Below are 271,956 nucleotides of genomic sequence, written 5' to 3' on the forward strand. Positions count from 1 at the left end.
CTGACCAATTACACAGGAGTGGACAACCTGAACACCTCCCCACAGCCCACTCAGACAAATTACTTTCGCAGGATCTGGGAGTCTGAAAGGCCGGAGCTGCTAGCAGGAGGTTATATTTCAGATTGCTCTGGCCTATTGCTACGAGAACTAAGTGAATCTCCCTCACCCTCATCCTACAGCACACACACCCCATTCTTGTCTTCTATACCTTTGCTTCTCACTTTCTTCCTCGCTGAAAAATGTTTTAAAGCACTGTTAGGGAAGAATTGTTTGATTTAATTATTCAATATATTAAATTTATAGTCATCGAAGAAAATGCTGATGTAGATAAGATCTCCAGGATAAATGATAAAAGCAAGTATAGATCAGAATATATTGTGCTTCCATTTGTGTAAAAAATGTTGGTGGGGAGGAGACGAGTATGATCATGGGAATTTGCTGAAAGTATAACAAATAGAAAAAAATACTGATGGTGATGACTTGTGGAGAATGAGGCAGGGATCTGGGGTGGGATGTTACATTTTTCACTCTGTACTCTGAAAAATCATTTGATTTTTTATATGTATCTTCTTAACAAAAATACCAATAAATACATAAATGTATTCTTCAATTTTACACTTGCTTCCCTGTGTCACAAAATCTACCCAAGCCTGAAACTTTCTTTAATTGACTCTCCTTTGACTAAGTCAATAACTGCAAGCATTTTCCAAATAAAGATAACTCCCCCTGGATTTTGCCTTATACCTCTAATAATGATAGAGAGTAAATGAATCAATATTGATATTTATAAGGTGTTTGATGAGTGTTAGTGGATAGACTGATGCTTCCCAACCCCCCCCCCCACCCAAAAAAAAAGCATATGTTCATGATCTCATCCTTAGGACCCATGAATATTACCTTATATGGCAAAAGATGCAATTAAGTTTAGGATCTTGACAAGGGGAGCTTATCCTGATGTATCCTTATTCAATCAGAAGGATACCCCATATTCAATCAGAAGTATCCTTGTAAAAGAGAGGCAGAGGGAGTTTTGAGACAGAAGAGGAGGAAGCAATGTGACCACGCAGGCAGGAATTGGAGTGATGTGCCACAAACCAAGGAATGCCCAGAGCCCGCAGAAACTGGAAGAGGCAACGAATGGATTCTCCCCTAGAGCCTTTGAAGAGAGTATCGTCCTTCTGACACCTTGATTTCAGACTTCTGGCCCCCACAACTATGAGAGAAGAAATTTCTCTTGCTTGAAGCCACCCAGCTTCTGGTGACTTGTTATAGCAGGCCTAGGAAGCTAACAGTGGGAAGAAGGTACAACTAATGGCTCAAGTTAGGTGTTGGGATTCCATAAATGTTCATGGTTCTTCTGGCCCAAATAATACCACAAGTTGATTGTATTGAGGTATTTAATTCTGTTGTAGACACTTTAGTTGTTACTATAGAAACTATGAAGTTGTGAGGTTCTTGTCAGTGAAAGTATTGGAGGCTAGATAAACACAGAGGGAATGCTATTAAAGGAATTCTTACATTGGATGCAGATTGGCCTGGATGATCTCAGATCCCTTTAACTCAAGGATATATTTCCACAGAAAAATCTGCTTCCAAATATGAGGTTTAACATTTTAAGGATAATAATTAGAATAGTCAGACATATGGAGAGTACAGTCACCTGGGAAAGGTATATATTTGAAGGTATAACATACTGAGGACTTACCATCTATGAACTTTCCAGACCAGGAATTCTGAAGGCAATCCAGAGGCTACTGAAAATTCACTAATGGAAAAATCAGTCAAATAAGATAACTCATGTGTCTTCCCAAAATCACCAATTAGGACTTATCCATGCCAACATTTCTAAAAGTATTTGCATGTTGCTGCCAATATAAAAGCTTTGATCTCTCCCCTTGTTCTATCTTATGTTAGAGATTACACATTTCCTTATATTGTTAAACTGCCACCATATTAATAGCTCAGTGTTGAGTGGTAAGATTATAAGGGAGGCAGATTATTCTTTTCACGATCACTATATTCTTTTTTTGGTTGAGAGAAAACGAGAAGGCAGGAGGCCCAGAGGAAGACAAAAGTTACATTTAGTGTATACATAATAAAATCATGCTGTGGCCATATTTACTCCAAAATTTTTGATGTCTCATGTTGAAAAGCATCATATATGTACTAGTATTAAACACATGTAAGATAGTACTAGCTGCTATAGAACCTACTGAGTGTTTCAAAAATGTTTATAGCTAAATTCTGTATTTTGTAAAACATTCTTTTATTACAGAAGACATTCTCTTATCACACTAATACAGAAAAGCCTGGCCCGGAATTATAGGTAGAACAGATGTTAATTGGCCATGCCCAGTATTTCTGAGATAATACCAGGACTTTGTTAGCCTCTGCAAATCACCCTAAATACACAGCATGCAGCGTCCCAGAGCGCCAAAAGAGTAGCAAAGTTCATATTTGACCTAGCCTGGTTATTAAGGTGGTTACTTAACTCACCAATTACAGCATTGATGAGATCAAGGTCATGAATTTGATTGTTGTATAAACCAGTGTCATTTGTGTTCCAGAACCACAGCTACATTCTTATTCTCAGCTAATTTTATTGCAAATATGGGCTATCTCAAGAACTACAGCAAAGAATTCAAACACAACTACTCGGGGGAGAAACAGAAACCATTAAAATACTTGTCTATAGGATTGTCTTTATATAACAAAGGTTATTGTTAGGTGGAAGAACAGGGGAACTGTGGACAAAGGTCAAGAAAGCCACAACTGAAAATATCAGCACTCTGGGCGGTGAACACACAGTGTGATATATAGACGATGTAATACAGAATTGTACACCTGAAATCTATGTAACTTTACTAACCATTGTCACCCCAATAAACTTTAATTTTTTAAAAAAATAAAGAAAATAGCAGCACAAAGCCCTGAAATGGGTAGGTTCAAATACTCCCTGGAAATCTGTTGGAATTCTCAAGAATCTCTAAGAAAGTCCCACTACCAATCTCAAGAGTTCATGGGAAGCTGCTGTATCTCATTGTCTGTGGCAATCTGGTTGCCAATTGGTTCTGTTTCTCTAGTGAGCTTCTCTGGCCCAGTGGCTGGCTTGTCCATGTGAATCGCTTCAGGCCAGTGGAATATGAGCAATTTGATTAATGCCACATCCAAGCAGGAGCTTTAAAGGTGCTTGCATGGTATGGTTTGGTCTTTTGCTCCTGCCCTTTACTATGAGGACTGTATATCCCAGGTAGGGCCAAGTCTGTCAGCCTAGTGCCAGAAGAAGACGAATGGAGCAGAACCAATCTGGTAAGTCAACCTGAGTTAAGCACAGCTGCAGCTGATCCCCAAACCCATGAACAAGAAATAGAAGTTTGTCATAAGTCACTGAGATTTTGCAGTTGCTTATATTTGTCTACTCCCAGGGAATACTAATAGGAGATTTTATATATTCATGCTCTTTAATTATCTTTCCTTTTTGTATCTATGGTCTATAAGATTCTCTTATGTTGAAGAATTTAAAGACCCAATTTCTAACTCTAGTTCAATTTTCTTTTTATTAAAGTGCTTCAGTAGATAAAGTGTCAACACAAACTTTACTGAAATATTCACAAATAAAAATCTTCTACTTTAATGAATCACTCAAATAATGGTCTTCTATGCGGTAACAATAATCACCATTGGAGGTTGATTAATCTGAATTTATTCCTAACCATACACATTGGTTCTCAAATTGGGAGATTCAAACTTGTTACCTTAACATATGGGGCTGACTGTCAACAGCTAAATATTAGTCCCAGCAAGTCAGTGGAAAAATGATGCGATTTGAAACTAATCACTTCTCCTTGGTACCACAGTTTCTCCATCTGCACTGAGAATTAATCTTCCCTTCGAGAAGATTTGTAAGAAAGTATGAAATGTTAAGGCTTAGCGTACTTCTATGCCTCAGAAAGCATTCATGTGCATATTTTTAAAAGGGCAGCTTATTTGTTCTTGACACAAATTAAATACTATATGGCTTTAAATGAACTAGATTGATGACTGCTCTTTCCTTGAACATTATCTTTTTACTTAAGTCACATTAAAATTATAGATTAATAGGGTTCATAGATGATATGCTCAGTAAATTATTTTGATTGCAAAGAGGACTACCATCCTACTCAGGCAAAATTTACAAATTATTTTAAGAAGTTTCATCCATTACATACTTACATTCATCATGACCTTCCCATAAAAACAGAAATCTGGCTACCTTAAAGCACAAAGAAGTGAAATTTTAAGCTTTAATTAGAGTTTTGGTATAGTTCCTTTGAACATGGTTTGTAATTTGGTCATGAAAATGAGATTGGGGTTGACAAAGGACTGAGTCAATAAGCCAATTTTGATTAGACCTCCCCCTCCTGGCACAATTAAAGTGGCCTGGTGCTATCATAACAAAGATTCAGTAGTGTCTATGTGGTGGGTGGGGGTGGATTTAAAGTTAAAAAGCTTGATAATATAGATGACAAATGTGGGGATAGAAGAAATGTAAAACAATCCTGATTGAATCAGAAACTTTTCTAAAAACTTGTCCTGTTGGGAAGTATTTGATTCTACTGTAAGAAAAGTTTATAGAGGTTGGTACACCAGTCCTTATATTTTCAAAGAAATGTGCAATACTTTTAGGTAGAAACAGTATTGCTAAATTACCAGCAGAAAAAAGAAAAAAAAAATCAATTAGTATAGAAGAAAAATGGTAAGCTGTGATGCTCTTGCTGTTCAATTAATAATTGATCATGAGCACAAATGGATACACTACCTCAATAAATAAACCCTTCTGTAGTTAACTGGTCATTTAAAAAATGAATTTGATGAAAAAAATAGTTTTCTACAGTGTAGGCAGTCATTTTAAGACTAAGGTAGTTTCAGAAAAACATGAAGGCCTGTTTCACATCGGTTGTGGCAAAGCACCCCATGCCTTATACAGAGTACACAAGGAAATAATTTTTACATTGAACACAGATCTCTTGGGGAATAAAGAAAAAAACACTTCACACAATATACATGCAATATCTGGGTAATAGGAAATCAGCATCCTTCACAAAGCAGGTGCAGGTGTTCTAAAATCATCTCAAAGCTAGTGATTTTAGAAAGAGGTGAGTGTCGAAATTCTAAATTTAAAATAAAGACTTAATTTCAAAGTTGGTTTTTCCAAACCTCTGGTAAATCCTAGGAATCCAGGTGAGCAGAAGACAATGTTCTCTTTTATGATGTGCACCTCCTATTACCATGATGAATGCCCTGGGCCAAATGCCATAATAAACTTACACTCACTTGGGGCCAACAAAGGCCAGGCTGGTTCTAGGCAAGACTAAAAAACAGTCCCACAAAAGGGCCCATCAGGACTGATCCAGCAGATTTCTAAGGCCACCTGGCACCCAGCAGACCCCAGGGCAAGTTGATCAATTTTTTGTGTGACTCAGGATCCCAGGCTTGCATTATCTCCAGGCCCAGCAGCTCCCAGAATGCCCCGAACTCCACAGGATGTCGGTGGACTGGGCCAGCTCTCCCCTGGACAAACACTTCCAGAGCTGGAAACAAAGGCTGAATGGGCAGGGTAGGCAGAGCACCATTTATTGGAGCCAACCCCCATCTATCAGATGCTTCGTAGACCAGAGCTTAGTGATTCTGGAGCAGCTCTTCCCAACAGATGGGTTGTGAAAACACCTCTCTTTCCAGCCAGATCTCATACGAATAGTGGAAATCCTCAGGCAGATCCAACCTCTGCCCCAGCACACTCTGCAAGCAGTTATCCACAGGTGAGAATTCAGAGTCCTGGGGTCTGTCATACCGGCGGCTATTAAAAGCCTCAATGTTGGCTCTCAAGGTGCATTCTTCTGCTTGGAAGTCCCATGGCCTGGCGTCGATGTCTGTGATGGGAAGAGAGAAAGAAGAAGATGTATACAATTCAGGACACTGGGCCCCTTACCACAGAACATGGTCTGTAGGATACCAGCAATGGAACTGCTCAGAATTTCCTTTTCTGTAAAGAGCCATGTACAAAGTAAGTAAATAACATGTTGTCATTCAGGTTTAAAAAATACACACATGCCTACATACACATGCTTATATATGCAGAGACTATCTTTGGAAGGGTAGTCTAGAAACTGGTAGCAGTGATTACCACTGAGAAGGAAATGAGGACCCTGAAGGAGGTGGACTTCTTTTACTATATTTCCTTTTCATTATTTCACCGTGTTACTAGCTATATGCATAGGAAGTCCTCAACGTCATTGATGGGTTCTGTGATTTTAAGCGAAATGACATATAAAGAAACCAATTTTATCATCGGTTAAATGAGAGGTAAGTTCCGAAGGTATCTCATCAACTTATAATCAAATGACATTGAAGGGAGGCTATTATTCGAGGACCTCCTGATTATATTTTCCAAATGGCAACTCAGTTCCGTTTCTTGAACCTTCCTCAGGATGGGTCTTTCCCATTTGAACAGAATCACCAGCTCTCAAAGAACGGGAAGAGACACAACAAGGAGACTCAGAATGGACCAATTACTAAAGACTTTCCTGATTCCCTGCGACCTCCCCCAGCACATGATAATCTATGTGTCAGCTTATGTGAAGATTATGAGATGAAGGCTTCCATGGAGGTAAAGACAGAAAACAGATAATCTGCTTTGTTTCTACTTATTCCACTTAGACACTTATTTCAGAGCCAGGGATACGTATTTCCCAGATCGCTTATGTCCCACACTCAGTGGTTTATCCTAAGTCAGCTGGGGTTTGGGCTCACAATGGCAGCAACAACAGATGTGCCCTTTACAGGATAAAACATTTTCATGTTTTAAAAGTCTGTAAGAATTTGAATAGTTAATTGTGCTTTATATCTTACAGTAGAAGTTGCATCCTGCCTTGTTATCTGCAAACCATACACGTCCCTTAGTTCTCTGAACTCTTTACTGCAGCATCCTCTAAAATTCAGGCAGGTTACAAATTTGAGCAAACACAAGTCATTAGTCATCTTACCAAAAACTCTTAAATGCAATTATGCAAATAATGATCAAATCCCACTACAGCAAACACCAATACAAGGAAAAAGCTCTCTAAAATAAATTCTTCCAAACTCTGGTCAATCTTAGCATAAGTCCTGGTAGGTCAACCAGATATTGCAATGTGAGGCAATATACCGTTACCAGCATTACCTCGCCTGTGCCATAGCCAAAAAGGTTTAAATCGAATGTATCAAACCTTTAGATCTAACTTTCAGTTTACAGGTAATACCAGAGATAGAGGAATAACGTATATGATACCACACGAATCAAGTAGACAAATCTAGAAAGTGGATATGGAAACTGGAGAAAACTTGAACTATTTCTTCAATTAGTCAGTGTTGGGGAGGAGGAGAGAGAGGGAGGGGGACGGTGACTGCTAGAATCAAAACAAATAAAAGGATATAACAACCAGATGGAATTTATGGTCCTGGGTTGGATTATGACTTGGAAAAAAATAGCTTTAAAGAACATTTTGGGGCAACTGGGGAATTCTGAATATAGACTTGATTATTAGATAAAATAAAAATATAGTGATATGGGAGGGTAGAAATGTTAACTGAAGAGAGAAGATGATAAAATAGCACATACAATTTGCTTTCATTTTAATAAAATGTGTATATGTAGAAAATGACCTGCAATAATATACAATAAGATGTTAACAGTGGCAATCTTTGGGTGGTATAAATATGGCTTAAATATGGTAATATTGTAAAATGTTTGTTTACTTGTATTTTCTAACTGCTTTGTAATAAATAAAAGGTTGTTTTAATTTAAGGGAAAAAAAAAAGCTCTCAGCGAAACCTGTCATTTAAAGGAATGCTTTGGAAAGGGAGTAATTATCCCTCAACTTACTTGTTTAATAAAATAGGTTTTCATAGTTTCCGTAGGACAGGCACAGGGTACGTGCTAGATTGGGGCAGTGCATTAAAGTTTGTTATATCAGCACATGACCTATAACCACATATCTTCTCATCTAAAATATGTAATAATTCATACAATGAGAGTAGGAATAAATGTTTATTTAGTTTTGTTTAAACCCCAGGCAACTCCTGGAGGTGCAAAGCTCTGAGAATACTCACCATTCCCGTAAGCCCAGTCGTCATTCATGCGGTGGCGCACTTTCTGGTAAATGGCTGACATGGTTTTCATGTTGCTTTTCCTCCACTGGCGCCCAAGGTACTTGGTCTGTATTTTGAGCAGCTTCAGGACATAAAGTTGTAGCATGGCTTGTTTGACCTTGAGGGCCCGCTTTAAGATTGGAGCAGACTTAAACACCACCAACATCTGCCCATTTAAAGAGGGGTGGGAGTGAAGAAAGACAGATGCAAATCTAAAGTGTCTTGGCATTTCCAGCTCACAGATAAATGAAGCCAAATCTGGCTGGCCTCAGATTACCCTGGGAAGCTTTGTGAATCTATGGTCCAGGCTCTACTTAGATTTAGTCTTTAAGAACATAGAGGAACTACTCCATTTATACTTCACAAGGAAAAGTTTCTAATATTCAAAGTACATGATATAAAGTGCAGAACTATTTTGTCAGGTACACATCTCATTTTCACTGCTGGCAGTTTCTTGTGTATCTTCTAGAGGTAATTCTATGTATGCATATATTACTTTTATTAACAAAAATGATAGCCAACTACATATCCTGTTGTACTATTTCATACCATGCTTTTCTAAAACAATATATCTTGAAAATTATTCCATTGAACTACCTCATTCTTTTTAATGTTATATATTATTCTATTATAAAGTTGTACCACAAATTATGTAACCAGTTGGTCCCATATTAACGACTAGTTAGGTTGTTTCTTATCTTTCATGATTACAAATAATGCTGCAATGAATAACCTTAGACTTGGGATGTGTAACTATAGTCCAACTAACGACACTAACTTCCCTACCAGAGCAGCCCTGAGGAAGTGTCCATATTTAGCTTCCTGAAAAGAAATGGACTGGTAAATAATTATCTCATATAGAATAAATGTCCAGAATGAGGAGGGGGGAAATCTTAGGTAGCATTTAGTGTCTATCTATAGAGCTCGCAAAGCAGGAAGTCCAAACTATTTACTAGCGATTCAAAATAATTCAGTCAGATGGACACCTCAATGACCTGAAGCGCCACTCACCATGGTTCTGGAATGTTTCCATTTGGTCAGCTTATTGAGCAGCCTCAGAAGGTTGATGCAGGAAAAGAGGTTCCTCCAGCAGAACTGACTGTTTTCTCCAGCTTCCTGTAAGAAGGCATGCCTCTCATTATCTCAACACCTATAAGGCTGTCATTCCCACAGAAACCTGGAAGTCACTGGTGATCAGTCTAGATGAGGCTTTCCCTGTGAAATGCTTCCTCCTCACCATCCTGCTCTTCACACACTGAGGCCTTAACCCATGCAATATCTTCCATCTGAAAACACACAGCTGCCAATCCTGGAAGACTCTGGATTTAGAGCAGGCACTGGTCAGAAAGATGATACATGAACATAGAAACGTCATTTAAGCAAACTTTCTAATTTAGGATCAGAAAAGAGATGATAGAATTTTACCCCCATATACTTTACAACACTTATATAAGCTGTGTTTGTCACTGCTAGGAGTTATTCTGGTAGATTTCAAACAATGTGAGATGGATCTGATATTCATTATGGTTGAATTTTTTTAATCACTCCCCACCCTCTTTTATGAAACATATTGCAATAAATTGCTTAATTCTTCAGCATGGAAAGAAAAATGGCAGATGGTTAATTTTAACTAGGTGTTTCTCTTATGTTTCTCGATATCTTGTGAGCACCCAACCAGAAATAACAGATTAGAAACAGGTACCTACTCATCGTTCAGTAGTCCTTACGGAATTTGGGGCCTATAAATATATACTGGTGTCGGAAGCTATATACACCAATGAGTATGCATGGTAGCCAAACTAACATCTTGGAAATTCCTCATGTCCACAGAGTGACAGGAGAGTGTAGGAGTAAAAGATGTGTAGAAGCGAGCTGCTGTCTGGTGAATGGAAAATTGCCCCCTCCTCTCCCAAATGAATTTGAAACAAGCAAGACAGGCATACATGTAATGTGGATTGAACATCCATGATTTTTGAGAGTATTAGGCTTGCCTAAGATATAAATAAGACTAAGGGTCAAAAGGTTTCAGGGAAATTTTTTAGAACTATTATTTAGAAAAAATGTTCTTCCTGTAGTAAATGTTCAATATTGTGTTTAGAACTAGTTCCCAGGAGAACCATCTGTTTCCATCCAAGGGAAACTTCCATGGGAGTTTCCACTCTAGTGCATTAAGCTAGTTTGCCTTGCCCAAAACAGATCAGGTTCTATAGATGTGATATCTTCTGTGGCTAACAGAGGAAACAGACTTTTAAATGTTTATTTTTTAAAAAAGAAGCAAGGGAAACAACAAACATATGGGAGAGAGAGGTAAGTGTATTGGAACTGTATCGTAATTTCTAACACGGTAGTAGCATTAAAAGCCTTGCATTGCTTAGCACCCAAAGGATAACACAGGAGTAGAGGTACAGCCTTGTAGAAGAAGCACTGGAGTGGGTCCCAGGACACCTGGATCATGGTTTTGCCCTGGCTGTGTGATCTTGGGCAAGTCATTTCCCTATTTCCTATGAGAGGTTAAACTAGATAATCTTTGACACTTCTACTGCATAAATTGATTTCAGAAACCCACAAAAAACAAGAAGTTGATATTTTGACTATTTTATACACTTAATAATAACAATTTGAGCTGCTTTGTATATAAATGACATTTTTTGTGTATAAAAACTTCCTATTGTTGGACCGGGCGGTGGCTCAGGCATTTGGAGCTCCGTGCTCCTAACTCTGAAGGCTGCCTGTTCGATTCCCACATGGGCCAGTGGGCTCTCAACCACAAGGTTGCCAGTTCAACTCCTGGAGTCCCGCAAGGGATGGTGGGCTCCTCCCCCTGCAACTAAGATTGAACACGGCACCTTGAGCTGAGCTGTCACTGAGCTCCTGGATGGCTCAACTGGTTGGAGCACGTCCTCTCAACCACAAGGTTGCCGGTTTGACTCCCGCAAGGGATGGTGGGCTGTGCCCCCTGCAACTAGAAACGGCAACTGGGCCTGGAGCTGAGCTGCGCCCCCCACAGCTGGGACTGAAAGGATAACTTGACTTGGAAAAGAGTCCTGGAAGTACACACTGTTCCCCAATAAAGTCCTGTTCCCCTCCCTCCAAAAAACAAACAAACAAAAAGCTTCCTATTGTTATTCATTCTTGAAAAACACAAAAATATAGAAAAATGTACATCTGTGTTCCTAAACTTCCTTTCTGGGGACATTTCCATCCGCAGTCAGTGGATGGACAGATTAATTCGGATATAGCTGACCGTCGTGGCAAAGGGGTTAAGATCCTTTCAGCCCTGACCGTGCAACAATTCTGTGATTTACGTCAACTCTCTGCAGTTGGTTTAAGAATGAAGCTCTGAGTCAAAGAAAATTACCTGTGGCAGCCTTTTCTTCAGCGCTCAGTCTCAGAAGTTCTAGGAAAGATGCCCCAATTCCCTCCTGACGATAATGTCGCCTGCCCAGGGCTTGCTCTCCTCTCCTTCAGACACTGCCTCCCTGACATCTACAGCTAGCCCCAGTTCTTGCCTCACCAGATGCTGCCTGCAGTGGACGCTGAAGGAACGCATGCTGGTCTGGGGCTTGGGACACCCGAGCCCAGTCTGCTCTCCCTCGCTTGCAGCAGCAGCCTCTGCATGGAGCCCTGCCTTGCCGGGTCCAACCCAACAATCACCTTCCCAGCAGGCCTTCAGCAGCATGGATGCCATTTGAGATTTGCCAGGCTTCATGGTTTTCTGTTTTTGTTTATGTTCCTTTAAGGCAGGTCACCTTCCTTTTCTCTCTCTTTTTTTGCAGGACTTGGCATATTAAGTAAGATGTAAACTTCTGTGGGGAGATATATTTTGTGACTAGCAGCATCTGGCCATTCTCTCGCTCCTGGTACTTCACACTATTGAAAGCAAGGCTTTCACTCACTTTCAGCCAGCTAAAGTTAAAAAGAAAACATGTGCCCATCTTCCACTCTCACAAGTAAATTATTTGTTTGTGTACACCTTGGGTCTAAAGATGTACAAGTATATATTAATAAAGATATACATATATATGGTAATTGCAACAAAATATTAATAGTGCTTATATGTAGGATATTTTAATTTCCCCCCCATATATTTTTCCGGTTTTCTCCAATTTTCTGCAATAGTATATATATTGACTTTATATTCAGAAAAGAACTTTAATGTTATTTAAAGAAAACCTATACGCTTAAAAAAACCAGTATATTTTGTTTGCAATTAATTCATTGAGCCTGAAAAAAGAGATAAATCTTCAAGATGAGTCATTTCTGAGTATGGAACCCATCAGTTTAGATAAATAAACCATTATACTGAGGATGTATGTGGAGTAAACTTGCTAATTACTTAAGCCCATGATTGGACTTACATGGTAAATTCAAGCAAAAAACAAAACAAAACAAACTGTGGTCACCAAATGAAACCACCAGGTGTCACTGCTGCTTCACAGAAAGGAGAGGCATACCCAGCCTGAATTTGTTTTTGATTAAGAATAGATACATGCTTTCACCCACTCTTGCCTAATAATAAAGTCTTCTCAGAGGCATAACAATTATTTTGATAATTTTATGCTCATATCCCAAAAGGTCAATTGGAAGAGATATGAAAGTATGGTTCCCATCAATTCCTAAATACGGGATTGAGAAAAGAGAACACATTGTATCCAGAAATAGATTCAGGTCATAAAAGCTGACTTTATGTTTTGAAATACCCTACTAATAGTCAAATGTTAATGCTATCTGTGTACCACTGTTTCTGTGATAAAGTGCATTTTTTATTCCAGCTCTGAATGGCAGGATGTAGGTCTCTAGCCTGCCTCTGCTGCTTTCAACAGTACGATTTGGGCAGTTATTTAACAGTAAGACAGTAATACCAACCTCATCCAGTTGTTTTAAAGATTGGATAACATCATGTACAGAAACAAAGTTGGACAACTTATCACCTCTCTCTGTAAGGGTAAGAAGTTCCCAGCTTCCTTGGCTGCTGAGACCACATTTAAATAAGACAGGGAATCTTGGCCCTGGTGCTAAAATGGGTGCTAGACTTGGTATCTCCGGACATGAGCCTTTCTCTAATTCAGGGCCTGTCATCTATGCAGAGTGGAACAGCCAAGTCACTTTATCCAATGGGCCCTCAGGCTTCTCATCTTTGAAATAGGGGTTTGGACCAAATGGCTCTCAGGTTCCATTTAGCAAAGAATCTGAAAGTTCTATACAACCTGTATCACAGAAAGCATTTTTGCATAATATATGTTTCTAATGCAACAATCTGCAGGTATTAAAGTTGGGGGACAGAGGGTTGTAGCACACACGGGTGCCGTCATCTCATCATTCAGCATTTTTTTTTTATCATTCAGCATTTATTGAGCACCTTCCATGTACCAAATATGGTGCTAGATTCTGGAGATATAAAAATGATGACAATATCTCTTCCTTTAAAGAGTTTTCAGTCAAATGGAGAAACAGGTACAGATTACGATGCAGCAGAGTGAGGGGATGGACTGAGGTGTAACTAAGGAGCTGTGACAATACGTGATGAGGTAGACACTTGGTCTTCAATATGCTGTTCATCAGTCAGTTTCATGGAATTCAGAATAACTCTAAGGGCGTTTTCTGATTTGCCTCGAGCTGTTCCCAGGATGAGGAATTTTCTGAGTCATCCTTCTGTGGCTAGATTGACTTTTGCATCAGAGAGACCCAGGCGAGGTATTTTCTGAAGTACCACTCCTGGGTGTTATAACCCATAAGAAAAGCGAGTAGCCTGCGTGTAGCACAGCAGAAAGAAGACAGATAACTGTTTGGGGCAGACCGGAAGAGATGCTTCTGACATTGTGCACAGAAGTTCACATTCAATTTCAGTCCCCTTATCTTCCTAAATTTCCTCTCCTCCTTAGTGTTTTTCACTGACCCTTTTCTCTTCTCTACAGAATGCTATGCTCAGCTTTTCCAAATTGTTCTCAACTGGATCAGCAGCTCTAAACCCCTACCGCCTCTGGGCTTTTGCCAGTAGGCCTTTATTGAACGGAAACTCCCAAACCAGGGCATTCTGGGGCTGGAGAAGAAATGGAACAGCAAATGCCAGCCTCTGCCACCTGGCAATTTCAAAGGTCACCCCATCCCCATCTGCTTACCAGACTCTCCGTGGTGAGTTCTGGCAAATCCTGGATGGTACAGCAAGGGTAATCCAGGACCGAGATGCTGCAAGATGCAGAGATAGGGCAGGCTTTAGGAAAATCACAATGGCAGGAAACAGTTGTACCTGAAAGGGCAGGAGTGATTTCTCTCTCCAGCAGGCCCCATTTATTTCCCAAATTGCTTAGTGACCTTAGTGGAAACTAAGGGTTCTGGTGCGAGGCAACTCCAGCTCTAATCTCCTCTCCTCAGAGTCATGAAAGGAACCAACTGAGTTCTTTCAGTCTGGCCCACCATGTGGCAGATGCAAAGGAGAACCTCTGTATAGCCAGCTTTCTCCTCCATTCTTTAAAGGAATAGGCAAGCTTGTGTGCATTTGTGTCTCTGTATGTAAGTGTGTGCTGGGTGTATGTGTGAATATCACTGTGCTTCCGGAGACGTTGCCCACATTTATCCCACGTAACCTGTGGAGGTGAGGATGAAACAAAGACCTCTCCTGTGTCTCTCACCAGATGTTTCTGAAGGCCAGGAGCTCTGGGGAATGAAGCTGCTCCTAAAGGAAGCTTGAGACAGAGGCAGCTTCCTGCAGCAGGGCCAATCTAGTAGCTCAAGAATGGCAACAGCATCTGTCCCCAAAACCAACAGTGGGGCACGGCCAGGGAGCTGGAGGCTCCGCGACGAGCCCGGGCAGCAGGGAAATGAGGCATGATGACAGGAACACGCCAGGTGACAGTTCTGTCTTTCCTTGTCTCCCTTCTGCAGTGGTACAACACAGAATTCAGACTCGCTCATCTCTCCTGCTCCTAGTCCTGATATTCCGTGAGGTTTAAACACCAACCTACCTGAACTAGTGCAGTTGGAAATAAAGAGGTTGGCACAGCAGCCGCAATAAAGAATATGGGTTCCCTTGGGCCTGTTTCTGCATTTTGAAAGTCACAACTTCTATCCAGGCAAAAGGCAACAATTTATTTGACTAGAAATGCATTGCCTTTGTCCAAGAAACCCACAGAGATAACCTAGGGAACAGGGGGAGGCGAGGAGCGGGCGGTGGACCTACCCACACTGTGGCTCATCATCTTACTCCCGTCCCCTGGCCTCTCCCAGCGCTGCCAGTTCTGTGCTGCTCCATCAGGATAAACGTTCTTGGCTGGCTTATCAACCTATCTGCCCACCTCCCACTGACAAAGCCCCTGGTGACCAGGAAATGGGGGCGGGAAATCACAGATGGATGCGTTCCAATCTCAGTGAACTGAATTCTAGCCTCAGGGGCCATACAAGAAGCTTACAAGTTTCTAGACTATCTAGATGGCAAGAACCCTGAGGAGGCTGAGCACGGATGAGCCCCAAGTTCTCAGGGATCAGTCGGTAGGCGGTGCACGGGAGGACCTCCCAGCCAGGCCGACCTTAGCAAGGGATGCGCCGTTGGGGGCGATCACACTTCCGACTCCCAATTGAATGCGATGGACACCTATTGGATTGTTTGCCCCTCTCTTTCCAGGCCCATGTGTTCAGTAGGGAGCATTTCGCTTCCGAACCCCACTCCCCCAGCCACAGTTGATCAATTCAGGGATGGACCTCTAACCCTGGAAATGTGAAACAAGGACTGAGCCACTGTAATCTCTGAAGTGTCATCGGGTGGGACATGGGGAGCTCATGTGAGCCTATTTCACCAAGTGGCCTGGGAAGCAGACAATGCAATTTGTCAGTGAGAGAGGAAATGGAGCAGAACTATGGCTTGGTATCCGCAGACAGAGGTAGAGGGCGTCCTGGTCTCCCCACACTACAGACCAACCCCTGAGGCCCCAGAGCTGCAACCCTGTCCTGGGTTCCAGATGATATACCTCCCATTTCTTTTTAATAAATTCTCCACTCTGCATAAGCCAGGTCCAGCGTGTTTCAGTTACTTATAACTAAGAGGGTGGACTGAAACACACCGGTACCTTCATGAAGCTGTGGCCCTCACCCTGCTCAACCTACACTTTCATTTTCCCTGGTAACCCAACTAGCATGTTTTAGCACCCTTTTTAAGGGGGCCGGTACACAAGGCTCTCTGCTTAGTAGAAAACACATTCTCCAATGTTTCCTCCAAATGGGAAAAGTATTTAAAGCAATCTCATTTGTTTATCTTAACTAATGCATACAAAAGCTCTATGATATAGTCTGAGGAGGTATTATTCTCATTTTAAAGATGAAAGTATTGTGGCTCAGAAAAACCAAGTATGTGACTTGAGATTACATAGCTAGCAAATGGAGATCCAGGTTAGGAATCCAGGTCCCATGACTTCCGGTGCTGTGTGTGTGTTAAATTACATATAAGTAAGCTGCTCTCCACGGTGGAATTTCAGGCAGGACAGACAGGCTGGTGAGGCCACACCTCCTAGCCCGTCTCCTGTCACTCCAAGTACCAGATCAGCCTTCTTCTCCTTCAGGAAATGTGTCTCTGTTAAAGCACTTCTGGTACACTCTACTGATTGAAATGCTTCCCGTTCTCAGGGATGCAGAAAATTAAGGAACAAGGATCTACTCTGTAACCCTCCCTCACCTTCCCACCGCCAAGTCCCCACTTGGCTGGAGGAGTGGAAAGCAATTTGTATTCACAGCAATTGTGATCAGAAAGCAATTGATGTGTTGATCCTGCCTTCACTGCTGACTGAAGGGGTCTCACCAGCGTGCTCATCCCGAGCAAGTCAATTAACCTGAGTTTCTTTCCTAATTGGTACAATGAGAAATAAAACATGTCGTACTACCTCTTAGCACCGCTGAGATTAAATAATGGATGTGAAAATACTGCAATTTTTAAAACTACAATGTGATCTAAGTAAGGGTCTAATATTTCCTTTCAGTTACAAATTCTCTTTACACTTTAGTTTACAAAGTAGTGGAACTGATCCAACTTATGATTTATAACAAGATCGGGGCTAGCCAGACGAGCAGGCTGTTTCACAAGAAACAGCTTTTGGATCTTCTGACACAGGGCTGACATTTCATCGTTGCAGTTTCATTGCTTGGAGTCATGACAGTTTTCAGTTTTCAAAACTTTTAAAATACAAATATCTTTGTGAAGAGGCCAAACCTATACACCCCAACAGCTAACACTTCAAGGAAATTAAATTTAACAGTGACCGCTCCAAGAGACAAGGGACTACCAGGAGAACTGAGTCTCAGAGACGAAGGAATTGTCTCAACCACCCCAAACTAGCCCGTTGAAATAAACCTGTCCAGAGCCCATACCTGTTTTTAGCAGTGATGTAGGACAAAATATTTTGATTGAAGAACTTCAGGATCAGTGGAATACAGTTGGCAAATACCAAATGTTGCGATACATATTCAAACTGCATTAAAAGATCAAAGCAGAAAGGGTTGCTTATTTGGGGGAGAATAGGAGGTATGTATGAAAAAGAGAGGCAAGTATAATTCTAATATCCACTCCTCAGAATATTCACTGTCCACTTGTGTTATCAGTCTTCCTGTCTGGGAAGTGGGGAGAAATATCTTCAGCCAGCCCATCTTATACGGAGGGAGACAATCTGCAGAGGAGCAAACTCCTGACCCAAAGCACAAAACATAAACAAGCCAGAAGGAAAATCCCACTCCAGATAAATAGAAAGAATTGCTGTGAGATTTGTAACTAATCTCAACAGGAAAGGAAGCCTCCTGAGTTGTTCTCCACACCAAACGCCAGGCTCATAGTGTTTCCACTGTGATTGATACAGCAGGGACAGGTGCAACTTACTCCTGGCAACTGCTGGCATCACTGCGTCAGGACGGAAACGATGCACAGTAACCAAATGAACCACGGGAATGTGGGCTCCAGGGAGAGAACGTATGGTTCATCGTATTATCCCCTGTTCTATCAGTATGTTAATGAATGAATCCACAGGAGCCCTTCCATCAATAGGCACTGCACTGAGAATAAGTCCAAGACCTCTCTGATGAGCTAAACGCCACAACATAGGCGCTCCCTTCTGCTCTCTTGAATCTGGATGGGGTTTGTGTCCAGGAAGATCTAGTGGAGGCAGTGTCATGGAGCTGTGTCACCATGGATTTTGCCCAGGATACACTGAGGAGTATCAGACACAATTTGCCTCCAGATCCAGAACCTGGACTACTGGGAGAGTGCAGAAACTGTGTTGACAAACCAGAAAGTGGTGCCACTTTAAATCCCCTACTTCTTCCTGATTACCAAGTAGCCCCCATGGCAGCAAGCTAAGCTGCCCTCTGTCCCTGAACGTGTGGTCAGAGGTGGGGAGTCAGCTTGTGCTGGCCATTTCTTCTGATCAAATATTTTCTTCCTGGCAGCTGACCCAGGGTATTTTTCAAAGCCCCAGATGGAGAAGCCAATCCATGCCACGGAAAATGGTTTTCAGTTTGAGATGTGTCTGTAGCCTTGTCAGGATTCACTGACACTGACACACACTGGCGAGGCCCAGCAAGCCACCCACCTGTCTGGCTGTTGGTCCACACACTGCCCACCAAGCGAGGCAGGAAACACACAGCTACATGCTCCCTTCTCTACTCTTCTCCCAGGAACACTTACCTCCCACCCACCCCAACTCCTCCCAGCCCTGCTGCTGCTCAGCGAACACTAGCAGAAGTGTGAGCACCCAGGACACCCCAACACACCCAAAGACGTCCTCGCATGGACTAAAGTGGAGACGTGCCCTGGTTGTATACTCAGGGGACACAGACCCTGCAGGGACCTCCCTGCCATCTGAGGACCTGCTCTTCCTCCGGCAAACTTGGTTCTGACTTTGCAGGAGGAAAATAGAGCAGAGCTTCTGTGTGGGGATGAGAAGCCTCCTCTTCCCTCGCTCTCACCACAGAGACCATCCATTCACTGCCATCTTCCCCTATACCTTGGCGATGCCCACAGGACCAAGTCCGAACTCCTTAGCGCGGCACCAACACCTTCCTGGGGAAGCAGGTTAACCTTCCTGAGCTCTGGTTTCCTCATCTATAAAATGGGTAAAACACGACCTACTGCATAGGGTTGAGTGAATTCAATGAGAACCCACACAAGCTTCAGAGTGCCAGGCACATTGTAGCTCCTGGATAATTGCATATTTTCCTGTATATTATGGTCTGCCCCATTGTCCCCTTTAGCCTTAGGGGTCACCAGGCCTCCCCATCTTCTCCGACCCCAGGCAGAACTCCAGCAATATTTCATCAGTTCCCTAAGGCACTGTGCTCTCTCCCCTCTGGACTTTCACAAATTAGTTTTTCTGCTTGAAATGCTGCCTGTCCTCTTTCCCTGACAGCTCCCATATCCCAGTAAACATTTCTTTCTTTAGGACTCAGATTAGAAGTCACTTCTCCTCCACTTCAGGCTTACTTGGTGTATCCACAGCCGTCAATGCTGACCTGTGTTACAGTACGTACAGCTCTACCATTGGCTGTTTATGGATCTGTAGCCTTACGAGCCCTTAAGGGCCAGAACTGTGCCTTATTCTGAATCGTATCTCAAATGTTAGAAAAGTGCTTCCCATATCAAAAACTATGCCCAACATACTTTTTCCCCTTTTTGTGGAAAGCTTGAACCCTGCCTTCCATCACTTCAAGGCTGGCTGGGCCTATTCCCAAGAAACTAAATTCCTACCCACAACCCTCAGCTGATGCTCGAAGGACAGCCATCTGTACTCTTCTAGGACAGTTCCCCACATCGTACTCCAGCCCCCCCCCCCCAAGCCAGTGCGACAGGTGTCTGGATTCCCTGAGTGACACAAAGAGAAGGCTGGAAGAGGCTCAGCAGGGCTACGAGGGCTCTTGGTCCCTCGTTGGGGAGACGGGCCCGGAGAACACCTGCGCCCTGTGGACAAGTGGTCCCCGCTGCTCACCTGGTAGATGTGGTTCAGTTTGAAGTGTTTGAGGAGGAGCAGGAGCAGAGCAGAGATGCTCTTTACGATGATCTCCTTGTGCCTGTTCACGTCGATGCCCAGCTTCATGCTCTGGAGAACAGTGACGCTACAATGGGGACAGGAGTCAGGGCAGGGGCGGCAGGGGAGAGGCCTCCATGACCCAGCGTACAGACAGCCAGGCCTTGGGGAACCCGAACTTCTGGCCTACGGAAACCTCCAGAGTTCCCACTTCCAAGCCTGTTTAGAGAAAACCACCTGGAGTCTCTTTGTTTCTCTCTCCGCTTTGGCAAGCTCATCCCTTGGCAAAGCCCACCCACGTACCCGGGCTGCCAGTCACGGGCACTGAAGTTGCCCTCCAGGCCCTCGATTCTGAGCTCAAAAGGGCACAGCAGAGAACACTGGAGTGAAAAGGGGCTACTGGTGGCGGAGGGGAGACCTCTGTGGAGACAACCCCTGTGCGTGTTGACAAGGTGGGGTGGGGACTGGGAGACCCCATAGACGAGACGGCTAGTACTGAGCAGCTGCCCCAGCAGAAGCACTCACGGCATTTCCTCAGGAAGGACATCTGCCAGGATATTGATAGAGTCTGTCTTAGCCTTGGAGGTGGGGGCTGCGGCCAGCAGAATCTTAAGCAGAGCAATCTGGAAAGCAGAAAATGAGTACATGTATCCCCGTCCGGCCCATTCAACGAGGCGATTCTTCAACACCCCAACCGCCGTACGAGAAGTGTTTTAAAGCCTTCCTTTCAGTTCTTTCCTCAACGACCAAATCTCTCCAGCCCCCAGAGGGCAAACAGGTGACCAGTCCTGAGAGGACTGCCTGTGGGGCTAAGGAGCCAAAAGGAAGCTCATAGGCTGCTCTGCTTCAAGACTACTCTTTCCAAAGAGGAGGAAGGAAGAAGCAGAGTGAGAGGGGCAATGCCCAGAGATAAAGGGCGTGGTACATGCAAGATCTCACTCCCCCTCCCTTTTCTCTCTTCTAACCCTGACCATCTAAACTTTCTTTCCTCTCACCCCGACCATTCTCAGCCTGAAGCTAGCCAGGACATGACAGACCACAGCAGACCTCAGGGGGCCTAGGGCCCCTCAATCTCCACCTTCCCAAAGAAGGACTTGGGAGTGCTGCCAAGCTCTTCTTCCCCTTGGAGGAGCCCCGAGGAGAGCTCAGGATTCCGTGTCAGAGAATGCCTCGCCTGAGGGGCACAGGCTCCAATGATGGACAGCTCAGCTGAAATGGTTCTCAGCTGTCTGTTCCTCGCAGCAGAGAAGGGCAGCTCGAGCCCAGCCATCTCCTTACCATGTACTGGGGGAGGCTATACAGCATGCCCTGGTAGAGGATTTCACATGGCGTCTCTGGTACCACCTCTTCCCCCTATGGAAGGAAACATACAGTTTGCCCAGGACATTTCCAGTTGACCAAAAGCTACATTTTCTTGGTTGTAAAGGGTGGCATGAAAAGAGCACTGAGCTTGGTGTCAGATCTCGGCATGTTCCCTATCCTATTTGTGTCAATGACTCACGGTCTGACCTTGGGTAATTTACTTTCCCTCCCTGGGTCCCAGTTTCCTCTTTTAGAGGAACAGCGGGCGAGTCTGAAGGACCGCTGAGGGCTCTTCCAGCCATAACAATCTGTAATTCTGGTTTTCACATCATCTGGAGTCAACCCAGAATTAGTCTTTCTGTGTCACGTGCTGGGTCAGGTGTCAGAACACCTGCCTCGGAGATGGCTCAGACCACTGCTTTGCTGGACACGTGGGCTTAACTCAGGCTACAGGTGTGCCTGGGACACTGGAACAGACACTCCACACAGAGGCACTTCCCACAGTGTCAACCTGAGGCCGTCTGGGAGCTCTGGAATGCTTTGAAGGAGAGACAGGTGACTCAATTAAGAGAATCGATAAGAGAGCTGGGTAACCTACGGCATGGAGAGGCAGGCAGGAGTAATAGCTGGGAAGCTTGAGGTGGAAACCGTTTTCTTGACTTCTCCATTAGCCCCTATAACGCGCCTTTCTCCCTTCTGACCCACCCCTCATGCACTCCCCTTTTTGGCCTTTTGATGACCCACTTAAGCTTTTTACCAGAGTAGGGAGACTTGGGCCTCCAGCGCTCCAGAGGCTACTCAGGCCACTGTCATCTTTGGCCAGTGATGTCCTTGCTCACCCCAGGTCTCTCTGTTACTGGGCAGGGGTCGCTGCCATGAGACCCAGAGGTAGGGAGAAGTAACCAGGCCCTTTCATCCCACACAACTCAACAGCTGCTTCCATGAGCACAGGCCTTACGTGGGCATACAGTGAAGCCTGGCAATCCTGCCCGCTTGCCTTCCTGTTCTACGAAGGCTTATCTCAGACCTTCTCTCCTCTCCTCAAACCAATCCCTCACCCAGAGCCTCCCAGCAGTAGCTAAGCCTCCCTCACACTTCGTGGAGAAAACAAACCGACAGGCACCCGCTCCTCTTCTCAATGCCACATCCGCCAGTCTCTACCTTCCTTGACATGAAGGAGGAATCACCTGTCCGCCTACCAAAGGCCAACCCTCCACTTGGGCTCAGGTTCTCACTCGCTTGTGCTGCGTCAAATGTAATAGTATGTAATTGTCCCCTCCCTCCTGGATCACCTCTCTCAGGACACAAACATACTCGAGCAGCTCCCAGCTATAAAGCACTTTCCCTCGAGCCCACAGCCTCCTTCAGCTACCATCCTATTTCTACTCTCTTCACAACAAAACTTCTGTTGTCTATGTTGACTGTCTGCGTCCTTTCTTTGCATTTTTTTCCACATACCCACAAGCCTTCCAGCCCTACCACTTCGCTTGAGGTTGCTCTTTTCAAGGTCACCAGTTTTCTTCATGTTTCCACATCCAGTGGGCACCTGGCTCTTACCACACTCCCCTTGTCAGCAGCACTTGACACAGCTGATCACGCCTTTCTTGAAAGACTTTCTTTTCTTAGCTTTTATGGTATAATGTCCTGGATTTCCTCCCACCTCCCTGAGTGATTTTCTTACTCTTCTTCGCCGGCTCCTTTCCTGACTCATCGCACCCTCAACATACTGGTGTGCCCCAGGGCTTTGTCCTGGCTTCCACCCTCTTCTCTATTTCTACTCCTTCCCTGGGTTATCTCAGCCAGTTTTATGGCTTTTGACACTGTCCATAAATCAACAGCTCCCAGATTAATCTCTCTAGGCGAGTCATCTCTCTAGAACTCTAGACCCATATATCTATTGCTTGGCTGCTCTAGTATGGATGCCTAATGGATATTTAAAACTTAGGATGACCAAAATAGAAGTCTTGATACAACAGAACTCCCATCGTGGCAAATGGTACTTGTTCTTGAGTCCTCTTTTCCCCTCTCTATCATATACAACTGAACTGCAACTCTTGTCAGCTACACCTCCAAAATATCCCCCAAACTCGTCTACTTTTCCCTGGCTCCACAATTACTACCCACGTCCAGGTCACCATCATCTTCCACCTTGATTTGTTTGCGCTTCCTAACTGATACCCCTGCTTCCACTCTTTTCTGGTCCAGTCGCTACACTGCAGCCAGTGGTTTTTAAAAAGATAAATCAGATCATGTCCCTCCCCTGATGAAAATCTCCAAAGGTTTCCCTTTGCACTGTAAATCGATGTCAAGCTCGCTGTCTTTGCTTCCAGGGCCTGCATAGTAATGTTGGCCCAGACCACCTCTCTGACTCCGTCTCCCACAAGCCCACCCGTCAGCCCTGCGCTCCAGTGGGCCGCGCCACGTGAACAGCTTTCGTTCCCTAACCCTAACATTCTGAGCTTGCTCTCATCCTGTTAAGGCTGTTCCCTCTGCTCGGAAGGCTCTTTCCCCTGATGTTTCTATGGCCGCTCCTTCTTGTACCTCATATCTTGGCGTAACTTTCCCCTTCTCAGAGGTCTACCTACCCTGACTGCCCAATCTAAAGTAGTCTGCTACATGCCTTTATCATGTCGTTCTATTTAAACTTTCTTCATTATATCCCCCATTCTCTGATAGTCTTCTTGTTTCCTTAACTCTTGGTTTATCTTTTTTCTCCAACTTTCACGTACCATGAAAGAAGGGGCCTTGTCTTGCCTGGCACACAGTAAGAGCCCAAGAGCAGGCACGCATGCTCTGTGACAGGACTGCAGATAGATTTCCTTCCCGTGCAGGACCCTTGACTCACCAGAGACATGGGGCACTTCTCCAGCGCTTCCTCATTCTTGATCTGAACGTCTGCGATGGAGATGTACTTGTGCTGGGGAAGATAAGACACCAACAAGGGGCCGAGGGCCTCGATCACATGTGCACCGGCCTCTTGTTTAACATCCTCAACCACAAGGCAACATTCTGTGCACGGGTCCAAACAGGTCATGAACTCTTTGAGGTAGGACTCTTAGTCACCTTTGCATCATTAACACTGAGTAAAGCACTTCATACACAGTGTTTCTGTTAATATCATGCTTCCCATTTGTTGAAGAGCCTCAAATACCTAAGCATTTACCCTCAACCAAAGTGCAAAGGGAAGCCAAGAACAGGTCCTTGCCCCTGGCCCACTGCCCTGAGGGTTCTGCTGCATGTGCATGTGGGTGTGGAGTGACGCTCAGGGGGGAGAAAAGTCAAGGTCTGTGCAGGAGACGCCTACTCTTAGTCTTGGGGCTCAAACACACGTGACACGTAGAGCAGCCTGCTACTCAGTCCTGGGCCTTTGGAAGTTAGTGGTCCTATAGGGAGAGAGACGTGAGAGGAAAGGAAGCGCGAAGTGGGAAGAGAGAGAGAAGGGATGACAGGAAGAAAGGAGAACTTTTTTATCTCTCTGAACGTTGGTAAGTAGCGAGACCAGACTTTTTCCTCTTTGGCCAAAACGCCTTCAAGGAAATGCAGAATAATGGGTTCAGCATGTGCCTGGTGGAAGAGCCTAACCCAGTGCCAGGACCTGGTAGTCCAGCTTGCCTGGATGGCTCCCTACCCCTGAAGAGCCCCCACCAGTCACCTGCTTTAGGGTCTTCACACTTTCGTGGATGGGCCTGGGTAATCCAACCAAGGTATCTGTGTCCCTGTGAAATGCAAGACACACCAGATCATATGCTTCAAATGTATGGAGAACGTCCCAAACCCCTGGAGTCAGGTGGACCCTGCCACTTTCATCATCTGGTACTCGGGATCCTTCTTTGCCAGCTGCTGGGTCCCCCATCACTGCTTTAGGTTGCAAAAAGAATGGTACACAGAAGTGTTCTTGAAAAATGAGGATTTTGCGTAGTCTCTTGGGGACTCACTTTGTCTGGAAGTGGTGAGTTCCTCCTTAAAAGGGCATGTAGCCCAGTGACACTTTTGACAGTGCAACACCAATAACAATGCCTTCTCAGGTTTTGCAGAGGACTGTGGGAAGGATTCATGAGGGTGCAGAGACAGGGGAAGACTGGCTCTGTTCTGACCATGTCTCTTCATCACAGACTTGTGGCCAATTAGAGTAGGAAGGGCCCCTGGGGACCATCTAATCCCGCACGCTTATGAGGAAATTGAAGCCCAAGAGGGAAATCACTTGTTGCTCAAGGCACCAAACCGGCTAAAAGCAAAGTAAGTTCTTCTAGGAAACTGGAAGGAAGAAATTCCATGGAAAGAACCCAAGGTAGTCCCTGGGAGTTGCTCATGGCCTAGTGGCTCTAGGTTGCATTGTGACTACGGGCGAAATCTCTCATTCCGAGCCACCCGTGCCTCTGGCCGCCTATAGCCATTCGGACCATCAGTCACTTACTGTCCCAGAGTGAATCCGATGAACTTGTTCCTGCTTAGCTCCAAGAAGTGCTCAATGTCCTTCTGCCTGAGAGGACGGGGGAGAGGTGAACCCCAGAGAAGGGAAGAAAAAAAACCTTGAGAGAGAGAACCTTTCTGGGTTCCTACCCCTCCAATTGGAGGCTTGGAGCGGGAGGGAAAGAGAGTAGCTAACAGAGGGAGCTTCAAACCGAGGCGTTCTGACCCCCAGCCCAGCTTATTGAGCCTTGAATACACAGACCACTCCACCCTGGGTCTTCAGTGATTAAAAACCCAAAGCTCAGGGTACCTGGTGCTATCAAACCTACCTGACTTTTGGGGCCCAGGGTAGGCCCTTGGGGAAAGCCACCCGCTCAGCAGAGAGGGGTGCCTGCGAGGGCGGAGGTGGCACCAGAGGGTCCTGTTCTAGCAGGTCTAACTCTCCATCCAAGGTTCGTTCTCCATCCCCAGCAGACTCCTCTTCCTCCTCTGTGGTTGGTTCCTCGGTCTTAAAGAGATCTCTCTCATTGTAGATGTCCAGGCTGTCCTGCTTAGTGAGGAGTTGCTGCGGGGAGAAGGGAGGTGTGCAGAGATCTCACTCTGGGCATCCTTGGCAGAGCCCATCCCCTTCCCACAGGCTGCCAGACGTCAAGAGACACGTAGTAAGAACCCAGCTCTTGTGAGACTATCCCTTTTCCACCTCAACCCTACTGTTCCCACCAGGCCCAATCCCAGGACAGGCAGCTCTCAGACACCCATGCCAACGGCCAGGAACAGAGCATAGATAATCCCGAAGTCAGAGTTACTTAGCGTTCAGAAAGCACTGATGCCTTTTTTCTGCCAGCACTTTCCTTCCTAATTATGCTCTGCTTAGGTGAACATTCAATTAGTTTGCCTTCTGTGAGCATACACCAGCTGGCTGGCTGAGGAAGAGGAGGACAGAAGCTGCTGCTAGGCAGAGGGAAGCGAGTTTGGAATTTTAAATGTTGTCACAGAAAGAAAAAGATTGGACAGAAATAGGCCAAAAAGTTAACAGTCACTGCCTCTGGTTGTTAAGATTGTGGGTGATTATTTTTTCTCTTCTTCTCATTTTATATTTGTTCCAAATATTCTACAATGAGTAAGCATTACTTTATAAAACAAAAATTAAAGGTTAAAAAAACTACACTGCAGATAATGTAGGCTAGATAATGGAGCGTGACTGTCTGGTCCTAAAATTTGTAGTTGGCAAATCAGGCAGATGAGTTCATGGGAGCACGGTCAGGTCTCAGTGCAACTTGCCATTTTGACCTTTCCAGAGATGCAAACTGTACCTAGAACCCTAACCTGTCATCTCGCACATGTAAGCCTCTGGTTCCAGGGCCTGACAAGAACATGGTTGGCTCAGAGTAAACTTTGCTGCTGAGAAAACGGGGAAGTGCCTCACCCCAGACACATGGATTTCCTGGGAGCTCTGTTCAGATGCCCTGGGCCCCAATCCCCAGGATTAGAGCCTAACCCAGCTCTTGCTTGGGATGCTAAGGAGCCCCAGGCACTGAGATCCAGGCCAATGACCCTGTAGCAAGACATGGATCTGTAACGTGATATCACAAGGTGACATCATGACAGCTCAGGCGTCTGTCCATGCTGGGGTATGGAGGCCAAAATATTGAGTCCAAGGCTTCCGATTGGTCACATGACCAATGGGTGGGATGAGCTGGGTCATTTACTGTCCTTCCCACCACATCCACAGTAGCTTAGAATCCTGAATTTTGGCCAGCGAGTGTCACGCCACTGTCGGCTTTAGTCCTTACCCTTCGAGAACCACGGCGGCCTCGCAGCTTGGAGGGTGGTGGTCCCAGCTGAGACTCCCCCAGGTCAAGCGTGTAAGAGGGCGGGGAGGCAGCACGCATGCTCTTCACCACCTGAATGCTGTCCTCAGCCAGTGGCGGCAGGCCCAGGTCTGCTCGCTTCTGTATTTTGAGAGCTTGCAGATGCTCAAATCCACCGAGGGTAAACTGAGGGATAAACAGGAAAGGGGCAGAGAAGAGAGCGGAAGGGAAGGAAGTCAGAGAAAGCCAGGTCAGGGAGGCATGGACGGAGAGGAAGAGCCAAACCTCCAGACCCCTCGGATACCCTCCTTAATTAGGAAGAAATAAAATAGGAAGGAGCACAAGTGGTGACCATCCCAGTGTGAGGAGCTCAGAAGTCAGGATAAAGCATTATTTACTGACCCAGGGCTGGAAATCGCACCAGAAATGAGGAAAGGACCTCCTAGGGGCCTCCACTGAACAAACAGGAAAATGTATCTCCCCCTTTAAGGAACACATCCAGAGGCTATAACCCCCAGAGCCACTCAATTTGCTCTGCAGTCAAGAGGCAGTTTCCCCTTGAGGCCTGCCCTGGACGGTTCAGCAAGTCCTGTGGGGCGGGAGTCAGAGATGGGGGAGCAGGGTGAGTAGTTAGCAACAAAACTACAACCATATACTTAGAATGACTTCATTTATTTTAAAGCAAATCCTCTATTTATCTACATGAAGGGCAGGCACTAATCTCCACATTTTACAGTTAGAGAAACTGAGGCACAGAGGTGCCCAAGGTTCCTCAGTAGGAGCAGAGGCCAGATCTCCAGTTGTTAGGCTGTGCTCTTCCCACAAAACATCAGCTGTATCAGGGGAAGGTGCAATGATATCCCAACTCAGTGGAGTCGCTCATCAGAAACAGCTAACCTGCTCTGACACAGCACATTGGATTCTCTAGGACAGCACTGTTAACCTCCATTGGCTAAGAGCTGCCCTGTTCTGCCGAGCTCCTGCCTCGGAATCAGACTAGGAGAAACTGAGGTGGCCGAGGGCTGCCGAGCTGATGAGATGGGAGGGGGACACTGAGTCACTCACCATGACCACCTTCCAGAGCAGAAGCAGGACCTTCTTTATGGGGAAGTGGGGAGCCAGGCCGCTGCAGAACTTGGTAACCATGGAGAAAAGCAGAAGGGCAAAAGGTTCCTCATTATGCATGGAGAAGCCTGGGGGTGTGGAGAGAGGTAAGTGAGAAGGTGAGGAGGAGGTAATGGAAACCCTGCCCCTGTAACCCTGATTCTGGACACACCGAGGAAGGCACTCACCACCCCTAAAGCATCTGAGTGCTTGGTCCTGAGAAGGCGGCTAGAGACCCCCAAAGGGAAGCCCCTCAGGGGCAGAAAGGGAGGCCACTGAGGCAAAATGGCTCAGCTCCCGCAGGCTGGGATGGACGCCAAACTGGGAGTAACAGTTATAAAGACGTGGCCTTCTGGCCGAAGGACCCAAGGGTATTTCGTGGATCACAGCCCACTTTCCCACATCAATGAATATAGTTTTTACATCCCATAGTCCCTATCTGATGACAATACCAAGTACATTTGAACAGAGTTCAGTTTTATTTTGTTTTTTTTTTTTTTGTTTGTTTGTTTGTTTTTTATTAGTTTCAGGTGCACAAGACAAAGCAAAACTTAGACGTTTATCATTTATATCCCTCACACTGTGTGAACCCCCCTCCCCAGAGTTCAGTTTTTATGGTGAACTCAACTCATTGTTTTCATGTGGGATTTGTGTGGAATGGGAGAGGGATGCCTGCCCCCATTTATAACCAAGGAAATTAAGGCATAAAGAAGACATAGGACTGGTCCTACTTCACAGATACATAGCAAATCAAGCCAGGCCCTCATGCCTGCCATGCAGTGTCTCTGCCCTAAAAGAAAGGATGTTAATTCTAAAAAAGAAGAAGAAGGAGAAGAAAGAGGAGGAGGAGGAGGAGGAGGAGGAGGAGGAGGAAACAGAAAGGCTGCGTGTCTCAGGCAGACGCTATGCTTCCCCTCCACCATCAGCAGCCATCCCCACCCTTCCTCAAGCGCCACTTCTTACTCAGTTCAGTGCGGAAGGTCTCCCGGGCTCTCCTCCACCCGCAGGAGTCTGTCTCTCGCTCCAGGCGAATATTTTCCACCATCAGGTACATGACACTCAGCAGTACCCTGGGGTTATAGAAGGGTCACAAGAGGTGCCCGGGCAGCTCCCAGCCTACAGTCAGAGACCTCAGGGATGGTCTCTGTGGGAGCCCAACCCACTGGAACTAGCAGCTTCTACTGGTTTGGGTGCACCCGGGATTTGGGCGAAGGGTAACCCATTGCTAATCCCCCTCTCCATTCCAATCCCATGGTGGCCCCACTCACCGGAGCTCTGTGCTGTCCGCGATGGAAATGGCTGGTTTCCGAAGAGCACTGCTGCAGGCCTGGCTGTTGCTGCCACAGGAAGGGGGGAGAAAGCGAGAACCCAGAAGCCTCTTTACTCACTGCTCACACTGATCACACACGCAAACTTGAGCACCTGCCATTCCCTGACTATGTAGCTCCAAAGAAATTGGTGTAAGGTAAAGGAGCCCAGAGCATTCCTTGGCCAGCTCAACAAACCCTTATCTGTGGAGAAGATGGGCAAGGGCAGGGTCTGTGATGTTCACTCCTGTTATAATCCCCACTGTGCCTAGTGCTGTGCTGGACACAGAGTAGATGCTAAGCAATACCTGATGAATAATCAACAGAGTTCACCTCATCTAAAACTCCTGAGTGATGGACGTGAGACAAAATGAGGTGTCACTACAGTGGTAGCAGCAGATAAGGCCACCTCCAGGGCCATAACCCATGAGGGAAAGAACTGGGCACAGCTACAGGAATTGGCCCTGTCCCTCTTGGGTCATGTTCTCAACTAGAACAGTTTTGTTCATGGATTCCAGAGTGAGGCTAAGCTGAGAAGATGTCTGGATAAAAAGGCAACTCACCCAAGGTAGGCAGGCCCCTGAAGCCCAGGATTGAAGGATTGAAGCTGTAAGTGGGGCAGAAGCAGCTGATGAGACCAGCCTCAGGGAGGAGGACAGAATATCAGAGAGCCAGGCTAAAGGGAGGGGACCTGTCAGTGTAAGCTTTGGACTGGGGTGAGAACAGACCCAGCTCCCCACAGAGGTCTCTATAGTAAGGGAACCAGCGCAGGACATGACACCCTTTGAGGGGAGGCCAGCCCTCCCCCAGGCTTCTCACTCGATTTCCATGTGGAGCAGCTCCAGGAAGGTCGAGAAGGTCCCCATCTGATAGAGCAGGAAGCAGTTGTACCTGGACCAGTGTAGCACGTCGACCTCTGAATCACATTCCCCAAAAGTGCCTAGAGGACCAGATAGTGCCATAGGGGTTGAGGGGGAGGGGGTACCCCAGTTCTTTCCACTCTGCCCCATGATCTTAGGACTATCTTCCAACACCCTGCCCAACAATTAGGCTGACAAAGGTAGGGCCAGGCCCCCGAGAACTTCCCGGAATGAGGCAGGGATGAGGAGAGGCAGACTCCCGGCTTGGGTTCAATGTGCTCATCAATGGCCTAAGTTTGAGTGCCCTGAGAAGCAGCTCCAGGTGAGAATTCAAATGCAAGTAGTTTATTTGGGAGTGGATGCCAGGAACCATCTGTAGAGAAGTGGGGGCGTGAGATGGGGAAGAGAAGGCAGCCACGAGCTCAATCCCAGGAGGGGGGAGGCTCTGAGAAACAGTATAAAACAGACAACTCAGAATGATCCTACCTAAGAGGGGTGAGGCAGGCGGGTTATTCATCCGCTGACTCTGGTCAGTCACTGACCAGGGCTGCTGGACCAGGGGAGCATGTTATTCCCTAGCGCTCCTGGCTGCCCTACGTGGGCTGCAGAGAAAGCCCTCAGGCCCAAAGAGGAAGATACTGGCAGCTGGAAGCCGGCCATAGCACCAGACCCAGGAGACGTGGGTGGGCTATACCGTCTTCCCTTGTTTGCTACCGTCTTCCCTTCACCCAGTTTCCACTCTTTCCTCTCCATTTGATTCTTACACGTTAGCTCCCAACTCATCCGTTCTGCCAACGGTCCTCTTATTCATATTTATGATCTCAGGGCTTATTTTTACTACTCCAGCTAGGCTATCTCATTTCTCTTTCCAACACCTGGGTAATAGGTCTCTTCTGGGAAGCTTTCCTCAATTAATCTTGTTGAGTTCTGATCATCTCCAAATACAGCATCCACCCTGCTACTCTGTTGGCTTGAACCTTCTAAATGCCAATGAGAAACAAGGCAGAGGGTCTACATGTGCATTTGTGGTGTGCCCTTGCCTCCCCTCGGAGTTGGGGCCAGGGAACAGCTGTTAAAGAGGCCTCCATGCTCTGCTGGTGGCACATCGTCAGCTCTGGCCACGCTGACTCTTGCCAGTCTCCAAATACAATTACATTGCAAATGAAGGAAAAAGGACCCATGGAAATCCTGGGAAGCCCGGTGAGATACAGGCCGATTGCAAGGGATCCAGAACAGAACCCACCACCTCCTCATCTGCTTCATAAGAACCAGGTTACTCCCAGCACATGACAAGATCTGCCCTTGAAAGGCAGGGACCTTGCTTTCCTAGCATGACTCGTCTTATCCTCATCCTGATAACACCATTCCTCTCTCTCGTCTCCACGCCTCTGAAGTGGGCAAGGGTGGCTGCTCACCTTGGGCCAGGTAGAGAACAGCCCGGGCCCCCTTCAGTCGCCTCTCCCTGCTGACCACCTCCAGCCGGTCCAGGAGTCCCATCACGTAGGCCTTCTGGGCGTCTTCCTCCAACTCCAGCCACTCCTTGCCCTGCACTGGGAACAGAAGGCCACACAGAGCCAGTGGCAGCGGCTGCCTCCCCTTCCTGGAAAAGCTCCTGACAGCATAGCCACCTCCAACCTCAGCCACCTACAAATCCTTCTCTTCAAAAGCTTTCCTTATTTAGCTGAGAAAAAATAAGGGATGAGAAAAGGTAAGGACCCAGAATGTTCTGGCCTGAACCCACTCTGCAGTCTCATCTGCACCCCGCCCCCCCCCAGCCTCCACACACAGCTCATACTGTCCGATCTCTCTGCCTCTATTCGAGGAATTCCCTCTGTCTTCTGACAACAGGCAATTCCTAGTCACCATTACAGATCAGTTGCAAATTGCCTTTCCCACTAATGCTTCAGCCAGCTCTTTTCACTCCTCTTGTGACACTTACCATTTTCTTCTTGGCTTTAGCTAGTGTGGGGACATACACAGCTCCCCTTTGTTACCAGACTATAATCTCTTTGAAGATACTGCAAATTCACCTTCACCCCTGCCTCTTGCATCTCTGGCACAAAACAGGGACTCACCACACATTTGTTAAGTTGAAAATTGAATTGTCACTGACCGAGTAAGGGAATGGAGGTCCGAGAGGAGCACAGTGTGGGCACATGAAATTATTATTAAATGCTATTGAGAGTCCAGGAGTAGCAGGCTGGGCACAGGGTTCTACCAGGTGGCACCAGCCCAGCCCAGCCCCACCTCCCCTCCCTCTATCAGAGAAAGGGACCCAGCTCAGGCTTCTCTCGCTTCCACGCTTTAGCCTCTCCACTTGACATATAGGAAACTCTGTGTCCCGTGTGCGAGAAGGATAGAGAAATTGTATGGCTATGGAGAGGCTGCAAAAGGATCATACTTTGTTTTAGGCTCTTTCTAGATCAGGCTGGGGATAGCCTGGAGGGAAAAAGCAGGTCTCCATGAATAAGGATCTGGGATCACCTTGAGTCTTGAAATCTTCTTCAAAGCACCTCCTGTTAGTGGTGAATTCCAGGTTTTCAGTGTAGCTGTACAATTCTGTGGCAGGAAAGATAGGACAGAGTCACAAACATTTGTCAGACCCTACTTCTAGAAGGGTCTGGAGTGGAGAGGGTGGTATGAAAGAGCTACAGCTTCCAACACATTCCTGTGTCCAATTCAATGCAGAGCCAGCTTCCTCCCTTTTGGAGCAGTTAAAAATAGCCTCTTGTGTCCCTGGGTGATTAAACTATCAAACCTGTCCTCCTCCTGCCAGCTGGCTGCTACAGCGGAGAAGGCAGGCGTCTACATTTGGTGAGGGCCAGGAGCAGGGTGGGGGCCGAGAGGGCTTCGTGTCATCACTCCTGTTTCTTAGGGCTGCACCCTCTCCTGTTTGTCAACCCAGCCTGGGACTCCCTTGTCTCTAGGGAAGAGGAGGGCAACCTAACTCTTGAAATTTATAGGCACGATCTTGTGCAATTCAAGAAGCTGGAGTGATGGCTGGAGAATATGCGTGACACGGCTCTTTGGGGTTGGAGCCAGTTCCTTCTCTCCCTGCCGAGTTTCCTCGAAGAGTATAGAAGTTTAAGTTCCTGCCCGCAGCCACCCAGGCAGAGGCAGCACCAAACCATGCAGAAGCAGCGACGGTTGCCAAAGGGCTGCCCGTGCCCAGGCAGGGCAGCTAACTTCGCTGACAGTAGTTCCTCAATCCGAAACACAGAGAGCTTATGAGAAATAAAAATGCCCTTTCTTACACACACACTCCAGCACATTATGCCAGTGCCCTCCTCTTACAGAGGATGAAGAGAACTCAACAGGAGATAAAACTGATTTCCTCAACACTCTGTTCCCTAACGGAGACCCTTGCTGGACATTGAACTCGGTCACAGATATTATAATTGACAAAACAAGAGAAATTCACTTATGGGTCAGCCAGCTGTCTAATGGTGGAGAAGCACCTTGTCTGGGAGCCAGGGCTTTTGAGTCCTGAGTCCCCAAAACCCTGCAGTGACCAGAAGAAAGACCCATCTCTGAATCTTAAATTCTTCAGTCACTAGTGGGTAGTGTGTTTATATACTTTTTAAGAGGAGAGCACAAAGCCAGTCAGAAAACGGAACAAGGTTCTTAGGTACTAACCTTTGTTTTTATTTTATTTTTAAATTTTAGATCATAAACTGTCACATACAGGTAAATATAGAAGACATGTAAAACACCTGTGTATCTTCCACCCAGAATAAACACGTATTAACACTTGTCATATTTGCTTCAGACATCTAAAGTTCCCTCTTCCTCCCCAATCTTATCCCCTCTCTAGAGGTAACCAGTAAAATGAAATTGGTGTGTATGCTTCACGTGACTATTTTTATTCTTTTACTACATATGTATATGCCTGTAAACATATGATATCATTCTGTTTGAAAAGTTTTTATCCAAGCAGTATCATATTGTGTATTTTTTCATAGAAACATTTTTTTATGTCTTTCAATAGTTTTTTTACAAGAAAAACTGAACACATCCATTCACTTAATTGACACTGCACTAAATCAAGGGTGCACTAGACTTCTAGAAACATCTTTTAGACTCTTGTGTTTATGCAGTTTGATGCATGTATAAATTATTTTGTCACTGCTTCTTTCCCCCTCAACATTATATTTTTAACATTTATTGATATTGAAACATATTGATATAGAGCAATTATTTTAATGGCTGTATATTGATATACCTTAGGTTATTCATTCCCCTACTAAGTTGTTTTCAATTCTTCACAATGGCGGCAATAAACATCTTTGTACATGTTTTCTTGTGCCCAAGTGGTTTTTTAAAGTGTACATTTAGAATCATTGGGTCATAATATGTGTGCATCTTCAACTTTGCTAGATCTGACCAAACTGCTTTCCAATTTTATACTCTGCGCCCTCATGCCAAGCGGCATATAAAAGTACTCATTCCTCTGGACCCTCACCAACCCCAGGCTTTTAAGTTTTGCAATCTGATGAATGTCAAAGAATATCTCATTATTTTAATTTGCTTTTCCCCATTTACTAATGTAGTTGAACATCTTTTCATATATTTATAGACCATATGGTTTTCTATTCTATAAATTACTATTCATTTTCTTTGACCACTTCTCTAATGGATTGTTCCTCTTCTTTTCTCTCTCCTCTTCTTTCTCGTTCCCTCCCTAGCTCTCTCCCTGCGCACGCGCGCACACACACACACACACACACACACACACATTCTGGATTCTAATCTTTTGTTGGTTATTAAACTAGCGCTCTATTTCTGTCACTCATCACAAAATTTATTCCTTGTGCTTATTCACAAGAACTTCTTTAAAAACATTTGTCTCTCTTCTTTGAAAAAGCATGTCTCAAAGTGTCACTTCCATGTGACAGAATATTTAACTTTCACACCATCTCCACCCAAAGCTCACTTATTAATAACTGGCATTTACAGCACGTGTAACATGGACGCCCTTAATGTGAGGAGACCCCATTTAGCCTGAGCTGAAAATCCAGAAAGAGAGAAGCAGCCCAGCACTGAGAGAAGACTGGGGTCACTTTCCTCCATCAGAAACATCCTAGCAGTGCTCCACTGTGATAGATATAAGTGACATGTCCAACCTTGCACATCTGGCCAGATGTCTATAGAGCTTTGCTTCAGACGTTGCTGAGATTTATTTAAGGGACAGGTGTTAGGGGAAGGGGGGCAAGATAGAGGTAGAAAAGGAGAAATGGAATGGGATAGAGAAGGAGAGGGTGGCAGAAAAAAGGGGGTATGCAAAGTTATGGGTGGATATGGGAAGAGAAAGAGGAGAAATGGGAGAAGGTGGAGAGAAAACATTTGAGAATGTCCCAGAAGAGAATAAAGAAGGGTGAGCTGAAAAGTGATAGAATGAAAGAATGGAGAGTACCAAAGCCAAGGGAAAATTCACAGAAAGAAATGTGGACGTGAACAAAGAGATATGTCCTGCTGGAGAGTGGGGAGAAGAGGGAAGGTGGAGGACAGCCTTTGTTCTACAGCCACTTGTTGAGAACAGACAAGCTGCCAAGGTAGATGACAAGCCCCTTCCCTCTCCCTCCTGGCCATTCCTCCACCCTCTACAGACCCACCTAACTCATACCTGATAGCTCTGCTGCATGCCCATCTGCGTCTCCATATTCAAATTCCAGAGTGGGGCAATCCACTGAGCCCTGTAATGGAGAAATCTTTGTGGTAACTTGGGGAAAGCGTTGACAAAAGGAGATCATACCCTCATTTCATCCTCTTCCTCTCTTGGAGGCCAAGGTTAGACCAGGGAGGCAGCTAGGAGAGTCCCATCTGTGCCTTTCATCCAAGAGGTAACCTTCTACCAGCCAAAACTTGAGGCTCAGTGCAGGGTGGGGCTGAAGATTCCTATATAGAATCAGAAACTTTGGGTAAAGGGCCAGGAACAGATATAAAAGCTACAATGCCCATGTCTGATCTACATAAATACAAATCAGAAGAGCAGCTAGCCAATCTCTAGAAAAACGAGATAGACAAAAACAAAAGAGGTGAACTGAATTCTAATTTCAGCTATCATTAACCCATTGTATAATTTTGGGCAAATCTCATTGTGGGGATCATAGTTCCTCATCTGTAAAAAGAGGTCCTTCAGCTCTAATGTTCCATAACTATAGGATTGTCAAATAAGGTAGCATTTCTACTCCAAAAGTTGTATTAAAGCCTAGATTTTTCTATGATATTGTATGCATACATTTATAATCTCATTTAAAAATATTTTTAATATAATCCCCTAACCTCTTTAAACATTTTGGGATATTTTCTACCAGTGTGTGTGTGTGTGTGTGTGTGTGTGTGTGTATTTTTTTTAAATATTAAATCTTAGCTGTGACATACTCTGTCACATATTGTGTGAACTTGAGCAAGTTACTTAAGCGTAAGCTCTCTTTTCTCAGTGTGGTATAAAAAAATATATTTGGTCTTTGCCCCAGTTCCTGGCACAGAACTCCTAAATCTTTGGAATTTTCTGAGCGATAGAGTGTCTGTTATTCATTAGGAGCCCTGTCAACCATATTGGAGTTTATGCTAATGAGGTGACTCACCATTGGGTCCTTAGAGTTTCAGAGGGGCTGGCCCCACCTCCCGGGAGGGGAGGAGGCTGGAGATTGAGTCCAATCAGGTGGCCAAGGGCTTAATACAAACACCCTGAAAGAATGAGGTTTGGGCACACCAGTGTGCTAGGAGGTGCTGCCCCTGAGAGGACACGAGGACACGGGAGCTCCACACCACCCAGCCCCATCCCTTGTCCTATGCCCCTCTTCATTGGGCGCTCCTGAGTTGCATCCTTTCTAATAAAATTGTAATCAAAAGTATAGTGCTTTTCTGAGTTCTGTGAGTCCTTCTAGCGAACTATCAAACCTGAGGGGGGCATCATGGTAATCCCTGAATTTGTCATTCAGGTAGCCTGCGGGCTCCACTTGTGGCAGGTGTCTGAAATGGGGCAGTCTTGGGAAACTGAGCCCTTAACTTGTGGGGACTAAGCTAAATACTGGTAGTGTCAGAAATGGAATTGAATCGGTGTCAGGGAATTGTTGGAAAATGTCATGCTTAGTTTTATCACCTGTAATATGAGGATAATTCATAGTGTCATTGTAAGGACTAAATGAGTTCATATAGGAAAAACACTTAGCACATCACCCAGCACTTGATAGAACTATGTAGGTGGTTACTATACTTAGAATTTTACTCTACTTAAAATTTTAATATTATATTATAAACGCATTTTTCTCATATTATTATGACTATCACTTTAAACAGTTAAGTGGAAAGACATCTGTTGGTTTATTTAACCAGTTCTCTACTGTTGAACATTTAGTTTTTGATTTTTCTTTACTATATGCATGAAGCTGTAATAAGATTAATTTTTTTTTCATATTTAGGATCTTTCCTGAGGATAGATTCTTATAAAGGAAGGTAATGCATCAAACCCTATGAATATTTATATGGCTTTTTATACATAACAAGTTGTTTTTTAAAACCACTTTATCAATTTACACTGCCTATAAGGCAAATCATGTTTAAATCCACGATAGCAAGAATTTCCAAACTTCTGGATTACAGAGACCAGTAAGAAATAAAGGTGGAGGGCGGGGAATGACATAAGGTTGTGGATGTTTTATTCTGATAAGTACAGACTCAAAAAATCTTTTAAAACATATATTTCAAAAAAGAAAGAACAGTTTAATACCCCCAAAATGGGAAGGACACACTATCAGAATAAAAGAATCATTAAAAGCAGTGTTCTTCAAACTTTTTTTGACTGTAAATCACAGTATAAATAAATCTCACGTCATGTCCCAACACATACACACACACACACACACACAGAAACAAAAGTTAAACAAAATATATTTACCATTATTGTATGTGATGCACTGATGTTTTTTTCTTTCTTTCTTTCTTTTTTTTTTTTTTTTTACTGATGTTTTCTATTATTCTATTTCTTTAAAAAATGGTCTCAACTCACAGGTTACCCGCTCCAGTTTGAAAAATACTGTTCTCTGGGTGAGCACACAATGTGCTATATAGATGATGTATTATAGAAATGTACACTTGAAACCTATGTAATTTTACTAACCATTGTCACCCAGTAAATTTAATAAAAAAAGAAAAACACTGTTTTAAATTGCATACATCCTTTAAATTTAATGTATTGAACTATATTTTATGAAAAACTCACTTTAATGCTCTGAATTTTCCTCATTTTGCCACAAACTTTGTCAAGGACTTTGGGAACCAATTAAACCAGGAGATCTGGCTGAAAGAGGCCTGAGGTGTACCCTTAGTAGGTTAAGAATCTGTTTATTAAGCAAATAATTATTCTGTAGCTTCATTTTAAGGTTGGAAGTTCATACACTAAGCCATTGGGAGAGAATAGGTCAAGAGTGCTGTCCAAGGAGCCTCTCTTGACTGGTGCCAACAGTAATTCTCTAGAAGCCCTAGAGAGGAAAGAAAACCATCTCGCCTGAGGACTATCTTCCCCAGGAAAGAAAAGGAGGGCGGGAAGGAAAAGCTGATAGTCATCTGAGCCTGGCACCTGAGTATTGTGGTAACAGGGGATGCACTGACAGGTAGAAGCAGCTCTCCTGCTGCAGTGCAAGGTGGAGGAAAGCTAATCTTTCCAGCCAACCTTTCAGCAGGCACTGAGCCCAGAGAGAGAGAGAGAGGATCACTGCAGTTGTTCATTTCCAAGCATGAAAAGTGCAGCTGCAGACAATCAGGAGGTAAACTGCGGTGCAGGTGGAAAGCTGCGAGTCTCCATATGCTGACCTCACTGGCAAAGGTCAAGTTCGTAGGTGCTGTCAGAGCCTTTTCCTGAAGGAAGACTTGATAGGTAGGGACAAAGCCTCCGACCTCAAGAGGAGTTTTAATTCCCCCATAGAACATATCATTCTGAAATTATTTTATTTACTCGCATATTGCCTTTCTCTCCACCCCCACTAGAACGTTAGCTCCACAGGTCAAAGACCTTATCTTGTTCACCACTGTATCCCTAGCACCTAAAACAGTGCTGCGCGTATAGAAAGTCTCAATAATTGCTGAATTAATGAATGACTCACCCTCCCTCCTCCCAATAAAACATTTGAGCAAGAACAATGTCTCTATGGGGGAAGGAGGCACAGGGTCCCCTAAAAGGCCAGCTGATCCCCTGCCTGAGCTAGCAGGAAGGAGGGCTGAGTTATGCCTCTGAAAGGTGGTGTGATTTGGAGCCAATCTTTTCACCTCCTCCACTTCTCTTTTTAAAAATGGGGTGGATTCCTACTCGTCTGTATCAAAATGGAAAGCATACATGAAATCCCTTTGGAAACTGAAATACTATTCAAAGGGTAAACCCTGGACTGGGATGCGAAGACCTGGCCTCTAGTACCTGCTCTGCCCCTTGATGATGGTGATGATACAGGAAGTCCTAAGAGCTACTCTGCACTGACCCATTACCTGCACTGTGCCTGCTCCGAATTAAACATTTTACATTCAATTATCTCTTAGACTTTATCACAACCTCCTGAGGCAGATGATGTTAACCTCATTTTACAGATGAAGAAACTGGAGCTCCTGGAGGTTTGGCAATTTGCCAAATGCCACCCAGAGAGTAAATGGTAGGGCTGGGATTCAAAACCTGCTGGGCTGACTCCAAAGCTTGGTGCTCCTGGCCCCTATGCCAGATGGACGATCTTGGGCCAGTCACTTCTGTCTCTTTTACTTCTGGAAAAGCCAGGGTTAAACCCAGATGATCTCCAAGACACCTTACATTCTGTGGTCTATTTTCCTGGTCCCCCGTCAGATCCAGTTCTACTCTGGGCGAGCTGATGGGGACTGGCTGGATGAGGGGGTGGAGGAGTGATGATAATCCGCTCCTTTCATCCTCCTGGTTAGGATTTCTTTTCAGAAGAGGAAGCCACCCGAACACTCATACTCCTATCTGTGGGTTTGCATCCTGGGACACTTCCATCCACTCGCTCCAGTCCTGCCCCCGCCTGATCCTGTCTCATTAACCCTTGCAGGTGGGGGTCCTGATGGCGGAGGAAGGGACTCCCTAAAGGGCCTGCCAGCCCTGGGGGGGGGGCGGGGTAGGAGGGAGCGGGGAGGGCAGAAGGCGCGCGGCACAGCTGGATCGGCTGGGGGAGCCTTAGGGTGGGAGAGCGGCTGCCCCCCACGCACGCCCCTCTTCACTGCGGCGGAGCTCAGGCCTCCCACCCCTCAGGCCAGTCAGTCAATCTCCCCGCGCTGGTTTCCTCCTCGGTAAATCGAAGATACAAATTCCCACTTTAAGGAGCTGCAGCGACTAGTGGGATAAATATTTGACAAGTATCTGGTACGCTCGCTATGGAGCTATAGCTTGCGCCCCCGGAGCGGAGGCCAAAAGGCTAGAAAGCCCCAGACCCGCCGCAGGAGACCGGTGCAGAGCGGTCAGGGGCTGCACAGCCCAGAGTCCAGACGGCGGACTCCGCAGGCGCCCGCTCCCAGGGGCGACCCGGGGCGCGCCCGGGGGTCCGGGCGGGGAGGGAGACGGGGCCAAATCACCTCAGCCACCGCTTCCCGCCTGCGGGCGCCTCCCGACACCTACTGAAGCTCTCCGGGCTCCTCACCTCCGACTCCCGCCGCTGGCTTCTGAATGCTTCCCGGCCCTTAGGTGCTGCCTGCTTCCCTTTGCCGCCGCCGTTGCCGTTGCCGTTGCCGTTGCCATTGGCGGGCTGACTCCCGGCCCCCGATGCCGCAGGGTCCTCCATGCCACTTGGGTCAGCGGCTCCCCTCAGCTGCTCAGCGCTCTCTGCCCAGGGCGACCCTGCCGCCCCGCGCCGCGAGCTAAGCCCCGCCCCCTCCACGGTTATTGGCTGCAGTCGCCTCCCGCAGCCCCGCCCCGCGGCACGATTGGCTGTTCGACCACTCGGAGCGAGACTTGGAGGAGGTGGGGGCTCATTCAAGGGATTTTTTTTTTTCCTTGTCTTTTTTTTTTTTTCAGTCCTGCGGCGTTGCTGGTAGCAGTAGACTCCCGAGTTGGCTCCCAGCTCCACCTCCCGAATTCTGGGCCTCTGCTTCTCACTCGGCGTCCCTCAGCATTCAACCCCTCCCAAATAAAGACTAGACCTTTTGGGGGGAGCTCTGTCTCCCCCTCCTGCTCCACTGCAGTCACCGTTTCTCCATTACCGCAGACCTCTGCCCTCGAATCCCGGCTCCTGCAAGTGTCCCAAATCCTGCTTCCGTCGCAGGGGAGGGATGGCACTGCCAGGTGGCCAGAGACACCTCAGGAAAGGAGGGACTCGCCCTCACTAAAAGCGGAGATTTCTGTAGAGAACTTATCCCTCAGGAGTGAAGTTTGGCTGGGAGACTAGGGGTTGAGGGGGAAGGTGGGGCGTTTTACTTCGCTGAAATTGCTAGTGCCTTTCAGGGCTGCTCCCGGTCATCTGCCTTTTTCTGCTGAAGTGGGCACCTTCCTCCTCATGGTGTGAGCTAGGGAATAGATGTTGAATGGAGAGCACGCCCCCCGTCCCCACCTGCTCCTCAGTCCTTTTCTTCATTCTTCTAAGATCCTTCTTAAGGGCTCAGTGTTACCTGGGGAGAACGAGGCTGTGTGACCTGCCCACTCAGAATTTATCTAAAAAGCAGTAACTGTTTAGGCTGTCTAGGTTGGTGACAGTAACCCCAAACAAGTAGCCTGAGGGGAATCGTGGGACCCAATGGCTAGGACTGCGGGGATTGAACTGCCACTTTGTTCCAGGAATTGCACCAGGCACTTTCTAGGTATATCACACCTCTCTCACCTAAGTTGCAGAAGAATCGTTGTTACGATGAGGAAACCGGCAGGTACTCCCTGCAGTTCTTAAGGTATCATGTTCCCTCTTGTCTCAGTGTCTTCCACCTGCCCTATTCTCTCCCTCTGGAGGAAACTTTCTGTTCTAATCTTGGCCGACTTCTATTCTTCCTTAAGATCCTATTTAGTCGTCACCTGCTCCTCCAGAAAGCCTTCCTTTTGACCCTCCTCAACCCACTCAGGCTGTGTTGGTGTCAAGCCAAGTCTGCCTGGATCCAAAATCCTTGTATTTCCCGTGGCATTCCCAAAGTAAGGGGCCAAAAGGAATTACTCCCCCTTGTTATGTCTTAGGTACAACTCGGCCCCTTTCTTAACCGTAGCTCTCCCCCACACTTTCCTCTGCTAGTCAGTGACAGATCAAGGCAGAGTTGAGAGAGCAAGCACTCCTTGGAGCTTTCTGAGTTTCTTTCTCTTCTGGGACCTCCTCATCGCTTTACTGTACCCTCCCAGCATTTTCCCTTTCCTACCTCCCTTACCCCAACCTGGATCTAAGCTCCTTGAGAGTAGGGCCAAGTTTTGTTCATTTTCATATGCCTCATTTATGCAGGTTTAACACAGGGTTTCTGTACTATTGACTGAAAAACTATTGGTTGTGGGGAGCTGTCCCTTGCATTGTGGGAGGTTTAACAGAATCTCTGGCCTCTCCTCACTAGTTGCCAATAGTACCCTTCCCCTAGTGTGACAATCAAAAATGTCTCCAGATATTGCAAAATGTCCCCAGGGATTGAGACCCACAGGTTTAACAGAATTGAATTGATAAGAATTTCCAAGAAAGTCCCTGGCTCAAGGCCTAAACTATTTGATTTTGGAATGTTTTCAGGGTATAATTTGTTAGACTCTTATTAAAGACTCATACTCTGCTTTAAAATTCACAACCTACACCTAGCTCATCACTGCTTCAGTGTGGTGAACCTGCCCCAGCACAGGCCATTGTGGTTTCTTAATAAAAGAATTATTCTACCCACCCTCTTCCCAATATCTCTCCCCCTAAGCAGCCAGAGTTCTAGGATTGACAGGCCCAGAACTTCATGTTCCCTTTTGTGAGCCTAGTCAATCAGCAGGGTCCCCAACAGTGGTGGCAGGCAGGAGTGGTTATTTTTGAGGCTCTGCTCCTTTTCCAGCCTACCACTGGGGCAAAGGGAGCTGAGTGATCTTCAGTTGGGAGTAGGATTAAGGACAGCTCTCAGGTCCCCTCTGGCCTCTGTGTAAAGCTGTTTGCTGAGCCTAGAGCTCCATCTGGCTCTACTTTCAGAGACAGGATTTGAAAAATTGGTGCTATGGAGATTGCAAAAAATCAACGTGAGAGACCTCAATCCATTATCTTTTCCACACCCAGTGGAATGGGAGACAGTAAAGATCAGACATCTATCTGATCATTATAGGCCGATGTTCAGAGCTTGTCATAAAGGAGGAAGATATCTGGAAACAATTCTTGGAAGAGTGACAAGAAAGCACCGATTAACTGAAAACTTTGAAACTACAGGCCATGGAGTTGGCACACACTCAATTTCTTTTCGCTTATTTGTCAACAAAGAAGTGATAGTTATCAGTACCACTGACCACAGAGATACCCATAAATATACCTGGGAGCTAATTAGGGCTGGTCTACAAGTTTTTCCATCTTGCAGAGATGGCTCCAGTGCTGAGTTATTTTTAAACCTACACTACCACGTTCCCTTATCCCAAAACTCAGATTTCCTGAGGCTGCTGGCAGAGGGCTGGAGGTATAAATAGAAGCAAACATACCCCTTTCCCCATATAATCTCTCCACTCTAATCCATGGTCAGATATGTGATTAAATAGATAACACCTGGCACTGAGAAAGCTTAAAAATAAGATGAAGGAAGTCTTAAAATACCTAGTTTTTTAGGATATCGGGCAGCCAGAATAAAGTAGAAAAAGGATATAACACCCTCCTTTCCTTATCAAGGGCATGTGTGGGGGCAATAAGAAAACATCCTGGAAACAGGATGTAGAACTCGATCAAGATGTCAACTAAAGTAGCTGGCCGTCAGTAAGCTACTTGAAAATGGCTACTCTACTGGTAGTTGAGAAAGAACAGGCAGTTGGAGTCATGCTCTGGTTACCGAGTTAGTCGGGTAAAACCTGACTTAGAGACAAATCTCTGCTAGATTCAGGTCTTTTTTCGTTTCGGTTGGATGTTGTCAGGTCCTGGGTGGCAGAGTCCTTTGGTCCCAAACAGTGGGATGCTAGCTTCTTCTGTACTCTCTAGCTAAGGGCAATACCTCTCCAAGAGAGGGCTTGAGGAACTTAGAAACAGGCTTTAGTTTCTCTACCTTAAGCCCATATTTCTCAACTCCCCGGGGTGGTAGTTCTGAGAAAGCAGGTTCTGTATACACATAACTGGGGGTCACGGTGATATTTATTCATGGAATAAGGGACTCTTACACGGCTGAGGCCAAACATGCCTATTGGTAACTCCTGCAGCTTTTCACATCCTTGCCCTACAGCAGCCTCTCTAGCCTGTTGCTCTGAAACCTTTCTCATCTCTGAATTCCTAGTTCACACAGAAGCAAGGAACACTCTCAAGACAGGGATGCATTTTAAGAATATTTTATTTATCTTTTGAGATTACATCGTCATTATTGCTGATCTAATACAATCACTTAGACATAAAGATTTCCAAGAGCCTCTCAGAAATGGTGATCCTTAAGAGGTTTTATTTCCTTTCAGTAAGACGACAATGAGAACTAGTGATTATTTTATATAGTATATATATGTATATATGTATGTATATATAGTTTAGAACTTGTCCACATATAATTTGCTGGTGTTGCCTATTTTCTTTCCATAATTTTCCTTTATTAAAAAATGCTTAATGCAACAATGCATTTTGATTTCTTTTTTAAAACCGTGACAAAGTTAATTTTGAAAAAAAAAATCCACGGGAGCAGCAATTTCAGATCTGTTCAGAGAAAAGACAAGCAGCAAAAAAGCTTTGCAGGAGTATGTGGCCATGGGGAGCCTTGCTCACATGGGAGGGAAGGATGAAGAGGTAGGAGGGCAAAAGGAAGGTAGAGCAGATAACCTTTTTTTTAAATAATGAAAAAAAGAAAACAACAGTTCCATTAGAAAGGCACAAAAAGACCTTGAAAACTAGCACAAATTCATCATAGGGAAAATGGTAAAGCCAGGGCCACAAAGAGATAATTGGACTTCTTTCCCATGCTTCCAGATACCTAGGATGCATCTAAGGTGAGAGCTTGAGAGAAGAAGACATATTTGTTCTGATTCCAAGGGTAAGAGGGAATAATGATCAAATGCCAGCACTAAGGTAGAACCCAAATACTCAGGAAGCCTGGGCCTCCTTGTTCTTAATGGTTGATGACACAGGGTTCCCAGAAAGAAAGAAGTCATCCAAAACGCAGAGGCAAATACCTCACCAGGGGCAGCAACAATGGCAACCTAATCTAGAAGCCTAGTGGGGCTCCTCTTTCATTTGGAGTTGGTCTCTTCACGATAGCGAGGCAGAACATGACAGGGTCAGCACATAGTAAGCTCCAAGCGGAGCCGGGCTTGGCAGAGAAACAGCAGGTTACGATTTCTGGCCTAAAACATAAGAGCCTCGAGTCCAGATATTGCCCAATGGAATCTGCTCTGGATATAATATGAGGTACAAAGATCTGAATCTTTTATAAAAGGGATCCAATTAATTAATTAAAAAAATGAGAACTGGGTAGGCAAATGGAAAAATTAAATGGTTTGGTGGAATTTTCAGCATTTATGATCTCATGAAAGAGTATCACCATGTATGTGGCCTTTTTCTACTTGGTAAGACACGTGGCCTCTGAGGAACCAGACTCTACGGGCCGAGCCTATATACTATTTAATGAGGCAAACAGCCATTTACCTAAGGTCCACCTCCATACCCCCAAAAGGAAAGTCACTTTCAGACTAGCTCTGAAGGTAGATGTGAAGACCAGGGTTAAGTTGGAGAAGGTGGAGGTTGGGCAGGAGAATTAGAGGGAGAAGATTACAGTGACCCTGGGTGGTCTGACACTTTCTTGAGTCACCTTGGTCTTGAGACTTTGAGGCAGATCAGTATAGGAAAAAAAATGGGGAAACGAAAAACCTGACAGTATAATTACGGTTGTCAGAGGGAAAAGGGACTCATTTCATTCAAAATTCATAGGGCCACTCTAGACTTTATTCTTAGAAACAATCTTGTTCCAATGGAACTCACAAGACCAACAGGTCAGTCTCCAAAATGAATCAAACTCTTAGGTGGAACATAAAATTTCATGCTGCTCATATTACTAATTTTTTTGTAATGTTGGAGTTACTCAAGAAATGACCTCTGAAATACAGACTGCTAAGATGGAAGAGGCCAGAACATAGATATCCCAACAGAGAAGAAAGACCATAGACCAAACTGCAGAGATAGTAGATCTCAGTTTCATCGATGGCAATGGCCAAAGAGATGAATGTCTGATGAGGTTCAAAATAGTCAAACTAGCTTTGATCATCTGGACACAGTTTACAGTGTCATCTCTGTACATAGCTTAGCCAGTTAAGCTGCAAAGCCCTTCCCAGGACACAAATAAATATATTCTGCTTCTTTAGGGTGTCAAGCTGTGCGCCTGAAAGACCTGTCCCATTTCCGAAGTCCTACACCCACAAATCCTTTGGAAAGTATGCCTTTCCCTGCTCAGTTTCAGAAGTAGTATTAGGCAATAAGAGGAATTTTCAGGAAGCAATGTTTCACAACAAGCCCTACTTTTCTGAGACAGTGCCAATTTGGAGGGAGCTTCCTGGGAAATGATCCAGTTAAATGACAAGGAAGTAAAACTATGGGCCCCATTGGGTCTCGCCCCCCCTCGAGCAGAGGTAAGTTGGGTTAGAAAGACGGCAAAACAAATGTCTGACAAACATCAGAGATGCTGAGGAAATAACAGAGGTACCAATTCCTCTTGGAACCAAAAAGTGTTAAAATGGACATAAATATTCAAGGAAAAGAAAGGAGTCCTGGGTAAAGAAGGAGATCCCAGTACGCACAGGCACGGCTGAGTTCTTGGTGTAGCTTGACAAAGCCATAATACTCCTCCCTTCTGGTCATTTTACAAAGAAGGCAGTGACAGTGATGGTCAAGGCCGGGAACCCAGGCCACAGTAATTCAGTGGCTTCCAAAAGGCCTTACCAGGGGATGGGCCCAAGCTGGTCCTGAAGGCAGCTCCTGAAAATGTATTCCCCAAACCCCAGGGAACGAGGAGTGCGGAATCCCTAGACTAACTCCTGAGCCTGGACAATAGAAAAATGACCACTGCTGAGGACTCTGAGCCAATGGAGAACAATGCAAAAGATGCACTGGGAATGGTTACCCCTTCTTTCCTTCCTCAGCCTGTCCTCTGCAGCTCTGACTGCCCTCCAGGCAGTAACCACACTTTGGGCCAAGGTGACAGGCACAGGATTCTACATTTTAATAAATAAATAACCTAACATATATGGTGAGTACGGCAGGCGGCTGATTGGAGAAGCAGCTTGCTAGGTTCTTTCCTGTATAGGAGCGGGGTAAAGACTTGGAGTACTATTCCTTAAAACTTCTTCTGGCTTGAGTTACAGGAACTTAATACCTGGAGGGAAAAAGAAAGATGAGACTGTGATGTTATCCGCTGTGGGGATGCTGGGACACGAGAGCCTGCCTAAAGGTGCAGCAGGGAGGCAGGACTTTCTGGAGTGTAGGGTGAGGGTGGATAATGATGGTGCCTCTTCATATCAGAGAAAAAGGTCAGTAGTTCTCCATAAAGAGGTGAAAATCTCATCAAGATGAAATGGAGAAAGGCAAACTCAGGAAAGGGAACACTATTTAATGTCTGCTGGCCTCAGAGTCCTTTGGGGGTGGCAGTGAAGGGGAGTGGGTTTATTTTTCTGAGTTCATGTAAACATGGTGATAGATGCAAAGACCAATTCCAGTGCAGAAAGGTCTTTACTACCCAGGCTTCCCTGTTTTCTGGGGCCCCCACGGCACCTGTAGTAATTAGGCTTGAACGGTCCATTCTTGTTGAGTCCCAGATACTTGGCCTGTTCATCTGTCAGCTCTGTCAGGTGGGCATCAAAGGTGGGCAGGTGTAGGCTGGCCACGTACTCATCTGAAACAGACCACAGAAGCCTTGGCATAAGCATTCATCCTGTTGTCTAGCTGTTCTCTCCAGGCTAGGCCTTAAAGAGTTGGAAGAAACCTTCTAATTCTTGGAGCTGAATGAAAAATGCTCAGCTTTTTCTCACTGGCCCTCAGTTCTAAGGAATGATGGCATGAGCTTCAAGCCCTGTGCTTTTCAAAGCCATGTAACCTTTCTTCCTTACAAGCTGCTTCAGCCTTGAACTTTCCTTCTCCCCAGAAAGTGTGAGGGACAAATGAAAGAAGCAACAGGCCTTAGGGTCTAAAAGAAAAGATGGGATAGTGGGAGGATTAAAAAATGGGAAGCTCCAACTTTAGTTTTGCCTTGAGTATGATACTTTCAGTCACTTAGAAAAACTAACATCTGGGAAATCAGAAAGGAATGACTAAGAATGATAACAGACGGCCTTGCTTTCAGTATGCTGAATTCTCTTATGAGTTTCTGTTTCCATTCTCTTATCTGAATACATATTACTTATTCAGAATTTTATGTCATTCCTACATATTTGTTTGGTCTCCCTAACTTCATTATACATTCAGTCAGAATATGGAATATTCTATCTCATTTATATCTTTCCACAATGTCTGTTAAAGGGAAAACATGTCCATTTCTAACAGTTGCTGTGTATCTAGTGCTAAAGCAAAACAAAACCAGAAGCTGATTTATTCCCTGATCTTTGCCTTGGGAGTTTATAAACACACATATCAGTTCAGGTGCTCGAGGCAGCTTCTTTAAAAATTTAAGACAGTTTAATGTTTCTCTTATATAAAACACCCACATAGGCGCTGGCCCGGTGGCTCAGGTGGTTGGAGTGCTGCACTTCTAACGCCAAGGTCTCCAGTTCGATTCCCACATGGGCCAGTGAGCTGTGCCCTCTACAGCTAAGATTGTGAACAATGGCTCTCCCTGGAGCTGGACAGCTGAGTGCTTCTGTGGGCTACCATATGCTGCCATGAGCAGCCAGCAGCCATCCGTGAGCTGCTGGCTGCCAGCGAGAGCTGCTGTGAGCTGCTGTGAGCAGACGACTATCAACCAACTGCCTCAGTTGGGGGGAGCGCAAGGCTCATAATACCAGCATGGGCCAGGGAGCCGTACCCTACACAGCTAGACTGAGAAACAATGGCTTGAACTGGGGTAGGCAGGGGAGGCGAAAGAAGGGGGAAAAAACAAAACAAAAAAAACCCCACCCACATAACTAAACTGTTAACAGAAGCTGTTTAGAATCTTTCCCTTTGGCCTGAAACAATGGGGGTGAGAGTTAGATGGTGTAGCATGAAAGTCTTCTTGGTCTGGGAAAAGTTTGGTAGGGGCTACCTAGCAGCCTAGAACTGGAATAAGTCTATTCCTCTCTTGGGGGAATATTTTTTCTCTTTTGAGATTCTCGCATACAAGATACTTTAAGAGAGAAAATCCTTAAAATTCACAGGCAGGTAAAATAAATCACAGCAAAGCGTCATGACTTCACTAGTGCAACTCATGTGGAAAATGTGATAAAACAACTGAGGACGGAACCTAGGAATCCTAGCTCCTACTTTACAAGATCAACATATCCTCTATTTCTCTCCATAAGAAATATAATTCCCCCAAACTTCGTTTAGCCTCTGAGTCTGAACGACTTTGGTAAGGACAGGGAAGGAAGAGCACATACTTACCCATTTTCTTGGGCAGCAGGTAGACGTCCTGCTTATAGCGACCCTCAGGAGCATTGTACAGCTCTATCAAGGCAAGAGCCTAGAAAAGCAGAGAGATGGCTGCTGACACGCCATTCACAGCACGTGAACCCTAACGGTCTTATGACTGCTTTCCCACTCCGATGCCTTACCTGAGTAGTAGCGGTGATTGAAAGCACAAATGTAGGCACTGTGGAGCAGCTTAGGTTCAGTAGACGGCCCTACACAGCAAAGGTTAAGACACAAACTGGTTAGGACTGAGCCTCTGGCCTTTGAGAAGTGAGGGAAGAGCATGCCTGCCATTTTCCAAATACTTCCCAATGAACATTGCTGGGCAAAAAGCAGGTGTTTAATACATAGAAATTAATTGATTGACATTTAAGTGAAACCACAAAAAATTCTGGATGTTTGATGCAGGTACTAGGTAAAAGATCTCTGGGATGATATAAAAAGGAATAGAGGTGGTCACACGATACTGAGGCTTATGTCAAGGAAGGGTATATTCTCTCGAATTTTCTACTTTCTACAGCAGAATATCCTCCTAACCTATCGGCATTCCTTTGAAAGATAGTCCTAAACAATAATCTAGTCAAATTCAGGGGCAATCTCTCCGGGAGTGAGAGGAGATATTGTTGGATTTAGGAAGCCGTGATAATTTTTGTTCTTCTTCCTCAGTTTGGTTCCCCTGAATTCAAGGGCTGCTTCGTATTTTGAGTGGGTGTTTCAGAGACTACAAGAGCTAGAAACTGCCTCCAATGCCATCCTTTCCTGCTGTATTTCCTTGACCACCTTTGTTTGCTCAACCATAGAAACCAAAAACAACTGTGGTACTTGCTTTAGTCACCAAAATTATGACATGGGACCTCCCAGGGCAACTAGAAATAAGTCACCAGACAGTGGGCTGACATCAAAGCAATTAATGAATATTTCACCTCCTGCTCCTCCCCTCCTCTCTCCTCCCTGTACAACCCGTTTCTTGTGAAGAAATAATTCAGTCCCGTTACAGATGCCCTAAAGTATTTGAGAAGGTGAGATAAGGTGAGGAAAGGTGAAAAGAACAGGAAGGATACTCAACATAAATTTAGGGGCCCCTAGTGAAGACAGTATATATTTTACATTTTCAAATTCAGTTTCTTTAATTAAAATAAAAAGTACTATTATCCTCATTGTTATTTTGGTATCTTTCCCTGAAGAAGAGAAAGTGTCAAGGTAAGAGCAGGGGGCTTCGTTGTAGCTGTCAGGAATCTAGGACTAAGGCAGAGAAGCTTTCAGGAAAGGAAACATGTCCACGTTTTGACCCAGAAGGCTAAGTAAAATGGAAGTCAAGAGTAAGTCTGAGCTAGAAGAAGCCAGGAGAGGAAACTATCAATCACACATCCAGTATATAGCTGGGTGTCTACTACATGTCTGGCTCAATTCAGGGGAATGGACACTCAAAAACAGGGACTCTGTCAGCAAACACATGATCTTCCCAGAGTTTGCCTAAGATAGTCTTAGTTACAGTCAGGAATATCTTTGTGCTTACTGATTAAACCATCCTACAAATGACACTATCTCTTTGTAAGCATCACTCAACTGGCAGTGGTTCTATCTGTTAATTTCTTTCTCAGTAATAGTCATTATCTGACTCAACCTGTAGAGTGACACGGAGAGACAGGATAATTGGTGAAAAGTGGGGAACCGAAATAGTTTCTTAATTGCCGAATGAAAAGACCTTTCACAATTAGATGTAAAATCCACTGGTAAAATAGCTAAGCTCGTACTTAAGAGAAATTGAAAGTATGAGAGAACATGAGGAGGAGGGGACCTGGGTACTGTATTCTCTCCTGTCAAGGCTAAATCTCTTACCAGCCTCAGGTCTTACCTCTGCCAGCAATACTATCCTCTTGCCATCAGGCCATATGACATGGTCCACTTGGGATCTCACTCGCTCCCAGGTCAGTTCTGGAGTCCGCAGACTTGCCTGGAATACATACAGCAAGCACATCATCAGCCGTGACAAGTTCCACATTGCAGACAGAAAGATGCTGAAGGGAGCCATTTCAAATAGCAAGTTGAAAGGAGCAACAAACATGCCAGATGGAGAATACCTGTCCTGGGTGGCTTAGGACTGTTCCATTTCAGGGAATTTAATCTTAGGCCCAGCCAGGGAGGGATCACTCTGGTTGCCATTCCACAACATATACTGTACGCCCACTCTCTGCTGAGCACAGTAAAAGGTGCTACAGGAAATACAAAAGAAACCAAAGACATGGTTTCTGCCTTCAAAAAGCTCTTGTTTGTTGGGGACACAATACATATGTGAGGGGGAGAAAAGCCTTTAAAATACTTACAAAGCAACATGCTAACAAGTGCAAATTAATACAGTGCCAGCTGAATACGTAAGTGCTGAAGAGACACAGACAAAAGGAGGATCAGAGCTGAGTGAGATTAGTTAGAGAAGGCCGCATGGCCTCCACACAGCATGCTGGCGCCCCAGTTCTGCCCTCATGTCCCAGTGTCCCAGGTTCCACCTTCTCCATGATGGTGGTTCACCCTAAAGTTATAGTAGCTTTGTGACCTAAGTGCAAATGTGAGGTAGCCTTTAGAGGAATGCTTAATGGTAGAGTAAAGCTCCCAATGGCTCACCCTCCTTCCATTTCTGTATAATGTATATTCCGAGAACAAGAGAAGAAATGTTAAGTTGATTAACAGCAGCAATCAAATAACAGTCACAGGGTTTAGACTTAAGACAACAACTTCCTTCTTCCGACAGGCAATGCCTACAACAGAGAGGGCAGGGCGTCTGTATTCTAAGACTACCCATTGGCTCAAGTTGGTACAATTGAGAAGTTCTGCCACATAGTAGTCCTCAGACCAATAAAGAGAAACACTTTAGTTATACAATAATCATTTACTGAGTGCATACTATATTCTAGGAACTGTAGTAAAAGACACTATTATAGATAAGTCTGTGGATTCCTCTGCTAGACTGTGAGCTGTTTGTGGACAGGGACTGTATCTTCATTTCGTTATCAATCTAGTGGGAAAGATAGATACATAATTATATTTCAGTATATTAAGGACTATTTTAATGGTCTAGACCATTTCTTTAGTAGGTAGATGGGAAATATAAAATTTCTTGAGCTGTCAAGTTTCACAAATTGATTCAACCTTTCTAGATGGCAATTTGGCAGTAGCTAACAAAATTTTATATGTATCTAATCTTTGATCAATCACTTTCACTTTTAAAGCTCTTGCTCAAGTTCAGAAATGTAAGTGTGCAAGAATGTTTATCCATTGCTATCTGTAATAGCAGAAATGGAGATTGACAAGGGAATGGCTAAGTAAGTCAGGATAATTCCACACAATGGAATATTATGCAATTCTTTAAAAAAAGAAGCATATCTATATGTGTTAACATGAAAACCATTGATTATTCTTAAGTGAAAAAGTCAAGTTGCAGAACAATATACTATATACTCAATTTTGTAAATTTTTTACTTCTTACTTTAAACACAATTGTATTGTTTGCAATTTTAAGCTAGGAAAGTATTATTTTAAAATTAGAATTTTAAAAAGAAGTCTTACAAATAAACACTGTAAATAGAGTTAAAAAGAAATTTAAGCAAAGACAATTTGGGGAGATTAAGGATATACAAAATAAATCCTTTAGCCTGTAGAAACATCACCATGGAAGGCAATACCCACAGAGAGCCAAGAGATACTCCTTGGTGACACTGGTATTTTTTTTATTGAGATGATGGGACTTTAAAGTACTTCAAGTTCTCAGTGTCTCACACTCTTAATCTTCCAGAAGACAAGCAATCTTGGTGACCGGGACTGAAGAGTTACTCCATGATTAACGAGAATCTTCTCTCGTTAGAAGGAGGTATTACAAAGTATTCCTTGGGAAAAAAGATATGTTGGAATCAAAGAAAGGACACTTCTTATGAACCTCATAAAATGATCAATGCTTAGTAGAGGCAGTTTACGAGAGCCCTGGAATGGCTACGATGCAAGCAAAAGACCTGAGGATCAGTTTAAAAACGGGGTTTGAAGAGAAACTTGGTGGAATGATGTTTAGCACTGTCCACGCAGCTCCAATAACCCATTAAGGTCTATTTGGCAGTCACACTCCTCGAGAGAAGGGTTTCCTATGGCTAGCACAGCTTTATAAAATTTCTCTAAAGACATCCAATTGTCTTTACTGTAGATTTATAATCACTAAGCAATCTACCAGGAAAAACGTTCCCTATGCAGACTACCTTCCCAAACTCGATGTGTGTCCCACTGTAAACTAGCCAGTTACTATGCTTGCACAAACTGGTATTATATGATTTTGAACAGCACACATCATTTTTTTTTCAGGGAGAACAACTGTGGTTCTAGTGTTACAAAGCACGTTGTTAATAGCTAGGTTCAGGTTGTAATTCTCTGGCTGACAAAAACTTTTAAAGCATACATAATGGTTTAAACCAGGGGTGTCCAAACTGCGGCCTGCGGGCTAACTGCGGCCTGCAATCCATTTTTAATTGGCCTGCAGCAAATTCCAAAAATATATTTAGTTTACTTAAATAAACCAGGTGAGGCAATACGTACTTCACCTCAAGTGAGTGGCCCGGCTGTTTGTGTATTTTACCGCATATGGCCCTTGGTGAAAAACGTTGAAAAAAGTTTGGACACCTCTGGTTTAAACACTTGAACTGTGAAGCTTACAATCATACAGGCCTTCTATGTGATGCATACAGGTAAGGAGGTCTGCTTTCAAGGGAGAGGAAATATGTGAAAGATGTGGCCAAAAAGCTAAGAGCGCAATCCCTATCACAAGTCCCTTAAGTATTCACAGCATTACTATTTCTCAGGGAAAAAAAATGCAGCAGTCAACATCTCAAGGTTAGGTAAAACTATAAATTTCTACTTTAAAAAACCCTTAAATTTCTTCCCCCCTTTTTTCCAGTCTCCCCCACTCCGGTTCAAGCTGTTGTTTCTCAGTCTAGTTGTGTAGGACACAGCTCCCTGGCCCATGCTGGTATTATGAGCCTTGCGCTCCCCCCGGCTGAGGCGGTTGGTCACCAGCTGTCGGCCGGCCATTCACAGCAGCTCAGGGCAGCTCTCGCCGGCTGCCGGCCATTCACGATGGCTGCCGGCCATTCATGCTGGCCACTGGCCGCTCATGGCAGCTCAGCTCCAGGGAGAGCTGTTGTTCACAGTCTTAGCTGTAGAGGGTGCAGCTCACTGGCCCATGTGGGAATCAAACCGGAGACCTTGGTATTAGGAGCACAGCGCTCCAACCACCTGAGCCACCAGGCTGGCCCTTAAATTTTTGATTACTAAAAATATCTGGACAAAAACTTATCAAATCATTCTCCTTCACAGTTTCACTGAGTTGACTTACAGTGACTCTCCTCTCTTTTTCTCACACTCCACACCGAGTCCATTTGGTAAATCCCATAGGTCCTACCTTCATAATACATCACTTCTTATCACTGCGCACCCATCTAATCCAAGCACTGTAAATACTGAAAGAGCCTCCCCTTGTCCTTATCACTACTCAAGCTCCAGAAGTGTTTTCTTTACAGGTCAGAGTAATCTTTTAAAACATAACTCAGATTTTGTCAGGCACTTGTTCAAAAACTTCCAATGGCTTCCCTTGTACCCAGAATAAAATCTGAAGTCCTTATCATGCCCTACAAAGCTACGTAACCCGCTGTCTCCTTCAGCTGCCTCTTAACCTCATCCCCTTGCCCATTCTGTTCCTGCCAAGATGGCGTCTTTTCTGTTCCTCAAACACATGAAGCACATTTCTACCTCAGGGTCTTTTACTCACCGTTTTTTCTGAATAGAATGCTCAGATGGCTTGCTCCTTCAGTTCATTCAGGTTTCTGTTCAAATGTTATCTCCTCAAAGAGACCTTCCTTGATCACCCTAACTAAAATAGCACTGTCAGTGTCCGCACCTCACTGTTTTTCTTCAACACTAGACACTAACTGACAACACTACCTATTTAGCATCTGTCTCCCACAGTAGATTACAAGGTCCAGGAGAGGATGTATGTTGTTCACTGCTAGTCTTCAGCCAAGCACTGGGCATAGAGCTGAGCAAGTATTCAATACAAATTTGCTAAATAGGGAATGAACATTCTGGTTTTAATTATTAGTTGAGTTTGCTATTTCCTTAAATTTCATTTACATGCCCTGTGATACTACCATCAAAGGTTGAGTTTAACTTAACTTTTCCAAAGTTCTTCTGAGCATCTCCTTTTCTGGACCATTTGGTTGAGCCATAGACCTACTGCTACGAAGAGCACAGAGAGCTGAGAGATGGCCCTTAGCTAGTGTCTGTGGCAGATCCTAGGGCTACCTAGCATTACCTGCAAAACTAGGCCTAGTCACAACACAGAAGCCAGGGTGACCTTTTTAAAATAAAAACAATCCTGGCCGGCCCGGTGGCTCAGGCAGTTGGAGCTCTGTGCTCCTAACGCCTAAGGCTGCCGGTTTGATTTCCACATGGGCCAGGACCAGATGGCTCAGTTGGTTGGAGCATGGGCTCTCAACCACAAGGTTGCAGGTTCGACTCCTAGACTCCTGCAAGGGATGGTGGGCTGCACCCCCTGCAACTAAGATTGAACACGGCACCTTAAGCTGAGCTGCAGCTGAGCTCCCAGATGGCTCAGTTGGTTGGAGCATGTCCTCTCAACCACAAGGTTGCCAGTTCGACTCCCGCACGCTTTGGTGGGCTGTGCCCCCTGCAACTAGCAATGGCAACTGGACCTTGAGCTGAGCTGCGCCCTCCACAACTAAGATTGCAAGGACAACAATTTGACTTGGAAAAAGTCCTGGAAGTACACACTGTTCCCCAATAAAGTCCTGTTCCTCTTAAAAAATAAATAAATAAAAATAAAATAAAAGTCAGATTGTTACAAATCCTACAATGGCTCCCTATTTCTCTCAGAATATAATGAGAAATTCTTACAATGGCCTAGGAAGTCCTATCATATCTGGCGTGTTACCTCTCTTACTTCATCCTGCTCCAACTATAGTGGCCTCGTTGTTGATCCTCAAGCAGACTCGGCACCTTCCCGCCTCAGGACATTTGGTCTGGCTGTTCTCTCTTCTTGAAAAGCTCTTCACCTAGAAGTCCATATGGCTAGTTCCTTCAAGTCTGCTCAAACATTGCTTTCTTAATGAGGCTTACACCTTGATCCCTCTAGTAAATTATAACGCAGCACTCTTGATTCCTCTTACCATGCTCTACTTCTTCTTTTATCTGTGGTGCTTTTGCCTTCTAGCATACTATAAATTTTACTTATTATGTTAATTGTCTTTTTTATCTTTTAAAACATAAGTTCCTTGAAGGCCGGAATGTTTGCCTGTTTTGTTCATTGATTCCAAGCACCTAGCATATAGCAGTCACACAATAAATGTTTGTGATTGAAGGTAAAGAGTCTCCTGGGCTCTATGCTGAGAGATTACTTATGTGTGGGCTGCCCTCAGAGGAGAGATTACCATCTCAATTTGAAGTTAATCCAGAAATCATGAGGCGGTGATAGTACAACATCAGGAAAACAAAACACAATGAAACAAAAACTGGACTAGAGGTAAAGAACCCCTGGATTTTGTATTCCAATTTCACGTTTTAATCAATGTATATGACTGAACAATGTACTTATTAGTTTCCCAATTGAAAATCAGGGATAATAATGACTTATGGGGTGGTCAAGAAGATGAAATGAGATAAAGTAAAAATATAAATATCATATGATTGCATTTGGAATTATTTTTATCTCAGAGCTTCTTGAGGGTTTAAAAGGGAAAATGCTTTCCCCGTCCCCTTAATCAGAAGTCTTTTCATTAGGGCTCAGAGTACGATTACCTAAGCTTTTCCCATTTGGGGGCTGTACAAGCAGATTAATCCAGAAAAGTACAATCATGTGCTAGATAGTATTAGAAATATTAATATCTTTGACCATTTACTAAAGGGACAGCACGGCACATAAGCAAAACTTAACAAAAAAAGAACTAACTGATTCATTATAAGCAAAATACCACGGTAAGACATGGTATTTTATATAATGGAGCCATGCCACTCAAACACATCAAGGGTAGAAAAAGGCTTTGGTAGGTTGTTTGTCCAGCTATTTTTATAAATAGAAGAATAGAGCACAGAGTTAAAAAGAGAAACCATTTAAAATAGATGAGAAACCATTTCAAATAGATATTATCCAACAGGCTCTCAATATATCAGCTGATCCTTACCTGGCAATGCCGAGACTCAATCAGAGCAGCCCTCAGTGGAGATGAAAGCATGCTTTGCTTGAGCCATTTACCCAGAGGGAAATACAGTTGTGCCAGAAAAATGCCATAAAAATTAAAAACCAGAGTGAAAGTCACACTGAGAGATATTTTGGGAAGTCTGAAAAGAAATAAATAATACTTCTACTAACTATTACTTGGGCAACTTAGTACGACCAAGTGTTATGCTGGATTGGAAAGTTTTAGGGTGAATGCAATCAAATTAGACATCCAAAATGACAGTTTCCAGGTTTGAGGAACATGAGGCACACGTACTACTGAGTTCATTGTGACACCTACAGTATTTTCCAAACTTACTATAGTTTGGAAAATAGTTAAGGGGAGACCTGGCCCAATGAAAGAGAGAAAAAAGAGAAACCACAGCATTTGACAGACACAGCAAATCTTAAGCAACATTCTCATCCTAATCCACAGATTTCTCTCCCTTGACTGATTTCTTTGGACCAATCTACCTAGCTCACCTTCATGGTAAAATTAAACATTCCCCAAATACTAACTACCACACTGACTCATTTATTGTATCCTTTTGTAGTTTTGAATTTACCCAGCTCTTAATCCTAAATGTAAAGATAAAATGGCCTATAGTGTAATAGGCATGAAGCTTGAGTGGAAGCAAACAATCATTTGCAATAATTGAGACAAAGAAGCTTTATATTATCCACAAGCACAGGTCATGGGGCTAGTAAGTGACCAGACTGTAGACAGCTCTGCCAGGACAGTCATGTTTAGGATGGTTGGTGACCCTGTTCTTTCCTCTTCCAGTTTGTTTCTTGGCAAGGAGGAAAAAAAAGTCCCCAATGATGAGTCGCTTGATCTTACCACATCAATCTCTGTGTTGGAATGTCCCATGTTACAAACGATGCAGCTATTCTTCATGCGGTCCAAGTGCTCTCTGGTCACCACATTCTTGTTACCTTAAAAACAGAGGAGATAGGCACACGAAGAGGAATGAAGTTGGACCCATACCTCACGCTGCATGTAAAATTTAACTTGAAATGGATCAGAGACCTAAATACAAGACCTAAAATTATACAACTCTTAGCAGAGCCTGGGAATAAATCTTTGTGACCTTGGGTTAGGCAATGGTTTCTTAGATATAACATCTAAAGCACAAGCAACCAAAGGAAAAAAATAAACTGAACTACATCAAAATCATAAATTTTTTGTGCTGCAAATGATACCACCAAGAAAGTGAAAAGACAACCCACAGAACAGAACAAATATTTATTTGCAAATCATGTAACAGCTAAGGGCTTGTACACAAAATTCTTAAATAACTCTTAGACAACTCAATAATAAAATGACAATCCAATTTAAAAATGAGCAAAGGATCTGAATAGACATTTCTCAAAAGAAGATGTGCCAATAGGCACATGAAAACATGCTCAATGTCATTAGTTATTAGGGAAACGCAAATCAAAACCACAATGAGATACCACTTCACACGTACTAGAATAGCTATAATCAAAAAGACAGACAACAACAAATATTGGCTAGGATGTGGAGAAACTGCAATCCTCATGCACTGCGGGTGGGATTGTAAAATGGTACAGTCACTGTAGACAAGTTTGGCAGTTCCTCAAAACGTTAACAGTACAGCCACCATATGGTTCAGCAATTCACTCATAAGTATATACCCAAGAGAACTGAAAACATGTTCATGAAAAAACTTGCACATAATGTTCATAGCAGTGTTATGCTCAATAGCTTAAAAATGAAAACAACTCAAGTGTCCATCAACTGACGAATGGAAAAATAAAATGTGGTAAATCCTTAAAAGGGAATATTACTTAACAATAAAAAGGAATGAAATACTGATACATGCCATGACATGGATGAATCCTGACACTATGCTGAGTAAAAGAAAACCAGTCACAAAATACAACATACTGTATGATTCCATTTACATGAAATGTCTAGAACAGGCAAATCGATACAGACAGATAGATTAATGGTTGCCGAGGGCTGGGGAAGGTGAAGGGCAGAATGAAGAGTGACTGCTAATAATATGGGGTTTCTTTTTGGGGTGATGAAAATGTTCTGTAATTAGAAGATGGGATGTTGCACAACTTTCCTAAAAAAATCACTGAACAGCATACTTTAAAAGGGTGACTTTTATGATCTGTGTGTTATAGCTCAATAAAAAAATTAGCTTGTGGCGATGGTTGTATGACCCTATGAATTTGCTGTAAAACACTGAATTGTACACTTAAGTGGGTAAAATCTATGGTATTGAATTACATCTCAATAAAGCTATTTTAAAAAAGACATTGATGGGATTGATGTGAAGAAAGAACAGTTCCTTATGGTCCCTCCTCTCTGCCCCCAGCTCTCCCTGAAGATGCAAATATATTTCTATTCTTAAATATTCTGATTTTGTTCCACTCAAATACAATATAAAAGAAAACCAATGTTCCAACACTTCATAGTTCTCCCATAAAGATAAAAGCTCAGTCCAAGAAACTAGCTATTTCTGCATATTCCTCTCTAAAACACAAAATCTACCTCTTTGGGAATTAACACAGCTACCTTCCCTGCTTTTTCTAACTATGAACAATTTTTCTCTAGCCTGGCTTTAATTACAGGGACTAGCAAGAAATATCCATCACTTTTGGAGGTAAGACAAAAATATCAAATGTGCAAATGTAAGATCTGGCTTCCCAAATAAAATTCATCTATAGCCATCTTCTAGGTAGCTGAGGATGGATGGAGATATAGAACAAAGGGATGGGGAGAAACTTTCCTCTAGGGATGACCTAGTGTACACTTTTGGTCAGAGCTCTAAAGAGGCAGGAAGACTGTGAAAGATTGACTGGTTTTGTGGACTACTACTTTTGGCTTTTGGACTTTGGTTTCGTTCTGAACATTTCCCCAAGTCATTTTTTCACTTGTTCCATGAAAGCGTTCCCAAGTGCCACCCCATTTTGTATGTCATAATCATACCTGTACAGGTAATAACAATATCCACTTGTCGGATGACCTCATTTAATTTCACCAGTCGAAATCCATCCATGCTGTAGAAATAAAGCATAATAATTAACCTAAAGAGACAGCTGGGGAGCCTTTTGCCACAGAACCTCAAAAGCTATTACCAAGTTCTTTTGGTACCTACACTGTCACTTCTTGATATAGCTGGACTATTCTTAGCAGTGAAGAATTCAAACTATTTCCTTAGTTTATACAGGACGGAAATAAAAGGCTCTTTCACATCACTGGAACCTGATTCTTCCTGATAATAGGGAGACAGGATTAACAATGAGATGTCCCAATCAAGTTTCTAGAAAGTACCATTTAATCACTGAACCTACTCCCCCTTGAAACTACTCTCCCCAAAATCATCAATAATCTCCTGAAGGCAGAAATAGTTTTCCTCAGACTCTTATGATATTACTTGATTTCCTCTGCTACATTAAACATCAGCTGCCTTCTTAAAACTCTATACTCCTTGGAGTCTATATGAGTCTATGATACTGTTTTCTCCTGGTTTTCATATATATATGTGTGTGTGTGTGTGTGTGTGTGTGTGTGTGTGTGTGTGTGTATTATTAATATTATTTTTTTTTTTTAAGGAGGGCACCACTCACAGTGGCCCATGCGGGGATCGAACGGGCAGCCTTGGTGCTACCAGCACCACGCTCTAACCAACTGAGCTAACTGAGCTAACCGGCCACCCCTCTCAGTCAATCTTTAAATGCTGGTATTCTGTAGGGAATCCTTTTCTCTGTTCTTTTAGCACTTATCCATATCTTTTCCTTGACTGCCAATGACCACTCGTAGGTGGTGTCCTGATGTAGAATTAACCCCTCGTCATTCACAGAATGTGCAATAATTCACGAGACCCTACAAAGTGAGAGAGCGAGAAAAGGTTTACTGAAAGTCAGACAGAGATGGAGAGAGAGATAGTTCTGTTTGGAAGAGAAATACTGGCAAAAGGAGTTTGCCAGGGCAGAGTCCGATAGGGACAGCTGCTACGGGTTTCTGTTTAGCTGGGGTTTTACAGATTTTCCATGCAGGATGTAGGGTGCTTGTCAGCTTGCAGGGGGCCTGCTGGTACAATTGTCTTCTCCTGGGAACTGTCCTGTTTCCATCTAAGATGAATGTCAGCTTGCAGGGGGTTACTATTGCAATGGGAACCGTTCTGTTCCTACCTATGATGTATGTAAGGTGCTTGTCAGCCGCAGGTGCAGTGCGAGCCAGGGGTTCAGAGCCAAGCGGTTAATGCTTAAGCTCGTTCCTCCTAGCTCACGAGCTCGCTCCTGTTAACTCTTTGCCTGTCTCATCAGGTGGTTGAACTTCACATCTGTATCTTTAGCTTACATCTCTCCAAAGCTTCAGAGCCATGGATCAAATTATCTCCTGGCTAGCTCCTCCTCGATGTCCCACAAGGATCTCAAACTTACTGTGTTTAAAAAGAAACTCACTATCTTCTTCGCACCCCCGACCCTATCTATTTCTTCTCCGACATTTTCTATCTTGATCAACAGCATTACTGTTCACCCACTTGTATAAGCCAAATAAACTAGAATGTCCTAGCCGACTGCCTCTCCCTAATTGACGCTGTCTCTTGAATCTGTCCCCTCCTCTCCATATGTGCAGGCCTTGCTTATGTGCGGGTCTTATTCTTTCTTCTTAGATTATTACAGTAGCATCTGAATCAATCTCATTGTCTCTAGGTTTACGTCTCTCTAATTCATTTTGCAGATTGATTTCCCTAAATGCAATTTGGATCGTGTCACTTCCTTGCTTGCTTGAAATACCTCAGTGAGATTGCCTGACCTCAGGATCAGCCCCAAATACTTATACTGAGGTATGATTATATTAGACATATGATTCCTACCTCAGACATTACCACGCCCCCAAATTTATCCTACTGGCCAGCTACATTAAACTACTTCGAACTTCTTAAATATACTGTGCTCTCTCCTTCCTCGGTGACTAAGCACATATTTCCGGTACCTGGAATTTACTTCCAAACTTCCAAGAAATCACTTACACAAGTTTGAAGACTCAGCTCTATTGACACCTCTTTTGACCCTGCCCCTTGCTCTTTAGTTAGATGGTTCTCCTTTATTCTCCTACGTGCATGCGGCATTCACCTCCAACACAGCACTTACTACACTGCACAATGGTTATTTGTCTGTGTGCGTCTACAAGCAGGGGCCTGTCTCATTCATCTATTCATCTCATTCATCCTCAGCACAGTACCTAATATACAGTAAGTGATCAGTTCATGTCTATAATTTGAGTTAGTATCTCAATCAGTATTAAAGCATGTTCAGGTTTCTCTAAGGAACCCTTAAGGTACTAGAATGGTGAGAGTTCCCATAGTGTGCTAGAGCCCGACCCAGAGAAAGCCAGCGACTCTGCTGGGGAAACCTGTGGGGTTATGGCTAGGATGTGTGAGGAGTGGTAGGGTAGGGGAAAATGATTAGTCAAATCTTTATGCCATGCCTCATTTGATCCTGGGAACCTTCCTCTGTTAATGGTAAAAATTGGGTGGGCTATCCGGGCTACAGACACTAAGGCATAGCAGTAGTTTATAGGGACAGTGATTTTTCCATCCTGCTGTGGATGGCAAGAGACAATTTTAATAATATAATAGCTACTGCTTAGTGAGAATTTATTATGTGACAGCAGCTCTGTACTTTATATAATTATGTATTTATTATATAACGTATAATCATATAGCACTTTCACAACTCTTTGAGGTAGGTAAGATTACTCACATTTTACAGATGGGAAAGGGACTATTCTTTTTTTTTAACACTTAATTTTGGAATCATTTCAAACTTAAGAATTACAAGAATACTACAAAACAAATCCCGTATACCCTTCCCTCAGGGTTAGCAGATTTTACCTTTAATTTGGATTTGTCTGATGTGTCCTCCTGATTAGATTTAGGATATACATTTTGGGAAGGAATATTACAGAAGTGCTCTTTTCAGTGCATCCCATCAGGAAGGATCTGGTACCAGCTATTTCTTTTGTGATCATTGTTTTCAAAGGGAGAAGGATTTCACATGGAGAAGGTAAGGGGAGGCTTCCACAGGAATTCAACCTTTTAGCCTCTCTGATAGTCTCTGCTCTCTCCGAGCAGAGCTCCTTCGTCCTCGAAAGACAGGCGCTTACAGTTAACGGCAGCCTCTCTTAGGATCTGGGCCCCTCTAAGTTCAAACGTGGTATTAACCGTGACATTCTTTGGAGGCAGCTACAAGATCGCACGTTAGGTGGCTGTGTAGGAGAAGAAGCGAGTCTGCGTTCGCATCTTACCAGGCTTGAAGAGCACAGATGGGGTCAATCTCCGTTACATACACAATGGAGCCCATGGCTTTTAAGGCAGCGCAGCACCCCTTCCCCACCTGAAGAGGGGAGAACGTACACACAATAAGGAAAGTCAATGAGAAAACAGTTTCTCACATCTTCTGGTACCCCCCTGTTTTCACCCCCAAAAGGAATTTCACTGAATTGATTCGTGCTTAGGGAAAAAGAAGAAAAACAAATACATGAATGCAGTCGATAAACTCCTAGCCCCTACTTAGCACACGCATGAGCATAAGGACACCCACACTCACGATTTATAATCAAAACACAAGCTAAAAGAATTCACAAACAGTCCACGGGAACAGTCAGAAAATCAGCTTAAGAACAAATGGCAAAAATGCAAAGGGAAAAAGAAAGGCTGTACTCTAACCAGAGGGTCTCTAAAGTTACTTTTTCCTGACCAAAGTAGTAAATGAATGTATTCTTATGTCCACACAAATAAAAAAATTCTACTTTATTTCAACAAAATACATTTTAAACACCTAACAACTGACAGGTTAAACCTTACCTCTCCATAGCCACAGACCACCACCTGCTTTCCACCAAACATCATGTCTGTTGTCCTTTTAAGTCTAGGAGAAAACAACATTAAATCAGAAAAATCTCGTTTCTCCCTTGAGATTAGACTGGGTCCCTTTGTTTTCATGTTTGGGTTCTCCCCGCCCCCCCACATTTTGAAAGAAAACGTGGTTTCTATCTTAGATAATACATTTAATACCTAGAAAGGAAGGTTTAATAAAATATGTATTTTCTCACTCCATGCTATCCAATCAATTCCATCTACATTTGAGTCTTTTTCTTTTTTACCGCTTGGCTTGGGAGTGGTACAGAAGGAAAGAAGCTATAGACTACAAAGTAACTTTTCAACCTAAAAGCAATACATATTTATTATATAACATTTGAAATAGATAATATTTGGACATAAAAGATATAGAGAAGAAAATAAATATCATGTAATTTTTTATTTAGGAGGTGACAATCTCTGGCTTAATGGAAACAGTCTAGCTAATTGAATTACACATAAAATACAACAGTGATAAATGAGTATTACACTTAGTAGTATCCGCATGGCAACCAGATGCCATGTTAATTCAACAGGGAGGGTGATGAGCACCAAGATGGAGACGAGCTTTGAAGCATGCCAACACTGAGTATGAGATAGTGAGTTTTCTGGGGCAGATGCCTTCTCAGACACGTTCTACTTCTTTATCTCTGATTCTCTATGATACTAGAATAAAGGTCCTCACTGTTTTCAGGGTCTCCTTGAAGAACTTGTAGAAGTTTCTGGTTTCTCTATAGGTTCAGACAGTTTCCCTTGTCTAGGAATCCCTGGCTAAGCAGAAGAAAGTTTTCAACTAAAACCAGCCTATTCTGATAGACAGTTTCTACAAATATTTGTGGGTCTTTCTACTCACTTATCTGTTAACCTTTCCTGTTAAAGAGTCCATAAATATCCCAAAGGCAGAGTAGGAATCCTATCTTTTTAATGATTTGACAACTCCACTCAAGAGGAACTAGTGTAACTCCATAAACCCAAATGAAACTCAATAAATATCAATTAAGTGCAGAGGCAATTCCTGTTGAGTGAAGGGAGTAAGTCTGGCTGGGCTACAACCATCCTCTAAAGTCACGGCTTAGGACAATTGTCCTGGAACGGCTAACACAGCAAGGAAAATCAATAGATCCAATTTCTGAGCTGCCTCTGCTTTGACTACCCTCAAGCCTTTCTGCCTCTCTTCCAAACTACTATTTGTCGTCTTTCCTGACGACAGTCTTTCCTGTGTGGTGGAAAGGAAACTTCATCAACCCTGCTACCTTGAAAATGATAGGCTGACACACCTGGATGGATTCCAGTTAGGTAGTGATTTCCCTGTGATCTTAGGGATGTAGATCTGCCACAAAGTTCGAGGATGAAGGATAGAGAAGACCACAGTCAACGAAGGACTTTTTGGGAGGGATGGGGGTAAGCTGTCTGGTGGTGTGTAAGAGTCATGTCAAGTCTCTGACTTCTAATTCTTCTAGCCCCAGGAACTTCTAGAAGAGTTCCTGAAATATGATCTATTTGATAATCTGAAAATCCTACTTGAGATATCCTTCTTCTTCCTACCAAGTGGAACCTCAGTCTCCAGAAGGCTACACTACACTTACACTGCTTTTTGGCATTGCAGACCAATTACAGAAGTGTCCTCCAGCAGTCAGCGGGGCCATTCCCTCCCAGCTGTGGTGCAGTGTGTAACCAGCTGAGAACTACAGAAAATCAATCACTACTCCTTTCCTCATATGAACTCACTATTGGCCTGAACGTCCTCCTTTCCATTGCAACCTTCCCTGGAGCACACTTTGCCTCTTTAAGTTCTACTGCTCTCAACTCCTCTGAGAGGAACAACTGCCTGTGAACCAACTGGAAAGTTTCTCACCATCTGAAGGTGCCAATGAACTCTTACTACTCAGCAGGTATCTGGTAGATAGTTGTTTTCCTGTTTCTTCATTAACCTTAATTTCTGTTCCACTGCTTGCATCTTACTCTCACTTTCATACCTTTCTGATATTAAAGAATCTTTCTTACCGACAGGGTAGACACTGCTTAGGAGGGACTTTGTCTATTTTTATGAACTAGTATAGGTACCTTTATGTATCTTTTACTGAACCAGTATAGGCAGATTTTAGGCTCATAGATTTGAGACTTGAAAAATCAATAAGATATTTAGTTGTGGATGAGTAACTATTTTAATGACTATATACCCAGATAATTATTGATTTTATTGGGCACAAGGCTATTTTCATCACAATAACACATGTGGCCAGAACTAGGGACAGTCTATAAAAAGACTGATGGATTGAGAATTCATTCAAATGTCCAATCCATCTGATAATACTATTGACTCAAAGGAGTAATAATTAACAAAAGTTTGAATTTGCATTGGATACTCCATTCCCCCCACCTACCCCCAAAAAACAAAAAGAATTCAAGGCAAAAAGCTTCCCCTGAGATCTAACACCATCTTAGGACTTACTGTACAGGGTTCTAGAAAAAGGGCAAGGGAACTAACATAGACTACCAGGATTCATACCTTATTTCATTTAATTCTCAGTAACTCTATGAGGTAGGTCTTACTACCACCATTTTACAGATGAGGAAATAGGCACAGAGGGTTAAATAACTAGTCCAAGGCCCGATAGTTAATAAATGACAGAGCCAGTAGTCAAACCAAGGTCCGCTGGCTCCAATGCCTCAGGTGTCGCAAACTGCCTGGGGTCCAGAACGGTTAGTAATGTGGCCCACAGCCCCTTTCTTCACGTTCCCATTAGCCTATATATGATGAAAACCAAATTAATGGTTTCAGATGGGGAATTACTGAGTCTTCCTAGCAAGAACGAAGGAATGTTGGGACACAAGTATAGAAACAGAGTGGTTGGTATATATCTAAGTAGAGTTTGTCAAGATGTACAGTCCTAACAGATTTGGAAAACTAGAAACGCCCTGGGAATTGACTCTTGGTTCACCACAACTTTCCAGATGGCCAGAGAAGTATGTGATAGTTGGAACCTTTTCCCAAACCATCAAAGATGCTTACACATTATAATTACTTTAGTTAGTCTCAGGCCTGTTAGGGTCATCAAATAAAAACTCTGCCACCAATAGATAGGGCTAGTCTGATTTTTCTAAGTAAAATAGATTTACTTGTAATGGTGATAACAAAGGCAGCTCTGGGTTACAAAATCTTGAGTATGATGTGGTAATAGACCCAGAGGTACTACATGAATCATTTCCAGAAATAACCAGAACGAAAACACTTAGAACTTCAATTCAACAGCTCAAGTTCACATCAAAAATAATAAAAAATTACCCATCGAGGATTGATTCACGGCAACAGTAGAGGTTGTCAAATTTCTGTTTGGTGACTGAGTCATTGACATTCATGGCTGGGACACACAGTTTCCCAGCTTTGGATAGCTGGTACAGCCTGAGAATGAGGCAAGTCAAGAAGAACATAAAACAATGAGATACTGCAATCTATCATCAATTTTATATCAAATTCCAGAAATATGTTGATTGGATAAGCATGAGAGCATGAGGCATGACGAGTTGATCCTATTAGGTGTATATGGAGAAATAAACAATATTTTTCTAAAGCCTTTATGCAGCTCAGAATAAAGATCTTAGTCAAAAGGCATGTGACCCACCTCTAAATTGTAATGATTAAACTGTAAAAATTTAAATTGCTTATTAATTTTATTTCCCTTTTTAATTACAAAAAGAATAACTTTAAGTACTATTTTAATCCCACTACTCCAATGTAACAATTTTAACTTTCAAACAGTCTCAATTTTATCATCTCAGTACACATACCTATAAATATGTATATGAACATATAGGAGTTTTTTTTTTTAATTGAGTCAACTGAAAGCCAGAACCAGGAGTTTTATTCAAAATTCGACCCTTTCTAAGAGTCTGAAGGTATGGTACAGCCTATAGTTTTGCATATTCAAAAAGGTCACAGAATACCGAAGCAGTGATGATGACATATTAAGAATTTACTTCCCTAAAACTTTTATTTCATACTTTCAGTTCTTTCTGAGTGAATAATAGCAAACAGAAATGATTTCAATTTTACTCAGGGAATTGTTGCTCATTTGAGAAACAGAACCCTAAATCCTTGCTCTCTGAATACGAATATAAGTGCGATGAGGGCTCAGGATTTTGTCTAGAACCCTAGCACAGTTCTTAGAGCTGTTCCTGGTTCACTGCAGAAGTTCAATAAATATCTGTTGAATAAATGAATTTGTCCAAAAAGGGACAAGCAGTCATTGCATTACAATGACTAGAAAACATTAGGACCGTACTTGTTTCCCTACCCTTCCCACCTCACTATTTTAGGTTTATTATTTGTGTTAATTAAAGAAAACAAATCTGCGGACTCAGATCTCATCACGTTACAGTAAGTTCCAATTTTGAACACAATGTATTCTATAGGTATGTGATTACAAGGTATATGTCTACGCTGCATAAAACCAGGTATGCCTAGGCCAAACCTTACCTGTGGACTCCAGTAACACTCTCTTCCACTATGCCCTTGATTTTCTTAAACATGTTGGGATACTTCTTATAAATCCAATGAGTAAGATCCCCTCCATCATCCAAGATCTGCAATAATAAGCATCAATAATGTCATTCATTTTGCTGAAGGCTCAAAGCTTCCAGCACTTCTCTGGGTCTTACATCCCAAAGATTAATTGTCAATTTACAGATATTTCAAATTTCTCATATGGTTATGAAAAGTAACTTGAAGCCAGTATAATGACCAAACAGTCATTATACTGAAGTCAAAGACGATGAGGGGTGAAAGACCAATTGTAATTCTCACAGCCAAATGTCATCCCACATGACACACCTACTTGATCAAAGTACACAGCAATGCAATGAGGATTTTCTTAGGGACCAATAACTTAAATGGTTATCTAGACCACTACTTCTTGAGTATACACTGTAGATATTCAGAAAGCCTCAATTTGAAATTAGCATATTTCTATTGGTTAAATTCAGGACCTTAAACATAATCAATCAAAGCTTAGTTTAAATAAAACCAGATAATACATCTCCCTCCCAGAACGATGGTTTATGGAACTGTATTCATTCCTTTTTCACTTCTCCCAAGGTATAGGCACCGTCCTACCCAAAATACCAGGCAGCACTGTAGGGTTTTGCCTACACTTAATACACCAAGTTAACTCACACTCAACACACAAATGAACAATAACTAGGGAATGGTGCAGCACGCAGGTCTGCATGCATGCTTCTGTGCATCAAGGTATTTCAGGTTGTGATTAAAGACAAACGCCATGCTGTGCCCACTGGAGCTTTCACCCGCAGAGGAAAGTCTGTGAATTATAAATAAGGTAAAGAAAGACCAGCTGAGGATACTATTAGGCAGTAGGCCATGGCACTTCAGCCCTTCACTTGGCTGTCAGAAATGCTTGGCAGGACTTTCCAAATTGTTAGACCCATCCTCTCGGGAAGTCCCACAGAAGTGAGCTGCCCTCTACTGGCATGCACCCATTTTGCAGTCCTGCCAATTATCAACTATCCCGCAGGTGCCGAAAATGCCATCCTGGACCCCTGGGTACACAAGATCCCCAACCTCATGTCTGCCACCGGATCTCTTTTTTGCTTCTGTTCTTGCTATTGAGCTACTTTCTCAGACTCAACTAAACCTAATCTGAGAGCAGGGATTGGAGGCAGGACTCTCATGAAAACTCTTACACTTGCTCCATACTGTAAGTTTGTCCTCTATTTTCTCCCAGTAGAAAGCCTCAGAACAGATGCCCTAAGAAATGGGAAGGCTTCTCTGAGTTTCTCTCTCCCTTTCTGCGTGGATGAATCCGTCATGGGGTTTTCCCTCGTAGCCTCTGATTCCCTAGCCACACAAAAGGTCAGAGACCAAAAAGGTTGAGCAACTGGAAACTCTTTCTTAAGTCCCACTATTCTCACCCATTTTTTCCTGCCTTTAACAAAGGTAGGTAACACAGGTAGTTGCCACCCCTAATATTTATTGAATGAATGTAGCCCATAGAGCTCACCATGTAAATCTTGAATCAGAAAATTCTTGCCACCAGGGAATCTTCCTGAGGTTGGAAAGCAAGGAAAAGTACTAGATCTTGACAGGATCCAAAGAGATATGGGTCCTATTTTCTGAGGGTGCCACGTGTTTTTATCCTCGTGTTACTCTTCCTCAACCGTTCCAGCAGGCTCTAGAGTCTATAAAAGCTCTCTGGGAGCAATCCCGTGTACTCCCTATGTTCATGACCATAAAATTAATATTTCCAGTAGAAACCCCCTAACATACCCTCTTGAGAGCCTGTCGGTCACCCTCCCTTCTGTTACTGTTATACTCAAGCTCGGCTGGAATTCGCTGACTCATAGCCGACTCCTCTCTCCCTTTCAGGATATGAAAGCTTTCACCCAGCTTCCTCAAACCAGCACACGGTGCAAGGTGACCTGGCTCACAGAATCCAGAAAGGTAGGCTGCTTCTCTCTGCTGTGTACCAGGTGAGGCCCGCTCTGCACTATTTAGCAGCAAGCAATAATTGGACTAGAGCTTCAGGGATTCTTTTTGCAGTTGATTCCCTAATTTCTCTTCTCACTCACATGCAGAAATGTTCGCAAAGTAGGAGTGCCTGATACTCTGTCAAGCTTTTTGATTCTCTTTGTGAATTTAATACGCTATCAGCCTTCAAGAACTTAAGCTTTTAAAAAAGTGAAACAAAAATAAAAACCCCAAAATTTTGCCTAGTTATAAAGCCCCCAAAATTTTGCCTAGTTTCTTAAGGTGGAGAATGAATAAAGAGAAGAAATTTGAACTTGGAATTCCTTCAGGTTTACTATGAATTTAGCATATGATTCTAGAGAGTTAAGTACTACAGGAGAGCTGTGTGTGTGTGTGTGTGTGTGTGTGTGTGTGTGTGTGTGTGTGTGTTTAGATTATTGTTGTTGGGGGGCGGGGTGGTGAGCAGTGGTACGGGATGGTAACTCATTAATCTTATTTTTTAACCAGCCATTTGTGAACCCTGAGCAGAATTTTAATGCTGCAGATGAATACGAATGCTTCTAGGATCAGCACTAAAAATTATAGCACTTTGAGGCTATAAAAAAGGTCAGTATTTTGGGGGTACCCTGAGAATAAGCATGTAGCTCTGCTGGAAGCCTAGGTACATCAGATGGAAAAGGAGGCATTTCCTTTTCTACTGTTGGGAAACCCTTTCTTATGCCAATTTCCCCCCCCTCCCCCCAGGATTATGTTAGCAGAGATGTAACCCACCATGTTTGGCTGCCAGCCCTCCACATTCACACATCTATCAATGCACCACCAAAAGTCATCTTCTGACTCTCCTTTCCAGGCAAAGACAGGAAATCCTGAGAAAAAGGAACAAAGAGAAACCATTAAAGCTGAAAAAAAGGGCTGAGCCTAAATTTTGGCAAGAAGATGCTGGTTTTCCCCAATTCCAAACTCTCTTGTTCTGCTGCACTCCTTGGATTGACTTTCTTCACTCATTAGTACTGTCTTCAGCCCCTTTATCCACTCCTTTGTCTTTGGGGGTCATTTTGCTCTTGCTAAACCAAAGAGGACAAACAAAAGGGACAAAAGGATGATGGACACTAAACATATGATTAAAGCAAAAAAAAGAAGAAACCAGAAAAAAGTTCTTCTTCATCCAGTCCAACTGGAATTTTCACCATTTCCCAATTACACTTTGATGTTTCTTGCTTCTATGCTTTAGTCATCCCATCCTCTTCATCAGGAAAACCCTGAGACTCTTCTCCATCTGTTAAAATGTTGTTAAGTTCATGGCCCAGTGAAGTGTCATGTTCCTACGGAAGTTTGATTAGCTCAGCTGGAAATGATCGCTCGTGAAATCTGAACTTTTATAAGCCCCTTATTTGGGTGCTGAATGTGGATTTATGATCTGTGGTGGCATTTATCATCTATGCCCTTGTGTTATCATTATCTATATATGTGTCTTTTCTCCTCAATCACAATATAAGATTCTGAGGGCAAAGTCATTGTCTCATTTGTCTTTATAGTTGTTATAGGAGGTATAATAAGCATTTGTTGAAAAAAATGAATGTATATGTACAATTCATTGGGCTATATATTTAATATTTGTGTACTTTTCTATACATATTTTATGCATTAATAAAATTTTTGTAAACGAAAGAACAAATGAAATGCTTAAAGTGCTAGCAAAAAGAGACATGCATCAACTAGAGAACTTTCAGCATTTCTCAAGAACTCTGAAGCAAGTTATTTGGTGCCCTGATTTGCGTTGTGCTGCCAGAGTGAAGCGAAAAAACTGGCAAAGTCCTAATTTCTCTATTGCTTTTAAAACTTCAAGTGTCAGTGACAGCTGTGATCAAATATTAATCTGCCAGGTAAAATCCTGTTTACTGCTGAAGCAGAAACACCAAACATTAAATCAGGGCAAACGTCTGAAAAACCAGCAGGACCACAAAACTGTGCCTGAAGCATTTTCTTTTCAATCCATGTTACCTGAGAGTGGTGTTCACGGGTGCTCTAATATTTACAAGTCAAGGAAAATAATTAACTAATAATGGAATATTAGATGAAAGAAGGTAATTATTACTGTAAAACAACAGTTACTTAGGTCATATTTAATAGGAGAAGTCCAGAAAGAGAGCAAACTCATCAAGAGAGGGATCCATTTCTTCCAAGACAACTCCTTTAATGTCAACCTTCCTTAAAGATTTATATTGAAACAATGGAACCTGTTGGAGACTTACTTTAGCCAAAGACGCAGAGAACAAGCAAAGATCTTACCGTTTTCTGCTAGAGCAGCAGCCACTTCATTGAGAGTGGAATAGATGTTGCAGGCAGCCCATCGGCACTGTGCCCCCAGAGCACCCAGAGTTTCCATAAGCACCTAGATTCGAGAAAAAGCAGGAGATGAGCAAGTCTGGGCCAAACACTTGGTCAAGGAGACTAAGTTTATATATTTGACAATGAGAAAGTACATCAAAAATAACTGAGGCCAATGATTTTTCAAACTGTGCTCTATAGAAACTCTTCAGTATTTTGATAAGAGGACACGGGTAGGAAGCGGGCATGAAGGGAAGGCTCCAGCTGAGCTTTACACTTTTACCTGTGTAACATATTGAGCTTCCTTGTAAGAATTAAACCAAGGATGTCAGAGCCAAAACATTTTGTTTAAAACCACCAATTTATATAGTTCTTCTTCGTCTTCGGATACAGAAAGCTGTAAGAGAACGCCTACCCTAACAACAAGAAAAAGCCGGATGATCTACAAAGCCATAACTTTTTTGAGCCCATCAAAGAGCTGAGATCATAGAGCAAGCAAGTGATCTGAATTCCAAAGAGTGACAAATCCTTTTAAGACGAAGAGAAGACATGGTTTCTTTCACTGTTGGCAGAGCACGGGAAGAAGTGGCTGCCATACAGGAGGGTAAGAAAAAATGAGCTACAATTGTAATGAATGTAGTAGAGGCTGAGTGCGAAAAAGCATGTCAGTTTGGAATTTCTAGCAGCCCCAGGCACAAAGAGACTTGGCACTCACATAACAAGCTCTTTTCCAGGGGGTTCCACCAGGTACTCATAAGGAAAACTGGGGGCAGGGAGCTGACTGGCTGTCTCAAAGACAAGCATGAAACCTGGGCACGGCCCCACAATCTTCTCTCATAGGAAGCAAAAGCCTAAGCTGTAGGTAGAGGAGCAGGCAAAGATCCACTGCTTTGGGGGGAGGGCAGAAGCAAAAACTCTGCTCCTGGGGGCGTAGCAGGAAACCCTCCTGGGCCTAGGACCCTGCATTGATACAAAGTAAAGACCAGCTACCTCTCTAGGAGGGGCAGGAAAAGATCTCCTGCTCAAGACCTAGCACAGACACAGAGCAAAATTTGGCTGCTCCAGGTGTGAGAACACTAAACGAGCCCTTCCCTGCCTAGACTGAGGCTGGACCAGAAGCTCCATGGACCCCAGTTGCCAACCCTCACTATAAGCCAAGCTCCAGGAAACCAGCAGCCCAGTCTAGTGGGGCAGGTCGGTGGTGCATGCCCTTGAAGAGAGAGCCCCCCTGTGGCGAGCGCGTGCAGAAGCAGCTGAAGGCTGAAGGTGAAGCCAAAACACTGAGGAGAGGAATTTGAAGCCTATAATGCACGTCAACAGAATCGAAATCTGGCCAATTCATGACAATAATGGAAACTAATACACTACTGTTCAATATAATATTTTTATATAGAAAAAAGTGGGAAAAAACCCACAACCATTGTCAAGAAATAAAGTATTCTTCAAGAAAACCAGAATCTGTGGTGAGTTAGATGTTTGGTCAGACAAGAACTTTAAATTTACTATGATTATGTTTATGTTAAGGGGTCTACTGAGAAAGATGAACAATATCCATGAACAGATAGGGAATTTCAACAGAGTGATGGAAATGGTAAAAACAAATCAATAGAAGTGTCAGAAAAAAAAATGTTTTTTAAAATATCAGAGATGAAAAATGCTTTCATCAGACTTACCATCAGACTGGGCATTATCTGAGGATACAGTCAGTGAACTTAAAGATAAGTCAATAGTAATTACAGAAAGAAAAAAGAGTGGGGAGAAAACTCAGAAGACAGCATCCAGATCTATGGGATATTATCCAACGGTCGAACACACATGTAACTGGAGCCCTGAAAGGAAAGGGAAGAACAAGCCAAAAGAAATATATGAAGCGTTAATGAGCAATTGTACCCAAGATTAATGAAGGAGGACCCAGGAACAATGACATTCCAGTAGCAAAGAGCACACTAGAGTATGACCCGCTGAAAGAAACGGGAGCTCCTTGGAGAAATGGCTGATTCCAGGGCTAGGACAGGGAATGTACAAGCTCAGCTTAGATCATCTTATACTAGAAGCAAGAAGTGCTCAAAGAATGAAAGGGATATGTCAACAGACACGCTACAGAAGCCAGACTGAAGGGGTTCCCCGCTGGCCAGAATTGGAACAATTTGAGCATCACAATAAATAATGATACTAATGAGTTATAACCCATTAAATAAAATAGGAAACAATGATTCCACCCAAATAAACAAATGAGTGAATAGATCGAAAGTTTGATGGAGAATGGGATATTTACACAATTTCATATTACTACCTCACAAAATACTTATTAATTACAATGTGGAAAAATAACGTTTAAATGGAAAAGTCTTCCAGACACCACCTCAATCAAGGGATCAAAATGATATCAGTTATTGGACAAATCAAAATCATGTGTCACCTGATAAGATTAAATTTTTTAAAAATGGAGCATCGCTTCCTTCCAAAGATGCATAACCTGAATCTAATAATGAGTAAGCATCAGCAAATTCCGAATTGAGGACATTCTACACAATAATTTGCCTATTGTCTTCAAAAGTGTCAAGGTCATGAAAGTCAAACACTGATGATTTTGCACTAAAGGATACTAAAGACAGAAGACAATTAAAAGAGATACAGAACTATGGACTGGATCCTTTTGTTATAAAAAATACTATTGGGACTAGTGAAACTCAAATGGGGTCTGAGGATTAGATGGTAATAATGGATCAATGTTAATTGCCTAATTTTGAACAGCTGTACTGTTTGTAGAAAACACACACTAAGTATGTGTGGTGAAGGAGCATGAGGTTGGCAACTTATTCTTAAATGGTTCAGAAAAAAAGTTGTCGATACTATACTTGAAACTTTTTAGTAAATTTGTGTTTATTTCAAAAATTAAAAAAAATTATTAAAAAAAATGTAATCCACTGATTTGACCCTGACTTACTTTTATTTCAATATATAAGGTGGAGACAGGATTCTTTCTAAGAAGGTAGTGTACCATCCTACTGCTTGAATAGCTATTTTAACAAGGATAAAGTTTTGGTTAAAAAGCTTGTTTTAAAATTTTCTGACAGGGGTTAACTCTGGGTACTGGTAATTTCCATTTTTAAAAAATTACATTTGCTAATATTTCTATACTAAATAAAAATTCTAATTAAAAATATGCTTTAATTTTTTTTAATTTGCAACTAACTCCACTAACATAAGCTAGGCCCTCATGTAATATGTCCAAGGCCACATAGTAAGTTAACAGTCAGAACTACTTATATCTCTTAATTTCTGGTCTCTGCTACCTTTCAATGTCTGATCCCATTTTTTTTTCCTGTTTTATTTTTTACCTTAAAGAATTCCTGAATTCCTATAACTAGGATTCCTGAATTTGTCAAACAAAAAAATGATACTGAGACTTACCCCAAAGCAATATAAATTAACTAGAAAAGTGATTGGCACCAAGAATATAAAAACTGTTCAAAGAACTGTAGAATCAAGACTATGAGGGCAATCAGGAGTGAACCCAGATAGGAGTGGGTGGACAGAGCTTAGAACCCGACTTTAAATCATTACCATTTAGAAGGAGTAGCTAGGCAATCTGGTTAAAACTATGAAAACACACCTTAAAAATATAATTAGATCCAAGTCTATTAGAAACATGGACAGGAAACTATCAACTATGATAGTTATTTCTGCAGCATGAGATTATAGGAGAATTTATCTTTCTACATTATAGATTGTGGTAATGTTTGAATATCGTAAAATGAAAATTAAACTACTTTTGTAATCAAAAAACTAAAATGGAGATTAAAAACAAAACAAAGCAAAATTCCTTTGTAATTACTTTTTTAAAGGAAAAAGTAAAAAAAAAAAGGAAGGGAACATTAAAATAATATTAAAATTGGCAAACTAATTTTGATTACTCCAATTTTGATTACTCCAGAAAAAGATAGAAAGGAACCTTGAAGGATGGTAATGTTCAGTGATCCAAGGGATAAAAAAGAACCTAGATATAAATTAGCAACATGCGGCAGTACAGAAGCACTTACTATTTTAAGCCACCACATTGTACTCTCTCATGTCCCCAACTTGGGAAGCCCGAAAAAGTTTCCAAGAGGGTTTCTGCCTCAATTCATTAGTCTGTAGCTCCAAAAAGAGATAGCTTTTCAATTAATATTAATTTTGGGCTGCCAAAGTACGCTTTTCCTCAGAGAACGTGTAACCCAGAAAAGTCTTGTAGTGAAGATGCTAGGGCAGCTGTCTGTGTCTTGAGGAATCTCTGCTGTTCCTAATAAGGAATGTGGCCATATAAGTGTTGTGCTTCAGGAGATGGTCTTTTGGAAGTTGATCTAGCCATAAAAATGACCTGGATCTTATAAATCCTATATAGGATTCCAGACTGTTTTCCCAATTTCCTGTAGTGGTTTCATTATAGTTGGCAACTCAATATCTATTACGTGTTTGACGATAACTCTAAGTCAGTTGTTCTCAACAGAGGAAATCTGGAAAACTGTGGGGCATTTTTGATTGTCACAATAATTGTGTGTGGTGGGGGGAGGAGGAGAGAGTGCTACTGGCATTTAGTGGGCTGGACCAGAGATCTTGACATTTTGAAAGTGCAGGGCACTTTCTGGTACAATTTTCAAAAGTTCCAACAAAAAGTTCACGTGAGTGAGAAACCTATTTATAATTATCTGAGTTTAGAACCTTATTCCACTCTACATATTAACAAAAAAGTGTTTGTGTAGTTTTAATACAAAATAATAATAGTTTTTCCAAGAATGGAAACTGCGTAAATCAAGAGAAAACTCAATACTTTTTGTTGTTGTTATTCAAAAACTTACAAAAAGTTGTTTATAATTTTAGAAAAACCAAACAATTTGGCAATGCTACTCTGAAACAGTGACACATTTCTATGAATCTACATTTGTAGCACGTTCATTCAAATAGTGCTATGAGTAAGTACAAATACCTGACTCTTCTATGATACCTGTACCCAAGCACTTCCATATTGAAATACACATTATTTTATTATCAATTATTTTCCTTTCATTCTTCCTTCATATTTCAGTTAAAATTTTATGTTGATTTTTTAAACTTATATGTACCTCGATGTTATATCTGAATTTCATTTCAAGATAATACAGGGGCCTTGCAAAATACCTCTTTATAAAAAGAGGACATTGAATCTGATTGGGGTGAGAATCACTGGTTTAAACCCATCACGGTAATCCCAGTCCCCCTGTCAGGACTGGGCATGTGACCCAGTTCTGCTCAACGACACAGGATGCAGTGTCCTGGAGGACTTCTGAGAAAGGTTTCCTTGCTCTTGGGAGAGAGGAAGAAATGCTGCTTCTCCCTCTTCATGTCAGTTTGTGATGGCTGCGAGAGCTGTAACCATCTTGCGATCAGCCTGAGGCTGAAGTAAGCACAGGAGCAGTAAGCAGAGGAGGCAGCTCCAAGACCGTCACAGGCAGATGACACTGGAGCCCTCAGAGCTTGCACCTGCAGTGCACCTGACCTCTGGACTGCTAGTTTTGTAGTGTAATAAATTCCTTTATGGATAAGCCAGGTGGAATCAGGTTTTCTCTTATTTGCAGCTGAAAGCAGCCTAACAGAGTTGCCTTGAAGAAAGAACACTGAGATGGAAGACAGAGAGAAGCAGTGTAGCACAGTGGAGAAAGCATCAGCTTGGGAGTCAGCTATATTGACGTTCAAATCTTGATGCTGTGATTTCCTAGCTATATCACCTTGGACACATTACTTAAACTCTCTGAGCCTCAACTTCCTCGTTTAGAAATTGGCAACAGGAATACCTGCTTTACATGGCCACAATGAGGATTAATGAACGAACATTTGCTAAGCTCTTAAGCTAGTGCTTGGCATGTTGCAAGCATTTAATAGTGAGTCACTATTATTAACTGTTTTTACGTGGAGGCAGGAAAAACTCACAGCAGTCTGAGCGGTGATGTGTGTGCAGCCCACAATTTTGGCTCCAGCCAAAGGTTTTTCTCCTTGCGCTCTCTTCCTCAAAGCCATCAGTGCCGGCATTTCTGAAAAGGTCCAATACACAGCAATATTAGAGAGGAGGGAGTGAGAGACAAAGAATAAACAGAGAAACTTGTTCTCTTAAGGCAAGATCCCCTCCTGAGCAGGTTCCCTGGTAGATTAGGTTTCTCAAGGGATCAAGATATTAAACCTGACTTTTCTTTTATAAGGAGCTTTCAGAGGCAAATGCTCCAGTGTTCTGATTCGCTGTATCCCAGTCCCCCTTTCTCTAGGTTCTTTCCCTTTTCCTTGTATAGGGGTTCCTTGTAGGCCCGCCAGAGTTCACGCCCTCCCCACAGTGTTTCTTGAGCTCAGATTTGCTGTTGCTGTTGTTATAGGTATTCTTCCAACTCACACTGAAATTTCACAAGCTACGAGGACCCCCAATGTAAAAAGCAATTCACATGGACAAAAAGACAGAGGCAGCTTGTGAGGAAAAGGTGCGTGCTTTCTTTACCTTGTTCCGCAATTTCAATTTCTCTTCGTCCAAACTCTGCCTGTTTGATGTTCTTGACACAGAAATCACTGTTTCCCTTAGAGTTCTTTTGCTGCTTGTCCCTGGGAGATGTCTCATCATCAGAGCTATCGGTATATGAAGCCGCTGAAATGACAGAATAAAACACCCTCAGGGGGGAAAAATGGCTTCCTCTAAAACTCCAAACCATGGAATGAACGTCTCTGGTCATCCAGCACCATACAATGTACACATCTGGTAAGCACCTAAATGTCATCGTGGAGCTGTCTGAATCATCTCCTGTGGAAGGTACAACCCAGAGGTCACAAAGAGCAAGCTGAGAGAGGTTGCCAAAGATATCCCCCGAGAGCATTATCTTGAAATCTGGGGCTAACTTTATCTTCAGAACATACAGAGGTCCTTGAATATGCAAAAGGAAAGAAGTTACATCATGGTAACAACAGGTTAAAATTCTTTTTTTTTTTTTTAGAGGAGCAAAGATTTTATTAAAGCGAAAGTACAGCTCTCTTACGAGAGGGGATACCCGAAACTGGGATGCCCCCAATAGGTTAAGTTCTTAATGCAAGATCACCGTCTTTGACCTATGGGTTTATGGGATCCCAGCTACCCTTCTCTGTCTGCTGCTTAAATGCCTGATGTAATTTGTGTTTTAGTACAATAACTAAATAGATAAGACCTAGAAAACAAGGAACCCATGGGAAAGTAATTCAGAACCACACAAAAAGTGTTTGTCTGACATAACAGAGCTTTCTTTTTTAAGACTGGCTCTGATGAGGCTGAACTGTGCCTGCAGACCCAATTAGACATTGACAATGAAGTATTCTGTGTGCTCTCCCCTCTTGCTGGTCTCAGTGGGCCCTGTATTAGGCATTTTAGATTCCCAAAGAAGTGGATAAATCCTCTTGCGGTAATAATAAAATGCTCTGATGACTAATCCATTTAGCAATATTCACTACAGGGTGCAAGGTATGACTTTTGCTAACAGGCAGCAGTAGTTGCTGCTATTCCCATGTTTAGCTGAGGTCTTTTTAGTCTTCATATAATTCTGTAGTTGCTAATTGTTTGCTGGATGATTTGAATCAATTTCCTTCCAGGATTTATGTTTAAGTTTCTGTGGATAGCTTCTTTCTATGTAGTCCTTAAGGCTTTTGGGGAAGGAAGGTTGGGGACCATAAAGCACTGTCTACAAAGCATCATGTATCTCCCAGGGTGATAAGAAGTAGTTTCACCACTTTTAAGGGGAGAAAGCTGCAAAAGCTCAGAGCTCCTAGGATCTACGGTGCTCTGATCTACTTATATCCAGAGAATTAAGGCATTGCTGAGATTTCTTAGCAGAGGGTCTATCTCTGGGAGGGCTGTGAAAGGCAAGTCTGACCTTGCCCAGTTAATCAGGCATGGCACTACGATATGTTTGGGCAGCAGGAGCCTGACCATCTCGCTCTGAGCTGGAAAACTGCCCCAGAGCAAAGTCCTAACACGAGGCAACAAGAATGAACTTGGGTCACCCGGGGAGGTGAGGGAATTCATAAATCCCCAAAGGGACTTTTGTTCTTCAAATGAGCTAATCTGTACAAAAAGTTTGTGGTTCTCCCTCCTAGGGTGAGCGAGAGCTCAAAGTACCTTTGTCAACAGAGCCCAGAAACAGCTTCCTGGGCAGTCATCTGTCTCACTAATCAATACTCAGAAATAGCTTATGAGTTGGAGGCTGAGGGGAACCAATGCTTCTACCCCCTGAGAGAAGAATAAGAACAGCCATCCATAATCCTGATCCAAATTTATAGGGCAATGACTTTTGAAGAAAGTGTTTATATTTAAAACACCCTGAAATTTCAAATCCTTTTCCAGAGCCATATGATTTTTATGTTCCCCAATGGCCATTTAAATATAGTCGTTATGCATTCTGGAGTTAGATAGACTGTGGTTGAAGTCTCAGTTACTGTTCTGGGTATATAAAGTAGAAGTGGTACCAAAACCTGTTTAATAGGGTTGGCAATTCATTCATGTATTCAGTCATTCACACATTCAAATTCACACAAAAATTCAACACAAAAATTTTTATTGTGTGCATCTGCTATGTACCAGGCACAGTCTAAGTGCTGGAGCTATAAGGACAGATATAGGTTGTCTTTACCTTCATGGAGTGTTCAATTTAGTAGGTGAGTCAGTCATGAAACAAAAAATTACAAAACTAATTATTTAGAGTTTTTCTGTCCTTATGATTGTAGTATGTACTATGAAGTAGACTGTATAATAGGCCAACGTGACTTGTCAAAGTCAAGTTGTCGAGAATATTAAGTAAGATAATGTAAGTAAAGTGCTCAGTGCAATGCTTGGTGCAAAGCCCTCAATAAATAATACCTGATATTATTATCGGCTTTTGCACATATTTTTTAATTCAATACCAGACATAACATCTTTAAGGGTTTTTGAATGGGAAAGGAAATGACATACATACAATATTATTCAGCAGTTTCTTTTTTGTGCGACCTCCGTCATTTACTAATGTACCCATGCAGCAGGTGGTTGGCTGGCAGTGATTAAAAAGGTTGGAGCCTAACTCTACCCAGAATAGCTCTCCTCTCCTATTCCTCTTTCAGCTTCTAATGAAGAGTCAGGGAAACAAACAAAGAACAAAACAAAACTCCAAAATTTCCCCTTAGAGAAGCACTCCAATTTTAGGCTTGAGTTGTTTTCTTCTAAGTCAAAGAAAAAAATCATTTATACCGCTTCCTATTCTAAAATGAAAAAAATAGTATTTTATTTTCTTAACAGTAGTCAACTGGTTAGTTCAACCAATGTTTTTCTTTGAGCCAAAATGAATTTGTTTTCAAAGAGCTCTTTATATAGACCTGTTATCAGGTGAGAACCAAAAATATCAGTGTCTAGATTGTACTAATATGTAATGTAAAGTGGGTGACAGACCCAGATCAAGAGTGTTATTTCTGCAAAAACAGTGGAAAGATTATTCCTGAATTAGCATGACATTTATTTTTTTGCATCCATACTCATTTCTGCCACTATATTTAAAGTAGCACATTGATGAAAAGAGTTTAGATAACATTAAACCAATTTTTTCCTAGAAAAATGTAGAGAAACCCAACACATGTATATGTATACACGCTTGAATAGTTTCTAACAAGTGTTTGTTCTTGCCAGCACACTCTGAAGCCCAGAGTCATAAGTTAAGTAAAAATGAACAATCGGTAACCAAGGCAATAACCTACTAAAGTACAGGCCCGAGACCTTAGCTCTAGCTTCACCTCTACTTGATGAAGTGAGCCATTTGCAATTTATCCGACTATAAAATAAGGAGTATAACAGAGGCTCTCTCCCATGCTTTTCTTTTTCTCTAACTACCACCAGAACAATCTTAGGGATAAATGAGATAACACCACAAAAGGGTTCAACTTCTAGGCAGAAAAGTCACATAAAGTACAATATAACATTACCATGAGATGTTCTTTTTTTCCATGATATCCCAGAATCAAAACAGAACTCGATGAACCACCAAGCCCCAGTCTATCACATAGAACATGCTCTATAGGTTCTATGGCTCAAGCCTGAGTAAGCCTTACCTCCTAGCAGCAGCGATACTGTGCTACTATGGGCATTGCTAGGAGAAGCCGCAGTCAGACTCCTGGGGGAATTAGTCCTATTAGATTATTTTAAGTCAGCCAATTCTTCTTGGACCCAACTATTCATTTGGTAATAGAAATAACAGTAGGGCCCTGTGTGTCAATGTGCAGCAGATTTCATTGATGAATAACACTCTAGAAATATGTGAAAAGCTATGTTAGCAACCAAAATACAAACAAATAAAACTTTGTTATTTGAAGAAATCTGAAAATACGTCAAACAATTATGAACTAAGGGACTTCAGTTGTCCTTCTTTATCCTTAACCAATTAACTCATTGCGAAGACAATTTTTCCAGAAATATATCACTGAGAATGATTTGACTTTGGAGAAAAGTCTACTGTTTATTTGTTTTTATGAGGTTTTGTGCTTAGGGAAAGAGTTTTTAGAAGTTTTTTTTTTTTTAGAAAATCATTTTAGGGATTAATGCAGCCGTTTTCAGCCTGGGTTTCACTAGAATGAAGCCCCATAGCCTGGAAGCATCCATTGAATATATGAATTAACTTCTCTCTTATGCATCGAGAAGGGTACTAGCTATGACCCATCCTTTGAAGAACTGAGACAGACCCTCAAATCCTTTTCTGTGTTCTGTGATTCAGACGAGGAACTCCGGTTGAGAAAGGCTGGTAGTGCTAGGATCATTAGGAAGGGAAGGGAGGCCACAGACTAAGCAAACCTCTAAGTATCTTCACGAAACAGGTACTTTGGACAGGAAGAGATCTTTTTCTGTAATATCATAAACCTTCTGTGACCTGTTTACATACACAGAGTATATCAGAGATCTCAACAGGGGTGTAAAGTATAATAAGAACGCCTCTGGATACCTCTCACCAATATTTATTTATTGAGCACCTCTTATGTGTCAAACACAGTTATAAGTGCTGGGAAGAGAGCAATACAAAACGGACAGAAATCTCTGCTCTCATGGATCTCATGTTCAAGTAAGTGGAGAAAAGACAATAAATTAGTAATGTATGCTACATGATACTAAGTGCTGTGGAGAAAAATAAAGGAGGACAACTTGATAGGGAGTGTTGGGTGACGTGTTTGTACCATTTTAAAAGAGGAGCCAGGACAGGCCTCAATGAGAAGGTGATCTTTGGTTAAGAACTGGAGGTAAGATACCCAGCTAGGGTATCTTAAGGCATTCCAGGCAGAGGGGATAGTAAGTGCAAACATCTTAAAGCAGGAGAGTGCCTGGCATGTTTCAAAATAACAGAGTAACAGTAAGGAGGCTAGTCAGAGTGTGCTGGCATGCTGTTATGAATGACTGGACTGAAATGAACAACTGGGGGAGGCCGGAGGTTTGGGGAAGTGGAGATGCAATTAAAAATGTAATGGGAGGCTAGATGGTATAGATGTAGACCATTGTCAGAACTTCAGCCTTTACTCAGAGGGAGACTGGGAAGCCAGGGGAGGGTTTTGAGCTGAGAAGTGATAGGACCTGACTTATTTTAAAAGAATGAATCTTGCTATAGTGTTGTAAATAGACATGACTCAGGAGCTCAGCTTTTAAGACATGGCAGGTTTGAGGTGCCTATAAAACATCCAAGTGAAAGGACTGAGCAGGCAGTTGACTATACAGGTCTAGAGTGTAGGGGAGAGATTTGAGCTGGAGACACAATCTGAGAATCAAATGTTAATACACTGTATTTAAAACCATGAGACTGAAGGAGTTCACCTGGGGAGAGTGGAAACAGGCAGGAAGAAGTCTAAAGATGAGTCTTTGGGGGCTCTGTAATGTTAATAAATTTCTATAGTCACTTAAATGATAACGTTTGCTGAAAATGGGTTCCAAGTTCTTATTGATCTGCGTTTGCACATCTTCTCATACTTAGAAAGCTCTGAGTCAAATCCGTTATTCCTGGCTTTTCATTCAATGGTACGGAGCTTTTCCTGTATCACTTCATATAACTTCCCAGTGCCTCTGTTATGAATATCACGGGCTGCAAGAGTTTTCCAGGATCACACAAGTCACACATGGGTCAAAGCCTAGAAACTAGGTCCCACCTAACTACCAGTCCGAGACTCAAGGCAGTAGGCATGTTCATTCAGAGTTTGTTTAAAAGGGTTTGACAATTGTTCATGGGAAAAACAAACAAAAAAACAAAAAAAACAAAACGAGGTAATAGTGTATGTGACACAGCTGCCAAAGAAGCAAACATATTCTTAGGTTTCATTTTAAAAAGCACTGAGTTTATGGAAATAATGCTTCCTGTAGATTAGTTCAGACCATATCTGGAACATTATATTCATAGGCATAATATTTTTAAAGGGACACAATCTGGATTATATCCAGAAGAGGGTGATAAGGACAGCAGGATGCCCCCCAAATGGTGATTTTTATTTCTAAGTAAAATTTTAAAGTTCAGGAATTGTATAAGAGTTTATCAGGAGATAAATAACTGGATGAAGCAAGGATTCCACGATCACCTAAAATGCTTCCAAGAGGCCAAATAGCCATTTGTCAGGGATGCATTCAAGACAATTCCAGCACCCAGTAAGAAGCCGAATAACTGACCTTTAAGTTATTTTCCACCTCCAGGATGTTTTCACTCCAATGCTGCTGAACTTAATATCCTTAAATGGAGATACATGGTTGATAATTTTTTACTATAAAAATGGGAATTTCATAGTTCAACTTAAAAGGTCCAAGTTTTCCAGGGTGACACCGGTTACTGTCAATTACCAATGAGCTTAACCAGACAACTAGGTGTTCACTTAGAAACCAAGTGCATCAATCACACTCTTCTAAGGTAAACAGATATTTTTGTACGTAACCTCCTTGCATTTAGGGGTTCAGTGGCAAGGCAGGCATTGGTTTTCTTTGCAGGAATATAGTTGGAAATGTGGATCTAGTGTACAGGGAAGAGACTGAGCTGGAGTTAAAATTTAATGTAGTTATTATTTAGTATCCATCTTTAAATAAAATGTACAAACTCACAGTCTAAAATGTTACACAGTTTTACAGTTCACATTTTCACAATTATTATAGTTTCCAGAGTTATATTAATTGGTTCATGAATTTTCAACACTGGTTATTTCAGCAGAATAAGATAGGTACAACATTCAGTATCTTTAGACAAAAATCCATAGGAATTTATTTCATGTGCTTTTAGATCATTCAGTTTTTGTGGGGAAAAGGAAAAAGAGAAATGTAAAAATGTCAATAACAATCTACTCAACCTAAAATTACAGCTTCCTAAACAAGCTTTCTTCAATTTTACGTAACAAACACTACTTTCTTATTTGTGTGAAGAACAAATAAAATTTCACGTCACAGTTCAAAACTTCTAATGAATATTAATTACTATTTATAATGTGAAGAGACAACTCAGCTTCCTACCACATTCCAACGCAAGAACAAAATAAAATAGCTCCATATTAGATCAGACACTGTTGCACAAATGGCCAGTGCCTTCAAGGGGAGTTCTACATGGTAATAGCTCATCTGGCATTAAGAGATAACTCGGCTCCAGGGCCCATATATTTGAATTAATCCCACTACAAAGGAAGAAAGGAGTAACAAGCAATATAATGTCACAGTTTAGAAGAGACGGCAAAGGGCTCGCTTGAACTAGCTACACTGTTTTCATTGGGGAAATTAAGGCTTCCCTGTTAATTTGCAAGTACCACATGGAATGATGGAAAACCCCTCTTTTATTTTCAAAGAATGGAAAAAACGCAAGTCTTTACACATGCTGTTCAGTAAAGGTCATCAGTGAGCTACATACTCCCACCCTCTGAATAAATCAGAACTCACTATCCCCAAGAGGAATCCAAAGATTCCACCTAGAATTTTGGTCTGAATTTCAACCAAGAGGCAAAGTGTTTATTCCAAAATGAAGGTTTGATCCTGCTTAATTAACCTTGAGTAGACCGGGCGGTCCATTGATCATTTGTCCACAGGTGGGTCCACAGCCGTTCAGTACTCACCTGAGCTGTAGCTGTCAGTAGATGACTGAGAAATGGAACGAGACAGAGAGCGACGTCCAATTTTGGTGGGACGTTTGTTGAATTCTTGCTTCTGGTCAGCAAACTGGATCTGCTAAGAAAAGGAACTCTAGTTGTATAAAAGAAAAGAACCTCCATATTGAGACAGCAATTCAAGGCTTGCATTATAGGGTCTTCCCTTCCCTTGCAGTGGATCTGATTGTACCAACCCATATTTGGAATGTTAAGACTGGAGAAAGAATGATTTTTCATTCTTTCCCTACTGTGTTTCTATCAAATTTAAATCTTTGATCCACTCTCTGACTACATACTTTCTACAATAAAATTGTGACCAAATAAAGGGGATGTTCTGGTTAAAATAAATGCTTAGAAAATTGAGTCATATTCAGAAATCCTTTCTATAGTTTCATTGAAAACAAAAGCTGGAAAGAAGCTTTGAGACTGCATTCAATCTTCATATATCTAGATGAGAAACTGCAAGGTGCAGAAAGGTAAAGTAACATGTCTTCAAGGTTTAAGATTCTCAGGAAATGGTATGGTATAATGAAAGCAAAAATAAGTTTTCCATAATGACTTTCTGGTATTTTTTCTGGAACTGCATTCAAACCCTGGTTATGCCACTTATTAGCTATGTGATGTGGGTCAAACTGCTTTTTGTGTGTGTGTAAGAGCTTCATTTTCTCATAAATACAGCAAAACTAAAAATACCTCCCAAGTTTTAGAGAGAGTTAAAAGAAACAACGTACGGGCATAGTACATTTTATTGCACTTCATTGATTTTTTTTTCTTTTTTTTTTAAAAATTGAAGGCAAGACCCTCCACCAGCAAAAAGTGTAAGACTCACTTTATTGCAGTGGTCTGGAAACTAACACGAAATATCTCTGAGGTATGCCTGGATGTAAACTGTGAAACACAGCAGGAGATTCAATAAATCCACTTTCCTACTCCCCCCACTACAGTTCACTGTTCTTAAAACTCTTGCAGATAGTCACTATAGCTTTTCAGTAGCAATAAGTAGTCAACATTAATTTATTATTTTTAATGTTTGGTATCATAAAATGCCTAAAAGCTACAAGATTGATCATGTATTAACTATAACCGATGTAGACGGAGTGGATGAGTGGACGGAATATGTATAAACCTCAATACTCAAGGTTGTATTTTGGACAATATCTGATAATGACTTTCTGGTATTTTTATCTTTCTCCTGCAGTCGAAGGTTCCACGTGATTCTTGACAACACTTTACAAATCAAAGCTCCTATCATTTATTTATTCAACAAATAACTTGTTTTCTTTTTCCCTAATTGAATGTTTGCATAATTACTTAGATTATTCTGGATCCAAGGTGGCAGGAATGCAGGAAGGATCAAAGATCTGACAACTGAGTCTACCTTTCATGATAAAAAGCCGGTTCCCTGATGGGCAGAACACAGACACAGCATACCAGAATAAGAGCAGCAAATGATGACTCCATTTCCTGCAGTGAGGGTAACTACTGAGTCATTTAAATATTGAGACAAAGGGACCAGGCCAAATCGAATTAGCTTAGCATGCCTTTTAGGGGAATTCATATCGTGTTTCCCCGAAAATAAGCCCTAACCGCTAGCATGATTTTTCAGGATGACATCCCCTGAACATAAGCCCTAATGCGTCTTTTGGAGCAAAAATTAATATAAGACCCGGTCCGATTTTCGGGGAAACACGGTAGCATTTTCATAGCTATAACAACAAATAAAGCCTGTGTAGTACTTTAGAGTTTGTAAATTGTTTTCAGCAGTAGAAAATTCATTGGATTAGAAGCTCTCTGCAAAACGAAAAATAGCAATACTGATTATTTTGCTAAAGTAGCACTTTATTCCAAAAAGATGAAGTGCCCTTTCTATGCACTCCCATGGAACATACATTAACTTCCATATACATCTCCTATCACAATAGTTATCACACTGAATATAACTATCTACCTGTGTCCTGTACAAACTGTAGGCTCTATAAAGGCAGGAGCTGTGTAACTTATTACCCGTATATCCTCGGGCACAAATGCCGGACACATGTCAGGCCATCATGCTGAAATGAATCTGAAGTGGCCTATTCTGTCTTCACTGTCAGTACAGGTTGAATATTAAGTAAACACGGTAAGCATAAGCCAAGTCTAAAGTTAAAAGAATTTTTAAGGGCAAAAAAAGTTGAGAAGGGGAAGGTGGGTGAGAAGATGGGGAGAGGAATAGCAGTCAAGCTGAAAACGCTGCCTTCCAGTTCACCAACCTTGTTTAAGAGAATGACGCGTCTTTATTCTTTTTTAGAGGCCCCCCTAGGGAAAGGAGTGGTAACTGACTTTCCAAAGGCCACAACAAATCAGGAACTTTTGCAGTGCCTCCTTTTATAAAAGAGGAACAGATAAACCCTTCCTGAGATATGTAACATCCCCCTACACACACACACACACACACACACACACACACACACACACACACACACTAACAGGGGGCCAGGCACTCTTCTCTAGATTTGTAGGATCAGCGGCGGTGGGTACACACCCATTTACCCTCTAGCACTAAACCATGTAACTAGTTACCTGCATCGTCATCTCAAACCAGTTTCCCTAAGCTGAGCTCTCTGCTCTCTAGTCTTCTCCACTGTAGTCAGGTCAGGTGTAGGCTACCTTTTGGCCCTAAAGACTAGGCTATGCAGGCTTTCTCCCCTCAGAGGCGTAGGGTTCTAAATCTTGTTTACTTGTTAGACACTGAACTCAAGTTTCTTTAAGACAGAAGAGTATTAGAAGGAGACTAACCACTTATAAAGACTGTTATACAATATTCCCAAGAAATGTGTATTTTACTGACAACATGTTTTAAATAGGTCATCCCTGGCACCCACCTGTCCTGAATAGTTAAGTGCCATTCCGTTCTTCACTCAACAGCTCCCCTTGTAACACAGGAGTCTACCCACCCAGGTTGGGGGTACTCTGGTAGATTCCCCCCTAACTTTCCTACCTGGTCTGAAATCAAAGAGCTGTTTAGGTAAACCCCCTTTTTCACTTCAGAGAGAACTGCCTCATTCCAACAGGCATCAAGTCAAGGTGCGGGAGGGAAACAGACTGTTAGGAGAAGGGCCGCTCACCTTACGCCAGAAGGAGGGAGGAAAGCAGGAAAAGAGGGAAACGGCAGCTGGTCGGGCACAATAATGGTTATAGCAACAGCAAGACTGGTAAATAAGAGCTTAGCCTCACCTGGGCTTTAATCCCAGAGTTGCCATTGACAATGTATTTCTTCTTGTTGCTCAGCATAGTGACATTCCCAGCCCCACTGCCACCTCTCCGGTCCAGGGACCCTTGTGGCTAGGCCTTTAAACTTTCCGCATCAGCAATTCTGTTGGCTCTGGTTCCGGCTAGCTTTTTTTTTGGTTGGGGGGGTGGGGTGCTACCCTTCCCTGGAATCCCTGAAGCAGCTCCAACAACCCCTCCAGCGGTAGAGCCCTGGATTTAATAAGGCATTTCTGTTAGTGGCTCATCAGCCATTCCTAATTCTGGTGGCTGTTTTGCTTTTATTTTTTTCCTAAACACCTAATTACCTGGTTCCTCTGACCTCTAAACCTTAACAAGTCCCCTGACAAGCCCAACTTGCATGCACATAACAATAGCTTATTTATATAACCAGTGCACTTTTTTGCCTGCTATAATTACCTTGCTAATTAGGTTCCTTTCTAACCTTACCTCCTCCTTTCCCATGTCAGATGATTTTAGTTAACCTAGTCTCATTAGAAAACAATTAACTACAGCGCCACTAAAACAATGAGGGGATTTATTAAGGTGGTAAGGAAAAAAAAAAATGGTGCCCAGTGCTCAGGCAGCCCCTACCCTATACTCTGTCATGGGGTTAGTCAGATTGGAAATCATTGCTGTATTCTAAATTGTGCATCTTTTATACAGGTTTTGCCGTAAGAATCTTAAAAAGTAGGCATTAGGTCCACTTCGTTCTGCTTAATTTACCTTTACATCAAATATATTTAAAATTAACCCTTACATTGACTTTCTTATCAGATTGGGTCTCAGAAATGTTATCATCCCAGATGACCTCGGGGCTCTGATCAAACCACAATTCGGAGATGGCTAATCACACAAGGATCTGAAAGTTAACAGCCCTGTAACGGGCAACTTTGCCCAATGCCACCATCAAAAATTGAAACAGAAATTAGTTGAACTCAAATACTGATGTTCACCATCACCCTCATCTCTTACTCATAATTTCAAAAAAATGACAGAGACCGGTATTTTTCTGCTTGCTTGATGAGTCTCTAAACGTCTGCTCCTGCTAACCAAGGATGTTCACCCTAGTACACTCTTGGCTGGTTTCTCACTGTCCTTGCTCAGGTGAAAAGGAACTCCTTGGTCCAATGGCTTCAGTCACTAGACCTGCTCCAAAAGGGGCGGCAGATCGATACCAAAGACTACAGCCAAAAGACATGTGAGGCTACTCTGACTGACAGGAAGAGCCTTACCACACAACTCGCTTATCTAACAAAGCAGTTCTCAAACTTTGGGGGCTTCCAAATCACCTGGAAGCCTTATTAAAATGCAGTGCTGGGCCCCCACCCCAAGAGTTTCTGACTTAATGAAACTCGGTGGGGCCCAAGATTTTGGATTTCGAACAAGTTTCCAGGGGACACTGATTCTGCTGGTCTGGGGACCACACTTGGAGAACCGCCGCTCTAACACTTTCTCCGAGCGCGAATACAACAGCCCTCATTCTCTTGACTCTCTCCTTAGCCAACCATTGGGTCCTATCCGTGGCTGCACCAGGGAGGCACCATTCACAGGCAGAAAAGAGAAGGTTATTTGAAAGGTCAGAGAACACAGTGAGGTGACACACAGGTATAAAGAGAACTGGGTCTCATTCTGATTTCCACAACATAAGGCTGTTGCGAGTAGATGGTTAATGCGTTAAGAGATACAGGACTCCTGGGGAGGACAGAAGATCTATTCACCCTAAGAGCATCAGGCCAAGAGAAAACAGTTCATTGCTTTTCAAGTGCACAAAGGATGATGATCAGAGGCTCTCTCTCTATGTTATCTCCATTTCTTAACATTTCCAGCCCTTAACATCTGTCATTCTCATTTGTAAAATGGAAACAATAACACCTACTTTGCCAATCTCAAATGTGTGCTGAGAGATAGCATAATGCAGGTGACAGGGTTTTGGAGACTACATATAACACACGAGCATACAATACTGACATTTCTATTTTTCTTAGGTCAAGAGGTCATCTAGAGTTAATGGATGTCTAGTCTCCCCCAAAACAGAATGCAAAATTTTGTGTATGTGTATATTTTTGGGGGTAGAGGGCCCATAGTGTTTTCATCAGTTTCTCAAATGGGTAGCTTGCTTTAAATGTCAGTCCTGACCTAGAGTTACAGTTAAGCTATTGATCTCTACCACCATTTGCCAGATACCTTGAAGGTGTCTGTCTCACATCTCAGTAGATATGGTTCAAGCATTCTGAGAGATCTCGCTCCCTTCCAAGTCAAATGAACTACTTGAACAAATTCTTCACCTATAAAAGGGATTACTTCCAGCCAAAAGAAAATCGGGTAACCAGCTGGCTGAGAACTCAAGAGTGTCAATCAGATTTCCTTCGGAAAAGTACCAAGTACTACAGAGAGCCTGGGTGGGAGGAGGAAATATTTAAATGTAGAAACTTAAAAGGTTAGTGCTGACCTCCAGGCAACATAGGAGGACGTATTTCACCTACTGTCAGGGACTAAAGATTTCTCAGGGGAAGTAAAAACATATTAAGAACCATCTTTAAAAGGAGATGTTCCCCAACCTTTCAGCAATAAAACTGCCTGAACAAGGCTAAGAAAATCCTTCACATGAAAATAGCTGAGGAGCAGAGGCTACAGCAGAAGTTTTCCAGTGACTGACGGAATGTTGACTGGTCTGCCTTGTCAATTCTCGAGATTGGGGTTCCTCAGACTTTGTCCTGGCTTATTTCCCTGCTGGGAATCAGAGATGTGAGTATGTCAGCTGCTGTCTGGTCTGAATCCTGTTCTCTGAGGGGTAGGTAAGTCCCTTGTTGCTGTTGAGTGTTAACAAAAAGCAAGGTTGTTATAATGAACCTTTTCTGCTAAATTGTCCCCCCGAAAGAAGGCTTGAGAGCCTTGTCATATTTCTTTTGAAAGCAAGGATAGTCTCTGTGGAAGTTTCATTACATTAATATGTAAACTGGAACATGAGTCAGACGTTTGTTAAAGCTTTCTTAATTGAAATTTCCGTCCAACATGGGAGCTGGCTCCAAGGTTTCCTCTTGGGGATTAAAAGACACTCTAACATTTCACAGGTAAGGCCTGGAAATCTATAGGCAACACACGAGAGGGTGCTCAGTGGTTCACTTTGCTGGCTAAGTGGCTATCAGTGGCAGCCTAATGCAGTACTTCCAAACCAGGTCAGAAATGAATGACTTATGTGGTGTCTGAAAGAAATCCTCAAGAGGTTAACCCTTTGGCAAGGAAAAGGTAGCAGGTGAAAAAGGTGAATTATTGAAGGTAAGTCCCTCCCGAGTCTTTCTCGTTGTTTAAAAAAATCTACTGATCAAAGGTATTTTCCTGGTTTTTAAGAGAAAAGGGCCAAGAAATTGCTAAAGAAGAGAGATGCCGTATCGAAAACAGCAGACCTGTACTTTAGTAAAGAATGTTTTCTAAAAGCTGGGAAGTCCTAAGTCATATCCCTTAAGCAATAGTCTAACTCTTTTAAGGGCAGTTTTCTTGTTCCCATAAATAAAAAGAAGGTAAGTAGGTAAAAATTCACTAGGAGCTCCTCTTGAGCTCAGCAGGTAAGCCAGTGAGGACCATTACGAGAATAGGAGTTACTATAAAACTTCTATTGCTTCTGAGCTGACACTAATGTTCTGCGGAATTCTTCTGTAATATTCCTGTAGAGAATTACCAAAGTTTAGTATCTTAATGTTGTCCCTCCCTCCCCTAAGGAAACGAGAATTCTTGCTCACTTTTCTTGTTATTAGTGAGTAGCTAGAGATTCAAAGGCAAAAACCCAACTAGAATTATCATATGAAGCCTCTCCATGAATTCCAAAACACTACATTATTTGAAATAAGCCTGTGGATAGGTAGGATTTCTTTCCATCAAATGTGTTAAAACCGAGTGCAGGGTTCTGACACAACACGGAGAACAACCTCAACAACTTCAACAAAAATAATAAATAGTGGGAACAATGAGAGTTGAAATGTGGGCTCCTCGGCTGGGCTTTTGTTAGGCCTACTGTATGTTCAGTCTCATTACTGATGGTTATTTCTTTATGTCCATAATTCCACAGACACTGAAAAGAACTTGGAATATGTTATACCTTGTCTAACCAGTTTTCCATAAGGAAATACACGTATAAAACACAAGCTGGTATAGACTGTAAGAAATCAGACTAAACCTAGAAGAAACCAGACAGTTAAGAACATAAGAATGGTGGCTGTTTTTAAACCAAAAGTAGAAACTGGATCTAAAATATTAGGCTTTAGGTGTTAGTTCTTATCAACAAATATGTTCTTGTCATTATATTAAAAATATTTATCAGGCAAATATGGTATTTTGAAGACTGGTACCAAAGGAGCTATAATTCCTGCCTTTTAGAAATATACATATAAAGAGTATTTGGGGAAATGTTTTGACTGGAGGAGGGGGAAAAAGGGCAGGTTGGGGAGAAATGTCTTAAATCTTTCCAGAGACTTGAGGGAGCACCATTTCTACAAGTTCTGGGTTTTCTTCCCCTCACTACAAACACACCTCAGAGATATTGCAGGTTGGGTTCCAGACCCCCGCGATAAAGTGAGTAGCACTATAAAGCGTGTCCTAATCTTTTTTTGCTGGTGGAGGGTCTCGCCTTCAGTTTGTAAAAATGCAACATCTGTGAAGCATAATCGAGCGAGGTCTGCCTGTATTCTTTTTACTTTATCTCCATGAGAAACAAACTAAGCATAAGCTTGAAAATAGCATGCAAGGCAATTATAGGATAACGCAACCCATGCAGTGTACCAGCAGCAGTAGGCTGCAGCCCAGCACAGACAACCAGGCAAGAAGCTGACCGTGGCCAGGCAGCTCTCACACCTTCCCCAGCTTCGCTCGTAACTAAGGAACAGGGGCGACCCCGGACAGAGGAACCAATCAGCACTTAGACTAATACATTTGTTCCCAGCCACAGGTCTTGGAGGGAACGTCTCACAGGTGTCCCTATCACCTGTCAAACGTGTTGGCCTCATTATCGAGAAACAATGAAAAGCAAAGCAACCAAAGAACTCACCATCCACTCAGGCATGTGAAAAGCTGAGGTGCCCTCATTACCGTCCCACTTCTCCATAGTGCAGGCGTGGGGGATATATGTCCTGAAGCAAAAGGAAAGCTGGTTTGGAAATGCTAGGCTTTTCTGAGTGCCCAAAAGCAGAACCAAGCCTAGCGGCTCAGAAGTTCACTATGTCTGCAGACGCTGCACCCCCTTTTCCTGCGACTTCCTATTCAAATCAAGATCATCCGTCAACTGCCTAACAAGTCCCCTCCTGGCCAGCTTCAAAGCTTCTGCTTCTGATTCAAAATCAGAGCTGACGCAGGCTCTGTACCCAGGCCCTGAACTTCCTGCAGGGCCCTCCCCGTTTAATGCTGCCCACTCTACCCTGCCTCCCCAGAGGGGACTTTCTGCAGCAAGAGTCAGGCTTCCTCTCTTTCCCTGTGTATAAGGCACTTGTTACGTTTCTCCCGCCCCTACGGACACGTCACTGGAGGTGCTGATACCAAAATCAATAAGGATCGAGGTCAAGAAGGCACTCCCATTGCTCAAGAGCTGCTTGGTTTGAATCAGTACAGTAAATAGGCGTTTCCCTGAAATCAAGAGTTCCTTACGGCTTTCAAGTTTAAACAGCTACGTAGAAGCTCCCCATCTGCTCACCCCAGGGGTCTGGCTCCAAACTCAGGCATATCTCAAGTTAAATGTTTATTGTACGAGAGATTCGGATGGAGCCAAGGAAGATCTCTTACAAAATCAGAATTTATTTGAAGTTCTGAAGAAAGTTCTGGGACCACAACTCCCTCTGCTGGCTTCCTGTGCTATTTACATGAAAGTGTAAGGCCTTCCCTCAGAGGCATCTACAAATACAACCGAGGTGCCGACCGTAAATTAGTTGCTTCCCTGGGGCTAGTCAGGAGCTACCACAGTGTAGGTTTAGAGGGAGCCAGGGTTTCCAATTAAGATTACTGCTGCCTCAAAGTCTCTATCCAACGTCGGTTTTTGCTCTCAGGTCTGGTTTCAGGAAGAAACAGGATGCCAATACAGTAGCCCTATACACTGTCACCTTAAGGGACCTCAGAAACAGTTTCCTTGTTATGTCGCCACACCAGTTCCCTCCTCTCTGCAGCAACTTCAGAAGTTTGGAAATAAGGCAAAACTAGAAAAAAAATGTGACCTAACCTATTTTACCTTCTTAGTTCATTCCAGTAGCAGTACCAAAGATGTCAGGCACAAAGGAAGCCCAACAAGATATGCCTGCTTTGTTTGGTCCCCTTCAAGGACCAAGGACTCTTTACGGTGTCAATTCCCCTTGCAGAGGACAATTTCTCTGGAGCTGATAAGCATAATATTTTAATTAGGATTATGGGTTCATTGCCCTTTAGAGCCTTTACTGGTTAAGAGAACGTGGAACGGAGGAGAGGAAGGTAATGTCTAAAGGAAGAGGTACGTAAGATACCAGAGAGGACAGAATTCAAATGACTAACCTGGAGGTCTAGACTAGAAGGAAAGGCAAGTGAAAACAGAAGGGGACTGCTGGACCAGGTGAATGCAGAGGTGTCAAAGGATTAGAGATCACTGATGCAATAAGAAGAGGGAACAGCGGAGGTGGAAGTGAAAGAAGCTGTGGTCACAGAGGAGCTATGTATAGAGTGATGCAATTTGAATGATAAGATACAGAAAGTTGGTGAAATGCAGGAGTGATGAGGACCTCTGCGGTCAGGGTGTCAATTTTAATAAAGCCTTAGCTCCCAGCAACCTCCAGTCTTCCTTTCAATCCAAACTTAATACAATGCAAGTTACATGCACTGCCTAAATTTCCAGTGGTATCGTTCACCTGTGTTTTAAATACAACATATCTAAAATCAACATGACTGCTCCATCTTTCCTTCCCCCCCCACCCTCCAAACAAGTTTCTTTTCCTCACTTTCTATCTGTTCCCTCAATCAGATATAAAATCCCAGTCCTCTTTGATTTCTCCCTCTTCCCTAGTCCCCAGAACAATCAATTGCCAATTATTTTTGAGCCTCTCACCAAGCCTCGCATCTATCCCTCCATGTCCGTTTTCACTGCCTCCTACAAACCCTCTACAAACCCTTTCCAGGAGCCTCTTCCACTACCTATCCCTACATAGACTCTATCCCCAGGTGAGCTGTGTTACCTGCTATTTCCTGAATGGCAGCCAAGAGCACCGGTTTTGGAATACAACAGACCTGAATTAGAATCCTTGGTCTGCCACTTAACCTCTCTATCCCTCCAGATTTCGAATCTGTACAGTGTAAGCAATAATATCCATCTCACAGGACTGATGCAAGGACTTAAAAAGTGTACATACACCAAGCACTGAAGAAATGGGAGCTCTTACTCTGTCATTATTATGCTGTGTCCTCTCCCACCTCAATGCCTTTGCTCAGGCCACTTTCTCCAACTGAAATGGCATTCATTCTGCCGTCACGTCCATCATCTTCAATTACTCAAATTCTTCAAGGTTCAACTCAAATGCTAGTCCTGCCACGGAATCTGACCTAAAAAAGGAATCTTCCTTTCCTCTGATATTGTTCTTTGGTCACATCACTATTTTCACCCTTCCTCATATTCTAGCAGCTGTGTACACGTGTCACCCCGGTTAGACTGAGGCTCTTCAGCGGCTTGGCCAGCTTCGACCTGCCTGCAGAGCCTGGCACACAGTGAGGGCTTCAGAAATCAAATCCTGTATGTCGTACATACGTAAACCTTCTAGCGCTCTGGGGGTAACTGGCATCATCAATGTATTTAATATATTTATGTCCATTTTGTAGGATTTGGAACAAATTATTTTATACATGCAGGTTATATATAGTTATATTATTGACCACAGCCATAACTTATCTGTAGTGGGTCCTTACAAGGGTTTTAATCCTTAATTATGATATTATCTCTGTAGGAATATATAATCTACTTTCCATGGCTTGATCTGCGTTAACTATAATCCATTAGTATCTGAATCATAATGAAGATTTTTAGGAATAAATCAAGACCAAAAGATTGTTTTATTGCTAGAGGGGAGCTCAACCCTTAAAATATCTCGGTGATCAGCAAATTACTAGATTATTGGTGCTCCTGTTGTTGTTTTCTACGTAATCATTTATAAATAAATGGAAGATGACTGCCTCCAAGGTAGTGTTAAAACACAGAAGAAAAATAACTTTAAAGAAACTAGGATTGGGAATAGGAAAATAAGCATAAGTCAAATATATCACTTTGGCAAACTATTAGTAAAGTAAATGTCATTTTAGTTGTAGCACTTTTGTTTCTTAGTGTAGGTTTTAACTAAAATAGATTTCATTTGAAAACTGCAGCCTCCCTACACCTTTCTGTGACAAAACAAAAGGGCAGCTCTTAGCTGCAACGCTGTGCAGTCTTCACCTTTCTGCAACAAAAATAACAACAGTAGCTATTCTAGAACTGAAGGTCTATTCACTGAGCAGGACTGTATGAGGCATAGATATAGGTATAAGCACTAGTTATAAACGTGTTTCCAATCTAATTTCATTTTGCCATAATGTGCCTTAGAAGATACACCTGTAGCCAGGAGTGAGGCCACTGCACGTGATTGTTTATAATAATCACCCTGAACATTTAGGTGAGGAACTGGCAACTTCAAAAACAGCTACACAAACTGCACCCATTCCAGCAGTCTTCCACTTTACAAAAATTGAGCAATGTGTACACAGCCCGAAAGCCTCCCATTTTCACTCCAAGAACAATCTGAAGTTCTATGTGCCAGCCAGACTTGCCAGAGAGACTATACCCTTGGAGCTGGAGGGAAAAGGAGAAGCAGTTAATATTTCCAGGGGGCAAAGTCAAGAAGAACCAGGCAGTGGTGAGGAAGTAACTACAATGGCAGAACAGTTTTACATGAGAAGTGATCACTCCTCAACCTCCAGAGCCATAAGGCACAGGGCAAAGAGCAGACGACTGTGGCCCCATCCTCTATTCCTGGCTTGCCGCTAATGCTTTTATTAGACTTTGGCAAGTCACCTAATTACTCTCTTCTTCGGTTTCCTTATTATAAAATGAGGGGAAGTGGGTAAGAGTGGACCGGAGAAGGTTCAAACTGGTTCCTTCCAGTTCTGACATTCAGTATTTCGAATCCATCTGGTTTCTCTGAGGCCATAAGAAAAAGTAATAACAACTCCTTAGTCACCAAAGTGACAGCTTATTGTAGAGGCGAAGGTTCCTAACGACCTGAGTTCAAAGGTCCAGCTGGTCAGTTATGAGGCTGCCTGGGATTGCTGGGCCTCAGATCTCCCTGCCCCTTCAAACCTGAAAAGCCAAGGCTACCAGAGCAACTGGAATTGTTCAGTCCTCTCCCTACCCCACAACCTAAATGGCAGGCATCCTACGTGTCGGTTCCTCAGTGATTTTAAGATTCACATTCCCCGGGTATTTTAGACTCCACGTGGACACACCATCGATACTGGTAAAGTCTACAGGCTTTCGAGTTGGATAGTCTTGGGTTTTACATACTCCATCACTTACTAGCTGTGTATCTTTAAAGTAAGCTATACAACTTTTTGACACTTTGCATCCTCATCTGTAAAACAAGATAATAATACCTTCCTCACATTGATGTTGTAAAGAATAATACATATAAATACATAGAAAGCACTTAGCATAGTGCCAAGAAGCTACTTTGTCCAAAACAAGACATAGCAGAGTAGTAACAGACTGTCTAGTGTGAATCTTGACTCACCACTTATTATGTAACCTTAAGCAAATTACTTATCCTCCCCGTGCCTCAGTTTTCTCATCTGTAAAATGAAGATATTAAGAATATCTACCTTTCAAATATATGGTGATGGAATGAGAACTGACTTTGGGTGGTGAACACACAATGGGATTTATAGATGATGTAATACAGAATTGTATGCCTGAAATCTATGTAACTTTACTAATAATTGTCACCCCAATAAACTTTAATTTAAAAAAAAAAAGAATATCTACCCTGATAGGATTGCTGAGAGGATCAAATAAATTCATACATATAAAGCACTTAGAACAGTGTCTGGACCTTGTTAGGGCTATTTAAAATGTAGTATTATTATTAATAAATATAACATGTACATCCCCCAACACACACAAGTCCATCTTCTCTTCTTATACATGATGAATTCATCCAATCAAACCACAAATATTTATCGGGTGCCTACCAGGTACCAGGCAGCATAGAAAGACAGTGCCAGACCTCATGGAGCTTAGCGTCTAGGGAGAAAGACAGGCAATTAAATAAGTAATTACAATAAAAGTGTGGAAAATGATAACCTAAGTACAGGGTGCCCTGGGAGCATATGGCAAGGGTACCAATCACGTGTATTGGGAGTGTAGCATCAGAGAAGCTCCATTCAAGCTGAAAGGTAAAAGACGAGGGCGTAGGGGTGTACCTGGTGTGTACTTGTGAGGGGGATTGAGAAGACTGTTGCAAATAGAAAGAACATGTGCTCTATTATACCTCTTGTAATCTGTCCTTTCTTCTTCATACCAGATGTCTAAAGCCTAACCATCATCATATCCATCTAAATCAGTGCTTATTAAACTTGAACGTGCCTACAATTTATTTGGAGCTCTTGTTAAAATGCTGATTCTGATTTAGTAAGTCTGGAATAGGTCCGAAGATTCTACATTTTTAACAGCTCTCAGATGATGTCAATACCACCAGGATGACACTTTGACAAAGGCCTAGATCATTCCATCCCCGTAAAAGACTACTTTGATTCATTAAATTAACTTATTTATATGTGATTATCATCAGCACAACCATTTTCAAATCTGATCACCTCACTTTCTTGCTCCTAATGCCTCAATAGCTCCCCACCATCTTCAAAATAAAATCTAACCTCCTAGCATGACCCTTCATGACTTTGCTTCTGCATATCTCCTAAGCCGCTGCTCTCTGAATTACACACACACACACACACACACACACACACACACACACACACACACCTTTCAAAATTTAGCTTAGCTGTAACTTCCTTAAGTACACAGCTCCAGCTCCTGGTCTAGGTTAAGAATCAGTTCTGTGAGTTACTGAGTAATCCCCCAGACTGATCGCAATCACAACACATATCAGCGTTGACACTGTAATTGATCATTTGTCTGTTTCCACACTAGAACTGCAAGCAATTTGAGGGCAGAGATGATGTGTCTTATTTCTGTACTCCAAGTGCCTGGTACATAGTAAACAACCAACAAATATGAGCTAAATGAAAAAATGACTTCATCAAAGAATAGCTCGCTCAGAGTAAAGTCCAAAGTGAATAAAATACAGGACAGAAAGGCAACTGAAGGGTAAAAGGAAGGAAAAGGGAATCAGGCAGGAGTAAGAACTAAGAAAACCATTAACTGAAACGTTAGTATTCACAAAATTATGCCTCGTAAAGCAAAATGTACCTCCTGGCCAGTGACTAAGCCAATCACTATGTTTCAAGTAAACAATTAAGCAATGCAGAGACGACAGTACACTAGCGCAGGCGCCTTTTCCACTCCCTGTGAAGTTCTCTAGAATCTGGGAGTGGAGTGTGGACTTAAATCCTCAATTTTCCTGACACAGCTAGTAGAGCTCCACTGAGGTCAGAGTTCCGTTTGCTGCACAGTTAGCTAAAACCGTCCTTGAAGAGAGGTCAAGCCTAACCTTGGAAACTTCTTTTTAAACTTGAAAACAAGCAGAATAAGAGTGAGAAGGAATTTGCATTCAGGGCCCTCATTTTATCACAGTGTGTGTGTGTGTGTGGGGGGGGGAGGAGAATGGGATGGGATGGGAGTAGAGTAAAATAATGAAGCATAATGCCATTAAATAAATATAGAATGTGGACTTCTCACTACATTCTTTTTTTTTTCAAATAAACTTTTTATGGAAGCATCACTTACCTACAAAAAAAAAGTACACCAATCAAAAAGTTACAGTTTGATAAAATTTCAAAAGTCAACACACGTATGTAACCATCTGCCCAGATAAGGAAACAGCACGTCAGCAGCACCGACAGCCTTCCCTCAGGGCCCCTCTTAGTTATTACCCTCACTCCTCCTTAAAAATAATCCCTATCTTGATTCCTATCACCACTGGTCTGTTTTGCCCATTTTCGAACCTGAGATAGATAGCATAAAAGATGCACCCTTGAGTGCCTGTTTTTTTTTTCCAACTCAATGTGTTTCTAAGAGTTATCCAAGTTTGCTACATTTAGCAGTAGTTCATTTATTTTTATTTCCGGAAAGCATCCCATTGCATGAATATTCATAAGTTATTAAATACACCCTCCTTTTGAAAATTGTTTTCACTTTGGGAGCCATAAAAACATTCACTCTGAACATCCTTGTATATGTCGTGCTCATATGAAAATATTTCTGTTGGATATGTATCTAGGCGTGGGACTGCTGAGTTGGAGGATATACATTCAGTTAGGTAGATAATGTCAAGCCATTTTCCAAAGTATTCGTACTAATTTATACTGCTCTTGGCAGAATATTGTGTTCCAGTTGCTTTATATCCTTGTTAGTACTTAGTAGTGTTGGACTTTTTGCATTTTAGGCACCGAATAACTCATGGCTGAATAAGCTTATCTAACACACATTTTCTCTATAAAGCACATCACAGCCTTTTTTTGTGCTCAGGAACACTAGATAGCACTTCAGCACGACGTCTGAGGGAACATTTTAAACAGTGAAATCTCCAAAGAAAAAACACAAAAGTACAAAAAAACGCGGCACTAAGTAGACTATGAGAAGGACACAGGAAGGCAGAGCCCCGTCTTGTTTGACCTCAGCTGGGAACATACATGGCAGGTGACTCAAAATTTTGCCGCTCTGTACATGTCCATGAGTGACCAAGGAGAGGACCATGAGTATTGATTTTGGGGTTACAAATACATTTTAGCGAGTTGGCAAATTCACAAATACAGAATCCAAGAATAACGGGGATTGGCTGTGCTGTTGTGTTCACTTGCTCGGGATGATTCCAAAGCAAGTTTGCTCTGATTTTAAAGGTTATGAGCTAACTGTTGCCTGCAGATGCTGTGAATACCTCCTGAGGTCCATAAATCACCTCAATGTTAATTCTAAGGGCTGTTCTCTACAGGATCAAGATGCTCTAGTCAAACTCTTCTGCCAAGTCCAGCGGTTCCAAAGCAAGTGGAAGAGAACTCATTCTTCTTAAAGCAGTGCTAACAGTGCAGTCTTAAGAGAAGTCTACACCTGGTTGCAAGAGACAGTCTTACACGATGAAGGTTTAAAAGAGGCCATATTCAGACATGCAAGACTACCCAACAGCCATGGCTACGCTTGGGCTGCCGGCTGCTGAAAACAGCCCAGGCACACAGATAGGTCAATACAGCCTAGTCATTCTGCCATGTTCCCCTACTCAGTCCTTTCTTCCCATTTCCACTTCAGCTGTCAAATATTCTCTCCTCTTCCCAAATAAACAGCTACAACATCTATCCCTTACTCTCGGGACATTGCTTACACTCCTATTTCACAGAGAAAACGAAAACCATTAGATGGAAAAAAAAATTTTTCAACTTGACACCAAAGCCTACAAACTTGTCCACACTTATCTTCTCTTATCTCCCTCCTGTTTTAACGGAAGAGGATTCTCTTTTCCCATCTGTTATGGACTAAATTGTATCCCCCAAAATTCATCTGCTGAAGCCCTAACTCCCAATGTGACTGTACTTGGCAGCAGGGCCCACTGGAAAGAAACGAAAGCTAATGAGGTCAGTAAGGATGGAGTCCTAATCTCATGGGCTTATCTTCCTTATAAGAAGAGAAAGAGATACCAGAAAGCACACAGAAGAAAAACAAGGAGGACACAGGGAGAAGGTAACCATCTCATACACCAGAGAGAGAAGCCTCACCAGAAACAAACCCTGATAGTCTTTGATCTGGACTTCTAGCCTCCAGAACTGTCAGAAGATACATTTGTGCGATTTAAGCCCCCCATTCTGTGGTATTTTGTTATGGCGGCCTGAGCAGACTAATACGCCATCTCTAATCCCAACCAGTGCTCTGGATCAGGTTCTCTGTCACTTTCTAAGGGGACTGTTCTCTATCAGTTAGCCCCTCCCACTCAAGTTTCTTCAACCTTCACCCTCTACTAACTTCTCCCCATCAGCACTCAGTATGTTCAAGTTTCTTCCATCCCCAAAATAAATTTCCACCTTCCTCTTTCAGCTACTATTGTTCTCTGTACTTAATTCAGAGAGAACGTCCTTGACTTTCTAAACTCACCATATCCCCAATTCTTTACTTTCCATTCATTCCTCAATCTACTAGTCTAGCTACTGCCAACCCACTGAAACTCTTTGTGCCAAGGTCACGGTTTCCTTGTTGCTAAATCGAAGGGAGGCTTCTCAGCTTACTTTACCTCTCAGGACTTTGACACTGTTGATACATTTTCCTTACAAGACTCTCTTCCCTTGGCTTTCCTGACATCATACCCATCTTTTCTTTGATCTCCAAGATAACCTTCCTTCTCGGTTTCCTTTGTAGCGTTTTTGATTTGTTTAGTTTTGTTTTCATTTCTGGTTCTTTAAATGTAGGAGATCTTGAAGGTTCTAATCTCTGTTTCCTCTTCACTCAAAACAGTCTCTTTTCCCATATCCACGTTTACTATCAATGTGCAGCTAACTTCCAAAACTCCATCTAACACCTCTTTGAGCTTCAGTTCTAAATAGACAATGACCTATTAGACAGTTTTACTCTAGTTGTTCCCACAGGCATGTCCAAGTCAACGTATCTAAAATTATTTGCTTACTTTTTCTAAAAAGGGAGAGACAAAAAAATAAGTAAACAAATAGAATAAATTTATGGTAAGCACTTATAAAGAAAATGACCAAGAAGGTAAAGTACAAAAGAAAGAAACTACCTTCAATAGAATGATCAAGGAAGGCATTTTTAAGGTAATAACACTTGAGCGAGGACCAGAAGGACGAGAGAAAACTTGCTATACGAAAGGAAGGAAATAGTCATTGCAAAGACTCCAGTGTAAGACCTTGGCATGTTTAAGGAACGAAAGACAGTGAGTGTGGTAAGAATTTAGTGACTGAAAGGAAGAATGAAGCTGCAAAGACAGGTGAGGGCCCCAATATGAAGGGTTTTATAAGCCAAGATAAAAATTTTGGATTTTATTCTAGTGGATGTCAAGCAAGGGAGTGACCAAAACAATTTATATTTACATTTGCTGCTGGATTATGGACAGGCAAGAAGGAAAATCAACTAGAAAGCTGGGGCAGTAGATCAAGTGAAAGACCACGGTAACCGGCGTTAGCAGACAGCAGTGAAGATGGAGAAAAGCAGACAGACTGGAGCTATTTCAAAGGCAGAACTCATAAGACTTGCTCATAAATTGGATGTAGAAGGTGAGAAAAAAGAAATAAAGAATGACTTCCAATTCTAGTTTGAACTGGATTGAAGGTGATTTACCTATGAAAGGACCTTGCGTGGGTGAAAGAGATAGTTCTATAGGAGAAATCAGAAGTTTCACTGTGGACATGTTAAGTGTGGAACTTCTATAAAACATTTATGTGGACACGGAAAGTAGGTACATATGAGGGTCTGCAGCTCAAATAAGAGGTCTGCATTGGAGGCAGCTTGAGAGTTTCCAAAATTCTAATTTTCATTTGAAAGTTTGAATTTTATCATTGATAACAAACATTGTTCATCTTCCTTGAAGTGATCAGTTCACTTTGTTCATTTTTAAGAAAATGTCTGCCAAGTGCTCAAGTCTGAATACCTATGATTTGTCTGTCAGTTGTTCTTGCAAACAAAAGTGGTGTTCCATAAAAAAGAAGAGGCTAGTTTAGTTTGCAACTCAAAATCATGAGTGCTTACCCTCAAGACAACCACCATACTTTCAGCATGCAGCAGGAAGCGCTTTAGGTGTACAGGTGACCCTTGATTGGGGTGCTGAACCCCACACAGTCACAAATCCACATATAATTCTGACTCCCCCAAAACTCAACTACTAATAGCCCACTGTTGACTAGAAGCCTTAACAATAACAAACAGTCGATTAACACACATTTTGCATGTTATGTGTATTGCATACTGTATTCTTATTTTAAAGGGAGCTAAAGAAAATGTTATTAACCGTGTTATTCAAGGGTCAACTGTACCAACTGTACTTCCCATTTCATTAAAAAAATTGTACTCTAAGGTTGATACTTAATAAAATTAATAAATTTAATTACTTCATCAAGGATATTCTTAAGTGAAACTGGAAAAAATTTAACTGCAAATACACAGCAATGAAAACTAATAGTCTGGTGCCACGCCCTCAAATTCATGGTAAGGCGCTGACAGTTTTATCCATCATCGCTTATATACCATTAGCACAAATGTCAACACAATGGAAAAGGCAAATAATATGTTAATATTATTATGAAATAGCTTTGACCTCACGGATCCTATGAAAAAGTCTCAGGGACCCCCAGGAGTCCTCGGAGCACACTTTGAGAACTACTGCTGCAAGGGGTGCTGGGAGGCCAGAGGGAGGTCTGGGGGTTCACAAAGGAAAGGCTGTGTGGAGGAAGGAAATACGAATTTTTTAATAATAATATTCTAAAATAAAGAAAATTTATAATATATTTTATATTAAGGATGAATTGTTTGCTTTTAAAAAGATTAGAAGACATTTTTTTCAACCTATAGCTGTACCATCTATAGCTAAAGATACTGAAAAAGATGAAACTAACATTACCAGAGTTCTCTGACTCGTGGAAGAGAAGACTCTATCCCAAATAATTTGAGAAAATTTGTAAAGATAAAATGAAAATATAATGAAATCTGTATTTCCTTCAGATTTGTAGTTGATGATAATTGACCTTATTTTGTCTTATGAAACAGAATATTTTTGAATAGTATTATGGTGCCAGTTAAGTTACTAATCATTTATAAAGGAGTTGAATATTTTCGAAAGAAACAAGATGAGCTCCTTAAAATGTGTCACACAACTTGAAGACTAACTTAACACAAAGATGAAGTGACCCCCAAATCACCACTTAAATGACAGTCATCCTGAATTCTTCAGAAAACCACAGATGAAAAACTAAATAGAACAGAAAGATACACTTTTAGGATTAGAGGTACAGTCTACTTAGGAGTTACAAATGTTGTTGAAATAATTAGTAGACAGTAAAGGGGCCTGTTGTTCTTCTAAAAATAATAAGGATCTCCTTTAGTTCTGATTCAGATAGGTAACTGACATGGAGAGAGAGAAAAATCTACGTGACCCTTCTGTGTCGGAATCCCCAACCTACAAAGAAACAAACAATGCAATCAATGCAATCGGAAAGCCCAGAGATCTAATAAAGCTTGAGACCTGATTCTGAGCTGCTATGCTTTTCTTTCTTTTTTTCCTTTACTGTCAAGAAGACAATAGAGAGCCTGAGCATTCAGAAAGAGATCATTGCCATGGAAGTTATACAACAAAGAAATCTTGGAAGAGAACTGGCTCTTTATTCTGATGATCAACAACTTGACTAACCTCCTTATCTACTAGTTTCACACCTCAATGTGGAATCCAGGAAACCCAGTCTCTTAACAGAAAGTGTACTCTGACCCATCTGTCCAGGGAGGCCCTTCAACTCCAGAAACTGATTTTTTTCTACTCTCACTAACCAAGTACAACAGAAGGCCAATTCCTGAAAGTAGTCACCAAAAGTATCAAGGATATTCTTAATGGTGGGATAATAAAATAGGTTAGCTCTCAGAAGAGTCATTTGAAGGTCATCATTGTGTTACTGAGCACATGGCAAAAAGAGAGCATGACCTTTTTTCCAGGTGCAGCCTAGCTTTGGGAGACTAGATTCTCTTCAGTCAATAGTATTTGGGAAATCTCTGAACTGACTACTGTTTAGAATTCCTAAATCGTCTATTATGGTGACTAACATATCCTTCCCTTCACGCTTATGATGAAGTTTGCTTCAAACTTATTACTTACTGAGAGAGTGTAATGAAGAAATGAACAGCACAGATACCCAAGAGGAATGTCTAGGGAGGTAGTGCTTTGCTTATAAAACCCGATATATCAAATTAAAACATAGGCAGATAAGGAAGAGTGTCACTAGATTCAAAACCGTCAGCTCATGAGCTCACTCTTGTGGAGAAAGGGAGGGAAAGCAGAAGAGCTATAGCTGAACACAAATAAATACGGAATGTATGTATAATGCAAACTAAATCTAGCAATTACCATTCTAAGGTAACCTGAAGGAATGGTCAAGAACGCAATCAAGATTCTGAGTGGGTAGAGCTGAGGTATAAAAGTGTGACACACAATCCAAGGAGTTCATCCTTCGCGTCTCAGCTCAAATGTCACCTCTGCAAGGCCTTTCCCCGATCACCCTATCTGGCTCTGCCCCCAATACTCTGAACCTGTTACCTTACTTTGTTTTCTTCAGTTACTTCCCACTCTCTGAAATTAGTTATTTTTTCCAAATATTTTCGATCCAGGGTTGGTTAAATCCACAGATGTGGAACCTGTGGATACGGAGGGCCAACTGTGTGTACATGAGTCATTTAATCCTCAGGACAAACCTATAAGATCTGGATTTTACTTTTTTATTTGTTTTTAACTAGGTATAAAGGTTTGTGGCACAAAGTTCAAGAAACATAGAGTATATTGTAAAAAGTTAAGTCTCTCTCTCTAACCCCTTTCCTTCCACGCCTGATTACCCTCTCTAGAGGGAAATTCTCCTACTGTGCCTTCTTCTGGAGATATCTTTTGCATAAAAGTACACACACAACCACACATGTGTGTGGTTATTCTTTGTTTCTTTTTCTACACAAATAACAGCATATTATACATAGTTATACACCTTCCCCTCCCAACATTACCTTGAAGATTGTTCCATATCAGTATGTATAGGACTCCTCATCTTTTTAACTTCTGCACATTATTCTATTTTATAGATGTACCAATATTTATTTCACCATTCCCCTACCAATGGACATTTAGATTGCTTCCTATCTTATGCTATTTGTAAATCACCAGGATAATGCTGTAATGAATATTCTTCTATATATGATATTTCACATGTTTGAGGACATCTATAGTATAAATGTCCAGAAGAAGTATTGGTCTCTTTTTTGGAAAAAATGACTTTTGCCATTCCCCCCCTCAAAAAAACAAAATTAATTAAAAATCTGCATGCAATAAGAAATGAGGGGAGAGTATCCACCAGCCAGAAGCTGGCCAATTATTGCACCTTAGTTTTACAGGCTCTTTTGTATACATGGGTATAACCCAATAACTTTCCCATCCTTTCACAAATTGTTTTGGAGCCCAAGGAGGAGGGAGGCCCTACTTGGGTGTAAAAGTAAACAAGGTAAAAAATACAACTGAAGGGAGATTCAAATAGTCCTTAGCTTTAGTGAAATACATTTCTTTTAATTATTGGAGTTGGGTGTTTTCTTCATCATTTCTCCCCCCCACACACACACACAGTATAAAAATCTAGACATTTATATTTATACATTATTAGGCTATAATGATATCTTTCCAAGGATTGTAATTGTTCACTATCACTGTAAAAACCTTGACAGAGGCGGTGAAGGGGAGGAAGGGAAGCAAAACCCTCCCATTCAGCAACAGCAAACAACTGAAAACAAAGACCTACAAATCCTAGACTATTAGCTCAGTAATTTCAAGTTTAGACCAGTAGCTCTGAGTTGTTTGACCTATCTCCATGCAGTTTCTTATTATAACTGGGTGTTTTTTTTTTAATGGACTTTATTTTTTTAGAGGAGTTTCACAGTAAAATTGAGCGGAAACTACAGACAGTTCTCATAGATCCCCTGCCCCCTAATACACACAGCCTCCCCCACTATCAGCACCCTGCACCAGGGGGGTCCATTTGTTACGATGGATGAACCTACACGGACATGCTGTGATCACCCTAAGTCTATAGTTTACATTAGGGTTCACTCTTGGGGCTGTGACTTCTATGGATTTGGCAAATGTATCAAGACATGTACCCACCACCATTATACTACCACACTGGATAATTTCACTGCCCTGAAATCCTCTGCACGCTGCCTATTCATCTCTTCTAAACCCGCCACCCCTTCCCTGGCAAACACTGATCTTTCCACTGTCTCCCTCGCTTTGCCTTTTACAGACAGTCATAGCGCGGGAATGATATAGTATGTAGCCTTTTCAGATTGGCTTGTTTTACTTCGTATAATAATATGGATTTAAGTTCTTCCGTGCTTTATCATGACTTGATAGCTCATTTCTTCTTAGTGCTGAGTAATATTCCATTGTCTAGATGTACTGTAGTTTATTTATCCATTCGCTTACTGAAGGACATCTTGGGCGCTTCCAAGTTTTGCCAATGATGAGTAAAGCTGTTATAAACATCTGTGTGTAGATATAAATTTTCAACTCATTTGGATAAATACCAACAAGCACGACTGCTGGATTGTATGGCAACAGTATGTTTAGCTTTTTAATAAACTGCCAAACTGTCTTCCAAAGTGGTCGTCCCATGTTGCTCTCCCGCTGGCAATGAAGGAGGGTTCCTGTTGCTCCACATCCTCACCAGCATTTGGTGGTGTCGGTGTTCTGGATTTTGGCCATTCTGATAGGTGTGTGGTGGTGTCTCACTGTTTTAATTTGCATCTCCCTGATGACATATGATGTGGAACATCTTTTTAAATGCTAATTTGACATCTGTGTATCTTCTTTGGTGAGGTGTCTGTTAAAGTCTTTTGCACATTTTTTAATTGGGTTGTTTTCTTATTGTTGAATTTTTAAAGTTCTTTTGAAAGTATATTTGAATAACAGTTCTTTATCAGATATATCTTTTGCAAATATTTTCTCCCAGCCTGTGGCTTGTCTTCTCATTCTCTCAATACAGCTATTCTGAACAGATGAGAAAATTGGGGCTCCTAAGTTTACCTGCTCAAGGCATACAGCAGGAAGTGGCAAAGCCAGGACTTAAATTCTGCTCTTACCACTATTCCATGTTGTATTGCCTAGGGCTTATTTGGAAAAGGAGGCAGAATACTGAAGGAAAAAACAGAACACCAACCACCACCACAACCACTCTGGTCCTGAAAAAGGAGACCACACATCCTCCCCTTCTCTCATCCCATAAATTCCCTCTGATAATCTCTTCGTCCAGCACCTTTCAGTTATCATCAAAGTGCTGGTAACTCCTACATGTCTATGTATAGCTCAGGTCTCTCAGATCTCTACATCCAAATGCCTATTGGACACCTCCACTTATACACCCATGGGTTCCTCAAACATAGCCTCTCCAAAACTGAACTCATCATATTACGCACGGACATCCTCCTCCTCCTGAAATGGACTTCCATTTCAGAAACCTCAAAGTTGCCCCATGACCAGTTCCTCCTATCCCACCACTTCATTTGGAGAAGTAGCCCCAACTCACAAAATTCTGTGTCCTTTGTCCATTGACCCATCATTTTATCACAATTCATCAACCCCTTCCTAGCTTCACTTCCCCCCTTTTCTAGCCTAGAGTTCCTGGTCCATCTTGAAAATGACTCTCATTAATATCTTCACACATTCTCTCTCTTCCTTCATCATTTCTGCCAGGTAAAACCTCAATTCTATTGACCCCTACCAATCTAGCTTGTCCATGTTGGGGTCCGAGCAGCTCAATTTTGCAAGAGAAAAACCACGTGAGCAAGCTGACTGGTTTTACTTTAAATTCACCTTCTCAGACTTCAAATGAGCACCAACAATGCCTCAGTCATCTTATCGAGTTCCTTTGTCCCCTTCAGGAAAAGTGTTTCATGTTTGTCCCCTCAAACTTCTTCTACCCTGTCAGATGACAGCCTTACCTTATAGAGAAAAACGAGAATCTAAGAAAACAGGAAAATAGCTGATATAAATTCTCACATTCCAAGCACAAGACCTACCTCATTTGCCCCAGCTTCTCCTCCTTCCCTTTCACTGAAGTAAGGATCTCACCTTGTGCTCTGGAGTCCATTCCCGCTCACGTTCTTCAAGACTTGACTAGTCCTTTCCTCATGATCTGGCCCTTGTTTATGTCCAACCTCATCTCCCACCATTTACCATTTTGCTCACAATACTCCACTGAAAACCAATTATCTTTTCCAATCTAGGGCTTTAGTACATGCTGTGTATGCCTTCTTTCCTTCACAATTTGCAATGTTTTGGTGAAGTCGTTTGTTTATTTTGTCTGTTTTTCCTGTGCCGCTGACGGCCCACCACTACCACAATGGCCTTATGCAACCACTGATTGCTTTCTGTCACTATAAATACATTTACCTTTTAATGTCACATAAACAGAACCATAAAATACATACTCTTTTGTGTCTAGCTTCTTTCACTTAGCATACTTTTCAGATTCATCCATATTGTTCTGTGTGTAGTTCATTCTTCTTGATTGCTAAGTCATATTCCTCTACAAGGATGTAACATAATTTATTTGCTGACGGATATTTGGTGTTTTTTCCAGTTTGGGGCTATCTTTGTGTGAACATAGGATTTCATTTTGTTGGGTAAAGACATAGGCAGAGTAAATTGTTGAGTTATTTGGTAAGCATATATTAAATTTATAACTGCAAAACTGTTACCCACCAGTAATGTATGAATATTCCAATTAATTCATATCCATAATAATACTGGGTATTGTCAGTCTTTTCAATTTTAGCCATTCTAGTGGGTGTGCAGTCTCATTGTGGTTTTAATTTGCATTTCTTTAATGACTCATGATGTTGACAACTCATGTGCTTATCAGCATTCACATAGCATCTATCTCAATAGATGCTCATGTCTCTTCAAATCATTTATCCGTTTAAAAAATTGGATTGTGTATCTTATTACTGAGTTGTAAGAGTTCTTTATGTATTCTAGATACCAGTTCTTTGTCTAGTATATGTATTGTTAGTATTTTCTTCCATTCTGTGGCTTATCTTTTTACTTCCTCAACTGTGTCTTGAAAAGAATTTTGGAGAAGTCTATCAAAATTTTTTCTTTTAGGATTCTTGTTTTGTGTGTAGTAGGAAATGTTTGCTTACCCCAAGGTGGTAAAGATTTTCTCCTTTGTTTTCTACCAGAGTCTGTGATCCATTTTGAGTTAATTGTTATACAACATGGACTTAGGTAAAGGCAAAAGTTCACTTTCTTCCAAATGGATATCTAATTATTCCAGAACCATTTGTTAAAAAGAATATCCTTTCCCCACTGAATTACTTTGGCTCCTTTGTCAAAACTCAATTCATTTTATACACGTAGATCTATTTCTGGACTCTCTATTTTGTTCCATTGTCCTATATATGCCTATCCTTTTCCCTTTAAGGTCAGTCAGCAAATGGTACTAACTGGGGTCTAAAAAATTCCAAATTCTTTCCCATTTCTCCAATGCCTCCTTCTCTTTTTCTTCTTTAAGCATTTAGCACAAAATAGGTTTCAAAGTCAAAATTGCTATCACAGAAGATACTACAATTGTCTATATGTGCCAAACAGGATGATCTCAGGATGAAGATTTTATTCATACTACAATACAGGACAGATTTAAAAAAACGAAAGTTTTCATTCTAAATTCACTATAAACAGTCCACCTAACATAAACAATATCCTAGCGCCCTCTAGTGGGGAGAAACTGTAGGGATACGCCAAACAGAGAGAGGTGGGCTAATAAAACATTCAGAGGAACACTGAATCCCCACAAATGTGATTAATATTTTCATTTACTCTCCTCACTCTTTTTAAAACAAAACTTTTTTAAAATAAAAAGGAAAATGTTTTGCTATTTTAAGCTATTTTAATCCAATGTGAATGCAGTGAAATAGAAAATTGGTTAAAAAACCAAAACAGGTATTTGGAATTTGTATTCCCACAGTATATGTCCCTATACCAAGGACATGAGGACCAGAGGTCAGAGAAAAAGAGAAAGGATTTTATATAATTGATTGAGCAAGGATGTAAATGAAATGGTTTAAGATATGTAGTTTAAATACACTGTCAAGATACATATATGTATATTTTAATATAAACTTGTATATGATACAATACATAATAATGTATACATAATAATGTATAGTATTAGCCATACACACAACATATTTTCTGGAATGGAGCACAAGAAGCTGTCAGCAAGCGTGATTATCCGTGGGGACTAAGAGTGAATAGGAGGAAAAGGAAGATTTATGTATCTGTATATTTTAAATATACATAATAAACGCTCTATTAAAAATGTAGGTCAATCGTTTTGAAACAGTGAAACTGAATTTTATATACTTACACATGAACCGCCAACTAGGTGGGAAGTGAATAACACTCGGTTCAGAACAGTTTGTTCCCATAGTTGATTATAATTAACTCTTGTTAGGTCCCACAGGGTACATAGCTACATTGACCACCAGCATTCTCAAACACACAAAAGGTAAAAAGCAACAAATTAAAAGCAATTTTCAATATCAACTTTGCTCAACAATTTAATCCTTTAAATATTTCCACATTCTTACAAAGCTTCTAGAATCTGAAGGTAGAAATCCCAAATGTCTGCTCTCTGCATAACTCATTCTTGAGCTGGCTCTTGTGCTATTAGCTCTACAGTCATTTTTCCAAGGGGTATATCACAACTTTCCACTAGGTCTAGAAGCACTTTGTGCCGAGTCTCAGTCTTTTGCTAATTCTACCTATACCTCCATCTTTAAGGAGTCCCAGCCTCCCCTTAGCCAATGAGCCTTCTTATTAGAAGACAGATTACAGAAAGTTCCCTCACATTTTAACCAAAATTTCTTGGTATATCCACCTCCCTTTTCCTTCTTCCTTCTTCCTTGAAAGGAAGAGGTCTCTCTCATCGCCTTTCAAACTACCTCCCTTATCTTTACTTTTGTGTTATTATTTTAAAAAAAATTTTAATTTCACTATTATTAGTCTAGTCATTTAGGTTGAAAACTTGAGTCATTACTCTTCCTCTCCTTCCAAAAGTGTTCACTGTTTCTTTTTGATATTACCTTTGAGTTAACTCACAGAACTCTCAGTTGCTGCCACTCTGCTACCAGGCGATAAGGTGAATGGTGGCATGAGCTAACAAGGTCCAGAATACCTAGAAGGCCCTCCCTGTACTTCTGCAATTCCTCTAAAAGGCCTTTTCTGTCTTCTTGCTATATACTCTTTCTATTTACTTTCTATTAGCCTTCCATACTTTTCTTCTCATACCAACATGTATGCTGCTTCTTATCTCAAGCTTTACCTTGGAGGTGATCCTGTCTTCTAAATTTCTGTTGTAATTATTGCCTATACCACTTAACTGGCTAACAGCCAGGCTCCTTTCCATGGACTTTCTTCCCTTTAAGCACTTGCTAAACCTTCCCAACTGTTGGTAAATTCCCAAGATTATAGGCAGATTTTATATTTCTTATTTCCACTAATTTACCCAAAATATGTTTTATATGATAATCGTGAGTCAATCATGTCAATCCCACCCTGGAAATTCACAGAATTCTACAAGAGCACTTTGGGACAATAGTCACTTTTACTGCTAACAATGACTTACACGTACTCAGTCCTCCATTTCCATCCTCATCAGCCCCCTCACTTCCACCACCACCACCACCACCACCGCTGCCATAACTCAAGCCCCTTTCTTCCTATTATCTGTTCTCTTTCTCTCTGATAAGTAGTACCAAAGAATTATATGCTATGCTTTTAGTTAATTCTATCTATAGGGGTAACTTGTAAAAGTACCTTGTATTTCCAACAGTGTGAAGTACTAAATACACTGAATTAGCCTCCCACTGTGAACAATTCAATATATAGTATAAACACCTATTTAGATCTATTACTTGGTTGTCCAAAAGTTATGTACTGACAGAAACAAAAGAAGGAAAAACTCCAAGTAAAAACCATGCAGCTGAGTCTTTCCATAATCCTGACCCACAAAACTATAAGCAAATTAAAATGATTATTTAAAATCTCTAAATTCTGGCAGTAATTTGTATGTAACGATACTAACTGTGAGAGGTATTACACAGTAGTGGTCAAGCTCTCTTCTTTATACTTTTTGAAATCAATATGGAATCTTAAAGGTATCTTTCACGTTTTTTCCCCCTACATTTTTGTCCTTGGCTTAGAATTTCAGGCCGATTTTTAAAATTCCAAACCACTCATTTCATAGGTGTGGAAACTTAGGCCCAGAGAAGTGAAATCACCGAACAAATCAGACCAAATAAGTAACAGAATATAGATCAAAACCCACAATAATGTTTCACCTTATGCATCTTGATTCTCAGTGTAGTGCTTTTTTCCCCTGACCCAAACTTCTTTGTATCTCCTCCTTCCTTTCTTTATTGCACTCTTTTTCCTTGGGGTGGAAGGGCAGCCAGAAGAATATCAATCAATAACCCTTTTATGCTTCCCTTTATTTTGCCCAGACTTATGGGTTCCAGGATTTAAAGAGCAGTTCCTAATCCCGCTTGTTTCTACTCTTGCTGAGCCTCTAGCAATGAAAGTGAGGTGCCAGCCTCTGGGGCAGTTGATAAATGTACACAGATTATCACCAGTAGAATGCAAATTTGTTACTAAGTATACCTTGGCAAGGTGTGTGTGGGGGGCAATGGCAGTAGAAGGACATTATCTGAGTAATAAGACTTACAGAACTGCCAGCAAGGAAGACAGCAGGAATCCCATGCTGACCCAGCCTGAAAACTGCTATGCTTTGGCAACTGTGATATGCAAAGGTCATCTGCAAGTCTAACCATTCCCTGACAAAGGTCTAACCAGTAAGGGAAGCGGGTGTGTTGGAATGGGTCAGGAAGGAACCAATAAAAGAAAATTAGAAGACAAAAAATAAACCAAATGGCACCAGAGAAACAGATGGTAATAGAGAAAGAAAAACAAAGGAGAGCGAGTTTGCATGAAGGTAGCATAACTATGGAGTTATGCAGACATCTTCCCACAGCGCACATTAGAACCACAGCTGGATCTGTAGTTTTTCATTTATATTCCGCCGGTTTCTTCTATGTATTAACTTCTGTAGCTTGGCCTCCAAGTAAGGTTGCTAATAAAAGGAGCTTAACGTTTCTAAAATTCCAGCTTAAAACTATTTGGAACCACTCTAATGTCCATCAACAGGGTTTTGATTACATAAACCGAAGTACATTCAAACAATGGAATATTATACATCTGTAAAAAGACAGAGCTTTTTTGTATTCACGCAGAGGTTCATAATATATTATCTTTTTGTGTAAGAAAGGGGGAATAAGAATAAATACATGTATTATTCATATTTACATAAAGAAACAATAAGAAATGAAGACTAGGCCATGGAAAAAAAGGTTTTGGCTATTTACATGTAAGTTTATTGTCAACCTTACTGCTCAGCAAGAGACTTAAGGTCATTATAATGGTACTTATTTAACTTTTGCTCTTTCCTAGCTTAGGGATGAACTGGACTACCTGGACGGAAAGTCTAGTCTTATATGGCACAATAGGGTCTGAGGATGGAGTATATGATGCTGATTGATTTCCAAAGTCTCCTCAGATCAGAGATGATTTTTTTCCTCCATATCTGGAATAGATGTGTAACTGCCACACTCACTTTTTCTTTCCACAATAATGTTTCACCGTATGTTTACCTCCACTAACCCCTAATCAATGTTTACAATTTAAATAAACACCTTACTGTTTGATTCCAAGTACTTACCTAGTTTCTGTGCCATATGCTTTAGGCTTCAGCTGTTATAACTGCCATCCAGTTATAAATATAAATGCTTGTAAATTACTGACCAGCTATCTATATCTGGTCTTTGCATAGTGCCTCCAATCCACATTTTGACACCTTGTAACCGCTGTCTTATGCCAATCCCCAAAGTAGTACCATTTATAACCAAAAATCATAAACCCTATGCCATGCTCTACAACCTTTCATTTTCCAGTCCTGAAAGACAGCTTAGAATCTATTAATTCCACCCCCAAAGAATGACAGTTACCAATATATAAACAAACAGAATAAAAGCTGTTAGTCAACTACATCTCTTAGCTGCTGGGGAAAATGACTAAAGACCAACACAAGGAGCTATAAGTAATATACACTAATCTCACACTTAAGAGACAGAGTGAGAATCAAGACTAGGAATGTGAACTCCATACTCTCTTCCCTCAATTTCTACCCTTTCTTATAGTCCTCCCCCATGACTAGTACCACTTCATCTAAGGAGGGAGGTTGCAGGGAGCCGCCGGCTTACGTAAGCTAGCTTTATTTGGTTTACATGGCAACAGAACCACAGAAAAAGTCAGGCACAAAAGAGAGCTATTAGTTTATGATTGGTTCAAATTCTTTTCACCCAGGTAAAAGACGCTTAAATTAACAAAAAATAATTGGGAGAAAGGAGAGGTGAAGGAAGATTTTTCTAGTGAAAAAGCTAAAAGGGATGGGCCTCGGGAATTGCTAACTGTAAATTTCTAGGTATTGTGCTTCTGGTTTCTGAATCCTGTTGCTAGTGGCCATGGTCCCAGATCTAGGGAACAAAGTGAATAATGGTTACAATGTTATTATTTAAAGATTTTTCATCTGTTCACATCTTCAGATCTCAGAATAACACTGTGTTTCAACCTTCTAGTTTTCATAAACTAGAGCCAAGAGGAAATTACAGGCAACGTCAAGAGTGGATACACCCAAACTCAGAAAACATCTCTCTTTAGAAACAGAGGGGAAGAGGGAATGATTATTTTTTTAATCTACTCCACCCCTCTGGTATAAAATGAGTATCTTTTTAAAAACTTCAATAATAAAAGTCATTCATGTTCACTATGGAAAAGAAATAACAAAAGAAAAGACAAAAATCAACCATAATCCCAATACTCAACTATTATCATGGCTGCGTGTTATCACCATCATTTCAGAACTGTTGGAAGTAAATATTTCCCTTGCTCCAGTTTTATCCCTATTTGGAGGTTAATTTTTATGTAGTCAAATGTGACACTCTTATGAATGCTGGGTTTTATGTCATATTTAGTAAATAATCACTGAGGCTTCTTTCACTACCTTTACAGTCTCATTTTTATTTACGTATGCTTAAAATATAGAAGTTATTCATTAATATGTTTATTAAAAATTCAAATGATACATAAATATACAGAATGGAAAGTGAAATTTATCCTTTACTCTTTCCCAGAAGTGACTGCCATTATTAATTTAAATCCATCCTTCCAGACCTTTATCTATGAATTTACAAATAGACACATTTACACATAGTTTTTTTAAATAAAAATATGGTCATACATCACCACACTATAAAAAGTAGTATGCTGACTTCCTTCTTCTTTCTTTTTAAAAAACTTACAAGAATATCCTGGAGACCTTTTCATGTCCAAATCTATAGGTCTATATTGTTTTTAAACACTGGATAGTGTGTTTAAAAGAATATACATGCTGAGTGAGGTAAGTCAGACAAAGACAAATACTGTTTGATATCACTTATATGTAGGATCTAAAAAAGCTGAACTCATCAAAACAGAAGAGTAAATGGGGCTGGTGGGGGGTGGTGGTGGAAGAATATAAGAAAGGTTGTTTAAGGGTATAAGCTTAAAAGAAGTAGATAAATAAGATTTGGAGATCTAATGTACAGTATAGTGATTATAGACAACATTATTGTATTATAAACATCACGCTTGCTAAGAGACTAGATCTTCTAATAATTAGTCTTACCATGAAAAAGAAATGATAATTATGTGACATAACAGAGGTCCTAGCTAATGCTACAATGAGAATCATTTTGCAATATATAAATGTACCAAATCAATATGTTATATACCTTAAGCTTACATAATGTCATATGTCAAATATATTTCAATAAAAAAAGCACATGTAATAAAGAAGTTTATAAAAAGAGTTTATAATTTATTTAGAGCAAACAAATAAAAAGGTACTGTGAAATTATAATACATGCAGAAATAAAATGTATAGAAGCAATAATACAAAGGATGGGAGGGGAGAAGTAGAAGTATACTTCTATAAGACTGACAAAACTATAAATCCTAAAACAACCACTGAAAAAAGAGTTATAGCTAATAAGCCAGTGGAGAGATAAAACTGAATGATGAAAATACACTTTATTGGGCCGGCCGGGTGGCTCAGGCGGTTAGAGCTCCATGCTACTAACTCCGAAGGCTGCCAGTTTGATTCCCACATGGGCCAGTGGGCTCTCAACCACAAGGTTGCCAGTTCAACTCCTCAAGTCCCGCAAGGGATGGTGGGCTCTGCCCCCTGCAACTAAGGTTGAACACGGCACCTTGAGCTGAGCTGCCTCCTGGATGGCTCAGTTGGTTGGAGCGCATCCTCTCAACCACAAGGTTGCCGGTTCGACTCCGCAAGGGATGGTGGGCTGTGCCCCCTGCAACTAGCAACAGAAACTGGACCTGGAGCTGAGCTGTGCCCTCCACAACTAAGACTGAAAGAACAACAACTTGAAGCTGAACAGCACCCTCCACAACTGAGATTGAAAGGACAACAACTTGACTTGGAAAAAAAAAAAGGCCTGGAAGAACACAGTGTCCCCCAATAAAGTCCTGTTCCCCTTCCCCCAATAAAATCTTAAAAAAAAAAAAGAAAATACACTTTATTAATACAAAATAAACAGGAAAAAGGGAACAAAGGATAGATGGGAAAAACAGAAAACAAATAGCAAGATGGCAGATTTACACCCACCCATATGAATAATCACATCAAATATCAATGGTCTAAACACCCCAATTAAAAGGCAAAGTTCGCCAGATCTGATAAAAAAGCAAGACCCACCTACATGCTGTCTACAAGAAGTACACTTAAGTAAATATAAAGATACAAACATACCAAAAAAAGAAAACCATGCTAGTACTAATCAAAAGAAAGCTGAAATGACTACATTTCATACACATCTTCAAGGTGATTTCAAATCTGATGATGTGATGATGAGACACCAAGTATTCACCAGCTTCCATCTTCTTTACCATATTTAGTTAATTTCTGAGGACTAAAGACTTCAGTCATTAAAAATTATATGCCCCATTTAATCCGGTTTTCTACATACTTTACTCAGGAAAAAATGTCAAATGCATTTTCCTCTAAATAATCTTTTGTTAATGATTTATTTTTCAAAAAGCATGCATATTTTTTAAATTAAATATGGTTTCTTTTTTTAAAAAAGAAGTTGAAATGACTATACTAATATCAAGTAAAGTATATTTCAGAGTAAAGAATATTTTCTTTTTTTACTTTTTATTTTATTTTTATTAGTTTCAGGCAGAGTAAAGAATATTACCAAGAATAAAGGATGTCATTTCTTAATCATAAAGGGGTCAATTCATCAAGAGGACATGAATCCTAGGTGCTTCTGTATTTGATAAATGAGCTTCAAAATTCATGAAACAAACACTAGAACTGCAATGCGAAACAGAGTAATCCATAATTCTAACCAGAAACTTCAATGCTCCTCTCTTATTAATTTATAGAACAAATAGACAACACGATCAGAAGGATTATACTTCTATAATCCTTGAAAACTACTATCAACCAACTTGACCTAACTGACATTTATCAAACACTCAACCCATCAAGAGCAGAAAATATACTCTTTTCAAGTGCACAGAGAACATTTAACTAGATAAAACATATTCTGGGTCATAAAACACGTCTCAAAATTTTAAAAGAATTCGAGCGATACAAATTCCATTCTCTGACCACAATAAAATTAAAATAGAAAACAGTAATAGAAAGATGTCTAGAAAACCCCCAAAATATTTGGAAAAGTAATAGAGAAGACCAATGAAACCAAAAGCTGGTACTTTCAGAAAATGAATAAAATAGATAACCTTTTAGTCAGACTGATGAGGAAAAAGAAGAGAGAATATCCAAATTAACAATATCAAGAATGAGAGAGGTGACATCATTATAATTCTACAGATATTAAAAGGAAAATTAAAAAATACTATGAAGAACTTTTTCTAATAAATTCAACAAATTCCTTGAAAGACACATAGCTCACTCAAGAAGAAACAAATCTGAGTAACCCTGAATCTATTAGATAAATTGAATTTGTGGTTAAAAACCACATAAAAAACCCAGGCCTAAATGGCTTAACTGGAAAATTCCACCAAACATTTAAAGAATAAATAATACAAATTTTACAAAGGCATAGTAAAAGAAGAAAACTATGGACTAATGTTCTCACTAACACAGATCAAAAAATTCTTCACAAATTTTTAGAAAATCAATTCTAACAATATAGTGTCAAAAAATGTATACGCATTTTAAGAAAGGAAAAATGTATTAAAATTGTAATACTCAATATATACCAATAACAAAAGATGAATACAAGTCATGTGTATACATTTTTTGGCACCCTTGGTATAAAAAGAATAATGCATCACAATCAATGGGGTTTATCCCCTAATGGAAAGTTGGTTTGGAATATGAAAATCAATCAATGTAATTTACCATATTAATAAACTAAAAAAGAAAAATCATATGATCATCTCAAAAAGTGCAGAAATAGTATTATATACAAATTTTTCTATGTACATACGCTTTCATTTTGGGGTGGTAGGTTTCTAGGAGGGCAATAGCTGGAGGGTAATTCTGCCCCATATAAGGTCACCCTAACAGACAACTTTTATTGAGGACTCTACGTCTGCCTGGTTGAGATTTTCTCCACTGCGCTGTGGTCTGAAGCTCTTCCTACCCAGTCCTTCCTTCCCTGTCTTCCTTCATAAGCGTGAGACTTGGATCGTATTCTGAAAGCTCTCCCTGCCTACTCCTGCTTCCTTCCCTTTATAGTTCACAGGTGCTTCTCCCAATAAATCTTGCACCTCTAAGCTTGTCTTGACATCTGCCTCTTGGGGGATCCACACCGACCCGGGAACATAAAATCATTTAGTTAATTGTGAAAGAATCAGCCAGCTGTTTAAGTGGGACCTGACTCCACATTCTTCATACCCGACATTATGTGTCAAGCTGCAGCACGGATGGCTTCTCTAGACAAGCATCTGGAAAACATGGAACTCACACATGAGGGAAGAGATATAAAATTTTTAAATCTCAGTATACTATAGGCTCTTTCAGCTATTTCACTTACACGCTCAAACATATTTCCCTGAGGAAACAGAGCTAACTCTAAGTAACCACTATATTTTTCCTTGTCCTGCTTTGAACTGAGAAATAACTCAGAGATCTGGCCAGCAATGAAGGCAATGGCACCACTGTCGGGCATTTACAATGTCCTGCAGAACAAATATGTTATTAACATCAGCCCAGGCTCTTCATCCCTAGCACCAAGGAAGATCTCAGCCCAAGGATAGATGTTATGCCATCTTGTAACAGGCAGCATTCCTTTAAGTAGTATTTTATCTATATTTTTAAGTTTACATTTGGCTTATTTCTACCATCCTGTTCCAAAGGGAAAGTCTTATGAAATTTGCCAAAGTTTCTAAATTATTGAAGCAAACTGAGAATGTATGTAAAGCCTATAATGACCAGTGGTTTTATAAATATTTTAGAACCTCAAGAATCATGTTGCCTTGTTGTGTGCAGTGCTCGATACATTGTGTGTGGCTAAACCATACTAAACCAATCCTCCATAAGCTGCCTTCCAGGACAAAAACTCTCTTTAGTAAGACCAGAAGATTCCTCAGCAAAATTTCAAGGGAAAGAGCTTCTTAAATCTGACAATTTGGCCTTACAGCTTCACACTATAAAAGTTCTGAGGGATAAAGGTGACACCATTACAACCCAAAACTACATCAGGACATTCCTCTTAGAGAGGCATAAATTTGCCTGCCCTTAGTTTCACCTTCTTACAAAGTTCCCTCGTCCAGGCTAAATAATTCCTCTCTTGCTCTAATGTTAACACCCTTCACATATTTGGGTCTCTCTCTCTCTCTCTCTCTCTCTCTCTCTCTCTCTCTCTCTCTATCGTTGCCAGAATTCAGTCAGCCCTGCATGCTTAAAATCTTTAACTCATCTCCATAAATTCATCTGTTTATCCCTTTCAGCACTACAGTTGCTCTCAAGCTCACGACCTCCTGTTTCTATCATGCTGACACCGTGCTAAATGTAATACTCCCAGTGGGCTCGTGCCAACTCCCTATGCTATGGCACAATTCTTCTTTGTTCGCTGCCTAGAATAGCACTGGCTTTCCTTTGACTGCCAGATCACATTTCAAGCCCAAACCAAGTTTGTTATCTGCCATTACTGTCAAGTCTCACTTGCCCTCTGGGGTTTCATTTTTTTTTTTTCCTGTCACATCTCTTGTATCTCCCCTTCAGCCTCTGAAACAAGAGTAGAATTGTGCCATAATGCTAATTTCCCACACAAATGAATATTGTTCATATTTTGGCCTGATACTAGTACTAGAAATGGCTTATTGATAATTTTCATACTGAACTTTCCCCCCCCTCTGTTGGATTCCTATCTAAGATCTTTCCTTGTTCAATCTTCACTCAAACCTATATCCTCCTAGTAACTTCTAGTAACTGTTTTAGTTAAAACAAAATAGATTGTATACTCTCCATAGTTCAATAAACTTTTACTAAGCACCCACTAGATACAGGTGTTGTGGATAAAAATGAATATATTGCTTAATCATGTAAGCAATGAGCAGAGATTAAACAAATACAAAAAAGGAAGATACATGACTAGAGTGTCAGAAGAATCACTCAATGTAAGTTTAGAGAAGAAAATGGAAGGAGGCGGACAGAGGCAAGAAAATCAGTCAGGAGTCAGCTGCAATAGTCCAGGTAAAATGTAAGGGCTTTAAAGTTGAAAATTTTTCAGAAGGAAAAAAATCAAGATGGTTATTTTCAGGCTTTCACTTACTGAATACCAACTACGTGGAGTGTGCAATATTATGTCCTTTTGATATTTTACCTCATTTAGTGGTTACCACAACACTGTCAGGTAGATACTAGTACCTTATATCTAATGTGTGTGAGGAACCTGAGGCTCAGAAAAAACAAATAAAGCTAAAAAATGCAACAAATAAACCAACCATCAAAAAGAGTCAAATTGAGTCAAATGGCCTCTGTACTGTCACGATGGCTTTTAGAACACTATTCCAGAGTATATACTCTTAATCTAGGCACGAACAGACTGTCTCGATTTCAATTCATTTATTCAGCAAATACAAACACTACCTAGAATGTACTAGCACTGTACATACTAGTACAGTCAATGAGTTTCAATCTCGTGGAAGAGAGATATGATGTAACTACACAATAAAATCTGTAATTAGAAACTAATAAAGAATCATAAAACAAAGAGTACAGGGTATTACAACACAGCACAAGAGAAGTTCGTTTAGACTTCAGGGAAGGAGATATAAGAGACGGTCTCTTGAAAAAGTGCCATTTGAGACCTGAAGGTAGGATGAGCCAGAAGGATGACCCGAAGGTGAAGCTGTTCTTATCTACCTGTCTGCTGTCACCTGCTACCTCTAGTCACTTCATCTCATTTGCTGAAAACACTCACAACGAGCGCATGACTCGGTCTTCAAAGTTCACAGGTATGACATCTCTCATCAGGTGTTTGACCTCAATTCCTTTTCACCTTCTCCAAATGGCCTCAGTCTGGCAACCTTGTCAGTACCTATAACTACAGTACCTACACTTTTAGAATCCAAAACTTAAAGGCCGTATTTCATCAAATCTAAGATGTCATCAATTGGAAGACTCACCACTATTTCACATACCAATGAGAAAAAAGTGTTACCAATTAAACTGACACCTCAATTTCAGAGATGTTAAGATGGGGGGGGGGAATTCCTAAAATCAATGAACTACGGTGTCTTAACTGATGACAATTGCTAATCTTTTTATCAGTCTCTCACTCTATTTTTTCCATTATATCTATTCCTTGGCTTCCACTATTCCTCCAGAAACTTGATCCTGCAACCTGTTAACTCTTGCCTGTTAACAAAAATGAGACGGGTTTAGGTACATGAATTCAGAGAAGTAGCAATTCTATGACTTCACAGCACCCAGTTGCATAAGCATAGACATAAGCAGAGAAAGGCAGATTACAGGAGTAACCCAGGCACTTGGGGACTGGCAGAGAGTGAGAGCCAAGGGAATTGAAGGTATTTATTTACAGATGACTAACTGAAATGACCAACCATGTGTAACTATCAGTATTTGTAATTCAATGCTTTCAAATACTTACCTCCCAAAACATAACAGTTTAAAAAAAAAAAGACTTAAAAAGAATAATACATCATGGCACACAAAATTATATGAACTTCTAATTTCAGTTTCCATAAGTTCTATTGGGACCCAGCCACACTCATTTGTTTACATTTTGTCTATGGATACTTTGATGCCAGACCAGCAGAGCTGAGTAGTTGCAACAAGACTGTGTGGCCTGCAAAGCTTAAAATACTTATTAGCTGACACTTAACGAAAAGATCCATAACCCCCGAAAATATTCTTTATTGTGTTTCCAAATGGGCACAAGAGCTTGAACCAAAAGCAGTGTGGAAAATGATGACCTTAAGTCAATTAGAATTAACACCGCAAACAGTTGAATAAGTAAATTGGTATTGATTCAATTGGTAGAATGACAGATGGCAAACATACGATTACAAATGTGCCACTTTGTAAGAGCTCATCATCTCTTTGGTTTAGTTACAATAAGCCCTCACTCTGCAGCTTTTCAATTATTGCCCAAGTCACCTTTAGTAAGAGCTCTCCAAACGCCTCTAGGAATTTCAGGAAAAGCTACCTAAAGGGATAGTCTTTAGTCACTGTAATCCTACCTAGGTACCCTCCATAACTGTCTTATTTCCCTATGTTTCAGGAAAACAAAACAGACAAAAGCCAAGTGTCCTCAGGAAATGTCAAGTGAATTGTGGCCAGCAGGTGGAGACAGTTTCTAACCAAACTAGAGCAGCAACGTTTGATTGTGAGTTGTGGTGGAAATTGAAACTATCTTCAGATCCTTACCTTGAAATATTTAGTTAACTAGATAGGACAAAGTGATTTTCCCCCCTATTTCAACAGTAAAACCAGGTTACCTCATATTTCCTAAATCAGATTTCACTAAGGGATCAGAAATAGAAAGGCTGGTTGTTGAACACTCCATTCCCTATAGAACACAAACCTACTTTTATCGGCTAGAATAAATCAAGGTTTTTCTTCTCTTGCCAACAGAAAACGAGTATTTTCCGATCTTTACTTTAAATGAGGTTAGCATCTATCCTCTCAAAACAAACCACAGGCTTTCTTCTCTACCACGCTCTAGCTACGTGATTATATACACTGGGAATAACTGACTATTCAGCAGGTCATAATTTTGATAACAGCTCCAAATCACACTACTAACCTTCACTCACAAAAAAATAGCCTTCTTAAAGATTTTTCTTATTTTATAAATAGGAAAAAGAAGATGTTATATACTACAAATGAGAGGGACAGAATTGTGCTTCTAATTTCTGGGTCATTAGTCCAGAGCTATAAGGCAATTTCTAGCAGCAAGCAGAAGGGGGCCTGTCTCTATCAGGCCTCAGGCAAAAGCATTCTAAACTTCGTGTCTCATCTCCTGCCTGACGCTTCTGCTACCCAAGTACTCAGTGTCTTGAAGCTGTTCACTAGCTTTCCGAAGCTCCCAACAGTAGCTTCTCCTTGGGGTTGGTCTGTCGTACACTTTTTCAGTAACTGATTTCAGGAGTAAGCACAACTCAGCAAGGTTTTAAGATGAATCTCATGTAAATGTAAAGCAAACAAATACAAAGACTCATAGGCAATCCTTGCCGCCATCACTACCCTGGGAGTATATGCACTACAAAGAATTTCTAATTGGAATAAAAGGAAAGTAATGTCTTCCAGACGCTCCTGCTCTTTGGAGCAGCCACCTCTCTACAATCCTTTCCTGTCACACCCTCAACCATCCTACTTATAGTCACACATTGTGTTAAGGACACAATACACACATACACATGCACTCCCCTGCAGTCTCGACAAGTTGGCTACCTACTTCAGAAAGGTTGACGCATCTTACACTAAATCCTAGAAAGAACACAGACGAAAGCCTCTAAAAGCTAACTCACCAGGCCAGGTTAAAAACTCTAATTTAGTAAGTTGAGTGTAATACGAAAATACATATTCACTGCTTTTACAAGGCTGTTTTCAGGAACAATTTCTTTTGAGTATTGTTCTAAACCACTGAGGATCAGAAACTCCTGAAATTTTTATTTTACCTTTCAGGTTTTGTGAAATATAGGTGTAAGCATCCTAACCTTCCTATTTTAATAAACCCTAGGCATTTACTCTCTATTGATTGCATGGATCACCCTACGTAGCCAAAACATTTAAATCCAATGAAAGCCAACATGGCACCAGAAAATAATTTTATCTTTCTCCTCTGGATGTTCCTAATCTTTTGAGAAAGTACTTAATTGGAAGGAAAGTGTGGTTGATGGTATATTAAGGGGTTCAGTGGTCCCTCATTGGCTCCCTGTATGTAGCCTACCCTCTACCACTCCTACATTTCCTTGGTTTTCTGCTTTCAAGCAAATATCTGTTTTGAGTAATCTTGAATGATTCCCCCAAAATGAAACTTTTGTAACCACATTTCCAAGTCTCCAACCAGTTTCTTCAAGTAACGCATACTGAGGGGTAAGGCTGGAGCCGCGGAGTAAAGACGCTGGCTTAAGATACTAAGATTCCAGGGTCTAAAATCAGCTATATAATTATAGAGTTATGTCTCATTATTGAGACAGCTATATAATTACCTAAAATCAATTTAGCAAATAAAGGCAAGAGTATGAAAGTAGAGAGCATGTAGAAAAACAGACTAGTCTATTTTTATCCTGACTTTGGCCAAATTACTTAAACCAGTGGCTTTAACTATGCACATATACTTACAAACCTCCAGGATTGAGCAAAATCTTTCTGGTTGGAGACAATCTGAGTTCCACCAGGGCATGTGGTAACCCTCCAGGGATGCCTGCAGTTACAGAAACTCATTTCAAGCTGTTTCTCTGGCCATTCATTGCCTTCACCTTAAGACAATAACGAGGCATAACTCTGTAACAGTTTTTACTAAACATTCACACATTTACTGTATGCCTCCTATGAGCTCAGTGTACCAGTTGCAGTTTCTTGTTCTGGGACACAGACTGACTCATATAGAACATTTTTAAAGCTGCTGCTTGGCAATGCACATCCTTCATAAAACCTTAATCACAATAAATTTAGTTAAATCCTTTAAAACCAGATTGCTCTAGCTTCACAGAACAAGTGTGGCTGCTCAGCTTCAATTCCCGGGAGAGAAGAGAGAGGCTCTACTCTATTATAAAACCAGCTTGCCTAGTCAAATTCCTTTTCAGAGAAGGAGGTCAAGGAGAATAACTGCTGTGCCATTTTTCAATTCTTCCTTCCAAGAAATGACTGTGATTGACAGATGCTATTTCTTTGAGTTCCGATGGCCTACAGCCAAGACCAACTAATTGTTCTTTAGTTGAAAGAATGATACCAATCCACCAAGCTACATGACTCTCCATATTCATAGTACATAATACTTTACATTTGCATAATACTTTATCATTTTCAAGGCTTACATACACACACTCTCTCGTTCTCTTCTCTCTGTTAACACCCCCTTGGGAAGGTAGAAAAGATATTATCTTTACTCTACACACTGGCAAACTCCAACAAAGGCAATGTATCACTTGTCCAAGATACACTCATTAGGTGGAAGATCTAAAACTCTATTTGTAATGTCGTTATCTTATAGTCCTGTGATTTCAAACACATATCTTGGCAATCTCCTTAGTTTGTCTACTAATCCCATTATCTGCCCCAACTTAGTGAAATATTTGCTAACAGGAGACAACATGTTCAAATGTAGTGGTGTTGTAGAAAGAATATTTGGAGACTGAGGTGGGTTCAAATGACAGTCTTGCCACAACTGACCTTAAATAGCTAGATATTTCTCCAGCAAAATGGGTTTATTCCGGGAACAACAAAGAACTGCAATTCAGGACATGTGCTCTAATGGCGAACCACACGCAAGTCCAGAGAAACAAAGGAGGGGAGTGCTCTTTGATGGATCTGGGGGGGCTGTTATAAATGAGTCCATTGGAATAAATTGAAAGTTGGAAGTACAATGACTTTTCATAGGCTGAGTTGTGGCTGTCTCCCATTAGCTGAGCTGTTGTTACTGGGCAAGGAGGAATCTTTTCTTCTCCTGCTCAGGTAATGAAGTAGTAGCACTTCCTGTCAGAGACGCAAGGGGCATCTCTTACTCTTGGGGTCCGTAGTGTGCACTAAGTGACGCATGCGTGAGAGTTTTCTAGTCTCCAGACTCCATTTTAAAGAAGGTTTTTGTTTATAGTCACACTACGTAAGGTATATGACTTAGGGTATATTGATAAATAGACTCAATTTCTTTATCTGTAAAAGTGGTAAACCGCTTACCTCACAGAAGTCTAAGAATTAAATGAATTAACACTATTAAGTGCCTGATACATAAAAGGGACCCAAAGGTTAATTCCATTCCCTAGAACAGTCCTAAACAGACCACCCTCTTGAGAGAATCTAACTCATCTGATTTCAGCAACCCTTAAAAATTATGGGATGAAGATTAGGGAAATCGGAGCGCTGACACTTTCCTGGCACTTCCTCAGACATGTGGGGATTTTTTGGCTGTCTAATGAGTAGCCTTGTAGAGATGCAGTCAAACCACTTAAGAAAAAAAATAGGAAAAAGCAAATGCGTCCAAATAAATAACATTTATCATGGGCACACAAAGTAATTATTCTGACAACTAAACATATATTTGAATGCCAGCTATAATACACCATTCACTTTCCCAATAAAGAAGAGCTAAATTAATGTTACTTTTCCTACAAAATAACTGGTTTGATCCATACAAAGAGAAATAATATGAGCACTAATCTAAATAATTCTCTTTATTATGACCAAATAATACAAATGGGATAAAGCACTTTCACAACCAATAAATGAATAATCATGTTGACTGTGAAATTAAGTTCCTAAAAGCGAACAGTCTCTAAAATGAATTTCTTAGTTTAGAGCAAATCACATCTGAGTCTTATTCTCAATAATATATATAAATTCATACTAAGTCTCCTCTTTTCTGGGATTATACTATGTTTCAATAGATAGTTAAGGGACGACTGCTGTAAGTATTTGCATGATTCAACATGTTAAGTCCCTGACTTTTAAGAACTTAATTTGTTCTTGCTGTTATTGTTTTTCTATTTGTGTGTGTGTTGGGTTCCCTCAGATAAATTTTATTCTGTGGTTATAATCAATCCACGGCTTCAACTAGAACATTTTCAAGGTCATATCCAGACAATGATATTAAAGGGCATACATATATTTGCACATAAGTTTCATGTGATGCAAGAGTATTTTTTACCTATCAGTCTTGGGACATAAGCAAGATTTTATTACTTATTATAATAAATTTAACATTGTTATTTCTTGGTTTCCTTTTTAAAAAATTCCTTGTCCTCAACCATTGAATCTGAGCTTCCCAAAACTAAAGTTTCAAAGATGGGAAGAAAAAAATACTATTAGATGTCTTTCTTGTATCAATTTGAAGAAAAGTACTTAAGCAATATGCTTTAAGAGTCATGCTTCTCAATCTACAAGTGGCAAACCTGTGTCCCAAATAACTTATTTTTAATAATACTTAAGTACCTTTTTATGAATAAATTAGATTATAAGTTGTCTCTATTAATGTCACTTTCATTCTCAGACAGTAGTCGCCCTCTTATCTGCGTGGGATACATTACAAGACCCCCAGTGGATGCCTGAAATAGCAGATAATACCGAGCCTATCTATATGTTTTTGCCTATATATACATACACTTTAGAGCTTCTCTTTGGCATACCCAAATTGCCAGTATCACCATTCTTGAACTTTGGCGCCATTATTAAGTTCAAAATAAGGGTCACTTGAACGCAAGCACTATGATACCGTAACGGTCAATCTGACAACCGAGACGGCTCCTAAGAGATTAACGGAAGGGTAGCCTCTACAGCATGGAAACACTGGACAAAGAGACGATTCGCGTCCCAGGTAGGACGCAGTGGGATAGCACAAGATTTCATCACACTACTCAGAACGGCACGCAATTTAAAACTTATGAATTGTTTATTTCTGGAATTTTCCATTTAATATTGACCGCGGGTAACTGAAACCTTGGAAAGCAAAACCACAGATAAGAGGGGAATTACTGTATTACATTCAGTTTTATTGAGTGGAGAGAAAGGAGTGACATATAGCCAGTCAGCAAGGAATTTTGTACAATCAGCAGACTCTATTATATATGCTACAGCTTCAGCTGTGACAATTACTGATAATTATAGTGGTTCTGAGTTATTTTCTATTTCTCATGTATAAATCAGAATAATGAAGGAAATAAGGAGAGATTAAGAAACTAGGACAACTGCCTCTTCAAGGCTCCTATATGAGAATGCAATGAACATGGTAGTAACCCCAACAAACAAGTTACAGTTACCTAATCAAGGGGAAAGTGATGGCAAATTAGGTTACAAGCCTTGTTCCTACTAAAAATGTTTAAAATCTGCAAATTCTATGAGTTCTCGTTTTTTTGGAAGAAGAGAATAATAAAAACTTATTCTTCAACAGTTCATACATATTTGCCTTAACATTACCTATGAAATGATGACCTAGGGAAAAAATTAAGATTCATTTTTCTGGGAATAAGGTTTCCTTAAATGAAAAAAAAAAATTGCCTTAGCCATGATTACTTATTATAAAATGACAGATTTTGTGACACTGAATGAACAATTTTATTACATGACCATAAAATCCCTTTATGAACACCATCCCATCCTGAAAAAAGAGTCTGTGGTAAAGTCACTAAAGGTAACGGGATAGCACAGGCTCTGGAGAAAGAATGCATGATTTGAATCTTGGCTGTAACATTCAGGTGTGTGACCTTGGCAAGCTACTTAATACTTAATTTCTGTGCCTCAATTACTTCATCTATAAAATGAAGATGATAATAATTCTACCTACTTAATAAGGCTGTGGGAAGAATAAGATAGATAGACAATGGACGATAGATAGATAGATAGATAGATAGATAGATAGATAGATAGATAGATTCCATATAAAAGTGCGCAGAACAGTGCCTAGCATATTGTGGGTACTTAAAATTAGTTTTGCTATATTTTCCTCCAAAATTATTTTGGGTTTTGCAGAATAAATGGATAAACTCATGGGCAGTAAGTGTGTGATGTAGCTGTTCCTTGCCATTTATACTAAAGGAGAAAAGAATGGGGGGGCGGTCGGGGGAGGATGCTTTTAAATGTTTACCTTATAGCAAGAGAAATAATAAAGATTTTGATTAAAAGGTTCACTGGAAACAGGGGCATAAACAACTCCAAGTCTACTAAATAACCTACTTTTTTAAAAAAATAACCTTTTTCTTTCACATTCACCCAGAATATTTTTCACTGTTATGTCATCTTTTTTCAGATCAGGCAGGGAAGCCGTGGTTGACATTGTTCCTCTGTCATGCCTCTAAATCATGAACTGATACTTTTTAAATGCTTCCCAGAATATTCATTCATTCATTCATTCGACAAAATGTATTTAAAGCCATGCACTAGGGCACCAGTTACACAAAGGTGACTACAACATGTTATCTTCGAGCTTAGTCTTATCAGAAGAAACAAATAAGTAAAATTACTAAAACAGGAATAATGTGTAATAACAGTAATGAATTTTTAAACATTTTAAAATGTTTAAACCTCGGACTTCATAATGATACCAAAAACAAAATAAAACAAAAAACCTAGTCGGTCACCACTGGAGAATGCTAGTAAACCAATTCATTATTTTGGAAATAGGTAAATAAAAGGAAAGAATCAAGCATTCATTCCGACTTTCCTATATGAACTATACCACTGGGTAACCAAATAGTAAGAGGAAGTTTCTCTTTATAGAGGTATTCCGTCCAATAAAGAATAATAGTTTGGAGCTCATTTTGCAGGTCTTCATCATTTAATGAATCTAAGCAAAGATCATAGCTACTGCCGTCACAAAAACAGAATCAGATATTACGCACCTCCAGATGGAAGTACTTACCACTCATGAAGAAGTCTGAGCAAACATCTAAATCCAAGTATCAATTTACAGAAATGCAGGACAAAGGAACATGTTAAAAGACACTACAGGGATGCAATCAGCAAAATTCAGACTAAAGGAAACTCTACAACACTTACAACTCAGTTTCTACAACAAAAAAAATTACAAAACAAAAGAGACAGAAAGAGATGGAAAGCCTTAAGAGACAAATCAGCTCTGTACATTTATTTGCATCCCAATTCAAACACACTGAAGAAAAATATATATGTATGAATGACATAATCAGGGTCGACACTGGGTTTTTGATGCTATTAAAAGAATTACTGGGCTGTGTTTGCTGATCCCTCTGGGTTTCCTTAGCAAAAGAGCTCGCTGCCTAGGTACGCCGAGACACTTGCGAATTAAAGAAAAAAAACAAAAACTGAAAACATTACCAGTGTTAACGGCAGCCTACAAAATAAAGGATAATTGAGACAGCAGGGGGCAAAAAAGAATTACTGTTAATTTTTTTGGTATGATAACAGAATTGTAATGATTTATTTAAATCTTTGTCTTTCAGAGATATACACCTGTACGTTTACAGATGAAATTATAAAATATCTAGAATTTGTATCCAATAATCCGCAGGAGTGGGTGGAGAGTGGGCAGGGGTATATATGAAACATTTGGCCATGAATTAACAATTGTTGAAGGTGGGTAATGGGGTACATGTTTGATATTTTCTATTATTAAAAAACATTAAAAAGAAACAGTAAAAATCAAAATGATGAGACAGTGAGCGAGAGAGCATGTGATTGGTATGTAAAGCACCGAGCCTTACATCACATGTATTAGTTATAATTATTATAAGTAAAGCTTAAGGATTGAATTCGAAGACCTCTCAGGAACTTTACAAATCTGACAGTCTAAAATTCTATGACTAGATTATCTTTAAGGGTCATTTTTATCTCTAAAATTCTTTGATTCTTCCCCAGGGATCTGGCTCAATTTTCTTCTCCCACTGGTTAACAACAGACTACAAAAACACTGAACAAGAACTACTTTTGAAAAGCACATGAACTGGGATTGCCTCCCAGTTCAGTGCTTGGAGGTTTCAGCCATACCACCCACTTCAATTCTGGCATCTGGATCTTATGCTGCTTAACTACTAGATTAAACAGCCAGTACTGATTAAACACATGGAAAATTTTGCTTTACCCAATGGTGATAACTCTTGTGTTTCTTTTTTCCCACACATAAACAGTTTGGGAACAGTGGTCCAGAAACCCCTGGAGGTAACAAGAATTTCATGGGGTACTTGAGACCAAAAGTATGTTCGTGATAATATGTACTAAGAGTTTTCCAGAGGATACATGATGTGTGGCAATCCACCAGACTGAATGCAAATGCAGAAATGAAATTCAAGCTGTTTTTAATAAGGCCAGATATCAAAGAGATTTGCAAAAATATAAAACAATACCTTTCTTCCCAGTAAATGTTTTCTTGTTTTGGAAAATATATTTTTCATGAAAATGTCATTTATGTTAACATGTAATAGGCTTATTATTTTCAAATAAAACATAATTTTTAAAAAATTCCTCAGTTTTAAATAAATAGTAACACAATGCATTTATTGTCTTAAATAAATTTAAATTGTTTTAAATCCTAATACAGTAAATACCGATATGACCCACATACACAAAAACTCTTTGGGATCCTCAAATTTTGAGTGTAAATGGATTCTCCTGAGACCAAAAAGTTGAGAACTACTGCTCTAGAACACACAACTCTGTCTGATTATGTTGTCACTGTATCATCTTGCATTAACCATTATATTTTATGTTGTGTAACCTCAGTTCTTTCATTTTCACCGTACAAAGGACACTATGCTCTAAAATTAGTTGTTTTTATGTACCTAAAATTTATTGGGCTAGGGGAAGTCCTGGTTTCAAGAGAGAGAGGATTACTGCTCACAATTATAAAAAGATATAAAGAAGTTGAATCACATGGATTCCACAAGGTCAGGAAGAACATTTCCTTTTGTAGAGATATTGGCAGTAAGTCCAAGGGCCTAAGTTCTTTTGTGTGTGTGTGTGTGTGTGTGTGTGTGATTTTTTTTTCATTAAGACCTGCCAATACTGGAAGTTAGAGACCTCAATCTCAGTTCCCTGACACCATGGGAAGAGTTTGGCAAAATAATCTTTCCTGGTGAGGGTCAGTTAGCTGGTCATCTCAGGACACAGAGAGCTGTTCATTTCCTTGCCTTGTAGATTCTGTTAGGAATCTCTATGCACTGATATCTGCCCAATTCTTCTAACAAAACTTTTGAAGTTTAATTCAATTCAACAAACTTTGGTGAGTTCTTAAAGGAATGACCGAGGCGGCCACAGATAGGAGAGAAAGAAAAGACTGTAGCCCTAAACAGCTGGTGCCAGTATTAAGTACATACTTACAACATACATACAAATGCCAACACCTAGAGCTGTCTGTCCCATCCACACTAACCCCTGAGCAGCACTAGAACCTTCTGTGTCATATCTTCTAATCTTTTACACTCCAAAGCATTTTAACTGGATTTCACCTGTGGATAAAATGTGGAATTTGTCCACCTTCATAGAGCTATAACTCTATAAATTGATGCAATAAAAACTGTACTATTCCAGTTTGCCAAAAATAAAGCTTGAGGAACTAATGATTTGAATTTTCTATTTCTTGATATACATTCCTCCTTTGAAAAAACTACTTGAAAAATTTTTTTTCATTCCTGCTCCTTTTCAATTAATCAACAATTGCATATTGAACATAAAAGAGAGAAAGCAAGAGTGAAAGCGACAAACTAGAATCCTCCAAAAGGATTCCTCATCCCCATCCTCAAAAAGGTAAGAATCACATTGCCTCAGGATGGCCCCTAAAAGAGGTATTACAAGCTTTTTCTATTTCACCTAGGGGTTGAATTTTCCTTTTCCTCACTTGTCTGATGAACCTTGCTTCCTCTCTGAGAAGACTGACAAACTCTCTCATCTCAACTTCAGAATCACTCTACTCAAAAATCAACCCCCACTCCCTATCTTTCTTTCCTTTACTACTTCCACCAACAGAATCTATGTCCTTATCACTTCCCTTAAACAGTTCGACTAGGACATAGTGTTCCTACTCCAGGAAGTCTTAGAAATAAATTATTTATAATAAAATAGTATTCAAGTTAAATAATTCATTAACAAGGCTAGAGGACAGTGCTTCCTTTTTTTTTAATGACTCTATTGTAGAAGGGTTTAAAGATATTAAAATGGTTTTAATATTTGGATCTTCATTTATTTTTTAAAGCCTCAGGATGTAAAATGTTTTTTAATGCTATTCCTGGGAGGTTTCTTCCCCGATGTCACAAGATCAAATCAGACCAGATGAGCAGGCTGGTTTTAAAGTAAAGAATGGCCACCTGATGCTATTTGGAAGCTATTATGAAACAAGATAGTGACACTGAGTTCAGGTCTTGGGGCATGTAGTACAAGAAGTATTGCTCTATTCATACAATTATAGAACATAATAAATCTCTTTGTTTAAAGATAACCACCGAACTCTTCTAGAATCAAAGCAAAAGGAATTACCTTAAAAAAACACTCAAAATATAAAACTTTAGTCTTGGAAATTTTTGAAGAGAAGAAGGTAAAGTTTAATTCAAGTCTGGAAAATTCTAATTACTACCTTTGAAAAATATACCTGTTTGGTTTATGTATTAATCACAAAACATTCTAAGCACATTTTAAAAAGTACAGAAAATAGGGACTTCCATTTCCAGCCAATATGGAGTTAACAGGTACAGGATTTACCTACCTGTCTAAAACAAACGAAAAAAACAGACAAAATGTATGAAACAATGGCTCTGAGAACTCTGCTCAACAAGCAGAGTTGAAGGCCAGCGATGTCTGAGACAGGAAACAAGTGAGGTAAGTTCTACGACTGTCTCAGCTTACTGCTTTGAGACCATTTCCAGGGCACAGCTCAGGGAGGAGGAACCAGGGTAGAGCCCAGCAGACTATCTTAGTTGAGGAGATGGAGCTGAGAGTCAAGGGAGACCAAGGCAGAGAGTTTGCAGAACAGAGTGCTAGACAAGAAAGGGCTGTATAAACAGAACACTCTGGAGAGATGTGGTGGCACCCCTCAAATATTCAGCAGAGTACTGATCAGTGATTGTATATAAGGAACTGTTCAAAGGGTTAGATGAAACACTAACTGGCACTCATATAGAACGGGAATAATGCCTATTCCTACCAACCACAATGGAAAACCCCATAATTTAAAGAGCACTGAGTATTCAGAAGGGTCTTGGGGAATAATTACCCTCGATGGAAAACTGCTCTAGCCTCACCTAACACATTTTTTTTTAATTTTATTGGGGAATATTAGGGAACAGTGTGTTTCTCCAGGGCCCATCAGCTCCAAGTCACCGGACCTCAATCTAGTTGTGGAGGGCGCAGCTCAGCTCAAAGTCCAGTCACTGTTTTCAATCTTTAGTTGCAGGGGGCAGAGCCACCATCCCATGCGGGAATTGAACCAGCAACCTTGTTGTTAAGAGCTCGCGCTCTAACCAACTGAGCCATCCGGCCACCCCCCCAGAAGCTCAGCGGTAGCTCATTGTCTTCAATCTGGCTGTAGAGGGCACAGCCCGCCATCCATGCACGAATTGAACCAGCAACCTTGTTGTTAAGAGCTCGCACTCTAACCAACTGAGCCATTGGGCCACCCCTCACCTAACAAATCTTAAAAGCAAGACCAGAAAGGGTCAAACTATCTTGCTAACTTAACTGTGATACAGAACAAAGAAAAAGAAAAAGATCCAATATCCAACAAGGTAAAATTCACAATGTTTGAAATGCGAGCAAATTTATAAGACATGCAAAGGAGCAGAAAAATATGACCCATACAGAGGTAAAAATCAATCAGCTGAAACTAACACAGGATTGACACAAATGTTGGAATTAGCAGACAAGGGCATTAATACAGTTATTATACCTGCATTCTATATTCAGAAAACTAAATAGAAACATGGGAACTATAAAGAAAGACCTAAATCGAATTTCTAGAGATAAAAATTACAATGTCTGAGATGAAAAATACATTAGATAGAATCAACAACAGAATAGATAAAAACCAAATAAGAAATGAGTGAATTTGAAGACACAACAAAAGAAACTATCCAAAATGAACCAAATAAAAAATGGGGGGAAAAGACCATCAGCGAGTTGTGGGGACACTAAGTAGCCTGATACATATGTAATTTGAGTTCCTTGAAGAAGAGGGGAAAGGGATAGAAAAATATTTGAAAAGATAATGGCCAGATTTTCCCAAATTTGATAAAAACAATACACCCCACCCACTAGTCCAAGATGCTCAGTAAATCCCAACAAGAACACAAGACAAACTACATCAATAACATAATAATCAAATTCTTCAAACCACTGATTAAAAGGCAACCTTAAAAGCAGCCAGGAAAAAAAAAAAGACACATTATGTATAGAGGAACAAAGATAAAGATGACCAACAGATTTCTCATCAGAAACAATGCAAGCAAATCAACAGTGAAGCAACAGCTTTAAAGTAATGGGGAAGAAAAGAAAATTGTCAATCTAGAATTCTATACTCAGCAAAAAATATCTTTCAAAAACAAAATTGAAATAAAGACATTTTCAGATACACAACAGCATTCATTACCAGCAGTGCCCACTAGAAGAAAGGTTAAAATAAATCATTTGACAAGGTGGATGATACCAAATGAAAATCTAACTCTACACAAAGGAATGAAAACCACTAGAAAGAGTAGCTATATGGAGACGTATATAAGATTTTTTCTCACTACTTATATCTCTAAGATAGTTTACTGTTGATACAAAAATAATAAGATGCTACGGGGTTCATAGTAACAGAAGAAAAAGTATGACAAAAACAGCACAAAGTTTGAGAGGGAAAAAGGGGCTATATTTCTTCTCCGGTATAAGAACTATTGTAAATTTTTTTCTTTTAGTTTATTGTAAATTTTTATACTATAGGTGAAGTGGTATAACAATTTAAAGGCAAAGTGTGACAAGCTAAAGATGTATACTGTGAATCCTAAAAGCAACCTTTAAAACAAAACAGAAAGGAATACAAGAGTAAAAAAAATAATTATTTCAAAATAAGACAAAAAGGAAAAACGGACCTTGAACAGATAGGACAAACAGAAAACAACAGCAAGATGGTAGATTTAAACCTAACCATATCAATAATCACTTTAAATATAAATGGTCCAAACAAGTCACTGAAAGATAGAGGTTGTCAAATGCATTAATGAAGCAAAACTCAACTATATGTTGTATACTACTACCCACTTACTAAGCAGGCTGAAAATAAAGAGTGCCCATACCAAAGCATATGGAAGGATTCAAGATCTCCTATACCGCTGGTGGCAAAACCACTCTGGAAAACAGTTTGGCAGTTTCTTAAAAGTTAAACATACACTGACATGATCCAAATATTACACTCATAGATATTAACAAAGACGACAGAAAGCACATGTCTATAAACACTTGTACACAAATGTTTACAGCAGCATTACTTATAATAGCCCCCAATGGGAAATAACCCAAATGTCTGTCAACATGTGAAAAACAAAGTGTAGTCTAGTCATAAAATGGAATATTACTAGACAATGAAAAGGAATGAACCTTTGACGACTCAACAACATGGATGAATCTCAAAATAAAAGATGAAAGAGTGAAAGAAACAGAACACCCCCACCCCTACCCCCCAAAAAAAGACAAAAGTATATACTGCATGGTTCCATTTATATAAAATTCTAGAAACATAAACTCATCTATTGCAACATAAAGCAGATTGGTGATTGCCTAGGGATGAGGTTAGGTGGGGGGAACGGGCAGAAGACTTCAGAGGTGATGGATATATTCCTCATCTTAATTGTGAGGACGGTTTCACGGTTGTATACCTACGGCAAAACTTATCAACTTATACACTTTAAAGATGTACCGTTTATTACATGTCAATTAAACATTTATTAAACTTTTTAAAATTCCATCTGTGCCTCTTCTATACTGGGTAGATTTTTACTTACTAATTCAATATATTTAATGATTATAAGTCTATTTGAGTTTTCACTCCTGGAGTCAGTTTTGGTAAGTTAAGTGCATTTCTAATTTCTATTATTTCTTCTTTGACCTATCAGTTACTTAGAAATGTGCTTTTAAATTTCTAAATATATAAAGTAATTTTGATCATCTTTTGGTTTAATTTCAATCTTAACTGAATTGAAGAAAAAAACATAGTCTGCGTAATACCCATTTATTAGTTTTGTTGAGACTTTCTTTATGAATTCAGAACATGTTCATTTTTTTAAAAACTTCTTAAAAAGAAAGTATATTCTCGTCTATTAAGTGCAGGGCTCTTAACAGGCCAACCACATCAAGCTTGTTGGCAGTCTGTTCAAATCTTCTCAAATCTCTTGTCTGTCTGAGCATCAATTACTAAGAAAGATATGTTAAAAGTTCCTGCTTTTGTATTTATCAATTTATTCCTGTAATTATATCTACATATTTTCTCCCTGTATTCTATCTATATATTTTGTATCTATATATTTTGAGTCCATGCTATTGGATGCATACTGATTTGGAATTATTATAGCATCTTGGTTAATTATTCCTTTTATAATTTTTTGCAATAATTTTTAACTCTAATAAGGTTTTTGCCTTTCAAGTTAATTTTGCCTACTATTACCCTGCTATACCAGCTTTCTTTCAGAATATGTTTTTCCATACTTTTACTTCCAATCTCTTTGATTCCTTATGTTTTATTAGGTATGCCTCTTATAAACTGCATGGAGCTGGGTTACTTACTTTCTATTCAATTTGACAATGTTCCAGTTACGTAGTAATATTACTGCATTAAAAAAACTATCCCCAGACTTAGCAGTAAATAATGATCATTTTATCACTCTCATGAGTCTGGGAGCCAGAAATTCTAGCAGGGCAGAGCAGAAAAAGCGTGTCTCTGATCCACATATCTGGGACCACAGATGGGATGACTTAAACAGATGAAGAGGGCTGGGATGTCTCAACAGGAGCTATTTGTCTGGGACCTCCGTTCTTCTCCAGTGGTGTTTTGCTATGGCTGGACTATCCAATATGGTTCCTTCAGTCACTCACATGGCTGACAGTTCGTTGATGCTGGGTGTTTGCTGGTAAGCTCACTGCGGCTATCAACCAGTGCCTGCATGGGTCCTCTCCATCTGGCTTGGGACTCTCACAGCATGTTGGCCGGGTTCTGAGAGTGAGTATTCCCAGAGAGAATTCCAAGAAGCATAGGTAGAAGCTGCAAGGCTTCTTAGAACCCAGCCTTAGAAGTCCCAGAAAGTCACATCCAATTGGTCAAGCAAGTCACTAAAGCCAGCCCAGATTCAAGAGGCGGAGAGAAGAAGACTCCACCTCTGAATAAGGGAAGGAACTGATGATGGCCATTTTGGAGACACGCTATCACATACCGCCCCTCTGGTCCCAACACGTCCCTCCCACATGCAAATTACACTCACCCTCTCCTAAGACCTTCAAAAGTCTCATCTCATTATGGCATCAGCTTGATGTCCAGAATCTTGGTATCTAATTCAGGTCCAGGTGTGATTGAGGCTTCTCAGATGCAGTTCCTCAGGCACAGCTACTGGAGTCTAGTTCCTTTTGATCTGAATAAAGAGACAAATTATCTGCTCCCACACACCCAACATACAAATGTACAATAATGAGACTGACTCAGGATAACTACAATAGACACTCATTCAAAATGTGGAAAGGAGGGAAGGAATAGGAGACACATAACAGTCACTGGTCCACAGAAGTTCTGAAATTTAATCAGGCACAGATCACCAGTTCCTTGATTAAAGCCCAGTTCTACTACCAGAAAGTGATTCTCCCCAAAACTCTTGTCTCCACCCTGTGAGTCATCCTTTTACATAAGAGATGATTAACATTTGCAATGGAGTAGTCTTCTCAGCCTGCTTCCTGCCTGTAGATGGTTCAAAGTCCAAAGGCCTGTTTTCATTTTTTACTGTCTCTGTTCCTTCTAATCCAAGCTGAAGCTGCTTCTGTTAGCACAATTTATTTAAAAACCTTGTAGGTTTCCTATGAATCTTATAAGGGGTTCACTCCAGTAGACAGAGCCATACCCACCTTCTCTATCTTAAGTTCTTTGTGAGGCTACTGTAAGAAAACACTCTTAAGATCCATAGAAGCCCTATTGTTTAACAAAGACGTATAAGAGGTAGTCCCTTAAGATCTTTAGGAATCTTTTTATCTAGCTGAAAGAGTCTATGAAACACTGACTTAAATCTTTCTGAAGTCTTAACAGAGGGATTTACAGTTGCACCCTTGAGATCTTTACTTTGAGGCCATATTATTGTGATTTATTATTATGTAATTTATTAATTCTACTCTATTATAACCCTCTGAATGTATGCACTATATTTTATTCAGGTTTGGATGCCTCCTTCCCCACCATTGGTACCCTAGTATCTAGCTCAGTATCATTATTAAATTAGATACTCAATCATATGAGTGATGTATCTAGATAGGGTTAACCTGAAAAAAATATTATGTCCATTGTGCTACCTAGTCCTCTGTGAGATAACACTTTGGGTCATGGCTATTCCAAGGTACGATTCTTTGGCTTTTCCTTTGATTCTGAGTTGCCCCTATTATCCTTATGATATCCCCGCCCCCTTACCTTTTTTATTAAAGTTGATTTGAAACCAAAGAAGTCTAACTGGTAAAGGCCGGAACAATTTGTATCTGCTCAACAGACATTTGTTTATTGAGCAAAATAGTGACTGAATGTACTCAAAGCCAGTTGAATGTGCACGGAGAAGAAAAGGATACAGAAACAAGAATACACGGAAACAGGAAGATATTGACTATACTTACAGTAGGACACTGTACCAGTGTAATTACCCTCATTTTGGACAATGTTTCCCTAGTGTTCTCATTCTTGTTCTTGCTAATGGCTTTGAAGTCATCCTTAATTTCTTTCTTTCCTTCAAACATCCATTGAATTCATTAGCATATCCTGTTTGCTCTAGTTTCAAAACACATGCAGAATCTAACCCCCTTTCCCATTTCACTGCTATCATCTGGTCCAGGACATTTTCTTGTCTGTCATTTCTCTGCACATTACTAGCTTCATTCCCTCAGGTTACTTTAAGTCACTGGGGACTTGGCTACCAGCAGCTCCAGGGTAATTCCCAAAAGTAAAGAAACAAAATTTGATACATGTAAATAGATTCCATTATTATTCAAAATATTCACTGCCCCTCCCTGGTGGAAGTTTAAACATTCCTGCCAAATTGATGTCAGGCCTGGCCATGTGACTTGCTTTAGCCAATGAAATGTAAGGAAATGACACATCCTACACCTGAACAAAAGCTTTCAGAGCAAGGGTATGATTCTACCATATTTCATTTCTCCCAACCACGAGGGAAGTGTCTCTAACCTGGGTCCTGGAACAGAGACACATGATAGCTATGCAGCATGAGCAAAACATAAACTCTTGTTACTATGAGCCACTGAAGTTGGGGGATCGTTTGTTACCACAACATAACCTAGTCTAATCTGATTTATATAGTATATCATAAGGAAGGGCTGTGACTGGCCAGGTTTTGATCATATCCCCTACTTAAAACCCTTCAATGACACACATGTGCCTACTGGAGTCCAAATTCTAGCACAATATGAAGGTCCTCTCTGTATGGTCCTGCTTTTCTCTCCAGCCTCATTTCCTAAGATTCCCCGTTATATTCCACATTACAGCCATACCAGCTAACATTTCTCAACATACCATGTTGGCCTTTACCGTCCATTTATTTGCACATGCCATTCTTCATAGAACAGGAAGGAATGTTATTCCCCCAATCCCAACACAATCCATCCAAAATGGCCACACTTCCTTTAAAAATCCATTTAAATAGAACTTGCTCTGTGAAGGCTCATATAAACCTGCCCCATTAAACACAGCTGGTTGCTCTTTCCTGAATACACAGGATTTTGTACAGAGGATTTTGAATCCTCTATCAGCCCTTATCTTGCTCTTCTGCAAAAATTTATATGCATCTCTCCAACAACTCATATAATGTGACTTCCTTGAGAGAAAAAACCATGTCTTACTCATCTTGGCGTCCAAAAATCTAATTCAGTGCTTGCCACATAATAGAGGATCGACGTAAGTTTATAAAAAGTGCTAACATACTGAGTCTTTTTCTAACATAGTTGGATACAAAAAGATGAGCTAGGCCCTTCTATCATGATAAAAGATAATACAGAAAATCTAACCTATTCCACTCTTATTTTGCTTCCATTTTCTTTATCAAGAATAATCTTCCAGACTGGAAAGAGCAGAACACTATTGAAAGGCTAAGAAGTTAACCTGTTAACATCGGTTAAGAGGATATTGAAGCCTGAGATAGAAGAAAAGATAATAAAAGAGCATTCAGAAGCTTTTTAGTATGTTCAAATCTCTGGGACCAGATAAATTATAGCCTAAGACATTAAGATCTCATGCTATCTCATGGAAAATAGAAGATAAACTAGAAGACTAGAAACAGGAGAATTCTATGTCAATATTCTCAATTTCAAAGGAAAAAAAAAAAACAGACTAGATTCTAGTAACTAAAGATTAAGAGTTCAATGAGGATTCCCAGGAAAATTCTGTATCAGCCGATGGTAGTACAGGGTGGGGGTGTAGAGAGCACCAGAGCCAAATGGGGTCAATAAGATAAACTATGCTAACCTAATTTTACTTTTGACAAAATTACTAGACTGAGAGATCTGAGAAATCACACAGCATAGTTCATATACAACCTGCTGAAATCCACAGAATTTCTTATGCTCGTTAGGTGACAGACAGAATTGGTTGAACCATCCTCAGATTATTAATCAATGGTTTAATATCAGTCTGGATGGAAGGCTCTCATGTTGTCACAGGTCTCTGTATTTGGCCTTCTTTTAGTAAATGTTATCAACAACTTGAAGATTTAAATGGAAGCTTATAAGTTTTGTCAGTGATATAAACCTGGGAAGATTAGATAATACCATGAAAGACAATCAAAAATATCTGAACAGATAGAAACAATGGGCTGAAAATACAACATGAAATTTATCATGGATAAATGTATATGCATTTATCTAAAAAAAGCATACTACTAGTAAGAAATCAATTTTAATATTAGTTGATGATTAGTTGAGAGTTTAGTTGGCTGTAAGCGCAAGATGAGTCTTCATTGTGAAGGGTCAGCTTTAAAAGGTTACATAAATTCAGTTAATAAAACAACAGTACAGTGACTGAAAATTGCTACAGTTCACGCAACTTTTTGAGAATTATAATTCAGACTATAATCTCTTACAAGTGACACTGACCATAGACTCGTGTATTAGATCCAGAAGAAGATAACCAGGATGGTGGTAATGGGACTGGCAAACGAAATCATGAGAAACAACTAAGAGAATCAGAAATGGTTTCCACAGAAGAGAGAAGACCTGAGGTAGGAAAAAGTAACATCAGAGCTGTTTCCAAGTATTTGAATGACTGTTACATTGAACGGCAGAAGTTATGATTTTATACACTTTATACTTATTTCCCCTGCACACAGTTCCATGCTTTGCATATAAGAAAGGTTGAAATATTTGAAATTCAAGATCAACTCACCTATTGATGACCAAGACAACAAAGACAGTTGTTACACAGGAGTATCTGAAATGATCTGAATGACAACTTAACAAAAGAGTAAGGTTGGAAGAAAAAAACCTTAAAAACCAAAGTAAAACCATTTAAAAGCTTTAGGCTGTCTGAGGCATATTACTCTAAAATTCAGAAATTCTGTCTTATGTCAGATGATATTCTTGACCATACAACTAGTTATAGTTTAGTCCCTTCTGTAAATACAGAGGGTGCCAAAAAAATGTATACACATTTTAAGAAAGGAAAAAACTGTATTATAATTGTAATACTCAATATATACAGATAACAAAAGATGAATATGTCATGTGTATACATATTTTTGGCACCTCCGATATTTCCTCACAATAGAGTCACTGTTTTCACTCTTCCTTTACAAAGAGAAAATTGAGGGTGATAGAATCTATTTGCTTAGCACAAACAGCATGACAATGGTTAACCTTGACTAACAGCCTTAAGCTTTTCACTCACAAGCTCTTTGTTAAAACCACTGAACTCATTAGGGGGGTAATAAACAAGTACAGTACTCAGCAACTCAACCCATTTGGTAATACTTTGGTTTCACTTTTATTACTCTCCTCCAATCACCCAATCTCTAAATCCACAAAGATTCAGTCCCCACTAAAACTCTAAAACATATAGAAAATTGTATTTCTTAAAGGTTAAAACAAAAAAATAAGATGTGAAACCTTTCATGCTGCTTAAGGAGTAGCTTTGACACTCCTTATAGTCTCTACCATGAGCCAAATCTTGGCCAACAGGGTATACTAGGCACACACCAGTGTTTCTCCGGAAACCTAAGTGGTTTCCTTTGTAAAAGGAAAGGCGATTTGGTGCATGCAGAGCTGCAGCCATGTTAGTGCCAAAAGGCAGTGAGAAAAGGTAAGATTAGTAAAGGTAAAAGAGAAGCACATCAAGAAACTCGTTCTGTTTTATACACATATTAAAAGTGGTGTTAGCTTCTCAGAAAACTAAAAGAAGGTTGGAATAGCACAGGACTCAACAGTGTCCAAGGAGCAACTACATGGGGCTTTAAAATAGCAAAAGGCTAGTCAGCTCTAGTTGCAAAAGCTGTAAAAGAATGCCCTAAAACAAGTGCCCACGCTCTCAACTTCCTTCCCAAGGAGACTCATTTACATGATAATGGTTGCCACGGTTACTTTAATTCCATTACAGCTCCTTTCTCCAGTAGCTAATCTGGAGCAACACCTGGGTGGCATAGTTAACAACCAAAAACCTCGGTTAAGGATAACTTAAAACTTAGGCTACTCAAAAGTTCGTGACCTACAAAAGCAGAGCAGTTCTAGCAACAAAAATTGCAGAAAGGTAGGGGTTGTTTGTTTCCTGTACTCCATTCTACCCAAGATCTTAGTGCTACCTCAGGGAAGTCTCTAAGAGACACTATTTTTATCTGCCCTAAACAGAGATTCTCACAGGAAAAGCAAGATAAATAACAAATTTTATAAAGGGTAATGGATCAAATGGATTGCTTTATTCCAACTATTTTCCCCTTTGTTTTAATCAAAAGAGGGCATTATCTAAAAGGACATTGAGAAATCTCATCACTAAGTCATACTTATGACTCACCACTAAGTATTACTGTATCTTCTAAGAATGACAGCATATATAGTGCTGGTTATACAAGTAGTACCTAAACCAGACATAAACCATGAGGCTCATATATGCTGTATAAAAGCAACAATCAAACAGAACATATAACAACAGAAAAAGCGAAGAAAAAGGAAATAAAGACAAAAGAGAAAGAGAAAGCAAGCTTTTAGAACCCCAAATCCCAAACATTCACTTTAAGTATAGTTAGATTAAGAACAAAAAAATATGTTCCAATAATAATTTGTTATCTGAAGTTTTACTCCCCAAAGTAGCACCAATGGGAGTCACAGGTGTAGTAGCCATAGGTGTCCCAGGCTTGCTTCAAAGGTCACCTCAGTGGAGAAACGAAGTTTCACTTTTACGTATTTTCAGTCTCTTTATTCTTTTATCCCCACTCGAATCATCCCTCAAGTTAAGCAATCATTATAATGCCTATAATGTGTTTACACGTTTTCTTACAAAGTGTACAATGTTTCACTTACATTGTAAACTGTATATAAATGCTCTTGTGTTACATATCTCTTTCTGTTTTTACTCAGCACTATGTTTTTAAGAGTTATCATGCCACCATGTGCACCTTGAGTCCATTGCTTCAAACTGCTAGACAGTAGTACTCTGTGGACTAAATCTACCACAATGTACCCATTGTTGGGGAAGAAGTACGGATAACAAATAACACTGCAATGAACAACCCCTTATGGACTCATGTAAGAATTGCTTTCAGATATATACCTAGGAAAAGAACTGCTGGAGAATGGGGTATACATAACGTACACTCTGATGAAGCACCTACCCTTCAAAATGGTTAGGCCAGTCTACACTTCCACCAACAGGGAACTAGCATAACCAGCAGCCACTACGTACCAGGCACTGGATTGGGCGCTCTAGATCTTTCTCTCCTATACCACTTCATCGTCTTTAACTAGTCTTTGCCCCTTTTGCTTTTTCATATCAAAGCTGTCACCACGTCAGAAACTTGCTTTTTCCCTGACCATCAATCTTCCTGTTCTACTCGAACGATGCCTGCTGCTGCCAAGGCCTCCACTAACCATGAAGCTTATGAAAACAAAATCAAACAGAAAATGTTATTTTAAAAAGGTTTCATTCTCAAGAAGTCGTTGAGGTTTACCTGTTACACAGAACATTAAGAAATTATTTTTGCATATATTTCATAGCCATTCTTATTCTTTTCTGAGGATTCTACTGCCTCTCTTCTTTCTACTTTTTGGGAGGCTTTGGAGGAATAGCTCCATCTCTTTGGAACTCTTCTATTAATACATAAAATAAGGGGAACTGGATTACAATCACTGTTTTCAATTTATACTCTGGCACCCTAGGAGCTCCCCTCAGGTGGCTCGAGAGGGTCATGTCAAGACAAATAGGGGTTACCTACCCCTCTTCAATGAGAACACATAGTACAAAGAACAGCACAGTACAAATCCTTTATTGTTGTTTGTTTTTTGTTTTCTCCTAAGATTCAGTTTGGGGAATCAGTTCTATTTAAAAAAAAAAGTTTATTCATACATTACTAGTTGGGAGTGGTAACAGATACAACCTCTACTATATTTAACACTATTTATAAATTTTAAAAATATACAGAGCTTTTGAACCAGAAATTCCACTTGTAAGAATTTATTCTACAAGCATTCGCATACATGTTCAATGCATACATACAAAGATCGTCATTACATTTTTTTGTAAGGACAATATAATGAAAACAACTTAAACAACCATGAATAGCAAACTGGTTTCATAAATTATGGTACATCCATATAACAGAATATTACACAGATTTTAAAAATAACAAGGCAGCTCTCCAAGATATATTAAGTGGGGAAAAAGCAAGATGCATAATGGTACATATATTATGCTACCCTTTGGTATATTTTTTAAATGATATAAATACACTTGTATATGCATAGGCTACTCCTAAAGGATACATAAGAAACTAAATACTCTGCTTGCCTCTAAGGAGAGCAATCAAGTGGCTGGAGGAAAAGAGCTTTATTTTTGCTATAAAATCTTTTTATACCTTTTGAATTTTACATCATTGGATGTACAATCTATTAAAAATTTTAACTTATTTAACACTCTAACAATCAATGTTATCTTCTAAAGTTTCTTCTAGCCCTCACATTCTGATTGTAACATACTGACTTCCAATTACATAATATTTCTTTCAAGTAACGAGAAAGAAGAAAGTAGTTGAAGGGTAACAAGAAGTCAGGGTTCATTTGGCAAGATGGATGTGTCTACATAGGATGATGGTATTAAATTTAGTCTTGGCATTGCCTCCTCCTTTAGAATGAGTTTCCTTCTGACTGGATCTCACTTTATTTTTAATTCATATCAACTTCCGTTGAGTTCATCAAGCCAGGTCTACTAAATGAATTGCCTTATCGCTAAGAACTGCTGGTAAAAATATTATATTCGTGTAAATAACAGATAACAGTATCTCTGCAGGTCATAATTTATTTACTTTTAATTACTTTGTGGTGTTCCACAGATAGTCACTAGCCACATGTAGCCAGTGAACACTTGAAACGTGGCTAGTTCAGATTCAAATGTGCTGCCAATACATAACACACACCAGATTTTGAAGCGTTAGTACGAAAAAAAAATACAATCTCAATTTTTATATTGATTACATGTTGAAATGATAATATTGAATTTATTAGGTTAAATACAATGTATTGTTAAAATTAATTTTACTTGTTCTTTTTACTTTTTAAATGTGGCTAGTAGAAAATTTAATCCTACTATACTTTCTAATTAAGTAAAAAATGACCCAGGGCTTAATAAATACTGATGGTGCAATAAAGACACCTGAATAGACCCGGCCCGGTGGCTCAGGTGGATGGAACTCCGTGCTCCTAACGCTGAGGTCGCCGGTTCGATTCCCACATGGGCCAGGGAGCTGTGCCATACATAACTAGACTGAGAAACAACGGCTTGAACAGGCATGGGCGGGGGGAAGGCAGAAGAAAGGGGTAAAAAAAGTCACCCAAATAGGAAATGAAGAGACTTGGCCTCTAGTTTCAACAAAATTGCTATTTTTTTGAAAAGTATTAACAGTGTACCGATCAAATGCAAAATAATTCAATATGAAGTATTGAGGGTTTTTTTCCCCTCATACTTTTAAGAAGAAAAAGTAGCAATAGCTTCTCTGAAATTAACATATTATATTAATAAGTCAGTTTATTTCAAACTCTATTTCTGTAGCAAATAAAATGATGGATTTAATTGGATTAAAAGGTATATAGCGCTATACAAAGGTAAAATCATATTACTGCAGGATAATAATGCAATTTTGCCAATACATACTTATCTTCTTCCTGTGCATTAATGGTGCTTTGTCCTCCCCACAATCTTTCTAAATACAGCTACCATTGTGATTAAGACCTTTATGATAACTTTCAAAGTTATTTGGCTCCCTCCTCCAATTTCCACTCTGATTCCAGTTCTATCTACGGGACATCTTCAATCAGATGTTATACTAACATTTTTCAAACACAAGATAGAAAGCTGAACTTGAGTTCTTACTCTGTCATACTTTAACCAAGTGCTCATATTATGATATAGTCAAATAAGCATTTGGTTGAAGTATTATAGAACAAGTTCAGTTTCTCACCTTGTGTTTGACTTGACTAAATCATAGTATTTAAGCAGAAAATATGCAACTATAAACTAAGTTTGTTTCTGGCTTTTCTAATTCTGACTTTTTAACCTCTCTGAAAATTCAGAAAACATAAAAACCTAAACAAGTATATTTTGAAGCACTTGCATTCTAATCTCTGCTTAAGAATATTTCTTTATTATAATCTTCTAAATCTAGAATTATTTCAATATACAGATGCAGAAACTGAGATGCTGCCTTGGCAAAAGCCAGCATTTGCTTTTTGCATTTACAGCTGTCTGCTGCGGAGCCTTGGACACGCACTAAGTAGAATGCCTAACGGCATTTAACGAACATTAATTGAATTTCATTTTTTTCGGCCTTTCCATTAGTAAACTATAATTGCTTACCACAGTGCTATTGTAGGAACTAATTCATATTTATAAGTGCTCTAAAGAGAGTATTCTTTGATACTCTGCTAGGTCTTGGCAAGGACCTGACCTTCCCAGGGTGCCCTTCCTTTTCTTCCCACGAGTGGGTCACAGGCCTCGGGAGTCTAACTGTGAGTACCAACTGCCCTACTGCTGAGTCTCTCAGTCTTCAAGAGGAGCTACGTATCCACCTTGAACTCTGCTACATATTTTCTTCAAGCCTGAAGAAAAATAGTAAATAAAACTGTAAGTTCTACAAAGTTTTAAGCCCAAAGAGTGTTAACTGGCTTAATTACCAAGTATCATGTCGATATACACTACAAACTGTTCTTGTGCTACTGTCTAGCCAGAGAGCCTGAAAACTCTTGGGCTCTTTCCAAAGGGCTGGTTTATCAGTGCCATATGACAGAAAAGCTAACCAAGAATGTTACGTAAAAGAGTTGAAAAGTTAATACTAAAGTTTCCGTGTGTGACTGCATTAGGAGTTACATTCATTCAAAGGACAGAGGTAATTGAGCTGGTAATGGGAAAAGAAGTATGTTATAAATCAATGGTTCATGACTGGGGCTCAGCTCTATAACCACAAACATTTATTAAGCATCTATTATATGCTAGCATGAAATTATGAAAGATCCACCAACAGCAAGCCAGATACCTAATGAACAAATGGGTCGGCTAACCAAACAGAAGAGATTAAAAGACACTACCCCAAGGGAAGAAGGAAAAAAAAACTTACTCAGTGATTTCTGGGATACCCAAAAGATCTAAAAACCATAAAATTTGTAAGTCACTATGCTAACTCAGAAGACAGTGAGACAGGAAAAGAACTTAGGATTAACTACAGATCAACGGGTATATTCAAATCGGAAATACTTTCTTTCGGTTTTCATCAGGCCCTGTGATTTATCATCATTGATGGAGTTCAGATCGTGCTACTCCAAAACATGGCACTTTGGCACACTGAAATTTTAAGGCCTTGCTAAGTTTCCCCCAGTTCACTACCTTACCTTATACCCTTTTGTCCTATCACATTTTGCCATGACTTTCCACTCTTCATCAAACCTAGCATAAAAACATTCATGTTTAACCTTTTTTTTTTTTGGTGTGTGGGGGGGGGGTTGAAGGCTATCGGCTCATGTAAAACATATTAAATACCTTATTGTATGCTTTTCTCTTGTTAAATTGTCTTTTGTCAGTCTAGTTTACAGGATCCCAGCCAGAAAGTTAAGGATAATAGTAGAAAAAAGAATTTTTCTTCCCCTACAATTCTAGTAACTATGAAAGGAGAGCCAGGGACACCCCACTCACCCCAGAGACCATAGCAAAAAATCCTGGCACAACTGGCAAAAAGCACTGAAAGGTAAGAATTCGTACCAAAGTCAGCCTCCCAGATTTCTGTCTGCAGTGGCTGGCTGAGAGAGGAAGGTGAACTTCTCCTTGTCCTTTCTTCCCCAAATTCAGATTAGTAGGAGAAAAAGATGTGTAAGAATTAGTTCTTTGGCTTGTGACTCTTGTGAATTTGGCTTGGATACCCATTGGTTATTGATCTTTAGCTTCCCAGAAATAGTCACTGTTTCCCCCTATCTCTGTCATTTGTGTCCTTTGTCATAAGGAAGTCCTTTATACCACCTGGAAAGACAAAAGTCTTCACCTTCATAGACTACCTCTGGGAGTAGCTCTAGGTTGTGGGCAGGTCTGCATCTTGTGCACCCTTTCTGAGACCTCTTCCGTCCACAGTTACACCATAAAAAGGCTTATTGGCTGGAAGTTACATTGAAATAGATATAGCCTCGAAGACTTGGACTTTTGTATCTAAAAGGATTTTTAGACAGCATTCATCCTAAACAAACGTCCCATTGGTACCTATGGGAAGATGAGGTTGGGGTGCGGGAAGAAAATGAAAATGAAAATAACAGGAGAGTGCCTTGGCTGTTCTGAAGTGTGTGTGGGGGGGGGGTGAAAGGGGGGGAATTCCCTTAACAAGATTAGGAGACAAGATCAGACAGAGTAGGCTTGAGATTTATGTTAACACTAACAGTCAGGAAATAGTTTTGACAAAGGCCCAGAAAATGCACAAGGCGTTTCCATGCTAAGCCCGTTGCAAATATATTTTCGACTCCCACCACAAAGAATTTCTTGGACTGTTTTGTACTTTAAAAAAAAAAAGAGAGAAAGAAACACATAATAATTACCCTAGATTTCCGATAATAAGCAAATATGCCCCTTAATTCCTTCTTAGAGAACACATATCCTTTCTCTGTCCCTTTGAGATGTAAATTTTCTATCCTTTCTTCTCAAGGAGCTGAGAGCCATGTCTTTGAAACACAAACTTTCAAGAAGATAACTCTGGCCTCCCAAAAAGGAAACAAAAAATTAAAGAGGGTTTATGGAAACAAACTGCTACTGTTTCCAGAATCCCTTGCCAAAGTTTAGTCCACAGCCTTCATAAGAATACCAAGGACAAACGAAAATCTTAAAAGTCTTCTCCACCAATATTGGTAAAAAGAAAAAAAAGAAAAATAACTTTAGCAATCATTGAGCAGGTAACCTTAATTTGTTCCATCCACCAGAGACATATTTAGATTTAAAAAAATAATAAGATAAAGATGAGAATCAACTCTTACATAAATTAGTGAATTGTGTGTTTATGTATTTATAACTAACTCATAACTAAAATTTAGAATGAAAGCTATAAGATCTATTTACATCAGTATGTATGTTTTTGTGTGTTTCCATATGTGTGTATGCATGTATGTTATGTATACATATTTTCTACCTCCAGATGGTATTACAAAATTAATTTATCAAATCCTTTAGAGGGGTTCTATCCAAATTGGCCTAGAGATAAACGAGTTCTTATATAAATTAAGTGCTCAAAAACTCTCAGAAATATAGAAACTAATCCAAATGCTCTTTTCAGCTTCATGTGCTCTTTGGGAAAAAGGCTAGTTTAAAATTTTGGGTTTAATAAAAACCTTCAGAGCTGTCATCATTAGATAAAATGCACATACTCATATATAAGTTTTTCCACCTAAGTTTACTAGTCAACAAGCTTATGTTATCGCTACTGGATGTTTAGGATTACAAAATTATAAATCCAACCCAAGAACAAAATACAACGAAAATGAATTTCTTGGTGTACATCAAGTACAGCAGTAAAAAAAAAGCTGTATGTTTAACTTTTTAGATTCTTCGATCCTGTGATTTTTTTTTTTGATATTTGTCTGATTTGTGAACAAGAAAAACAACTTACAATGACTTTTTTTAATTTCACATGAAATTTTAAGAAATTCATAATTTAAAAATTATTGTTAAAATAAGTAAGCATAATTGTTAAAAACAAGTAAATTAAATAGATGCAAGTGGGATAAAAGTTTATGTCAACTTTTCAACAATAATTATGTTTCATAATGTTTACTTAAAAACAGTTTCCAAAATCTTTTTGATAACTTGAAACCTTAAAGCTCTATTAAGTTAAACAATATCCACATCTAGCTGCAAATAAGATAAAACACTGAAATATTTTAACTGCTGAATCTAAGTCTGTCTACTTTTGGCTTCTTAATTTTTACAGAAAGTCAAAAGACATTTGGGTCTGTTAATAAACATGTCCTTTACTACACTGAAAAACTGTGCTATGAGAAAACAGCATATACCTATAAAAAAAAGTGAGATGGTATATTCATAAAATTTGCTACTCTGCTACAAAATGCTGGTATGTGACAGGCAATTCACCATTATCTTTTCTACAGTTTTCTCAGTAAAGGAAAGGTTACTAATGATAAAAAATTATAATAAATATATGTAAATAAACTACTAATAAGAGTAAAAAAAAACAAACCTCTGTATACAAAGTATGCAAGTTAAGTAGATGTGTTTTTGGTAAGGAAAAGTTGAAGACAAGGTATGAAGGATATGCTTTTGTTACTGAAGAAGAGAGCAATTTTGTCCTAAAGTAGAATGACTGGTTGTTCCAGAAAAAGAAACACGAACTAAAAAATTAAATGGATATTTTAAAATGTTGTAGAAGGTTTGTGTAAAAGGAATTTTACATGTGCTCAAACTGCTAAGATTGAAAGGATTTATTTATAAGTTTAAAAAATGATCAGCCTTAATATCAAAAGTATACTGACACAAAACTAGAGTGACAAAGTTTTCATGGATTATTGGTCTGCACTTATTAAGAAATCTGGCTAGGAAACAAAGACTTTGTATCTTATCAAAATAATCCCTGTACTTCATGTTGCTGTTATCATGTCTTTGATTAATTAAAAAAAATAAAAAAGAAACTGAGTCTTCCGAATATTGAAGGAGCTAGGTTTGTTTTTGTTTGTTTGTTTGTTTTTTTAACAACTATTTCACTTGTCTTTAAAAACTTCTCTCATCACTTTGATTAAATGAATAAGTATTGGGTTTTTCTTCTTTTTTTTACAGTTGACATTCAGTTTTATTTTATATTAGTTTCAGGTGTACAGCATAGTGGTTGGACTAAGTATTATTTTATAGTAATCTTTGACCCTATTTAATCAAATGTTGAAATCTTTTGACATTTTTGACAAACTTCCTAAAATCAAATTCTAAATGAAGCCTTTCTGAACTTGAACCAACTTGCGATTTCCCAAAGGGCCCCTGGAAAATGTCAAAGGATTTGTCCCTTTACCTTGCAAAGAGAAATGTTAAAAATAATAATAATTCAGTTTATTTGATCTATTAAATTGCATGGAAAACACTGTCAAATAAAAAGGGATGCTTAAACTTCCCTAGGTTATATTTTCATGGCTAAATGTTATTCATATAGGTATTCCAGAAATTATATGAAGTTCATAGGAATTTGTCAATACCTTCATTGTTCAAGTATTACGTTAAAATGTTGTATGCCATAGAAATAATTTCTTTATCAAATTAACGCTCATCAGATCTTTAACCTCAACCATTAAGTTTTTTGTCATCTACAGATAGTTTTGTTTTACTCTTATTTTAGGATAATGTTTGAAACTGCGAACCCAACATCAAGCAGAAAAAGAATTAATTACATGGGACTGAATGAACTGATGAAGGATTATGATTTTTTTATGGCCTTCTTATTTGAAATTTTGCTGTTCTTTAATGTTGTATTTTCCAGCTATAAGGAACTCCTTTCCCTTTTTTCCCTTTTTTCTTTCAAGCTATCTATATCTTATAGCAATTTAATAAATTATACCTTGGTAAACAAATATGAAACATTTATCTTTTCTCCCTGCCTGATCCCTTCAGAATTTGGAAGCTCTTATTAAGTGCTCTTATTTTCATGGCAGCATAGTTATTTTAATAAGTTCAATCAGATATGTTATCCTTGCAACAGAACATAATCGGAAACACAGGTTGTATTACCAAGGCTTTGACTGGAATGTAATATTTAACAATGATTTAACATATTTAACAGTGTAAAATCAGATATGACTGTAAAATCAGATATGACTATAAAATCAGATATGACTGTAAAATCAGATATGACTGTAAAATCAGATATGACTAGACAACTTTAAGGAACAAAGGTTGACTTTATGGAACCAATGCTTACAGAGTCCTCTTGGAAAAACCAGCCTGGTACCTGGCTTATGGAGTTTCCAGCCTCACAGGTGAGTAAGGAAGGTCACTTCCTGCCAGGCCCAGGAACCTGAAGATATATTACGAACCTGAAGATATCTTACGGACCGATTTTTTAAACGAAAACTTCCATTAAAACAAACTTGAATAGGCCTGTCTGGTCAATTACCATTCTTGGTGCACTTACGTAAATCATCAGGCCAAATATAATGAAATCAGATTCATTTTGTAAAGAATAACCTTACTCTGGTTATCTCTGATCAACAAGGGAGATGTCTGTAGAAATTTTTATGTTTCAATGGGGAACTGTAGTACATTCGTGTGAGTTCTCAATTGTTCTAGTTTCCTCAAATATCCAGCTACAACTCTTCAACTAACATTGCCAATGCCCCCCACCCTCCTGACTTGGTGTCACTAAGAACTAAAACTGCCCTTTTCCTGAAGTACTGGAAGTTAAAGGTGGAAAACTTAATATAAACTTCAAAGAAATCACCACCATGGATCACATATGGACAACTTCGTGTCTGCTCCTGTGTAGGCCACTCGGAAAGTTGACAGGAAAACCCAATGCCATCACTGGAGACATTCAAACTGGAAACCAGGAAATTCACCAGATTGCCACTGCCCATCCTTATTCCAACATCTAAAAATGCTTTGAGTCCAACATCTACAAATCTTGACTGATTGCCCTCTGGACTCAAACAGAGTTTATAGTTTGTTCTAACCATTAACTTTTGTCTTTATAGAAATGCCCCTCGTCAAGTACCATATAGAGGCCTGACAGGTATGTGCCCTACTCCCACCTATACCACTGCCACCTGAGACATGACCATTGAACTGGACCGACCTATTCCCAGGACGGAGAGAATAGTTCAATGGGTGGTTATTTGAACAATCATCAACTCACGTTTCTGGACTGTGAAACTTTCTAGCGAGAGTTTCAGACAGAGGGCGCGATGGGGTTCGGGACATGTAATCCCCAAGTACGGTGCCTTGGCATTTTGACTCTTTTAATCTAAAGGAATTTGAAAAATGGCAGGTGCAGAAAGGACTCTCTGACCTTCCTGTCTCCCCAGAAGCAGGTCACAAGATCCTCATGTGAGAGGTCTTCTCCCTACACCTGGAAGTAAGGAGCGTTGTTATCTCCAAAGACGGAGGGACGGGATGCCAAGAGGAATCCTAATGAACAGGCTTGCTAAGTTCCCCCCAGTTCACTACCCTTAGCTTATACCTTTTGTTCTACCACATTTTCCCATCACTTTTCCACTCCTCATTAAACTCAGTATAAAAATACCCGGGTTAACCATTCTTTGGTCTTCATTTCCTTACAAAGGCTCCCGTGTTACGTAAAACTTATATTAAATAAATTTGTATGCTATTCTCTTGTTAATATATTTTTTTATCAGTCCAATTTACAGGACCCCAGCCAGTGATCCTAGGAGAGTAGCAGGAAAAAGAATTTTTCTTCCCCCACATTATCAAGCAGTATGACAAAAACAGATGAACAAATTATGGGCTAATAAGGTCGCTGACGCGTAAGGGCAGAGAACAAGACTGGGAGCTACAAATTTCAGCTCAACTCCTGTTGAACAAGTTCTAACAGTCCTCCGTGTTGTAGCAAGAACCTAGTCAACAAAGCAGAGAGAAACGGAGACAGGTCTCAAATGCCAAATATGATTCCTTATTCAAAACAACTGAAGTGAGCTGCTAAAATCAGAATGGATTTATTAACCAATCACAACTAACAAATGATGACCCTTCTTCAAAGGAAAAGATTTAGGAGTAAACAATGGCATTTTACTAAAAAGATATCAACTTCCTACATAATAACCATAACCATCCCTTTCTGAAAACCGATTATCTCAAAGGTTTCTATCTAATTATTGAAGCAGGTTCCTACAAAATTACCCAAATCAGTCATACCTGTCTAGGCCTAAAATTCTCAGTAATGACATGAAAAATAGTTTGAAATCAGCACAAATTTACTTTGATTCTACAAGACTGTAAAGGAAAAGAGGTTTCAAATTTTTAAATGTATATATGTAAGAAAATAATAATAAGCTTGGTAATATTTAGTTTAATTACTAAGAGAAAACTGGAAAAATTTTCTATTTAAGCTAAATAGACACAATCCGTACTCTGAAATGCTTTGAAGATTTAGAGAATGAAAATTCACCCTAAAGCCAAGCCAATTTACTAACCTCTACTCTTTACAGAAGTATCATAAAACAGAGTGATTTCATCATTCTTTTATTGGAATCCCCATCTGCCAGCTGCTAGCAATACAGTAAACAAAAAAGACATGGTCTCAGCCCTTGTAGAGTTTATGGTCTAAGGGATAGGCACTTAATCAAAATATCACACACAGACTTATCAATCAAGGTATATAAATCTGTGTCGCCATCCACAAGGAGAAGAGTGCTACGTGTGGATCTTATGGGAACAGATGAAACAACAGGTTTGAACTATAAAATAAACCTACATCTGTTAATATAGATGTAGTTTACACATAAATACACATATTTTACTTTAAAACGAAAATATCATCGAATATCTCCCCACAGAAATGAAAACCATAATGAACTTTAAAACAGTATCAGAGGATATAAAGGCTTTCCTATTTTTTTTTATTTTTTTTTGTGGCCACAATCTAGATATCCTAGACTTAAACATGGACAGGCAGCCTATGAACTGCCAGTTTAGATTACAGATTAAAAAACTGATTCAAAGTAGAAACTTAAAGGGTATCAGATTGACCAATTCTACAAGAGACAAAAGGATTGTTAATATTATAGCTATGAGATGTACGTCAAGCAGATGTTATCCACTAATACATGTCAATTTATCCAGTCCTTGAATCAGTCAAAATTAAGACACTATAAAGAATACAGTAGGAGAAATTGCTCTACCAACTGTCAGCTAACATTATACTTAATGGTGAAAGACTAAATATTTTTCCTATATGATCAGGAACATGGTAAGGACGTCAGCTCTCACCATTTCTGGAGATTCTAGACAGTGTATATAATACAGCAAGAAAAAGAAATTAAAGGCATACACACTGGAAAATAAGAAGTAAAACTGTCATTTGTAGATTACATGATCCTGTAAGGAGAAAATCTAAAGACTCTCCAAAAATCTAATAAAGTAGTAAACAAGTTCAGCAAAATTGCAGGATACAAGATTGATATACAAGTATCAATTCCACTAGTAAGTTTATATCCAAAAGAACTGACACAAGGACTCAAACAGGTATGTATACACCCATATTCATAGCAGCATTACTCATAATAGCCAAAAGGTAGAAATCATGCAAGTGTCCATCAACAGAGAGAGGAAAGGGTAAACAAAACATGGTAAGATACAATGGAATATTACTCATCCTTAAAAAGGAATAAAATTCTGACATATGCTACAACATGGGTGGACCTTAAAAATATTATACTAAGTGAAATAAGCCAGATACAAAAGGACTTGCATGATTCTACTCACATGAAGTACCTACAGGCAAAATCACAGAGACAGAAAGTAGAATAAGTTTCCAGGGGCTGGAAGGAGGAGGCAAAAGGGAGTTATTGTTTGATGGGTACAGAGTTTTTGTTGGGCATGATGAAAAGGGTTTGGGTATACATAGTGGTGATAGTTAAAATGATATGTATATTTTACCACAGCAAAAAATCAATTGTGTTTCTATAGACTAGCAATAAACAACCTGAAAATAAAACTAAGAAAACAATTCAATTCGTAACAGCATCAAAAAATGCTCAGAAATAAATAACAAAAGAAGTGCTAAGCCTGTATTCTGTAAAGTGCAAAACATTGCTAAGAGCAATTAGCATCCTAAAAAATGGAGATGTTCCATGTTCATGGGTTAGAAGTCTTAATATTGTTAAGATGGGAATTCTCCCAAAAGGGCCTATAGATGCAACGCAATCCCTATCGAAATCCTGGAAAGCTTTTTCATAGAAAATGAAAAGCTTATCCTAAAATTTATATGGACATTTAAAAGACCTAAAATAACCAAAATATTTTGAAAGAAAACAAAATAGGAGCATTTATATGCTCCAAATCTAACTATAAAGCTACAGTCATCAAGAGAGTATAGCATTGGCATCAAAATAAACAAGCAAATCATTGGAACAGAATATAGAGTCCAAAAATAGACCCACATATCTACAGTCAACCGATTTTCAACAATGGTGGTAAGGCAATTCAATAGGGCAAGGACAATCTTTTCAACAAATGGTGCTGGGACAACTGGATATGAAGGAAAAAAGATTAGGCCCATATTTCACCTCACACACAAAAATCAACTCAGAATGAATCATAGACCTAAATGTAAAATCTAAAACTATAAAAATGCTAGAAGAAAACATAGGAGTACATTTTTTTTGTGGCCTTGAGTTAAAATTTTCTTAGACATAACACCAAAAGCACAATCTATTAAAAATGTAATAAATAGGATTTAATCAAAATATTTTTCAAAATAGCTCTTCAAAATAACTCATTAGGAAAAAAAACACATCATTAGGAAAATGAAAAGACAAGCAACAGACAAGGAGAAAATCTTTGCAAGTCATATACCTTAAAAAGGACTTGTATTCAGAATATCGAAAGAATTCCCACAACTTAATAAGAAAACCACCCTATTTAGAAATGGGCAAATTGTCTGAATAGACATTTTACCAAAATAGAGATATGAATGGCTGAGAAGCACATGAAAAGATGCTCATCAGTAGTCATAGGGAAATGCAAACTAAAACCATAATGAGATCGCACTACACAACCACTAAAATGGCTATAACCAAAAAGGTGCTAATGCCAAGTGTTAACAAGGATGTAGAGAAACTGAAACACTAATATATTGCTGGTGGGGATATAACATCATACAAACACTTTGGAAAAGTTAGCCATTTTCTTAAAAAGTTAAATATAAACGTAACACACGCCTAGATACTTGCCCAAGAAAAATTAAAACCTATGCCCGCATAAAGACTTATTCATTATTTTTCATGCCAGCATTTTTCAAAATAGCCAACAGTTGGGGAAAAAATCCAAATGTCCATCAACTAGTAAACAGATAAAATGTGGTACAGCCATACAATGAAATGCCATTCAGCAATTAAAAGGAAAAACTACTGATACATGAATGAACCTCAAAAACATGATATTAAGTGAAAAAGGCAGACACAAAGACCATATATTTTATGATTCATTTACATGAAATTTCCAGGAAAGGTAAATCTATAGAGAAAGCAAGCAAATCAGTACTAGCTGGGGCAGAGAGTCGAAGCAGGGATTAACTGCAAATGGGCAAAAGGCACTTGGGGGAAACAGAACTGTTCTAAAACTTGATTGTGGTAGTGATTTTAAAACACTTCATACCCATTAGGACGGCTACAATAATTAGTTAACTGCAAGTGTTGTGCAGGATGTTGAAAAATTAGAACCTTGTGCATTGCTGGTATAAACGTAAAATGGTGTGGCTGCTATGCAAAACAGTAGAGTAGTTCCTCAAAAAAGTAGAACTAGAATTATGATATGATCCAACAATTCCACTTCTGGGTATATAATCAAAGAATTAAAAACAGGGACTCAAACAAATATTTGTAAACCTGTGTTTATAACACCATTATTCACAATAGCCAAAAGCTGGAAGCAAACCAGTGTTCATTGAAGGATAAATGGATAAACGAAATGTGGTATTAGGTTGGTGCAAAAGTAATTGCGATTTAAAAGGTTAAAAATAATTGCAAAAACAGCCAATTATTTTTGCACCCACCTAATATATACATATACTGGAAAATTATTCAATCTTAAAAAAGAACGAAATTCTGACACATGCTACAACATGGAGGAACCTTGAAGACATTATCCTAAGTGAAATTAGCCAGATACTAAAGGACAAATACTATATGATTCCACTTATATAAGGAACACAGAGTAGTCAAATTCATACAGAAAGAGTAGAATGGTGGTTGCTAGGGTCTGGGAGGAGAAGGAATGGGGAGCTATTACTTAATGGGTATGATGAAGTTTCAGTTTGGGAAGGTAAAAAAAGTTCTGGAAATGAGTGGTGGCGATAGGTCCTCAACAATGTGAATATATTTAATGTTGCTGAACTATATACTTAAAAATGGTTAAAATGATAAATTTTGTTATATATATGTATAGATTACTATATTGAAAAAAACTCTACAAATATATTAACAGTCATTGAATTGCAATTTACAATGGGTAAATTTTATCCAATATAAATTTTACCTCAATAAAACTTACCCAAGCAAATATCAAGAGTTACTATAAAGTTCTAGCCATTTTTTTCAAAGTGTGTATTGGTAGAGATTGATAAAGAGACCAATGAAACAAAATGTATATGACAGAGTACATGACAGAGTGGCATTGCATATCAATGGGGAAAGAATAGACAGTCAACAATCGGCGCTGGGACAATTGGCTATCCGAAGAATAAAATGAAAGTAGATCACTATCTCACACCATAAGCAAAAATGAATTCCAGATAAAGACCAAATTGTGAAAAAGCAAAACTAAACAGGTTAGAAAACTATATAGAAAAATATACGACCTCGAAATAGGGGAAAGTTTCTAAAATAAAATTCAAAAAGGAGAGAAAAAATTGATAAATTTTACATTAAAAAAATTAACTTCTGTCTAAAAGCCATTAAGGTAATAAAATAAAATAAAACAAGCCGCAGACCAGAATTTATTTGCAACACATATGCTGATAAAGGATTAGAACGAGTGTATTATAAAGAACTTTTACAAATCAAAAAGAAAAGCCAATGAGATCCTAACAGAAAAATAGAAAAGGATATGAATACAGACGACACTTGACAAAAAGTAGAAATCCAAACAGACTACAAACATATTAAATGATGCTCATTCTTACTAATATCCGAAGAAATGCAAATTAAAACAAAATGGGTACCATTTCACAACTACTACACCGACAGAAGTTTAATGTCTGACATACCACATATTAGTAAGAATTCAGAAAACAGGAATAAATACAATCACTTTTGTAAGCAATTTGGGAATATCTGGTAAAGTTGATACACCTTAAGCAATTTTGCTTACAGGGATGTACCCTAGAGAAACTATCACACATGTTCATGACTAAGAAAGTTCACTCCAGTTTAAAAAAAAAAAAAAAAAAAAAGGTGGGGAGGAATGGGTAAACTGTGGAGTAGTCATACCATGAAATACTACACAGAAGTTAAAATGAATCAACTAGAAAATCTACATGTATCAGACTGGTTAAAACTCAGAATAAAGTTGAATGAGAAAAGTAGGTTTCAGAATAATATCTATTCTATAATACCATTTATATTAAGTTTATAAACACACAAAACAATGCTATATATTGTTTGTTGATATACAATTGATATTGATAAACAATATACAGCCAAAGTATTACACGATGAAGGGGAATTATAACCAGCAAAGTTTGGACAAGAAGTTGCTTCTGTGATGGGAGGGAGAGAAGGGACGAAGGGGAATAAATAGAGAAGGGGTACAAAGGGTCTTCAATTTTATCTACAATAGTTCATATCTTTAAAAAATATCTATAGGGTCAGCCAGATGGCTCAGTTGGTTAGAGCGAGAGCTCTGAACGACAGGGTTGCCGGTTCGATTCCCACATGGGATGGTGGGCTGCACCCCCTGCAACTAAGATTGAAAACGGCGACTGGACTTGGAGCTGAGCTGCACCCTCCACAACTAGACTGAAGGACAACATGAAGCTGATGGGCCCTGGAGAAACACAGTGTTCCCCAATATTCTCCAATAAAATTAAAACAACAAAAAAATTTTTTAATGTACAATTTTACAAAATGCTAACATTTGTCAAATTGAGCAGTGAGTACAATTTTGTCTGTAGTCTTCCATCTGTTTGAGAAAAACATTTTTTAAACAAAATTTTGCTCAAATGAATATACAGAGGGTGCCAAAAAAATGTATATGCTGTGTTTCCCCGAAAATAAGACCTAGCCAGACAATCAGCTCTAATGCGTCTTTTGGAACAATGATTAATATAAGATCCGGTATTATATTATATTATTATATTATATTATATTATATTTTACCCGACCTTATATTATAGTAAAATAAGACCGGCTCTTATATTAATTTTCGCTCCAAAAAACGCATTAGAGCTGATTGTCCGGCTAGGTCTTATTTTCAGCGAAACACGGTACACATTATAAGAAAGGAAAAACCCGTATTAAAATTGTAATACTCAATATATACTGAAGACAAGTCATGTGTATACATCTTTTTGGCATCCCTGATATATACATGTACCAGGCAGCAAGAGAAAAATATTTATAACTTTTTGGAAACTCCATTTGTAAAACTATTCTCCTAATAGCTCTTTGAAGTCTAACTCACTCAGTGTGATAGATAGAAACTTTCAAATATTTAGGAACAAACCTGCAGGACAGTGGAGTCTCCTTTTCCCAAACAAGAAACTTCTCATAAAGTGCTGCCTGAGGCACTAAAAATATCTGACTACGTGATTACCAGGGATCTATCCCCTGCCCACATCACCTTACTTTTAAAATCTTTTCACTAACAACTAAATTATTCCCCTGAGTCATTCTTAAGTTTCATCACAGGTATCTATGCAAATTTATACCATGAATGACCTAACAAGCAAAAAACCCAACATTACATCTCTTTCAAGTTTTAACATAATTTTCTTTCTCCGCCCTTCATTCTTCAGTTCCACACACCCACAAAGGACTCAGAATGAGTCCTCCACAGAGATGCAATGTTCCTGGGTCTTCTAATCCCGGGCAGATTTATGTGACTCAGCATGCAGGGAGTGTATTAATTAGTGCCCGGGGGCACTAAGCTGGAACTCTGCATCAGCAGCGTCTAGGACACAAGCTCCTGAGAGAAAGAGAACGACTTTCTACCTAACTATGATGAGTACACAGAATAGAAAATGATGCCCAGGAACAAGCAGTTCCAGAAGCAGGAATTCAAATAAAACTGGCTTTGTAGCATTCACCATTCTGCAGACTCAATCACAACCTGTTTGTTTTTGCTTCGTTCTCTGGCTGTTAGAAGTACCTTAGAGAATATATTTGTCCCTTCTCAAAAAACTATGCAGAACACTACTCAAGCCCCATGGAAATCTGAGGGGTTTTTTTTAGTTTTTTTTTAATAAAACGAAGTGTGCCTGTATTTTTTTTTTAATTAATTTATTTTTTTAAGTCAAGTTGTTGTCCTTTCAATCTTAGTTGTGGAGAGTGCTGTTCAGCTTCAAGTTGTTGTCCTTTCAGTCTTAGTTGTGGAGGGCGCAGCTCAGCTCCAGGTCCAGTTGCCGTTGCCGAACCCGCAACCTTGTGGTTGAGAGGACACGCTCCAACCAACTGAGCCATCCGGGAGCTCAGCGGTAGCTCAGTTCAAGGTGCCATGTTCAATTTTAGTTGCAGGGAGCACTGCCCACCATCCCTTGCGGGAGTCAAGGAATTGAACTGGCAGCCTTGTGGTTGAGAGCCCACTGGCCCATGTGGGAATCGAACCGGCAGCCTTCGGAGTTAGGAGCACGGAGCTCTAACCACCTGAGCCACCAGGCTGGCCCCGAAAATCTGAGTTTTAAGCATTACCTATGGGTTGCCAGTGTGTGTATGTCTCTGTGTGTGGGGGTCTCTATGGTTTTGTAGGGGGGTGGGCCTCAGAGTGTACATGGGTCCGTGTGGGGTATCCCTGCAAGTACATGTAGAGAGACACATGGGATTCTCTCTGTGGGGGTGTAAGTGTGTCTGCTTGTGGGAAGGGTCGGGGTAGAGCGATCTTGAGGGGTTCTGTTGTATGTGGGGGAATCTCTGTGTGTCTGTCTTTGTGTATATGCACCTGTTTCTATATCTCTGTGTTTATCAAGTACTTTATTACAAGTCTTATAATAAGTTTTATTATAAATTTCTATCCTTCCACAAACCATAATCTGATTTTCTTGTCTCTGTTCTGAGGTTTCATAAACGAAACAAAATAAGACCACCTGCTAAGCCAATGTTAGTCAAAATGGGTACAAAAGTTGAGGTTCTGGTAAGTATACACTAATCCAGAACCAGTTGCCTGAGATTCTTAATTTCTAACAAGCTCCCAGGTGATGCCAGTTTGAGTAGCAAGGATCTAAACGATTCCAAACTTACTAAACTGCTTCTAACTATAATTAGACTTCCCATGGAGATTTTCCAAAGTATCCTCCCACTGACACATATATTAATTAGATCAGCTCGAGTGTTACACATCTGACCATAAATTAGAAGTTATCATTCTGTTTTACATATGAATCTCTTGTGAGTTCGGTTTGAATGAGCCAGGCCTAAGAGGTGAATGACCTCAAAGTATATTAAAAGTATAGATTTCTGGATTTGTAACGCTAGAACATGGTAACCTCTCAAAGGTCTGCTACACTGAGAAGCCTGCTGGGTGGACAACCAACTAGTTTTCCTACGGTGATACACCTTGACTTATTTCAGTGCTGACCTCTTCAAACTGCAACAATTCCTGCTTCCAGTATTGCTCATATCAAACTAGACTGTACTTACTTTTTCATTCTACATTCCCCACCCTCTCCTTGAGAGCAAGAATAGTGTTTTGTTGATTTAATAACCCTACCACTGAGCAGAGTTTAGCACAAAACAAACACATAAATGGTTCTTACACAAAAGATGCTCACAATGTATCAGGGGAGAGTATTAGATGAGTATCCAGAAGTAGCAAAGTTGCTTTTCTGCTACTTCTATAGTCCAGTCCACTATAGGCCCTAAAAAGAACTATCATGAGACCAACCATCTTTTCTCCCTATAGAAACAGATACAAATGTAGTAAAAAATTTCTATTCCGTTTCTGTCTTCCAAGGCAGAGTGACCCAAGGCTAGACTTAGTCAAGCTTTATCCAATGAAGCTTTGTTTAAAAAGATACTTTATTTACCAGCCAGGAAAAGAAGTCCTTCTTTAACCTGGAACAGGTAATGTACTGTCAACTTTGAAAGGTAGATGCACACAACGATCTAATCAGGACAAAAATTTTTATCCCTGCAGTCTCATCACACATACTCAATTCCTGGAATGTCTTTTTAAAAAATCAGGTGTCATTTTGGAAAAGACCCACACAATATTTATCACATTTTTCCAACTTAGTATAACTGCGGAAGGTAAGTTCCTCTGTAGGCCATTGCTGCACAGGATATGTATTTGAGATATCATTGAGGCTCCAATTTCCATCAACATATAATCTAGATCCACTTAACAATAATAACTATGTTTACTTTAAACAATAAAATTTGCTAAAATAGCAAGTGCTTCTGTGAATAATTCATTATAAGCAAGTTGATACTACCAGGATGGCAATTTTTAGCATGATTCTTGAGTTAAATACATACACTCTTGAAACAAAAGTTACTTCTACATGTCCAGCTAAAAGTTAAGTAAGAAAACAGTTAAGAAGAATAAGTTAAAGAGAAAGAAACTGAGGGACAGCCGGTTGGTTCAATGGTTAGAGCGCAGTGCTTATATCACCAAGGTCGCCAGCTCGATTCCCACATGGGCCAGTGAGAAACAACGGCTTGAATTTGGAGCTGAGCCGCCGGTGGGTGGCCAGTTTGCGCAGTGGTTAGAGCGTAGTGCTCATAACACCAAGGTTGCCAGTTCGATTCCCACATGGGCCAGTGAGCTGCACCCTCCACAACTAGATTGAAGACAACGACTTGACCTGGAGCTGATAAGACCTGGAAAAACACACTGTTCCCCTATATTCCGCCCCTCCCCCAAAAAGAGAGAAAGAAACAGAACAAACCCCAAACAGTAAAATATTAAAATTTGGGGCCAGCCCGGTGGCTCAGGCAGTTGGAGCTCCATGCTCCTAACTCCGAAAGCTGCTGGTTCGATTCCCACATGGGCCAGTGGGCTCTCAACCACAAGATTGCCGGTTCAACTCCTCAAGTCCCCAAGGGATGGTGGGCTCCACCCCCTGCAACTAAGATTGAACACGGCACCTTGAGCTGAGCTGCCTCCCAGATGGCTCAGTTGGTTGCAGCGCAGGCTCTCAACCACAAGGTTGCCAGTTCGATTCCTCGAGTCCCTCAAGGGATGTTGGGCAGCACCCCCTGCAACTAAAGATTGAACACGGCACCTTGAGCTGAACTCCCAGATGGCTCAGTTGGTTGGAGCGTGTCCTCTCAACCATAAGGTTGCCAGCTCGACTCCCGCAAGGGATGGTGGGCTGTGCTCCCTGCAACTAGCAATGGCAACTGGACCTGGAGCTGAGCTGCGCCCTCCACAACTAAGACTGAAAGGACAACAACTTGACTTGAAAAGTCCTGGAAGTACACACTGTTCCCCAATAAAGTCCTGTTCCCCTTCCCCAATAAAATCTTTTAAAAATATATTAAAATTTATTTGGAGACAAATAGAGCTATCATACATTACAAATAGTCCCTATCTTACATTACAAAAAAAAAAAAAAAAAAATTACAGATGGATTGAAGACCAAAACATATTAATGCAACCATAAAAACAGTTGAAAAAAGCATAAAAGAATTTGTTTATAAACATGGGGTAGGAAAGACCATTCTAAACCACAAAATGTTTAATTAAGCCATAATGCAAAAAATTGGCCAATCTGACTACATAAAATCTTTTTAAAATCATAAACAAAGCTATAAGTCAACAAGAAAAAGAGTAGGAAAAAATGTTGGTACATATACAGAAAGAATTAATATCCAGAATATATAAAGAATTCCTACAGCCTACATGAAAAAGACAAGAGGAAGGCAGAAATTCGTTAATGAATAAATATGAACAGGCAATTACAAGAAAAAGAATATAAATTGCCAATATATGCTTGAAAATATTCTAATAAGCAGGAAAATGCTAGTAAAAATAACAGTAAAAGAGTTTCCTCATAAAATATATAAAAATATCCAGTATTGGTGAAGGTGAAAGAGCTATCTTGTATACAGTTACTTGATGTGTAAAGTCTGTATTTTTTTAAGGCAACATGACATTATGCATTAAGTTTAAAATGTAGATATCTTTCAACTCCAAAATTCTACCTTTAGGTGTCTATTCTAGAGAAACACTTATAACTACACAAAGAGAATGTACACCAATAGTTACTACAGCACAGTTTATAAAAAAAAAACAAATTAAGTTAAACATGCATCAACAGAATGGTTTAATAAACAACAATGGTACGGACTTAGGAAATCAATTCAGCAGTTAAAAATAATGTGATAGATATATATATGTACTGATATGTAAAAAGCTTCAAGACATGCTGTTAAGTAAAAAAAAAAAAAAAAAAAATGGAATCCCGAAACAATGTATACATAGGATGCTTTTATTTATGTACAAATTATAAAACTATATATTTTTCTATGTACATCTATAAATGTAAAGTCAGAGAAAAAAAAGTCAAGAAAGACAAATTGAGAGTAAAGATTGCCCCTGGAGAGGGGAATGAGACTGGCTGCAGGCCAAGGAAGGACTGCTTTATTAGATTTAATTATATTACAAAAATATATGCAAGTATTACTTGTGTAATTAAAAACAGTTTTTTAAAGAAAAGAAAAAAAGAATGTAAATACCGTTTTACTAATATGAAGAAAAACACATTATTTGGAGATTGGACAGGGAGATACAAAATGCCATTTTGAACACGTTAGTTTTGAAGTCCAACTGCAAGGAGACAGCTGTACACACACGAGAATGGCATTCAGAAGAAGGGTCTTCGCTAAAGAAATCATGTGGGGAGTTTTTGGTATGTAGATGATACTCAAAGGGGTAGGAATGGTGTGGGTGACAGGGGGCCCAGGAGCAAGGAGAAAGGGCCAAGGAAGAAGACTGAGAAGCAGCCGGCAGACAAACAAGAGGAAAACTAGGTAAGAGCAGTGTCTGGGAAGCCCAGAGAGGAGACTATTTTGGTACGAAGTCTGTGTCCGATGTTGCCAACAGGTCTGATATGATGAGGGCTGAAAACCAGACGGCCATGTTTCCCAATCTGACAGCATTAGCAACTTTAGCAACAGGGCTTTGCGTGGGTTAACGAGTGCGTGAGAAAGAAAAACGTGTACACAGCATGTAGTGAAAACGCCTTTAAGAAGCTTAGCGGTGAAGGAGTAGAAAGACAAGAGCAGCAGAAAGGAAATATTGGGGGTGGGCGGGGCAGAGGACAGGGTTTTCAAAATGGAAGCGATTCTAGCACGTTTGAATATTGCAGGAAAGGCTCTAGTAGAAAGAGGAAATAACCAAAGGAAGAAGTTCTTCAAGAAGAGGAGAGAATGTGATTAGAGCACCTGTGGGAGGGGCTGGCCTTTGATAAAATGAAGGGCATTTCCTCTCAGGTAACAGGCAGAAAGGAGTAAACGATAAGGCCCAGAGGCAAGCAGGTTTCCAGATTTGGGAGGTACAGAGATGAAGGAATTCCCTTGTAGCTTCTGGTTTTATAATACAGTATAAGGCGTATCGCTGGTTCAGAAAGAAGAACACATGAAAGATGAGACATAGAGACGGCATGAAATCGTCATTTCTAGTGAGCGGGAAAGCAAACTTACTAGAGAAACATCACATTGCTAGGCAGTGCTGATTACGCATAAGAGGCTGACGATTATGAATTTGTAGTGACTCTCATCTGCCTGCTTTTCTCGTTTTTCTCTAGCAACTTTCAGCTCCATGGACGCAGACAACTGAAAAGGCAGATGGTTGGGTTCAACCAGTACATCACTCAGAGTTCCACTCACAGAAGGCAACTCTGACTGAATTAAACAGAAAATAAAATTTACAGAAAGGACACGAGGTAACTTGCCCTGCGTCAGCACTACACTGCTAAAAATACCACCCAAAATCATATACAAACTGGGCCTGGGAAAGACATGTTTGCTAATGCCACGCAGGAGATACTGCAGCTTAGGCTGCACCGCTATAATTCTGGCACCAGGTGCCACACTAAAGCACCCCCACTGGTGCCCCTATAACGTGATCTTGCTGCTAGAAGCTGGTGCTACCTGGGGATTTGCTGACAACTGAGGGGCAAGCTGTAGACCCTAAGATCCGAAAGTTGACGCAGAGTGGTCTTAGCAGCAGCCTCGGTGCAGCAGCTGAAGCAGCTTTCACCCAGGAGTTTGGTCAGAGAAGTAGGGGGTTGGCAGTGTGGTAAAGCCTCCCAGGGTTACTTACTATGGGCAGTGTTTCATGTCACTAATCCCAATGGCATCACAGCTTGGCAAAGCCTGGGGTAAGTTAATTATTCTCTTTGAGCCTATGTTTTCTTACCTGTAAAATAATCATATTCATCTGATAAAGCTGTTACAATTAAATGCGAGGAGACAGATAGATGGATGCCAGGCAAGAGGAAGTATCCAGTCAGTGGTAGCCATCCGTGAAGTCATAACTGAAGCCAAGAGAAGAGTTTCCAAGGAAAGGTAACCAACAGTAGCTAGCCTTTTAGAGTGACAGGAGGTTCACACCGGAGCACTGCAGGAGATAAGTTTGTCGGGAAGAGGAAACCAAGTTTGGTCTCAGGTTATTAACTTTCAATGACAGTTTTGCAGCATTCATAAAGGCTTTAAGGAAAAGCCTGATTTATAGTCATGGAAATTCCACTAGCAGCTCTAAAACTTCTGTATCCTTCCTTCATATAGGCTCTGAGCTAAGAAGAACCAGATGCCCCAAACAGATAATTTCCACTTGAAAAAAAAAAAAAAAAGAGTAGGAAATCACCAGCTACTAATGCAGCGTCCAGAAGGAGAGTGGCTAACTGAACTATTGCAGAATATAGCTGGGGGGAGAGGGACTGAAAATCATACACATCACGTCTTAAATTATTTAATTTAATCAGAACAGTTTTAGACTTAGAACTGTTACAGAAGAAATTTCAACCTACCACTTTCTCCACGGCTCAGCTCTCACCAAATGTCGGGCCATAGGTCATTCAGACTATAAAAAGCTCCTACGAATTCCATAGAAACCTGATCAAGCTTACTAAAGCTCCTATTGGGTAAATGGAATTTCAGCTCCTCTAATTGTGCATACCACCTGAACACAATGGCAGGCGGCAGACCAGGGCCACTGCCGAGATTGTTCTCCCACCCACCTCAGTTGTACCTCTCTGAATGATTTGAAAAGAATGACCAGAAAGAAACTGCATATTCTTTATAAACTCAACTTGGCAAAGAGTGTGAATAAAGACTCCAACAAATGTCTTCTTTTTTTCCCTTTCATTGTGGGGGAGGGGAGCATTTTCAAAGAAATCATATAATAAAGAAACTCACTCTCCCTTTTTCGTGAACTCTCTCTCCTTTTCTTGAATTAACTGGACATTAAGTTCTTCCCCAGGACATCAACTACACAACTGCAACTTCAGCTCTTACCAATCTCCGACTACAGTTTTAATGTTCAGTCTTTCCCAGGTCCAAGGAGAACACAATTCGGCTTTCTCAGAAGTTTCATAAATGTTTACATAAATATGTAAGACCATTAAACAAGCTCAATAAATAAAAAGAAAGTACCTGTTAATGAAATAACAAAACATCCTCACACAAAAATACACAAATTAAGGTTGAAAAGGCTCAATCTGAGTTTTGAACAGAGAAATATTTCAATTGAAAAGCAATGGACTTTTGTCTTCAACTCAAACAGATTAGAGTTCTGTCAGCTCCAGCCACATTACTAACTGTGCAACCTTGAGACAAATTCTTTTATTTCTTCACCCCTCAATAAAACCAGGATAACCCTATCTATCTCTAAGGGCTGTTGAAAGGATGAAATAAAATAGTATATGTAAAACCCTAATTCAACGCCTGGTACACAGCAGGAATATACAACAGCACGCTTCCCCTTCTAACTTGCAAACGGTTTGATTAGAGATGGATTCACAGAGAAGGTGGGACTTAAAGAATAGGGACAGTTAGCTGGACAGGAAGGGGGAGCATATTCCTCGGGTACTCGTAAGAATTAATTTCTCAGATGATCAGTAAATTACTAATGTGAAAATGCATCATTGCATCATTGATCTTAAAATGCTTTCTCCATATAAGGTGCTCTTCTTCTTCTCTTCTAATTTTACAATTCTTTGAGGTTCTACATTTGTGCAAATTTCTTTCCACTGTCTTCCTAAAGCCCTAACTCAGACCTGACTTTGCTTTGGGGTGACCTAAGCTTTAAGCCAGACACAAATACCTTCGAGTTCACAAGTATTTTGAAAGACTTCTGGGAGAAGACCAGAACCCAGCATCTAAGAAGTTAGAAAAAATCAGCGCGGCGTAATGAAAAGGACACGGGCTTTGGAAACAGACAAATGTTGAAGACAGAGGTTTAAGTCCTACCTCTGCCACTTTCTAGATGTATAACCTTGGGCAAAGCACTTTACCTCTCTGGACCTCGTTTCCTTATTTGTAAAAGGAGATAATGCCACCTATATCTCAGTGTGTTGTTGTCAGGAGGAGAAGAATGCCTATAACAATTACTGGCATCTAAAAAGCCAATTAATGGTAACTCTTAGTAGGTCGATATGCCAATTGCCTTACTGAACATTTTGCAAGGCTGTACTTTCCTAACTGGCAAATGAAGTCACACAGTTCCCACATTCCCATGCCTAGATCCAAAAGGTTCCATTTTTGTAATCTGTAATTAACCAAATCAAGAGCTTAAAGAATCCAAGGCAAGAAAGAGCTAACATGGCTCAACTCATTCTCTGCTGACAGCAACAAAGCCAGTGCAAGGTGGGTACACTTGCCAAAAAAATAATAATAATCTGCTTGAACATGGTCATTACCGATACTGACATAAGCACAAATCAGCTGCGGTTCTTGAGTAATCAGCCTTGTCAGAAAGTTTCAACTTTTCTGAAACGAATCCTCTTCTGCCTTGTTTTCCCTGCTGTCCTATGACATTCCTATTTCCCCATTTTTAAGACACAGGGAAGAAATCCTCTCACCTTTACTATTCCAGTCAGTGTGGAACTTAGCTTCCCATTTCACAAATCACTTCTTAGAGAGATTTTTGATTCATTAAATTCACTTGATGTGAGCTTATGAAGAAAGACATTATATACAGACATATCAGAGCTACAATGACAAGATCTGGTCCCCAGAGCACAAGTTACACAATGTAACTTGTGCCAAAGATGAGATGTGACTGAGTAACGTGCACACCACGGGTTCATTCCTGTTAACTACTGCACTTGGGAATTCTGGCTCTTGTAAAAAGTTTATTTCCCTTGTGTGGCTGAGAAGAGTAATGGAACTAAGAAAAATGATGACAGATACATGAATAGAGTAAGGGAAACCATCAATGGAAATGTGACTTAAGATAAACAAGCTTGTATGTAACAGTTACAAAATAAAAGCAACAGTTACCAATTACATAGCCAGAGGCAGCTATTTCCACCCCAACAGTCTCTCCATACACTATATAAAAGCAGAAGGGAGTCAAGGTTAGAATGACTAAATAAGCAATCTAAGAATCAGGAAAGGCTCAACAAATCAAAATGGGACACTGTAGTCTCTTGGTGAGGTGACTTTCAACTTGAGGGAAAGAAGGGCACTCTCGTGCACTGATTTTAATTCAGCCAATTAAATATCAAGAAAGGTAAAGACTATTCAGAAAGAGCAGCTCGCAATGCCTTTAGTTAGGTCATATAACTGCATCCTTGCCCAGAGTTTCACCTAACTTCCAGCAGAGAAAGTTGTTGTTTTTTGGTTGTAATTAACATTGTAAGGCAAGCTCAGCCCTGTCTTCTTCCATGGCCTTGAGGTGCTGAGTAAATCTAGAATTATGGAACCCACATTTTGATGCTGAAAAAACAGGAAGAAGGTGGTTCAGCAACAAGGAAAATGGTCAAGAAGCCCATCTAGAATTAAGAAAAACAAACCGGTATGCTGGCCTGTGATTTCTTAACTTCTTTATATAGAATCTATTGAACTGTGTGTCCGTTTCAGAGGAGGTCACAGTGGCATGCACTTAAGCTATAATGGGAGGAGAAATAAAATCAATTCTCAGTAATAGCTATCATTGCTTAAGCTACTACTACATGTTGCAAGTTCACGCTAAAGCCCTCTACAAATATTTCTAATCCTCAATCCTCATTTTACAGAAGAGGAAACTAAGATTTAGAGAATTCGGGAATTACCCAAAAGCTAGTGGGAACACCTGGATTCAAACTAGGTTTGCCTGACTGTAAATCCCATGTCCCAAAAACAATCTGTTAAATACTCTCAAGAGATCTAATCAAATTACAGATTTGACACAAAAAGACCCTTCATCACAGAGAAAAGATTTGGCCAAAGTTAGAAAGCAACTGAACTAGTCAGAAACATGTTTCTGATTTCCAGACTCATCTCTAGGTACCACCAGCGCCGGTGCCCATGCTGGCTCTCTTTCCTCCCATAATTCCTCCCAGGAGAGCTTCATACTTCAAATGACAAAGACACAATCCCCACAGTCCTAAACCATCATTCAATACATTTCTTCTGACATCATTTGTTGATCACCTATATCTGGGTAATCAGAATGAAAGGGTTATCTGCTTTATACTTTAATAATGAGGTCATTACAACAAAAGTTAGGCGGGACCCAAGGTTCCAATTCAGCTGGGTCCTACACAGTGAAACCGATCCAGACTTCACATCACTTCAGGGCTGGTGCTGATAAAGCAATTCAACATCATTCACAACAATAATAATAAAAAAAATCACTGTGTTCACATTGCACCTTGGCAGTTAGAGCCACGATCCTTTTGATAGGTTCCACATCTCTGTCTTTTCCAATATTTGCTCGTTTTCTGTCATTTCGCTTTGCGAAATGAGATACAAGCATGGCCATCGCCAGGGAACGACAGGAGTATCATACTCCACACTTACTCCTTGGTGTTCCCAGGCTACTGCCTCTTCAACACTACGTGTGTCTGAAAGAAGCTGACAGCTGAGACAGAAGGCCCCACAATGATCACCTTCTCCAAAAGTAGACGCATTTCTGCCTAACACTTTCAGATCACCGTAAAGGAAACCAACAAAACCACCGTTCTCTTTCATACTAGATAGCCAGCTCCTAAGCGGAGAGGACAAACCTCTGAAGAGTGGACAGAATCTCTCCATTACCCTCCTACATGCAGGGAAGATGCACGGCTATCGCGGCGTCTGGAGTGAGGGGCCCACAGCATCCGTGTGGCTCTACGGAGGCGGCTGACCGTCGTCTGCACAGAAACCAGACCCCTGAGGATGTCAAATGCGAGGTGACTCCTGGCTTACGCCTACGACGGTCAGAAAAGACCTTCCCGTCCCTATTGCTGGGGAAACCCGCCTAAGCAGTAAGGATTTTCTATACCATCGGGGGCTTCTCCCCGATAGTCTGGAAAAGAACACGGGAGGGTGTTGGGGGCGCAGAGAAGGGCAGCGTTAGGGGCCTGTCTCCTCCCCGCCCATCCAAGTAGTAGGGGAGAGCACTACCTCCATGTTATGCACAGAGAAGTGCGGCTGTGGCGCCCGGAGTCTTCGCTCCCCAGCACTGGGGCCCGGTGGGGGCATCTCTGAGGGTGGGGTAAGGGGACAGGGGGTCTCTCTGCTCCCGCGATCAAAAGGGAGGGCGTGGAGAGCGGTGCAGCGGTGCCGAGAGCATCTTCGTGCGGTCCCCCTCCCTCCCGCTCCCTCCACCACAGGCATCCCGGCCCTGATACCTTCTTGACGGTGCGCGGCGCCTCGGTGACGGTGCCATCGGGGTTGACCAGGGCCTCGCCGCCGTCGCGGTGCCGCTGGTGCTGGTGATGAGGGTCGCTCCGCTTCATCGCCGACGCCTGAGGCACTTTCCCGGCCGCGGGGCTGGGAGCGGCGGCGGGCCCCGAGCCCGGGCCAGGGGCCGGGGGCCGCTCCGCCGCGGGAGCTGGAGCTTCGGGGTCCCCGCCGCCCGCCGGGGGGGCCATGGCGCTCACGGCCACCGCGCTCAGTCCCAGTTGTGGCTCCACCTCGGAAGGGCTCAAGTCCTTCAGCTCCACCTCAGGCACCTTCGCGGCGGCCGCCGCTGACACGACCTGCACCGACATCACCGCCGCCACTGCAACCGCCGGCTCAGACTCCTGCTCCGGCTCCCGCTCGGCCCCGCCTCCTGCCTCCCTTCCCCTTCCCTCCCCCATGCCCCCACTCCTCCCCTCCATCGCCTCCGCTCCCACCCCTTCCTCCGCCCGCTAGCCAGCCAGCCCCAGGCAATGCGTCCCCTCCCGGCCCGGCCCCTCCCCGCCCGGCCCTGGTCCAGCCCGGCTGGCGCGCGAGGAGCCACGGAACCTGTAGTGCGCTTGCTCCGGGATGCACGCGGCGAAAAGACCGTGGGACCTCAGCCCCCAACCTACACTGCGCGCAGCCGAGGGCGGTGCCCGCGATGCCCCCTGGGAGTTGTAGTTCCCGTCGCCCTTCCTCCCGCAAGTGTGATTCCGTAAGAGGGATGGAGCTCTAGGGCCGGCGACCAACGGAAAGGAAAGGAGTGACAATAGGTGACACAACGAAGGGGTTGAAAAAGAAAGGCTCCAGAGGAGTTGCGGTTTCCAGGGAAGGAACGCCAGAAACCCCTAGGGTTGGGAAGGTGGGGGCGGAATGACTCTCTACCCTGACAGCGTGAATTTCCTTCGTGTGTGCACATTTGCGGTCACGTGAGCAGGCATTTAAAGGAAACGCAGCGGCGTCACGTGAGAAGAGCGCCTGCCTCAGGTTTACAGTTGCTTGATTTTTCTACTTCTGTGAAATCGGGACCCTGACACCTGTCTGAACTTTAATGACATTGTTTTTAGAAGGAATAAAATAGGACCTTCCCTGCTGTGGCAATTTCTGACACATTCTGGGCCCGGAAGTTTAAAATCAGTCCCAAAAGAAGGTCGAAATTTCAAGGCTATGGAATTACACGTGGCTTTAAAAGAGGCCAAATTTTTTATCTATTAACTCTACTAGGGATCTAATCTGAAATTAAGATAAACCTATCAGCAAAGGGGAATGTTAACTAAAATATGAATAGTGAGTTCCCTAAGTGGTAGGATTTGGGGTGATTTTTTAAAACTTTCTTTGTACTTTTCTGTATAATTTTGTTTGATATTTATTTTAGAAGGTGTAAGCACAAAAACATGTATGGCAGTTTTATTTTTACTAAACAGGCATCTGAAACGACTTGAATGTCCAAAAATAGGTGAATGGTCACAGCCTTTAAAATAAAGTTTGCCAAGAACTGTTTTTAATGATAAAGGGAAAGAAATGCTTATGATAAAATAATAAGCTTAAAAGCAGGAGACAAAATTGCACATTCCATAAGATTTTAACTATGTAAACAACAGTTGAAAAAAAATACATTAAAATGCAGTTGACCCTGAGTGCAGATTATGGGATAGGTTTTTTCTTCTCTATTCTCCGAGAAACTGAGGCAAAGGGGCTCTTATAGTTTATTGTTGCTCAGGGAGTGACAACTCCAGAAGGACATCTATCTTTGGAGTAACCATATTTTCCTTGGAAAGAAGGAACAGGAAATCACCTGCCCTGATTTCCTCCTTCCCTGTGCTATTGCTTTCTTAAAGCTCGGTTCGTTTGTGGAGTTGTCTTACCATGAATTGAATCTCGTATTCTGGTCTTCCAATTTGTGCCTCATACTATATATTGGAAAGCATCTGAGCCCTGCCACTTTTCCACAAAGCCCACAAGTCCACCAGACACAAGGGCTTCTTAAGCTTTCACTTCACATTCTGGCTTTCAGAATTTCCTTCCTGTTATAAAGAACCAGCCCTGAGCTTCATCCTCCAGCTGTCGGGGCAGAGATTAGCAGCTCTGTAACTGATTTCTTTCTTCCCTCTAATGCACAAGGGAGCTGCGGTCCTGCCACCTGGCATGTGTTGGAGCTCACAGGCAGCAGCTGCCTACCTGAACTGCCACTAGAATTGATTACTAAGGGGATGAATTAATTCTTCAGTGGGATGTAGTTACAAAACGTAAGGAGTTGGGGCACTGGAAAGAAACTGATATGCATCCTTTATTTATTTAGGCACTGTCCACTGGTTGGGGCCGAACATCAGGGCACTGCTCAGCCATTCTCGACGCCATCTCTACCCACCTGCTGCTTCTGCCCTCTTTGTTACTGAGACACACCAGGCACAGTTGAAGGTGGAAATACCATACTGGAAGCAGGGTGAGTAAGCACAAGTTTATGAACTATTTAGTTTATGAAATATTTAGACTGCAGTCCTTTTTCCCTCACCTGGCTCGTTCAGCTTCCAGACCCTGGCAGGCAGGAATGTATCTTCCATGCAGGAGACTGAAAGAACTTCTCTGGGGTAACTGATCAGTCCAAGAAAGAGAACTCGAAGATACTAACCTGAGAGTTTCATAAGGAAATAGGCAGCCAGATCTACCTTGGTGAAGACCACACTCATGTTCACAGAGTTTCCAGAGAACCATTAGGATGAGCAGACAGACAAAGTTACCAGATATGTGAAGAAAACCTTTAATATGAAAGGCAGAGGCCAACATAAACAAGCAGGAAAAAATAAATAACTTGGAGGAAACAGAGGCTAAGCATGAATAAAAAAATCAAGACCCAAAAGAAATCATCAATATCCTCAGAGACTGCAGATATTGTATTTGTGAAAGAACATGCTGTTTCAGGATGTGAACACTCAGAAAACAAACGAAACCTTTAAAATGAAAGCATTCTAGCAGAAAATTTTAAAAACTCAATAAACAAAAGAGAATGAAATAAAAAATAGGAAAAATGCATTTTATCTTTGCTCAGATTGTTGAAGAATGGCGTCATGTTTTATGGCTTTTATATTTGTGTGTAATGAATGTTTTAACATGATACATACAATATATTGTGTAGCTACATTTTTCTGGGAAAGTTGATCTTTTAGGAATTGCCTTTCTGATCTTCATGGTTTTTTCTTTAAATTTCCAAGAACAAAGAGAAAGAAAGAAAATGAATTAGAGGGCTACTCCAGGATGTCCAACATCTGAACGAGTTCCAGAAAGAGGTAACAAAGAAATTTGGAGGTGTGGATGTTAATCAAAAAACTAATTCAAAAAATGTCCCAAAACTGAAAGATGAGAATATCCAGAATGAAAAGAGCCATTAGGTGCTGAGCCCAATGGATGAAAATAGACCTACATTAATATACAGTTTGTAAAATTTCAAAATTCTGGGACAAAGAGACAATCCTTCAAATGTCTGGAGTGGGTCAAGGACAATATTTTTACAAAAGCAAGAGTCAGAAAGATATTGAACTTTTTAAAATTAGTTCTAGAAGCTAGAAGATAATTGCCTTCAAATACTACAGACCCTCTGCCTTCGCCAGAGAATAAATGTACAGTCAGCCAAGGTTAGGAAGAGCAGTTATCTGACTATGCAGAGTTAGGTAGGGGATCAGGGATCAATCCTCCTGCTTTCATTTCTACCTTCTGAAGTACCTGATGCCTCAAATTCAGAGCCTTCTGGTGGTGCTACAACATGCATTTGCCCCACTGTTGGCTAAGACTTGAGCTTTGGTAAGTCTGCTAAATTTCCACTCATCATTTTCTTTCCAGCTTTCGAAACTGTTACTATGACTTCCTCCTTGCTCCACCTCTCTGTGTCCTCCTTGTGGGCCGAGAATGAAGAAGAGCTAAATCCTTATCCTCTGTATTGGGAAGTCAAATGATAACACCTAAAGTGAAAATTTAAGAGCATTATGTTACTCAGACAGATGGAAGTAAATAGCATAAGAATTATCTAAAATAAAATGGTTGGCTCCTAGGAACAGGAAATGATGGGCTAGAGGGTGGGAGTAGGTACTGAGACAGCTGTTTTAATCAAGACTTGTAAAACTATGTATTTGCCTTTTCAAACTGTATCATGCGTAAGTTAGACGAAAATAAACACTTTAAAAGCAGGCAAAGCAATACATAAACAGTATATGGACACATAGCTGCATACGTATATATAAACGTATAATGGACTGGAAGGAAACCCACTAAACCAAACAGCTGTTTTTCTGTCAAGGAAGGGGAAGGTGAGAGGAAAAATGGGACGGGGTACCAGTCAAAGAGAACTTTAGCTAAATCTGTTACACTTTCTTTTTAAAAAATAGGGTAGAAACAAATGTGATCAAATGATTTTTAAAGAGTTGCTATTTCTGAGTAGTGGGAAAATATGGATGTTAGGCTTTTCTTTGTGCTTTTTTATATCTTTCAATTTCTTAGATTAAAGAGACAAAAAAAGAAAACCTCGGGCACAGGGAAGGATGGGGCAGTGGAGAGACTGCTTGGAAGAAGCTGGGACCAACAGAGGCAGGTCTCACAACCTAGGAAGATGGAAGACTGAGTCTGAGTTTGAGTGTTCTAAGAGCCTCCCAGAGCAGTGAATACGTGGAGACCTGTTCTCAGGGTAGCAGCTGGGCTGCAGGGAGTTCCCCAAACCAAGTTCCTCTTGGATCCTGAGGTGTTTCTTCCAGGGATCTAAATCAGGAGCTGTGGTAGGAAAGTGGCCTCTATGGCTCAGTCATGAGGTCTGGTGCGCCTACAAAAATACTGTAAGATTTCTTGGTTGGGGTCATGTCTACGGTCCTGGATATCCAGTGGCCACCTAGTGCCTGCATTCACAGAAGTTGGGCTGACAGTGCCCTCTCGTGGTCGTAGTCTGTTAACCTCCACAGCCAGACATAGAAAGCTAACATTTCTCAGCTTTTTCAAGTCCAGAATGAAGTCCCCATACATCCCATTCCCCATCCTTTACATAAGTATTCCCACTAAAGAAAGAAGAGGTGGAGGGAATTTCCATGGAAATGAAAAGAAGAAGGAAAATTGTTAACATTTTCCCTGATTTCAGAAAAGATCATTAGGCAACACGATACATTTTATCGAATACTGTTGTGTTTTTGTTGTTTTTTTTAAGATTTTTTTTTTTATTGGGGAAGGAGAACAGGACTTTATTGGGGAACAGCGTGCACCTCCAGGACCTTTTCCAAGTCAAGCTGTTGTTCTTTCAGTCTTAGCTGTGGAGGGCGCAGCTCAGCTCCAGATCCAGTTGCTGCTGCTAGCTGCAAGGGGCACAGCCCACATCCCTTGCGGGAGTTGAGGAATCGAACCGGCATTCTTGTGGTTGAGAGCCCGCTGGCCCATGTGGGAATCGAACTGGCAGCCTTCGGCGTTAGGAGCATGGAGCTCTAACCGCCTGAGACACTGGGCCAGCCCTGAATACTGTTGTTGATAAAGGTTAAAAAGTAGCTATGCTGCTGACAGCTGTCACCGCCAGAATGAGCAAGGTAAGCAAGGGATACATGGCGGCCAGAGGGAACACAACATGGCCTACCTGGAAAGGAAGACAAATCAAAGGTCAGAACTGAGAGTGGCGATCTGGACTCAGGAAGACACTGGGCCCAGTGTCTGCCATATACTAGCTAGGAGGTTGTACACAAGTCATTTTGCTTCACTGAGCTTGTTTCTATGAAAAACTAGCGCCTCTGAATTAAACAAGAGATGGTAGAATGCAGTGGCCAAGAGCCCACTCGAGTTGGAATGGAATCCAAGCATTGCCACTTACTGTGTGGTCTCAGGCAGATTACCGAACCTTTCTGTGCCTCAGTATCTTAGGAATGTTAACAGTGCCTCATAGGTCTGTTGTGAGATTCAACAAGTTAATGCATGTGATGTGCTTGGAAGAGAGCCTTGCAAGCATAAGAGTTAGCTATTGTTATTATTTTAATAATCCACATGTAAAGCACCTAGAATCCATCAGATCAGAGTCTTAGTTCCCCTTCCCCTGGAATCTGGCTCTTGGCAAAATGCTTCTGTCCCCATCGTGAGTTACTCCCCAAACAAGTCTGGTCGACATTCCACAATACCCTGAGTGTGGAGGTACCACCCCTCTTCCTCCCCAGATCTCCTTTCCACGTGATCCTGAGTCCTTGCAACCCAGTTCTCAGTCTTCTACTGACACCTTTTTGGAGGAAGTGGGGCTAACAGCCTTCCCTCAAAGAAGTCTGAATTCCTTTGACGGCCCAGGGTAGGAAGTGTGTACCAGAATGCACGGGTCCCACTGACATCCCTTGTAGAAGGCAAGAGGCCCCCCCGGGGGGGGGGGGGGGCCAGGATTGCCACAAGGAGCCGTGCTCATCTACACCAGCAGGGGGACACTTGCTTCCAGTTGGCACTCAAGGGGCAAGCTGCGTGTTCTTAATCATCTAAGATCAGAGCACAGTGAGCCAGCGGTGGCCACAGAAGAGCTTTTGTCCATATAGAGCCGACTGGTCAGGAAGGACAGCCGGCACATTAAGCTGACATCAGCCAGACATCTGTCAGTCATGCCCTCATTAGCACCAGGCTCCTGGCCTTTCAGAACAGCCTGAGGAGGAAGTAGAAGGCACATGAGGTCGGAACCTGATAAACAGTTAGGTCGAGACCAGAGTCTATGAAAAAGCACACCAGGAGTTTATACAAAAACCTTTTATTTACTATTTATATTTCTTCTCCCCATCCCTACCCCCTGATCTGGAACCCAGCCAGCGCCTAAGGCTTCCTGCTCCTAAGGTCTTGAAACTGGGGCCCTGGGGACGTGGAGGGGGCGTATAAGAGGTGGGAACTCTCCTCACCCACCGGTTGTGGACGTTATAGGAAGCTTTCCTGCCTGCCTGAAGCTCCAGCAGCTTCCCAGCGTAGCCCCTCAAGTCAGAGGACCCATCCTCCACAGGACGGATATGAGAAAGAGACAACACGTGTCTCTCCGAGGCCCTCACTCACTGCTTCTACCCCACGCCAGGCTCTGTGGCGGAATCAATCTCATGGAGATGGAGCCCAGCCACACAGGGTGGGATGGAGAAGGCTGCACTCTGGGTCCTAATCCACAAACAGAAAACAGGAAGAGGCTGGCCTGGTTGAACTGAAAGGAGGGTGCAGAACACAGGGTGGGTTACTGGCCTGGGGCGGGGCCAGTTGGATACCTGCAGACGGGTTATAGCTCCCATGGGACTAGGTACCCCTAGAACCATAACTACCTAGAAGAGGGGACAGGGAGCCCGTTCCCACTTAGACAAAAGACTAGGGACACAATAAACACTTTTGGTCTGAGAGTGCCAGGAAAGGGCACCCATTGGCACAGAAGGAGGCAGCCAGCACTCATCTGCCAGATAGGGATTTATCTGCCTCCCTGGCCACCAGAGCCCCACGCTGGGTACTGTCACCCCTATCTCTGCCATTTTGCCCCACCAGAAGCTCTGCATACCCCATGATCCTGATGCAGACTGGTGCCGCCAGCCAGACTCCAGCTGGTAGGGAAGAAACAAGGGCCTGAGCTCCAGGGCCCCTCCCAGGCTGAGGCCCACCCACGGATCAGTCGGGCTCTTTCTCACAGTCCTGCTGCCAGGAGCCAGACATACAGAACCCTCCTGCAAGGGCACTGGGCCCGCAGGTTCTCTGGAAGACGAGATCCTGGGGAAGCACTCGCAGGGAGGAGGAAGAGCCTCGGAACAGTATGTGTTTCTCTTTCCTGTCCCAGGTCCTGCTCTCCAGCCTCAGAAGTCCGAGTCTGCATCCATGAGCTCTGCCTCCATCAGGTTGGTTCGGGAGTGAATGGGCCCCAGCACCTGCCGGCAGCCCTGAGCCCAGGCGGTGTGGGCGGGGGCACTGGGCAGAAACGGATCCTGCAGGGGACTTGGCTCTGGGCAGAAGGGGTTGGAGACCAGGGTCCAGGCTCTCTGTCGGCAGGACTCCCCAGCTCCCCAGGCACCTGTGGCCACCAGGCACTTCTGCCGGGGCAGCTGTGGCAGTCGAGGCACAGCACTGGAGGCAGGGGTGGGGGCGGGGTGGTGAAGCTCCGGCGGGGGCACCAGTGGGCACACCTCCTTTTTCCTCTTCCTCCGCTTCTTCTTCCGGCCCAGGCGCTTCTCCAGCTCTGGGGAGATCTCTGCCTCAACCAGCCAGAGGTTGGCTTTTTCCTCTGGGGGCACTGACAGTGGGAGAGAAAACATGAGCCTTGAACCTGCTTCTGTCCACGTCGCCCTTCTCTCCTTGGACCCCCACTTCTCTCCTTGAACCCCCACTCTTTGAGTTCTGAGGCCCACAACTCTAGACCTCTCGTACCTCAGCCCCACACCTTAGCTCCTCCATGGCCTTTACTTCCTTTTTCCCTCCTGGTACTCTAGTCCTAGGACCACCCCACCCCCCCCATGTCCCCACCTTCCTACCGAAGCTTGAACCCCATACCTGGAGTTGCCACAGGAGTGACAGACACATCCTGGGGTAGTATGGCTCCTCTCCGAGCCACCATCTTGGTGACATGCTGGGCCCAGGCTGAGGACACATCAGCTGAGGGCTCATTGAGGTCAAAGGCCAGCCCTGCTGTGGGGATGGAAGGAAAGGGTTCAGTCCCTCGCAGTCACCACTCCGCCCTTATTCAGTACCACTCACCTTCCCCCAGCAGATGGCTCCCACTGCACCTAGCACAGAAAACCTGCCCTGGGCTCACAATGGTCTCAACCCACGCCCAACCTGAAGGGTGGGACCTCACTGGAGGCCAGAAGGCCAGTTCCTAGAACCCCGACTTATTCTCGCCCAGGGAGAACAACTGGAAGCCACAGGAGAAGAAAGGGAAGGGAGATGAGTCCTCTTGGAACCAAAACAAACTATTGAACCCAGCACAGAAACAGAGAAGGGAGAGTGACTAGGGATGGGATGTGAACTGAAGAAGAAGGAGTGTGTGAGGAGAGCAGGTAATGCTTTATTCCTCACAGCCTTCCATGCAGTCCGTGTGTTCACACCAGCCTGGGGGGGAATGGGGCCCGGGCACTGTGGGTGTGAAGTGGCTCCGGGGGAGGGAAGGGGCGGGCGCTTACCCACAGGCCCATCATGGGAGACGGTGTGCATACTGAAGGAGAGCTCCTGGCCTGGGTTCTGCAGCAGCTCGCGCCGCTTGGAGAAGGCCTTGGCAATCATCTTGCTCTTCTTGATGCGTTTGGGCTCATCATCACTCTGTCCAGTCAACCTGAGAGCAGAAGGGACGGGGGAGGGGAAGTGGAGGAGCAGCCACTTCCCGTTGAATCTTGTGAAAGACCAGTGACCCCGAGGAGTAGAGGCCTACTCTGCAAGAAGAGGGCCTGGCATGCAGGGCTCCTGTGTGCAAAGTTCTCAAATCATTCTACCCTTAGAACAGGGGTGTCCAAACTGCAGCCCATGGGCCAACTGCGGCCCACGATCCATTGTTAATTGGCCCGCAACAAATTCCAAAAATATATTTAGTTTACTTAAATTAACCAGGTGAGGCAATACGTATTTCATCTCAAGTGAGTGGCCCGGCTGTTTGTGTATTTTACCGCATATGGCCCTTAGTGAAAAACGTTGAAAAAAGTTTGGACACCTCTGCCTTAGAAGATGCTGGCAGCGGACTCAAGACCCGCCCGTGGCTCCCCAGGACAGGAGGCGTCACCAGGGGGCAGTAGTGAGCCACAGAGAAGGCAGCGTTAGGCGCCTCAGCACAGACCCTTAGAAATCTCGCCTGCCCAAGGCTGTGCTAATGATGGGGACACGGAGGCTGAGAAAGTAAGACGGTGGGGTCAGAACAGGCTGGCTGCTGACCCCACCTGCACCAGGTGCGCCTCCAGATGAGCAGCGTGGCCTTGGTCCAGACCCAGGTGCTCATGGCAATACCGGTTCCAAACATGGCAAATAGGTTGATCTTCTCCACCAGGAGGCTGGGGCGATTCTTGATCTCACAGTCGGGGATGGGTTTCTTGGTGGGCATCCCGATGGTCACATTGGCCTGGCACCTGAGGGGAGGGGTGACAGACAGAGGAGGCTCTCTGGGTTTCCTGGGTGGGTACCCAGACAATCCCTAAGCCCCAAGCACTAATTCATAACCCTGGGTGCACATTAGAGTCACCTGGGAGCTTAAATAACGACTGATGTCTGGGCTGCACCCTAGACAACTAAATCAGATGTCTGGCGGGGGGGAGGCCCAGGCATTGGTGCATGTGCAGCATTCCCGACTGGAAGCGGGAGGTTTTCAGGAGTCTGAAGCAGTCAGGGCATGGACTGGTGTCCATTTTAATGAGCATTTTAACTGCTGGTCCTGGTACCAGAAGATGCTGCATTTCTCTCAGCAGCTAAGATGCCTTCCTCTCTCAGATTCGTCCTCACTGTGACACAGAGCACAGGCCAAACAGCAAGAATTAACAGGCTGTTACCTTATCATAGACAGGTAACTATTTCTGTGCAGTGCTCTACCATAAGCTCTGTAAAAGAGTACGTGAGAACTGGAGAGAGCAACTTCTGTGACCAACAGGTCCAGTCAAAGAAGCCAAACATGAGATGGCCTCTTAACAGTTCTAAATGCGCCCACCAGACAGCCATGGGGTGCAGAGGGAAGGGCGGAGTTGAGCAGGGACTTAGGGCTGCTTGCCAGGTTTGCTAATTACAGAGCAATTGACATCTTGGGCGCCCAGAGCAAAACGGGCAGTCTCACCTACCGTCTGAGGCAGGGACCCGGCACACCCCCAAAGGAGGGCGGTCCCTGCAGCCCTGGCTCTGGCTCCCACCGCGGCTGCCCCCAAGCCTCTCGCCTCGCACTCACAGCACGTAGTCCCGGAAGCTACGCTCCCACTCAGCCTGATTGAAGAAGTCGTAGAAGTGGCAGCTGAAGGTGATGAGCACAAAGCCAAAGGCCAGGAAGCCAAAAATTCCTGCGGAGGGCAAGGGGCGGGCAGGATGTTACCACTCCCAGGTGTGGGAGCAGCTGTGGAGAGGAGGGCGTATGCCCCACTTAGGCCTGAAAGACAGCTGAGTGTGGGGTGAATCCATGCTGGGCTCAGTTCAAGAACGGCAGTCTCCAAACAAGGCATGAAGGGCGCTCGAGGCAACTGCGAGAGGGCCCAGTGGGAGGGAAATGGGCGTGAGGAAGCAGTCTTGGCATGAACTTGAATTCTTGCCAAGAAAAGGTCCCTTTTTGAGCTGCTACCACCCCCCACACCCACCCACCCACCCACACAAACACCCCCAGCCTTGTCTTGTCCCATGGCCACTGACACTGCCTCCTCCAAGAGCCTGTCCTGCAGGTCCCAGGAAGGTGCAGGGCGGGCTGGGTAGTACCTCAGGCCACAGGCCCGGGGGCTACTCACCCAGGCGCAGCATCGTCTCGTTGATCTTGCTGGCAGCCTTTTCACTCAGCAGCCCCGGGTGGTTACTCTTGATGGAGAACAGAGTCATGACTCCTGGACAGAAGGGAGACCTCAGACATTAGCGGGGGCGAGGCCACTCCTGGGAGAGAAGAGGTGTGGCAGGGAGGCTGTTCTGGCCCTGGAGTCCCAGGTCTGATTACACCTGTGCTGATGGAAAGCTGGGGGAACCGGAGACACCAGAGAAATGGAGCACAGCTGGTGACAGATGTACCATGGATGGCGAAGACTGGGGCAGAGTGCAGACGGACAGTCAGGAAGAGAGAGAAGGCCCCTCGGTCCTGGCCTGGCCACCCCTAAGTAAGGCAATGAGGTCAGAGCTCTTCTGCTGGAAAAGGCATAAAAAGAGACTTGAGAACAGCGCCGTCTGATAGAAATACCATGGGAGCCACACACATAGTCTCAAATATTCCAGAAGCCACATTAAAAGAATAAAAAGACACAAGTGAAACTAATGTCAATACATGTTATAAACAGCTGCTTTTGTTTGTTATAGCATCATTTCAACATATAATCCATATAACAAATTATTAATGAGATAGTTTACTTGGTGTGTGCTATGTCTTTGAAATGCAGTGTGTGTTTTACACTTAGGACACATCTCATTCTGGACTAGTTTCGACACATGGGGCGAGTGGCTACTGAACAGGGCTGCACAGATAAATCGGAGGCTCAGACAGTGCCAAAAAGAGGGGCGAGGTGGGCTGAGCAGAAGGCTGACAGTGCAAGGGCAGGAAACTGAAGTTTACAAAGAAAGTGCCACAAAAACGAGCTAAGAAGATATGGAGGCTTAGTGTGGAAGTGGTAGACTGAGAAGGGGAAATTAGGGAACAGGAAACCTGTGCAAGTGAAAACTGTATGTGAGTGTATGTTATGGGCAGGAGGGGGGTGAGAAACCACGCTCCAAAAGATTGAGAGAATATATAAATTCAGGGTGTGCATACTTGACTGAAGGCCCCAAGATGGTCCATGTGGACAAAGTAGGTTACCCCCGTACACGTGCACCCAGCGAAGGGCTGAGTGGAGGCTGGAACCCAGACCAGGTTCCACTCAACAAGCTGTGAGCCCTAGCTCAATGTTCTGGAGAAAGGGGTGCATTTTTCTGGCCAACACAAAGGTGTTGTCCCATACCAAGTGCCCAAGGGACTGTGTCTTCCTAGAGGGGGCACCTTCCACTTAGCTCCAAGACCCTGTGTGACCTGGCTGAGGTCCCATTGCGAAGGCAGCAGAGCTGGCTTTCACAGAGCAGGCGCTCAGTATATGTTGTTGCCCGACTGGTCCTGGCTGGTGTCACTCACTCACCTCGGATGAGGAAGTAGCCTCCCACAATCAGCACCAGGCCAATTGGCGCCAGCACGAAGCCAGCACGGTATCGATAGTTCTTGTAGCCCACGAAACAGATGCCACTCACGGAGTCCCCATCCACCTGGAGCAGGACGGGGTGGGAGGAACAGCGTCAGTCACTGGCCCCTCACCCAAGCCCACCCTACTCAGGTCTCCAGCCCCCTACCAGTCACTATACCTGGGCCACAGCGAGGATTGCCACAGTGAGGACAAAGGGGAGTGACCACGTGAGCAGGTGGAAATAGGAGGTCTTGCCTGAGAGAGGCTGGTAAGTGGTGCCCAGGGCTTTGAAGGAGGTGTGCCAGGCATAGGTGAGGACCACAAACCAGACGACACCAGCCATCAGGGCGTAATACACAATGACAAAGATGATGACGCAGGACAGGGTCTCGTTGGAGCTGTGCAGACATGTGGGGTGTCACTTGGGGAGGTCATTCTGTATTCCCTCTACCAGCTCTCTGCACCCTGTCTCCAGACTCTTGGCTTCTAAGGTCTGGAGGTTCCCTAGGAGTCATGGCTTGGAGACAGGACCCAGTCAGATTTGAAGAGGATACAGAAGATGCCCCTTTGAACAGATGCAAACAATCAAGGTCCTAATAATACTGGAGACCTTGGGTGGAACAAGGCAGAGCTGCACCCTACCCTGAAATTTCAGGTTCAAGTCCAACCTGTCCCTTTTGTGATAAATACACGTTTCAGCCTTCCTCCCCTCACCCTCACCTCTAGGTTCCCAAGACACCTACGTGGGCTCCCCAAGCCTCATGGTGCCATCTGCACGGCAGACGATCTCCCGGCGGGCACCGTCCATGAACTGGGCCAGCCAGCCAATGCTCCCCACAAAGAAACACGCATTGACATAGAAGAGAATAACTGCAGGGTAGCGATTCGAATTCCGCCAGTCAGCCACAAAAGTGGCCTAGAAGAGAGAAGTGGGGTCCGTTCTGTGAGGTTAGGGTTATTCTGCTGCTGCAGACACGCTTATGTGAACCCCAGGCTCCTCTTAGCACAAGCCTTCCCGGCGGCCCCTGCCACGTCATCCTCTGCCCACCTCCCTCTCCGCCCCCAGAGCCCAGCCTCGCTCACGGACGATCCAGCTCTTTCCCACTTTATGGGCTGAGCATCCTGGGCCTCCCCTGCCCCCTGCCCCCTCCACCCACGGGCCTGCCCTCAGCTGACCAGCGTGAAGAGCGTGCAGAGGCCCGTGATGGCACCGAAGACGGCGATGTAGCGATGCATATCCTGGTGTTCGGCCTCCGTGAAGAGTGGGTTCTGGCACTGGATCCCACAGCCCTCCACGTCCTCGTACCAGCTCTTGGGATTGTCGGTCCGAACCAAGGGAGCCTCACACTGGCCTGAACTGTTGAACTTGATGTTCTGCACCTCATTCTGGCCCCAGGGAAGGGAAGAAAGACAGTGCACAAGGGAGCAGAAGGCCCAGGGGCGGCCTTTGGTTTATTAAGAGGCACAGGGGTAGCGTGGCAGAGTGGCTAAGGGCACAGACGCTGGAGGCAACCCTCCAGGATTTGAATCCCAGCCTTGCCACTCAACGGCTAGGTAGCCTGGGGCAAATTATTTGACTTCTCTGTTACCTCAGTTTCCCCATCTATAAGATAGCAGAAACAAATGGATTCATTTGAAAAATGATGTTGGAGGAAAGCTCTACCGATGTTTTACATGTGCCTTGACTCCCTAAATACACGACAAACACCCTAGAGGATACGTTCCTGCCATCTGTGACCCCCGTAACTCTCTAACACCTAACAGTTGGTGCTCAAAAAAAATTGTTGAACACAGTTATATTTTATTAAAAAAAATAAAAAATAAAAAGAATCCCTGAGGGATGGGCCCAGCCAACATGCTTCAGTTTGGGTTTGTGGCCCGTTGACCTCATGGCTGCAGACTTGGGGTCTCCCAGGGGAGAAAACTCTGGGCTTCCCTGTCCTTCCTCCTGCTGGGTCCCGCCCCACGCCTGGTCCTGCCCAGTCCAGAGAGGACTGACCTTGCCCTACGGAGCACTCACCGGGCAGCCCTCGGGGAAGTGGTCAGGCGTACAGCGCAGGAAGTCAGGCCAGCCCCGCTCCCTCTCCACGATGGCGCAGGGGCCACGAGTAGCCTGGCAGAGGGTGCGGCTGGGCAGCTCTACCCGGTCGTTCTCGCACTTGGGCATGTACACAGCACACAGCAGGGGCTGGATCACTGCCCAGCAGCGGGGGGCATTCCGGAGGCCTGCAGGGTAGGGACAGGGTGGACACATTACAGTGAAGACCCCTCCTCACTCTGACCCACAGACACAGCTGCCTCCCTGTTCCCCAGGCCTAAGACATCTCTCTTTGCCACATCATAGGCCACTACTGCTTAGAGCTGTCGGGCACGATATTTCTCAACAGGGCATTGGGCAGGATGACTCTCTGTGCTGCAGGACTGTCCCATGTATTAAAGGACATTTAGCATCCCTCGACCCTGCCCACTAAATGCCAGTAGAACCCCTAAGTCATTGTGACAACCAAAAAATACTCCACCCCCCAGCCCCCTTCCAAGGTTGGTGACTGGAAGAGAGCCTGAAGAAGAACTTCTGGGACACCGGTCATGTTCTATTTCTTGATCAGGTACTGGTTACCTTGTGAAAATTAAGCTTATGATCTGTGCACTTTTATGTATGTACATTATAATCCAATTAAAGGTTTATGAAACAGGCCCCATTGCCAAATGCCCTGCTAGGGAGTGTTAGTGCCTCTGGCTGAGAAACCCCAAGTGGATTTACCTTGTACATGTTCTGGAGCGTTCTTAAACCCTGCTACAGGCTTCTAACAGGGTGAAGGAGGGTGGTGGGACCCACCCCTCATAGGGCCCAGGCTCCAGATCCAGGAGACGTTTCCCTTTGCCCAGCCCCCCAGGACGCTTGCTCCTCTTACCAAGCTGAGGTGAGATAGAGAACAGGTGGGAACTTAAGAAGAGGTAGTCAGGGGAGCCAGGTACTCCAAGGTCAGAGGAAGAAACAGGAAATCAGATGGAAACAGAAGAGGCTGTGTCCAGTGCAGAGGGAGGAAAGGAGACGTCAACAAGACAGAAACAGGAAGAGGCCTCCCAGCCCCCTGCCCCAGCCCACCTCCACCCCGCTGCCCCCGGGGCTGGGGTAATGCAGCATCCTGCCTGCCTCGCCCCTCCTGACTCATCCCTGCTTCAGGAACCCCTATTTTCTAAGCAAGAAGTTGTATTAGGAGAAGCTCCTGAGGACATGAGCACTAACATGGGTGCTGGCCACCCTGCCAGGTTGTGGGGGGACATGGGGGTAGGTAACTGCTCTTTTTTCAGGGGGCAGGGGAGGCAATATAGTAGAGGGATTAGGAGCGTGGACACAGCAGTTAGCCTGCCTGGACCCAAATCTTGGCTCTACCATTTCCTGGCTGTGTGATCTTGGGCAAATTACATAATCTCTATCTCCAGCCTCAGTTTCCTCATCTGTAAAATGGGGGATAATAGATTTATCTTGTGGAACTGTTGTGAAGAGTGAGATAGCAAGTTAAGTGCTTAACACAGTACTGATCATATAGGAAGCACTCAGGAAATGTTAGCTGTTATTATTACTTATCTGAGGCCTCTGACCACTCACAGCTCTCACTACGATAGAACCTATTCCAGGGGCACAGAGCAAGTTCCTATCACTTAAGCAATGATCTCGGGGAATGGTTCCCAGGCCTGACTCAAATCAGAATCATTTGGGAAACCCCTATCACTCTGGATGGAGGACCCACTCCAGGAATTCTGACTGGGTGGGTGTGGGTGAAGAACCCAGCAGTGGGTGCCAGGGGTTGGGTGGGAGGAGGGTTTGCCTATAAAGGGGCAGCATGAGGGACTATTTGGGGGTGACGGGGCTGTTCACTGTCTTGAATGTAATGGCTGGTCATACAACTCTATGTGTTTATATAAACTCATAGAGCTGTACAACAAACAAAGTGATTTTTACTGGATACTTATTAAATGACATATTTAAAATGAGGGGAAGAGCTCACTAGAGTAAAATGTACTTTAGAAGAGTAGCAGGCAATTAATTAATAAAAATATTGTATTTTTCTGGACTTTGTGATATGTTTAGTAATTATCAGCTTTTAAAAATGTGTAATTTGAGCCAGCCCGGTGGCTCAGGTGGTTGGAGCACCGCGCTCCTAACACCGAGGTCACCAGTTCGGTTCCCACATGGGCCAGTGAGCCGCACCCTTTACAGCTAAGATTGCAAACAATAGCTCTCCCTGGAGCTGTGCTGCCGTGTGCTGCCCTGGGCTGCTGTGGGTGCTGTGTGCTGCGGTGGGCTGCAGTGGGCTACCGTGGGCTGCCATGGGCTACTGTGTGCTGCCATGAGCGGCCGGTGACCGACGACCAACTGTGGAGCACAAGGCACATAATACCAACACGGGCCACGGAGCTGTGTACTACACAACTAGACTGAGAAACAATGTCTTGAAGGGGGAAAAAAAATGTAATTTGTTTTTATTTTTTTCTCATTTTAAATATTCTTTTGTTCTTTAAAAATAAACTCCCCAAGGAAAAGGTACATTAAATAAACCTTAAAAGACAATTGAGAAGCCATCTAGGGAAAAAATAAGTTGGATCCTTACCTCACTTCTTATATAAAAATAAATTCTAGGTGAATTGAAAACAACTACTGTGTTTCCCCAAAAAATAGCCGGATAATCAGCTCTAATGAGTCTTTTGGAGCAAAAATTAATATGAGTCTTATAATATAATATAATATAATTAATATAATATAATGCCTTATATAATATAAGGTATTATATAATATAAGACCGGATCTTATATTAATTTTTGCTCCAGAAGACGCATTAGAGCTGATTGTCCGGCTAGGTCTTATTTTCGGGGAAACACAGTACATTATCTTAAAAAAATTTAAGTACTAGAAGAAAAGATGGGAAATGGTTTTTTAAACCATGGAGCGGAGAAGGCCTTTTGATGTATGACACAAAACCTAGAAGCTATGAAATAAAAGATTTTAAAAAAAGACTTCAGAAAAATAGATAAATTCAGTAGACTGAAAAACAAAAAAAAAAACCACAAAAAATCAAAAGAAAAGCAACACACTAAGTAAATATATTTCTGATACATATCACAGGTAAAGAGCTAATTCTTTATGCGCATAAACCTCTTCCAAATCCATAAGAAATTCATAATCCTATAGAAAAAAGGGCAAAAGAGAAGCAGAGAAAATGCAAATGGCCTTTAAACACATAAAGAGATGCTAAGTCTCACTCTTAATAAAATCAATGTGAAATAAAACTACAATGAAAATCAATTTTTTAAACTCTAGAGCGAGAAAGATCAAATAACAGTGGTACCTCGGTTTTCGAATGTAATCCGTTCCAGAAGATCTTTCGAGTTCTGAAAAGTTCGAAAAGAGCCAACAGCTAGGCCTCAGGGTCTTGCACTCAGCGGAAGCCGCATGATATGTTCGACTTCCGAGGAGTGTTCGAAAACCGAAGAATTTACTTTCGCATTTATGGCGTTCATAAACCGAAATGTTCGTCAACGGAGACATTCGAAAACCGAGGTACTACTACTGTATTTGAAAATGCTGTAGTGGCAAGAGTGTGGAGGAAACTGGCACTTTTGTATATTTTTAGTAGGAATAAAAAATTACTAAACACTTGTGGAGACTATTTGGCATTATCTATCAAAGTTTTATACTAGCAATTCCACTTCACATGTTCACAAAGATAATTTATAAGATTATTCATTGAAGCATTGTTTGTAATAGCAAAAGAGTAGAAACAGCCTACATGTCTATCTATCAATAGGAGACTAGCAAATAAGATATCGTACATCAATATAATAGGCCACTACTCAAAGTTGAACTATTTGCATTGAAATGGAACTATCTCCAATACATCTTATTAAATGGATGCTGCTGAGTGGAGAACAGCACAGGGAGAAGGCTACTGTGTTTCCCCAAAAATAAGACCAGGTCTTATATTAATTTTCGCTTCAGAAGACACATTACGGCTTATGTTCAGGGGATGTCATCCTGCAAAATCGTGCTAGGGCTTATTTTCTGGTTAGGTCTTAATTTTCAGGGAAACACGGTACTACTGTTTTTTTGTGGGAAGAAAAAGAACTAAGGACACATCTACATTGGTACATATATTGGGTATCTCTAAAAGGACACACAGAAACCAGTGTTGGTGGTTGCCCCTGGGAAAGGGAAATGGATAGATGGAAACAGAAATGGAGGAATTTAATTTTTATTACTTTTGAATTTTGTACTATGTGCATGTAGTACCTACTTTTCAAAAGTAATTAAGCTTAAAAAAATAAATATGCAAGTTACTGAGATGGGGGAAGCTCCCCAAAGAAGAGAAGGGATGAAGTTGGAAACTAATAAAAAAAAAAAAGTTAAAATAATAAAACCATAAATCCATATCACAACATATCCAGTAGACTGGCAAAAATTTCAAAGGCTGACCATACCAAGGTATTATAGATGAGGAAGAGAGGGGACATTGACTTTATTTGTATTGTTTTATTTCTTTTAATTTAATAAAATATGAAGCAAACAGAAAAAATGGGAACACAGGTGTTAGTCTCTGTATTTTTCTACATTCACAGACTTTTAAAATAGCATTTAAAAATATTATACTAAGAAGGGGCCCATAGGTTTTACCAGACTGTCAAAGAGGTTCACAGCTCAAAGAAAATGAAGAACCATGCTATAAAGATATGATCATTAACATGGTATGATTTTGGCAAGGGGTGGACAAACAGATCTATGAAACAGAATAAAGATCCTGGAAACAAAAACATATTTGGACACTTGATTTATGGCAGAGCAGTGGAGAAAAGATATTCTCTTTAACAAATGATGCTGAGATACTATATATGAAACTGAAGTTCTAAAATGATCAACTCCAGGTGAATTATATGCCTAAAATGAAAGGAAAATCTATGAAGTTTTGAGAAGATAACATAAGAGAATAAATTCATGACTTTGTGGTACGAAAGGACTTTTTAAAATTAGATACAGTAAGCACTGCTCATAAAGTTTGATAAATGACTACCTTAAAGTTCAGAATTTCTGTTCAACAAAAGATACAGAGAATGAAAAGGCAAGCCACAGAATAGAAAAAATAATCAATGCATACAACCAATAAAGAACTTATATCCATGAAGTTCTACAAATCTTACAAAAATGACAGCAAGCCCTATAGAAAAATAGGCCAAAGATTTGAACAGACACTTCACAAAAGCAGAAATTCAAAGGGGCAGTAAACACTTGAAATGGTGCTTAACTTCACTAGTAATCAGGGAAATGCAAATTAAAACCATAAATCCATGGGGGGAGGGAGGTTATCACTGTGTGAGGGATATAAATGATAAATGCCTATTACATTGTTTTGTACACCTGAAATTAATAAAAAAGTTAAAATAAAATAAAATGAAACCATAAATCCATATCACAACATATCCACTAGACTGGCAAAAATTTCAAAGGCTGACCATACCAAGGATCAGCAATCCTGTAGAGCCAATGGTGACTCTACTACAGGGCTAGTGGGAGTATAAGTCAGTACAACTACTTTAAAAAACTGTTTGGTATTATAAAGGTACGCATGCCCTACTGCCTAGCGATTCCATTCCTCTAAGTACATACCTGGAGAAACTTGACCCAGGTGTATCAGGATATACATAAAAGAATATTCACAGCAATGGTATTCACAGTGGCCCCAAACTGGAGACAACTTAAATGTTTAACAACAACAAAATGGGTAAATAAAATGTGATCTATTCTACAATGGAATACTAACCAGCAAAGAAAAATGGGCTGCAATAACATGGATGAATCTTACAAAATAATGGAGAGCAAAAGACGCAAGACATAAAATACATACAGCATGATTCCATTTGTATAAAATTCAAAACCATACAAAACTGAAATATACTGTTTAGGGATTCCAAAATTAGATGGTAAAACTACAGAGCAAAAAAGGAAATGGTCATGGAAAACATCAGGATACTGGTTACTTCAAGAGGAGGGAGGGGGATATGATTGGAATAGACAAAGGGAGAGCTTTTAGGGGACCCTCCATGGTCTAGTTCTTGACTCAGCTGTCACTTTATAATTATTTGTTATTTAGACCTCTGTGTTTTAGGTATTTTCTGTATACATGCTACATTTTACAATTAAAAAGTTAAAAATCTGAAGCAAAAATGAAAAAGTGGGCCCATAGGTATTTTTCTGTATTTTACTGAAGTGTGTGTGTGTGAGTGTGTATACATACATACATACATACATACATATATATGATTCTGACCATCAGCCAGGTTTGCGAACAGCTCTAAGGAAATTCTTCCTGATCAGATCCTTCAAGTAACACATCATCACCAGCAACATCCCTCCTCCCACCTCTCAACTAGATGTCTGAGGGGCAAGTGAGAAATTTCTCCCAGCTTCTCGGCTGTTTCCTATTGGCTGCCCTGACTGGGAGACAGGGCCACATACCCCTGTGCACACACAGAGCACAGCAGTTGAAAGAGGCTACGTGCTGGCTCTCAGGGACCTATTTCCCTTGCCAGCCTCAGGCCTCTCTGCTTTCTTGCCCCATTTACCAAACCAGATTTGGCCAAAGGTGGGCCATGGCCTGAATATTATGTTTGTCTGGTCAGCCTGGAATGCCTGAGAGGAGGCATTTAAAGCTACAATGGGGAAGACGCTGTGTGCCTGAAGAAGCCCAAGTCCAGAGTTGAAAGATATAGGAGACCCAAGTTCTATACACACCTAAAAACTGGCCCAACCTGAGCTATGAACTTCCTCACTCAGTGGCATGCTTCCAAAGGCTCAGCAATCAAGCCGAGGAGGCAAATAGTGGCCACCTGTCTCCAGCAACTCCTATTCCAGATCTGCTGGGACTCTCCACATAGATGTCCAATGAGCCACATGAGAACGTAATGCACCTGGCCAAAACTGAACCCATGCTTGCTTTCTAAACCTACTCCTCTAGCATTCTCTAGCTTAGTGAAAGTGAAGGTACCACCTTCCATCTAAGCCTGAAACCTGGGTCTTTCTGCTTGCTCACGCCCTCCATCCAACTCATCGGCAAGTCCCATTGGCTCTAGCTCGGAAACTGTGATCTGTCCACTTCCTCCAGACTGTTACCCTGGTCCTGACTGCCATCATCTCTCACCTGGACTCCTTCACCATCCCCTAAACGAGCCACCAGGCTCCAGGCTTTCCCTCCAACCATGGCTTCTTCACACAGGACTCAAAGAGCTCTTTCTAAAATGCAAACATGATTACATTTTTCCTTGCTCAAAAGCCTTCATTGGCTCCTTATTATCTTCTGGATAACATCTAAACTTCTTAATATGGGGTATGAATCCCTTTATTTTCTAATTCTCTAGGTCTTATCTCTTATAATTCTATCCCTCACATGCTTTGATCCAGCTCTACTGAAATTCTTCGACTTCTTTAAAAGTACCAAGCCCTCTCACTTCTACACCTTTGTGCACGCTATTTCCTCTTCCTATCCCTTCCCACCCAACCCTTCCTTGGCCCAAGTAATTCCTACTTATTTCTCAGGTCATGGGATAAATGTCAGTTCCTCTAGTGGTGGAAGGGGGTGTGTTCTCTCTCTCCCCAAAGTCCTTTGTGTTCCTTCAGCACCCTACCTGTCACCATAGCTTTCACAGGTGTTACTAAAGCCTGTTTAATTGTCTGTCTTCCTTTTGATGGCAAGGACCATGTCTGTATCCTTAATCTTTATATGCCCCAGAACCTGATCCAGGATGACATGTAGCAAGCACCCAATACCTAAATGAATGAATGAGCGGAACTCAGAACTCAGAACTCAGGCTTTCAGAAAATAACGCGAAGAACCTTAAAAAGTTTACAGATGAAGACAACATACATCCTCTTCAATCCTTCACCCACAGAAACAACCTCTAAGAGCCAGGCGACACTGACCATATCTAATGCCAAATCAAGACACTGACTCAGGACAGGACAAATCACTAGTCAGAAGTTCCCAGCTGATGACCGGCCTGTGATTCTCACTCTTGACTCAGGTTCACTCTACCTACCCACTGACTCAGCTCATACAACATCTGCTTCCAGCCCTATTTCATAGAACATCCCGCAGAAAGACCCAAAGCAGAAAGCGAACAACCAGAACACATATGAGAATGGGACTAGGCTGAAGGATGAGGGGTGGCAGCAGAGAAGAGCTCAGAATGAAGTAAGGATCTGGGCTCAGTGCCGGGACCTCTGCAGGACCCTGCTCCACCAGAGGCACAGCTAATGAGGTTCAAACCTGCACCAGTAGATGGTTCTAACTCCTAAACTTTCCTGCCAAAACCTCGTCTGTCTACTCAGCAGTTGCTCTCAGGAGTATGGGCTGGAAAGAGGTTCATACCTTCCCTCCTTGATTTGATGATAATGACAGAAAGGCAGCATCCCACGTGCATTTAACTTAGGAGAATTCAACCCAGGGCCCCCGCAAAAAACATAAGGAGAGAGAAAGAGAATCCTCTCTTCGTGTGAGCAACTCAGAACTGGGTGAGATTCTAGTGCTGAGAGATTTGAATTTTCCAAACAGCTGGCTCCTAAACTCAAGCCTTATTTCAGGTAGCGCTCAAAGAAATACCTTTTGTGTTCCTTTTTTATTCTTTCAGTCTTCCGCTTTTACATTTATGTGACTTTAGAGACTAAAATGATAATTTCTCTGTATGCCCCTTCTTAACACTGTACATTATTCTACGTGAAACATATTACACAAACATATTACCATATAGAGGACGTATATGCAAAATCACAGACCTCATGTTATGGTAATTTATGGATTTTTCCAAGCTACTGTTAATCACACATGGTTTTTGCCTATATGCTGACTTTAAACCTGATACCCACAAAGGATGTACCTCCACCATGGGCACCATCCTCGAAGTTCCTCCTCTGGCATCTTCACCAACCCAGGAATGATAGGACTTTGTCTAACATTGGGCAAAGACTCAAAACTCTAGTGGCCAAGTTGACAATGACTGACAACCTCCATACACTCTCCTCATCAGAATTGTCACCAGCACCCAGGGCAGAATGCAGATGTGAGATATGGGGCACCTGGGGCCTGTCAAAAGAAGGAGGCTGCCAGCTCTGCTCCTAGCTTTTGATTTTCCTTTCTCTTTCAAGGTCTGTTTGGGAATCATCCTGGCTAGAAGCAAGGGATGAGGAGACCAGTTCCCTTCCTGAGCCCCTTTTAGGCCCCCAGAACAGAAGAGTGACAGGTGGGGAGATAATCCACTTCCACGGCCACTGGAGGACCTGTTTGGGTTCAGTCTGCAGTTTTTCAGGCCCAGCCATAATTCCACCTTGAGGTGAGGGCTCTGGGACTTCAGACCACCATGGAAGTATCCACAGGCTCTTAACACCCCAGACTTGTGTCTTTCCACAGCCCTAACTAGCCTGAAGACCCAAACTTCCAAAGAACACATAAATAATCGTTAGAATGGTCTCATTCCTTCACAACGTCAAACAAAAATCAAAGTCCCCATTTTCAGGTGAGGAAACCATGAAATCTGTGAAGACAACACAGGATCACCGTTCTCTGGACTTCCTGTCTTCCTGTTCCAGATTTCTGGAACATTCTGGTTACCTTTTAATTATTCATCACGAGGGGGTTTCTTATCCTTCACAAATTTCACTCAATTCTCACCCCCCCATGCCTAAATATTCTACCCCCATCCTTCCCCTTTTCATCTCCAACTTGATTTTCCAGTCTCTTCTCCAAGGTCTAAACACCTTGAATCGCCAAGGAACCCGCTTCCAGAGTGGCACTTAGGAGAAGCATCTCCTCTTTTTGGAAGATGTCCTTTCCTGTGGCTCGGAGCCCGCTCCTCACGGGCCCCTCGTACCCCCCATCCTTTGCTCACCCACCCTGCTCAGGCCCTTTGTGACCCGATTCCTCAACTTCCTCGCCCTCCCTCCTCATCACCGAGGGTCCCATCCTGAATACAGCCAGTCACCCAAGTTTCAGACAAGGTTCCTCTGGCTCACCCGGGTGCAGCTCCCGCCCTCTCCAAAGCTCAGGCCTGAGCCTATTCTTTCCCCGAGTCCCTGCATCCCATCACGCACCCCCCGGCTCCGGCTCCGGCTCCCGCGCGCTTACCAGACCAGAGCACCAGCTTGCCGTGCGCTTCCTCCTGTGAGTCCGAGTCCCCGGCCAGCAGCGTGGAGGTGGCCCCGTAGGGCAGCGCCGAGCCCAGGCACACGTTATAGCGCAGCGGCTCGCAGGGGGCGGCCCGGCCGCAATGGCTCAGCAGCGGCGGCGGGCCGGTCACCGCCGCGCTCTTTCTGGCGCTCCCGCCCGCGCTCCGCGGCCCAGGCCCGGTCGCGTTCCCGCTCAAGGCGGCCCCCCGGCCGGGGCCCCCCAGAAGCAGCAGCAGCAGCCCCAGGAGCAGGAGCTCCGGCCCCCGTACGAGGCAGGCAGCGGCCATGGCCAAACTCGCCAACTCAGCACAAGCCCTGGCGCCCCCGCCCGCTCCCCGGAGCCCCCCGGCCACACGCGCAACCTTTGGGGCCGCGGAGGCGACTCAGGCGACCTGTGCGCCCCACGAGTCCGGTGCCCGGCTCCCCCGGACACTCCGCGCGCCGCGGGCCCTTGGCGCCCAACTTCGCAAACTTTGGAAGCCGGGGCCCATGTTGGGCGACCGAGGCCCAGGCCGGGATGCGCAACCCCCCACCCCTTCACCTGGCAATCCAAGTGGTCTTCAGCCCCGGGAGCCCCCTGGGCCCCCAACCTCTAGCCCCATCCCCGCTCCCACCATTAAAACCACCTCCGGGCCCCGCGATGGAGGCCAGGCGCGGGATGGGAGTGCGGGACTAGGTCCCGGGCGCCGCCCCCGCGCCAGCCCGGGGCCCAGCCGCCACCTTCGCCGGAGCGCGCCGCAGCCCCCCGACTTCTCCCCGCCGACTACCCGGCTCCTTTGTTGCTCTAGCTTGCTCGGCTCTCTGGAATGCACGGCCCTCGCGGAGCCAAGCCCGGCCTCCCCTCCGCCACGGCTGGGGGAGGGACCGGCCGAGGGAGGGAAGAGGGGGGGAGAGGACGAGAGGAGGAGCGCGAGCTTCGGCGACCCAGGCGCGTGGAGGGGCCCAGGCTGGGGGCCTCTGCTGACCCTGCCCGCCTCCTGGGGGCAAGAGACGGTGGAAATTGTGGCCCGGAGCTGCACCGAGACCCAGCCAGCACCTTGATTAGCCCCAGTTACATTCGACTTGGTCACTTGCAGGGAGTGGACTCTGGGTTTACGGTGGGAGAAATATGGGGTGCCTGAAGGCAGTGGAAACCTCTACTATATCCCGCCCCGCTTCCCAACCCGCCAGTCTTTTGGTTAGATCTTTCAGCATATCCCGGAGCCCCATGGAGAAGAACCAGAGTTTGGGGTTCCCTTGTCAAATCCTTCCAGCTCCGGACCTGTGTGAGAGAAGACCTCAGAGTCACTCAGGTAGCTGCTCTGGCGGCTGTTATCTGTGGAAGCAGGTGTCTGGAAACCAAACGTGCCAACGCCAAGCCTGATTGCTACATATGTGTGAAGTCTCAGCTATTGTTTCCAATGACTGGCGCTGGGGTGTCTTTGGTTATGTCCAAAGGAAGCCAGTCCATCTTTGCTGGCCCTTGCTGCTCATAGGCTGGCGGAGAAAGTTGCTGCTGCTCTTCTTCCTTACACTGCTCGTCTTGTCTTTCCTCGCTCCTTTGCTTATTGTGCATTCAGTCACCGCACTTGATTTCCCAGTTTATACCTACAGCCAGAGGCCGGCCAGGAGTGGTCTCGCATTGAGCAACTTTTCCCATGTTGCTGATCCCACACCACTAAGGTGGCTTTTCCTGTCTTAACTCTACCGTGACCCCTTCAGCCTAGCTGAAGTGGACTACCCTGTTTCCCCGAAAAGAAGACCTAGCCGGACAGTCAGCTCTAATGCGTCTTTTGGAGCAAAAATTAATATAAGACCATTCTTATATTGCATTATATAAGACCTGGTCTTACATTATAGTAAAATAAAACGAGGTCTTATATTAATTATTGCTCCAAAAGACGCATTAGAGATGACTGTCCGGCTAGGTTTTATTTTCCAGGAAACACAGTAGTTCTGTTAGGTTTGGCTGTTTAAGAGCAAATTAGAAAAAAAAAAAAAAAAGAGCAAATTAGAGATTGCACTTCAGCTATCATCCTCAATTAGTACATAAGCTCCAGAGAGAAAGAGAGAGCCAGAGAGAGAGAGAGAGAGACTAATTCAATTTAGCAAGTCCTTCTGAAATCCTGGGATATACATAGCACTCTGATAAGCATGATGTCATTGCAGAATGTGGGCATTTTACTGTGCAGACATGGCTTGCCCTCTGGAAACTGATATATCATGACAAAGCAGCGAAGTCTCTCCCTCCAGGACAGGGATCTTATTCTATTCTCTGATCCACGAAATATCTAGTGCAGTGGGACATGCATTACACTCACTCAGTAAATAAGCTGCCTAAATGAGGTGTACAGTGAGTGTGCTATAGGAATTTATAGCAGGGAGAGATCTGTGTGGGTAGAAGTGGAGGAGGTGGGATTTGAATCCAGCCCTGAAGTGTGAGGAGGAGGAGTCAGAAAAGTAGAGAGGAGTGGAGTTGGCATTACAAGTGGCGGAAACTATGACTATGGCTCAGAGTATGACTGGCCTGGCAATCAGGACATAGTAGGTGATAAACAGGGAAACTAATTGGTAAGAAACCTCGAATGACATACAGAAAAATTAAGGTTTAATTCTACTGGCAATAAGGCAACAGTGCAAATTTTTAAAAAATTTTTTATTGGGGAATATATTGGGGAACCGTGTGTATTCTCCAGAGCCCATCAGCTCCAAGTAGCTGTCTTTCAACTTAGTTGTTGAACCGCAACCTTGTTGAGAGCTCACGCTCTAACCAACTGAGCCACCCGGACGTCCCAACAGTGCAAAATTTTGATCAGAGGAGTGATATGTTTAAGAACGTTAATCAGAGAATGAAGGGCAAGAGGCTTGACCATTTTAAAGGAAGTCACTGGTGATTTATGGAAGAAGTAGGAACAGACTCTGTCATCAGGGCATTATATTCCCACTGGAAAAATAATTCCAAACATTATGACATACTTCAGTTATTTTTTCTGTGATATAAATGAAATGACTGTTATAACATGTCCAAGGTCTGAGCCACAGAGAAAGTTGTCTGATACCACACTGATGTTTTGCTTTGTGAACTTTCTCCACTTATTTTTCTATCTGGTTGTTACTGTGGCAGCTTTCAAGCCCTGTGAGATTTTCTCAGGCAGCCCCTTACCCCTCTGCCCAAAAATGTTAGTAATTCTTCAAGTATGAAGGCTCTACCATTTCTTGTCCGGGATTTCTTGGGAGACATGAGGAATAATCACATCATTGTAACATAGCACCTTTACACTGGAGATGGAAGAGAGAGAATTGAGAAAATCCTAAGGTGTTGTCTTCTGGCCAGAATGTTCTTTCCTTCAAAAGGAGAGAGAAGATATTCTAATTTCTCAACTGTGTGTGTGTGAGTGTGTGTGTGTGTGTGGTGCGAGTGTGTGTGTTGTGTGTATGTGTACACTTCTATTCTCTAGCCTTCAGCATTCCTTTCTGGGAATCTTGCTTACCCAGGCAAAGGGCAGCAGGAAGGCAGACTGAGAAAATTCTTAGTACTGTACACAGCTACCGAGGCGAGGTTCACATCAGTGGCAGCTACAACAATAGCCATGGCTCCTAGTCTAAAGTGTCTGTTTCCCCAGAAACAGAAGGAAGTAGAGATTCAGGAATCCTGTCAGACAGCAGGTTTGGGAGAGAGAGGAAAGTGTTTAGTGGGGACCGGGGAAGAGAGAATTTCCTGGAGGTTCCTGAATGGCATTCAGCATCTTAGAGAAAGCTGATCCATCCCTTCTGTAAGCATACCAAGATTTCCAGTGTCTTTTAGAGACTCCTCTGAGTGACGTGACACACTCCTGGTCTCCAACCTCGTGGAAGGCTGCAAAGTGCTCCTGAGCCTGAGCCACCCTCCAGCCCCCACCTAGTTCCTCAAGAGTCTTAACCCCATCTACATGTCATAACACAATCCTTTCGTCAGGGCCGTGAGAAACTGTCCCATGTGGATAATGTATTACAGTAGTTGATTTGCTACAAGTAGCTTCTTGATTTCTGAGTCATTCTCATCAAATATTTTGGCGTTTTGAAGTCACACATTCAATGCTGACTCTTTATGATTTGCCTCTGGGCCCTCCACTCGAAAAGAATGGACATGAAAGTATCTGTGGACTATCCATTGGTCTGCTTGAGACCTTGGTTGCCTCTTTATGGTTCAGTTGTCACACTGGTCAGAATTTGGAGCATAAATGTTGCGGTGTTCCAGTTCTTTCTTTTTCCAGTGTTTCTTATTTTGCAACTAAGAAGAGCATCAAGTCAAAGGAAAGGGTAAAATGGGCAAGGGGTTACATAAGCTACCTCCTTCGAGAAGCAGCACAACAGGTTTGGAGTTAGAGACCTGAGTTTGGCCTTACTAACCAAGGACCTTTGAGCAACTTATTCTAAGCCTCTATTTCTGCCTTTACAAAAATTAGATATTATAAATTGTGTTTCTATATACCAGCAATGAACAATGTTAAAAGGAAATTAAAATTCCATTTACAAAGTACCTAAGAGACTCAAACACTTAGGAATAAGTCTACCCAAGGAAGTGAAAGACTTGTACACTGAAAACTACAAAACATTGCTGAAAGGAATGTTAAAATACCTCAATAAATTGAAACATGTTCTTTATTCGTGCATGGAAGATTTAACATTGTTAAGATGCCAATACTACCCAAAGTGATCTGTAGATTCAACACAATCCCTATCAAAATTCCAATAGCCTTTTTCACAGAAATGGAAAAGCTGATCCTCAAATACATATAAAATCGCAAGGGGCCCTAAATAGCCAAAAGAATCTTGAAAAAAATTTAATAAAATCAGAGGACTTATACTTCTCGATTTTGCAACTTACTACAAAGCTGCAGTAATTAAAACACTAAGATACTGGCATAAGAACAGACATATAAGCCAACAGAATAGGATAGAAAGCCTAAAAATAAACCCTCACATATATGACCAATTGATTTTTTACAAGGGTACTAAGATCATTTAGTGGGGAAAGACAGTCTTTTCAACAAACAGTGATAGGAAAACTAGATATTTGTATGCAAGAGAATGAAGTTGTACTCTTACCTTACACAATATATAAAAATTAAAATGGATCAAAGACCTAAGTATAAGAGCTAAAATTATAAAACTCTTAAAAGAAACCATTGGGGAAAATATGGATAACATTGGATCTGGCAATGATTTCATGGATATGACAGCAAAAGCACAGGCAATAAACTAAAATATAGATAAACTAGACTTCATTAAAATTAAGAACTTTTGAGCAGGAAAGGATACTATCATGAAGCAAAAAGACAACCTATAGAATGGGAGAAAATATTTGCCAATCATATGTCTCATAAAGGATTAATATCCAAAATATGTAAAGAACTCCTAAAAATCAACAACAAAAAAACAAACAACCCAATTAAAAAAGGGGCAAAGACTTGAATAGACATTTCTCCAAAGAAGATATACAAATGGCCAATAAGCACATGAAAAAATTCTCATCATCATTAGTCATTAGGGAAATGTAAATCAAATCCACAATGAGATACAACTTCACACCTACTAGGATGGCTTTTAAAAAAAAAAAAAAAAAGAACATGGAAAATAAATGTTAGCAAGGATGTGAACAAACAAACTCTTGTGCATTGCTGGTAGGAATGTAAAATGGTGCAACTGCTGTGGCAAAGCTTGATGGTTTCTCAAAAAGCTAAACGCACAACTACCATATGACCCATCAATTCCACTCCTAGGTATATGGCCAAAAGAACTGACAGCAGGAAGTCAAACAGATACTAACACCAATGTTCATAGCTGCACTCTTGACAACAGCCAAAAGGTAGAAACAACCCAAGTGTCCGTCAATAGATGAATAGATAAACAAAATATGGTATAACATACAATGAATGAAATTTTGACATATGGTACAACCTGGATGGACCTTGAAAACATTATGCTGAGTGAAATAAGCCAAACATAAAAGAATAAATATTGAATAATTCTGCTTATATGAGCCACCTAGAATAGGCAAATTCATAGAGACAGGAAATAGAATGTGTTTACTAAGGGCTTAGGGGAGGGAAGAAAGGGGAGTTATAACTTAATGTTACCGAGTTTTTGTTGAGGATGGTGAAAAAGTTTTGGGTCTAGATAGTGGTGATGGTTATACAACATTGTAAATATGTTTAATGCCACTGAATTGTAAACTTACAAATGGTTAAAATGATAAGTATTATGTTATATGTCATGTATACTTTTCTGCAATTAAAAAAAGAAAAAAGCACATTACTACTTATCTAAAAGGAATCTAATGAGGATTAATATTAACATAAGAAATCTTGGTCCTTAAGTGCTTAACAACGATCAGTTTCACTTCCCTTCTTTCATCTCCAACATCCTTCCTATGGTGCCATTGTAGCAGTTCCTGGAAGTCCAACTAGTAGCCAACATTGTAGAAATGTGGCTGCTTTGGGAAATGGTAATCTTATTGCATTCCAATATATGACTGCACAGTGTGATATCAGATTTTAGTTCTCTTTTGGGTAATGACAGTTCTGTTTTTATACTAAAGGATGCAGGTTTCCTCTTCTTAATAAATGGCACCACCGTTTAGCCAGCTGCACTGGTTAAGAAGCCTGGAGTCATCCTTGATTCTTCTCTTTCTCTAATATCCCACACCCAACCCATCAACAAATCCTATCAGCTACACCTTCGAAATATGTCTAGACTCCAACTACTCCTCACCTCCACAGCTGCCAACCTGGTCTGATCTACTATCACATGTCACCTGGGCCACTCCAAGAGTTTCCTAACACAGATCCCTGTTTCTCCTACCCTCCTACAGCCTCTTCTCCAGCCAGATGCCAGGGTGATGCTTTTAAAACATAAGTCATATCATACCATTCCAGTGCTCAAAACTCTGATGGCATCTAATAACATTTAGAGTAAAACACTAAGATCTCATCATGAGTTTACCAATGCCCTGTCAACCCTGGGCAACCTCCTGGATCTTATTTGCTGCTACTCTTTTTTTCAGCTCACACCATCTCAGACATGCCGTTCCTTTTGCTGGTCCTCACACACACCAACAAGCTCCTGCCTCAGGACCTTTGCACTCATGTTCACTATCCTGTTCTCATGTTCACTCAGCTCTCTATTCAAATATCCCTCCTCAAGAAGTCATTCCTTACACATTGCTCCAAAGAAAATGAAATACTGAGGTATAAATCTAACAAAAATATGTACACAATCTGTATGATGAAAATTATAAAATGCTGGTGAAAGTAATAAAAGACAACCTAAATCCTTGGAGATACACACTGTGTTCACAGGTTGGAAGATTCAACGTAGTAAAGATGTCAATTTCCCATAAATTGATTCCCTAAACCTCTCAGCTTAACACAGTTCCTATAGAAATCTCAGCAATTTTCTCTGTAGACATAGAATAGACAAGCTTATTCTAAAATTAATATGGAAAGTAAAAGGCACTAGAATCGCCAAAATGATTTTTGGAAAAAGAAGAAGAAAGTGGGAGGAATCACTTCTCGATATTCAGACTTACTATATAGTTACAGTAACCCAGGCAGTGTGGTACTGGCAGAAAAACAGATACTTTGATCAATGGAATGGAATAGAGAATCTAGAAATATGACCACAAATGTGCCTAATTAATTTTTGACAAAGTAGCAAAAGAAATTCAATGGAGGGATAACCTTTTCTATAAATGGTGCTGGAGCAATTAGACATCCATAAGCAAAACTACGAAACTCAACCTAAACTTCATACCTTATACAAATGTTAACTCAAAGTGAATCATGGACTTAAATGTAAACTATAAAACTTCTAGGAAAGTACAAGGGAGGAAAATTTCAGAACCTATATGATTAGGCAAAGAGTTCTTAGACTTGACACCAAAAGAATTAACCATAAGAGGAACAATTGATAAATTGGACCTCATCAGATTTAAAAAACTTTTGTTCTGCAAAAGACACCATTAAGAGAATGAAAAGACAAATTATAGACTGTGAGAAAATATCTGCAAATCACACATCTGACAAAGGTCTAGTATCTGGAATAAAGAACTCTCAAAACTCGTCATTAAAAAACAAACAATACAATTATAAAATGAGCAAAAGACATGCACAGACACTTCATCAAAGAGAATATATAGGGGCCAAATAAATACATGAAGAGATATTCAACATCGTTAGTCATTAGAGAAATGCAAATTAAACCACAATGAGATATCCCAACACACATATCAAAATGGCTAAAATAAAAAACAGTGATTAACACCAAACATTGGCAAAGCTGTGGAGAAACGGAATCACACATTACTGGGGAATGTAAAATGACACAGCTACTCTGGAAAACAGTTCGTAAGTTTCTGAAAAAAATCATGCATACACTTACCACACAACCCAGCAATCACACTCCTGGGCATTTAGCCAAGAAAATGAAGACTTATTTTCATGCAGGAACTTGTATACAAATGTTCATAGCAGTTTTATTTGTCGTAGCTCAAAACTGGAAACTAACCAAATATCTTTTAATGAGTGAATGGTTAAACAAACTGCGGTACATCCATATCATGGACTACTACTCAGAAATAAAAAGGAAAAAACTATTGATTTACGTAACAACTTGGATGGATCTCAAGGGAGTTATGCTGAGTGAAAAAGGCCTGTCTCAAAAAGATACCTACTGCATGATTCCATTTATGTAATGTTCATGAAATAACATAATTATAGAGACGGGGAACAGGTTAGTGGATGCCAGGGGTTAGTGATGGTGGGGAGGGATGCGTGTGGATATAAAGAGGTAATACCAACATCTCTTATGTCGATGGCCCAGTTGAGCACTTTTTTTTGTTATAGCTTTATTGAGTATAATTCATATACACAGTTCAGTACGTTGATTGTAGTGATTACACGAGGCTACACGTATGATAAAATGACATACAACAATGTGCACAAACTCAAATGATTACATGTGTAACTGGTGAAATCTGATTGCGCTCTATGAATTGCACTAATGTCAATTCCTTGGTTTTGATATTTTACTATAATTGCATAAAATGTTAACATTGGGGGAGATTAGGGAAAATGCATGGGGCTTCCCTGTCTATTTCTTTGCAACCTCCCGTGAGTCTATAATTATTTCAAAATAATTTTTTTTTTCAATTTAAGGCATTTTTTAAAGCTTCCTCATCCAAAATAGCACCTCTTCTGTCACTCTCTACCCTCACAGTCTGCTTTATTTTTCTTCATAGTCTATATCTCTACCTGATGTTTTAGTACATGTAATGTATAAAGTATAACAAATTTGTATACATCTGTCTCCTCCAGTAGACTTAGGAAGGCAGGAAGTTGTCATGTTGTCCACTGTATACCCCATGCTAGAATGGCACCTGCCACGTTCTTTGTTGAGTGAGTGTGTGAGTTCACCTGCCTCTTGTAAGTATACATTTCATTTATTGTGTCTATACATAAACTGGCCTTTACAATCTCCCACCAGAAGCAACACCTTTCTCAAGGCATCCATTCCAGTCAGTCCATTCAGAGGAGTTTTCATTGCCTCTTTTCAGTAATAATATTTTAATATATGCAATTCTCCAGTGGGGAATAAGCATTTGATCCCATTCTGGTCATTCCTTCCCAGCTCTAATCAGGCCTTTTGGGAATTTCATGTCTTTCTGGGATAAACCTTCAGCTTTGAGAAAGCAGCTAAATAAAGGTCCTCGAATCTGACAGAGTTGACCCTGTGTTCTTCATAAAGACCTTCAAGAGGTCAAGGCTTCAGACTAAGTTATTCAAACAGAATGAAGCCATTTCATAAGAAAAGAAACAGTACAAAGAAAGATCATTAAACTCTCAGCCATCTATCTTATTATAAATGGTCATATGTTTTATTGTGCATCTGTGGGAGGCAAAAGAATGGGTCCTAAAGATGTCCACATCTTAACCCCCAGAACCTGTTAAAGACGCTAAGATGGGGACATTAGCAGGTGGGCCTAATCTAATCACGTGAGTCCTTAAAGGCAGCACACCTTTCCCGGCTGCAGAGAACCACCAGGCAGATGATGTGGTGAGAAGGATTTCATCTGCTCTTGCTGGCTTCGAAGATGGAAGGAAGGGGCTTCAAGAAGCTGGAAAAGGCAAGAGAAGAGATTCTCCCCTGGAACCTCCAGAAAGGAATGCAACACCACCAACACCTTGATTTTAGCCCTGTGAGACCCATAGCAGACTTCTGACTTACAGAACTGTATGATAACAAATTTGTGTTGTAATAAGCACTAAGTTTATGGTAAGTTGTTACAGCAGCAATAGAAAACTAATATAGTATCTTACTCTGAGTATAGCTTTTCTATTAGCTTTACTTGTAAGCAACAGAAACCAAATTGGGCTTCCTTAAGCAAACAAAGCAAGTTCTTCTGTAAGCAGAGTGTCTCAAGGAGCCCCAGGCAGGACAGCTGAGGAGCTGCAGAAAGGCTGTAGGACCATAACGAAAGCTGCCACCAGAAATATCCTTCTTCTGCCCCATGTCTCTGCCTCCCCACCCCACCCCATCCCAATCTGTTCCATTCTCTTCCTGGAAACAAACTTTCTCTGCTACTTAGTCCATAGGTGTATCAAGGCTGAGCCTCTCAGCTTCACTTTGCCTTCTCTTTCTTCACCAGACCATTCAGCCCAGGCTGTGACTAGAATCTTATTCTTAATTCCAAAGATCCAGGAAAGGAAATGTTTGCCAAAGTTTGGGCTAGGTGCCTGCTCTGGGTTGAATTGTGTCCCCCCAGAAAAGATATGCTGAAGCCCTCACCTCCCCACCCCCCACCTCAGAATGTGACCTTATTTGGAAACAGGGTGTTTGCAGATGTAATTAGTTAAGATGAGGTCATGCTGGAGTAAAGAGGGCCCTTATTCTAATGTGACTGGTGTCTATATAAGAAGAGGAAATTGGGGCACAGACACAGAGATCACGATGTGAAGACGGGGTTAGAGATAGCAGTAAAGTTGACAGAAACCAAAGAATGCCTGGGGGGGGGGGGCTACCAGAAGCTGGAAGAGGTAAGAAGAATCCTCCCGGAGCAGCGCCAGAGGAGCACGGCCCTATGGATACCTTGCCTTCCGACTTCTGGGCTCCAGAACTGTGAGACAATACATTTCGTTGTTTTAAGCCACCTGGTTTGTGGTACTTTGTCATAGAAGCCCGAGAACACTAATACAGTGCCCCCGCAAGCTATGTCTAGGAAAGTAAGCTATGTACTACGTCTCACAGCACAAATATGGCTCCTCAAGACTCACCCCCAAGGCTGGAGTAGAGGGCCAGTTTCCAAAACAGGAAGAATCTTTGTGACCTGGGCAGATGCACTGAGAACTGTCCACTCTAGCTCCCTACAGCGAGGACAATTATGATATTCTGACTTTCAGTTTTGTTTGTTTGTTTGTTTTGCTTTAAAATACTTAGTTATTTTACCTTCTGGCATGCACTGCAGTGTGTGAGATATGAATCTAAATTACTTCTTTTCGATACTGTAATCCATGTGTCCTAATACCTTTTATTAGTGATTACTCCTTCCTCTCATCACTGTAGTGCTTATTGTCTATTAGTCAGTGCATACTGATGATTGAAAATATTTCTGGAATCTATTCTATTCTATTCTATTCTATTCTATTCTATTCTATTCTATTCTATTCTATTCTATTCTATTCTATTCTATTCATCTGATTGATTTGCCAGGTTCCTGACATGGTAATGAGAAGGCTCTAGGGGCTTAACTTTTAACCTGAGTTCTAGAGCTTTATTTCCTCCTTTCAGTGTTTTATCTATGACAATTTGGAATATCTAATTACTCTTATGTTTTTCGGAGGGGGGAGTTCCAAAATGTTACTGACCTGCCTTAGAGTAATGGACCAGGAGAACTCTTCCGGTGGAAGAAGCTGTGCCCTTTCTCTGTCTCCTTTTTGAAACTAATCCGTGACCCTGTTAACATATCTGGTCTTTGGGATGGGGACAAGTCAGAAAAACCAAAGACCCGCCTAGTAAACTTAGTAATAGCTAAGTGCCTGGCACACAGTAAGCCCTCAATAAATGTTAAGTAATTATTGGAAAGAAGGCCAGACAATACCTCCTCAAACTCTTGCCAGTATCCAGCAATAGCTCCTGCCTACATCTCTCCCACCCTAACTCATGCATATAAGAGTGGGAAAGGGGTGTGGTAGGCTGAATAATGGCCACCCCAAAATATCCATGTCCTAAACCCTAGATACTGTGTATGTATTACCTCGCATGGTAAAAGGGGCTTAATGGATGGGGTTAAAATAAGAATCTTAAAACAGGAAGATTATTCTGGATAATCTGGGTGAGCCCAATATAATCACAAGGGTCCTCTGGGGGGACATGGGAGAGTCAGAAAGAAAAAGGGATGTGACCACAGAAGCAGAAGTTGGAATATTGTGCTTTGAAGATGGAAGAAAGTTGGAAAATGGATCCTCTAGAGCCCTCAGAAGGAACTCAGCTCTGCTCATGCCCTGCTTTAGCCCAGGGAGATGAGACCCATTTTGAACTTCTGACTCTCAGAACTGTAAGAAAACAATGTTGTGTTGTTTTAAGCCACTAAATTTGTGGTAGTTTGTTACAGCAGCAATAAAAAACAAATAACAGAGGGAATCAGAATTTTATTGAACATTCTGCAAAATTGGCACTCCTGGACTCAAGTCTGTTTAAATTGTAGGGTTTGAGGCCCACAGAACCTAGTGGTACCTTTATTGGAATGTCACCTCAGCCAGATTTTCACGATCTTTCATTCAGGTCTTTTCTCTCCATTTCTGCCCATCCAGCCTACTTTCTGCTACCATAAGAATTTTCTTCTATTCGCCCATCTTTGAGGCCTAGATTTGATGGCTGTTCTGAGATACTGGTATTAACCCCACATGCTTGCAACTAGATTATTACAAACATGGAAATTCAGGGAGCAAATTAAACTGAAACATGAAAAACCTTTTAAAAATGGGGGCATATGTTTCTCCCAGCATCAGACCAAAGAGAAAGAAAGCTAGAGAGATACTGAGGAACAGAGACAATGAGAAACGGACCTAGTTAAAAACACTGAGTCACACTATAAGCTCTGAACATTTGCTCAGGGCGTTTTTAAGACCTGCGGATTGGGCAGAAATTCCTCACTCTTTTGTCCAAGCCCAGAAGGCTAGATACAAGCCCCGTCAGGTGAGCACCTCAAAAGCCTTTAGTGAACCGAAAGATGCATCACCCCAACTTCTAACCCCAAACACGAACGTCTAGGTCCGCGTCACCAAAAGAAGGGAAAGTATAAAATGCACGTCTCTTCTCTCCCAGAATAAAAGGCCCTTACTTTTAATGTTTTATTTGTGATGATTTTATTTTATTTTTTTCCGTTCTGTTACTAGCTGGAACTACACATTGGCTGAGGCCCCAGGCGGCTGCTGGAGACGGGCCCTCCCAGGAGCAGAAGGCTCGCTTAGGAGAAACTGGGGGCGGGGAGAGAACTAGAGACTCTGCCTCTCCAACGCGGTAGGGATTCTCTCGAGTCTTTCCCTGGCCAGCCCAAGCCCCTAGTCTGAGCCCCTCGACAGCAGGGGACCGCGGAGAGACTCTGGGGGACACTCACGGGGTAGTGAGGTCACGCAGCCCAGCCCCTAACTCCTCCGGGCGCGGGGCGCTGGCTCCTCCTCTAGCTGCTGCGGGGGTGGGGACCACCCACAGCGCCGGACAGCCCCGCCCCGGCCCCGCCCCCAGGCCTCGCACGCTCCTCAGGGCGCGAGCAAGACCTGCGCCAGGCTCGAGTTTTTCTAAGTCCTCCCTAAAGCGAGATAGGCCGTGGTACCCAGCTCCTCAGATAAAGATGGAGGGGAGGCTAGAGGACGCAGACTGCGGATGAGGAGATGGCCTTTTTCCTCCCGGTTCCCTTCACTCCCAGCGAAGAGTGCTGTACCCTGATTTGTAGACGTATCCTTACCTACTCCCATCCTAAAAGTTTTAGGTGGCAAATTAATTTTAATTCACTTTAGTTTGGGAAAAAAAATTAACATCAGGTTTTGGGATAAATTATACCTTTCCCATCGGAACCGGGATCTTTCCACCTAATTAAGACAGAGAGGGTGGGTAGCGGGAGGAGGGTAGCGCATCTGGTTGAGGGAGATGGGGCTATAGAGGTACAGTGGCACTTAGGGGCGTCTCCAGTCTCCTCCTGAGGGAGGGCCCACCGTTTGAGCCCTCCACCCCTCCCCTTCGAGTTGCCAGAATGGAAAATTCATGGAGTCCAGCTTAGGTCAACAAACTTTTATTGCCATTTCTGGCTCCCCCTGCCCCAGCAAGATCCCTGCTTCTTACACTGTAGAAATAATGAGCTATGGTGCAGGGGAATGGGGCGGTGTTACCTTGCCTCCTCTGTGCCAAGGTTAAAAAACCCCACTTGCTAGAGAGGGAGGTCCAGAAGGGAGGAATTCAAGGGCACATATGGCTCAGTTCCACCTCCGCTGGCTGCAGAATATAGAGACCATGGTCCCAAACATTTTTCAAAAGGGGTGGGGGTGGGGGAGAGGGATGAATTTGGCTGCTGTTGTACCCCGTGCCCTTGCTGCCATGTTTCCATGGAAATGAGGGAGGGGCAGGATGTAGCTCACTCTGACTACCTGGGAGGATGGCAGGGCAGGCATTTAGTAAACATATCACCTTCCATTCCTACCCAACACATACAACTGTCCCCAGCCGACCCCCAAGCTCACTGCCTGCTCCACTCCCTTCCCTTCTGGAGCTGGTATCAGGCCAACTGGACTCCCGGCAGGGCTGCTGGTGTCCACTCTCCAGCCATGCCTTGCTGGCAACAGCCAGAGTCTGACTGTGTCCGTTAAGCTCAGTAGCAGCCCTCGTAGAGGTGTTGGTGGTCGTGCCGCAGTGAAAAGCAGCGGCTGAACCCCCACGACTCTATGCAACTGCTATTCCCAAACATCTCTGCCCAGACAGAACTTAAAAAAATATATATAAATCCAAATGGGTAAGGTTAGAAACAATACAGAGTAATTCTGTAACAATACTGAGAGCGAGGAAGGGGAGAGGAAGCGCACCGTCTTGAGACGTGAGCCACCTGTGCACCTGCCGTCTGCCTGTTTGGAGTTTGCCACTTCCCACTGGGCTGTTGCTGGGGGGGCTGGAATCCAAACCTCCACGTGGTGCTGAGAGCTGTACCCACTGCTGTCGCTCGATGAGGCCCACTGGTCGTCATAGTGAGGTGGAGGATGGATTCTCAGTACCATGGGTCAGCCCGGTGCTGCTGGTTGTAGAGCTGTAGCCTGATCTGATCTTTGATCTGATTCACGAGGATCTGGGACAGCAGGATCCCCACCAGCTGGGAGAGGCGAGAAGGATTGGGCCCTCAGCAATGAGCGATGCCCTTGGCTTGCCTGACTCAACCTTCCCAGTGCGGTCGGCACCATCTTATCCCGTTTCTCAGCAACGTCAGTGCCGGACACCCTAGCTGGTCCCCAAGTGCCCTCCCCAAAACAAAGATGTCTTTGCAGAATGGTGAGACCCACAAGTCAGACAGGGTAAGTTACCTGGGGAATGGCCAGGCCCAGTGCCACACCACCAAGTAAGAAGAGGTTGCTGTGTAGCCAGTTGACCAATTTGTCAATACAGCCATTGGTGTAGATGACTTTGCCAGCTTCCAAGTAGCTAAGGGCCTGCATTCCTTGGCCACACATGGTGTTGATCACTGCCTGGGGAGAGAGTGGAAAAGCCAAATGGGACTCCCATTCCAATCACTTTTTCTTTCAGGCCCTAGCTGATGGGCTTCCTACCCTTCCTAAACTCCTAAATTGTTAGAGAATATATGTGCAGGATGCTAGGCTGGAAGTTACTAAATACAGGCTTCCCTTCCTTCATGAGCTCTGAGTCCACTTCTGAAACCCCATGTGGGCAACAGGAGTGAAAGTTTAACAGAACCATCAGATTGGGGTGAAGAAAAACATCTGACAGCTGTCCAACAAAATTGATTGGTTAAGCGAGGGAATGGGGATTCCCAGTAGCAGCTGCCCTAATCAGAAATTAACTCAGATCACTGCACAGGAGGAAATGACGTGAGCTGTGTGTTCACCTGCTTGGGGGTAAGCAAGCAACAGGAGTAAGGCACAGAGCAGCGTTCACGGCTGGGGTTGTCTTCTGAACAGTTGAAGTACATATTCAGGGACCAATCCTTGTAGGAATTCCCACCACAGCAGCTGAACTGCAACAAAGACCACCACAGAGGTTAAGAATCGCTCACCCCTCACACTGAGGTGACCAGAAGAATTCTCAGCCAAAAGTTTATAGCAAGCTTCCACTTGCAAGTTCAGATTGTATTTAAACACGACCTTGAAGCTTGAGCTCAAGTTTCTTAGTGGCCTTCATGTGAAGAAGTTTTCCTAATTTTTACTACTTTATATATCTGGTTATGACTTACCATAGCTGTATATATATTTTCTTTTACACATAAAACTATGTGCTCCTTGAGGGCAGTTTCTGCTTTTTCAGTCCTGCATAGCACAGAACCTGACAAAAGGAGGTGATCGAAAGTACTGGATGAAATAATTAAAGGCTCAGTGTTGCAGACATTTATGTTAATATAGAGAAAACACAGGAATTGAGGAGACTCTTCGATATTGTGGGCCCATAATTACTTCAGGAAAGCAAGTAGGATCCAAGCCAAGTGTCTGTTGCATCAAGGGAAAAGGAACTCAGCATTTGTCTCAAAAGCACTTTTACTTAAAACTTAACTTTAGATTCATAAGAGCATTATTCACAATAGACAAAAGTTGGAAGTGACCCAAGTGTACATCAAAGGATGCATGGATTAAGAAAGTATGGTACATACACACAATGGAATATTATTCAGCCTTGAAAAGGAAGGGAATTTTGACACATCCTACAATATGATGAACCCTGAAGACATGCTAAGTGGAATAAACCAGTCATAAAGGGACAAATACTGTATGATTCCTTATAAGAGGTACTAGAGTAGACAACTATAGAGACAGAAAGTAGAAAGGTGTTTGCCAGGAGCTGCAGGAGGGGGAAATGGGGAGTTAGTGCTTAACGGGTACAGAGTTTCAGTTAGGGAAGATGAAGAAGTTCTGGAGATGGATGATGATGATGGTTGTACAATAATGTGAATATACTTAGTACCACAGATCTGTACACTTAGAAATGGTTAAAATGGTAAATTGTATATCTTACCACAATTTTAAAAATTTAACTTCTGCATAGAGTTAATATTTTAAAAGTCTTCCCATTTCCTCATGCCCCTGTAAGCAACCACTTGTAATGGCTTCTCACATATCCTTTCCAATTCCTTTTGCAAATATGAACCTCTGTTCTTTCCTCCTTCCTTTTTTACAAAAATGGTAGATTACTATGCATACTGTTCTGTGCCTTCAAAGTATTTTTAAAGCACTCTGCATGTATGGTTTTTTGCCAAACCCCTTCCCAGAATCCATTACCCTGGCAGGTAATGGAAAAGCCCACAGGCCTCTCTTGGGATGGCACTGACTTTTGCTCACAGGGTCCAGGACCACGAGCTGAGCCCCCACCACACACACACACACACACACACACACACACACACACACTCCTAGTCCGTACCTCCTTCTGGCCAAAGTCAATGAGGTTCTGCAGGTCCAAGTCATCTCGGTAATGTACGATGGCATTATTGATGAGCTCACTCACCTTCCCTCGTGCCTGCCAGAGACACGAACAGCCAGTCAGCATGCAGGACTAACCCCTCACCTGCTCCACGACGCAGACGTAAGACTAAACAGTGGTCATCCTTCTTTCTTTACGTCATCTTTGAAATCAGAACCAAGTCCTAGTGACGGAAGTTGGCCAGTTCTGACGCCCATTCATCCCTGGGCCCTCAGGTACCAGTGGACCTGCTATTGCCACTTTGCAGAGCCACATTTCATGATAACCCATTATTTATCTACTTCTGAATATTATTCACACAAACTACTTGCTGAGTGATGCAAAGCAGAGAAACTATTAAGTAGAGAAAGGCTTACTGAGCTGAGGCACTGGCCTCTAGTGGACATAAGAGAATTGCATCTTGTTAGACTCCAAACAGATCTAGGCCTCTCATTTTAGGATTTTACTGAGCCAGGACTAGGACATTCTGAATGAAACCAGTGTCTCTCAATTTCATAATTTCTATCATGCTCTCTTCCTTCTGGCTCTGCTACTTTTCTCAAAGTTTCCTACCCATAGTCCTCTACTCTGCCTCAGCATTTGCTCTTTGGGGAAGGAATTCTAATTAAAAGGACTGTCACTGCATGGCAGACCCCAATCAGATATGGTAAGCACCATTTAAAATATTGTTTACTTTTCCCCTTGCTTCCTTCCATTTAGCCCAATAAACAGTTTTTTTTTCAAAGAAATAAAAGCCTCTTCATATTTGTGGTCCACTTGACAATGAGTTTTACACCATCATTTGCCATTCAAGTTTGCACATCATTTTAACTTTGTGTTCATAAAACTTACTTCCCTGTTGGCCTCTCAGACTGTCAAAGGAAAATACCCTACAATCTGAAATCCTCTTTAAATATGGTAACTTTAAAGGCCCTTCATTCCTCCCTAAGGAGAACCGTTCAAAGGTGATGCTTCCTGGGGGAAAAAGTTCTGTGCTGGGTGGATCCGGCTAAGCACAGGCCGGAACGTTCCCTTCCTCCTCGGGTTCACATCTGAGGAGGCCCCTAGGCTCCCCACGCTACCTTGTCTGAGAAGACGAAGCCCAGGATCCCAGCAGCCAGCTGCAGCAAGAACACGATGGTGAGGCAGCTGGAGAACTGTGGGGAGCAGGCAGGAAAGAGTCTGTTACCACGCTGGGCAGTAGCCCCTTCCAGGGCCATGGGAATTACTGGGGGGCCACGGGGTACGTCTGCCAGATGTCCAACACACAGTAAAGGCCGCTGCCTCTGGGACACTGTTTTCGGGGGGGGGGGGGGGGATCCACCCTGTGCTGGGTCACCTGGGCTGAACTGCGCAGTGAAGCGTGGACAGCAGAGGCATTTGGGATAGGGTGGGACAGAGGACACCAGAAGGTTATTGTAGGAATGGCATCAGGAGACTGAGGCACAGGGAGCAGGGGTCAGGGTCTTCCTGGCAGGGCCCCTGACCACTCACCGTCTGCAGGAGGCAGATGTTCTCGCGGAGGGATCCAATACAGCCACAGAAGGTGAGCAGAAACATGAGGACGCCCACCACGAGCAGAAGGATGGCTGGGTCCACTGCCAGGCAGGCCAAGGCTGCTTCTGGGGGAAGGGGCTGTCTCTCAGTCGGAGCTTGGAGCCGACTCAGGGTGGCACCCAGGGGTGGGGTGGGGCGCCCCTCCGAATGCTCTCCTCCCCTAGCTGAGGGAGCTTCAGTGTGGTTGGGAGAAGGTTATGGGGAAGCAGTACTGCCCTCCCACCGGGAGAACAAAAGGACCCAGCAGGGTTCATGGCATTTCATTTGAGGAACTAACAGAGTAAGAGCCGTTATTCCTAGGCTTAAGAGAGGAGGGACCCCTCTGGCTCCAGAAAAGAATTAGAATGGCGTTAGGCTCGCCAGCTTTGCTGATCCGTTTCCTGGAGACTTTGTGCAGTGGAATAAGAATGGAGGCTGAGTTTACTGCAAGACAGAGTGAGGGAGGGGCTGACGCCTCTGATTCCCCTCTGCTCCCCAAAGCCTACCTTCTTTTCTAGACACTTCCTAAACCTGAAAGGTAGGTGTATTTGGAAGATTCAGGGGAACTCTGGGAAATCCTGCTGAATTGACATGAGAGCAAGCTGTCAAGATTTGGCTAGAGAGAGGCTGATCCCTTTAGCCGCCATAGCTTATGTGGGAAGGAGTGCTACGGAGATAAAGGACGCAGGAGAGGAAGGGGCCTGGCAGAGTAATGGGGAGACAGAGGGGGTCCTATAGCTCACCTGCATGCTTCATCAGCCGAGCATAGACTCCTATGGACACCATCACCATGGAAATGACCTGTGGAGACAGGGAACCAGCCAGACCCTGAGATTTTGGAAACCAGAGGCTTGATCTCGGTGAGTAACCTTAAAGGAGAGCAGGAAAACGTTCCCAGAGCCTGGGAATAAGCATCTTTCTCTTCTCCAGTAATACAGCTGATGGTATCTATCAGTGCTTTACCTCCATGAAAAGATTTCACCAAGATTATCTTGTTTGATCGTCACAACACAATCTTTTTTTTTTTTTTTTTAATTGGGAAAGGGGAACAGGACTTTATTGGGGAACAGTGTGTACTTCCAGGATTTTTTCAAAGTCAAGTTGTTGTCCTTTCAGTCTTAGCTGTGGAGGGCGCAGCTCAGCTCCAGGTCCAGTTGCCATTGTTAATTGCAGGGGGTGCTGCCCACCATCCCTTGCGGGAGTCGAGGAGACAAACCGGCAGCCTTGTGGTTGAGAGCCCACTGGCCCATGTGGAAATCGAATCGGTAGCCTTCGGTGTTAGGAGCACAGAGCTCCCACCGCCTGAGCCACCAGGCCGGCCCCACAGTCATCTTGTAAGGCAGCTATTATCCTCATTTGACAGATGACAAAATGAGGGCACACAAAGTTAATACAAGGTTAAGAATAGTGGGTAAGAATAGGGGCTTCAGAGTGAGTCACTCTGTTGGACAAATCTCTGAGCCTCAGTTCCTGTATCTGAAGATGGGAATTAAAAACTACATCTAATAAACTTAGATGAAAATTAAATAAAATAACGCATGGAAAGCATGTGCCATAATGCCTAACAATGAGTATTGTCTGTCATTACTAACAATTTACGTACCTGTGGTTACACAGAAAATCTGTGAAGCTCTGAGTTCTACCCCAGCTCCATCAAAGGGAAGGTCTTAAAGCCGAAGCAGGCCTGAGGAGATGTACACCCCAAGGTCTCTGACTCTCGTGCAGGTCAATATGGTGTCCAATGCAAGAATGAAAGTGCATACCAAAGTGACAGAATGCGCATGAATGCTTGGGTGGAAAACAGCAGAACTGCCTTGGCAAAGGAAACTTTATATACCCCAATTCCAGTGTGGAGGAATAGAGAATGTAGACCTTTCAAACTTCCTGCCTTTGCCCGGAGCACAAACCTATCAGAGACCACCAGGGGTCCTTTCTGCCACCCCACAAGTCCTCCAGAAGTGCAGGGTGGCCCAGAGTGCACATCCCTGGGCCACCCTTTCTTTGTGCCGTCCCCAGGCTAGTGCTAAGCAGCAGGGGCTGTCACCATGGCAATAGTGGGGGCCAAGCTCTGGCTGGAGGGAGCTCTCAGCAACAGGAACTTGACCAACTCAGTGGGGAAGGAGTGGCTGGCTAGACTCCACTGTCCTGTAAGACAGAGACCAGCTGGAAAGAGCCATCTTGGGGCTTTGGTGGGAGAAGGGAATTGGGCCCCACAGCAAGTAATGCGGTCAGGCTAGTCCCTCAGTAGAAACACATTTTTCCTCAAGGGACGCTGCCATCTGGTGTAGTCAGCAATACATGGGAAACCCTTATCTAAAACCCTGTCTTTCAGGACCCTTCTCAGCCCCCTCTTTTGACCCCCCTCAATCATGTGACACTGTTTCTGACTCAGGGCCAGATGTGTTGTCTGCCGTCCTCACACTCTTTGTCTAGGAGACAGGGAGCTGCTTGCAGAGCTGAGGGTGAGGCTGGAGGTGCCAGCTGGTTTTTTGTCCCACAGCACAACCAGGCTCAGGGGACAAAGGAGTGGGTAGGAGGCAAGGAAACCACGTAACAGAGATCCAGGCATCCCCCTGGCCCAGAGGCACAACCCTTTGCCAGAGTAATTGAGGATCACTGCCTGCCCTTAAAAACTCATCACAGCCAATTACAGTTCTGAATATCACTTTACTGAGTCACTTAAAAATACGTATCTGCTCTCTCTTTCTGTTGCTCCCAGATGCCTCCCAGTTTTTTCACATGTTAAATTTTCACTAGGGTGTATACCTTTCCACAAAGATGGTCTCTGACTAAATCCTAACACAGCTAAAACAAGAAAGGCAAAGTAAAGAGATGCCATGTGTCTGTCACAGGGTAACTTAATTCCATGTGTGGGCCTGTAACTGTACAGCAGTTGCTCTGTCTCTATTTGTGGTAGGTAGAAGACTGTCCCCCCAAAGATGTCCTGTCCTAATTCCCAGAACCAGTGAATATGTTAACTTATGTGACCAGATGGACTTTGCAAATCTGATTCAGTTAAGGATCTTGAGATGGGGAGATTATACAGGTGCCCAATATAATCACAAGGGACCTTACAAGATGGTGGCAAGATGGTCAGAGTCAGAAGGAGCTATGTGTGACAATGGAAACAGAGGTTGGAGTGACGTGGTACCACAGAATGCAGGCAGCCTCTAAAAGCTGGAGAAGGCAAGGAAATGGATTCTCCCCTAGAGCCTCCAGAAGGAACCATCCCTGCTGACACCTTGATTTTAGGCCAGTGAGACCTTTTATGGACTCTGACCTCTAGAACTGTTTAAGAAAATTAGGGAGTTATAGTAAGCCATTAGGACTGTGGTAATTTGTTACAGCAGCAATAGGAAACCAATATACTATCCAAATCCATTTCATCAGCTACTATGTACGAGGTACTCTGAGAACTGCAAAGATGAGTAAGATGTGGTCCCTGCCCTTAAAGAGACCTGTGCATTATGTGGGAGATGGGCAGGAGCATCTGTAGCTTAAAGCAGTGCTTCTCAACCTTGGCTGCCATTAGAATGAGGTGGGGGTGGAGGAGAACTTAAAAACTCATGATGCCTATGTTGCATCCCAAACCAAGCATTGGAACTTAGGCAACAGTATTTCTGACTGTGTTCTAGGTAAGTCCAACCTGCAGCCAGGTTTGAGAACCACAGACCAAAGCACTCTCAGCCAGGGATCTAGAGCAGACTAAATGACAATCAAGATTAAGACTTTAATAGTATCGTTAATATTTAATATGATCATGAATGATACCACTTACCTGGAGCTCACTAGCGAACTCTAAAATTCTGCGTTTTGGTCATTGGTCTGCCTCTCTTCTGGAGTCACAGGTTGCCCTTTCATACTTCTATTCCTGCCTGTATCTCCCTCCCTCAATTCCTCAAGGCTCCTGCCATTCCAAAGCAGTGCTGCTCTTGTTAATAGCAGAGCACTTGAGAGCCGAGTAGAATATTAGAAATGAGCTCAGCCACTTACTTCTTTACAGATGAGGTGGAAAGAGCGAAGTGATACTTGACCGAGTGCACATGGCTGCACTGGCAACATCTGGACTAAACCCAATTTCCAATCGCAGTCTTTCCACTACATCGGTCTTTGCCACAAAATCCTTATAACACCCAATGACCTCTTTTCATGATAAAGATGGAGAAAAAGATACTCCTCTTCTTAAAATGGCTTTTCATCTTCCAGCTAGAATGAAGTCTTGCTGGAAACTTTTAAAAGCTAGACACAGTTTTTAAATTAGCTGAGTCTAGCAAAAGGCATGTTCCTAAAGAGTTCCCGATCAAATTAAATAAAATAACTTTTATGCACTTTTATCCATATGTAAGGTGAGTAATCACCTAAAACTGAAAATAGCCATTGCCTGGGCTCCTTGGAAAAATGGCTGAATCTAGGACGGGGGTAGGAAAAATACAAGATAAACCTGGAGCATCTTGTAGTACCAGAAAGTAAGGAAATAAATGCTCAAAAACAAAACAAGCAAAAAAACAACAATAAAGCCTCACACTGATGTATGTATGCCAAAGGGATATCAAAATATAGTATGGAATTATTACCCCAAATATAAAATAAGTATCCATGAGTTCATACTGATAGAAATGAGTTAATAAATAAATAAATGGAGAAAAGATAAATCTCCCATGCAGAAGAATTCCAAATAATTTATGTAGATACTGCATTCTCGAGGAGGTGGAGCATAACTCCCCACTCCTAAGTGTGGGCTACACACAGTAATTTCCTTCGAAAGAGTACAGTATGGAAAAGAGGGGGGAAAGACTAACTTTATAGTGGAGGAAGCTGACACACACTACCTCAGCCCGGTGGTCAAGGTCAAAATCAGCAGAGATAAATCATAGGTATATGATATAATATGATGGAAATGGCACTTCACCTCTGTCGTCTTCCTCCCCAAACCTCATAACCCCAATATAACCATGAGAAAAACATCAGGCAAATTCCAATAGACAAAATATCTGACCAGTACTCCTCAAAACTATCAGTCATCGGAACCAAGGAAATGCTGAAAAACTGTCATAGCCAACAGAAACCTAAGGAGACATGACAACTACATGCAATTTGCTATCCTGGATGGGATCCTGGAACACAAAAAGGGCAGTAAGTAAAAACCATGGAAATCTGAATTAAAAAAAAAAAAAAAGGACCTTAACGATAAATGATAATGCCCTTAATTGTAACAAATATATCATGTTCCTGTTAGATGTTAATAATAAGAGAAACTCGATGTGGGATATATAGGAACTCTTTGTACTACCTTCTCAATTTTTCTGTAAAACTAAAACTGTTCTAAGAAATGAAATCTATTCAAAAAATAGCCACCTCCAACTTGTTAGTTCTGTAAATCCTAATTTTTTTCTTTAATCCTAATTTTTAATATCATATTTGTTTAATCTGGGATCTCTTGCATGCAATTTTACACACTTAAAAAAAATTTTTTTTAATTGGGGAATATTGGGGAACAGTGTGTTTTTCCAGGACCCATCAGCTCCATGTCAAGTCGTTGTTTTCAATCTAGTTGTGGAGGGCGCAGCTCAGCTCCAGGTCAAGTTGTTGTTTTCAATCTAGTTGTGGAGGGCGCAGCTCACTGGCCCATGTGGGAATCGAACCGGCGACCTTGGCGTTATGAACACCGCCCTCTAACCAAGGAGCAAACCGGCCGCCCCGCAATTTTGCACACTTTAATCAGAGTAATTCCTCCTTACACCAAAGTGTAAGACAAAGGATCTTAAAATTGTTCAGGTGACAGAGCACTGGCGAGCTACAGCACTCAGTTGATATATCCTATACAATTTTGAAATGTTAAATTCTTTTTTAAATTTTAATATGCTATTACTGCTATCTAATTTACAGTCCATATTTAATTTTTCCTTATTATTGTGATAATGTCCTTGATAACAGTTTTCTTCTTTTTTCAGATCCAGGAGCCAATCAGGGATTATGCATTTAGTGATCAAGTCTCCTTTAGCATGGAATAGTTTTGCAGTTTTTCTTTACTTTCTTTTTTGGTCTTTTAAGACACTGACTTTTTAAAAATTGCAGCAAAATACATATACCACACAATTAACCATTTTAAACCGTGCAGTTCAATGGCCTTAAGTAGATTCACAGTTCTGTGCCACCATCACCACTATCCAGAACTTTTTCATCACCCCAAATCAAACCCTGTACCCATTAAACAGTCACTCACCATTCCCTCCATCCTCCAACCCCTGGCAACCACAAATCAGCTTTCTGTCTCTATGGTTTTTCCTATTCCGCACATTTCCTATAAATGGAATCATACAACGTGTGGCTCTTTGCATCTGGTTTCGTTCCCTTAGTGTGTTTTCAAGGTTCATCTATTTGCAGCACGTATCGGTACTTCATTACTTTCTATGTCCTAAGAATATTCCATTGTATAGATATGACACAATTTGTTTATCCATTCATCCATTGATGGACATTTGGGTTGTTTCCACCTTTTGGCTATTGTGAATAGTGTTGCTATGGGTATCCGTGCACAAGTTTTTGTTTGAATACCTGTTTTCAATTCTTTTGGGTGTACACCAAGGACTGGAATTGCCGGGTCATCTGGTAATTCTATGTTTACATTTTTGAGGAGCTGCCAAACTGGTTTTCCACATTTCACATTCCCACCGGTAATGGATGAAGGTTCCAATTCTTCCACATCCTTCCCAACACTTGTTCTGACATTTTTATTTTTTTTGACACTAAAATTTTTTGGTAAGTCCAAGCCAGTTGTTTTGCAGAATATCCTTCAATTTGGATTTATCTGATTGTTTCCTCACAATTCGATTCAGATGACACATTTTTTTACAGGAATATGACACAGATAATGTGTCCTTCTCAGTGTGTCATTGAGGAAGAACAACGTATTAGTTTCTATCGTAGAAATAAGGAACGATCCACTGAAAGATGCTGCGGCTGTTAAACACATGTCTCTGCATCTCCTAATAACAATACTGGCGCTACTCTAAACAGTTTCCTAGTTTCCCATAATATTTGGTTGCTCTTTGTATTCTCCCCTTTGCCTTCAGCCAGCACTTGCTTGCAGATAAGCAGCCACAGGTACGAATGCTCATGGGAGAAAACAGAAAATGGAGATAATTCTCACCATTATCTTGACTTTTTTTCCCCCTGAAAATTGGGAAAATACACCCATGATTTGATATTTGTGAGAAACAACCTTATTCTAGCCCCCAGGACACTACTTCAGGGCCATCAGGAGAGGAAAGGTTATAGGGCCCCAAGTTGAGGCCCTAAACAAGACTTCTCCTGGCTCTAATGCCCAAATGCCAATAATTACAGGCAAATAAGCTTTGGAGTCCACTTCCACTGGACTGCACCTTAAGACCAAGATGGGGTATCAGGCCTTGAGGATTGAACCTAGGAAAGGCCCTTGGACACAGCAGTGGGGTCTGACCCTATGATATACTGGGGGTGCCATTTCACATTTTAAGAGATGTTAGCTTAAAATGTGAATACATTTTTTTGGCACCCTCTGTGTATGAAACTTCTCTGTAAACTATGAAATACAAAGAGTCATTAATTATCATCTAACAGCAGGAATGTGAGCAGAAAGGGTTCAAGGCTGAAGGAAGCCCAGCTCCAGGTTACCCTTACCTAGACTCCACCCGCGTCCACTTGCCACTTGTCAGGAGGAGCACTGACCCTAGCTCCCCAAGGCCATCTCCAGCAGGTGACCTCTGGGAGCTACTTCAAACAACAGCAGTGAGAGCTATTGTTTATTTGTTGAGTACTAAGGGCCGGCACTGGCCTAAACACTTTCTACACACTATGTCATTGAATGCTGACCACTACCCCACGGGGCTGTTAGTACCTCCATTTTACAGAACTGATATTGGGAGAATTCAAGTCACTTTGCCCAGCTCACTCACTTAGTGAGAGGCTGAAATGGGACTGGAATCTAGGTCCCTACGTCTCCAGGGCCTTAGAACCTCAGCCACATGGCTGCCTTCTTTCTCTGCCTCACAGCCACCCCAGGACACATGCATTCACCTCGGGACGTATGAGGTGGGGAGAAGCTGTCTATCGTTCTTCTGGGGGAGCAGCTGGTAAACTCCACACTGGGTGGGGCTCAGGCAGAGGTTAGTATGATAGCACCAGGAGGTAACGGTGCCAGCAGGGAAGTCCCTGGAACAGTGCCTGGAAAGGGGAAGACACAGCATCACCTCGCATTGCCTACCAGCCCCCGAGAGAAAGGCCTGGCCTTGTCTGCCTTCCACATTCTAAAGCTGGGTCTGCACGAAGTCCGTGGATCTGAGTCCTCGCCTCTTCTTCGGAATGCCTTTCCCTCTTCTTTTCAAGGTGGCGATGGAGGACAGCTGAGATTAGAGTGATTCCCTGTGTGGGAATCAAAACCCTGTCCCTGCCCAGCAGGACATGGCGGGGACGGGTCTGTATCTCAGTTTTCTCAGTCCTCCCTGTCCTTATTTATGAATGAAATCAAGGAAGTCACAGCCTGCTACACCCAAAGCTGGGCCCTGTCTCTTGCCCGGGATCTGCACACACTGGGCCTTCTTTGGTCACGCTGGCACTGTCCCTGGGTTTCTGAGGGGGCAACTCTCCATGTGAAATTGGCCCTTGGCTTTCTCGCTCTGGACTGGATGGATGGAACTGTCCTACGGGAATGGAAGGGTCCACAGGGCTCTTTCCTCTCGAATGTCTGGGGCCAAACTCTTAGGTTCTTTCTTAGGCCATGGCTGGTTTTGGTTTGCTAAGGTTACACATGAGGACAGGAAATCCACAAGGGCTCACAGTAAACACTCAAACTCACATCCCTGGAGTGACCGGCCTAACGCACAGCCTGCTATCAAAACCCTGAGAGGTACTACATGTTTTCTTTTATTCTTTTCAAAGACTGCTTGAAGTTTATGATTTTCTACTTGGTACAAGGCAAACAGAGCTATTAGGGGAGTTAAGAAGGCATGTCTTTGTTTTTGGCGGGGTTTTTTATGTTGTTGTTTTTATGAAAAGAATGCGACAACTTCACTGAAAAGTATTGTAGTCTGTGGGGGAAGGGAGACGAAATAGGGAAGGAGATGTGCTCTGCCTCCTACTATATTTAGGGGTGTGTGTATGGGCGTGTGTTAGGTGGCAGGAAGGGCCCCTGGCACTTGATGCCTGGTCATTTCCTCATGCCTTCGGAGCCAGGTTACAACAGATGACGCTGCAGGTGGTGTGGGGGCATTGAGTGCCCTGGGGACTCCAATACAGTGGTCCTGGGAGTGAATTTCTTATTAAAGAAGATATAATACCTCACCAGAGGCCTGAATCAGCTAGGGAAGACCTAAATGAGGGTCCACAGGTGCTTCAGTTAAAGTGAAAATACCTGGGTGCTGCAGATAGAAATTATGTTTGGCACTGAGGCAGACGCTGCTGGGCATGGCGGCCATTTTTTCTGACCTGGCTGAAAAGGACCACAGGACCCACTGCAGAGGAGAACACAATTGGGTCTCCACCACCAGGAATGCTTGAGGACTAAGATTGTGCTGCATATTGACAGACAAGTGTCCATTGGAGAAGGAGCAAGGGCATTGTGCTTCCACCCTATGGGGTCTGCTCGCCCATCTGCCAACCAGCAAACATTCAATAAGCACCCACTCTTCACCAAACACAGCTGGGCACTGAGAAACCAGAAGTGAAAAGGGAGGCTCTACCCTCAGAAGCCTGAAGTCTAGGGGGTGGGGGTGGAGACATAAAGAAACACATAATTGCAGCCCAGGTAAGGGGTGTGACAATCAAAGTATGTACAAAGTGCCATGGGAGCCCTGAGGCGTGGCACAGGGCACATGACACTTTCGCCAAGGAAGCCTGGGCTGAGTGAGACACAGGGGCTGGAGGTTTGAGCTGCTGGGTTCTGCCTGACTCAAAAGCCACCTTCACTGCTGCCTTGAGTGGCAAAAAGGACCAGCAAGGAAGGAGGTGGCTGCTGTGGGCAGCGCTGATAATGCTCCTGCCCACCTATGCCCAAAGCTGATAAAGTAGGTACCACCCCACTGTCTTCCCTCTGCATAGAGCTGTCCGATACAGGAAGGTGAGGAAAGTCAGCTACTTCTTAACTGAAAGATTGAAATACCACCATTGGGATCTTCGGGCAACTACTCCAAGCCACCCAGCAGCATGATTCTGGGGAGAAAATCAGAAGTCCCAGGTGAAAGGAAAAGTGAGATCTGAAACATCCAAGTGGAGCAATTGGTCTTGGTCCCAAAGGAATTTTCTAAGTCGGGCTCCAGATGCCCAAGGGTCAGGGCTCCTAGAGTAGCAGCAGAGGTAGCCACTGCCACCACCGCCACCACTGAATATGAGCCCAGATGATGCTGGCTTCCTCCCCAATGTGTTCCAGGCACAGGGACAAACACCACCCATACACAGCTCCCCCGGCAGCAGGCCAGAACATGCATTCTGCCTGGAAAAGGAGGGGGCCGACAGTCCCAAGTATGGGTGCCTCCTGGGCAGAAGAGGGGAATTGGATTCGGATGACGAAAGCCTGCAACAAAGAGAACCCAATAACCTGTCCCTGAAGTGGCAATGGGAAGAAAGATGACCCTGAGCTAGAGAAGCAGCCCTTCATCCCCAGTTGCACTTGTGTGCAATGCAACTCTGCAGCTCTGGGCCTGGGGGAGAAGTGATACTCAGGAACGCCCCAAAAGGACTGTCCCCTGAGAAGGTCAATGTCCCAGGGATACCAGGACACAGAGAAATACATCCTTAGATCCAACTCCAGGTCTTGAAGAAAGAAAACAGTCCCCAAAATGATGCATTCATCTTTAAATAGTTCACAGAGGCAGAAAAATGTTCTCCTTTAGAGGAGAAAGATTAAGGACAGAGAGACAGATATATTGGCTTTGGGTCACACAGTAAGTTGGTGCCAGAAAGAAACTGGGCCTCCTGTCCTTCAGTGTGCTATTTCTAGAGTCTCTGACTTTTTATGAGTCTAAAGTAGGGCCAAGAAGGGGCTCTTCTCTTATTTGGGGCGGCACCAGCTTGGTTAGGCAGAACCTCAAATAAAGCATTTTTACCAAACTCCCGAGCTAGGGCCTCCCAAAGTTATTTTTCTGGTAAAAGTGGGGGTGGGGTGGAGTGAGGAAGTCCAAGAAAACGACCATGAACACAAGTGCAACAGATGCGTCCAGCTGTTGTCACTGGGGAGCACAGATAAGGGTGCCGCGCCAGAGGCTCCGAAGGAGATGCAGTCTCGGCTGATAGAGGAAGTCAGCCCGAGCATCTGAGGTCCCTGCAATGTTAGTACTAGCTCTGAAGATGGCATGCCATCCTGCGGGATGCTGTCATTAGCCTGGCACACTCAGTGAGCATGTAGGAAGGTCTGCGGGGACTGGCCTTAGAGAGGGAGTTCCCCTTAGGACATCCCCCCGGCCTGGCAGAGTGGTGGTGAGCTTTTCTTCTGTTCTTCCATAACCTCCAGCTGAAGCAGAACCTCGACCATGGGGGAACCTGGCTGGACTGGTTAACTACGAATGCTGCTAAAACCCCAGCTACAGTAGCAGCCATCTAGGCAAAGGAGTTCCCCTAGAGGCACTGTGGTTCAGCAGGAAAACTACCGGAACAACCCAAACCTACTAAGCAGCTGTTGGACCCTGGATGAAACAACGAACATCTCTGTGCTTTAGCTTTCTCATATGCGGATATAAAATGCAGGTGCTAGATAAGCTGTCTTCTAAATTTCTTTTTCCAGTTCTAAAACTGAGAATTTGTTAGGAGCTTGAACTTCATTTTTCTCACCACAATGGCTGAGAGTGAGCTGTCATCACCACCCTCCGAGATTGCTCTCATTTGTCCCAACAGGCTAGCACTTCTGTACCCTGTGTCTGTTCTTCACACCGCAGCTCCTGTGAAACCTTTCCAGCAACGGGCTTAAATGCCTGGTCTGCTCCCTCTCCTCAGAAGCATAGTTTAGACTCACGATTCCTCCCTCCTGCACGTCTGAACTTTAGGTCTCAGGCAGAGGTGGGCAAGCATAATGGGCGCCTAGAGCAGCAGCTCTCGTGTAGTTGGAGCTGGAAAAGCAAAGGGGAATGGTGCGGGGAGGGGAGTGAACCTCCCTACATTCTCAAACCCCAGGGGCCCAGGGACTCTTTAGACATGAAACAGGATTGAGCTATAGCATTTCATGACCTGGTCCAGCTGGATTCTCAGTTCCAGCAGAGTATTTCTGCCATCCTTGATCAGACTGGGTTTGATTTTATGGAGGAGGAGATGAAGGCCTACAGCGGTGAACACATTGCGGGGTCAGTCAAGTCCACAATGGAGGGCAGAGTGGGGATGAGTATCCCAGGAGCCCCAATATATTTTCCACTTTTCCACCCCCAAGCAGAAGAGTCTGAATAGGACCCCTGGCCTTCCAGCCCAACAGCCGGTGCTATTTCAAGAAGCTGAAGACTGTCAGACCCTAGGGAATGGAGTCTGGTCCTGAGAAAGGTGGGGCAAAGTTTGGGACCGTGCTAGGAAAGGCGTCCACACCTGGAGGCCATCCCTGTCGCTTCTCAGCCTTTGGGGAGAAGGGGCACCAGAGGCCTGCAAAAGGAAGAGATGAAAGCCCCTGAACCCATCCTCTCTGAGGTAAGGGGGAGGGAAGGGCTGGGTTTCCCCACTTCCTCTATTTTCTTTGGCATGGCCTCCCAGCCCTCAGGCCCGAAAGTCCCTCGGTCATGAACGTACCAGTGGGTCTGCCTCGGGTCAACAGGAAAACCCCGCTCCTCCCGCTCAAACCCACCTTTTTGGCCTGACACAGACTCTCGTCCGGTGCCCGGAGAATACCCATAAGTCTTTACTCAATCTCTTGCATACCCCCCCAAAACCCCCCTAGACACGGCGCCACTGTGGTGCTGCCTCCCCAGGATAAATCACCCCAAAATGCCATAATCCCAGAAAACTAGGCAGTGCCGCTCCCCAAGCCTGCCTGGAACTGGGCATCCCAGGACGCCCCTCCTCAGCCACCGGCAGCCCCTTTCACCCCCCGCGGGTGCCCTGCAGCCCAGGTGCCGCCGCGACCCCCAGGACTCACCCAAAAGAGCATGTTGAAAAAGAAGAGCAGGTATTTCACCAGCGGATTGACGAAGGAGAACTCCTCTACGTAGGCAGCCGGCGCCCCGGGTCTCCGAGCCATGGTCCCACCGCCGCCGCCCCCGGGGGCCTATCTCCCCGCGGCGACCAGCCCACTTGCGCGCTCCGCGCCTGGGGGCATGAGCCGCGCCGGCGCCGGAGCCCGAGCCGCCGGGAGCTGCGCCGCGGCGGGAGGCGGGAGGCGCCCGAGCCCTGCGTCCGGGAGAAGCGCGGGCAAGCGAACGGCGCCGCCACCGGAGCCGCCGGGAGTCGCGGGAGCCGCAGCCGGCAACGTGAGAGCCGGAGACTCGGCGGCGGCTGGAGGACCAGCCTGGCTCGCCCGGCTCCCAGGAAATCGGGCCCGCCCCCGCCGCCCATTGGAGCAGCTGCCGAAGCTTGACTTTTCATTGGTCAGTCGCTGATGTCACTAAGTGTTCAGCCATCCCTCTCCTCGGAGAGGCGGGGGAGACACCTGTTCTGTGAGAGACAACTTGCTAAAGGGTCAGCGGTTCTGCCTTCTCCCCTGAGAAGGAAAGCATTCAGGCTGCAGCTGCTCAAGGGGAAAGGGATGGGAGGAATGCACACTACATCACACACCCACGTCGTCTCCCCAGTTGCTGTGCACATATGCAAACACACGTACATTCAAATCAACAAGTACGGGTACCGTGTGTTGAGCAATGCGCCGGGGAAATCCAAGAGAATACAGAGATAATCCCGAGGGGATGACAATAAAATCAGGAAGAGAAAACTAACCTCCACGTAACCATTAGAGAATATTTAAGAAGAGCTGCAATTCTGTTTAGTAACTATACATCTTAAATGCTTATTTCAAAAGCACTATAACCCAATAGTGGACATTTGGAAACATCACCCACAATCCTGTCTCCCAAATTCATCACTGTTTCAATTCCCACTCTCTGTTTCCTTAGAGTCTTGGTCTACACACAGACACCGTTTTGAGCACGCTGATCTGATACACACAGTTGAGTGCAGTGTAGGTGGTAGACAATGTGCTGGCTTTGTAATTAATACATATATGAATGCTGTAGACTGAATGTTTGTATCCTACCCCTCCCCAAAATTCCTATGTTGAAATCCTAATCCCCCAAGGTGATGGTATTAGGAGATGGGGCCTTTGGGAGACGTTTAGGTCCTGAGAATGGAACCCTCATGAATGGGATGAGAGCCCTTATAAAAGAGAGCCCAGAGAGCTCCCTAGCTCTGTCCCCCATGTGAGGACACAGCAAAAAGGCAGCTGCCCATAAACCAGGAAGTGGGCTCTTATCAGACACTGAAACTGTGGGTCTGTGTGTGCCTTCATCTTGGACTTTGCAGCTTCCATCACTGTAAGGAATAAATTTCTGTTGTTTATAAGCCGTCCACGTTATGGTATTTTTATTATAGCAGCCTGAACGGGCTAAGCAATGAGTGTGAGGGGGGAATCTGATTCCACCCTCATCAGCTACATGAGGTGGGCAAACTGCTTCATCTCCCTGAACCTCAGTTTCTTTAACATTAAATGGGGAGAGTCCTGACCTAACAATGTTGACGTGAGGATTAAATGAGACAATGCGTGCAGATTACTTAGCACAGGTTGACACATAGAAGGGCTCACTAAACACAGTATTTTGTCTTAACAGAATTTAGAATCCAGTAGGAAAATATGTTAAGTGCACACAAATAACTATAACACATTTGGTGGAGGGTTAGTGAAGATATCATGGCAAGGGATTTTCTAAGTGGGGCTCCAGATGCCCCAAGGGTCAGGGCTCCTAGAGCAGCAGCAGAGGTAGCCACTGCCACTGGAATCAGTTGAGAGGAAGAGATTTAGAACAGCAAAGATGAGGGGAAAGGTAGTCAGGGGAACAAAAGGGTGAACCAAAGCCTGGAAGTGCAAAAGCACACTGTGTGTTGAATGAAAAATAAGCACACTCGTTTGGCTGGAGCAGAGGACATGCTAGTATACAGTGGAAGATAAAACCGACTGATGCCAATACAAATTGAATTGAGTTAAAATTGTGGAAGGGCTTGAATATCAGATTGGGGAGTTAGTGCTTAATTGATTTGGAAATAAGAAGAAGGGAATGATGTAAGACCTACTTTATTTTTCAGTTAGAATGGGAAAGAGGCTGCGAAGAGAAAGATCTGTTAGGAGACTACTATTAATAGTCTAGATAATCAGATATTAGGATTTGATTCAAAGGTAATGGACAGAATTGAAAGGAAAGCATAGGAGTGAACCCACTGAGAAGACGGAATCTCTAGAACTAGGCTATGGTGGAGGGAGGGGTGATAGGAGAACCAGCAATGGGGTAAAAGAAGTGAGCCAAGGCCAGGTTATTGGGAGATTGGCCATTAACAGGTTAGGTGACCACTTGGAGATCAGTTTTACTATGAAGGGAGTGGGGTGGGCAGAAGTCATTCTATAAGATGTTAAGGGGTGAATGGGTAAGCAAAGAGTGGGTACCCATTTACAGATGTTAGAGGAGCGAGGACTGAGAAAAAGACCAAGCTGCTGAATGTTTCTATTAGGTGACTGTCCAGAGATCAGTTTTTGGAAAGACAAGAAGAGGAAGGCAGATTACAGGGCGTAAGGAGGGAGTCGGGGGTGAAATGGAAGCTGTGAACGAAGACTGTGGACACCTCTACCTAGAGGTTTGAAGGTTACAGGAGATTTAAGAGACCTTAGAATGAAGGGCAAGTTCTCTTTCGGCACACAAGAGACTTGACATGCTTGTAGGCAACACAAGCCAGTAAAAAAGGGATTGAGGTGGCTAATGGATGGGACAGGGTTTTAGAGTTAACGGGTAGAGATGGGATCAGGAGTCCATGGCATAACCACGACGTCCATCATGCAGACATCATGGATGGCACCTGTACAGTAGGAAGCCATGCAGCTATAGAACAGAGAATAAGGAAATTCTCCATGTACTGAGTTGGAATAATTACCAAGATAAACTATTAAGTGAAAAAAGCAAAGTGAGGAAAAGTGTATATATTATACTCTGGTTGAAAAAAAAAATAGTGACAAAAACAAGAACTGACATTTGCATTTGCTTGCATCTACCTAAATTCAGGAATGATACAAAAGATACTAAGAAAGGAGGTTATATATGGGAGTGGAGGTGAGAACTAGTAAGTGAGGAGAGAGACTTTACACTGTGTGCCATCTTATTTTTTCTGATTTTTGAAACATGGAATGTATTAATTATTCAAAGTACTAAATTTAAAAAAATTGCATCCTTCTCATGGAATACTATGTAGCCATTTCAAATAACAGAGAAAATATAACTACCGACTTAGGAATAAGTCCATGATATAGGAAGTGTAAAAAGCAGATTGTAGAATTAAGTATATAAAGTATCCGATAACCAGGAAATGGTTTCAATTTATTTCAGGCCCTTGGAAGATATTTTAATTCCTTGGAATATATGATCTGGCCTTTAAAAATAAAAAATCCCAAAGATTATGTAATAATATGTAAAAAATTCATAATGTAAGTGAAAAATTCTAAACAACATATTCACAGAATGAAATATGTGTCAATATCAATAGAAATGAACCAAAGAAAATGTAAAAGTAAAATCAGTTGCACTGATGTGGTAGGATGTGTAGCCATTTCTAACTTTAAAATTATATTTAATATTATTATATATGGTTATGAAAAGAATTAAAATATGTGAATGAGGGCCAGCCTGGTGGCCCAGGCGGTTAGAGCTCTATGCTCCTAACTCCTAAGGCTGCCGGTTCGATTCCCACATGGGCCAGTGGGCTCTCAACCACAAGGTTGCCAGTTCAATTCCTCGAATCCCGCAAGGGATGGTGGGCTGTGCCCCCTGCAACTAGAAAACAGCAACTGGACCTGGAGCTGAGCTGCGCCCTCCACAACTAAGACTGAAAAGACAACAACTTGAAGCTGAACAGAACCCTCCACAGCTAAGATTGAAAGGACAACAACTTGACTTGGAAAAAAGTCCTGAAGAACACAGTGTTCCCCAATAAAGTCCTGTTCCCCTTCCCCAATAAAATCTAAAAAAAAAAAAAAAAATGTGAATGATATTTCTGTAAAGAAAAAAAAAAGTCATGTCACTGGAGCTGACACTGGCGAGATGTATGAAGAGAGGAACAGTGACAAGAAGAGAAGGTGTGGATTAGTTAGGAGCTATATAGGAAGTAGGAGCTTAAAGTAGGACAGGGCAGGAAACTGGAGAGATGATGGTTCAGCATCAGTGACAGCCCAGCTGAGATGGCTGAGAATCGCAGTGATCCCAGTTAGCCAGTCTGGAGATTTCCTCAAAAAAAAAAAAAAAAAATGTGGTAGCCTGGAGAACCAACTGTGAGAACTACAAGTGCTGAAAACTGCAAAAAGGCAAGTGATTCTGGGATGGTTTGAAATGCATCATTGAAAAGCCCATCTCTGAGACTTAGGATTGCAAGAGAATTAACTGCTGGTATGTGAGCCTACGAGAATTAGAAGGTTTGTCAACAAACCTCTGTTTAGTCTTTAAAAAATTTTTCTTCATCTTTTAGTTTTTTATTGATATACAACATACCTACAAAACGCACCATTCCCTTTTGTATATATTCTTTTAAAATCTGAGCTCACTGCAAAACTATGCGTCCAGAGTAATCAGAATTTTGTAACAACAATCAGAATTTTGTAACAATTACATTTCTAAATGTATAGAAGGAAATGCATCACAATATAATGATTACTTCTGCATAGTAGGATAATGGTTGCTTTTTATTTGTGTTATTGATGTTTTTTCCCAAATTTTCTTTTTTAAAAACATCTATAATTTATACTTTTTTAAAAAAAATTTTATTGGGGAATATTGGGCAACAGTGTGTTTTTTTTCCAGGACCCATAAGCTCCAAGTCAAGTTGCTGTCCTTCAATCTAGTTGTGGAGGGCACAGCTCAGCTCCAAGTCCAGCCACCCACCATCCCATGTGGGAATTGAACCGGCAACCTTGTTGTTAAGAGCTCGTGCTCTAACCAACTGAGCCATCTGGCTGCCCCCAAATTTTCTTTAGTGAACGTGTTTTACTTGTTATAGGCAAAAAATGTTTGGGGTTCTTGTTTTCACTTTTGATTAGAAACATTTTCAAATATACAGAAAGGTAGAAAGAATGCTCTAAAAACATTTATATTCCCATTTCCAAATGTTCACATTTTGCATGTTATCCATTATTCACCCATTATTAAACCCTAGCCATCGTAACATTCCATTCTAATTAATTTAGTTTTCATATCTAAAAATGACTTTTTAAAACATAACTACAACAACATATTCCTGACAAATTTATCAATAATTCCCTAATATCATTTTGTACCCAGTTCATAATCAATTTTCCCTAATTTACCCCAAAATATCTCTTAGAGCTGGTTTGTTCAAATCAGGATTTAATCAAGAGCTAGTCCTTGCATTTGGTGTTACGTGGGGTTCTTTTTAAGAAACCTGACTTAATTGGAACTTCAGGAGCAATTAAAAGAACATTTTATGAAAAAGGCATCATTTGAAACTGGGTCCTTAAGGATATGTCAGAATTGACATGGGTAGAGAATTAAGGAGGTCATTTCTGGAACAGAAATGAAAGTGAGAAAATGTAAGAGAGACAGGTAAGACAGGCAAGTAAGAAAGATAGCCGATGTGTTTGAAGAGTGGTATGTAGCCTAGTTTATTTGGATCAACAGGAAGGGAATAACGGGGGATGAAATAAGCAAAATAAATTGGAGACAGATCATGGAGGTTCTCGAAGTTGTTTCCAGTATACTCTGTAGAGCACTTGAGAATTTAAGTGTGCCCCAGACGTGAATAGTCCATCAGTCCATAACGCCTGCAGGACAGTGGCTGTGTTTTATACATCTGTATATCCCCGGTACCTTAGCAGAGCGTACTTTGTGGGATTCTCAGATTGTTCATTGTTGGAAACATGGTGCTATTGAAGGATTTTTAGTTGGAGACTAACATGCTAAAGCTCTCCTTTGGGAAGATTTAGAAAACTGGTTGGTAATGATGGTGAGTAGAATGAGTTTAGAGAAGAGAGCTAGCTGAATGGGGTAATTGGTTGGAGTAATTGATGAAGGATTTGCAGAGGAGCTGGAGCTAAACTAAATGGGGAAACAGCATGAGTCAGGAATGAGTCGAGGACAGTGAAACAACAAGTGAGGAGAATGTACTTTAGGGGGCTTTGAGAAATGACATTCCAAAAGATAAGGTCAGGAATGGTTTAGGGGGTCTAATATTGGTCACGGATCTCTGTTGTTATTTAATAAATGACCTCTGATTATCCTTGAATTCAAGATTGGGGGGTTTAAAAATTGTATCTAGCTATGTTCTTTCATATAAGAACTTTTAGTACAAAAAAAACGACAAAATTGGATGAGATTATTCTGAGACTTAACTCAAGAAAGCCTAAACGAAGGGAATATTACATCAGAATTATATTGGATTGTGTTCATTTCAAGTTTGTTAGACAATTGAAATATGATACTGAGTACAACTGTACATACAATATGGAGATATGATTGGAAGTGTTAGCAAATTTAGTTAAAATAAAATTAATAAAGAAAGCAGAACCACTGAAAGAAAGCTGAAAACCACTGTACTCCTACTGAAGCTTGACAATTTATCCCCCTTCCAGAAGGAGGTTGGACCCTCTTTGGTTATATTTAAGTTAAGGATCATAGGTGTGGGATTGGTGCAGAACTGAAAACAAAAAACAAAAAAACAAAAAACTAGCTATATTTACCTTGCTGCCCAGCAAACGACTCAAGCTTGTGTGGATTATTTGGCAGTGGTTCTCAAGATTTCCTGAGCACAGGGATCACCCGGGGAGTTTGTTAAAAAGGTAGATTTCCAGGCCCTAGCTCCATTCATTCCGATTGTTGGTTGGGAGGGCAGGTTGGGCAAACAAGCACATGGAAAATTTAGTTTCATAAACAAGCAGCCTGTGTAATTCTGATGGAGATTATCAATGGCCCACACTTTGAGAAACTGCTAATGGTCGTGCTGAGGATGATAGGGGGAAAAAAGCAACCACAAATGTGATCCCACACTGGGTTTTCTCAGTGATATCAGCTAGTTGTGATCTGGTGGGGAGACCCAAACCTCTGTTCCTGAAGGGTCTGGCCCTTTAACAGTCCTGCCTATATGGGTTATGGTAGTTAACCGACTTGAATCGCACGTGTAATTCTATATATAAGGGATGCTCCCGGGAGACCACCTGCATTCCAGACATACTCCTCTTTACTTCCATTGTATAATAGCTTCTCAGTTTCCCCTTATCAGTCAGGATCAACCACCACAGCCAGTACAATAACCCCTTTCTTTGCCTATTGATTCACTGGCTGTGGCCACTTGATACATAAGAGCATTGGGCAAGGACAGGGATGGCTGGAGAAAAAAGCTGACTAATAGCCACAGGACAGGCCTTCTTGCTGATTTGATCATTAACATCTGCCTCTACTGAGGTTGCTCTTTGTAAGCATTCGTGTGGAACACAAATATCTTGTCACTTTCTGTGACCATTCATATACCTCTAAACACGTAGCATTTCCCCTGACCTCCTTGTCTCCAGTTTTCCAATCATGTCACTTTGGTGTCCCTGAGACCATCCAGCCAAATCAGTAGCCTCTATCCATGCGTTAGGCCATAGATGTACCTCTGATCGTCTCTCTTTTCAGGCACAGTAAACAACCAGGTATACTGAAGTTCTGCCCACCTGGATGGATTTCCTTCACACCATCCTTAGGGCCACTTGGAGTGTGCTACCGTGCTGCAGCCATCCACTTTCGAAGAGCCAGCCTGTCATACAGAACCATTTTTAAACTAACCCTAAATTATTTATTCCTTAGTCAACTGGTCATAGGGAACTCCCCATGAAGCCATAGATGCAGGTAGAGGGAGGAGGCAATGTGGTAGAGTTTGGGCATAGACACCCGTGCTGCTTGCTCATGTAAATTGCTTGTCTCTTCACAGCCTGCTTGAGTTCAGTCTCCCAGTCTCATATACACCACTTGCAATGGTTGATGGACTATGGCTGTGCATGCCCAACTTCATGGCTTGGTGGATGAACAGCTCAGGACAGACTAGATAGCTAATGATCAAGCATTTAATTGTTACTGAGACCCAGTAGCAAGTCAGAGCTATTTCTCCAAAGGAGAGTAGTTACCTTCAGACACTACATGGCTTTGCTCCAAAATCCCAAGGATCTATGTTGTGATTCACCTATAGGGGTCTGCCAAATGCTTCATATAGCATTTCTGTCTGCCTTGGATACTTCGAACACCATCATATTTGCTCAGCCTTACAACAAGCAGCAAAGCAGCTTGTATGGTGGTCTGGACCTATTGCAGAGTCTTCTCATGTCCTGAGCCCCACTCAAAACTGGCAGCTTTTCAGGTCACTCAATGAATGGGTCAGAATAACATTCCCAATGAGGTATATGTTACCTCCAAAATCTGTGAAGGTTCACTAGGTACTGTGCCGCTTTCTTAGAGATAGGAGGAACCAATCTGTTCATTACCTTGAAAGGGTTATCTCAAATGCTCCACACCACTGGACCCCTAGAAATTTTACTGAGGTGGAAGGCCCCTAAATGTTTGTGGAATTTATTTCCAACCATCTGGTATATATGAGTGTTACCCATGTGTCTATATAGTTGCCACTTCCTGCTCATGGGGTACAATCATCATGATATCAACCATGTAATGGACCAGCATGATATTCTGTGGAATGAAAAAGTGACCAAGGTTCACGCAGACCAGATCACGACATAGTGCTGGAGAACTGATATAGCCCTGAGGTGGAACAATGAAGGTGTCTACTGGTCCTGCTGGCTGACAGCTCATGGCTTCTGATGGCCTTTACAACAGGTATAGAGGAAAAAGCATTCACCAGGTCAGTAGCTATCTACCAGGTACCAGAGAAGAGGGTGATTTCCTTCAGCAAAGAAACCACAGCTGGAAGAGCGCAGCTACGATGAAAGTCAGCACACGATTGAGTTTATATTAAACTGCTTTCATCCTCTAAGATCTACCTGTCTTCATGGGCCAAATAAGCAAGTTGAGTCGGGAGGTATTGGGAGTCACCACCACTGCATTACTCAAGCCTCTGCTAGTGACACTAATCTCAGGAATGTGACATTGCTTTTAGATTACAATACTGGTGGGTAGAAGCAGTTGTAAAGCCTTCCCCTTGGCCTTTCCTACCATAATAGCTCTCACTCCATGAATTAAGAAACCACTGTGGGGATGCTGCCAGTTGCTGAGTACACCTGTGCCAAGGATACATTACAGAAGTGGGAAAATAACCAGAGGATGGTTGTGGGAAGCCACTGGGCCCACTGTGAGATAAACCTGAGGCAGAACTCCATTGATCACCTGACAAACATCAACCCTGCTTTTGACTAGTGGACCACGGTGGTATTTTGGGTGTTTGGGCATTCGTATCAGTTCAGAGCCAGTGTCCAATTTTCCTTAAAGTGTTTATTTCTCCTTTCCCAAGGCACTGTCACCCAGGAAAATGGCTGCAATTCCTACTAGAGAAAGCTTAATTAATTAGAAAAAGAATTACAGTATAAATTTTTGACTGTGTAGCAGGTTCCTTCTTCAAGGGGACCTGGATTCCCCTTCATGCAAGGGGCTCTGGGTCTGTGAACTTGTTCCAGTTTGGGAGTTGGTTGGTTGATATAAATCAGCAAAATAATGCAATTCTTCAGTATGTATCTCACCTTTTCACAGGTTATATTCTGTACCTCATCCTGTGGGGCAAGCTATAAGTGGAATCTTATCGGCCTAGGGGCAACGAGAAGTGGTAGGGATGGGTCCTTAGGAGTGCTGTAATCCCTTGCAAGGGGAAGGCCTTATGAGTTCTTTAGGCAAGGAGTCTACCGCAAATTCTTGATGGGATGACATAGAAAGAAACAAATAAAAATAGTGAAGTATAATTGAATTTTCCTTTCAAGAATCATCAATTCTTTAAAGATATGATTTCATTACACAAAAACAGATGCAATTTGTCTCTTTTTGAAAGAGAGGTTGGATGTAAATTGGGTTTCGTAGACTACATCCATTCTATTATGAAATCCACACATCTGTGACAGCGATTGCTAGGGTAGAAATTACCACTGGCAATTTTGATCACTATTAGTCATGGATTTTATGTCACCTTGATTAAAGGAGAGTTGTGACTCACTTTTTCAAGGTAATATATTTGTAATAGGATACTGTTCTCTGTGATACTTTTTGTGGGCACTCACCATGAGTGAAAACCTGTGATAATAGGTGTAAACTATTTTTTGAAATAAATCTGTAAAAAGAATTTGGATTCTTATATGAGTATCCAGGATGAAGTTATGCTTATAGGAGTTCAAAAACAGTATAGCAAACATGCTGTGGGCACCTATTATATGTCAGACATTATGCTGGAGTACAGATTAAGATTTAATAGCCTTAGGTATAAACTAAGGAGCACACAATCTACCTGCAAGGTTAGCTAAATTGATTAGGTTCAAAACAGAAATCGGGCTTGCTTTATCAATGGAGACAGAAAATAAATTTGAAAAGAATCAAGATAATTCTGGAAACACCATACCAGCATTTCTTTAAAAATAAAAAAGTACTTCAAACTGTATGCAATTAGAACACATTCATTATTTTAAAATGCAAACAATAAAAAAGAAGAAAATAAAAATCATCTATAAGTTCTTCCAGAGTTTTCTCTGGGCACATGCATGCATTGCCCCAAATGTATATTTTGCACAGCAATAAGTCTGACATTTAATGTTTTCCAGAAACCCAGATAACAACATGGGGAATATCTGAAAATGTTTAAAGAACAAAGGAAAGAATTCTGTAATTGTCTTTTGAACTGTCCCCTGATAATCCTACTTATTTTATTTATGTACTATTTGGGGGTTAATTCTTAGGGAGTGTTAAAATTGTTTGTGTGTCTACTTTGATGTGGAATTTGATATATTTGTCAGAGTATGTTTTGCCTAGTGGTTTGGAAGAGAGATTATCTGAAACACAAAGGAAAAGGAAAAATAAAATAATCTTAAACTAATCAAAATGTTAAGGTCAGCTTGACCTTGTTTGCCTGGAACTGAGGGGGTTCCCAGGACATGGGACTTACAGTGCTGAAAACGGGACAGTCTGGGGCAAAAAAAGGAAGTCTGATCATCCTAGACAGAGCCTGGGGTATTACAGAATACATGCTATGCACACCTTATTACAGCCTAAAATCTGAAAAGTTCTGGATTCTGAAACTCATCTGTCCCCAAGGATTTGAAACAAAGAACTGCGGACCTGCATGTACATAGATTATCCCTGGGATGAGACTCAAGCAATAGGTCAAATCTCCCTCCCCCGGGAAGAAAACAGGTGGCTGGAGGGCAGGGGGAAGAAGGGAGAGTTTTCATTGCATATGCTTTTGCATCTTTTGAATATGAGTATGCATGTATTACCTATGCAAAAACTAAACACAGTAAATTATTGACAGACAAAACTGGTCAGCATTAATTTAGGGCCTCTGGGTATCTGCTACAATTAAGCTTATTGGTTGTTTATAAAATCAGTGGTTCCAGTATCACTTGCTCCCTTACTCGTTGTGGCTATAATATTCTTTCTACACCTATCCCTTACCCTCCAGGAACAGCAAAGAAGAGTGTAGACAGCCCCTACTCTTTGGAGACATGCTATTTTAAGAGTTTCCAAAGTAGGGATGTTGGACCAGACAATGGTTCAGCTTGAGGAGATGACCCTTCCTTTAAAGGTAATGGGACTTAACCAGTCAGAGGGAAATGATATTTACAACGGTGCTTACTTAGTGCCTGTCACTGTTGTAAGCAGAGGGTGCCTAAAAAGTTGGGAAACTTAAGATAAACTAATTTTTAAATCATATATTATTTAGCTTTACAAATAATATGTTCTGGTTTCTTCAAATCCTGAGACATCTTTTCAGTGAAATGACTCTAAATTTGAAGCAATAGATACACATGTTAATGTGAAAAGAAGTTTATTTCATATATATTTTTATATGCAAAATGTATGTATAATTTTTCCTATACTTTTTAGTATAGTGTTTATTGTACTTTTTACAGATTAAAATTGGACTCATTCCTTTAAACTGGGGGTCATCCAAGGGTTGAAGGAAAGAATACTGATGATCTCATTTGCAAAGCAAACATATTGTTTATAAACAAGTTTAGCCTATGTTTCTTGACTTTTCATATACCCTGTACTTTATATATATTGAATTCATTTAATCCTTTCAGTGATAACATGAGGTAGGTATTGTTATCCTTAGTTCACAAATGAGGAAACTGAGGCAAAGAGAGTTTGCCTAACTTGTCTAAGTTTATTCAGGCAGACACAGCCAGGAAGCTGTAGTCTGGGTTTAAAGCCAGCTAGACTAGCTCTTGCGCTGTTCTCATAACCACCGAATCTCACTGCCTCTTACCAAAAAAGTGTCTGGAGATCTAGGTACTTGGAACTGAATCCATGCAGGATCCAAAGTCTGAAAAAGGGAAAGGAAGTTAATATTAAATATGCAATATTTCCAGGTTGCACTGGAGTCTTTAGATAGCTCACTTATGATTACAGAATACATCGCTAATGAAAACTGCTAAAAAATGGTATTCTAATATTTGCATACAGCTCCTCCTCAGTCTCCATTTCTAAGCACTGCTATTTTCTGCAAGAATTTTAAACAATACTTTCTAACTCCACCCGGTGAGAAGGTAAGGTTCTGCCTAGGAAGAGTCCTACAAAACAGAAAAACTTCAACACAAGCCTAAACAGTGGTTTGCACACTAGCCTCTTTGGACAGTCAGTGAGTTTTCTTTGTCCCACAGTGTCTGAAAATTTTTGAATTTGAATGCCTTTAACTTTGGCTTCCCCTCTGCAATTAGCCAGAGTGTCCACCACTCCTAATCACATATTCAGCCAGCTTCAAACATTGCATTACCTCCTTGGCCCTAGGAGGCATTTAAGATTATAGTTTCAGTGCTAGAACCATACCTTGCTAAGGAAGAGCAGGACACACAGAGAGGTAGAGAGAATTGGAGCGCTAGAGGGATACAGCCAATGAGAAGCCAGTGAAGAAGGATTCAAAGTAACTAGAAGCACGTTGTGAATGAGGATAAAACTAGTGAGAGGTGGTTCCTGTACACAGGACAGGACTAGGTTACAGGGCAATCTAAAAAAAAAAAAAAAAAAAAAATCTAACATGTAGGAATGATCCCAGGGAACATATAACTTGGTCAAAAGGCCCTGGGAGATTTTGGAGTTATTTTTTAAGCAGAAAGACTACAAACCAGTATATGAGTGGAGACGTTTCAGGTTCTTTTGTATTCTTTCAAGAAGTCTAAAGCACTGAGGTCCTTTAGAATCCAGTGAAAAATCCCAGTTGTGCTCAACTGGACAATGTCATCCTCGCAGATCACAGCGGGTGGAGGACATATAATGTGTGGAACTCAGTGAGGCAGCAGGGAGGGGCATCATGGGCAAAGGTGAAGGGCTGAGACCGTGTGTGCCCATCGGAGGGAGGAAGAGCCAAAGAAATAGCGGGTCCTTGAAAAACAGAACAGACTGTATTTAGGAGGAGCGAGAAATACTTCGGGGGCCACTTATGGAGGGTTTCGAAAGACAGGCAGCAGAGTTCAGGTTGTATGAGTGAGAAACAAATAAGGTTTGGACTCTGGAGCCCTGGAGGTCTTGGAGGATGCCTGGAAATGGAGACTTGGCTGAGAGGTCAGACCAGCAGCTGCAGATGGGGAAAGAGGGGACCAAGAGAACCAGAGCAACACATTCAGAGGAAGGTTGGCCTTTGTTAGAAGAGGGCCTAGTCAGGGAGGTAACGGATCAATCCAGTGGGGACCTCAGGGAAGCATCATTCTGTGGTTGGGACTGAGGGCACGGACTGCAAACAAGGAGGGTGGGAACATTTCCTACCAGGAGCAGCCTAACACCCTTGGAGGGGTAGGGCACTGTCCATTTTTGTGTCATTTGAGAGGCTACATAAAGCTGCCCTTCCCTTACTTCTCACCCTTACCAGCTTGCCTGAAATTCCCATTACTCTCTAATCTAATTATAATCTAACCTCATTTTAGAATAAGGGGTTAAGTCACTTACTAAATGCAAATATTCCTCGGAGGGATACCAACCCCAATCTCTACCCTTCATACCACAGATTCATAGAAACGTTTATGCTGTATACCCTCCATTCAAGCCACCCAGAAATCAAAGGATGACAGAACTTGGCAGAATCTAGTAAGTTTGAAATTTCGTCATTCTTTGGGGAGAAACAGGTACAAACACTTAAATGAGTAGAAGTAAGTCCCTGTCCGTTATTTTGCCAAGCCCAGCATCCATTCCCCCTGCTGGTACCAGCACTCTAGATTTCCGTCGGGAAACTACCCCAACTTTCCCCTCAGGCTAAGTGTACAGTAAGAAGGACATCTAGTCTTGGGCCCTGGAGCCAGAGCATATGACTCGGTTCTGGCCAATCAGAACACAGGGATGGACATGTGCTCCAAGTTGGTTCAATTAGAATGAATCCTGGAATTTGAATATTACTAAGATTCCCTCTCTCTTTTGCTGGGACCCCTAGCATGACAAGTGACCTGCTGATGGTGAGGGCCACAACACTGTCAAAGGCAACACTGAGGGGAGCCATAGCTGAGAGATGGGGTAAAACTAAGTCCTGACGACATTGCTTGGGTCGCAAGATCCAACAGTGCCTGAAATTAGCCCTATCCTTAGACTTTTCAGTTATGGGAGTCAATACATTTATTTGTTTTGTTTGAGTCAGAAAAAGTATTGCTATAGACTGAATATTTGTGTTCCCCAAATTCATATGTGGAAACGTAATGTCCAACACAATGGTATTTGGATCTGGGGCCTTTGGAAGGTCATGAGGGTGGAGCCCTCATGAATGGGATTAGTGTTCTTATACAAGAGACCTCAGAGAGCTCCCTAGCTCCTTCCACCATCTGAGAATGTAGGGAAAAGACAGTTGTTTATGAACCAGGAAGCAGATTCTCACCGACTCTACTGGGTGCCTTAATCTTGGCTTCCCCTGTGAGAAATAAATTCTGTTGTTTATACACTACCCGGTCTGTGGTATTTTGATATACCAGCTAAACAGACTAAGACAAGTGCTGACTGGCACACCATTCCACCCAGCTGTGTGCTGTTGTTAGGCAAAATAGTTTCTGGTGCTAGACATGACTAAAGCCATCTTAAGAAGTAAGTTGCTCTCAGTGACCAACAATTCACCCCCTGAGGGGTGGGCCGTATCACCTGAAAGGTATATTCTTACATACAGAAGGTGCCAAAAAAAATGCATACACATTTTAAGAAAGGAAAAACTGTATTTAAATTGCAATAATATATACCAATAACAAAAGATGAATACAAGTCATGTGTATACATTTTTTTTGGGGGGGGCAGCCCCAGTAGATAAGAAGGCCCATTAAGTTGTTTACTGTTTTGGAATATACAGCTCTTAACAAGCATGTGTCTCTTGGCTACAAGTCACCTGTGGTCCTGGAGGCTATATGTATCAAGTCCCCATTTCTGTGTGGAGATTTACCATCTTGGTACCACCCAAGACTCTGCTTCTGTCTGTAAGTTCCCTTACTAAGCTCTTCATTTAATTCTGGAGTTGTCAGCCTTTTTTTGGTCTCTTGGCCCCATCTTCCTTTGGAAGTTGGTTCCAGTACCCCTTGGGAAATTTTCCCAACAGCCGTGATCATAATGTTCACCTTTTCTTAGGAATTCACCCCATCTGTAAAATCACCATGATGTAGCCAGATTTAGGACGCCTGTTTTTATAGTTTAACCCTGGACTTCTTTGTCTCTGGTAATTGCCTGATGACCTCCTTTCAGCAGCTCCAGCAGGGAGAAGCACAGTAGGGCTCTTTGAAAGCTGGATCCCAAAGGCTGGTTATGCCAACAGCTAACGACAGTTAAGTGTGGTAATCACACTGGCCTGGGTAGTCCTGAGGTAGATAACCCACCCCTATACCGTGGGCGGCTTTTCCTTCAGTGCTAAACTCAGAAAGAACCCACCACCAGTTCCTTACTGAGAGGAAATAATTTAGGGAAATAACTCAAGAAGTTTGGCGCTCTAAGCTTGGGACAACCCAGAAATGAGTCAGCTTTCTGGAGAAAACCCTCCTTCCCACAGTCTGTGATTCACCATCTCTCCCAGGCCCCCACCCCCACACCAGTAAGGCCTATGCATTTCTTTCAAGAGCATAATAATACCTTACATTTGAAAAGCACTGGAGTGCTGTACCTCTTTCAAAGTACTTGTGCATTCATTATCTCATTAGGATACCAGATTTGCTATTTTTCTTTCATATTCATTTTTTTAAAAACTCAAATCCAGCAGAGAAATTTTTTATGTGGCTTTCAATGAGCCTTGAGAGAAGAAAATCAGAATTCAATCCAAGAGTGAAGCTTTCCTAGAGCTTCAGATATAATCCTTCTATCGTATGCCAAAAATAATAAAGGGGCAGAGGCTAGATTCTAGAGGAAAGAACATTGAGTGGGAATTGAAACCTGCATTCTAGCTCCAAATCTGCCACTAAGCAGCTGTGTGACTTGGACAAGCTCCTTAACCTCTCTGTGCTTCAGTTTCTTCCTTTGTAAAATGGTGGCATCGAGGTTCCCTGGGGAGATTGGCCTTGATATTTTCTAAAGATCTTTAAAGTTCTGAGGGTTAAAAAAAAAAAAAAAGCTCTGAGGGTTTTATAGCTTGGGGAATTGTAGAGCCCTAAGGGACTAATTTATAAGCAAGTTGGCACATTTTAATAAGTCTAGCTGCTATTTTGGGGTGTACAGAGGAGAGTCCCTATCCAGCTCTATCCTGCCCTAGCCAGGAGCCAGCACAGGGGGACACAGAGCTGTGCATGGCTGATTTCCCACAGATTCCAGGCCCGTCCCTTAGAACCACCTCTGCAAATAGTGCTTGGTTGGTGGTGATTAGTTGGTTAAGTGAACGGTGAGTGCCTGACCACTCACAAAGTTCTGGCCTCTTCATAGATCAGGAAACCTGTGGCCTGTGGGACCGCAGATGTCAGATTGGTTCTTTGAACAGAAGGGAAGTTGATCCAGGCATTTTCCTAGAGACATGGCCTGTGTAGGTCTTGGCAGCCAGAGTAGGTGGCCCTCCTTAGCAAACAGGGACTGGCCCAAGAATTTTTCTTGCTGAATTTTTCAACCTACCTTTTTACAACCCTCTCCTCAAGCAAGCACTCTCTGCCCAGTGGTGAGGTGAACAGATTCCTCATGCCCGTGATCCCCTTCTGTAAATAGAGTTTCCAATGTATCCTGGCTCTTCCTTACATTTGCAGTGACTGCCTTGAGAAACTAGTATGTCAGGGCTTTCTCTTGTTTCACTGGAGCCTGAATTACATATTGTTTGAGAGTAAGGGCTATATGTCAGATGGCCTCCTACCTTACTCAGCACTGCTTTAGCTCTGAGCTTTCCTTCAACCTGTACCCTCCCCCGCAAAAAAGAAAAAAGAAAAAAAATCAAAACAATCAACTACCACCACCACTAACAACAACAAAATCCCTCACTATTCTACTATATATCTTATCGTCTTAGGAAAAATTTCTTTGTTCCTGAAGTAATTCATGCTAAAGTGATGATAGCTACTACAGTTTATTTTGGATCCAGTTTGGCAGAAACACTCCCGGTAAAGGAACAGCATCAGACTTATAATGGAAGATATTTTTGTCCTTAAAAAAGGACTTTTCGGTTCCTGCAGTTACCGAGAGGAGGCTGGGTACTGGTGAGGTCAGAGCGTTGGCCAGCAGCCTGGCCTATCAGGCCTTCCCCTGCTCCAGCAGTACCTTCCTGTGCATAACCAGACCTGCAGTTTTAACACCCAGCACAAAATCTGCCACATTGCATTTGCCAGCCTTCCTGCATTTCACAGGTTATTTTGTTGTTTTAGGGATTTTCTCTCTTCCTCCTTAAATCCTGGCTGGGCCTCAGAAGCCCCTGGCTCTGTATGGGCTATACTGCCTGGGTGTGGAATCGTGGCACCCTCTGAGAACTCCTCAATTTCCCTGCCTGCACCCCTCCCACACAGCATTCCTATGCCCTTTATAGAGTCTCCCACTCCCCAACCCCTAGGTCCAGGACATCATGGCCTGAGCTTTAAACAGGACCAGAGAAAAGGACCACAATTCCATAAAGTACAAGTAATCTTGAATTAATACTAGGAGACTGGCTGAGTCTCTGGAGCTTCCAGTTCTATATTACAAGGGAGCAACTTTCTATTCCAGTCGTTTGCCCACTCTGAATTTTGATCCCCGATTAGTACACTCTACCACTCACCTTGTCCCACCTGACCCCCCACAACAAGGCTAGGCGTGTCCTTGTGAACAGGAGCTGGCCCAGTACCCCAACTTGGAAGTTCACTTGCTTATTTGAAGGGAAAGGTTAGAAGGGTCAGACCTAGCTCTAGGACATCCTTCAGTGACCAGCTGCTCTGGTTTTTGCTGGCCTGTACTGATATTCACATGCACACATAGGCAAACTAGGAAGGAATTTACAGTGATGTGTAAATGGTGGCCAAGCAAAAGTAATAACGTGAATAAACAAATAGAAGGAAGGTTAAAGTCTCTTTTAAGTTTGGCACTCTAAAACAACACAGAAGGTTCCATTGGAAAACCTGTACCACCCCATGCGCTGTCCTTTCCCATTCCTACAGCCTGGGGCTGAGTGTTGCAGCTGGAGAGAACGGAAAGAGACACTCTCTTTCAGCCCCTGATTCATCCTGCCTGGCTCTGCCCGGTCTGCAACTAAATTCACTGTTTAGAGATGTGGTCATTTTAATCATCTGTTCAGTCCTCTTGCCTTTTCCACGCCCTGATGTTGATTTGGTGTATGAAGCAGCTAAAGTCATAGCAAGCTCTTGGGAAGCACCAGAACCCTTTGTTAGGTCCCAATGTGGAGGTTAGTGATTAAGCTTCATTCATCATCAATGATCGAGAGACTTATGGGGACGTGGTAAAAAGAGATATTGCTGAATAGGAAGGAGGATAAAGAGGGAGGCTAGGGCTGAGGCTGAAGGAAATCCACTAACCAGTGAAGCACATTTCAAGGTCGTCTCTGCAGCTGTGTCTGTGCTCAATAGACTCTCGCAGCTGGGTGGATCCAGGTGGACCTTGCCCAGCAGCAAACTGGAGCATCCAAACCAACTTTGTTCCTAATCCCACTTCTCTTACAGTGAAGAAGCTTTATCATCTTTTCTAGGCTTCTAAAACCTCACCAGCTTATTACCCCAGACTTGGGCTAACACCAGCTACAGAAAAGGGTCTTTGCTCAGTTTTCTGACTCACCCACTTGCCACCAATAGTCACAACCGCCAACACCAATATGGCAGAGTGACTCTGCTTTATGCAAAACTGAAACATGGAAATCCAGATTTTCCCCCAAATAATTAATTTGGGAGGTGATTGTGTATTTTTAATTAATTAATTAATTACATTTTTGCTTTACAAAAGCATCACTAAAGGTTTTTTCTTCAGTTTTTGTATGGTTTGGTTGTGTTTTTTAACATTATCTTTGGTGTAAAATTATATAATCACTTTACCAAAAAATTTGGAAAAAGGAAACCATCATACATGACTCCATCCTCTTAATGCAGCTAGCGTATTTGCAAGTTTTCTTTCTCATCTTTTTTCCTATCCACATTTTTTTCCTTCTAACCATTAAAGGTTCATTTTGTTTTACATTTAAAAAAGTAATTCATATACATGATAAAAAGTAAGTCTCTCTCCTCCACCCTTATCCCCAGTGGTCACTGTTAAGTCGTACATATCTTTCCAGAAAATGGCTTTTCATATAAGGTATGAGGCTGGGGATGGGAGTTGGCACATGCCATGAGGAGCTGGGGCAAGCAGTAGATTTGCTCCTATTAGGAGTGTGGACACACGTACCCTGTGAGTAGCCCCTCCCCGATGTCAGAATTGTGAGATTGAAAACTTGGGAGCTGCTAGGGATGATGATACTGGCCATGTAACTAAAATAAAAGACAGGAGAGCTGGTGAGAGAGCCCTGGTGCTATTAGAGATTCTGGATCTAGCCCTTTCTGAAGTTGATCCATGACCTGGGCCTTCCTATGGTTTAGTAGTTCAGCCTCTCTCAGAATTCATGCCCAATAAATTCCCTTTCTGTTAAAATGTATTTGAATTGGGTAGATGCCACGTGTCGACAAATTAGCACATTCACCATAAGCATTTCTCTTTCTCTGTACAATGTTCATGTCCGTAATTTTTAAGGATAAACAACAACAACAAGCAACAAAAAGAAAAAAATAGATAAATTGGACATTATCAAAATTAAAAACTTTGGTGCTGCAAAGGACATCACCAAGAAAGTGAAAAGATAACCCAAGAAAGTGAAAAGATGACACAGAATTTTTTTGCCAATCACATATGTGATTTGTATCTAGAATATACAAAATACTCTTACAATTAAGTAATAAAAAGACAAATAACCCAATTAAAAGCTAGGCAAAGTATTTGAATAGATAGTTGTCCAAAGGAAACATACAAATGGCCAGTAAACACAAGAAAAGGTGCTCAATATCATTAGCCATCAGGAAAATGCAAATCAAAACCACAATGAGATACCACTTCACACTCACTAGGAAAGACAAATAATAACAAGTGTTGCTGAGGATGTAGAGAAATTAGAACTCTCACATACTCCTGATGGCAACGCAAAATGGTGCAGTTGCTTTGGAAAACAGTCTGCATCTCCTCAAAAGCTTAAACATGGAGTCACCATATGACCCAACAATTCCACTCCTAGGTAGATCTCCAAGAGAAATGGAAACATGTCCACACAAACACTTGTGCACGAATGCTCATAGCAGCATTATTTATAATAGACAAAAATAGAACCAACTCAAATGTCTATCAACTGATTAATGGATAAAACAAAATGTGGTATACCCATACAGTGAAATATTCAGTAAAAAGAAATGAAGTACCAAAACATGCTACGACTTGGATGAAACTTGAATACATTATGCTAAGTAAAAGAAATCAGTCACAAAGGATCACATTGTATAATTCTGTTTGTATAAATGTCTAGAACAGGCACATCCATGGAGGTAGAAAGTGGATTTTCCAAGGCATGGGAGCCTGGGGGGGAAATGGGAAATGACTACTAATGGAGGTGATGAAATGTTCTAAAATTGTGATGACGGTTGTGAAAATCTGTAAATAAACTGAAAGCCATTGACTTGGATACTTCAAATGGGTGAATTGTATAGTGTGTGAATTACGATAAAACTTATTTTAAAAAATAGCCTATTAAGTGGATGTGTCAATGGGATTATATACATAGTTGTCCTTCATTATTAATACTGCTCTGTTTCATATCATTTAACAAATGTTAACTGAGCATCAGATGTGTTGGGAATATTAAAAGCAGAAGAGCATCTCAAGACCCAGTCAAGGAGGCAGCACCTACGCACAGAAGATAAGTAACTAGACAAAGCAGCATACAATACATGCTACTGGCTTCAGAGGCAGGCTGGCTCTCATGGGCTATCCACCCTAAGGAAGTCTCATTGGGGAGATGGAAACCTTTGACTCTTGAAGGATACATGGGAGAAACATAAATATAACACAGTTATCATTTGTTGAGCACTTACCCTGATGGGCAGTGTTCTAAGTACAGTACAAAGAGGTTGCGGCTTCCAGAATGGCAGAGTAAGAAGTTAGGTGAACCTTCTCACCAGCAAAGCAACAACTTAACTGGTAAAAATGATAAAAGAAAATGCAACACAATCATTTAAAATCCCTGGAATTGTTCTAAGGGCATAAAGCAAATGGAGGAATATTATACAAGGAAATCTGAATCTTAGGAAGAACAACAGAGTCTGTGGCATTTAAGCCATGACCCATTATTCCCTGAGGCCTTCTCCCCCAGCTCCTCATTACGGACGTTCTATCCAAGAGCTCTGTTCTCAATAAGAAGGTTCCTCCCAGTTCCCAGTCTGTGGATACAGTCTCACCTTGGGAGAGGCAGACAGTCAGCGCTTCTCATCCCCCTAGTTTTCTGTTGTAGAAACTCTACTATAGGCATAGCAGGGTGAGAATACCGTGGGCCCATCACTTCACCCTTCCCTTAAGACAGTTTGTAGAGTGGAAGGTCTATACCAGGAGGAACAAGCTTCTATCAGGAACTCCCATCCCCCACCTCCACCCACTCGCAGAGCAGGGTGTCAAGAAAAGTGGGACCCCACCCCCAGCTCTGATGGAGTGGCACAGGCATTCTGCCCAGGAGGAAAGGAAAATCCCCAAGAGAAATGAAAACATTTCCACACAAACACTTGTACACAATAAGGACATAGGTCTTTACAGCTCTGCTTGAGACATTGATTTTATTGGAACAGAGCCTGGAGAACTCAGCCTAAAGACATTGTGGAAAACAACAGAGTTCTTGATGTGGAGCAATTAAGAGGAGGTTGGTAGCTCCATGACATAAGAAAAATGGCAGAGCAGCTAGAAATTTAATAAAGAACCAGGGAAAGAGAAAGCCAAGGAGAGCCTTCCTGGAAGCCCTTTCAACTCTTTGGATCAGAAGGCTATGCAGTCGAGCCTGGCTGCACCCATTCAGGGGCAATCAGAGCAGGGCAGGGGCAGACTTGAAAACAGTCCCCAAGCCACACACAGGCCCCTCAGGGCACAAGGGGCTTAGATACAACCTCTAACCAAACTGACCGAACAAGAAGCTACTCTGACCAGGGGCCACTCCTAGGAAATCAGGCTTAAGAGTAAAATCACATTCATCCGTGGCAGTTGGGATGACTGTGGGCATACCCGAGGCTGCACCCTTTCAGGAGTGAGTAAAAAGAGACTATCCAACCTACCAGGTCCTGGGCAAACATGGGGCAAAAAAGCGAACTCCATGAACTGCAAGCGCATCCTCTAGGCCAAACACATATCTAACAACAAAGAGTAAAAATATAACTGGCTAAAGGGCCTTAAATACAACCTTTGACCAATAAGTAGCTTATGCCAACCGAGGGAGAACTCTGGGTAGCCAGGCAAAAAGGTGGAAACAAGGGGAAAATATCTGAATGGGAACATCAAAGGCTGCACAACACAAGGGAAATAGATTTTGCAAAATTAGTTCAGCCAACTCATTAAACAAATAAACAATGAAGCAAATAACAATAGCCCCAACCCCCTGGATGGGAACTCAGCACCTACAGTTGCTACAATCTATTATCTAAAATGTCTACTTTTTGATAAAAAATTATAAGACATGCAAAGAAATAGGAAAATGTGACCCATACACAGGGGGAAAAGTAGGCAATAGAAATTGCCTTAAAGGCAGAAGGTGCACTTAGCAGACAAAATCTCCAAAGCATTTGTTATAAACATGTTCAAAGAATGAAAGGAAACCATACCTCAAGATGTAAAGGATTTATGATGACAGTTTCTTACAAATAGAGAATATCAGTAAAGAGATAGAAACTATAAGAATCAAATGGAAATTCTGGAGTCAAAAAGTACAATAACTAAAATGAAATATTCACTAGAGGCGCTCAACAATAGATTTGATCTGTCAGAAGTAAAAATCAGTGAACTTGAAGATAGATCAAGAGAAATGATGCAATCATAAGAACAAAGAGTGAAAAGAATGAATAAAAATGAATAGAGCCTCAGAGAAATGTGGGAACCATTAAGTGCACCGACATATGTGTAATGATAGTACCAGAAGGAGAGAAGAGAGAAAAAGACAAAAACATATTCCAAGAAATAATGGCTGAAAAGTCCCCAAATTTGATGAAAAGCACTAATCTACCTATCGAAGGTATGGCCTGGTTTCTCCTGGTTGTTTATAGTAAAATGCAAAACAAAAAAAGATAAATTGAAAAGGAAACTGTTAAGCAAAAAAGAACCAGAGCTTAATGATTTGGAAAACTCTCAGCCTATCCATATTGCAAAAGATGAGAAAACATGCTCTGGAGAGAATGCCAGTGGAGCTTGGACAACCATTTGCTAAAGAGATTAGGCATGTGATTTATGGATCCAATCAACCATCTCAGCAGAAGCCAAGAATAGAGATGAGTTTTCCAGGAGAATGATTGTGTCTAATGGTGTGGATCTCCTTGATATCACAGAAGACTGACAAGGTGTTTGAGACTTTTGCACCAGCAGAAATACTCCCCGCCTGGACTGAAAGGGACATAGATGGGATGAAATGGAGAAAGAATGACTCTAAGGCAGCACTATGGATGCAGAGACCAGTAACAGTCGGGTCACCCTTGAAGACCAAAAGGACAGAGGATAGAGCCACAAAAGATTGCCCTCGGGTTTTGAAATCTAATGGAATTTGCCTCCAGGTTGTGAGTTTACTTTAGACTAGTAACCCTTGTATTCCTTCCATTTTTTCTCCGTTTCAGAATGGGAATATCTTTCATATGCTGGTCCTACCACTGTATTTTGAAAGCAGATAACTTATTTTTTAGGTTTAGCGTGTTTGTGGACTGAGAGAAATTTTGTCCCAGGATGGATCATACCTACAGTCTCACCCCTACTTCATTAGATAATTTAGATGATGTGATTTGGGTTTTTCTAAGTTGATATTTAGATGAGACTTGGGACTTAGAGTTGATGCTGGAATGGATCAAGGCTTTAGGGGGTCTCGGGATGGCGAGAATGTATTTTGCACATGGGATGGATACGAATTTTGGGGACCAGAGCGTGGACTCTGCTGGGTTGAACAGTGTCCTCCCAAAATTCATGTCCACCTAGAACTTCAGAATGTGGTCTTATTTGGAAATGCAGTCATCCCCCCTTATCCGCAGTTTTGCTTTCCGTGGTTTCAGCTACCTGACGTCAACTGTGGCCGAAAAATATTAAATGGAAAATTACAGAAATAAACAATGCATAAGTTTTAAATTGCACGCAGTTCTGAGTTGGGTGATGAAATCTCGCACCATCCTGCTCCATCCCACCCAGGACATAAATCACCCCTTTATCTAGCGTATCCATGCCACATATGCTACCCATTCATTAGGCACTTAGTAGCTGTCTGGGTTAGCAGATTAACTATGGTGGTATCGCAGTGTTTGTGTTCAAATAACACTTCTTTTACTTAATAATGGCCCCAAAGCACAAGAGTAGTGATGCTGGCATTTCGGATATGCCAAAGAGAAGTGCTTCCTTTAATTGAGAAGGTATGTAGGTATAGGAAAAATTGTAGTACTCGTATATATAGGGTGTGGTATTATTCGTGTTTTCAGGTTTCTACTGGGGGTCTTGGAATGTGTCCCTCGCAGATAAGGAGGGACTATTATAGGGTCATTGAAGATGTAATTAGTTAAGATGAGGTCACACTGGATTAGGATGGGCCCTAAACCAAATGACTAGTACTCTTATAAGAAGAGGAGAGGACATGCAGAGACACAGATACATAGGGAGAATGCAGTGTGACAATGGAAGCAGAGACTGGAGTAAAGCATCTACAAGCCAAGGAACACCAAGGACTGCCACCAGCCACCAGAAGCTAGGAGAGAGGCAGGGGACGGTTTCTCCCTCAGAGCCTCCAAAAGGAACCAACCCTGCTGATATCTTGATTTTGAACTTCTGGCCTTTTGAGCTTGAGAGAAAAAATTTTCAGTTGTCTTAAGCCATTCAGTTTGTGGTAATTTGTTATAGCGGCAGCCCTAGGAAATGAAGGCAAGTGCCAAGACCATTCATTGGGGAAAGAATAGCCTTTCCAACAAATGGTGCTGATATAACTGTACACCCTCATGTAAATGGATGAAGTTTGACCCCAATCTCACAGCACATGCAAAAATGAACTCAAATCAGATCAAAGACCTAATTATAAGAGCTAAAGTTATAAAACTCTTAATCTTCATGACATTGGATTAGGCAATGATTTATTAAATATGACACCAAAAGCATAAGAGACAAGAGAAAAAAATTAGATAAATTGGAATCATCAAAATTTAAAACTTTTTTAAAATTAGAAACTTTGTGCTTTAAAGGACACCATCAAGAAAGTGAAACGACAATTCACAGAATGGGAGGAAGTATTTCCAACTCATATATCTGATAGAGGATTTATATCTCGAATATTTAAAGAACTCCTACAACTCAATAATAAAAAGATGAGCAAAGGATTTAAATAGACATTCCTCAACAGAAAATATACAAATGGCCAATATGCACTCATCACCAGTAGTCATCAAAGGGTGAATTTTATGGTAGAGTTATATCTCATTGTTTCAAAAAAATCAATGGCATAAAATAACATGTATAGAATTATACTGTTGCGCTTGTAACATGGTAAAAATGCTATTTGATAATAGAAGCAGAAAGGAGGCAGGTGGGAGCAAAGCTACATGAGAGTGAAGAAATGATACCAGATGGTAACTCAAATCCACAGGAAGAAATAAAGAGAAACAGGGAAGGTTAATGAGAAGGTTAATATAACAAACTCTGTAAATACATACTTGTTCTCCTTCTCTAAGCTTCTTTAAAAGTAATAATTATAACAACGCATCGTTGGGTTTATAATATACCTAGAACTAATATGTCTAACAGTAATAGCACACAAAAGAGAAGGAAGTACAGCTATTTAGGAGTAAAGGTTTTATATTGCGCTGGAACTATTTAAAACATAAATCCCTAGGTCTTTTGAATTCGGATTTCAGGGGGATCGCCAGGGCTTTCTTGGTCCCTACAGTGCTTTTGTGTGAGTTCAAAAGGCTTCCCTTCCTCCCCTCAAATGTAGCTCCATGTCAGACCAATAGCTTAACAAGCAGAACATGAACTGGGTCAACCACCCACTCACCCGTGGGCCCTGAACAACCTGCCCGACTGTGTGAGGGAGGTAGGCCCAGGCCTGATCCCATCTGTATTTTAAGATTGTCCGCTAACAGGTGGTCGTGCACCTGACTACGAGGCCTGTGTGTCGTGCTGCCAAGTTAGCAGGTAGCTGAGGAAGGGCTGCCACCTGTGGTCTCAGGACACTACCTTGGCATCTTGAAACAGTTAAATGCCAGCATCATCATGAAAAGTGGGTAGTACAAATGCCAATGGCTTCACAAATGGCCAGCTGTCATGGGGTCTCATGTGGGACAAACCCCTTTTGCACCTCTCATCCCCAGGAGAGCACGTCTGGTATTGACATTTACCAAGACCGGAAGTCTTGGGCCCACTGAACTGGCCCTGGTGGATAAGGTGGCTCAATACCCAGAAATCTTTGTGGCTTGAACCATGAATAAATTCCTGCAGATAAATGGTGAGGCATGAAGGAAAAGGGGAGGGTATAAATAGGATTAGAACTGGCAGGTTATTGGAGAAGGGCATACAACAAATCCCACCCACAATATGAATGATACTTATCTCTATGGTCACGTACACACAGCTATAATTGTCCCCGTGGGACTCTGTGTTGTGAACAGACCCCAGGCAGGTTCCAGGCTTGGCCACACTGGTGAGCAGATGTAGGCAGTTAGCCAGCCTACCTTTCAGTCATACCCTCAGGGCCACCATTTCTGTAAGGCCGCTTCCCTGAGCATCCAAGCTGATTTGTAGCATCAGTAAGTTGTCTTTCCTGGAAATTTGCACACAGGTCAAATCCAGAGCCAGCAAGCAGAATTCCATGAAAGAGAGGCTCATTCACCCTTTTCTTTGCTAAAGTGGACATCAGCCCGTGCCTGTCAGTCTTTTTTATCCCAAATGCAAATGGTCCCATGAGGAATCCAGTGGAGTGTGGACTATGCAGGGTCTTTCTGGCTACACGAGGAGCACGAGTCATTTCAGGGTTTCCTAGTAGGGCAGGAAAACAGAAATCATTCTCTGATTTTCCTTGCCCAAAAAAACATGGGCCCTGGAGGGTCAAAAAAATACGGGTCACAGCAAGATGCCACAAAACTGCAGCATCTTTGGTGCAGTTGGAAAGGTGGAGGGAAGACGCTGAAGACTTTGCCAGCACAGGGGCAAGTGACAGTGGCATTCACAGGCTCAGAGCTATTGGCTCCACTGACTGTAGAAGCTGAAATTCACCTCTGAAAAGAGAAACTTTCTTTACACCAAATTAGCCAAGCAGAGCGAATGCAGAGAGCCTGTAAACTCTTCCTTCTCGCCTGACTGGGAATCTCAGCGTTTGTGAGTTAGTTACTGAGTAACCAGTAGAGGCAGTTGATGTGACCCTAAAGCCTTTCATAGAATCAGCAGTTAAAGAGCTGCAGACAGACATCGAGTCCAAGGTCAAAAGCTGGGAGAAACCAAATCCTGGGCTAAATTGCAGAGCTGCAAGTCAGACAGAAAGCAGTCCAAGGCATGGAATGCAGGAGGCAAGTGAATGGAGCAGAAGAGAAGTGACTTTGTGCAAAATTTAAACCTGGCCTCATATTATCTTGATACAATGGGAGCTGAGCCATCAAGAAATGACCCAATCAGACTGGACATGATGTATTTTGGCCTTTCCAGTGTCTTTAGGCATAGACCCTTGGCGTAGACTATGAGTTCTCATTCCATAATTCCTCTTATCTTCCACTTGCTACCCAGGAAACATGTTAATGATTATATGGCTTTTTTTGCAGAACCTTCCAGGTGGCCTTCCTTTCTCTCCCCATTGCTGTGAGCAGAGTTCATGGATCTCCTACTCAGCACTTAAGCACACGTCTTTTGCACTTATCTCACTCTACTGAAAGTGTTTATTTTTATAACTCTGTCTCCTCCCTAGACTGTCGCTTATTGAAGGTAGAGCTATTTCGTATTCATTTTTATTTGTGTTAGCAGTGCTTGACTCGGTGTAAGGTGCATAGGAAGTGCGAAATAAATACCTAGTGAATGAAGGGCTCAACCCAAGACTGAAGGCACATACATATTAACCTGGCCCTCCTCTCCTTCTCCTGGCTTGTCTCCCATGGCAACGGCCCATTCATCCTGAGCTTGAACTAGGAGATTGCACTTCTTTCTATCTCAAGTCCCCAGCCAAGAACACATCCTCTCTGTGCTTTCTCCACCGCTGTCTCATCATTCTAGAATTCTCTTCTTCCCTCTCTTTCCTTTTGGACATACGACTTCACCCTTACCTCTCCACCCCCTGAACTGGAAGCTCCTTGAAGACAGGACTTACTTGTATTTCCAGCAAAGCCTGACCTGAATGCCTTGCACTTAACAGAGACTCCATCAGTGTTTTCTCAGGAGAGGAATGAGTTACTTTGGCTTTGACTAAAGTGACCTTCTGGCCTCTGTCAGGAAGCTCCTCATTATGTCTATGCCATTTATTTAAGAGGATTTGCTGAGGAGAGGAGAGGCAAATAACTAAGCAATTTGAAAATTCAGTGTTAAGTAGGGTTTTCTGTGGGAGTAATTTGAAAATTGTTGGATTGATGGAGTGGGCAGCTACTTCCTGTTTCTCTGTGGCCATTTAGTTACTCTCATGAAGCTGTCTTGGCTTTGTGACAGGGAACTCTTGGTTCCCCCTTCTTCCATGAAAGTCAAGTGGGTGGGAGAAAAGGGGAATGTGGAGAGACATCTCCACCTCACTCTCTACTGCCCCCACTCCCTGACCCAGCCCTGGGACGACAATGCCAGGTTCACACACAATCATAATGATTAAGGTTTGGCTTTGTCTGTGCCCTACCTCTATGCCTCGTTTCCCTCTTTGTCTCCTTCTAATTTTTTCCCAGTTTATGGACTAAATGTTTTTGCTCTGTTTTCATCCCTCCAGGGTGGAGGAAAGGGAGTTTGATCAATCAGTAACCAGAACTGGAAAACTCAAATGCTAGCAGAGGCCAAGGGAAACCAGCCAATTTAGTTGGGCAGGGGTGGTAACCATGGCCCGATTAGAGGGGCAGCTGCTTCTCTGCTGTGGGACCAGGGTCCCAGGTTGTCTGATCTTGTAATTTGCACAGTCACCCTGTCGTGAGCCTTGGAATCATCAAGAAAAATTGTCTGAGACTCGGACAAGAACAGTCCTTCCCGTGGACTGTAGGTTGCAGTCTCCGGGACTCTTCAGGGATTATCTGATTCAATAGGAGTTTTCCCCTTTGGTGGATAATCAGGGGAGATTATCCTGTATTATCCAGGTGGGCATAAGAGAATCACAGGGATCCTTAGAAGTGAAAGAGGGAGGAAAGAGAGTGAGAGTCAGAGAAGATGTGACAAAGAAATCAGAGAAGCCAGGGTGGTGCAGAGTGAAAATGACTGTCATGCAGGGTGGCATGTGGGGTCTCTGGTCCTGCTCCCCGCATAAGAACACAGGATTTGGTGAGGCCAAAAAGGAACACCCACGGAGCCATAGATGGGGGAGTCATACCACTATAGTCTTGCTGGTGGCTGGGTTGGAGACACAGGAAGCAGGAGCCACACGATCTGCAACCCGCTGTCCACTTGTCTCTGTCAACCAACCTCACTTGCTAACTGCAGTCTGCCTCTCTGCAATCCGCCATCCACACTCCGCCCTTGCTAGTCCCCATCTTCTTGCTAACCCCCATCTTCTGCTAGCGTAGCCACAGCAGTTATATTAGTGGCCAATGGCTCACGGGTAACAGCTGACGGCCAACTAGCCACAGCTGATGGCCATCCAGTCACAGTTGATGGCCTTTTACTACCCGAGTGAGCACCTTTCCACGTGAGGCCGAGAGCCTGGAAACTGCACTCCTGGCTGTGTCCCCACAACGACTCAACCTACTATTACTGACTTTGAAGATGGAGGAAAGGGACCATGAGCCTAGAAATGGGAGTGGCCTCTAGAAGATGGAAAAAGCAAAGAAATGGTTCTCCCCTAGAGCCTTCAGAAGGAACACAGAGCTGACGACACCTTGATGTTAGCCAGATGAAACCCATTTTGGACTTCTGACCTACAACTAACTGTAAGATACTCCAACTGAACTGTAAGATAATAAATGTGTGTTGTTTTAATCTACCAAGTTTGTGGTAATTTGTTATAGTAGCAATAGGAAACTAATACCAGGTTGTTTTACAACTTGCAGTGGTAAAAATTAAGTTGTAGAAAACTGATAGCAACATAAATGCTTCTTGTCCATAGTAATGCAAATGGTGTCTCTCCTTAGAATGTACAAATATTGTACAATACATTGTCCAGTGTGTCAGATTCTCATTTGAACTGCTTTTAACATCTTATTGCTTCCTTCATTAAGAGTGGAATAAAATCTTTGACACGTGTTAACTTTATATTTGCATAAGTTTATGCTATTAAAAAACTATACATTAGTATAGTTCATATATGTTCATGCTATGTTCATATCGTGCACCTCTGTGCCTTTGAATTAAGCTCTATTAATACTTTTGGATCCATTGTGATATCACTTGCTAATTTGATTTCTATTTTTCAAGCAGTCAATTATCACCAATTTCAAAAAAGGCACAGGTTAGCAAGGCCAGCAGTTGGGATCCCAAAGAGAAGGTGTTATATCTACCAAGATTTTGACCGTGATGTGGTAATTCATTCAAACTTGGGAACATGTCAATAGCGTATTTTTTCAATAGCTAAGGCCTTACAAAGTATTTTCTACGGAGGCAATAGGTTATATGTTTTGAGACTTCTTTTCAGACAGTTCATGCTAATATCTTCCATGTGATCTACTGCTGAACATATTTATCAACAGGAACTGGGAAGATCGAAAGCACTTTGTGCAGGAGTAACTGGTCAACCTTGCAAGACGCTGCCAACAGGGGGTGGGCGGGGTAGGCTGAGTGACTAGTGTGACATGTGGCCTGCCACCAGCACAGGGAGACAAAGTAATTGCTGCTGCTGCTGCTAAGGGATGCAGGGGTTTGGGGAGTGCAGTTTCCAGGCTCTCGGCCTCACGTGGAAAGGTGCTCACTTAGGTAGTAAATGGTCATCAACTGTGATTGGATGGCCATCAGCTGTGGCTAGTTGGCCGTCAGCTGTAACCAGTGAGCCGCCATTGGCCACTAATATAACTGCTGTGGCTACGCTAGCAGCAAATGGGGGCTAGCAAGAAAAATGGGGGCTAGTAAGAAGATGGTGGCTGAGGTAGCAAGCGCGGATTGCAGTTAGCACAGCGGATTGCAGCTAGCAAGGGGATTGGTTGGCAGAGAGAAGTGGACGGCAGGTTGCGGATCATGTGGCTCCTGCTTCCTGTGTCTCCAACCCAGCCGCCAGCGAGAATATAGTGCTATGACTCCCCTATCTGTGGCTCCGTGGGTGTTCCTTTTTGGCCTCACCATATCCTGCGTTCTTATCTGGGGAGCGGGACCAGAGACCCCGCAGGCCGCCCTGCATGACACATGGTGCAGCGAGCAGGGTCTCCTGCATGACTCCCCACACGACAATGGGTCAGCCTTGTAAGAGGAGACATTGAGGCTCAGAAATGTTAAGTGACTTGCTCAGGGTCTCACACAGCAAATTTGGCATAGTGCCCAACTCAGGTCTTTCCCAGTCCGAAGCCCAGCTTTTTGGCGCATTCCATATATCAGGCAGAGAATTTGCTGTACAGAGAACATAGTGTTCTCAGCAGGAGCAGTACTGCCCCAAGGTGTTTTGGGTTGTCACAATGATTGGGGGACACTATTGCCATTTAGATGACATGGGCCGGGCCTGATAAGTTGTCCTGCAATGAACATGACAATCCCCAAAATGAACTGTCCTGCATCCCATCCAACTTTTGAATGTATCCTCAGGTATTCATGTAGGTGAAAAACTGTCCATAATTATCTGAGCCTAAAATTGAACTCCTTTTTGTATATAAGCACAAAACATTTTTACATGGCTTAAAAATATAGTGACTTTCTCAGGAATACAACTATTGTGCACGTGAAGAGATGATTGTACTTTGTTTTGTTCAGAATTTTACTTCAAGTTGTTCACTAACTTGGAAAAGCATGTCAGGGAGGGGATTAGAGTTGTCAGTACAAGCACTTGTATGTGTCTGTACTTGTGGCTGTTTGAATTTATAGTGACTCTGGTTTTAGGAACAAGCATCTATTACTTCATTACATGTTCAAGTATAATTGTGCTCAAGCATTTATTATTATTTTATTTGTAATTATAGGAAATATTTATTATAAATCACTAGTCTTTTCATTCCTCTTTATGACATAAGGAAAACATATTATCTTTTGAAATTATCTACAGGTTTAATTTCACTGTAGTAAAAGGGGAGTAACCCAAAATATTTGTTATAAAAGGTGGAGAGATTAAACAGGTTTGAGAACTTACAGTAGTGGAATGAGCACTTGACTAAGAAACAGGAAAACTTTGATGGAGGATCTTGGTTCTGTCATTTATTTTGAGCATGTAGCAATCTTCCCAAGACTGCCTGCTTCTCTAAAACAAGCATGGTTTACACCTACTTTTCAGAGTGCTTTTTGTATTAACCAAATGACATCATGTAACTAACGCACAAGAGTAATGAATAGCCCTCATTTGGGATTAAGTTTAATACTGAACAAGGCTCTTATTATTCATGGTGGGTAAATGTAGGCTTTAAAATTGTTTGCCTTAAAGCCTTGAATAGGCACTAGACAAAAGATATCCAAACCAAATGGCTGATAAGCTCATGAAAAGATGCTCAGCTTCATTAGTTATCAGGGAAATGTAAATTAAAACTAAAAGGTAATACCATCACCCACCCACCAGGATAACTAAAGTGAAAAACAATATATAAGAAAACTCTCACACATTGCTGATGAGAATGTAAATTAGTACAACACTTTGGAAATCTGTTTGGCAGTATCAATTAAAGCAATCCAATGAATGACCCAGCAATTCCACTCCTAGTTATAAAGCCAACCGAAATGTATAGGTATAG

At 41.9% G+C, this 271,956-nt stretch overlaps 4 protein-coding genes and 2 long non-coding RNA genes across 20 annotated transcripts; 2 read left to right on the plus strand and 4 right to left on the minus strand.

Moving 5' to 3' along the window:
* Nucleotides 1-2,908: 2,908 nt before the first annotated feature.
* STRIP2 (striatin interacting protein 2) lies at nucleotides 2,909-41,790 on the minus strand. Of its 2 annotated transcripts, none has more exons than XM_019751395.2 (21): nucleotides 41,585-41,789; nucleotides 36,577-36,646; nucleotides 33,438-33,512; nucleotides 32,369-32,503; nucleotides 30,913-31,033; nucleotides 30,055-30,123; nucleotides 29,750-29,856; nucleotides 28,748-28,875; nucleotides 27,665-27,868; nucleotides 26,201-26,436; nucleotides 25,876-25,941; nucleotides 25,114-25,177; nucleotides 24,307-24,378; nucleotides 21,438-21,512; nucleotides 20,685-20,782; nucleotides 20,121-20,247; nucleotides 17,518-17,618; nucleotides 14,286-14,352; nucleotides 9,178-9,282; nucleotides 8,128-8,332; nucleotides 2,909-5,909 (listed from the first exon to the last, which is right to left on the minus strand). In XM_019751395.2, exons 1-21 carry the CDS (start codon nucleotides 41,723-41,725, stop codon nucleotides 5,659-5,661), a joined length of 2,517 nt encoding a protein of 838 aa, XP_019606954.1. In that variant the 5' UTR covers nucleotides 41,726-41,789; the 3' UTR covers nucleotides 2,909-5,658. The 2 variants fall into 2 exon arrangements, with proteins under 2 accessions (XP_019606954.1, XP_074171713.1); XM_074315612.1 differs by having other exon boundaries at nucleotides 3,539-5,909; nucleotides 32,369-32,498; nucleotides 41,585-41,790.
* Nucleotides 41,791-45,365: 3,575 nt separating this feature from the next.
* Nucleotides 45,366-181,182, minus strand: AHCYL2 (adenosylhomocysteinase like 2). Of its 6 annotated transcripts, none has more exons than XM_019751438.2 (17): nucleotides 180,767-181,182; nucleotides 88,692-88,803; nucleotides 81,103-81,246; nucleotides 80,550-80,650; nucleotides 74,565-74,667; nucleotides 73,047-73,141; nucleotides 70,269-70,375; nucleotides 69,078-69,194; nucleotides 65,738-65,801; nucleotides 65,179-65,267; nucleotides 61,852-61,922; nucleotides 59,728-59,822; nucleotides 52,479-52,577; nucleotides 50,767-50,835; nucleotides 50,597-50,675; nucleotides 48,794-48,914; nucleotides 45,366-48,398 (listed from the first exon to the last, which is right to left on the minus strand). In XM_019751438.2, the coding sequence occupies exons 1-17, from the start codon at nucleotides 181,127-181,129 to the stop codon at nucleotides 48,392-48,394; spliced, it is 1,836 nt and encodes a 611-aa protein (XP_019606997.2). In that variant the 5' UTR covers nucleotides 181,130-181,182; the 3' UTR covers nucleotides 45,366-48,391. The 6 variants fall into 6 exon arrangements, with proteins under 6 accessions (XP_019606997.2, XP_019607006.2, XP_019607036.1 ...); XM_019751447.2 differs by having other exon boundaries at nucleotides 88,692-88,800; nucleotides 180,767-181,181; XM_019751477.2 differs by lacking the exon at nucleotides 180,767-181,182 and adding an exon at nucleotides 97,012-97,413 and having other exon boundaries at nucleotides 88,692-88,800.
* LOC109458107 (uncharacterized) lies at nucleotides 67,551-81,085 on the plus strand. Of its 2 annotated transcripts, none has more exons than XR_012490443.1 (4): nucleotides 67,551-67,683; nucleotides 72,174-72,277; nucleotides 72,783-72,881; nucleotides 80,984-81,085. It is a non-coding gene; the product is annotated as an uncharacterized LOC109458107 (long non-coding RNA). The 2 variants fall into 2 exon arrangements; XR_012490441.1 differs by having other exon boundaries at nucleotides 72,174-72,248.
* Nucleotides 181,183-181,246: 64 nt separating the features above from the next.
* Nucleotides 181,247-189,888, plus strand: LOC109458102 (uncharacterized). 4 transcript variants are annotated; one of them, XR_012490438.1, is made up of 6 exons: nucleotides 181,247-181,787; nucleotides 183,100-183,243; nucleotides 184,010-184,084; nucleotides 186,074-186,349; nucleotides 188,578-188,635; nucleotides 189,637-189,888. It is a non-coding gene; the product is annotated as an uncharacterized LOC109458102 (long non-coding RNA). The 4 variants fall into 4 exon arrangements; XR_002139143.2 differs by lacking the exon at nucleotides 186,074-186,349; XR_012490440.1 differs by lacking the exon at nucleotides 184,010-184,084.
* On the minus strand, nucleotides 187,515-206,673 carry SMO (smoothened, frizzled class receptor). Of its 3 annotated transcripts, XM_019751428.2 has the most exons (13): nucleotides 205,756-205,893; nucleotides 196,504-196,614; nucleotides 195,612-195,817; nucleotides 194,768-194,977; nucleotides 194,335-194,507; nucleotides 193,770-193,989; nucleotides 193,550-193,673; nucleotides 192,191-192,283; nucleotides 191,647-191,755; nucleotides 190,658-190,843; nucleotides 189,914-190,062; nucleotides 189,285-189,419; nucleotides 187,515-189,027 (listed from the first exon to the last, which is right to left on the minus strand). In XM_019751428.2, exons 3-13 carry the CDS (start codon nucleotides 195,756-195,758, stop codon nucleotides 188,594-188,596), a joined length of 1,980 nt encoding a protein of 659 aa, XP_019606987.1. In that variant the 5' UTR covers nucleotides 195,759-195,817; nucleotides 196,504-196,614; nucleotides 205,756-205,893; the 3' UTR covers nucleotides 187,515-188,593. The 3 variants fall into 3 exon arrangements, with proteins under 3 accessions (XP_019606987.1, XP_019606976.1, XP_019606966.1); XM_019751417.2 differs by lacking the exon at nucleotides 196,504-196,614 and having other exon boundaries at nucleotides 189,285-189,416; nucleotides 205,756-206,673; XM_019751407.2 differs by lacking the exon at nucleotides 196,504-196,614 and having other exon boundaries at nucleotides 205,756-206,672.
* Nucleotides 206,674-220,085: 13,412 nt separating this feature from the next.
* On the minus strand, nucleotides 220,086-238,228 carry TSPAN33 (tetraspanin 33). Of its 3 annotated transcripts, none has more exons than XM_019751523.2 (8): nucleotides 238,093-238,228; nucleotides 225,755-225,812; nucleotides 224,970-225,094; nucleotides 224,558-224,632; nucleotides 223,437-223,532; nucleotides 221,914-222,042; nucleotides 221,375-221,536; nucleotides 220,086-221,166 (listed from the first exon to the last, which is right to left on the minus strand). In XM_019751523.2, the coding sequence occupies exons 1-8, from the start codon at nucleotides 238,192-238,194 to the stop codon at nucleotides 221,065-221,067; spliced, it is 849 nt and encodes a 282-aa protein (XP_019607082.2). In that variant the 5' UTR covers nucleotides 238,195-238,228; the 3' UTR covers nucleotides 220,086-221,064. The 3 variants fall into 3 exon arrangements, with proteins under 3 accessions (XP_019607082.2, XP_019607072.2, XP_074171714.1); XM_019751513.2 differs by having other exon boundaries at nucleotides 224,970-225,097; XM_074315613.1 differs by lacking the exon at nucleotides 221,914-222,042 and having other exon boundaries at nucleotides 224,970-225,097.
* Nucleotides 238,229-271,956: the final 33,728 nt, after the last annotated feature.

The sequence above is a fragment of the Rhinolophus sinicus genome, linkage group LG11 (assembly GCF_036562045.2).
Source record: "Rhinolophus sinicus isolate RSC01 linkage group LG11, ASM3656204v1, whole genome shotgun sequence".
Classification (NCBI taxonomy): domain Eukaryota; kingdom Metazoa; phylum Chordata; class Mammalia; order Chiroptera; family Rhinolophidae; genus Rhinolophus; species Rhinolophus sinicus.

Bases quoted from the DNA above. Each gene is read 5' to 3' on its own strand.
- TSPAN33 (XM_019751513.2), bottom strand. From the start codon at position 238,194: ATGGCTCGGAGACCCGGGGCGCCGGCTGCCTACGTAGAGGAGTTCTCC. The intron at 224,633-224,969 runs GTGAGTGGTCAG...TGCTCCCCACAG, and splicing joins ACATCTGCCTCCTGCAGACG to TTCTCCAGCTGCCTCACCAT. The intron at 222,043-223,436 runs GTACGGACTAGG...TCTTTGTTGCAG, and splicing joins TTGACTTTGGCCAGAAGGAG to TTCAGCTGCTGTGGTGGGAA.
- AHCYL2 (XM_019751438.2), bottom strand. From the start codon at position 181,129: ATGTCGGTGCAGGTCGTGTCAGCGGCGGCCGCCGCGAAGGTGCCTGAG. The intron at 70,376-73,046 runs GTGGGTTACATC...TTATTATTGCAG, and splicing joins AGGGCTGGCAGCCAAACATG to ATCTTGGATGATGGAGGGGA. The intron at 48,915-50,596 runs GTAAGTATGTGC...GGTCTGTTTCAG, and splicing joins CCTGCTGCCCAAGAAAATGG to ATGAGTACGTGGCCAGCCTA.
- STRIP2 (XM_019751395.2), bottom strand. From the start codon at position 41,725: ATGGAGGACCCTGCGGCATCGGGGGCCGGGAGTCAGCCCGCCAATGGC. The intron at 21,513-24,306 runs GTGAGTCAAGGG...TTCCTTCCATAG, and splicing joins AGAAGTGCCCCATGTCTCTG to GGGGAAGAGGTGGTACCAGA. The intron at 20,248-20,684 runs GTGAGTGCTTCT...TCCCCATTGTAG, and splicing joins GTCCTTCCTGAGGAAATGCC to CGTCACTGTTCTCCAGAGCA.
- SMO (XM_019751407.2), bottom strand. From the start codon at position 206,083: ATGGCCGCTGCCTGCCTCGTACGGGGGCCGGAGCTCCTGCTCCTGGGG. The intron at 190,844-191,646 runs GTGAGTGCGAGG...CCCTCCCCTCAG, and splicing joins AGCTTCCGGGACTACGTGCT to GTGCCAGGCCAATGTGACCA. The intron at 189,028-189,284 runs GTATGGGGTTCA...TCCCACTGTCAG, and splicing joins CACTCCTGTGGCAACTCCAG to TGCCCCCAGAGGAAAAAGCC.